Source organism: Corythoichthys intestinalis, chromosome 7, assembly GCF_030265065.1.
Source record: "Corythoichthys intestinalis isolate RoL2023-P3 chromosome 7, ASM3026506v1, whole genome shotgun sequence".
NCBI lineage: Eukaryota > Metazoa > Chordata > Actinopteri > Syngnathiformes > Syngnathidae > Corythoichthys > Corythoichthys intestinalis.
This window is the reverse complement of record NC_080401.1, coordinates 21,290,541-21,503,893: the sequence shown is the minus strand read 5'-3', so window position 1 is coordinate 21,503,893 and position 213,353 is coordinate 21,290,541. Positions and strand designations below refer to the sequence as shown.

General features: G+C 38.9%; 6 protein-coding genes across 21 annotated transcripts; 3 read left to right on the top strand and 3 right to left on the bottom strand.

Annotated features, from left to right (window-relative positions):
- Positions 1–11,670: 11,670 nt before the first annotated feature.
- si:zfos-943e10.1 (GRAM domain-containing protein 2B) lies at positions 11,671–29,494 on the top strand. 6 transcript variants are annotated; one of them, XM_057840826.1, is made up of 13 exons: positions 11,671–11,904; positions 21,599–21,772; positions 22,294–22,357; positions 23,629–23,701; positions 23,790–23,893; positions 24,031–24,129; positions 24,229–24,300; positions 24,541–24,609; positions 24,745–24,841; positions 26,335–26,430; positions 26,669–26,774; positions 27,015–27,122; positions 27,706–29,494. In XM_057840826.1, the coding sequence occupies exons 1-13, from the start codon at positions 11,813–11,815 to the stop codon at positions 27,722–27,724; spliced, it is 1,173 nt and encodes a 390-aa protein (XP_057696809.1). In that variant the 5' UTR covers positions 11,671–11,812; the 3' UTR covers positions 27,725–29,494. The 6 variants fall into 6 exon arrangements, with proteins under 6 accessions (XP_057696809.1, XP_057696808.1, XP_057696811.1 ...); XM_057840825.1 differs by having other exon boundaries at positions 21,596–21,772; XM_057840828.1 differs by lacking the exon at positions 11,671–11,904 and adding an exon at positions 18,586–18,931.
- Positions 29,495–29,831: 337 nt separating this feature from the next.
- On the bottom strand, positions 29,832–37,813 carry lim2.2 (lens intrinsic membrane protein 2.2). Of its 2 annotated transcripts, XM_057840837.1 has the most exons (5): positions 37,546–37,813; positions 36,599–36,806; positions 34,278–34,418; positions 30,461–30,595; positions 29,832–29,948 (listed from the first exon to the last, which is right to left on the bottom strand). In XM_057840837.1, the coding sequence occupies exons 2-5, from the start codon at positions 36,774–36,776 to the stop codon at positions 29,881–29,883; spliced, it is 522 nt and encodes a 173-aa protein (XP_057696820.1). In that variant the 5' UTR covers positions 36,777–36,806; positions 37,546–37,813; the 3' UTR covers positions 29,832–29,880. The 2 variants fall into 2 exon arrangements, with proteins under 2 accessions (XP_057696820.1, XP_057696819.1); XM_057840836.1 differs by having other exon boundaries at positions 29,848–30,595.
- A 4,875-nt stretch (positions 37,814–42,688) lies between these two features.
- LOC130918773 (WD repeat-containing protein 47-like) lies at positions 42,689–58,766 on the bottom strand. 5 transcript variants are annotated; one of them, XM_057840814.1, is made up of 16 exons: positions 58,639–58,766; positions 55,910–56,182; positions 55,764–55,847; positions 55,582–55,666; positions 53,399–53,707; positions 52,866–53,305; positions 52,663–52,756; positions 51,172–51,344; positions 47,568–47,762; positions 47,076–47,145; positions 46,832–47,013; positions 46,562–46,731; positions 46,326–46,496; positions 45,402–45,533; positions 44,426–44,644; positions 42,689–44,330 (listed from the first exon to the last, which is right to left on the bottom strand). In XM_057840814.1, exons 2-16 carry the CDS (start codon positions 56,065–56,067, stop codon positions 44,188–44,190), a joined length of 2,625 nt encoding a protein of 874 aa, XP_057696797.1. In that variant the 5' UTR covers positions 56,068–56,182; positions 58,639–58,766; the 3' UTR covers positions 42,689–44,187. The 5 variants fall into 5 exon arrangements, 4 of the variants coding, with proteins under 4 accessions (XP_057696797.1, XP_057696794.1, XP_057696796.1 ...); XM_057840811.1 differs by lacking the exon at positions 58,639–58,766 and having other exon boundaries at positions 55,910–56,344; XM_057840813.1 differs by lacking the exon at positions 58,639–58,766 and having other exon boundaries at positions 46,856–47,013; positions 55,910–56,344.
- Positions 58,767–65,295: 6,529 nt separating this feature from the next.
- camsap2a (calmodulin regulated spectrin-associated protein family, member 2a) lies at positions 65,296–124,021 on the bottom strand. 5 transcript variants are annotated; one of them, XM_057840805.1, is made up of 19 exons: positions 123,439–124,021; positions 118,830–119,089; positions 100,563–100,724; positions 99,273–99,359; positions 94,951–94,983; positions 93,918–94,059; positions 90,980–91,119; positions 80,321–80,423; positions 80,146–80,242; positions 79,997–80,028; positions 77,498–77,567; positions 75,336–77,382; positions 72,971–73,107; positions 71,638–71,864; positions 71,039–71,111; positions 70,281–70,346; positions 68,315–68,430; positions 67,792–67,910; positions 65,296–65,919 (listed from the first exon to the last, which is right to left on the bottom strand). In XM_057840805.1, the coding sequence occupies exons 1-19, from the start codon at positions 123,572–123,574 to the stop codon at positions 65,611–65,613; spliced, it is 4,356 nt and encodes a 1,451-aa protein (XP_057696788.1). In that variant the 5' UTR covers positions 123,575–124,021; the 3' UTR covers positions 65,296–65,610. The 5 variants fall into 5 exon arrangements, with proteins under 5 accessions (XP_057696788.1, XP_057696790.1, XP_057696789.1 ...); XM_057840807.1 differs by lacking the exon at positions 70,281–70,346; XM_057840806.1 differs by lacking the exon at positions 94,951–94,983.
- Positions 124,022–129,352: 5,331 nt separating this feature from the next.
- On the top strand, positions 129,353–137,593 carry ddx59 (DEAD (Asp-Glu-Ala-Asp) box polypeptide 59). 2 transcript variants are annotated; one of them, XM_057840819.1, is made up of 8 exons: positions 129,353–129,509; positions 129,815–130,637; positions 130,729–130,911; positions 131,013–131,102; positions 131,196–131,447; positions 135,936–136,088; positions 136,985–137,113; positions 137,189–137,593. In XM_057840819.1, exons 1-8 carry the CDS (start codon positions 129,409–129,411, stop codon positions 137,447–137,449), a joined length of 1,992 nt encoding a protein of 663 aa, XP_057696802.1. In that variant the 5' UTR covers positions 129,353–129,408; the 3' UTR covers positions 137,450–137,593. The 2 variants fall into 2 exon arrangements, with proteins under 2 accessions (XP_057696802.1, XP_057696803.1); XM_057840820.1 differs by having other exon boundaries at positions 137,274–137,419.
- Positions 137,594–140,394: 2,801 nt separating this feature from the next.
- Positions 140,395–211,573, top strand: kif14 (kinesin family member 14). Its single transcript, XM_057840804.1, has 29 exons — positions 140,395–141,562; positions 143,425–143,679; positions 143,784–143,871; positions 144,166–144,264; positions 145,621–145,673; positions 145,786–145,816; positions 147,645–147,752; positions 147,900–148,016; positions 148,221–148,339; positions 148,704–148,876; positions 149,591–149,738; positions 197,729–197,792; positions 197,866–198,050; positions 198,842–198,944; positions 199,107–199,264; positions 199,390–199,537; positions 199,760–199,906; positions 202,053–202,185; positions 202,485–202,578; positions 202,695–202,836; positions 203,435–203,538; positions 207,421–207,521; positions 207,786–208,016; positions 208,371–208,558; positions 209,030–209,182; positions 209,853–209,975; positions 210,113–210,187; positions 210,813–210,963; positions 211,106–211,573. The coding sequence occupies exons 1-29, from the start codon at positions 140,556–140,558 to the stop codon at positions 211,465–211,467; spliced, it is 4,860 nt and encodes a 1,619-aa protein (XP_057696787.1). The 5' UTR covers positions 140,395–140,555; the 3' UTR covers positions 211,468–211,573.
- Positions 211,574–213,353: the final 1,780 nt, after the last annotated feature.

Sequence of the window (213,353 nt, the reverse complement as noted above, 5' to 3'; positions counted from 1 at the left end):
AGATTGAACAGTTATGCGTTTTTTCCCCCTTTAATCGTGAAATCAATTTGCAATGAAACATGGAGGTTTTTGAGTATCCTTTGATTGTTACATAAGCAGTAGACTACCAGCATTCTTTTCTAAATCAGTTTCCATATTTAAATTGGAACTTGCTGTACAGTAAGGAAAAATAAACTGGCACGATATTCTATATAACCACTGTATGTCGTGCAATATTAGTCATTACGGCTCAATGAAGCAAACAGACAGAGGAAATATGTTATATAAGAACAACTGAGACACACATTTTGACAAATAAATTAGTGAGAAAATAAAAATTGCACAATTGCAGAGCACAGACCTGCACCAATGCATAATTTTAAGAAAATAATAAAAGTTGGTTGTGTTTATCAATATTTTTGTCGGTTTCCTTGACTCCATCCTGGTTCAATTCATTAGTGTTGTAACTCAACTCTCAAGACCAGTGTTGGTCCTGATATCGATTTTGGGACCACATTGTGAGGGTCTTGGTGTTGTCTCAATCTCAACTACCACGGTCTAGGACTCATGGCCTCTGGATTTTGTGTCGAGACTAACACTTCAACTAACGAAAATGATTGGTTAAAAAATAATAATAATAGAACTCCGTCTTGAAACTGGACAAACCTCCGGTGAGGTCATCCAAAGCGTTAGATGTCCTTCGTTTGCTCACAACTTTTCACTTGTCAGAACTTGTCCTTTGTTTTTGTCTTGGTCTCGGTGGGTTCTGGTCTAGGGCAAGTCTTGGAATCAGATAGTGTCGTCTTAACCATAACTCCACATGTCAGACTTCACAAACAGGCAGGTATAGTGCCCTCACTAACCTGCCTGCCATTAATGTTTCTGTCAGTACAAAGAAACATCCCTACAGCAAAGTTCAGGGGGATTCCAGAGGAATCATAGAATGATGAAAAAAGTAAAAATATGATTATGTAACACAATCCCAGTCAGTGTACAGATCACATTTTAAACTAACTACCAGCTGAGAATGTGTCTTTGCGGTGTGATTCCAACGTGGATCCAATCAGACCGCTTCAAACTGATTGCATGGTGAGTCATCATTCCATGAGAATGTCCCAGGCCAGTAAAATTGTTCAGTTGTAATGAAAATCGCAAAAAGTACCCATCCGCCAAGTTATTTGCGTTTGGAAGAGAATGGACAAACAAGACTGGTCATGTTTTTGTTGTGGCGGTATACAGAATGATCAAGTTAGTCAAAATGACAGCCCCTTGAAGGTGCCTAATTCCATTCTTTTCCCAAATAAAAAATAATTTTGGGTATTCGTTGTATATTCCATATTTAACAACTCTACCTTACTCTTTTCGCAACCATGGTTTTAAACTTTGGTTCTGTATTTAAGGGTAACGTAACACTTATATGCATGCTACTGACTAGCCACCAGTGACCATGAACATTCTACCATGAGGCATTTTAAAACGTTTCTTTTTTTTCTTTTTTTTTTCATTATTTACTTTGTACTTTTTTAAAATATGCTGATACTGCTGGTTTTGATTTTTCTTCTTCCACCATTATATTTTATTCTTGTTATTGTTCATTCCAGCACAACCACTGTAGACTCCCATTCGGTACAGAATGTGCAGTATACATCATGGGCTGTTTTTACCAGGCTAAGGTAATTTCGTGTGTCCCAAGGTCAGCATGTTTGCACATGTTTAACCCCTGATAGCAAGGATCACCTCTCATTACAAACCCTCCTTTTCCAACAGATAAAACAGTCATGGAAGCAACGTAAATGACACTTCTGGTCATGCAAAAACTTGCGTGATAATATGTGTATCTCTCCCACTTAGCAAGCCAACCATCTCTATGCAGCAAATCAGATAAGGAAGTTGTTTCCCCAGATATATAACTGGCCAAACAGGAAACAATATGTTATCCTTTTTCTACATGATTACATCATGAAAAATTAGCTTTAGATGCAAATAATGAATGATGTGTATAGTTTATGATTAAATAATTGTCTTGTCCAGGGAAACCAAGACAACGAAAGGTTTTGTACAGTGATGAGATTTCTTTATTACAATTTTACAAACTAGTTTGGAGGAACAATGTGACATCTAGGATAATGTTTGTAACACATTTCTCCCCCAAAAGGGGGGCAATACCTGCTTTTATACCATTCTTGTTCCTGAGAGGAGTCTAACACTAAAACGTGACCTTAAATGACTATTATCATAATGTGTTTGTTGCTATCGGTTGAACAAATATGGTATTGCTAAAGTCAGATGTGTGAAATGCGATCTTTAACGTGGTCATTCTCATCCGTCAGCTGCTTCTTGTTCATCTCTCTAATAGACAGGAAATTCACAAGCTTTCATGGTAACATTAGCAGAGGCGGTTAAACAGTTGAGAAATTTCTATCACACCATCAATCACACAGACCAGATTTTAAAGAACTGAACAGAGGTGTCAAAAAAACAAAAAAAAATGACTTGAGCAGCAGTCAGACCAAACCTGGGCCAAAGCTCTTGTACTTTGTGCCAATCACAAAAATGCAAACCACTGCAAAAGCTTGAATGTTGTCATTAAAACCATTTATCAGGCACTAATATATGCTTTAGAGTCTGGAGACCAGTGGTTCTCAACCTGGGTCGATCGAACCCCAGGGGTTCTGTGAGTAAGTCTAAGGGGTTCGGCGAAGGTAAAGAAATGCACAGCCCTATTTTCACATGCTGATTAAATCCAGGCAAAGTGGCTTTTGAGACCACGTTTTGGACTGGTTTGCTCCCAATTTACAGGCTTAATCCATGTCTTTTAACTGTTAGACCTCGATCTTGTGGGTTAAGGAACTGGTTTGCTCAGTGGAAGGTCCACTCTCACTTAGTATGAGGGAATATAACAGACCAGCGGGCAGCGTGGTCTCCAATTTTGACCTGTTTATTAAAAAAAGCTGTCAAAATGAGACGAATTTTGAAGGGGAATTTGCCAAATTATTAGCTTGCTAGCTTAGATATATCGATTTTGAATTTGACAAAAATAGCTGTATTATCTAATTCCGAAGGGTTCAGTGAATCCACATGTGAAACCTGTGTTGTTCGGTACCTTTAACAAGACTAAGAACCACTGCTGTAGACTCTAGATAACACTGCATTTTACCTAGATGGTACAGAAGGTGAATAAATAAATGTTATGTCATGTTAAATTTAAATCAACTCATGTAACTTTGTTAGAAATAATAATCATTCTAGTGTGACGTAGTCTAGCACTCATTTCTTAATACATAACTTTTGTTCACTGGTTCACTGTAATATTAAATATATATTGTATATATTTTACCGGTTTCCTCAGTCAAGCCTTAGGGGCCACTGTGACTTATTTGTTTCGCATTCTAAATTTAGACTTTCATCTGTAATAATTCTTTTTATAACTCACAATGTCAATATTTGTGGAGCATGATCTGTGGCTCATTTTGCGGTACTTGTTTTCTCCTACACCTTTGCCTACCAATTACTAACAGATACTATCTTCAACAGATGTTTGCAGGATAATTTTAATTTGATGTCTATATTTATGAGTAACCACATTATTTAGCATAGTTTAATATTTAGATTATTCATACAAAGTTGAAAATGTATGTACAGTTGATAACAAAAAAGGAAAACAAACCGAGACATTTCCACCTATTTTATTTATTTATTTATTAGTATTATTATTTATTTTTATTTATTTTTTATTTTTTTTTAAAGAATATAGGCTTACTATTTCATACAAACAAGGTGAGTGACAGTAAATTGTCTTTGCAAATTATAATGCCAGGGCAACACTACTGTTTGTCCATTTACTGTCATCAGCATGTTTAGCAAATATTGATTCACGTTTTCTTGTTGATCCTGGCCAGCAAAGTCTTTACAGAGTAAAAACACCAGTTATATTTCAGGTGTTGTAAAAATAAAATTAAAAAAAAAACTGTCAACACAAACGGGGTCATTTCACAAAGTTTCTGTCTTCAAAGGGGAACTCGACAAGGCTGTCCACTCTCACCTCTATTATTCGCTCTATTTATTGAACCATTAGTGATTGCAACAAGACAAAATGCTAATATCAAAGGGATCCGGAAACATCAGAACACAAAATTAACTTATACGCAGACGATATACTATTATATCTAGAAAAACCAGAATCCTCCCTTCATGAGATTTTTGAACTAATAAAGACATTTTCATAAATCAGATTATGCTATATATTGGTCAAAATCAATTATAGTGCCCTTATCAACAAACTCATTGAATCCTGCAGATCAAAATCTAAATTACAATATCCCAATAGGGAATATAAAGTATCTTGGAATCAACATTTCACCAAAACTTACAGAATTAACTAAACTAAATCATACCCCTCACCACACCCCTCTTAGCAAAAATATGTGAAGATTTGACACACTGGAATAATCTACCCATCTCACTTTTGGGCCGGATAGCGACAGTCAAAATGAAAATATTACCACAAATAAATTATTTGTTCTCAGTGATCCCCTTTAAACCCACTCAAAAATGGTTCCAAGATCTAGACTCAGCCGTCACAAAATTCTACTTTAAGAACAAGAAAAACAGAATTAGCCTTGCCAAATTGCAAAGAAATAAACCAGAGGGGGGTCTAGAGGCCCCCAATTTCCAACACTATTATATAGCAAATCAAATACAATATCTTATTAGGTGGTTACATCTTAACACTGAACAACAGTCATGGCTAGAATTAGAGCAAACAGACTGCAACCAAATACAATTGGCAAACCTCCCCTTTATTAGTTCTAGTAACAAGCACCATCGCTGTTTCGAAAACGCAATGATAGCATGTACCTTGAAAGCCTGGTAGAGAGGTATGGAAATTATACAATCACAACAAGCCCCGTGTAAATTTTCACAAATCTGGCACAACCCAGACTTTGGAGTTAATAAAATTCCTATTTATTTCAGCACATGGGATGATACGGGAATAAACCAGCTACAGCATTTGTTTAAAGATAATACATTCATGTAATATGAAAAAATACTACAAGATTTCCAGATCAAAGGGGCCAATTTCCTTCAATACAATAAAATCAGGGCAGCCATCAGAAGCAAATTCCCATCACTAACGGGTACGTTAGACCCATCACCTTTCGTAAATAAAATAATAAACAACCATCCTCAACAACAACAAAAATACTTTCAACTCTACTTGCCTACCAATCGAAAAATGGAATAACGAACTTTCGGTAACATTAGATAATAACTATTGGTCCAACATCTGTAAAACTACATTTATAATGACAAAGAAACCTTCAACTTATACAGTTCAAAATACTGCACAGATGGCATATTACTCAATCTAAAATGTACAAAATGGGGTGCTCGGTTGCGGAGGCGCCGTAGGTGGTCTGGGACGGGAATTGATCAGGGCCCTGGCGCTTCTCCCGCCCTGCGGCCGGTGGTTCCGGTGGACGGGGCCACGCCCGCGGGAGCCTGCCTCTTAACTCACGCACTTCTCACTTCGGCACTGTAAATATCTTCCACCCTGGCACTTACATACTCAGACATTTCTCTGGGGAGAGTTGGGACGGGGCTTTACGGTCCCGGCCCGGCTCCCCCCTGTTTTTAATGCATCACACACCAAGGTTGTGGGATGGTTGGGACCTGTTGGGGGGGTGCCTCACGGTTACCTCCTCACGACAGGCCCCTCCATTCCTGCACCTTTTTTAACGCATCACACACACCATACTCCACAGGACAGCTCCGGCAAAGGGCAGTGGGACGGGCGTGGGGTTGGTGGTGCGTCCCCTATTGCTATCCCTGTAGGCCGGTTGATGGGTGCGCGGGTGGCCCGAGGGACCACCCTAGATCCGGGGGGGTTATTTTGCTCCTTTGCTGGGCTGCGGGAGGAGGGATGGGCTGCGCTTCAGCCACCCCCACCCCCCTCCACAAGCCCTCCCTCCCCGAGCTGGCTGGGTGGGGCCCGTGTGGCGTCTCCGCTCGTCTGCATGGCTGTCACGCGCCTGGCGGGGCTCGCGTGCGGCTGGATGTGATAGGGCGTGCTCGGGTGGGGGGTCCCAGTGCCGGGATTGGCGATGGGGCGGCGTAGGGTTGGTCGCCAACAGGCTTACACTCACAAGGGATTCACACGATTACTGGGTTCTAGTTTACAGAGCTGATTTGTATACACTCTACCCCTTTCAATCATTTAGCTTATAGACTCCCCCACCCCCGTCCCCCTCTTTCCCTGGTCAACAGGCCCCCCACATGGTGTCAAAATACATCCAGCTGACGATAGCACCAACATATTAGTAATTGGTCTCGATGTTCAATGTATTTCTTGTTGTAGTTTGTGTTTTTCTTTCTTCTCTTGTGTTTGTTTTCTTCTGTTCCCCCATAACCCCTTCCTGTTCACTGCTTTGTCATAATAAACGAGGTATGTTGAATGATCACAATGGGAGTATGTCAGACTCTCAATGTGAAACATTAAAACTGTTCATACCATCCGGGCACTTAGACTTCCATTCTCCGTGTCAAACAACTGAACAGGTTAGGTTAAACAAAAAAAAAACCAGGACAAAAAAAAAAAAAAAAAAAAAAAAAAACGAAAGACAAAACTTTAATATGTACAGATGAATAGCCAGTTTTGAAGGGAAATTATCATGTGCACTCAAAGTGTAAATATTTATCATATGTTGGCATTTCACATTTGATTGAATCTCAAAATGTGGCACTCTCCATCTTTAATATTTGACAAATGCTTGTTAAATGGGCAAAATGTGTGTCAAAAGACAACGGCCAACTACAAAATATTCAATTTGAGAAATGTTTATTAGTCAGTATTATGTTCAAAAGAAGCACATCAAGGTTATGAAATTGCTTAGTCAGTCTCCTGATGTTTTGCCTTCTGAAAATACAGTACCGTATTTTTCGGACTACAAGTCGCACCTTAGTATAAGTCGCACCAGCCATAAAATGCCCAACGAAGACGAAAAAAAACATATATAAGTCGCATCGGAGTATAAGTGGTATTTTGGGGGGAAATTTACAAGATGAAATCCAACACATAGAACAGATATGTCATCTTGAAAGGCAATTTAATATAAAAATACAATAGAGAACAACATGCTGAATAAGTATACAGTATGATGTTACATGATGCATGAACAACGAAATGCGAATATACTGTCCTCACCAGGACACTACGGCTCAGTCCTGGCATTACAGTGAGCTAAACTCCCAAATGACGATGCTGGACGTCCGTATAATTTGCTGAATCAATTTTGTCCACGATACCAAACAGGTTCGCATCAACGTAAATAAATGATAATTAGGTGCAATTACAGCAATGACACAAACAGTTAGCACGCGTTCGCTAGCATTAGCACATCGTTCAAACAACCACACAAATGGCTCTAAGTGTCTGATCCCGGGTGGATAACACACAACAACAACAGAAAAGATGATACACACAGGCATTGCCTCTGTAGAGATATTTTACAAGCATAAACAATGAACGTAGGTTCGTAGCCGAGTTTCTCTCTCTCTCTCGCTCTCTCTCGCTCTCTCTTTCTCTCTCTCTCTCTCTCTCTCGCCCACTCACTCAGTGAAGCTGCGTAGCTGTCCGTCTTCTTCTGGCGTGTGAGCGCTCTTCTTCACGTAGACAAGTGCGAGTGCGCCCCCACTTAGGCATGAAACCGCCACAAACTAAAAGAATGCATTTCAATATAAAAAAGTCAATAATACAATTGAACACACATTGCCAAAGGCAGAACGCAAACGCGGCCATAGCAATTAAGAGTTATTCAGATAACTATAGCATAAAGAACATGCTAACAAGTTTACCAAACCAGTGTCACTCCAAAACACCAAAAATAACATGTGAAATGATATCATAATGTGTTAATAATTTCACACATAAGTCGCTCCTGAGTATAAGTCACACCCCCAGCCAAACTATGAAAAAAACTGCGACTTATAGTCCGAAAAATACGGTATAAGAAGAGAGCGCAACCTTGGAAGAATGTCTGAATGCTGTGCTTGCCAACAATAGTTTTGCTTCCAAGCATTAAGTAATCTTTTTCTAGTGGGTTAAAAACATAGTTATATAAGTGAAATGCAAATTAGTTTTTGGTTTCACGGAATTTTCTTTCTCTCTATCAATCTCTATCTAAATTTAATGCATTTTTAATTTTTGGGATCCGACTATAAGATGCATCTACCAAATTTTACAAGACAATTGTATCTGTTAATATTAAGCAGACCTGGACTAAAAAAAAGAAACAGGTGTCTATATTGTATTATGGGATATTTTACACAAAAGACATGCAAAAGACCTGTATTTTTTTTTAGATCCATTAATATACCACACAGTACTGCAAGCCATAGGGTTCACAGTGCTTGTCGCGGGGGGGGGGGGGGGGGGGGGCAGCTTATAGTTCTTAATCTTTCTGCTTCTGTATCATTATTGGGTATTGGACAGGTCTTGTTTTGTGTGGTCTTGTTTCAATGCCACCAACATTGTAGACAGAGTGCCACTACTTCTGCTGCATCATCAGCGTGGCTTACATAAATGTTCAGCTTCTGTGTCAATGGGCCACCAATGTACTCGTAGTTAGATGTCCTTGATAGTTTTGGTGTCAAAAGGTCTCAGATGTTCTAGTTTAAGGTCAGCTACTAATATGAAACCTTGCTCAAGGATTTACTGTATCAGTGAACACAGACAAATGTTTGCCAAAGTTCAAGCCCAAACAGATGAGATAATAAATTAACATTCCAGTTTCTGTGCTAAGATGTGTTTTAATTTAAATCATTTTTGTAACTCTATACAATTATTGTGACTATAATTTTTACTTTAGGATTGGGATATACGCGGTTGGGTTCAGCTTTGGTATGGCCCATTTATAAACATGACTCTGCGATATTACCACTTGCTTGCCGTAATTTCGGCTATCTCATAGTAGAGTGGAGGAATATTAAAAGCATCTGGGTAGTCTCTTAGTTGGTATTATGAAAAGATGGGTTTTATAAACTTCTCCTGCAATAGTCATTGACTAATCCTTTAATCATCCGGCAACCTCATTGCTATGTGAACGGTGCGCCTAGTGCAGATTGATGGCTCTTACGTTAGAAGAAGCTATGAGGCTAGTTAGCAGCTAAAATTTCACTTGATTATATGATACAATGTTACGTTGTAACATCAACATACCTACAGTATATGTTTAATATATTACTTCCTGTGTAACAAGCCTCAACATTGGCATTATAAAGACAATAAGAACACTCATCCTTTTCTGTTCTCCTTTTCCATCTTATGCATGTCTTAGGCATGCATGACAATATTAGAGTTAAGTAGTGATAAAAACTATCCATTAATGTCATTAGTGATATAACTACTGTAAATACTTTCTACAGGGAGTAATGAAGTAATGTAAGGCATCACTATTTCTCAGAGAAATATGTAATACAGTATATTCCTTTTTTGACTCATGATTGACCTTCACCATCACGCAAGTTTGGCCAAGTTTCAGCAATATCTGCAATATCAATAACCTGAATCAGGGGCTATCCAAAATCTCACAGTCTGGGACCACACTCGATGTCAATCTTGCCCATACTGAGAGGGGATTATCAGAGACTGGAAGTGCGAGTGGAGATAATGGAATGTCTTTACTTTAATGGGGGGGTTACTGTTCGTTTTTGCTGAACAAAGATCTCACATCTTCTGTCCCTCACTGTATAGTAGTATATAAAAGCCTTAAATACTCTCTCTCTCTCTCTCTCTCTCTCTCTCTCTCTCTCTCTCTCTCTCTCTCTCTCTCTCTCTCTCTCTCTCTCTCTCTCTCTCTCTCTCTCTCTCTCTACATATACTGTTAGTGTGTGTGCTCTTAAAAATTTTTTTTGAACAGGATGACATTTAATTTTTTTTTTTTTTTTTTTTAACCCTCAGACCCTAACTGGAGGTGAGAGCAGGAGCGACCATAATTAAAGACACTATGATTTTAACAAGATATTATTGCGTACTTACCATGTTTCAAGCTAAAAACTCAATGTAGCATTTATCACCGAGTGTCATGACACAGCTGTAAATGGTCACAGCCGGATTTTGGGGGGATTTTATGGGTGAAACATGCAGTGGCACTTCCAGAAATTTTTCATAGGGGTGGCCAGATGGGGCCACTTAAATTCTTGGGGTGGCACACCAAAACTAAAAGCCACAATTTCAGGTTTTCATTATATTATTGCATTTAAAAGGTCAGGGGGAAAATTATCAGAAAGACTTAAGGACACGGCTACTGATATACTTTGGTGTATTGTGTAATCTTGGATGTTATTAATGATTTTATGTGCATAGTCCATAACTGTCCAGTCAACATTTTGAGTTCCACAACAATTCTGTTTTATTGTGTTATGTATATATTAGGCATAAAGTGTACATTTAACAAAACAAAATAAATGCATTAATTTGGGATGAAATGCATAACTGATGCTACAACAATCTAACGATATACTGGCCAGTGGGGTGGCCAACAAATTTATAGGGGGGGGCGTGGCCAACCCTGGCCACCCCCTGGTGGCGCCACTGGAAACATGGTAATATAACAACGGTCGCGATGCAGAAATTGCAGACATCAAGGTGTGGTTGAGATTTTCTTTTTCATATATTTATCCTTTTAAACACTTTTTTTCAATGTTTGCTTGTTTGAATCTATTATTCATCATCCGAAATATCGTGGAAAATGGGACAGTAACAAAAAAAAAATACAATTAAGTGATAGTTATGAGGTAGATATCCGTTGCTTATTTTTCAGACAATATTTTTTTTCATTGTGACGTAATTTGTTTCAAAGTTTAAAATATGGGAGTGAATAATTTTTTAAAAACGTGTTCTATTTTGTTTTTTGTTTTTCAAACTAAATCATAGACATGAATTAATGATTCTAACCTTGTTATATTACCATGTTTCACCCATAGAATCCCGAAAAAATCCAGCTGAGGCCATTCACATCTGTGTCTTGACACCCGATAATACATCGTATATGGAGTTTTTGGGTCGAAACAGGGTAAGTACGCGATAATATCTCGTTAAAATCATGGCGTCTTTAATTCTGCTCTTGCGTGCTCTCACCTCCAGTTAGGATTTTGCTGTTTAAAAATTTTTTTTAAATGCCCCCCTGTTCAAAATGTTTCTTCCCCCCCAAAATTTTACATTTTAAGTTTTCCAATTATGTATCACACGTGCAAATAGGACAATTATTAAATTTGGACAAATTGGGGGTCTCAGAGCGGAACTTCAAGTCACCTAAGTGTTTTCCGCCATTTATGCACACATATTCATATACATTATATGTAGACTGTACATATATATACACACAATAAGTAAATAGTCTCCATGGCAAGGACGTCAATTTTCCAATACTTGAGCTCGATCCAATAATGTAAATTCACGCTGTATACACGTGAAACGCTAACGCCTTGAGATTAATGATTAATATCAAGTGGTCCTTGACTTTTAGTAATAATACAGCACGTTCCAGATGTCTATGAATAAGGACAACCCTTTGCCCCATATAGGGTAATAAAAGGCGCGTCTGAACAACTACCTCATTTTGATTGGATGGTACTTCTGACATGACTCCTTTAAAGGCAGCCTCTCTCGTTGTTCATTGGTCCGCAAGCTTGGTCCGATTTAAGCTCATTGGCATAATCAGTGGATGACACAAGGCAAGGGGGTTAGAGGCAGTTTCCAAACAAGCACGGTGGTGCTTGGTGTGGTGTGGCACTTCGTTCTGATACGAACTGACCAGGACTGGCAGAGGGAAGAATGCTTGAAAACAAGAGAGAGCGGTTGAAAACCTTCCTCCGCAAGATTGACGAGAAGGCCATTGTCAGAATCAAGCACTTCATGAAAGAGAGGTAAGCAGAATGAATGGGAGCTTGGAACCGACCTGCTTGTGAGCATCACTCATACATGGGATGCTAACCGTTAACGATTCATTGATAGCACCAAATATCCTCAATTTGTCATGGTAAAAGTCTTCCTACAGCAGGATACAGTGGGAATTGATGGTTTAATTGTCCTAAATCGGAAATGTACGTGACTTCTGAATACGGCTACAGTGCTAATGCTAACGGGTTAGCCACCCCTCGTCTGAAGATGCTTAGCCAAATCTTGTCCTATTTACAAAATTCTAAGGCAAACGTAAGTGAGATTTTTAATTAAGTTTACACAATTTTACACAAGTTTACTCCATTTATATGCATGGAGGCCTGTTTGAAGGAAATCTCTGGATGAGACTATAAATGAATGTGGACTGCTACAGTGTACGTTTTAAGTGCGTCTCCTGTTAATTTTGCCATCCATCATGCTGAGCAATCATGACTTCAGCCATCTCAATATGTGGATAAGATCGCCATATCTATACTGTTTGTCCCTGGCATCCAATACAAAAACCTACAAAGCCTAACCGTTTGTGGACCTCATTTGTTCACTCACACACTCATTTGTCATTTGAATTTAGTACACACGCAGAGAGGTACTAACCAATACCTTGATGAAAGTAAAGCAGCCTGTACAAAAGAGGTTATTGTTTTAGGCATGTATAATCAGAGGCATCTGTCATAAGTTATGTGTTGTTTTCCAGGAAATTGGTATATATAGATCTCACGAGTCCGGGCACAGGTGGTGCACAGTGTTATATGAAGGTTGAGAATCTCACTCTTGGCTCCTTATCTTTTCGAGCTTTGCCTTTCACGATTCTCATCACTGGATAATTGTTGCTGTCTCACAAGGGATTCTTGTGACATCACGTCTGCAGGAGATTTTGAAGCTCAGTCTTGTCCGGTTTTGGTTTCCTCTCAACGCTGCCATTTATATTCTCTAGTTTCCAGCTGAGTTTGAGCCTCCATGTGATCAATATATATATATATTTATATATTTGTTCCAAAAGAAACACAAACAAAGGCATGGATATTGATGTTTTCCTTTGTGAATATCTTCAACCCAATTCAATATGATTTCAAGTATCCACTTATTTCCCAGCTAAAGTATATTAAAGCCATTTGTGAATCGTGATAGATTGTTTAAGCTCTATCAACCCGTGTATCCCGGAGTTTATGATGGCAAATTTAAAGTTGAAAACGTTGACTCGTTGAAGAAAGAGATCCCAGATTGGAAAAACTAACAATATATTTACTGGATTGCAAAGATTTGCCAGATCCAAAGGTGATGTCTGGTTATGAAATACAATTAAAGAAATTAACAGAATGATGATACCTAAAAGTATAAGAAGGCAGTGCTGACCTTCACTTGTGGTATGTGTTACAGGCTGTGAAGAAGGTTGTATCGAATTAGTAGCAATGTTGACGTGGTGCCCACAAAGCAGCTGGTCATAGTTGGAGTCATGTGTTTCCTTTGTCATGAGAGTGCTAATAACCAGAACTTTGCAAGAATCCCTGCAGGTTTTCCTCAAATTTAGTCTCTAGCTCAACTTTCCACATCATCCTGGTTGACATATGACCTCGACAATGTTTCAAAAAAGCATTTTTATAAGTTTAGCATATGCTTCCACAACAGCCTAGTCAAAAAGCTGACCTCCCGATTTGTTTTTTCCAAGCATTTATTTATTTCACTGAATACTGTTTTCAGCATTCTCATGAAAACATTTCTCTCTACTGCAGTATTCAAAATCATCCACTTGGAGACCTTTTTTAAATGTTTGCATTTTTTTTGCCTCCAAAACCTAACAGAGTAGACGCTGTTATTCTTAATAATTTAATGGTTTTCAAACATCACTATAATCCCTTACCCTCCTTTAGCTCACATGTGCGTTTACTGGGAAAATCTGAAGAATGATCACCTCTGAATCACCAGTCCACATACAGGAAGTGGTGTCAGGCACTGTGTACACAGGGTCACATGACTTTCTCACAAATACACTTTCAGTAACAAATGCACACACACACGCACAGCTTTCTTCAGACACGGGCCTGGCAGGCTGCCACCAACTGCATTTTTATTTTACCCTAACAATTCTCTCACATCCCTGCCCTTGCTGTCTACTCTAATGGATCTGAACCACCTCAAAGTGCCCTTTTCTGATTCAATACAAAATTCAGACTTTTTACCCCCCCCCCCCCCCCCCCCCCCCCCTATTTACTGTACATATACATTTCAACAATAGAATGGAATAAAATACTTGCTTTCCCCGATGGTAGCAGAAATTCTTCTTTGACAGATTCACACATTCTCATCAAAACATGTTCCACAATAAAAATGGAAGAATACCGTAATTTCCCAAATATAAGGCGCACCCATGTATAATGCGCACCCCAAATTTACTTGTAAAGCCTGAAAAAAATATTGTACCCATTTATAACGCGCACCCTAATTTTAGCACCAATAAATAGAAGAATACAGGAAAACAGAGCTTGTGTACAGATACAGAAATGTCCTTTTACTGACTGGTGAAACACAGCACAAGCATAGCACATTGGTAGTTCAAAACATTACCATAAACTGACAATATTTAGGGTAATAATATGATTTGACAACTTCTCCAACTTACCAGAATCTAGGAGAAAACAAAACCGATGTAACTTTTCTTTTAAAGGCTGCTATATAACTTGCTCATTTCATCATGATGAATAAATGTTTCTTCCATGGATTGATACGGTAAAATGAAAGTGAGAACGTAAGTCGGAAAGCCGTGAGAGCTCATCGCTGTTGACACGACAGTAACAATAGGAACTATTGTTATTTGGGTTTGAGTTTCCCGAGGGACAGATATAGTTGACGGACAGAGGAAGTCTGTGTGCTTACGTTTGTTATGGTCCGAGTTGCAGAGCTGCAATGAACGTTGACTCAAATGAGTTCAAGAAACTAAATTCTGTGCTTTATGAAGAGTGAAAAAAGCAGAATTTAACACAGACGAAATCATTCGGCCGATTAGAGTATTACCGAAACAAAATGGTGACGTCACGTACCATAATGGTCGGCAACGGGTCGCCGCATACGTTTATTCAACACAACGTGGCCGTGTCAATAAAAAAAAAAATCTGTGTTATATACTGGACTGTCTCAGAAAATTAGAATACCCAATATTCTAATTTTCTGAGACAGTCCTGTACATTAATCCACCATTTAAAGCAGGGGTGTCCAAACTTTTTGCAAAGGGGACCAGATTTGGCGTGGTAAAAATGTGGGGGGCCGACCTTGGCTGACGTCCTTTACATAGAACAATATACAGGACTGTCTCAGAAAATTAGAATATTGTGTATTCTAATTTTCTGAGACAGTCCAGTATATATATATACATATATATATATATATATATATATTTCTGTCGTCACCATCCATGTGCCCGTTTATAATGCGCACCATGATTTTACAAGTTGATTTGGGGGGGGGGGGGGGGGGGGGGGTGCGTTATATTCGGGAAATTACGGTAAATATTTTTTTGAAAAATGCGACAAAAATACATTACTCGTGAAAAGTGCAATGTGTCATTTCCAGTTGTTCAGGAAGGTTACAGCAGATGAAATAAAAGATTGTTTATAGGCAGGGGTGCACATATTTTTTTTGCCCAGGTTCTCAGAGGAGGACCTGGAGATGTGACTTGGTCCTCATTGAGCTTGAGAGCCGACCCGCCTGATGCGATAAAATTATGACAAGCTTTACTTAGAGCCAATTACCTTTAATTAATTATCTTAACAATTAATGCTTGATTATCAAGTGGCACAACAAAATTGCCATTACTTTGAAGTGAAATGTAAATAAATAAACATAAAAGCACTAATTCAAAATAAAGGGCATTCATATGCGGCTCCCACATTAACTCCAAGCCTTTGTAAAAGTGGGATGTCCTCCTCATAAGAGCTCATTGAACGTCCATGTTTAGCTTTGTGAAATGCGAGCAAAAACACGTTTGTCAGTGCGTGGCGCTGTTCTTCAATAACTTTTTTCCGCCACTTGTCCATAGGGCGAGTGGGGTCCTGTCTGACATCGATAGTTTGCTTAATTGCCACATGCTCTTGTTTTTTTCATTCTTTTCAAAGTTTGGATGGCTAAAATTCTTTGACCCTAAATAAAATGCGCTGCTCTTATTAACGACATTGGGATTCTCACGGCAAATGTTGCACCACATTTCCGTGCGAGCATCATTTGCTTCTAGCCATGATACCTCCAGCAGCCACTTTTCAGCAAAAGTCTTTTTTTCCGGTAGCTTCGGTGACGTCTCTGTCGTCTGTCTGTCTGTCTTTTAACGGGGTTGGGGGAACACGGAAATAATTACTCATTGGGGCCTGCCTCTTTGACATTTTGAGAAGTGATTTTCTCGTGTCCGCCGCAAATACATTGGTCAGCCATCGGTACGCAAAAGCGTATGGAAGCCGTTGAGGGCCAGCGCGTTTGTCTACGTCCAGTACGCATGCGCGCATGCGGACCACTTATGTGCACCCCTGTTTATAGGTGTATTTGTAGGGATACAGTACATTGGGTTCACAATGACCCAAAACAACGTTGAATGTGCAGATGCCCAAGTTTGGTACTACCCAACTGCACAGGTGTCCTATAAACAATGGACAGTGAAAACCATTTTTTTTTTTTAATTAGTTAAAAGTAATCGTTAAAATGGCCTGGATGCCTGGAATTATTATTTATTTAGTTTTATGGTTCTCTATGCCTTCCTATTTTAATTTATAAATGGAAGCAAAGAAATGATATCTTAACTTTTATTCACTGTATCTAGCTAAAACCAAAAGTGGCTGCTTTACGCTCATTGCCCTACTTTTCTCTTGTGTAATTTGAGTGATGACAAATCTCAGAAGTTCTATGTAATTTCCCAACCTATTTCCCATCTAAACATTACATCACTTTTCCAATTTATTTCACAGGACAAATGCACAGCAGTTTAAAAAAACAACAAACGGTATGCAATAACATTTAACTAGCACACATGAAACTTGCCTAATGTTTAAAAACAATTCCTTAATTGTGTGGATTGGCTGCAAATGTCACATTTAACCTAGGAAATTTCTCTCATAAGTTTTTTTTCTCCAGAGGATGGCGCTATCACAAAATGGGATGGGCCTTTTTTAATGCATTTTGTGGAGGTGTTCTGAACAATGACTTTTTTTTTGAGTGATGACAAATCTCAGTTCTATGTAATTTCCCAACCTATTTCCCATCTAAACATTACATCACTTTTCCAATTTATTTCACAGGACAAATGCACAGCAGTTTAAAAAAACAACTAACGGTATGCAATAACATTTAACTAGCACACATGAAACTTGCCTAATGTTTAAAAACAAATTCCTTAATTGTGTGGATTGGCTGCAAATGTCACATTTAACCTAGGAAATTTCTCTCATAAGTTTTTTTTTTTTCTCCAGAGGATGGCGCTATCACAAAATGGGATGGGCCTTTTTTAATGCATTTTGTGGAGGTTTTCTGAACAAATGACTTTTTTTTTTTTTTTTTTTTTTTGTGCAATAGCTGAGCTCTCTGATCACATCAGCAAATTTAGGCTATAGTAATAATGTCATTATTTTCTGGCATGTATTTTCAAATCGTATTTAGCACATTTCTATTTAAATTTACTGTCATATTAATCTATTAACTCACAATGTTATTATGCACAATCAAAACAATTATCTGGGTTAACGCGCTCATATGTCATGTTTTTTTGTATTTTTTACATTATTTTTAATAACTTTGGATGCCATTTTACTAAGTTTGCATTAAAACAACAGTTGAATGTGCTCAGAATATCATTTTTCAAGCTATTTACTTGGTCCTCTGTCATCTGGGTTTCTGCAGAAGTTGAATTCTCATTAATATGAAGCTGACTGGAATCACTTTGAGTATTCAGTATTTAAACTTCTTGCTCTGATTTACCGTCGGTGGAATGAGTTTGTCAGTGGAAGCTCATGGGCGTTGGTAAAGCATGTGGTCACTTTAACACATCTCTGGAACTACAATCGTTCGCCAATGACAGCAAGCAACACTATAATTATACTAAAATAAGTATTCACTCTTTTGGCACGCTTCAGCAGGTTCCCGTGTGCGCAGAGAGGTGTCAAAAGTGACAAAGGGAGGAACCGTTCATGCAACAAAAATATTACTAAACCACAGCAAATGCACATGTATTTAATGAAATAATGTTTTATTTATATACTTTATGCTTAATGCAGTACATTTTCAAAACAGGAAATGGCAACAGTTTACTTTTCTCAGTGCTCAGCATTCCCAATATTAGTGGGCATGGAGGAAGAAAAAGAGTACGTGCACATACTTGCATAATACGGCACGGTGTGACGTCACACCGTGACCAAAAAACAAAAAATTACACAGATAAAACACTTTAACCAGAACAAACTCCAATTCCGACCAATTTTATGCAGGAAACCATTCAAAATCTTTAAAATGACATTAGAGCTTCTTAAAAGAAATTAATCTTAGCTCTATTGGCATGCCTGTTGCACTAGGTCCTTATGACTTAAACTCTTACCATTTAAATTGGGTGATTAAGAACTCATTTAAAAAGTAAATGATCCACCAATGGCTTCTTACCCCCTGCTGCTGCCACAGTTTGCACAACAACACAGGCTTCGACCACTAGAAAAAAAGTCCACTCATTGGCTAATTTAGAACTCGACCCCAACCATCCTTTTTTGTAGACTTTAATCAGTCCCGCAGATGGATGTTCTGTTTCCGTCTCTTTGCTTACGTTAGTTATTGGGTGTTTTCAAGTGTTGCTGTAAAATAGACCTTTACTCCCATTGCATTAGTCAATGTGTAAAAGGTCACTCCAGTGGAAGTTTAAAACACTACAGATAAAGAAGGACGTGGAGGGAAGGCTTTGTTTAGCATGGACACAAGGGAAGTCTCAAACCAACAAAAACCTGCCACTGAGAACTTTTGTGCTGAGGCTCTGGGAAGGTAAGACAGGAAAATTACCTAGTTACTATTTTCAGCTAATGCAAGATTGATTTGTGTTTATGTGAATTTTGATTTAGTGGTTGGTAAAACCAAGACTGCCAACTTGTCTTTAAACTTTTAAATCAGACTAGGGCTGTGGTTTTTAAATCTTCAAAAGGATCTCTCTTTTTATGTTTAGTAGTTGTCTATGGAGCACAGCAAATCAATTTTTCAGTGTAAAATGTGCTTATCCTCAAATAAAACCTAAGCACTCTCGTATATAAAAATAAATCACTCTCTGTCTGTAATTAAACATTGGTGAACTGCAAACTGACCTCAAGTATTTTTATTTTCCCAGAGATCAAATTAAATTCCATAAGACTAGTTATACTGTTTTTAGTGTTGTGGGACAGAGTGCTCAATCTTGGAATGGGTTAATGGTGTGAATTTTTACAGATCTGTTTCAACAAAACTAATGATAGATTTGAAAATGTTTTTGCTTGTTATATGCACAATTGTTGTTATACTGCTGTTGGGTTCCTGTTCCTCAGAGTAGTAAATGGAGGAACCTACCACACTTGGCACATATTAAGCGACAATCTCAAATGCAGCTTGTAAACTGCAAACCAAATGCTCTGTGCCAGACTTTGTAATTGATTCAATTCAGCGTCAGGATGGGATGTTAATGAAAGGGGATAGAGATGACTTGGGTGTTGAAAGAAACACTAACATTGTAGATCTTGTTGACAACCCTTCTTTGAATACACTGTAATCAATACGTTCCCTATTAGAGTTTTAGTTTAACCTCACGTCAAGGGGAAATGAAGCAGACAGAAAAAAAATACTTGGTTGCAGATCAGGTGGTTGCAAAAATACCACGTCACCTCTCGCTTCTGACTCTTGAAAACATTGGAGGATCTGTTAGCTGCTGAACATCTGTAGGCATGCCTACAAGACACAACTAGAATTATCCCACCACTCCCATCTTTTACTTGCTTGGTTAATCCAGTCAATCATAATGGCATGTTCTGCCTCCAACTGAATGTGCGGTGCATGTCTTTTCTTTAACTGCCTGAACTTTGCCCCAGTTATCTAAGGTGATGCACCACAGAGAATATTTAATTGGGAGACATCAGCTGGGTTCTCCTGCGTTTAAATGAAACACAATTAATTTTAATTATAATTATGTGCTCACACACACACACCTTTTCTAGGGTTGACCAAATGCCTGACAAACCTTTTGTTTGTAATCATGTTGTGATGTGGCTCTTAAGGCAATGTCGCGAGATCAAGCCTGAATGGCCAGTTTGTGCGGCTTTTTTTTTTTTTTTTTTTTTTTTTTTTTGCATCTGTTTTGCTTTTGCTTGTTCAGAGGAGTATATATCTGTCAAATTGTATTTGTCACTTAAGATTTTAAAGTGTTTCTGGGAGCACAGCACCGCCTCTGTGTGCATATGTAAAAGTGTGTTTGTGTTTGTACACTGCTATGTGTGCTCTGCTGCTTTCTTTACTGCCTTTTTGGCTTCAGGGGGAGTGGTTAGGTTTGACGTCACCCTCTTACGGAGTGTCACACCACCACGAGCACCCAGCAGTGGCTTCCTCTTTCAGCACATTCATACAAAAACATAGCACCGTGAAGACTGGGCTTTTTTCTTGAATGGCTTATCATTAAATTGACTACAAATCTAGTTTTTTTTTTTTTTTTTTTTTTTTTTTCCTGGAGTAATGGCATAGTCAGAAATTTTGTTTATAGATTTGGGTTTTTTTTCTTTGACAAAAGGAAATGCCGACTGTCAGTAGGTATATGAGTTTCCGATCATCTAAAAGGTTTAAATTCTCCAGGTAAGGTGGCTGTTTTCTCCTCCCTCCACTTCTATTGATTGTGTACCGTCTTATCTATTGTAATCAGAAGCCTGTTAAAGCTGTAGCGTTTACGTGTTAAGGCAGTTGTCACAGTTGCTTTTGTCAGGGCTATCCACAGTTCTTTAGTGTTATGCTTTAGCTGTGTTTGCTAAACTAAAGCAAATACAAGTCACTTTTATAAACACATGAAGTGTAAAATCAAGATTAGTGGCTCAGTGGCTCAATGAACATTGAAAAAAATAAATAAATAAAATGATAGCTTGAACCAGCTCTTGTTTGCCTGTCAAATCTGTCAACCAAATAAACATATTTTGTGTGAATTTTAATTCTTGACAACCGTGTTGGTTTTCTGGTAGCTACCATTAGGTGTTATGTAGATACAATTTCTGTAAAGGATACAGTTTGTATGGAATGCAAGGAAAGGTTGGAATTGCAAGTTTGTGAGGACTTCAGTTAGGTTTGTGATCCCATGACCTTAACTTTTGTTGGCACCTGTGGTATGTTCCATATTCCTTAGCCTTGAACAACTATCTCCTGTCATAAACCACGTTTATGTCGCCAGTTTCCACAGTGGAAATCTTGTAAAAATATTACCTTTCTCAATAACCCACTAACTTGATGGTGTAACAGAATGACGTCTTGTAAGCTGAAAGCGACAACAGTGGTTGTGAAATTAATGGTTGAGACAACTAGTGATTGCACTTACTAGATGAATTATTTGCAGTGAAAGAAAGTATTGTGTAGTTTTCATCTTGACCATTTAGAGGATTCTAATGTAGCAAAGGCTATTATTGACCTCTTTTTTTGTTCCTCCATGTCCAGCAGCTACCCAGTAGAAAGCAGTGGTGGAGGTGTGCCAGCCAAAGTCAAGAAGAGCAGGAGCACCTCAAGCAAAGATACAGTCAAAAAAGTGGAAGCGAGGAAAACGTTGAGTCTTGAGGCTGCTCAGCTGGAGATTCAAGAGCAGCACAAAACCCTCACCAGACAGTTGGCCATCAGGTATGATCTGACAGCTGCATCTAAAAGCACTTTGTGAAAAAATAGAATGCTTTTAATTATAAGCGCACTGTGACTAATTTGGCTTGATGTAGCGCCACAACAACTTTAACATGCATCACAAGACTTCAGAAGCTGTTGGGTCAAGTGGTGACACACATGACTTGCACTGTGAGCAGTGCTTTCTTCTCCCATGATTTTAACGTGTCTGATGCCTTCATGATATGAAGGGTGCACAACTCTGTTGCCCACACCATCATGTGATCACCATAGTATTTAAATGATGTCAGAGTGTTAATAGACCTCCCTTTATTAATGAAAATGGCCATGTCTTGACTGCTACAAGTAAATGTCTGAGTCATGTAAAGTAAAATTGGCTAAATTTATACATGTATATTCTCACTTACACCATCTTTATTTATGAGAGAATAATTTACGTACTCATTTGGATGTTTTAATTTGTTACAAATTGAGGAAAGTTACCGTGAACCGCACTTAAAACTAAACATGTACTTTACATGTAGATCGCAGACCTTTGACGTCGACTGTAGAAGCTTCGAAAGGACTCAGGGAAGCGGCAGCCAAAGTGTAAGTCTACCTTTACTTTCTGATGTGTTTACTTGCAATGTTAGGATGTGAGGCGGAGCTTTGCCTCTCTTGTCGGAAGGCATGTGCAAACACAACAGTCACACTTGGAATGCTGCACAAAAGCAGCAAGCTGAGACCTACACTCAACTTTTCTCTGTTTATTTAAGGTGATCAAGTGATCATGTATTTTATCCACATTATGTCCTGCTTAGGGCTGTCAAACGATTAAAATTTTTAATCGAGTTAATTACAGCTTTAAAATTCATTAATCGTAGTTAATCGCAATTTAAACCATCTATAAAATATGCCTTATTTTTCTGTAAATTATTGTTGGAATGGAAAGATAAAACGCAAGACGGATATATACATTCAACATACGGTACATAAGTACTGTATTTGTTTATTATAACAATTAATCAACAAGATGGCATTAACATTATTAACATTCTCTTAAAGCGATCCTTGGATAGAAAGACTTGTAGTTCTTAAAAGATAAATGTTAGTAAAAGTTATAGAAATTTTATATTAAAACCCCTCTTAATGTTTTCGTTTTATTAAAAATTGTAAAATTTTCAATCAAAAAATAAACTAGTAGCTCTCCATTGTTGATGTCTATCCATGGATCACTTTAACAGAATATTAATAATATTAATAATAATTAATTATAATAATAATGATTAATAATAATATTAACATAATTAATAATGTTAATGCCATCTTGTTGATTTATTGTTATAATAAACAAATACAGTAGTTATGTACCATATGTTGAATGTATAGATCCATCTTGTCTTATCTTTCCATTCCAACAATAATTTACAGAAAAATATGGCATATTTCATAGATGGTTTGAATTGCGATTAATTAATTTTTAAGCTGTAATTAACTCGATTAAAAATTCTAATCGTTTGACAGCCCTAATTTTAACGTGATTAATTTAAAAAATTAGTTACCGCCCGTTAACGCGATAATTTTGACAGCCCTAGTCCTGATATTTAGTAATGCTTTGTTTGTTTGTTTGTTTGTTTTGTGTGCTTTTCTTTGATTTTGATTTATATTGAGTAGCAAATACTGGTACGTTCGGTTTAATTTGACACGTTTTGAGTAGACGATCCGCTTGCACAAAACTTGAAGTTTACAGCTTGGGCTTATGTTTTTTTTATATTTAAATGTATGTAAATAAAAATGCGGGTTGGGGATGTGGAAGAATGTATGGTATCCCTTTTGCTGCAAAAAAAAAAAAAAAAAAAAAATGTTTTTTTGTCTTATAGAGTTTTATAAAGCACAATGTGACATTCCACAAATTGTTTCCAGACATTCCAGAAAGTGAAGACTTGATACATGGTAGGTGCACACAAACAAGTGTGAATGAGGATTTCTTGAGTGACTAATTCCTACATGAACGTTGATCAAATGTTGCTTCTTTTCACAGCATACATCTGTGCCCTACAAAAGGAAGTGCCCTACCATGGTCGACTCTACATTACCAATAGCCATGCCTGCTTCCACTCCTCTGTTCTACTCAAGGACACCAAGGTATGCAGACAGCCTGCAGTATCATCATAACTGGCTTTCCCAAATCGAGAGACACATTTTCCCTTAATTGTATCCCACTATGATTGTTTTTCCATAGTTTCAACAAAATCTAATATTTTGTCGGTAATATATTGCAGGTAGTGATCCCCGTCTCCTGCATTCACATTGTCAAAAAGCAGAACACTGCTTTGTTGGTACCAAACGCCTTGTCAATCCGAACCACAGAGGGAGAAAAGGTTAGTTCTCTTCTACAGGCCAACAGAACTTGTAATTGAGTTTATCAGCCTTACAAGTAAGCTAATGTTCTGTCTGTCCTGTTCTCTGTTAATGTTCAGTTCTTGTTTGTCTCGTTACGGAACCGAGAAGCATGTTATCAGTTGCTGCACTCTGTGTGTCCTCAGCTTGAGGTGAGTGTTCCGGGACTTTATCACAAGTAACCCAAAGTGTTGATAACAGAAATGCAAGGGATACAAGTAGTGTTGGTGTGCGAAAAATTCCTGTGATGTTTGCCAATTCTGAGAAGCTGTAAATTTGCAAAACCCCTAATTGTAACACTAGCTCTTTTTTTTTTTTTTTTTTTTTTTTTTTCTTTTTCCTCGTCATTCAAAAATATGTTAAGCACTCATGAATTTGTATTTTGTTCACAGGACCGCAGCACCAACAGTAGCCCAGTCATCTCATCAGCTGAGCATAGCTTTGATAAGAACAAACTTGTGGTAAGTAACTTTGTTATACGATTATTTTTTTATTTCAAATGCATCGCTTCATGTCTTGTCTTTTTCCATTATGGCCACAATCTGGTCTGTGTGGCTAAATTAACTCGTGGTTGTCTTTGTGTTCCATTGTGACAGAACTCCAGCCAGTCCAGTCTAGATGGCAGCTTTGAACAATTCGATGGTTCTGAGTCGCAGTCATTACAGGACAAACCTCTGTACATTACTCACAAAGGTGAGACAACAACAGTTGAAAGTACTCGATAAAAGTCATGTGATCACATGGCAAATGTGACAATTGAGATGTTTTGATGTCTGAAAAATAATTCCCATGAGATGGTGACCTTGACTAAAGGGAAAAATTAAACCCGTTTTTATTCATCCATTTATGTTCCACGATCTTAAAGGGAACCTCGGACTTAAAGACTTGTAGGCTCTTATAAGCCACAATTGTTCTCTTATTAAAATATATTACTAGAAACACATAAAATATTGCCATTTAAAAATCTAGAATATTTAGTACATGTTTTTACCTACGGAGGGCGCCATGTTTTTTGGACGCTGAGGGTGATGATGTATATTGTCACTGTCACTCAACGAATACTAGCGGTTTACTGCAATTCCTTCTACACGGCGAGACATCCAACACATGCGCTCATTGATTAAAAGCTGCTAGTACTTACTGTGTTATTATTGAGTCTTTTATTACCTTTTCATTGCCTAAAAATACTTTTTGCATGTGTTTCCCTGAAGCATTGTGTTTTCTTGTGGTAGCTTTTAAAGCAGATTGTTGATTTGTTGAACACATTAGTCACGTTGCATATTTAAACTACCCTTATTTGATATCTACGTTTCAGTATTTTCTTTAGGCATCTTTACTATGTCCTGTCTGTATGCATCTAAACAAAACAAGCTGAAAGCACACTGTAGTAATTTGGGTGTCAAATTCGCCTTTTGTAGCACGTTTCGCCGGTGTAGAAAATTGTGGCAGAACGTTTGTTTTGTTTTTTTTCCTACTCTCATCTCGTCCCATCCAGTCTTTCCTGTTCATTTTGCTTTTGCTGTTCGTTTTGTGAAATAGCCACAGTGCTGTCATGCTCATTAATGTTCCTCTCGGGTTCAAATTGAAAGGGTTGAACAGATGACATGGTTATGTCGCTAGAGTCATACTCTGGAAGCCCGGCAGCGTAACCATGTGATGTCACCACCCTGTGACGTCAACAACAATGGCGACCTACTAGTTAAACTAATTTTACAAATTGTATAAAAACGAAAACATTAAGAGGGGTTTCAATATCAAATTATTTTAACTTATAAGAACGTTCATCTTTTAAGATCTACAAGTCTTTCTATCCGTGGATCCCTTTAAAGAATAAATATTTTTTACACATACAAATGAAGTGTCATAGCATCAACATATCCACATATCAAATCATGAAAAATGAATTTCTCTATTCACGTTGAAATAAAAAAAAAAAAGACCTACAATAACGTTTAGTGCATTAAAATATTTCCAATCACTGAATACGTTGTTTTAGAATATATATGTTATAGCTTGACCTTGTCGATACCAGACATTAAATTTAAGAAGTTCTTTGCAGTGTAATGGTCAAAGATAATCATCTCTGTTGACAAAGAACTGAGAGTGGGAAAACAAGCAGTCAGTAACCTGATAAATTTGGGCATGCAAACATAATCATTGGAGTCTCTCCCTGTCTTTGTCTTTAGAAACTGCACTGCCTAATGGAAAAGGATCCACTTTCAAGAGCCTTCATGAGCAGCAAAGTGAGAGCTCATCTTCGGAGGAGGAGCTGTCAGTTTCAGGTATCAAAAACAATCCTGTGAAACTACAAAGCATTTGGAGACTATCGCGGTATTATTTACTGTACATTTTATTGAAATGCAAAAGAAAATGTGCATGATTTTTCTGGTGTCGTGGCTTTACGTGTTTTCTCTTTGATATCTCTTGAATAAATGATTTCCTGAAAGACAAATTTTGATTCGGGTTGCCAACATGACATTGACATTAATGCTGTCCTCGCATGTTTGCTCCCCCTTTCAGTTGCAGGTGGCTCGTGGATTTGGAATGTGACGGAGAAGGCCAAGTCTCTGCTGGTTCAGAGAGAGGCCAGCACACTCAACACGCTGCTCTTCATTTACTTGATTCTGTAAGTAGCTTTGTCTTGACTATTTAAATCAATTCTGCCCTTGTCAAATTCACTCTACACCATATTTATCATGCAAAAGATTTTCATTTGAGAAATTGTTACTTCAAGGTCTGTTACTTCATGATCTTAGGTCATAGCAAACAGTTCATCAAAAGTTGTTATACACACAACATTTCAAAAAACTATTATGCCCACATCGTCGTGTGTGACTGTTTGTTTCAACTTGCGTCTCCCCCTCAGGGTGGTGGTGCTGCTGCTTTCCTCGGGCTACATTGGGTTACGTATTGTGGCCCTGGAGGAACAGCTTACGTCACTCGGCGCACTGCCCGAGTTCACCCTACAAAGCGGGTAGGTCATTATTAAATTATTTTATAAAATAACACAGATGGGCAACAAAAAAAAGCAAATGTAATGCTTTCAAAATTTTGAATGCCCAGGTGAGCCAAAAGGCCATTGATAAATATCCTTTTTCAGCACCCTTCGTTACATGCTTGCGACCTAAAATTTTGACAAGTGACTAATGTGTATAAGGAAATTAAGTGGGTGGATAACTGCCTGGAAGCCATGTCAACTAGTACAACAAATTAATGCATTTAACCTTTTAACAAAAATCCGTTGGGTAGGTGTGTACACATTTCAATTAACATGATACCTGTTACTTTGTTGACTCGTACTTTTGAGCATGATTGAGCAAGGATACAAAAGCTCATTTTTTGGCCCCACTTGCAATATTGCAAATTTTAAAAACTTTGTTTTTGGGGGTGCCTGTCAAACACCCCCTCCCCCGTATGGCCCCCAGCAAATGCTTAACTAGGAATTGAAATTGTAAAACTTGAATAAAACTAGCACTCTAAACTTAAGTTTTGTTCGACATGCTTGCTCATTAACATTTCACTGTGCCTCACTCACGCCGTTTCCCCTTCATCACCAGATACCGCCAAGACACATAACAGTCAGTGACGAGTGGAGAGGTAGAAGACTGCCTTGGAGGATCACTTCCAGCCGAAGACATTTCACATGCTTGGACCGTGCGACCTAAACGTTGTCACGGCGAGAGAAAAGTGGCTAACCTGTGCAATTTCAGAGACAACTTTTTAATTTCAAGGGCTAAGCCTGCAGTAGTAAAAAAAAAAAAAAAGATGCCACCAATTGGTCGGAGAGCTGAGCCAAAACACATGTTCTATACATCCTGCCTGGCTGCAGCGAGTCTTGCTAGTATGTGGACCAAAGCCAAACCCAGAAGACACGTGAACGACTGTCCCACATCATCATCCTCTCCTTCAGCATGCTGTCATAATAGGGCTATGTTCCAATCAGCATTAACCTTATGCAGTGCTCACCAACGCGCCGCAGCTGCCAGCCAAAGATGTGCACGTCCCTCTGCATGACTTTCACCCTGACCCCTTCATCTTTGTGGCAGAATGAACATCTGTCTTCTTGGAAACTTGGGTACCTCTCATTTGAATGTCATCCCCTCATGACCAGTTGTGGGCTGAAATGATGAAAATGATTATTATGATGATCAGCCCACAAAGGCTTTCTTTGGCTATCTCAAGCTCTATTTCTTTAGATCTTCCTCATCTTTGAAGTGATTTAACAAGTTTAATGATCAATGAGCAGAGGATGTCCTGCTAATCAATGCTTACATATTTGACTGCAAAGTAGGACAACATGTTGTCAGGAGAGGAAGTGGTCACACTTTGTTTTTGGGCAAAGTAGCATTCCTACATTTGTAGTCAAGTTTCAGGGGGTTTTTTTTGTTTGTTTAAGTCAAACCAATGATATATTGTTCATCTTCATGTGTCCACTTTTAGGACACCTGACTGACTACATATTAAGGTCCATGTTTCAACAGAAGTAGCTCCACTGAATTTCAACTGCCACAAATTAGTATTATGCATGGCAAAAATTTTAGTTCTGGGTGCCGTTTTTAAACATCAAACTTGTAGGGTAAGAAACTATTGTAATAAGATTTAAAACAGGAAAAAAAAAGATATGAATGAAAAGAGCGAGTGCACTTTACCGAATGCGTTGTGCCTGTCACAATCCAAGACACCGTCTTTGGATTTTGTAGAAATGGCAAAAAAAAGTCATTTCGCTTGTTTGTCTGACGGTGCTAAGACTTTTCATTGTTTGTTTCTAATTAGTGTTTTCACTCAGGGGTGGTGGGTACAACCCACCAGGTGGATATTCCTTTGTCATTTCAAAGTCTAGTGCTCGGCATTGGGCTTCACGTTTTGGCTTGGGTGCTTGTCTGCAGTTCCTTTGAGAAAGAGCTAGGTGGATCACAATCTGACTTGCTTTAGTGCTTGACTTAATTATTTCTCTACAAAAGCATCTTCCACTTGCCTGACGATGCTTAGCCACACCATAGCTCACACTCTGTTGTGAGAGCACCCCATTGCCAACTCGGAGCAGTGTTTAAACTGCATCACAAGTTTTGCTGCATTAGACACGCAGTACTGTCGGTTTCCCACCAGGGGGTAGCACACGCACAGATATACTGCCCTCAAGCGGCCCGATGCAAAAATCCTAATGAGGGCAGTGTTTGTGTGGTTTTGCACTATACAAAGTGTAAATTTTGTAACAATTGTTAATGTCTTTAATTACACTATGGCCCTATAAATAAATATATATATATTTATTTGCATTCTATGTAATCCAAAGTAGTCTCTGTGAGATGACTTTGCTATTGTTGAAAATAAACGTTGTGAAAAATTCATTTGTTGGTTTCATTTGTTGCATTAAAAACCTTTTTATTTGTAATAAACCAACACTGTAAAAGATTGAACGGTGAGATCCTTCTGGACCAAAGTAGCAAGGCTTGCAAATGTAAAATAGAGATTTTTTTCTTTACAATATCCAATGGATGTATACTGGGAGGCTTGAGTTTGTGCATAAATTATTACCAATACAAATTATACATTTATCATGTTTTGAAATGGGGCTAAAACTGCATCAAGTGACTTAACACCCTTGCATACCATTGTGTAGTATGTAGGAGGAATTAAACAGAATTTGAATTGTGTACAACAGAAAAAGAACACAGGAGATGTTTATGATTTGTCTTTATTCTAACTTTTGACAAGCATCAGTATGCTGTGGTTCAACTGTCAGGGGCGTTTGAAGGGGTAGGTTCTGCAGTTCGCTGGTAAGCACAGAGCTGAAAGACACCTGAAGCGGATGACACACTGGGAGTTATCATTGCACATGTGGAAGTCAAAGTGAAATGACAACGTCATCAAAATGAGTGGAGGATGTTTTGATAGTCAACAATTGCCTGACATTTCTAGGAGATTGAGGACAAAATTGGGCTCTTGAAAAGACAGCCAAAAGCATTCTTTAACAGAATTGAACTCCTCCAAAGTCATTTACTGTACAACAGTTTTGATTCTTTCATCTTCTGTTCCGCTTAACCTCACAAGGGTTGCGGGGGTACTGAAGCGTAACCCAGCCTACTATGTGCAGTAGGCTGGATACACCCTGAATTGGTTGCCAGCCAATCCAGTTTTGATTCATTCCAACAATGTCTGGCAATAGAGATAAACATGGGCAGCAGTGTCTAAGGTATACAGTGAGCGTACAGTATGTACCGTGGTGTACCGTTGACAGAATTCACTGTGATGACTGACTTTCCTCGCCACACAGCTTGTAAATGTTTATGAATAGAGAACTATTAGAAATACCTGCTGCAAAAGCCAGGATGATGGCTACCCAGCCGATGATGTAGGACCATGAAAATCGCCAGTCCAAGAAGCGTTTCCCAAAGAAAGTGACTGTCACTCCGGTGTAGATGGAGAGAGCCAAGAGAGCAAGAAACCCTGAGAGAGAGAGGGACCAACCAGTTTTACCGTAGTGTTCTAAATAACAGCAGTCCTATGTGACTAACCAGATTAATACAGGTTTACCGTATATTTTGTTTTGCTACATGGTAAACAAGTTACCAGTAAGTACAGTAGATTCTCCAGAAACCAACAGCATCCACCATTCATGACATGAACACTGTTAAGGCTGTGCAATAGGGCAATTAATGAAATAGGTGTGTTAAAAATAGTCTGCCATTGACTATACAAATTCAAACCTATTTTGTACAAAGCAAGGGCACAGGTTTGGTCTCAACATTGGTAGGGTCGACAACATTACTTGCATTTGCACTTTTTGCTGAGGAAGGGACATTAAAAAGATTATACAGACTGAATGAATGGGGATCAAAGCTACATCTCTCACAAATATGAACCCAATTAATTGTGAGGCTAAATGATCAATCTGCAAATTTGCTGGCACAAGACCGTCAGTACTGGAGGGGCCTAGCTCACCGCACAGCTCTACGCAATGGGACGGGAAACCACCCCCAACGCAAGAGCCGTGATGATGATGTAAATGATCATCCATCCATCCATCCATCCATTATCTTCCGCTTAGTCCGGGGTCGGGTCGCGGGGGCAGCAGACTTCCCTCTCCCCAGCCACTTCAGCCAGCTCCTCCGGCGGGATTCCAAGGCGTTCCCAGGCCAGTAGAGCGACATAGTCTCTCCAGCGTGTCCTGGGTCGACCCCGGGGCCTCCTGCCGGTGGGACATGCCCGGAACACCTCTCCAGGGAGGCGCCCAGGAGGCATCCGAACCAAATGCCCGAGCCACCTCAACTGGCTCCTCTCAACGCGGAGGAGTAGCGGCTCGACACCAAGCCCCTCCCAGATGACCGAGCTTCTCACCCTATCTCTAAGGGAGAGCCCGGACACCCTGCGGAGGAAACTCATTTCGGCCGCTTGTATCCGGGATCTTGTTCTTTCGGTCACGACCCACAGCTCGTGACCATAGGTTAGGGTAGGAACGTAGATCGACCGGTAAATCGAGAGCTTCGCCTTTTGGCTCAGCTCCTTCTTCACCACAACGGACCGGTGCAGAGTCCGCATCACTGCAGACGCTGCACCGATCCGCCTGTCAATCTCCCGCTCCCTCCTACCCTCACTCGTGAACAAGACCCCAAGATACTTGAACTCCTCCACTTGGGGCAGGATCTCATCCCTGACCCGGAGAGGGCACTCCACCCTTTTCCGGCTGAGGACCATGGTCTCGGATTTGGAGGTGCATCCCAACCGCTTCACACTCGGCCGCGAATCGTCCCAGTGAGAGTTGGAGGTCACGGCTTGATGAAGCCAACAGCACCACATCATCTGCAAAAAGCAGAGATGCAAAGCTGAGGCCACCAAACCGGACACCCTCAACGCTTCGGCTGCGCCTAGAAATTCTGTCCATAAAAATTATGAACAGAATCGGTGACAAAGGGCAGCCTTGGCGGAGTCCAATCCTCACTGGGAACGAATTCGACTTACTGCCGGCAATGCGGACCAGACTCTGACACCGGTCGTACAGGGACCGAACAGCCCTTACCAAGGGGCTCGGTACCCCGTACTCCCGGAGCACCCTCCACAGGACTCCCCTAGGCACACGGTCGAACGCCTTCTCCAAATCCACAAAACACATGTGGACTGGTTGGGCGAACTCCCATGCACCCTCGAGGACCCTGAAGGGTGTAGAGCTGGTCCACTGTTCCACGGCCGGGACGAAAACCACACTGCTCCTCCTGAATCCGAAATTCGACTTCCCGACGGACCCTCCTCTCCAGCACCCCTGAATAGACTTTACCGGGGAGGCTGAGGAGTGTGATCCCTCTATAATTGGAACACACCCTCCGGTCCCCCTTTTTAAAAAGGGGGACCACCACCCCGGTCTGCCAATCCAGAGGCACTGTCCCCGATGTCCACGCAATGTTGTAGAGGCGTGTCAGGATGCAAAATAAATCTGTATTGACTCAAACTAACTTTCATTTGTATTGGTTCAGGTGATACACCGTTTAATTCAAGCCTTTGTTTTCAGAAACTACTATATAAAAAATATTTTTGAAAACTTCTAGAATAAATGTCTAGATGTTATTATCAAATTTAAATTGCAATATTTGAACATAATTGAAATTACATTAACATACACAATAAATACAAACTTGTTAATAATCTCGTAACTATCCAGGAATGCAAAAAATAAACTGTTGTCTTAAGACCACTCAGCTAAAATTGTTTTCATGGGAGAAAGTCATTTTTCAAGATGCTTTTTTTTGGGGGGGGGGGGGGGGGGGGTTTAACCTATACATGGAACTACATTTTAGCCTATACAGTATTGTCCTTTACCCAAGAGTAATACATTTCTTTAAATAGTTGTCTCTTTCACCTTCTCCCTTCTTCTTGTCCCATCTCTAAAGTGCCACAGTGGGTTGAAAAACTATGGAGAAAATCTTAAATCGCAATTAATTAAACTTTTTACCTCAATTATGATTAATGCATCTGAAAAAATTGAAATCTAAGATAAAATGTATGCATCGGCTGCAAATAAAAATATTTTTAAATAAATAATGTAGAAAAAAACAAATACATTTTGATTAATAAATAAATGCACTAATAGGTATTTAGATTCAAAAGTGTAAAGTCACAACATGCTCTGCCCTTCTTTCCTTCTAAACCAGGCCGTTTACAAGAAGAAAAGCAGCAGCGTGTTATTTTTTTTTTTTTTTTTTTTTTTTTTTTTGAGTGTCAACACTTTCCTGTGAAACGCAGACTGTCAAAGCAGCTTCTTGCTCACGTTTTTCTGGTTCTATAGTTTCCAGCAGAGTTCACTACATTTCTCACAGTTTAATTAACATTAACAGTAGAAAACACATACAGGAGGACACTTCTAAGTAGCTTCACACAATTTAATGTTATGCTAACTCTGATGCATGTCTGACTTTCAGTAGAAAAATTAGTGGTGTGTTTCCCACCTCCACAACATTGATGTCTTTTTACATTACTTACAGTGGCTGCTGTCTGGCCGGGAAAAAAACTTGTAGTATCCCTCCTCTCCGAAGGGGGCGGTATGTCATCGACATGTAATTGTGTCGGTGCTGTGTGAGTGTGTGTGTAGGGGCGGGGGTGTCAAGTCATCAGCCAATCAAAGGTGCATTCGAGGGGAAAAAAATGGACAGGTACATTCAGCTAGTGAAAAGGGGGTAAATATAAGTCTGAACATAATGAAAATAATTCACTTAATAATGGTAGGGTCAATCATATCCTTACAAAATATGGGAAGACAATCTAAATTACCTATTTAACTGAACTCATTATACAGTATAATGCAATTTAGGTTGCTTAAAAGTTGGTGGGGACAATTTGAGCATCCTGAAAAGTTGGTAGTGGTATGTCCTTACCGTCCCTATGCAAACCAATGCTCTTTGTTCAAAGTTTTTTTGTTTCCAAGATTTAGTAATCCTTTGAATCACTACAGTAACTGCTTCACATCTGTGTGGCATATAGTCAACCAGCTGTTGGCACCTTTCAGCTGGTATTCCACTCCAAAATTCCTTAACGACATTCCATAATAATCTGGTTTGTCACATTGGACTGCCATTATTTTGAACACTACCAGATGCTTCACATGGATGACATGTGCAGAACGGTTTGTTTTCCATGTCACCTGAGAGGACAAGGGCAATTCCCCCCATGCGGACCCTCTTGTTCTTGGTACCGTTGGTGAAGGCACTCAGGCCAAGGACCACGCCAGCAAAACAGCTGAGCACTGCCAACAACATGAAGGCCCGAGTGGCATCCCAAAAAGCTGAGGGGAACATGGGCATTCAGTTAGTGTTTCCTTATCCAACAAAGCAGAACTTCAAATTCACATGGTTTTCTTTTGATAGACTTGAGGACATACAGTACATTGATCGCCTTGGAACACAATGATACAGACACGGGTATAAATGGACATATTCCTCAATAAACTGCAGTGATATTAATAGTTTTTCTGAGAGGATCAAGAATATATGACTGTGAGTACTGTTATGTTAAAATAATGTTCCAAAAGCATCAAGCAGTATGTTTAAAAAGATAAATAAACGTTAAAAAATTCTGACTTGGATGCATGTGTTGAACATAACTTCCAAGTTTTATTTCATGCATTACAAGTACTCAGTGTGGCGCGGATAACATCAAGCTGATAGGAGAATTCCTCCCTTGTCATCGATATTTGCTTGGAGTTTGAGCACTTATAAAACATGAAATACAACTTGAAATGATGTTAACAAATGTGTCCAAATAGAATAGAATAGAATAGAATAGAATAGAATAGAATAGAATAGAATGCCTTTATTGTCATTACACAAAGTGTTATGAAATTCAAAGCTGCCCTATAGAGTGCACACATACTTACACACAGAATAGTATATACAGTCTCCAATGTGCAAAATTTTAAAAATATGTCTATATATAAATATTTATATATCTACATATGTATATATTTACATATCGCAAGATAAAACAATATAAAAAGGGTCAAAAAGTAAGGGTAAAGTGATATTTGATAGCAGCATCGGTAATAAATATTGGTTATTAACAGTGCAATAAAACAGATTTCAGTTTTACAGTACGAGTCCATTTGTAGATCGCGGCAGTAGTATAGGTAAAAGTGACGTGTGATACCTTTCAGTGATAAATATTGGTTATTAACAGTGAGAGAAAGAAAAAAAAGTTTACGATATTGTTACTCAGTGCAGACTGGAGTTGAGTATTGTGACAGCTTTAGGGAAGAAGCTGTCTCTAAGTCTATTAGTTCTAGCCGATATAGATCTGTATCGCCTGCCAGAGGGTAGCAGGTTGAACAGATGGAAGCCGGGGTGTGTGGTGTCCTTTATTATGCGTTTTGCTCTGTTCAGGCATCTGGAGGCATAGATGTCAGCCAGGGAAGGCAGGGATTTGCCGATGATCTTTTGGGCTGTGTTGGTCACCCTCTGCAGTCTTTTCCTATCTGCCACTGTGCAGCTTGAGTGCCACACTGACACAGCGTAGGTCAGCAGGCTCTCTATGGTGGAACGGTAGAAGGTCACCAGCAGGCTTGTGCTCAGTTGTCCCTTTTTGAGCACTCTTAGAAAGTGTAGCCGCTGTTGGGCCTTCTTGGCCAAGGCTTAAGTGTTTGTTGACCAGGATAAGTCCGCAGAGATATGGACCCCTAGAAATTTGAATGACTGCACTCGCTCAACGCATTCACCTTTGATGTATAGGGGGGCAGGAGTGGTGCTGTTTCTCCGGAAGTCCAGGATGAGTTCCTTTGTTTTGGAGATGTTTAGTGCCAAGTTGTTAGTTGCACACCACCTCTCCAGGTTCAGGACCTCATTCCTGTAGGCCACCTCATTTCCCCCTGTTATCATCCCCACCACTGTAGTGTCGTCAGCAAATTTGACGATGATGTTCTCCGGGTGGCAGGGGCTGCAGTCATATGTGTAGAGCGAGTACAAGAGTGGGCTCAGCACACAGCCTTGCGGTGAGCCAGTGCTGAGTGTGCGGGTAGATGAAAGGTGGCGGCCCAGTTTCACCTGTTGCAAGCATCCAATCCTTTGTAATGTTTTTCATTTATGACATGTTGTGATATGATTTTCGCAAATTCATTTTGAATCACTCTGTATGTTCTATCTGTGTGTTGTTGATTGTCAAATATACATTTTGACTCAGTGACACAGGTAGTATTTGCTAGCCCAAATATGGCATTTGCTTTGTTTAATTCAATTATATTTGTAATTCCTATGTACATTTGGTTTGACCATGAACTTCAAACCTTGAATCTCCTTTTCTGAGATTTGAATTGCATTCACTTGCATCTACAATGGCTGCTTGTGAGTAAAGTTAGCCAACATACAAAACTCTTATCACAAATTTTTGCTCGAAACTCAGCAGCTCACTTCTCAAAAACATATACTTTTTGTGATGGCTGTGTTGTCAACCCAAATCAAATCCCTGAGGCCTTACCTACAGTGATGGTGTGAGCGTGGCATTTGTGGTTGATGCAAAACCTCCAAAGGCCCTGATTGGCTGAGCTACCCGAGTACCGATACTGCATCCAGAAGTCGGTCGCTGTGGAGACAATTAGGAGCACTAGTGCAGCCACGCCGCACAGCGTGCCTCCTCCGGCCAGAGTGTACAGCATGCTCGAGAAGTTGGTAGAACTTCTCTCCTTCTGAAAACACGAACAGTGTGGGGACGAATTAGTGGAGGTCCCTTTTACGCTTGTTGTTTACGTGACTGTATGGAGAAAGAGTATTCATTATGTAGTGGTATAATGTTTTGTTTATGTGTATTTTTTTTGTTTCAATTAAGACATTTGTATATTTTAAACACCATTTACACTTGCTTACCACATTATTACCTACAACTGCCTAATCTGTCGAACGCCAACATTTCCTTTTAATATTTTGATTAGATCAGTCCTACCCAAAATTGACACCACTGTCTGTATGATTGATAGCACGCACAAAACTCAACAACTATGAATTCAGTGTAAACACAAATACCAATTGTAGCGATTCTAAAAACAAACCCCCATTGATTTGAGTTCACAATGTTCTCCAACGCTAATGAAATAGGTTGAGGTTAGCAAAACACTTGACCCACAAGCTGTCTGACAATGAGAGTGCATGATAGGCAGCTCCGAGCTATTGTTCACTAATTCCACTATGTGCGACTCATACTATTCTACCAATGTTGAACAAGTGAAGTGTCAGCAGTTGCTGTTTGAAACAAAGCAAACATATTTGGATTATTTAAAACGCTTATTTACACTTTTATGCAAGATTTTTAAAACAAAAATACATCAGTACATCCTACATCAAAATCCAACACATATTCCAAGCCGTGTTAACATGCCAAACAAAAATAATCACAACAGTAAAGCAGAGAAATTTCATTTGCTGTTTCACCTTAAGATTTGAGGCTCTTCACACGTTGTCTTTTAGAATTAAAAAAAAAAAAAAAAAAGTATCCAGAGAGTAGCGATATGCTATGAGAAAATTAACAAAAAAAACAAACAAAAAAAATTAAATCCAGGATTCTCTGATACTTCTTTCTTAGTTGGTTTGTCCCTCTAGGCTGACTCTCTTTACAGTGTGCGTATGCTTTTTAAACCCCCCAAAAGCATTGTCCCCATCACAAAGGAACGAATGATCGAGCGCAGCATGTGAGTGATGACAGTCTTTTTCTCTCCAATGACCTTCATCTCTCCAGCATCTCTACTGTGTTTTGTGCCTAATTTTCTTCATTATATCAGTCATCATCATCATCATAGTAAATTTGAAAACCAGCAATAGATGCTTATATTTGGGTGAACAGAACCAAGCCAGCTCTTTTCACCTTTTAGCCATTCAATCACATCAAATTAATTGGGCCCCTATGCTGGATGTTTTCCTCATAATCATACAATACATTAACGACACCATATGAAACCATAGGTGGAGTTTGGTGGTGGTGGTGGTGGTGGTGGTGGGGGGGGGGGTTAAATGTCATTGCATGTACAGTAACTGACTTTTTTTTTTTTTCACGTAAACTGACAGTTCTGCCCTTTGGTGAAATGTATCTTTTGATTATAATGCTGACATTAGTTTTGTGCTGTATGCTTTTATTTTGGCGCAGGAAGCGTAGAGCAGGTAGCACTTCCGCACGCGAGTAACAGCACATGAACACACAAAGAAGAACGTATTTGTGCACACGAAGAAGAGCGCACACTTACGCACGAGAAAAAGGGTTAATTCTGATTTAAGTGGAAATTCGGGTTATATCACCACCAGTGTTGGAACGGAACTCGTTTGTAATCCGGGTATCCGTACCTGTAATCTGTAATCCTCTATAAAAATTGTAAAGCAATAAAACAAATAGCAAAAATGAATGCAATGAACAAGAATCCTACAAACTATTTCATAATGGGTATATTATATTTTGAACAGATCATGTGACTAGCACCTTAGAGACGGTCCTTTGCTTTGCTTAACCAAAACTACACCTAAGGAAGCAAGAAGGTAAGTTTATTTTTTTTCTTTTAAACTTCAACAACTGAGCTTGAACTGAGGATTGAACATGAACAGTAGAACGGTCCATCACGTTATGGTTATTTTCCAAAGTTTTAAAATTTTCTCCTCCACAAGTCTATTTTTGTTCATCTTTAGAGATGAACATAATGAGCGGTCACTAGTGGACAATTTGAGGGCTTGGGCACAGACACTAAATAAAGGACTGTGAACTTCAAATTTTGTGTACTTGTTATTGTCTAGGAAAGGAACAAATATAACCTTGTGGAACAGCAATTTTCCAAAGTTCATTTTTTGGACCGGTCTAATGAACAGTGTCAAAATGTGTGTATACTGTATATATATGGCGGAAAACACTCGGGTGACTTGAAATTCCGCTCTGAGACCCCCAGTTTGGCCAAATTTTAAAATTGTCCGATATGCATGTATGATACATCATTGGAAAGCTTAAAATCTCTATTTTCTGGGGGAAGAAAATTTTTGAACTGGAGGGCATTTTTTTAAAAAAAGTTTTTTTAAACAGCAAATCCCTAACTGGAAGTGAGAGCACGCGAGAGCAGAATTAAAGACAACACGATTTTAACGAGATATTATCGCGTATTGACCTTGTTTCGATCCAAAAACTCCATGTAGCATTTATCACCGAGTGTCAAGAAACAGCAGTGAACGGCCGCAGCCAGGTTTTTTTTAAATTTTATGGGTGAAACATTGTGATATAACAAGGGTCGCGATGCAGAAATCGCAGACAACAAGGAGTGGTTGAGATTTTCTTTTTCATATAGTTACCCTTTTAAATGTTATTTTTCAATTTTTCTTTGTTTGGATGAATAATTTATCATCTAACATATCTGGGAAAATGCGAAAAAACAAAAAAAATACATTTAAGCGATAGTTTGGGGTAGAAATCCGTGACTTTTTTACAGACGCCAAATTTTTCATTGTGACGTAATTTGTTTAAAAGTTTAAAATATGCGAATGAATAATTTTTTAAAGTCGTTTTCTTTTTTTAAACTAAATATTAGACATCAATTAATGATTCTAAGCTAAAAATGACAGACATTTTGAATAATAAATATAATTGCTTACCTTCTTTTTATGGCTAGGTTGAAACAAAAGCGGTTTCGCGATGTATGCAAACGGGGGTTTTTAGGGTAAAACGGACAAATTAAAAATAGTTCGGGGGCTTAATGCGCCATGAATCTGCTATGGCAGCATGTTGAAATATTGTTCTATCGAACACAACAGTTGTTTTGGCTTAAAATACAGCAGTTTCTTTTAAAGAGGAGTGCAAGAGCAGAAACTGCTTTTTCAGTCTTGTCTGTGTTTTCCGCCATTATATTAGGGCTGTCAAAATTATCGCGTTAGTGGGCGGTAATTAATTTTTTTAAATAATCACGTTAAAATATCTGACGCAATTAACGCACATGCCCCGCTCAAACAGATTAAAATGACAGCAGTGTAATGTCCACTTGTTACTTGTTTTTGGTATTTAGCGCCCTCTGCTGGCGCTTGGGCCCAAATGATTTTATGAGTTTCAGCACAATGAGTGAGCATGGTGTAATTATTGACATCAACAAAGGCGAGCTACTAGTTTATTTTTTTGATTGAAAATTTTACAAATTTTAATAAAACGAAAACATTAAGAGGGGTTTTAATATAAAATTTCTCTAACTTGTACTAACATTTATCTTTTAAGAACAAGAACAAGTCTTTTTATCCATGGATTGCTTTAAGAGAATGTTAATAATGTTAATGCCATCTTGTTGATTTATTGTTATAATAAACAAATACAGTACTTATGTACCGTATGTTGTATATATCCGTCTTGTGTCTTATCTTTCCATTTCAACTATAATTTACAGAAAAATATGGCATATTTTATAGATGGTTTGAATTGCGATTAATTACGATTAATCAATTTTTAAGCTGTAATTAACTTGATACAAAATTCTAATCGTTTGACAGTCTAATACATATAAATACATATATATATATATACATGCACACACGATACAGTCATGTGAAAAAAATAGGACACCCCATTAACTATTCAGTTCTTTATTATGAAATATTCAAATATCAATGACTGATCTTGTTTGTTTGTTTTTTTATCTTTGGAAATGAAAGTGATTTAATTGCAGGTAGACTACAAAAAATAACAATGTTTTACTCATTAAACCAAATTTATCAACAAAAATGCATATTCTAACTGAGGAAAACGTTAGGACACCCTACCACCTAATAGCTAGTGTTACCCACTTTGGCTGAAATAACTTCAGTGAGACACTTTTTGTAGCCATCTACCAGTCTTTGACATCGGTCTGAGGAAAGTTTGCCCCACTCTTCAACGCGAATAGTTTCAACAGTGACTGACCATTGAAGTGAGTGAAAACACCATGGTGAGATCAAAGGAGCTGTCTGAGGCCTTCAGAAAGAACATTGTAGATGCTTATGAGTCTGGTAAGGGATTTCAAAAGGTCTCAAAAGAATACAACATTTTCCATTCCACTGTCCGGAAAATAGTCTATAAGTGGAGGACATTCAAAACAACTGTCAACATGCCCAGGTCTGGCCATCCAAGCAAGTTCACCCCGAGAGCAGATCACAAGATGGTAAAAGAAGTCTCCAAAAAACCCTAAAATGTCATCACAGGACCTACAGCAGTCTATTGCTACTCTTGATGTGAAAGTGCATGCCTCTACAATCACAAAGAGACTTCACAAGTTTAACCTTCATGGGAGGTGTGCAAGGAGGAAACATTTGCTCTCCAAGAAGAGCATGAAGGCCAGACTAAGGTTTGCCAGAGTGAATGTAGACAAAGACCAGGACTTCTGGAATAATGTTCTTTGCACAGTTGAATCTAAAACTGAATTATTCGGACACCAGAACAGAGGACATGTTTGGCGTAAACCCTATGTGCATTCCAGGACAAGAACCTCATACCAACTCTGAAGCATGGAAGTGGAAGTGTCATGGTTTGGGGATACTTTGCTGCAGCAATACCTGGCCAGTTCAGCATCATAGAATCCACCATGAATACTATTGTGTATCAGAGGGTGCTTGAAGAACACAGTAAATCCACCAAGGACTGGCTGAAAAGGAAGAAATTAGTCCTGTAATGGCCGAGTCAAAGCCCAGATCTTAATCCCTTTGAAATGCTGTGGGGTAACTTGGGGAAACGGGCTGTACATGCAAGAAATCCCTCAAACATCTCACAGCTGAAAATATTCTGCATTGAGGAGTGGGACAAACTTGCTTTAGACCGATGTCGAAGACAACTAGATGGCTATAAAAAGCTTCTCACTGAAGTTATTTCAGCCAAAGGGGATAACAGTAGCTATTAGGTGGTAGGGTGTCCTCACTTTTTCCTCAGTTAGAATATGCATTTTTGTTAATAAATTTGTTTTAATGAGTAAAACAATGTTAATTTTTGTTGTTTATCTACTATTAAATCACTTCATTTTCCAGAGATGAGGAAAAACAAAATCAGACATTGATCTGTGAAGATTTCATAATAAAGAACTGAATATTCAATGAGGTGCCCTAATTTTTTCACATGACTGTATATCTTGTAGGTTAATTTTATTGCTGACAAAGTGTTTCGGGGTCATCAACATGTTTTGCGCCCCCCTCCCACAAAAGTCAAATTCCGCCTATGTATGCAACATCCAATTTACATTTATTTAAAATGTTAAAGCTTAATTATGTCCCAAAAGGGTTTAATGAAGGCATTTCAATTAAAGGTTAAAATATAGGTTAATGCATCCATAAGACTGATTTTACACCCCAGGAGAAATTTATGCAATAATGAACTTTGATTAAGAAAGAAAAAACTACATGAATGATTGTGTGGTATGGGCTAACTTGAAAAGGTTTTTCTTCCTAATTGTTTACACAATCCAATCACCTATAAAATATTTCTATATTTTTGAAGTATTCTGATTAATATTATGTAATCCTCACATACAGTATTAACATTACAAAGTGTAGCCATGAAGAAACGTTGCATTAGAGCCCAAATAATTTTAAGCAGGGACATTAATTTATTTGAATCCATTGAACTGTAATGGCCCTTTACAGGTAAGTCAGATCAATAAAAGATCCCAATGTGACCCACAAATATAACATCACAATGATGAGACAAACATGGTGTACAACTGGGCTAATGAAACATTGTTCATCACATACAAACAATATACAGTGTAAAATAAATTGAGGTTGGTTGAATTGAAACTATGTGCAAGCCAAACAACAAGATTTAATACAATGGACAACCATGTCAGTCAACAAAACCTTTCTGCATAGTACTGGTAACTAGGTCTAACATCTATTGGCATATTGTCATTTGCATAACCTCTGCATTTAAAGTGCGCGAGTAAAAAGTGTAAATGTCAGCTGTGATAGGCCCCAGTTCAGCGTGACCATGAACAGGATAAGTAGAAGATTCATGAGTCAGTGGATGGTGTCACCAAATGCCTTTTTTTTTTAAAGATTATTCAGCATCTCACATCACAGTTAATGTAAATGCCAGAACTGAAGCTCAGTGATTCAACACTTATCACAGTATTTTTATTAAGTGAACATCACCTCATCTAACAACAAACATCACTTGTGCTAATCTTTCACTGTACGTCAAATGTCAGAAAGTTCATGCATCCCGTTGAACAGCAATAATCTATGTCAATAGAGCAATTAATTAATTGTATTTTTGTGCAACCAAACACATTTGACACATTTACAAGATAATGTGTTGAACAATTTTGTGCAATGAAATAATTTTACCAGACATAAAATTTGTATAGATAGTGACACTACAAAAGTGTACATATCAAGGTGGTTACAATGATGTAAAAAAAAAAAACCACAAAAAAAAACGCACAAATAAATGAATGAATACATATTTCAATTGCAAGAGCAAACCTAAATCTCTTAATAAGGTTTAAAAAGGCACATTATGCAATAAATTTCTCACTTTAGCATTCAAGAGCATTACTACAAACCCTTTGTATTTTTAGTTCATTTTGGACTTTTTTTTTCATCAGTAGTTACTGCATTGTCAGATATTTAACAATCCGCGTATTAAAAATACTAATAATAATAAATTCACCATGCCAACCTCAGATATTCTCTACATTTAAAGTGCTTGTTGCTAGCTAAAATATAATTGGTCAGATTATTTTAGTTACTTAGTAGGACACAAAGCTGTTATTTGTTGATATGACAACTTCATGTTCCTGGTTTTAGAATTTTGACACCCTCTCCTATCGTCACCTTCTTAAAAAAAATATGTTTAGAAATTTTTGATTGCGTGATATACAGTAACAAGTATTTAAAAAATAGGAAACAAATTTTGCCTGCTTGTCATACATCTGTGTGTACAGCATAGACACATATTCCAATTTTTGCTATGGCACAAAATCACATACAGCTTAATGCAATGGCACAAAAACATTAACGTATGTTAGTTTGTGATTCCGCTCTGGGATATACTTTATGTTCACGGTGTGCACGCTACACATTTTGGCTTTTGTACACCAAATCTCAGGGGCTGGGAGCCCACAGGACAACAGTCCGATCAGCGGAGGATGACAGGAAGGTTTGGTCTTTGGGATGCCATCTACACTGGATCACTTTGTCCCAGTGTTCCCCTGCCAACATCTGCGGGAGTGGTTTTGTGAGGTCACCTGGATTCAAAGAAATAGAACATCGACTGACATCACTTCATTGTATCAGTTAGCATAACATAGGTCAACTCAAAAACATAATTATTTTCTACTACCTTGCAGGTCACTGATGATGATTTTGTTGTCATAGGAACCAGTGAGAAGGTTATGGGCTCCAGGTGAGAAGCGTACTGAACGAATGTCACTGCTGTGGGGGCGGTATGTCTGGACTATGCGGCCTCCTCTGATGTCATATAACATACAGGTGCTGTCCTCCTGTCCAGTGGCAAGCAGTCGGCCACTGGGATCTACTGCCACCGAAACTACTGCACTTCCTGTTTAAAGTAAAAGCTCTATATTTTAATTTCATTGGAAAAATATCATCATCACAAATTTAACAGCTTACTCTTTGTATAATGAAACTTCCCAAATCAAATGCTCTTATGTAGTGGTGTCAAACGTACGGCCTGCAGGCTAGAGGGGGCCCACCAGGGTGTCCAGGTCTGCCTGTGAAGTTGTTTTGCATGACAGGCACATTGTAGCTAATTCAAACTGTACATGCAGAATAATATGCTTTCATTTTGACGTAAAACAGGATATTTGTGCGCTACTACACTTGGTTCACTTGTGTGTCCGCAGTCACATTCTTCATTCGGCCCCTCCCTGTTAAAATCGAATTGACGTCGAACACAGTCAACGGTGGCAAATTCATTAACAAAAAAGTGAACCAAAAATTATCCGAAACCAACAGGGAGTCAATCAACTGGAAGTAACCTGCAAATGCCCCCAAATCAATGGGAAGTGACCCTGAAGTACCCTAAAATTACAAGGAAATGACCCAAAATTAACTCTTTGGCTTCCACTGACATCGATAGATGTCCAATTGTCTTAAACGGGGCGGCTGGCTGTGAATACTCATATTTCAGTGCCAACGTTTTTGAAAAACAATTCCTTTTAAGTCACACAAGGACTTGCAGAGGACTTGCAGTGGTCGTATACCACATAAGCCCGTTCACCAGGATAACCAACAAATGTCAAACTGGTCTTGCTGAAACAATAAAATAAAATAAAAATTAAAAGTATGTGACACACCTGAGCCATGGAGGGTTGTACCCACAACACGCACACAACTTGGAACCCGCAGGTCCCAGAAGCGGACCATTTTGTCCTGGGATCCTGATGCAATCATCCACCCTCCCCATGTGTAAAGAGTCAGAATGTGGCCTGTTCAAAAGCAAAGGTGAATCCATAAATACGTAAATATATATATTTTTTTAAACGTACAATTCAATATTCTATACTGATCAGATCTTAGCTGTGCCCTTTCTGTGCAGGATTGGCAGGCTTTAAGAGCTCACTGTGCACACTGCCTTTCTCCGAGAGCACAGAAATTATGCATGCATTGTACACTTATTTAGAGATTATATGTCTGCACTTGTCAATGGACCATTTATATAGACACGGCCAAATAGATATAGAATTACTTCAGCAATGGGTACTTCTTTTTCACACTTGATCACAAATGGCAAGGTCATCAAACATCCACCCATGATAGATAGTATTTTGAGCGTGGTAAAATTCACATGAAAAGCTACATTTCCACCAAACAATTCAAATTCAGTTTGATGCAGTAGCCTACACATTGCTTTTACTTGTTTTTGCAAAAAGCTAATGTCTAATTTATACCATACCCATATCAGGTACCCATTTAGCAATTTCTGTAAAGTGTGCAACTATGAACACATTCAAAACACAGCTTTTTTGATTGGCGTCAGAGAGTTCCCACTTTTATGTGACGAATGTTGGACAATTAAAGAAGGTGTTTCGCGAGCGTGATACAGTAATACACAATACTGGATACCATCACGCTGTCTACAAACCTTGAAGTGAAAAGGAATACCGTTTAACATTAAATTCAGTTGCTTAGTGTAACTATTGCTTGTAGATCTTAACTATATGTTGAAGCAGTCTTCCTTAAATGTTCATGTCCGAGAAATATATTTCAAGGTTAGATACCTGTGTGTCCATTCAAAGCATGAAGGCCCTGTCCTCTATGACAGTCAGTGGTGTAGATGTTGCAGTCTCCAGCTCCTGCACTAACCAAGATGGACCCTCCACTCTCAGGACCCTCCATGAAGGCTAAGTCCCTGATGGTTCCGTCATGCATGCTGAACTCCAGATCAGGACCTGAATAACATCGTGAAGTAAAGATTTGCTACAGTTTGAATGTGTATCAGTTGATCAAATTTTACCTGTCGCATTGCAGCTGTCGGCACTGAAAGGGAGAACTTTGACATATTTGTCATTGGATCCAGTGGCTAAAAGCTGTCCGCAGTGGCTCCAGGCAACACAATAGATGCTACCTTTGTGGTGTTTATTCCTTCTGAAGCGGACCACTGGCTGCTTGACGGCATCTAATGTGCTAAACATGCAGATGTATTTGGAATTGTGCAAGCAAGCAATCCTAACTACGCTGAACACTGTCCATTTCTCCATACAACAAACTAATAATATGTGATTACTTAATGCGTATGACTGGTCCAGACCTGCTTGTTAGGGTGTCAGGGTAGGCACAGACTCTAAGAGTTTTAGAGTTGGAACCAACAGCATAAAGTGATCCTGAGGGATGGAAAGCCACAGATCGTACTGCCTGTGTGTCTTCAAGTTGGTTCACTCTGACAAACTGGGTTTTAGATATTCCTAGCTGCAAAGAAAACTTTAATTTTAATTTGTTTATTTGTACCAATTTGGTTTTGTTAATGGTACCTGCTGGGTTGTACAGCGTGTCATCCGGCTGCTGGAATCATCTTTCACTGGGCCTCCAACCATCTCAGTGCTATAATCACAATGCATGCAAAGTAAACAAAGGTGCAAAACCATACCTTTTTAGTGGCCATAACTCATTTTATAGACATTTGGGTTGGTGTTATCTCTAAATCAGGGATGTGTACACCATTCCTTAAGGGCTTCTGTGGGTGCAGGTTTTTGCTCCAACCGATCCAGCACATTCAGTCTAACGAATTAGGTTATTGCTGAAACAAATGGCACCTGGGTGCTATCAATTGGTGAAAAGGTGTCCTCTTGATCTGATGGAATAAATACCTGCACCCTCTACGGTCCTTTGGTGAATAGTTTTCCACCTATTTTCTAAGTGCTCAGAGTCAAATCTAGGTCAATGTACTACAATAAGACAACTAAATAAGAACCAAAATCACATGAAACTGATACTATACAGTATATTATGGAAGAAATTATTACCTTGTAGGAACTGGGGAATCTCTCACATGTTGCAGGCAATGACTGCTTGCACCACCAGGCTTTGCCCCTTGTACCATCCTTGGATCATTGATAGTGGGGTCATCTGCCACACCATTACAAAGCTGGCCCAGTTGTGTCACCTTATCTCCATGGTGGTCAATGCCGATGTTCATCTCCTCTAGTTTCTGAATGGATCTAGACAAAAAATAATAATAAATTAATTTTAAAAAAAAATAATAATCTCCTCTGTGGTGTTTTAAATTCACAGAACATTATGTTCTTCATTTTATAATATACTAGTACGTAGTAGTAATACTGCTAAATAATAATAGTTATTCCAAACAACAGAGCAGAGCCACTAGGGGGCAGCATGAATACACTATAGGCAATGGTCCTCTCACAAGTTTATGTACACACTGTAGGAGTGTTCAACCTTAAATACTTGGTACTGCTAATATACTGGTCTAATAACCATTTGGTAATTTGTACTGCAACAACAACAACAACAACAAAATATCTTTTTGACCTTTTAAGTGGGGATAGTACTGGCTTTTTTTGGTTTAAACTTTTGCTTAAAAAGTAACAAAAAATACTTATCCCACTACAGTGGTTTGAATTTATAAACATCAACTGTGATAGATAACGCAACGTGTTATTGTCATGTGAAAATACCACCGAAAAATTACACTTAGTTGAAGCCTTCCTAAAATAATATAGTCAATTTATCTATCTATTTGAGTACTGCTTGTATTAATGAAATTAAAGAGAAGTTATTAACGTCAGATGTGTCTTCCGTTGAATATAAAGGGATCACATTGCAACCTGAATTATACTTAGAATTCAAATTTAGGGTAATTTAGAGGGGTTTAAACATTTAGATTTTCACAGGTATTCTGAAGCTAATTCTAGCTTACTTTTGTTCAGACGCAGAATTCAGTATACTCTGAACTAGTCACCAGCCAATCACAGGGCACAAATAGACATGCTCAAATTCGAACCTGTACACACATTTCAGATTTTTGTGCACTAGACCAACTATGTACTTTTTGGGAATGTGGGAGGAAACTGGAGTGCCCAGGAAAAGCGTGCTCAGGTAGGGGGAGAATATGCAATCTCAACATCGGAATGCCTAAACCTGGATTTTTACCCACATCCTCAATAAGTGAGGATGTGGTTGCAATGTGACTGTGACGCAGTCGTGCTTACAAGTTAACCTATATTATACTAAACAGCACCAGCTGCTCTTAAGTTGCCTTTGAGGGTGTACTATCTGCAGTGTTGGGCACGTTACTTTAAAAAAGTAATTAGTTACATTACTCACTACTTCTTCCAAAAAGTAACTGAGTAACTGAATTACTCTATAGTAAAAGTAACTAGTTACCAGGGAAAGTAACTATTTCCGTTACTTTAAAATGAACTTGTTGTATGTCAAAGAATTTGAAATTTTCTGAGCAGTATTCGAGTCAGAGGAATAGAGAAGAACAGATAGGTAGTTAACTTGTTAGGTGCTTCAGCAGATTTGAATTGCTTACCACAGATGTCGACAAAAGCTTTGCCCCGGGACATAAATTACACATTACATGCAGGTTCTTTCCTTTAATTTCGACAAACTTGAAATAGTGTCTATATCTCCACCTCTTAAAGGACAATTTTTCTTCTGAATGCTCTGCCATCCCGACCCTGTGTATCTGTTTTGCGTGTGTGTGTTTGCCGCACGCGCTGTTCCGGGTTGCTTGTGAAATCACCGGCTCTGATTGGCTTACCAAGACACATGACTCTAACCCTCAGCCAATCACAATCACTTCCATCGCATCTCTTAAGGGGCTGCATTCAGATAGGCCCGTTTCCCGACAATTCACGTCACCTTCAAAGCGTCTGCCGTCCTCAAGATGGAAGCAGAATTATTGCTGGCTGACAGTGGGAGATGGGAACGAGGCTAGCATCAGGTGTAGCAAACACAGAAACGTTACCAAACTTTGGAAAGCATTGTCTAATTGAATGAGCAGGGACAAAGAGCTTGGAGTCAGAAGTACGTGCGCTATTCTCGAACCTGAACGCACCCCAAGTCTTGGATGACAAATAGACAGAGCAGAGTCTCGAATCGACATGGCTGGTTGTTTTTTCAATTTATTCAGAGTAAGTAACGCACCGCTTTTGACCGTCAGTAACGGTAATGGCGTTGTAACGGCGGAAAAAGTAATTAGTTAGATTACCCCGTTACTGAAAAAATATCGCCGTTACGTAACGGCGATATTTATAACGGCGTTACTCCCAACACTGACTATCTATGAAGGAAGGCTTGCACGCTTGTCCAAAGGTTGGCTTTTATAGATATTTTGATCAAAAATTAAAGCCATGAATCAGTGATTATCAACCACACAGAAATCGGCGATAACAAACTTTTTTCCTTTGTTTGGAACCCTGCAGTTTATAGTTCAGTGCGGCTTATTGATAGAATTTTACAGGCTCATGAGCTGATATATTTTGGTGTAAATATTTCAGAATAAAATGTGTACACGTGTGGCTTATAGTCCAGTGCGGTTTAAATAATTTGTATGATACAAAAGTAGTTCTAAAATACAGGTGGATGCATATTATAGTCGGGTCTAGGCTGTTTATAGCCTGAAAATTACTGTGTATGTGTGTGTTTGGATGTATTACCAGTCCAGGATGAAACATTGAAAATCCTAGAATATATCAAGAAAATAGCCAGAAAGATAAGATACCAAGTGAATGTCTCAGGCAGCACAGACCCCATGAGAGTGAAGATGGACGAGCAGAGAACCTGAAGGGATAAGCACCTACATGGACTGTACCACCAGCAAGTTGAAGAAGTGGCTGACACCAAGAAATCCTACCAGTGGCTGGAGTACGCTGGACTGACAGACAGCACAGAGGCACTAATCATGGCAGCACATGAAACAGGCCCTGGGTAGGAGGGCCATAGAGGCCAAGATCTACCGAAGCAGATCAGACAGGCTGTGCAAAGATGCTATGCAAACAGTCCAGGACATCGTAGAAGAGTGTAAGATGCTAGCTTGATCAGCATACATGGAGAGGCACAACCAAGCGCCTGGGATAGTACACAGGAACATCTGTAACCAGTATGGAATAGAAGTGCCCGGTTCCTAATTGGCCACACCACAGAGGTTGGCTCAGAATAAAACGGCCAAGGTTGTGTGGGACTTCAGCTTCTAGACTGGCAAACAGCTCCTGGTTGACAAACGGAACATCATGGTGGTGGACAAACAACAGAAGAGAGTGATGGTGACGGATGTGGTAATATCAGCTGATATGTAAAGTTGGACAAGTACCAAGTAGATGGAGGGATGTGGAAGGTGGAGGCTTGCATGGCTCCTGTTGAAGTGAGAGCACTCAGGACATTTACCCCCAAACTGGGAAATTTGAAGCCTCAGTCCAGAATAGTGCAGTCCCAGGAACAAAAAACTTACTGCACAGAACCCTCAAACACCCAGGCTTCCAGAAGAGGACCAGAGTTTGAGGATGGCACAGGAGCTACTCCACAAGGGTAAGGGGGATGTAATAAATGTACAGTATATTTCATATTATATCTAGTAGCACTGGTAGTATACCCATTCCTTACCTAGTGAGGAAGGTCTCAGTGAGGTTTTTTTGTGCTCCGTCAAGTGGTTTCACCCCACCCTCAAGCAGCATCTGCTGGTAAAGCTGCCTCTGCTGTTGCTTCTGCTCCAGATGCTGTTGTACACGCAGACGCTGCCTGTAGTACTCCTGCATATTTTCTGTCGAGTCGGTAGACTAAAACATACAAACCAGGAGCAAAATCAGTACAAGTACTAGCAGCTTTTAAAGTATTATTGTATGAATATGTTCTTTGTATCCCGGTTTCCTCCTACATTACGAAAATATGCAAATTAGGTCAAATGAAAACTATAAATTGTTCATAGGTTGAATGGTTGTTTGTCTATGAGTTCACATGATTGGCTCGCAACCAGTCCAGGGTGTCCCGCGCCCGTCCCCAGCACGTATTGGCTCACCTAGAACCCTAGTGAGCAAAAGCATTACAAAAAACAGATGCATAATAGAATGCATATACTGTATATACCAATTAATACTATTCACTCAATACACTTATACAACAATGCATACGCACATTCATTTATTGTTAATGATAGACACACGTTCTCCTAAGAGCTCTTACTGCCAAGTCTTCACCACCCAAGGCCTTATGGTACATTATCCATGCCATAAAAAAGTTTTCAGGGACCTCATCACTTTTAGTCTACTGTATTGTCCCTTCAACTCTGTCACAGCCACTTTTCATACACACACACACACTGCATCCAATATGAAAACACGTTACTCCATTAGCTGGAACTCAGGATTCATAAAGATGAGTAATGATGGAGCCACTGGGCCATCTTGGGTGCGACAGCAAATCAAACCAGATTATTTGACTCCTCTTCCCATGACCTCTACCACTTTCACGCTTTTGGTGGCAGCAGGTCACAAGAATCTCCTGGACAGTTGTGGCAGTGCAGTTATGAGGAATTTATGAGCAATCGCAATATGGAGATGAGTTGCTTCAGGGAGAATGTATTTTAAATCTCTTACTATCTCTATTACTCTTGGTAATGTTTTCGAGGGAAACACAATGTATCATACAACCTCTGTTGTTTGTTTTAATGGTCTTTATTCATTGAAGCAAGTCAACCAAGGCAGCCAAAGGTGAGAGCCGGATCGTTTCTCACATGCACATAACCCAAGTAGAAGGCAATTGTGTGGAGTTCTGACCAAGGCCTAATTCTTCCTAAGAAAATGAATAAAAATGTCCAAATTTGCCCCCAATTTTATGTTGTATTCCTTGACCTTATTTCTAAGTTTCATGAATATTATCAAGGCAGTATATTATGTGACCCTACAGATCTCTCCAAAGTCTATTCCTACATTTTAAGGACTCCTTCTTTGGCTCCAATACACATCCACAGATGATCCAATTGGCGTACTGTGAAACACTGTTTATCGTGAAGAATACAATGTAGACCCGTCCTCAATACGTGAAAATCTGTACTATAGGTAACCCCCTCCTAACACAAACGCAGACGATTGCTATTACCTCAACTGTTTCTGTGCCTGCTGTTCCACCATCTCTCCCAGGAGCCAGAGGCGTCCGTGTGACCTTGGGACCTTCCAAAACCCGTGGGTGCTTTCTTGAGACAAGAAAAAGCCATGGGCCAATTATTTTGGTTAAAATGAGAAAATACATGTTAATCAAATCAGTGAAGCCTTTTAAAGTCAATGAGCAGTTATGCTATTTACTTTTCAGGGGAATCATCCAGTTGATGGACATTATTCTCCACCAAGCTTCGACTTAAGGCTGATTTCATATTGACCTCAACGCCTCTTTTGTCCTGGGCTGCCAAGCCGTGCGACAGTCCGTCCAGAGCTGGGTTCAAGGATCTGGACATGTACGTGTCAGCTGAGTGAGGCCTTTGGTGGAAAGGTGAGGATGGGCAGGGGGAAAGGCGATTAATTAGAGGGGTGAGGAGGTCAGCGTGCCCAGTCTTGCTGGGCTTCACAAGGCGATCAACATGGATATTGAGGGTCTTCTGTTCAAAGGCACATGAAAATGCACCAGCAGAAAGGTTTTGCAGCCAGGACAGCAGTGACAGATCCAGTTCATCGCAACCATTCCCGTTGAGCAAGTCTACACCGAGCAATACCTCGCTCTCTGTTATCGCTTCTCCCGTTGCCTTGCTCTGTAAAGTAACAATATTGTTAAGACCAATTAAACAGATTAGCTTAGAAAGTTTACAACAAACTGCTAAGAGCCAGAAAAGGTGTCACCTGACCTGGCAGAATTCAACACAGCACTCATAAAGGATTCCTTTGATAAGTAGCTGGAAGAGGCGGTTCCCGCTCGCTCGGAAGCCTGCCTCACTTAGCTTTCTGTCTGCTGGAATGAACTCAGCGACCATTACACATGCCTCCTCAAAACAGTGCACGCGCGCCGTACTCGGGTTCCAGTCCTTGAACTCAGCATGGTGGGTAAGGCGGGGCAACGTAAGGAGAAGACATAGTTTGCTGTAGTCTTCCTTAGATGGGCAGAACTCCTCCAGGTGGTGCAGGCACTTGACAGCTTCTTGCATGGTAAGTTCTAGCTGGAAATGGCAGAAAATTCAGAACACTGAGTATGTGATTGTTAGTAATACAACATAATTTAGGCGTATTCAACCATAATTAAAGTATCGTAATTTTCGGACTATAAGCCACTACTTTTTTCCCCCTCATTTTGAATCCTGTGGCTTATTTGTTGATTTATTTGGGTTGATAGGTAACACTTTATTTGACAACAGCGTCACAAGACTGCCACAGGATCGTCATAATTATAACATGACATTATTATGGACATTAATGAATGCTTATGACATATGTCATTAAGTGTAATCCAGCAAATTTATGTCACTAACTCCATTTATCTCCAGCTCGGATGTTTTACATCCATTTAAATGGAAAAAAATGACATCAGTCATAAGCATTCATTCATGCTCGTGGCAGTGTAATGTCATAATCATTATGGCACCACTGTCAAATAAAGTGTTACCAAATTCCAACTAGCAATCAATGAAACAACTAGAACAGTAACTGAAGAAATAATTAGCACAGAACATTAATTGTATATAGTGTACATAGCGCTGCAATGCGTGCTAAGAGGCATGTTGGACGACAACAGTGTTGAAAGGAGAGGAGAGGTTGACTGTCTCCCCCAAGAGAACAGTGATGGCCAATGAAGCTTCTTGAAGCAATGAAGCTTTGCAGCCAATTGGTTCAAAGCTTTGCGGTGGTTTATTTGGTCTTATGACAGTCTTATGATGCCGCTGTCAAATAAAGTGTTATCGGTTAATATCTTTTGGTGTAAATATCCCATAATACAGTGGGGATAGCTGCGGCTTATAGTCCAGTGCGGCTTATTTATGAACAAATGCCGCTTTCGTGTCAAATTTGGTGGGTGGCGGCTTAAAGTCAGATGCGCTTTATAGTGCGAAAATTACGGTAAGTCCAATTGTAGAAAAATACATTTTAGTGGCCAAGGTATTTTATTTATATGTGCATGAAATCAATACATTTGTCAAATTAAATGAGTACAATTCTAAATCTTTTGACATTTTGTATTGTTAATGAATAGCCTGATATGAGCAGTAGTGCTCATAAATTCATCTTTTCCCCTCAGGGACTGCCACATCGAAACAGACGATTCGCATAATAGATTTGGCAGACAAGTTATGCCGAGCGCCCTACCTGACATAACCCACAAGCAGTACCACTCTGGTTGATCATAAATTTAAATAGCCTGTCAAAATTCTTCCAATTGTTTTTACAAATATGACTGGAAGTGGACAATGCTACTACTATTTTTTGATAAATACAAAGGATTAGTTCTTGAAAGTCCTTAGTAATAATTTTAATCCCATATAAAAATAGAAAAATAAGTATTTTAAATGAAAACTCATGCTTTAATTAACAAATTGTAGACATCTTAAAAATACTATATAGTAATTGAACTTATGAACACAACTATGTGATATGTATCAATAAAAGAGCAAGTCAATAAAAAGTGAAAATGTCTAATGCTAAAATACAGTGGTTTATGTCAGAAAAATAAAAGTTGGGAGTTAGTACTTGTTTGGTTAATATCTAACCACAACAGTAATAATTAACTTTACATATTTTAATACATCTAAACCATTGAAAGGTTTTAGAGGGCTCACTTTCTTCCCTCGTTGGTACTCCCACTTTTTTGTTCAGTAGTAGAAATGAGCTCTAACTAGTACTGCCAGGAATTTCGTTCATCTCTTTTTATATTTTGATTGGCTATTTGTTGAAAACCTTATGTTTTGATGGTGTTTGTCATTTGTACTTTCAATTAGTCCTCCTAGGGAATACCATAAAAAGTATTAGTGTGAATTTCAATGTCAATATCAAAAACACATTAAGTGCTGGGGTAGTAAAAAACAAGTTCAAAAAATAAATGTACATTTTGGTGATCTTCAGCTGCCGATATGGCATTATTTACACACAGAGCTTCAAGAAACTTCTGCTTCTGAATGATATAATGAAACCTGCAAAACAAAATAAGGTTTTGTTATTAGTTATGTGATGCTAATAAGTAATGCACTGCATATGTGGCTCCTGGGGTATGCTAGTTGCTTCTCATACCTTTTCTTGTCAAATTTGTCCAACCCTTCCAAAGGCTGGATGAATTGCATCACCTCCTCCCACTGACCATCCAGAATGAGTTGCCTGTTAATAAATGAATTTATGTCTAGTAACTGTATGATCTCGTCAGTGATGTTGTTTCACACCTGAGAAACAGCATGTCATCGGAGTAGAGACCGTTAATGATGCCACTCTCCTTCTCTAAGGCCAACATACTGATGTGCAGCTTCCTGGAGCTGAGGAAGTCGAGGACCAACTTGACGACTTCGGCCTCCTTGATGTTGATAGTCTCCTCTGCTGTCATGGTGACCCGCTTCAAGTGGCAGTTTACAGGCCCCTTCAGTATCGCATTTGGAGATGCATTCGGAAAGAAGTGATAAGTCCCTCTATTGTGATGACTTGTGCAGAAACTATTAAAACTGCACATAATTGAAAAGAAAAAAAAAAAAAAATCTTCAAATCAATTTAGTCAAACGAAATCACAAAAATTCACAATTAACATCATTTTAATTTCTAAACTTAATACGTTTATTATCGTGCTTGTGGGTTGCCATGGTATAATTGTTGGAGCTGTGACGATAAATCGATTCAACCTGGTATCCGTTCTTGAAGGCAGCAACCCTATATATATATATACCTATATATATATATATATATATATATATATATATATATATATATATATATATATATATATATATATATATATATATATATATATATATATATATATATTATATATATATATATATATTTATATATATAGGTATATATATATATACCAGTATATATGTATGTATGTATGTATATATAATTAAGTTTTTTTTCAGATCCCAGCCAACAGATGAAATGTGGCAATCTTTTTTTATTCTTCAATATCTTACTTTACTTGAGGTTTTGCTATTTCCTATAAATTATGTAAAAAAGAAACAATGCTTTTTTAATGTAACAGCGTTCTTTATGATTGATATCTAAATAAAATATATACAGTGGTACCTCTACTTACAAACGTCTCTACATACAGAATTTCCAGGTTAAGGCATGCCCTAACTGGAAAATATTGCCTCTTGTTACGAAGTTACAGGATACAAAAGGCAAAAGTACAGTATGGCTGGTACTCGCAGCTCCCACAGTTTATTAAACATAACATAGTTATAGCTGCTTTGCCATTGGGTATTGCCTAGCATTTCTGGCATCTAAATGGCTTAGACGGACCTCTACTGCATGTGTTTGTGTGTATCCCAGCGTCCTCTTCATCCGCCTCTCATGTTCCGACAGTTTTACATGAGTGTATTAACTTTTATTCTTTGCTCTATTCTTGATTTTTTTTTTTTTTTTTTTAATTATGCACAACTCTGATTCTATGTTTATTGACTGCCGAGGAGGCAATACTTCCTATATGATTTTGCATTTATACAACATTAAAGATTAGTAAACACGATCATGAACGTTTCCCACCAGCTACGAGAGTTAACTCCAGCTTGTTTAGTGTGTCTAGCGGTGGTAAAACACGTTGTGTTTTTTTCTCTATGGCAATTTACTGTGCTGAGACAGAGAGTGTGCGTATAATGTAAATATGATATGAGTCATATACAAATGCTTTATATGGAAAATAATTCAATTATTTTTGTTCTGATGGTAATAATGTTGAGCTGTGGCTGTGGTTTTGGGCTCACCTAAAGGACTGCATTTATTTTAATTTTATTTTGAATATTTCAGTTTTTTGTCTTTTTTTAAAATCTATTTTAACTTAACATTATATACTTATGTTCCAATTTGCTAATATGTTCTCAAAAAAAAAATCCTGTTCAATGGATAAATGTTTTTTTTTTTTTTTTTAAATCCAGATATCTTAAAGTAACACATTTTAGAGCTGTAACTGCAATACCGCGATACCGTGAAACCGTCATATTTTTGCTCAAGGTAATCATACCGTCAGAATCTTATACCAGCACATGCCTAGTCTCTGTTTACAGAATATTTAAGTTACGAAACTACTTCCAGAACCAATTATTTAGTCAGTAGAGGTACCTCTGTATATATATTAGTGCTTTGTCTCCACATTATATCAAATTATATTGCTCCCAAATTTATTCGTTATCTAAATGTTGTCTTAGTATCAAATTGCAATATGTACCTGACAAAGATTGCCAACCCTAGTCATTCTAATGCTGTATTTTAAAACTAAGAGAAGAAATGAAGGGGGGGATTCTCAATGGCTAAGGCTGAGCATTACTAATCTCACAGGCATCAAATTGTACATACATCTCCATATCGACACCGAATGTTGCCACCAGTCTAAAAGAGATCACTTTCACAGCCACAGCTTTATTAGTAAATCGATCAATTAATTATTAATCAACTCATGTGGTTAATTCCCAGTTACCACCACATGGAGTTGCTTTGGTTTATGGTCCTCCTCACCACCAATATACATAAAGATAACAAGTTGCATTGTAAAAACATTCATTCATAGTGACTAGTGTTGCAACTGAACTGACATGTCCAAACAGATGAGGCTCCTATGCTCTTTCAACCTGGCAATAACTGCAAGACAGTTCTGTTTGCTGCAACGTTATCTAAGATGCAACGTCTGCACTTCACAGTTGCGTTTAGCTACGTTGTGTGCTGACATTCCAATGGTGACTCAGTGCAACGTTACACGCGTTTAAAAAACTGCGGATTGATGATCTTCAAGCAGCATGCATTTTGTGCACTGCTGCACTGCCTTTAGTACAGTGCATTTGGAGAGGGCAGGCACCGCCCAGGACCTCAACACTCACTCAGACAGGCACGCACAGAACAACACAGACCCATGTAATTCAATTCTTCGCTCCAGAAATGATGGCTCGTCTAATCGGTACCATGTCCTGACCTGTCACAGTGCGCCAACAACGCGCGAAAGCCAACAGCATCCAAGGAGGTGTCGTCAAGAAACTCCGGCTTGCTGCAAGCAGAGCTCGTCTCCTTATTTGTGGCGCGCAGGTCGCGTTTCCATGCGAACGCACGTAGCCGCAAACGTCCAATCAGGTGCGCCACTGTGATAGTGTGGTCACACCTTCTTTGTACAAGCATGAGTTAAATAAATTCTCAACTGCAAGAACATGGACAAGACAGCATCTTTTTACATCTATCAAGGCATCTGTTTTGATTTATTACTGTTTGTCTGTCTGTCCGTCCGTCCGTCCGTCTGTCACTCTGTCTGCAATCAGTTTTTCGTCAGACAATGCAAGTATGCAAATAATGCAATAAATTTGCAGAATTGAATAAATCATTTGATACATGCTCAAATAACGTCATAAATAATTACATTTGAAATGCAAGATATGACAGTGTTATTATATTTTTGGAAATTGGGGAAAAACGCCCCACAGTTAACTAATTATTTGATCTTTTTATTAGTTTGATTTTGGCAAGTTTGGTCTTTCATAGTAAACTTATTTTGTTTAGCTTCGCGCTCCAAATGTACACATGTAAACATAATGGATTTATTGTATCAAAACATAAATATAGGAAGGGGCGCAATCACACAAACCAGAGGCTTTATATCAAGGGCGTAGGTTTTGTCTCAACATTGGTAGGGACGATATACTGTAACAAAGTGATGGGATTTTTGGGTCTTTTCGGTGATCCGGCTCATTTGGATCGGTTCAGTCAAAAGAGCCGACTCTTTTTGGCTCTCAAACGGCTCTTTTAACTTTAGCTTTTCTTTTAAATATTTATGACAAATTTAGCATATATTTTGATAAATGACTTGGTGAACTAAATATTGCACTCTACTGACTGCAAATAGCAACAATTATCAAGCAAAGAAAAGGGTTTTTTACTTATTTTATTGAACATTAATAAGGCTTCAAGCAATAAACAAGCAACAAAATTAAACTTCAACCAACAACAATAAAGCATGCTGCATCATAACAAAAAGAGCGAGAAGTAAATGCAACAGCAGCAGCAAACAAAACAAACATAAGCTACTCCTTGCTTTATTTTAACGAACATAAGCTACTCCTTGCTTTATTTTAAATTTGCATTCAAGAAAACTAAATACTTCAACTTGGACGGGTTGCTCCGGCTCCTTCTCTCAGTAATTATTTGTTCAGTCTTTTAGCTAAATCCAGATTTTTTTTTCTCATGGAACCTGCAGATAGATGTTTTGACTTGCATCCTTCATTAAAAAAAAAAAAAATCAAATTTCTAAATTAGAGTCTCAAATTAATGAAATTCTAAGTGTATCAAATGTGATACATTAAGCTATAAGGGGTTAAGTTTGCAGACACGACATTCCGCCCTATTGTCATGTGCCTTTAACCAATTAAAATGTCTCCAAATGTTACTGCGTTTTCTGCTCATCTTGAAAGCTTACAAATCGCGTTCGTGTGTTGTCCTTTCCTAGAGAGAGAGAGAGAGAGAGAGAGAGAGAGAGAGAGAGAAAGAGGTAAATGACCGAGCCGGCTCTCGAGGGAGGGTGCCGGCTCTCATCATTCACTTCAATGAGCCGGCTCTATGTACCGGCTCGTTCACGACCGACACATCACTACTGTAACAGCATAACCTGCATGTACAATTTTTAATGGGAACGGGACATTTATAATTCAGGGCTACATTTCTTAGATGCATTCAGCAGGACAGAGAATTGAGCTCACAACCTTTGAGTTGGGAATCGACTTCTCTACCACTCCCCAGTATGAACCTAATTAATTGATAGGCCAAATGATCAATGCAAAATAAATCTGTGTTGAGCTATACAAACTTTCATGTGTTCAAGTGATACACCATTCGATTTAAACCTTTGTTTTCAAAAACTACTAAAGAAACATTTTGAAAACTTATCTGAAAAATGTCTGGATTTTGTTGGCAAATTTAAATGGCAATATTTGAACACAAATTATATTAACATACAAAAGAAATACAAACTTGTTAATCATCAATTAACCATCTATAAGGGGGTAATCCTTAGTGCACTACATTTCTTACAGTTTAATTAACATTAACAGTAGAAAACATACATGAGGATATTTCCCTCAACGCAGCTTCCTCCTTGAGTTCGAGAAATTGGAAATGGTCGGACTTTCAGTAACAAAATTAGTGTTGTGTTCCCCACCTCCACAACATTGACATCTCCTGCTGGCGGAAAAAAAACCCTTCTAATATCCCTCATCTTCAAAGGGGGCAGAGGAGGCGGCATTTTGTATTTCTGTCAGGCTGTGAATGCATGTGTGGGAGGGGGGCAAGTCATCAGCCAATCAAACGTGCATTTGAGGGGGAAAAATGGACTGGCACATTCAGCAAGTGAAAAGGGGTCAATGTAAGTTTGAACATAATTAAAGTAATGTAAATCACTTAATAATGGTCGGGTCAATTCTATCCTTATCACATATGGGAAGACAATCTAAATGACCTATGTAGTTGAAGCCATTATATAATGCAAATATAAAATAAGGTTGATTTCTTCAAATAAGGTTGCTTAAAAGTTGGTGGGAAAATTTTCAGCATTCTGAAAAGTTGGTAGTGTTGTGTCCCTACCCTCCCTACGCAAACCTACGCCCTTGCTTTATATACAACACAGCACTACATGCTTGATCTACTTGGGCACTGCCCATTTAGGCTGCAATGCCAAAATTAACACAGTCCAAATGAACACATACAGTCATGTGAAAAAATTAGGACACTCTATTAAATATTCAGTTCTTTATTAAGAAATGTTTACATATCAATGTCTGATCTTTTTCTTTATCTCTGGAAAAGAAAGTGATTTAATTGCAGGTAAAAGCAAACATTGACATTGTTTTACTCATTAAACCAAATACATCAACAAAAATGCTTATTCAAACTGAGGAAAAGGTTAGGACACCCCACCGCCTAATAGCTAGTGTTACCTCCTTTGGCTGAAATAACTTCAGTGAAACGCTTTTTGTAGCCATCTACAGGTCTTTGACATCGGTCTGAAGAAAGTTTGCGCCACTCCTCAACGCAGAATACTTTTAGCTGTGAGATGTTTGAGGGGTTTCTTGCATATACAGCCCACAGCATCTCAGTGGGATTAGGATCTGGGCTTTGACTCGGCCATTCCAGGACTCTCCATTTCTTCCTTTCCAGCCAGCTCTTGGTGGATTTACTGGTATGTTTTGGGTCATTGTCATGTTGCATGGTCGATTTTCGCTTCAGCTTTATTTTTTTCACAGATGATCTCACATGTACCTCAAGCACCCTCTGATATACGAGAATTCATGGTGGATTCTATGATGGTGAGCTGGCCAGGTCCTGCTGCAGCAAAGCATCCCTAAACCATGACACTTCCATCTCCATGCTTCACAGTTGGTATGAGATTCTTTTCCTCGAATGCTGTATAGGGTTTACGCCAAACATGTCCTCTGTTCTGGTGTCCAAATAATTCAATTTTAGATTCATCTGTCCAAAGAACATTATCCCAGAAGTCCTGGTCTTTGTCTACATCAGGCATGGCCAACCCTGGTCCTCGAGAGCCGCAATCCAGCTTGTTTTCCATGTCTCCTTCCTTTAACACACCTGAATCAAATGATCAGCTCATCAGCAAGCTCTTCGGTTGCCTGATAACAATCCTGATAATTCTTTCTTTCTCGATTACGAACATTGGGGCTTGCCTATGGAATACATGTGATGCAGCGCTTACGAGTATAAAATCATTGAGTTACTTCAAAAAGATGTACAAAGAAACTATAATAAATCGCTACATGGACCAAAATGAGTCATAGCTGCACTGCACACACACATCCGCTACAAGTTGTTCCCACAGCAAAAAAGGCAAACAGGATGATTAAATGTCAAAGACAGAGACTAAGACATAACATTGCTTGCTCTGAAGATATGCCCTCCAGTAAAATTAGATTACTGATCTGCCATTGCAACGTGAGCGCTGTGTTTAACCTGCTGTGACATGGAGCTCCTTGACTGGACACTCAGCTCATTGGACAAGATATTTTCTACAATGAGACCTACACCAAACCAATGGCTATTTAACACAAACATGCTAGACTGTGCGTCCCGGGTTGTTGGGGGACGGGTATCGATAAGCATTTGCTTTTTTTTCCCGTCTTCCTTTGTCTGTCATCGTCTTTTCGGGCAAATTATTCCATAGTCTGTGTCAATTTTTCTCCTTTCTGGCCAAACTATCCCATACTCTGTAACTGTCAATGATTCTGATGATGATGACAATGACAATAAATTCATTCATTCATTCATTCATTCATTCATCCATGTCATGGTAATGTGCAAAAGTTAAATCGGAGCAACTAAGCCCTTCTGTTCTAATTCATCAAATGTGGACTCGCCCTATTTATATCTCCCATAATTTTTCTAGTCATCTGGCAAATTTTGTCACGAAATCCACTTATGTCCAGCTTGGATCTTTTACATCATTACACTGTCATGTCACAATTATGTCAGTGTTATGACAGTCACCACTGTCAAATAAAGTGTTACCGGTTAATATCTTTTGGTGTAAATATCCCATAATACAGTGCGGACATCTGCGGCTTATAGTCTGGTACATCTTATCTGTGAACAAATGCCGTTTTCGTGTCAAATTTGGTGGGTGGCGGCTTATAGCCAGGCAGGCCTTATAGTCCAGAAATTATGATATCTAGTATTTGTGCGTGTTTCCACGGGGCTGACTGCAAATGGTTGTTGTTGTCAGGCTTGGCTGGTGATGTTGATCGGTTGTTCACTTTCCTGGTGGCAAAATTGCTGACAAAAAACTTGTCACTCTTCTAGTGGAATGAGACAGTTTTGGGGGACAGATGTGACACAACAAAAAAATATATATATATGTTTCAAGTTGCTTTGCCAAAATAGGGCCTGACTGACAGCAAACAATGAATAATAGTCACGTGTGGAAATGCCAACAAACAACTTAATATGGGCCATGCTGAGTTTATTTATTGGAGGAAAAAACAAACATGTTCAGCAAGCTTTGACTGTATGACACCATATTGACAAAAAGAGTCATCAATAGCAAGTAGGTGTGATGTCACATGAACACACTGTACAATATGCTTCATTTAAATATTCAGTTCCCTTCCTGTGGCTAATAACCAAAAGAGAGACCTATGAGACTACTATTAAGACAAAAGTACATGCTCCTTGAGTTATAAATACCCCCCACCCCAAGTTGAAATAATGCATCACGTCAGTTTATTTGTTCACCCTAAACCCATGATAATAACACCAATTTAAATGGTGCATTTTTACCCGTATGCAGCAAATTATCCTATCTAACAACACCTTGTGATTTTCCTAGTTACAATGAAAAATTCTACTGAAAATATAAACATGTTGCACTTAAAACACAGTCCCTAAAATGTTCATTTGGTTGTCAACACATCGTCATTTACAACAGTTTGTCCCACCAAATACAGGAGTGAATATTTTAAAACCCTGGCTGGCTTTCAGTTTTTAGCTTTGCAAGTGTGAAGCTACAATTTATTACTCTAAAAAAAAAAGGGCAAAGGAAAAATGCTTCTTAGACATTATTACAGTGGATTACCGTCTGTAAAACTAATTCCAACATGTGCGATTATACAATCTTTCTGAAAAACAGCTTTAATGATAATCAACTCCTCAATTACAGTGTAAACTCTACATACAGCTATTTTCTATCGCTGAAGAAATTTGGTGGAAATGGAAGGTACAAGAGAGCTGACATAAAATCTGATCGCTAACAAGTTACTAAAGGCATTTTGGATTGAATGGATAGTTCAATATGAAGCGAGTTAAAGCTCTTGTGTCGGAAAATAGCTAATTAAAAATTGTGATTTGTAGAAAGACAATGGGTGTCTGTGTTTAGCGTATTCAAATCAAGCGTGGCGCTCTAATTAGTAATTCAAAACCTATTCATCTTGAAATTTTTGCATATAGTAAAAAAATGAAAAGTTAAATTCTTTGCCGAAAACGTCTCCCAAAGTACATGAAGATACATTTTCATTGATTTGAAACTGTGAACAGTCATGAATTACCAAATGAAATGCTGCCTCAGTACAAACAGATCCCATCTTGATGAATTCTACAGGATTTACTCAAAATGATCAATTACATCCTGAAACCAAAACTCTTACATCTTGATAGCTGAGAAGAATCTCATTAAGAGATATGGCGTACATATACATTCTTCCTAAGAAAATGGTTGTGTAAAAGCTGAAACCGTCTGACTTTGTTGAGTTGAACACACAAGTGCTGTGTGGCAAACGCTAGCTGTATGCAATCAATCTTTTTTGGCCCTTAGATTTATGTATCTTAACACGCAAACACATTTACTCACAAATATCAACAGAAAGGCGTCTTTCAAATATTGTACATAAAAAAGCAACTTCTTTGAATGTTGCTCTACAATCAGCTCACTGCACTCACACGCTAAAACCCCAGGCATGAAAGGCCGCACATAAACTTATTGCAAATGAAAATCAAATCAATCTGTACATGAATTGTAAACATTCAGTGCTTCAATATTCTGAGTAAAATATCCTGGCATTCATACGGTCTTGATGTCATTTTTTTAAAAAACTTTTGGCACAAAAGAAATAAAAACAGTACTCACATATTTTGGCACAAAGGAAATAAAATCAGTACTCACACATGCCTTCATATCCTACACGACTTGTGTTTAATAGTAGGTAAGAAATTTACATCATTATTTATCAGTGGCTTACATTCCAGTTGTTTGCCATTTTGTAACAGAGAATTGAGAACTGTAGAGATGAAAATCTGACAAAACAAAAATGGAAAACTTGTTTGACTAACTGGCAATGGACATATTTCAAACGCCATGAAAACAAACTATAAAAGTGCAAACTAAAATGGTCATTTTCAACTTCCATCAGGATTGGGGTGCAGGCACTACTTTTTTAGGGGTGGCTGGCTTCTTGGTTTGCCACAAATGGCTGTGGATGGTCACCGCATCCACGCTGGCTGACATGGTCTTAGCTGGTATCAGGCTGAACTGCTTCTTGTCAGAGTTGTACTTGTACAGGCCGTCAATCATCTTGCGTGTGATGTTCTTGGGGCCAATGCCTGTGAGCTTGTTGATCTCTTCACTCTCAGGGCAGTAAGTGTAGAGCGAGCGGAACTGACAGCCAGCATCTCGGAACAAAACCAGGAAGTTGTTGGCCTCTGATTTCTCCATTTCCTGGCACAATATAAACATATCTGTAATATATGCTAATTCTGTTGAAGCCAAGAATATGAATACGGTATCGAACATGACTTATTTGATCAAACATCCAGCACCTCCGCGACCCTCGTGAGGAAAAGCGGCATGGAAAATGAATGAATGAATGAATAAGGTAAAATACAATCATGTCGTATGTATTTATGTGTCAGTTAATTAGAACTCATTCTAAATGACAGACTAACGCCCACAAGCTGCCATCTGCATTAAGCGCATCCCTATTTTCCTATCAACTCATTTGCTACGATTGTCACCGACCGATGTCAAATCGTATTAATATTTTCTGTTACCCTCCCAAAAAAAAAAAAAAAGGAAAACATTTTGTGTTCTACACAGTGACTATAAACATATACATATTTGACAATAAAATAGTATACAGTGGTACCTCTACATATGAATTGAATTCGTTCCAGGACCTGGGTTGTAAGTCGAAATGAACATACGTTTCCCATAAAAACACCATTATATTTCGATTTATTTATTCCACAGCCCATAAACCTACGCTGAATCCTTCATAAATACGACTTGTACAAATACAAATAGCAATTACACATAGCAAAACAAATAAATTCTAAATACAAATCGTAATAACAATAATAATAATAATAATCTAACGTATCGGGTTCTAATGTCGCGGTTGTGTTTTGCATGCTGTTCCTGAATAGGCTGACGAGAGAGAGTTAGAGAGGTGCGGAAGAGTTTTTACGTTCACTTTTCATGTTCTGTTGATTTTGGCGTCGGCTACGGCAGACAGTAGCCGTGTTGTGTTGCACAAGTTCTGAAATGAATGATTAAAAACCTGACAAAGCTGGCAACTTCCTTGCCGACGTTACAATAATAATAATTTTCACCTTAATTTATAAAGACTGGCGAACAGAGGTTAGAGGAGGACCGTCGAGATCGTAGACATATTGATTGATTGATTAATTTATTTCGAGCAGTAATAACAAAAACAGCTAGAATAGGGAAAACAAATAACAGTAGTACCAGTAATGTTGATTATAACAAAAAAATAGCAACAAATACATCCATACGTAGCTTGAAAAGGAGTGGGAAGAAGCCGAGCTTTTTTTGGGTCCCACCCCCAATTCACTCCCCAAAAATTCATGTAAATACAGTCACTTCCCAACATCGTTATCATCATTGCACTATCACTACCACCATCACTACCACCGCCATCATCGTCGTCATTACCGCCGTCCCCATATATTGATTGTACATTCAAAATCACAATTTATGGAATAAAAGCTCTACTAGTGCCAGTGGTGATAATTGTTGAAATGTGTATTATTCATCATCCAATGTTATTTGTGGACCTGCTGCCATAGTGAAACAACCCCCAGGAAACAGGACCACTCATTGCTACGTGTCCTAGCTGTGCATTAAAAGACAAGACATATTTCATCAGTTCCATCTTAATTTCAAGTGTAAGCGTCACATTTGTCCTTTTTTCATTACCTGCACGAACCTTCTTGGGATCCATGTTGCTTTCTCTCACAAGAAAATCAGCCATGCTGTCGTTTTGTGGGAAAACAATGGAATTGCGACCCTGTTGTAAATTGTCGTTTTTTGAGCATGTTGCCGTATGTCTAGACAAATGACGGGTCAAATTTTACGTCGGCTGTTGAAAGGATCATGTGTCGAGGTACCACTGTACTGAGATCGTTGGCAATATTTGGCACACTGAGCTTTGAATTGTAATTAAGGCGTCTGACAACATTCTAGACAAAGTAAAAACACCAGTCTTGAACACCAGTCTTGCCTTATTCACGTGTCTGCAGATTAAACGACAGTAAACTAACCACAAACATGATCAATACAAGCGGTTACCTCCAGGATCTTGTTCTTCTGTGCTTCGTTGACTTTACCGGCAAGGCAGCAGTGAGCCAGTGCGTTCTGGATGATATACTTGTTTGATTTGGCACTTGGCTCCTTGTAGAGCTTTGGCCCTAGCCGAAAAGAGGACAGAAACAACATATTTGTATTTAGTATATTAGGTCATATGAAATATTTTTCTTTCCTGTTCTCACTATTTTGCTGTTGTCAAAAGTTTTTGTGCATTGCAACTCAACTAGCATATCAGTTAAATAGTATTAAGAGGTCCAGTCAATATAACTAACATTACGCTCTATCATACACTTGCATTTTCAAAGGAATTCTATGGAGCAGCATCTACTTCAAAAGTAGATAGTTGTAGTAGTTGTTGGTCTGATTTAACAATATTATGTAATATGTACGATATACCAGGAAAAAGGTCAAATACGACAAGTCTGTAACACCAAGCGACAGCCACAGTATTTGAACATCATAAATCCCAATAAAAAACGGTTGCTGAACTATGAACAATCCCAACCTGTGTACTCTGTGATTGAAGTAACAGAAGAGGTTGTGGATCCATTTTCCCAGTCTTTCTCTCCATTCTTACTGCTGGTGCGGCTCGGGGAAAGGAAGCCATCTGCTGAGTCTGGCCTAGAACACATAAAACACAGAATGATACTGTACATCACTTTCAAAATTGTTGGTGCTCCATGAATTCACTATTCAGTCTAAATTATTCATGCTCCAAGTAGATATAAAAGCCAAACTTTCAAAGAACTTGCACCCACTTAGTTAGTAAGTAAATAAATAAATTAGTAAATAAATAAATAACGATGCCCTCCGGTCGTTTTAAAGGGGCTATGCTCTACGTAACTACTTTACTTGTGACTGCCAACTCTCGCCTAAAATGTAACTGCAGCTTGTGCGTAGTGTGCATGCTTGTACGAGCACGAACATAAAGCAACCAGTGTTTGGTCCATAAGATAATCACTAGAAACGTGAAAATAGTTAGTAGCAAGTCTTAAGTGGGTTAGAAAAGTGTGGCCCGGTGAAACAATGCTGATGCCGCAGGGACGCGCACTGTCCGGGTGTTCACCAGAATGTTCGACCCGAAGTCTCTTTATTGAAGTTAAGGAAAAGGGCTTTTTGGGACTGTCCCAGTTAAATGTCAGGGCTCTATGTACTCATTAAACATTGGTACTGTACATGGAGTATTGTATTTTAAATGAACTATAAAATTCCAGGATCGTCCCTTTAAAGGTAATCACGAGTTGAGCAGCAAGGCTTTCAAATCACAATTTAGCGAGGAGAGTGATGTGAAGTTTTCTGGTACCAGTGTCTGAGGTCTATACAAACAGTCAACAAATTAGAATATTCTGCAACGCTAACCTCATTTACAGTATGTGTGTGTCTGTGTGAGTGCCTGGGTGTGCGAATCTGCATTGTCAACCGTTGTACTTTAACCGATGTTCTGCTAAAACGTTCTACCCTTGCGAAATGTCCTACCAGAGGTGAATTTGGCACCCAAAGTATTACCGTGCTACTTATAACTTGTTTTGTTTAGATGCATACATGAAGAACCTACTAACAATGCCTTAAGAAAATACTTAAACATCCTAATAGCAAATAAGGGTTGTATACATACTGAACACTTTGTGACTAATGCGGTCAACAGATCGCAAGAAAACACAATGCTTAAAAGCTATGACAGGAAAACACACCAAGTATTTTCATTCAATGTAAGGGTCGATTAACGAAAATGGTATGTACTCGCCGCTTTTACCCGATGTGCGCATGCAGTGCACATGTGTGCACACTGCACAAGCGCACTGGGAATTGGTAGGATGTCTCGCAAAGAAGGAAGGAATTCCAGAACACCGGCCTTTTGGCCTCACTTCACGTCAACAACTCTACTCCACGAGTTTGTAATTACAACATTCTCTTTGATCTAGATTCCTGTATTTTTTCTATTCATTTCATTTCGCCTTTGCTTCCAGATCGCCTGCCTGGAGAGCTCACAAGCTCGCTGACCAACCGCCCAACTGATTCTTTGGACACAGACTTCCATCAAATCTTACAATAAACATTTGTTACCACTGCCACGTTGCCTTCCTTCTATGCTCTTGGCTCCCCGCTCACCCAGAACTATACGTGTTTTTTTTTTACATATAAAATCAATTTATCAATTGGTTGCTTGTTTTAAGCATGTAAAATAATTTATGATCCAAACAATTGTTATGATTGTTCCAAAATCAGCAATGCATGTTGTAGGCATGACAAGAGATACGGGCGTATCGATAGCAAGCTTCTCACTCGATATGAAATTCGCCTGTAGTATTGAGATACATCGATTTAAAGTGACAACAATGAGAGTAATAAACGAACAAAAACAATTGCTGTGCTCAGTCATTGCCAAAACCATTGTGAGGGCAAGGTATAGTGCAGGACTGGGGCCAGAACAACATGAAGCACTTAGATCTCAATACCAAGCAGGAACTAACCTTCTCCTTCTCAGTTTAGGAGAGCTCAGAAAGTAGAAGAGACTGCCAGAGGCTAAACTAGCACTTCTTGCATTTGTGATTGAGCAGGAGAGAAGTAAAAGAAGGAACAGTGGCAAGAATACAAGAAAGATGTTAGAAATGTGTGGTTTGGTTAGTTAGGAAAACCATATGCAAAAACAATCAAAAATTCAAATAAAAAATAAATAAACCCTGCAAAATAATATTGTTTTTAGATTGTTTTAGATCTTACCCTGAAATGGGAACACTCAAGTGACATATTAAGTCATACCCCATTAGGGCACACCAACTCTTCAGTTTATGAGGCATTATTAAGTTTAGGTTGGTTTACAAAAAACCAAATGAGGAATCAACTTAAAATGAAACACAAAAGCATTGTGACAACTTTGTATGCGACAACTTGTGATGTCGCACAAAGCAAATGATTAAAATATCAGTAACTGTGCAACAATGCATGCATATTAACATGCTCCATTTAATACTACCAGTGAGTCAAATGACCAGCACTGTATTACAAAAACAATTAACACCATTAGATACCATGTATAAAAAAAAAAAAAATTTAAATAGTATTACTATATTTTTTAACGTAGAATTTCTAATACAGGTCTTCATTTAGACATTTGACATCGAGGTGTGATTGGGTTATTACAATACTCCGTAAAGATTTAATTAATTTAATTAAATCTAAATAAACCCGCATGTGCAATGTCACATAAGAAGTTAGGCAACAAGCTCACCTTTGTGCTCTCTTGTCGGAGTCTGCGCTATCTCCGTCTCCTAAATTGAGGGATGCCAGGGACAAACTGGAGACTGAAAAGAGAAATTGGCATGAACCTAAATGTGAGCTGTGGCACAGCACAACATATACTGTAAATACAGCGACAGCCATTTATGACGACAACAGAAGCCAGTCCACAGCATTTAAGTCTATCGCGAGATTGAAATAAACTCATTCATCACAAATACTGTAATAATGGCTGCTTAATAATAGTTGTTAGTAATTAAAACATTGCAGGTAGTAAATAATAAGATACTCCCACTCTCCAGTGAGGCATTGCTCATGTTGACATTTGTTATGTACACAGGGATTGGATATACCACTTGCACAACTAAAAAAAACAAACAAAAATCTTCTGGGATATAAATAACTGACCGAATGATGATGCGTATTTCCTTACAGAAGAAAACCTGAATAAAAACCATAAAATAAATTTGACTCAGGCACATTTGTAAAAAAGGTTCTTTTTGGCATATATTTAAATACAAAGATTATGTAGGTATGAGATATGAGCTTCACCTTTCTAGTTCTACCTGCTCCTGCCATCTCTATAGTTACCTGTGGCAGCTCGGACAGGAGTTTTTGGAGAGTCGATGCTGTCGCGACGGATGGACCTAGGCCGACCACGTCTTTGTTTTGTGCTGGTAGTAGCTGGTCGAGATTTAATGACCGTGTCCATATCCTCCATTAGTTTCAGCTGTTTCCTCCTAAGATACTCAAGCTTGATGAACTCCTTTCTGGCCTTATCTTCCTCCTTTCGGATACGCTCCTCCTCTGCTTTTAAACTGGAAAAATAATGCAATGCAAAAGATAATACTTCAGTCTGATAGATATATATTGTAATTTTTAAAGTATAGGGCATTCCTGACTATACGCTGAACCCACCAAATTTTATGACAAAACAATATTTGTTTGCGGCAATATAAACCGCATTGAAAATTGCAGCGATATTTTGAGGGAAAAAAATTATTAAATATTAAATACAATAGAAATTATTTTCTTTTATATTATATATACTGTATATATATATATATATATATATATATATTTTTTTTTTAAACACATTACAAAATATCTTGGTACTCTCAGGTAAATTACATTTCACTACAACAAATCAAGTGAGAAATCAAACCTTGAAATGGAAAAGCTAAAAGTTACTTCTCCTCTTGAAGTTTCTGTAACTACATCAACTATACTACAACTAACTACAGACATCTGTTAAAGATCTGTTTGTTTACACAACTACAAGAAGAATAACTTTGTTTACGATCGGTTTATTTACACAACTACAAGTAGAATAACTTTGTTTATCTTGCACCTTTTAAAAAAGTTACAAATTGTTTCACTTAAATAATATTCCAAAAATAATATACTGTACATATTTACAGTTAACAGGTAAAGTTGTTTTCATTATTACTATGTAAACCAATAATAACCAGGCTGAGTAGTGGTATTTCATTGGACACTCTCATATTAGCTTTAATAATGTATTCATACTGTAAATGCACTGTTTGAGAGTCTCCCAAGCTTTGTGAAACTCTCAAGATGGGTTTTTTGCTCAGCCTAAATTATATCTAGAAGCAGTTTGATGGAACTTTATTTCATGAACATGATTACACTATCCACATTCTTCCCAAAACAAGGTAGAGCCCTTCCTCCTTAAAATGAGCAAAAATACAGCTTTTTGTGTAAAAATGAAATCTCTTTGCGGCATGGAATCGTTTGCATAAAGCTTCGTTGCTTACTTCCTGAAATGCTGTTACGTCAATACTTCCAAATATGGTTACGCTAACACTCCTCGCCTCCTTCATCGGCTACTGTCGCAGCTTGTTTTTTCAAAGTAGGGTTGCACTAGTGTAAAAAGGCCTTTAAAGAGCTTAAAAGACCATACCGAGCCTCCTCTTTCTTTTGCTCCAACTCTGCCTCCTGTTGCAACTTTCTCTGCTGGTTTTCCTTCTCCCTCCTCATCCTCTTCTCCAGCAGTGCAGCCCTCTTCTGAGCCATGTTCTCCTCTGCCTTTCCATCCTCCTGAGATTAATAGTAGACAAAGTCAGGTCTTCCCACACTGAAGGAATGACCAGATGCTTTAAATATTCTGTCGCATAAATTACAGGGCTCATACACATTTTGAAAAGTTCTATCTCTCAATAAGGCTGAGATACATTTTCAAGTTTTCACACACTCTTCCAAATGTAGATTCCACTTGCTCACATCTTCATTAGTCATTAGTGGACCTGTGCAAAATTTGCAAAATGTTTTGGCAGAGATGAATAAAAAAAATAAAATAAAAATAAAAAAGGGAGGCTAGGTTATCAGGATCAAAGGACACTCAAGAATAAACATTGGCCCGGTTTACACTCACTGGCGCCCCCACAACATCCTATCCAGTTTGATTATCTATTGACTAATCCGAGCAAAATGACCGGAAGTACCCCATCCGCCATTGCTGAAATGTGGCGCCTGCAGCCTGCCTGTAACGTTAGCTGCCTGCAGGCAGCTAACGTTACTGTTTACATTGACTGTTTACATTGACTGACTCTGGGTTACTGAGGTGTGAAAACACCCCACTAATGGCAGCCAAAACTAGAGGGTGACGTCCACATACCTCTACTCGGATTAGTCAGTAGAGGAGGCAGGCAGAATAGGGTGTAAAGAGGCACATGCCAGAATGCATCATTGATAAATTACTGTATTTATTATTTCTGTGTGGCCCGGTAGCATATGCGCCATGGACCGGTACCGGTCCCCGGCCCGGTGGTTGGGGATCCCTGAGTTACAGGACATATAAATATGGACAATCATTTGCACTCCCATTCACAATGTAAGTGGGAAATGATACCATGCTACAGGCACCAGAGTCAAAGGCAAATGTATCACTACACCATCAGTTAGACCTGAATTTATACAAAACAAAATAATTTTTTTGTTTGTAGCCATTTTTATATGAGATGGCAGTTTTGATACTATTAAAGTGGTACCTCTACTTACGAACGTCTCTACAAACGTAATTTTCAGGTTCTGACATGTTTAAACGGGAACATATTGCCTCTTGTTAAGAAAGAAATTTCAGGTTTCGAAAGGCAAAAATACTGTAATACTGTATAAGATACGCATAAACTTCCTGCTTTTATATACAATACTGTATAAGATACGTATATACTTCCTGCTTTTAAATGTCGCGCCATAAGATTCTGCTGCCCTATTGGCCATAATATTTACAATCATGCCTTCGTAATGTGATTCTCCTCTCCTATTGGCCTATTGTTAACGACTTTCAATTTGGGTGCCGCAGTATAATGACGTGCACAGGCGCGTTGGGTTTGTTTTTGACATTGTTTTTGACGTCTGAGCCAAATGAGCACAAGGCTCCCCGTGTTTTTATCTCATGAGGTTTTTTAAGCACACAGACGGTAGCACATTAGTAGCACATTAGGGCATAGGTCTCCTCATGTTTTTGTGTCACGAAAACTGAAATAGGCGAAAGGCACCATCGATCTTGTGAAAGAAGACATTGCCTCACTCGAAAGGTAAGGCAATTTTAGGTAAGGGTATTTTTTTCTTTGCATTTTATTCTATTATCTACTTTATCACAGGTATTAATAGTTAGGTTAGGTATATGGAATGATTCAAATGTGTTTGGCTGTTGTTTTATTCTGGTTTTACCCCACTTATACAATTTAATGTGATATGTCAGTAGTGCTTGGAATGGATTAGGGCATTTGCGTGTATTAACGAAATTTTCGGGTTATGAGGCTACTTCAAGAACAAATGATTGTCATAAGTAGAGGTACCACTCACTGTATTGTAAAATAAAATGACATGTAATTTTGGTATTTTAACTGTTTTAAAAAATGAGTGGGTTGGTACATAAAAATAACCAATTAAAAAAAAAAAACCTGTGTGTCAAAAATTCTTTCATATCGGTTCATCATTTCATCTGAACATCCTTAACTATCACCCCACACGATCTACTGCATTTAGCTTCTTTACTAATGCACATCTCCACTGTAGCGCCTAAATTATTCACATCAGACCCAGTTCTGTGACCTACATCGCAGTTCACACTACAGCTGGTAAGCAGTCCTCATAAACTATAAAGATGATGTTCTCATGTTTCCTGAAACATTCATACTGTCATTCAAAAATAAAGCATGAAGTAACAACTGTACAATCACAGTTCAAGATTTCCGTGAATTTTGGTTAGACATACTGTAGGTCAAACTGTGACAAACACTCTTGAAAACAACTGAACTGACCTTGAAGAAGAAACCGCAATGCATTTTTTGTTCATCTTCCTGGCCTTCAACAGCTCTGAGTTCTATTTCCAAGCCGTCATCTAGTGTCAGGTCCTTCAGTGGCTTCACAACTGATAGTGGAACCTCAATTAGGTTGCCTTTCACTTCAAGCAGTGTGGGGATCTCTGTGGGGGTTACTGTGAAGGTCTCAACTACTGGGTGGGCCAAAACCTCAGCAAATGTCGACTGAGCAGGTTCGGGATGTACTCCTACATTTTCTACATCATTGATGTTTGTTTGGCTGGGAACCTCTGACTCCTCAATTTTAGTATTTGAGTCCATGAGTGTTTGCTCTTCATTGAGTAATCTAGGAGGAGATGCACAAATACCACTAAGCTCTTTCTCTGGGGAGAGGAGGGTGTCTGTCTGCTTCTCGACTGGCTCAGGGCTGGCGGATGTAGGCTTCTCACTCATGTAAACAAAGGAGCTGTCAGTAGGCAAACGGGGAGAAAAGCGTCGCAGCCTGGGGATACTATCCACAGACTGAGGAGCATTGAGGATGCGATTGTAAGGGGCCAACTTGAGCTCATTAGGGCGAGCAGTGCGAGGATTACGTGAGTGGAAAGAGGCAGATTTTCGCTTTATGCTGGTTGGAGAGCGGTGCACCGAGCGAGGGGAATCCACCGGGGAAGAAGGCCCTGAGGATCGAGTAACATTGCTGCCTCTACCGTATTTTTGCGGCGAGGGGTTTGCCTGAGAGGGACGTATGACCCATGCCTGCTGATGTTGCTGCTCCCTCATGGCCATGATGACTTCCTGCTGCTGAGCTAGCCTTTGCATCTCAGTCTGGAGAAAGGCTAAAGAATGATTGAGCTTCTCTATGGACCGTGTATACTCGGTGAGATCCGCTTCAGTTAGCTGGGTGTGACCTTGACCACACTCTTCACCTCTACCAGGGGACCTTTGCCAACAGGAGCTTGTGCTACTTTGTTCCGCCCCATCAGGTGTGTCTGCATTGCTTCGATCACCCCTAATGGTAGGACTTAGATCCTGGCCTTCACCCTTAAATTTCCCTCCTTCCTCTGTTCCACTCGCAGCTCCATCCCCTTTCCGCTTCACCACATTAAGGAAGGCAGAGTGGCCCACCTTTTGACGGTGACGTGTAAAAGCTGCCTCCACTTTTTTTTTCTGCGCTTCAATGGCTTTCCGTTTCTCCTCTAAACGCATCCTGAGCTCAACCATTTCAGTTGCCATGACCTGAGCAGGGTCATTGTGTGGGAGCTGGACAGGTGACACCTTACGAGGGATGTCAGGGCTATGTTCTGGAGTTGGAGCCCATGAAACAGATAATGGTAGACCAAAATCTGAACCCTCTGGCGTAGTTTTAAGGGAGTTGATACTCTCTCGCCCTGAATCTGGTGCTGACGGAGTGATCTTCTTCATTTTTTGCTCAGCAAAGTTGGTCATTCTTAGTGCTGAGGGTGATTTGCTGTGACTGCTTGGGCAAGGGCTGGGTGTATCCATATCAAGGTCCATGTTTACTGAGCAGTCTTTCAGTGATGAATCCTCATCCAGCATGTCCTCTGTATGAATGTGAATACCAGTGTCAAACTCTGTATTGTCTGATTGGCTCAACGGTTCTTTGGACTCTAACTCAGACAAGGGCTCCAAGCTACCAAGGCCAGTTCCAATTTCCGGACTGTGTAGGAAGAAACCATTGTTTATACCTTCCACGGGGGGCCTAGTTGGACTATGAATAATCTGGAGGGCTTCGTCTATGGAGGGAGTTATGGTAACTCTACTGGATCTGCTAGGATAGGTACGCCTCTCTGGTTCCATTCCAGCAAGACTGTCAGGGCAACCTTCCTCTTCGATCCCAAGGCTTTTGCCATTGACCGGTTGGAAGGAAAGGTTCCGCTTCATTCCGTGAGGAAGGTTGTGAACCTTAAAGCCTGAACCGTCATCAGTGCTGACCGACCTCACCATACCACGTGTGGCGGAATGAGTTGAAGAAGAAGCGTCTTCTTTTTCCAAGGAAATGTCAAAGGACAGTCCATAAGGCCCAGATCTAAGAAAATAAAAAGACAGATTGAGGAAATGCATTGAAAATTATGAAAGACAGAAACAAAATTCTCTTCAAATCTATTTTTAAGGTCAGAAGGATTAAGATATGAAATACTGACCTCTTTTCTTTAGGCCATGTACGAAGGTTGCTATCAACAAAGGACATCGAGGTTGATTTCTTGATCTCAGCTGGTTAACACAAACAACATACAATAATATGTACAAAATGTTTTATTCTGTTATTTATACTAAGCACCTCATAATTGTGAAATATCTGCAGTAGGGGTGGGAACCTCTGGGTACCTAATGATACGATAAGATTTGTGATTCAATGCTCATGATAAGGATGATCTCACGATATGGCGAAACAACAATTATCAACACATGGAAATCATTCCAGGATATTTTACAGAACAACAAATAAACAGAAAAACAAGCTCTTTTAATCCTTTTGCTGTGAATTGGAATTATTTTATCACGAGTAGTCGCCCAACCCATTTGAAGTGGGAGGGTTGCAGCCAATGAACATTCAATAATTTGCTGCCATCCTTCCCACTTCAAACGGATTTGATTCTTGTTAGTGGCAGCCAATGCCAGGCAATGAGTTAATTTTGGGGACATTTCATATCATTTCCTGTTGATTTTCGGTGACTTCCTTTTTCTTTTGGGGCATTGTCTTCTTTTGGGGCATTGTCTAGAGAATGTCCCCAAATGAATAGGAAGTGACTTAAAGTCAACAGGAAGTACCTGAAAATGCCCTACAAATTAACCGGAAGTGACATGTAAATGCCCACAAAAGACTGGCTGTGAATGCTCTGGTTTCAGTGACATTGATGGCGCAGGACGTCCAATCCAGGCAAAATCAATTGGATGTCTAGCGCTGTCAATGGCAGCCAGTGAGCTAACATAGGAACTATTCTCATCGAAGATTTTGGTAGCAACCTGTTTTTTCATTTTTTTTTTTTTTTAAACAATGATATGTTTTAAAATGCGGTATCAATTCTCAGCGGGAGCATATTGATATCCTTTTGAGCTATTCAATTCTTTTCGGGAGCATATTGATAACTTTTTGGGCTACAAAGTATCACAATATATCACTTTTCTGATATTCTGTCACACCCTAATCTGCAGTAGACACCTTTTCAGAGGGCCACAGTTGTGGTCAAAAGCATAAATACACTTGTAAAAAACATGATGTCATGGGTCTCAAGAGTTTGCAGTTTTTTCTACAACTCAGATATTTCTCTGGAGGAGTGAAGTAAAAAGATACATCTTAGTCACTGCGCCCAAGACCCAAACTTTGGGCGTATGATTTTAGGTTATACAGTTTAACTTGCATTTCAGGATTTCCAGACCCTACATCCTGCTTTTTAGCAGCCACTGAGAGCGCACCATTTTCGGCTTGGAGCCAAAATTGCCCAAAGTGGGGGCCTGTTAAGCTTATTGACTGGCACTATCCTACCGGGGCGTTCAGTGTGACTTTTTGGAACATTTACAGGCCTTTTTGGAACAATATAAATCTGGGCACCTCCGCCCACTACGTCTTACTTTCGCAGTTGCAAAGGGTGTAGCATTTTAGACTTGCCTCATTATATTACACCACTACTTACTGCTTTTGCAATGACATTCTTATGTTTTGCCTTGACACAACAACGTAGCTCCAACTTGGCTCCTTGCTGATGGAAAACCAAACCGATTCTTGTGAAGCAATTGATTCGAACCAAGAAAGCATGGCTCGAGCACTAGCACTGATTGGGCACACTTGTTATATTAGTGTTAAATGGGTCACCGTGTTCCGGGACTTATTTGGGCCTATTTGCCACCTCTGTTGTAATTGACTTGTACACTTGGCCAAAGTTGTGAAGTATTACATCCAATCGCAATTGTCATTGGCTGTGACCACTGGGCTGTGCCGTTGTATTAAGTAGTGTTACATACAGTCTATCTGTACAAAATATGTGTGTCGGCCTTAAGAGAATAGAACCGATTGGTGTATGATGCATGGGGAAAAGAGTAGTCAGTCTGGTGGCAGCGGTAAGTTATTTCATTATTTATTTTTACAAGTTAAATCCGTTGAGAAATAATTGCTGACTGTAAATGCCCTATAGTAAGTCACACATGTGGTCATGTGTGTAATGAATATACACTAGCCTGCATAATTGTGCGTTATTTTCTTTAACCTTGACCATGGATATTGAAATTGATCCTAAAATTATGGCTTGTAAGTGCCTCAGCATGGCAAGCGGGCATTTGCATGTTGAATTTTAGCCTAAACTGAATGTGTTCCAGGACTTGTGTCCGACTCATCATCCCTGGGCTGGCTGGACTGTACTTTGCATTCAGGCACTTTACGATTTACAAATTAAGCACTGCATGTAACTAAATATAACTAATGTATATTTTTACCAAGAAGATTTGGTCATTTTTTTCTGTTAACCATAACAAAGTCATAAAATAACCAAACCAAATCAAAATCACAGTTGTAGAATAACTGGAAACTCAAGACAGCCATTACATTATATTGTTCATAAGTGTATGTCAAGATTTGACCGCAAATGTAGATCGATCAATATAGTCATACTACACTTAACATAGATATGAGGAACAAAACTAAATACCTGTTTTTCTTGGCTGGGGTCGCAGGGGCAAACTAGAAACAAAGGGATGGACAGAAACATTATCATTAACAGTCAATATGGGCGAGTTATCTCATGCATTATTATTTCATAAAACATTTTCTAATGAAGTTTACAGAAGCATATTGCACCTTGGTCTTTCAGGACTGGGGGATCTTTCCATGAAGCTTCTCTTAGTTGCTTTAGAGATTGGGACAGCTGGGATATCTTTTAACAAGGATGAGAACTCTGGGTAGAAAAATATTATATCAAAAAAGTGTTTAACTCATTTGTGCAACCAATATTGCAGGTTTAGCTTTGACTTACCTGTGGTTTCAGTGTCCAAACGTTTAATTTTCGGTTTCACAAAAGAGGGCTTGGCCTCCTCAAACCACCAAAAAAGCTCTGCCATGAATGCCAAGTAGTTATTCTGAGGGGGGATTAAAATAATAAACATTAAATCAAAGTACACTTTGAAAAATTATGTTGCCCGCCCACCTAGAATACCACTCATTTGATTGTGATACTATGAAGTAGAATAATCACCTATTATGCAAAAATAATATCCTTTGACATACTCACAGGTTTTGCTGATATGTATAGTTTGTACACAATTTTGCCCGCTCACTAATAAACTTGGTGAGGTATTTTTTTGTGTACTAAGGTGATCAGGATAAAGTCTCTTTTCATGTCTTTCAGACATTCTGTCAGTTTTATTTTTTAAAAAGGCTTTTTTTTAAGCAAGTCAAGGAAAAAAAAACATCTTCCATGCCGTTGAACTGTTTTTAATAAACAAACACAGACCTGTAGTGTGCAATGCAGGAAGAGTTCAACTTACACTTGCGTTATTACATCTACAGTGAACGTGGCGTAGAGCAGAGATTACAGTATTAACCTAATTTAAAAAATAGAGGTCATCTATTTATTTCTGATCTCAATCACTTGCATAAATTGCTCGTGGACAGTGTATACAGTAGGCTGCAGGTGTGTCATTAATATTAAATACTGGACTGTCTCAGAAAATTAGAATACACAATATTCTAATTTTTTGAGACAGTCCTGTGTATATATACAGGACTGTCTCAGGAAATTAGAATACACAATATTCTAATTTCCTGACTGTCTCAGGAAATTAGAATATTGTGTATTCTAATTTCCTGACTGTCTCAGGAAATTAGAATATTGTGTATTCTAATTTCCTGAGACAGTCCTGTATATATACACAGGACTGTCTCAAAAATTGTGTATTCTAATTTCCTGAGACAGTCCAGTATTTCCAGTTGGTCACATGTCCTTTATGATTAGTGATTGGTCGATTATCGAGAGGACCGATTATCGGCACAGATATTTGGAAATTTTATTCATGTTCGGCCATTTTATGAATCCGATGGGCTGATATCAAGAAATCATTCTAAAACTGATATTTTGGCACACAGGCTGTCCTGCACCATTTTTCGAATTCGAAGGGCTGAAATCAAGAAATCATTCAAAAACTGTTATTTTGGCACAGAGGCTGTCTTGCACCATTTTTTACCAGTATTGTCCCACCCTCTCCATCTGATTGTTTAGGCAAGACACAGCACATACAGTATGTGGTAAGCCAATCTGAACCCAAGGCTGTGCTCTCAGGCTCACAAAGTTACATGGGGTGCAGGTTTTGTTGTTAAGAGAGGAATAAACACAAGACGCAGCTTTGCAAACTCATAGGAACCCACATAATGTCTGTGAATTATTTGAAAGAGGACTGCTAATGATATACAGTGAACCCTCGTTTTTCGCGGTTAATGGGGAAAATTGAAAACCGTTCAAGTAGAGGCGGACCTTAGTTACATAAAAAAAGGTTTTTTTGGGTGTGTTCAATTTATTCATTCAGATTTAACAGCATGTAAGACATGTTTTCTCCCTTTTCCCCAAAGTATAATTAAAAAAACAAAAAAAACCTTATATGTATTGTACATATACTGTATATTTCCTTTTATTCACATAAATATATATCTGCTCATTTCACATTGTCACACATGATCATTTATTGTCCCTTAGCACAGTTTTTTTTGTCTACTTTGTGGACAGCAGGGACAAGTACTGCTTTCCTTTCAAGGTTATTGATAGATATGGGCAGTGAGTTTTTGTTCTCTTTTTCTTTCCTGATGTGTTCCAGGTGTTTTCCTACTGTTTTTATAACAACAAATATGAACTGTATGAGCTCGAGGGTTTGGGGCAGATCTACTTGGGAGCACCTGCGTGGGTCTCTCGGGGAGGTTTGTCCTGTTCCGCCATTTTTTAATTGCGGTTTCCTTAATAAATGTATTTATCTTAGGTGATTGCTTTGTTTTTGTTCCTAAATTGAACAATTGAATTGAAAATAAAAGAACCTCAGAACCTCAGAAAAGAGAAAATCAACTTTTTTCTTCTTTAGTATATGTATATATTTTAATGGTTCTTAAGCACTGCAAATGTAATGATTATGATTTAAATGAGATACACAGTATGTAAAAGAAAATATTGATTTGTACATGTATACATGTATATATTTTAACATTTCAAAATGAAATACTGTATTTATTAATTCATTTTTTAATTGGACAAAATCCGCGATGGACTGAGGGTGCAAAGTTTAAAGCTCAAAGTAGCGAGGGATTACTGTATACAGTCAAACAATCCAAGATATTAAAAGCATGTGACAGACATTGAGACAGAGCTTGTAAAAAACTAAATTCACTTGTTTCATTTGGAGGAAATAACATTAATAACATTTTGCCCCTTGTTTATTATATTACTGTTAATGTGGAAGCAGGTAATATAGACACAAAGGGGAGTTAAACATATGTCACATGCTAAGCACCTCCCCAGATTAAGGTTTGGTCATTAGCCGAGTGGGCAGTCTTTTGCGGTGAACATGCTAAACCAAAACAGTGTGACACTAACAACCTTGAGGAAAGATATTCTCCCCATCCCCATCATCCGTCATTGCTCTGATGACAAAGACAATTCTGCACAGCTCAGCTCTCGAGATACCTGATTCACTTCATCAGCAACATTTTTTTCAACCATGCATTGCCACGTGCATCATTACACACCCACTGAACAGCAGTCCAACAGCATTACAGTCAAGCAAAGGCAATATCAGGGATAGGGCATCCCCTTCAAGAGTAACATTAGATTTCATAAAGTAGTAAAAAAAACACACAAAAAAACCCCCAAATTGTTAAATAAAGCTAACTGGCGCAGTGCAACTGGGATACGGACTAAACACCAATAGCAAAAAATCGGACAGAATTGATACCCCACCCAAAATGTTTACAATTGGTATGACTCATACAAACAAATTAATTCTAACTTCATAAATGTAATTCCTCTATGACATACCGGTACTATGATCTCAGCTGAGGTGTAACACTTCAAGATATTACTAATAGAGGTGCACAATAATATGACGTCATCCCAATAAATCCGATAAAATCATTAATAGGCCCGATAATATATAATATTTTTAACATAGTGTCGGTGGACTGAGATGTGTGCGTTTGTTTCCACTCGTGTTTTGCTAGTATGCAAAGTTTTGTTACTGTTGTAGAAGCCGTATTTTTCCCCTCACTAAGTGATAGACCTTACTATGGAAATTAGCAAATGTTTTTATGTTAACAGTGTTACGTTTACAAGTTCTTGGGAGGCCTTTTGGTTATTGATAGGCATGCTGTCCTATAATTGCCGGGTTAAGAAAGTTGGTTCATGGACCAAGACCACAAAAGTCTCCTCTACTGTTGCACCAAATATTTTACCACAAAAGTCTCCTCTACTGTTGCACCAAATATTTTATCTGCTGACAAAGAACAACACCTGTTGGGTTTATGTTTGTTTTAATTCAGTGATCATTGTTCAGGAGAATACATCATCGATGATATTGACTGATTGATTGTGATTTATTATTTGAAAAGAATAATATAGGCACTTTATTTGAAGTCAAAACTGTTCTTGTCTTTGTTTAGTTCATTATTATAATGTTCATGTCATCATGAAAATTCTGGTCTGGTCAAAGGCAAATCTATGCTGAATCCACCACTAGTATTTTTGACCTACAGGTGTTCAAAAACTCACGTGAATATACATTTTTAAAATTATATATATATATATATATATATATATATATATATATATATATATATATATATATATATATATATAATTATATAATATATAATATATATATATAATAATAATTATATATATATATATATATATATATATATATATAATATTATATAATATATATTAGGGCTGTCAAAATTATCGCGTTAACGGGCGGTAATTAATTCTTTTAATTAATCACGTTAAAATATTTGACGCATTTAACGCACATGCCCCGCTCCAACAGATTAAAATGGCAGCAGTGTCATGTCCATTTGTTACTTGTGTTTTTTTGTTGTTGTTTTGTTGCCCTCTGCTGGCACTTGGGTGCGACTGATTTTATTTTACGGCAGGGAGCCCATGTGACGTCTCGTTCGGCGTCATCAACAATGGCGAGCTACTAGTTTATTTTTTGTTTGAAAATTTTACACATTTTAGTAAAAGAAAACATTAAGAGAGGTTTTAATATAAAATTTCTATAACTTGTACTAACATTTATCTTTTAAGAACTACAAGTCTTTTTATCCATGGATCGCTTTAACAGAATGTTAATAATGTTAATGCCATCTTGTTGATTTATTGTTATAATAAACAAATACAGTACTTATGTACAGTATGTTGAATGTACAGTATATATCCGTCTTGTGTCTTATCTTTCCATTTCAACAATAATTTACAGAAAAATATGGCATATTTTATAGATGGTTTGAATTTTGATTAATTACGATTAATTTTTAAGCTGCGATTAACTCGACTAAAATTTTTAATCGTTTGACAGCCCTAATATATATATATATATATATATATATATATATATAATATCACCTTGAGGAGGATGAAGTTATCGATATCGGTATTGGTTTAAAAAAATGGATATCGTGCACCCCTAATTACTAACTTACTATTACATTATATTATATTACTTTGTTACTGATTTTGATATCCTGTAGTGACTTTCTTGAGCATTACTAAGACAGTGACATACGTGAGTTGCTCAGCATAAGTTGAAGATAAAAAGAAAGAAAGAAAGAAAGAAAGAAAGAAAGAAAGAAAGAAAGAAAGAAAGAAAGAAAGAAAGAAAGAAAGAAAGAAAGAAAGAAAGAAAGAAAGAAAGAAAGAAAGAAAGAAAGAAAGAAAGAAAGAAAGAAAGAAAGAAAAGAAAAACTTTCAAAACAGTAAGCGGATTTGTGAACAGTGAACCACGAACACCACATGATGGTTCACTGCACTGACAACATCTACTAAATATGCAGTTTGTTTCCAAGGATTTTCTGCATGTACTTTCTACCATTAGATCCCTCCTTTTACACTTTAGGTCACAGGGGTCTCCATACTGGTCCTCACGGGCCGTTGTGGGTATTGATTTTTGTTCCAACCGAAACAGCACAGATGTTTTAACCAATGAGGTTTCTGCTAAAACAAGCAGCACCCAACTGCAATCAACTGATTTCACATATAAGACACTAATTGGTGTTTGGTTGGAATAAAACCTGCACCCACTGCCCGACCTTTGCGACAAAGGTTTGGCTTGTTGCTTTAGATGACAAACTATGCCTACTACTTAGCTTACAATTAGAAAACAAGAAATCAACAAAAAGCTAGAAAGAATGAATGAGAAAGAAAGGGAAAACAACCAAGTGCACTATACCTTTGAGTCTACTTAGCATCCCTCTTGTTTCACAGTGAACAGGAAACACAGAAATGGAAGTAAAGAAAGATCTCTTGCATTCAGTCTGGATCAGAATGGTAGCAACAACCCTACGTGACTCTTCTCGTCCTATTTGTCTCTCTAACTACTACTGACAAAGCAGGTGTGAGTGCTATCGCTTAATTCCATCAGTCAGCATTGGCACACACAGACACATGCAGACACACAATACACTAACACACGAATATCTTCATTGACTGTCATTGCTGCCTTGTCTGCTCCCCGGTTTGCTTAGTTGCCAGATCTTGTTAGGAGGAGGCATACAGGTATGTGTGCGCATGCCATTCTTGGAATTGGCTAAGGATGGGTTGATTTGGGGGATGTCAGGGAGATAATCCTACCCAAAAAGGAGGGGTGAGATTATCCTAGAATGGGCTGTGACCATGGGTTGGCCAGTTGGACAAGACCAACACTTTATCTCCAATAATGTGATTTTAAGGAAAAACACATGGCAATAAAAATAAAATATGCAATCTTGTCTTACTAAAATCCCACCACGCCTGTAAAATGCCTGAAACCTTACCAACGTAAAAAGATATATACAACTTGCTTTTCAAATGTATTGTTGAGGTGTCGTTCTCGTCTCAATCTCAGTTTGTCAGTTTTTACGACCCAAAAGTCTTGGTCTTGTATTTAACCATAAAACAGTCATTGTTTAGAATAATTATCTAATAAGCCGTTGTAACGCTTAATAGTGCCCCTGTCAACTTGCGACAGTGAACTTTAGTTCCCACCCCATATCAAAGAAACTAAATGCTTAACATTACACCCCCAGATCAAAGAATCAATTATTTATTTCTTTATTCCGCCTTAATGGCAGCTACACTCCCACCAAATCAGTTGTGATTTCACTCTAACCTATGTAACACTGGACGAGACCAATTTCTAAACTGCCTTGTCAATTAGACTTGTCAATAATTAATAAAAACATTTTTATATACTAATAGTATTTTAAATCCTTATCAGTCCAGTTATAGACCTGCACACAGCACTGTGTAAGTACATTGTCATAACATTGTCAATGCTATAAGCTTGCCTGTAGGACAATTTTTTGGTATACCTTTTTAAAGCATTTGACGCAGGGGTACCGTGTTACTTTTAAGTTTTTAAAGCATTGGAATTGACATGAAATCTTGCAATTGGTTTAAGAATATTTTAACTAATAGATCTCAGTCAGTACTAGACTATGGCTAACAGTCATTTTTTAGGCATAGGCAAAGGGTTTCCACAAGGATACACATTAGGTCCTATTTTATTTTTCTTGTATATTAATGTTTTAAACAAAAGTATTTCTAATATTTCAAATAACCAGTACAGTGCTGATATGATTATTTACGCTGTCCCTCCAACTGCTGATCTCACATTTGAAAGGTTGCAGACCGACCTCTACACAGGAGAGCAAGAGTTATGGTAATCTCAAACTATTACTTAACCCAAACAAGACAAAATATGTTATTCACAAAAAAGCATTCACTTTCCTTCCTTCCTTACATGGTCATATCTTTACAATATATGGTACTCAAATTGAGAAAGTTTCAAATTATAAATACGTGGGTATCAAGTTAGATGGCAACATTTCTTTTAAATCTCACATTTCTGAACTGACCTGAAAGCTGAAAGGGAATTTTTTTTTTTTAATCATAACAGAAAATGTTCAACATTGGAAAATAGAACTTGTTCTGGCCATTCTTTATTAACTCCGCTTGATTATGGTGATATTGGTTACATGCTTTCCATTCCCTCTACATTGAAATCCCTTGATGCAATTTATCATTCTGTTCTTTGATTTATTACTGAAGATACATGGGTTGCGATTAGAAACAAAAACTAGGGATGTTGCCGATGGCATATTTTTGCACCCGAGTGCGATTCACCTGATTCTAAGAATCTGCCGATACCGAGTCCCAATTCGATGCTGATTTTTTTTCATATAAACAAAAGTTCCAAACATGTTACAGTGCTGTACTGTTTAAAGTACTTCCTCTTCTGCTTTTTCCAGGAGTGTTGTGGAGTATAAAACATATATATTTTTGGTTCTTTTGGCAATGCCACTGTATTTCTGGATATTTTGTTACTTTTTACTGCCCTTAAAGATGATGGATGGATGGATGGATGGATGGATGGATGGATGGATGGATGGATGGATGGATGGATGGATGGATGGATGGATGGATGGATGGATGGATGGATGGATGGATGGATGGATGGATGGATGGATGGATGGATGGATGGATGGATGGATGGATGGATGGATGGATTTTTTTTGTTTAATTAAAAACCCAATCCTTTTCACCCGATTCCGATCCTCTGAAAAATGACTCGATTGGCCCAATTTCCAATCTCGTGATCCAATCGGGGATATACCTAAAAAAAAACGATATCTTGAAAGCTATACAGGTTCATTTTGATTCGATTCAGTTTGGAAGCTGTATGGTTCAATATGATATAGGGAAACAAATTGGATGCAATTGGATACCACATAGAAAAAAGTGGTTAGATTTTTGGGGGGAATCTAGAAATGAAATGCTTAAAAAACAATAAGTAAAAAAAGACTTTCCTAAACTATTTCCTAACAAGTAAAAGGTAATACTGTAAACTTTCACCCAAGATGTACCCTTGTGCTTTGGCAGGAGAGGGGAAAATGGGCAACAAATGTGCAATACATTTGTTGGAATATTGCCTAGTTTTTTAAACCCAATATGAAAAAAAACATGTCAACCTGAGTGTGCAAAATTTCAAGGTAAACAAGTTTTAAACATGCCTATGGGGATGTATTTTCAAGATATCAATCACTATCTTTAAAAATTATTTTACCACGAGTGTGTAGTTTCGGTTGTAACTCAAGCATGCCGTAGCAACGCTCTCAGAAAAACGCTGGCCAGATTAAAAAAAAAAAAAAAAAAAAACAATAAATCCTGCATATTATGATGCAGTGCTTTGTAAGTCTTCTATTTTGAAATTGGCCAGTGAACATGATGTCAAAAAATGTGCAGATACACTGTATTTTGTTTACCTTTGTTAATCTTGTATGAAAGAAATAAAAACATTTATGAATTTTAATGTCAGAACTCATTACTTCTGGTTTCATCATCTTATATGTTATGAATAAAAAATATGAACGTGTCTGCTCAGAGCACTAAACATCTTAGAGTTCTTGACTATGAGAACATCAACCTGCGTTCCTGATTATAGAGAACATCAACTTGCTAGAGCAACTTTCCTATTCATCCAAAAGAGCTTTGTGTATTTTTTTTTTTAAGTGTTTAATTATGGTGGTTCATCAGGAGGACATCTTTTGAAGACATGGGCAACATCAAGATGCCTGAGTTGAGGAGGATCACAAAATAAAACTTACTTCCAGCTTTTTATGCCATGCCCTCATGTGCTCCTCAAGTTAGAAGTTATGGGATAGGAGGCTGGAATTGTGTATTAGTTTTAAGCGGGATTACTAAAAAGGGAAATATTTGTATTTTGGATTACTTTAATTGGATTATTTCTGACAAAAGTTAACCACAATTTTATTAAACGTGCAGACGTTAAACGTCATGTAGTTTATTGTTGCTTTGTATGAAAAAAATCATTAATGAATACTAATGTTACAAGTCATTGCTTATGGTGACATCATCTTATCTGTTATGTTCTGATTTAAATCATTACTTATGGCTACATGATCTGTGTTATCTTATTTCCAGCACTATTGTTTAGGAAAATACCACTCTTGTATACAAATCATTCATACTGTATGAGCACCTTATTTCAACTCTCTCTATCCATTGTGTGACGCACTGCTACTGCGGGTGTGACTGCAGGGGAAACTGGGTCAAGGTTGCCAAATTTAACAGGCATTTCTTTAGTTTGAGCTATACTGCTGTTCTCAAGACAGCCATGCCCTGCAGTTTTGTTTTGTTTTTCTTTTTATCATATGTAATCTGTGTCAGCAAGTTTCAATTGTCCAGTTTAGATGACTAAATTCAACATAATTAAATTTGTTCTCGGGCAGGGTGAGTGCTAGTTGATGGTGTTTGAGCTGTTCTGAATATAACAGTTCTTTTTGTTATTTGTGTGTTCGTGTTAAAATGTTGCAGAACATACAACTATCCAACTGTCCCTCATTTAATTGAAAGAAGCATATGGAAATCACGGTAGTAGCCTGGAGGTAGACAATCACACACATTCATGCTGTTAGACTGTTTTCTGATTGTGATGACACAAACACGTGTCATGTCACAGAAAATACAGTACTGAGGCAAAGTCAGGTTTCATTTTTTGAAGCAACATAATATGTAAAATACTTTGAATTAATGAGCTACAACGCCTATTCATGGCAAAATAAAGTAAAGGAACAGGTATATTCCATCTTAAAATGAAAAGCTTCAAATAAAAATTAAAAGTAAAAACTGAAATGAAAAATAATGAAGGACTAGCCAAGAAAGGCTCATGGTCACTTAAAATTTGGATAACCGGTAAAATGTTTTTCCAAGGTCTGATTCAGACACTCTCATTTTGCCCCTCTTGGCTAGAGAAAACCCCATCTGCTATTTTAATTTTATTTTGTCATTTAAAAAAACATGATTAGAGAAGCAAAAAAAAAAAAAAGAAAAAAGATTTTGATTTGTTGAACAGGATCTGCTTTTAGCAACTAGAGTACAGAAAAAAAGAAAAAGAAAAATTCTTGGGCCACCAGCAGATTTAATTACTTATTTTTTTTATGGTAGTCAGTTTGACACAATAAAACAGCACTTTAAGAAGATGAAGAAAATAAATGGGAAAAAAATACATAGAAACCAAATGTTTTTTAAACAAAGAAATATAAATCCTATACTTTCGTAGAGTTTGAGGGCCAGTTAAATTATATATTTTTTAAAAATACCCTATATGAACAAATACAGAGTAATACGAAACCTAAACCTGCAATACATGGCCGACTATTGGGTAAAGCATGTCTTAGGACACAGCTTTGCTACTTGGGAGAAAATATTGCCCACTTAATTTTAGTACCAATGTTGCAATGTAGCAGAAACAGCAAATAAGATTGTTTAACAAAAAAGAGTAATTAAGAAACAACGATAACAATGAAATTCTGTGAAGCTCTCCCAAAGTAATAAAATACATGTTTATACAAATGTCAATCAGCTGTTTTTATAAAGCAATACCTTAAGGGTGGAAGAGGCATAGAGCATATCTTCCAAACTGAAGTGACAGCAGCCTTCCAGGTTGTCTCTGCAGAAACCCTGAATGAGTTGCAAGTTGGAGAGACGATCCGCCAATGTCATGTTCGGCTTCAGACACACATCTGGAAGTACAGAGGGAAGAATCAGCCTGCTACAAGAGTCTATTCAGGGAGTTTGCGTATGAATTAATGTGACAAATGGAGTAGTGTGGTTTCCTGTGCTTGGGAAATTCTATTCAAGCGTTGGTGAATGATGACTGAATGATCACTTATCAACTGGAGTCACATGTTAACAACCGATTTGTAGAGAAAACAATGCTCACTGATTGATTTTTTTTCATCTTGTAGAGAAAATGTGATCCCATCACGACACATTAAAACACTTAACAGCATACTGTGGAATTTTGTAGCTTTCTGTTCTACTGTGTGCAACATGGAAGTTATATTTCATAAAAAATTCAGACAATTGCCAGAATTAATGATGAAACATGAATGATAATCATGCACAGTTTTGACAGTTTCATTGCGGAGTTTCTGTATAAATACTGGGAAAAGCATTACATTTTCTTATTATTTTATTGCGCTACATTCATTTTCAATCAAAAACGCAAAATAGAACGTACCACTTTTGTCCAAAATACACAATCTGCAACATTGTATTTTCTACAGCCGAAAACACAATTTTAAATACAACTTTTGAGCTCTCTCTTCTTTAATTATGCAGGTGTTATGACGAATACTGAAAAAAAACAACATCTACTCCAAAAACATTGAACTTCTCAAATTTTAGGGATTGGGGCTTGGCCTTAAAGTGCGTATGAAACCAAAAAGCATGTTTATTTCAAATTTCACACCCTGTTTTATGCTCCTGAATGAAATGGACCGCTTGGATGTGTGTGGAAGCGATCGATTTAATTTTTGAATCCCGCGCCATGAAAATGAGTGACTTCCGGCTTCAGTCTCGGGTTTAGGACGAATGCGAATGAGACGTCACCAGGGTCAGCATCTCACGATCCAGCATTGCTTTATAGATGGACTGCAGATTCAGCTGATTTTGCGGATTAATTGGTTTATATCTCGCATCACGCCAGCCAAACGACTGCAGAAAATTGTTGCTGCACCAGGGAAAGGCATGTGAGCCTTTTTTGGTTTCAAAAGGTTCCCGTTCACCGCGGATATTGGCCAAAACAAGCCCTACTGCTGTGGGGCCATTGGACTAACGAGGAAGTGAGTAAACATCGTATGTTGTATATGTCAAATACTGGGATCATTGCACACGTTTTAATACGGAGGTGGCTTGCATTTTGTGGCTGATTGTCCACTGAAAATCCCACTCGGCCGACGACCAGCGGCTTGTCGCACCGGTCCCCCCACCCCCGCCAGGAGAGCGCTATACTCGGCTTATTGCCCTCTTCGTGTGCCCCAGTGTTCTGTCAAATTTTCAACCCCCCGTCTTCGCCATGTAGTAAAGCATTACAGCATTCCAAAATATTTGACCCCATTTCATAGGCCAATAATTTTGTCAATTTTTGTTGGAATTACCTCAAATTTTCACAGCTTGTTTAGAAACATCTCAAGTTTTTGTGTGTAACGTTTGGTATTTTTATCTTTTCAGGTTAAGAAATGCCGTTCACTTCAAGAAAAAAGGCATTTTGCGTGTTACAGTATGCTCGGACACCGAAGACAGTGCAGCATGCCTTCTTGACAAATTTTGCAAAGAAGGCACCAACTACAAAACAAATTAGGACTTGGCACCACAAATTTCAAGAAATTTCAGCGAGTTTGGCACGAGCTCGAATACCGACTCGACATGTGCAGAGTCAAAGGTGGCGCTCCTATTGAACATTTAGGAAAATCTGTCATAGAACCAACAAATATTTGTACTTTTCTTTGTAAATTTAACCAATAAAACGTATGAGCTTCAACATAAAGTGTATTTAGTTTCATTAAGATCCATCGAGTAGTTTCCGAGATATGGGCATTTAGAATGAGGTCAACCATTTTGGAACACCCTGTATTTTACGCCATGTTCGTGTTGACCATGTGGCAGCTATGCCCTCCTCCGATGTCGTCCGGCGGTACTCTCCAGCTGCTTCCCTGGCGAGCTCTCCTGTCTGTTGCAACTTGCTCGCTGCCGGGCGGGTTGCCGATTGGCGAAGACAATCAACAACCCCGCCACAGTGTGACATGAACCAGGCTAGTTTTGTTTGATATTTTGTTTCGAAAAACGAAAATAAGACTTTGAGACGTCACTTGGTTCGGTTTAGCATGTCGGCTAGCTGTCACACCTCTTGGTTTGTTTACATTCTCCGAAGCCGGGGCAGGGAAATGAAAAAAGCCTGACTAAATACGATGGCATGAAATATTGTTCGGGAGGTACGACAGTGAAGGTGAAGTCGACAGTTTTGAACATTATGGAGTAATTTTGCCATGTCGTACTGAATGAATGAATTTTAATTATTTCATATTCAATTTAGCACAAGACTGTTATTTGTCATGACCATACCATTTATTTAGCAATGGGGGAAAAATCGATAAAAAGAATATCCTGTAAAATATTGGAGTAGAGAGACTGAAACACTGACATTTTGCGACTCTCTTCGTCTCATTTTCCTCGTTTTGAACAATGCCTCCTCAATGGGTTGAATTCTAAATCAGATGAAACCATGATCCTGCCGACGTCATCTTCCTGTTGGGGACACTAGAGCCCTATAATGGTAGGTGTGGCTAAACGGCGGATTAAAGACTAATTTCTTGTCATCTGCGCTTTGCCAAATTGTTGCATATAGTCGAATCGTCTCAAAATCTGATTCTAATTCACATAATAATGCTATTTAAGACTTTTTTAATCCTGTTGTAGGCACTTTAAGTACAGTATCTATGTATGAATGAGTATTGTTATGCCACAGATCAACTCTTACCATCAATAGGAAGCAGCTGGGGGCAATAGAAGTGCAGCAGAGCACCTAGTGCTGATCCATCTATGCTGTCCTTCAGCAGGTTGTCTACTGGGAGAATCCAGGGAATCGTCTGACTGCTGCTCTGCTCTTTCCGGTAGCGGGCCTGGAAAATGTTGACATTTGTCAAATTTACTATATTTTACAGTCAAATTTTTGCTTGGTAACCCTTTTGAACAAATATCTCACTTGATGAAAATTGAATTGGAGGGAGCAATTTGAAGGGACACATTACTGATATCATGGAAAGGAATTCAGCACAACCCCCCGCCCCCCAAAAATGCAAAATTCCAGTTATATTTGAAGAGGACAAAGCCAAAATATTCAAATACAGGTAGTCATTCTGCATTTTTAGTTATTTTATTGTATGTTCCCTAATGATTTTTGGTTAGTGTCTGAATTACTAACTTGAATAGTGCTAACCATTTTCTGTGGTTACAGTACGTACTCTGTTGACTCACCACAACAGAGTTTACTCTAAAGTGAAATGGATGATTACAAAAATAAGCTGTGTAAATAAACACGTTTAAATAAAATCTCAAAGTTTGAGCTCTCTTTTTAATCTTGGAAAGAAAAAGAAACACTTCTTACATAGCTTCACATAGAAAATAGTGAATGTTAGTGTCATCATCTGAATCTTTGTGGGAGGTTTACACAAGGGGTTGAACCAAGTTAGTGCAGCAAAGTGAAACATCTCTGATGAAACCAAGTAAAGTCAGATGTGAGAACAAGAAAAAAACAGGCATTTTCCACAAAAAACTCAAAAGAGTACAGTAAACGCACCACCACCCTTGCATGCAAGATTATATACACCTAACTTTATAATTGAGGGCACAACGTTGATTAAACTGAAGGTGTTCACAAGCAACAAAATAAGTGGCAGCAGAGCTCGTGCGCTTGCTTCCTTGTGGAGTACTGTGGCTAAAGGTCGATGTAGATGTAACGAGTCATTAATGGCACAATGAACGAAGGGATTAGCATTGATGGGTTGACTTACAGGCACAAGCTTCATGTACCACTTGGTTGGAGACTGCAGTAGCAAAAGACAAACAGCAACAACAAAGAAAACAGTGCCTGTTAGTGAAATTAGTGATTGGCACATAGAAGCACAGACAAAGGTTCCATCCAAATATTGCTGTCACTAAAATGTTAACTTAGCAAAGTGAATAAAATAATCAAATGTCTCTGTATTGGATTCTTATTATGTGATTAAATTTGTAGGTTTCTAAATGTTAATTTATGTCACCAGATGAGGTTAGATGGAGTCAGAGGAGAATAAAAATATCTTCAGGACAATGTCATTTGTTAAACAGGATTATCTGCTTGCTGCTGACTTCGCAGCTTTAACAATTTTGTAACAAATGTGCTGTGAAAAAAACATCTCTGATATGAGTGTGTGGGCCATGTGGAATGGAGTTTTAACAATTTCTGAACATAGTTCTGTATATTTTTCACCAAAAATACATACAGTACATGGACACATCTTAATCATGCATCATACAATCCTATGCCTATAAATGACTTTCCATGTAAAGAACGACTGCAAGTGGGAAAGTCAGTTACACTTTCAGAGGCCACAACATTGAGCACATAAATGCGGTGTTAGATCTTTTTGTCTTCTTCCAGGGAGTAATAAGACACTTCCAGTTCAATGTAATGACAACATAGTAATTTGACTTTAAAATGTTGTGCTTACAATAAAAAAATAATAATAATTAAAAAAAAAAATAATAATAATAATAATAATTGTACTGTACACTGTAAATAACTGGGAAGTTTGCAGTGGTGTAGAACTGCATTGCGTTATAATGAGAGTATTTATTTTTTAACATAACCTTATTTAGCAAATTGTAATTGTATCAGCAGTTGCACCATTCATTCATTTTTCAAACCGTTTATCCTCACGAGTGTCACGGTGTGCTGGAGCCAATCCCAGCTAACTATGGGCAGTAGGCGGGGTACACCCTGAATCGCTTGCCAACTGCAGGATGCAGATGGACAACCATTCACGCACACACACTCATACCTAGGGACAATTTAGTGTCCGATCAGCCTACCATGCATGTTTTTGGGTTGTGGGGGGTAACCGGATTACCCGGAGAAAACCCTTACAGGCAAAGGGAGAACATGCAAACTCCGCACAAGAGCGGGATTGAACCCTTGATCTCAGAACTGTGAAGCGGAAGTCCTAACCACTCTGCCACCATGCCTCCAGTTGCAGAATATAATAATATCAATTAAAAAACCAATGTATTTTAGCCTTGTGCTGTCATAATACAAATTAAACAATTACACCCATGCTTTTTTATTTTATTTTTTATTTTTAATCATTCTTCTTATTTTTCTTTTTTACCCTTACCATTTGCAATTCATGATGTAGCATCTCAATATACAAGAATGGGGAAAAAATTATTATTATGACAGAGTGGCACAGTGTTAAATTAAAAGCAAAGAAAATTTTGCAAGAAAAAGATGAGTCAAGCCATTATTTGTCGCAATGCATCAAACAGCTCAAAACTGATGACCTTGGAGCCATTGCTTTCTGTTGAGTAAAAATTGGACATGTGGTGGTAGGAGGAGGGGGTAGTAGTGATTCCGGGAGAGGTGGAGCGTGACAAAAGATGGAGGTTTTGGGATATGAATGCTTGTAAAGCTGCCCTAAATTATAGTCTTACTTAAAAAATGTGCAGTATCTTCCAGCATCAGTAACAGTAAATTATTTGACGAATCAAAATATTATTAAATAATATTAATGTAGAAAATGACCTAGTAGAGTCTGGTTGTCACATCTTCCATTCAACACATCTTAGAACAAACAGACTTTCGGAACCGAATACATAAACGCTGCCTTCCGTAGGTTTCGCCTATTGGCGGAGGTAATAATCATTCATTCATAGGGAAATGTAATATGTTAGTTTGGATTTTACAGCGTTTGGTTTTTCAAAATCTTTTCATTTTTTTAAAGTGTGCTTTTAATTAATCATCTTAATAAACATGGATCATTAGCAAGAATATGTCATCACATTATGTTACATTACTAATAAATTAGAACAGGTTTAAAATGTCAACGTAACACAACACCAGAAACAAGGACTTATTGCACTTAAGAAATCATTTACAGGTAGGCCATCATATTCAATGCAAATTTCAACTGAGTCCAGAAATGAACATCAGCACATTGACCAATAGCTAATCACTTGCTGAAGCACAGTGATGGCAGACAGGGTCCGTACACTCCAAATATGCAGAGTTGGTGTGCCCACTGCCTGCACGCTGAACTGCACACTGTTGTATTTTACTGACTTAAATTACCAGATAGCAAAAAAACTGGCTAGCCACAAAATGTGAATCAAAACTGTAGCTTTTTCAATGCGAACAGTTTTATTAACTATTAACCTATTGTATGAAAATAGTGAACACTCAAAAATTTTGAAATTGACGGCCTCTTATTTCAAAGTGATGTGTGTCTTTACAGTAAAAAATAATGTAGATTGTTTCTTAGCAATAATTTTGATTATCTGCTGGGAAAGGCTGCAGCACCTCCGCAACCCCTCGTGAGAAAAGGCAGCATGGAAAATGAATGAATGAATGAATGAATGAATGAATGAATGTTGATTATTTTCTTGCCGATGTTGTGCAACACTGCTCTCTTAGGGTTGAGTTCTAGCAAGTGTGACAACCAACCAGCTTTCCCCTACTTTGTTAGCCAGGGACTCCAGACTCACCGCTGTTCCAGCTAAAGAATCTGGGACCCAGCTACTTATTGGCCTCTCGAACCCGAACGTAATCATCCGTGTAATCAGATTTTTTCGTTGTTGATAACGAGCAGCGTCACTCTTGTGCGTCAGACGTCGTCTCCACAACAACAGAGATGGCGTACGGGAGAGGCGAGAAAATGTTCCGATCTGCGGTAAATTCAGTTTTAAATGACCAAAAACACATTGAGTCGCCAAAATCAACAGTCTGTCTCGCGCTAGCCAATATGAAATAAACTTCTCCGTTTTCCGCTCTCCTCGCATGTTTACGTCCTCGTACTAGACTTATTTGTTGCTTTACTAACGTCACGTTTAATTCAATATTGGGTTTTAAAAGTGTCCCGCTTCAAGTCGGATTGAGTAAAAAAAATCATTGCATGGACACAAAACCCATTATCGGTTCAGTTTGACAACTCTTCCAATGCAGGCTTTGTAGATGAGATAACAAACACAAATGCAGTGTCATCTTTCCTCTACCCAGTGGTGCTTGTGAGTATAAGCAGTACGGAAAATGAATGAATGAATCTTTCCTCTGTACGCAACTTTTATTGATAAATGTGTGTTTTATGTTGTAATATTTTAGAATTTAACTTTGTATTTTGAGCTTTGGAGTTCACATTTAAAAAAAAAAAAAAAGTCATGGTGAACTAAGAAAAGGTCAGACCGGGCATGATGTGCTGCCTCTTTACTCTGACCAGGCAGATTAGCATCAAACAGTGGAATCTGCAGGAGCAGGACTGGGTAGTGAGACACGCACTGACCACGTACATTCACACACATGCAAAAAACACACAAACCTTGAACTTGCATTTTCAAACTCTATGTGGAGGGGGTTGAGCAATGGATCATTGTCATGAGACAACTCAGTCCCACATAAAGTCTGAGACTCTAGAGCTTAATATAAGTGTACTGTAATTATTATTATTTTTTTTTTGCACTGGAATTCTCTGTTGATCTTTGGGGTATTTTGACCAAAGACTAACATTTTTTTATTAAAACACCTGTAAACGGAATTTGAGAAAAATCACACTCTTATTTCCGTTGTTACATTTTGGAAAGAAATCGTTGACTTGATGACATGCTTGCTTGTATTTGTATGATCTTCAATGTGGTAGTTTGCAAGATCCAAATAACTAAATTAGTGGATAAGTGAACAATTTATCTCAAACAAGATATATGCAGTCACACACACACACAAACAAACACAATGAGCATTGTGCCTTATGGCACTAGCTGTTGATACAACTGTTATATAACAGATTGGGACTGCACAGCAGACTGGACACAAAGCTACTATTGGCCTAATTAGACAAGAGATTGCTGATGTTCTGGATAAGGCACATATTTAGTGAGGGATTCTTGCAGAGATTTAAAATCTTTTTTTCTGGATTCCTTCGATGAAAGCAGGATTTTAGTGGCTTAAGTTTTGAGGAAGCTGCTTCCAGATAGCTGAGTAACGCAGATGTCAAGGACCTAAATTCATAAAGTGGATTTGTTTAGCTTGTCTTAAGTTGTCAGTCAAACAAAATCTGCATGTTTCTGCTGAGAAAGGAGTTCAACTCACCCGCGGACTTTCTGCAGTCTCTGCACTCTGTGTCACTTTCTTTTTCTTCTCCTCCTGAGCCACAATGTCTTTCAGATACTCGTTAATCTAAAATGAAGCACCAACAGGATTAACTTTTGCATTGCTAGCGATAGCACTAATAATAATTAGGTCAATTTTAACATACTGTAGTTTTCACTTCCACACTCATAATAGTTGCATTACTGTGTGAACAACATACACTTACTGGCCAGCTATAAGGTACAACAGCACAAATTAATATGCTCCAGTCAGACTGATCCAAATATTGCAAATATTTATAATGGAGAACGATTGCATAAGAGAAAATTATATATTCAGTTTTAAAAAATCTCTTAAATCTTTTATATTTTACTGGAAAACCAAAATTATCGTATTGGCCCGAATATAAGACTGTGTTTTTTGCATTGAAATAAGATTGAAAAAGAGGGGGTCGTTTCATATTCGTGGTCTACACATTATACCCATTCACGACGCCAGATGACGCAAGATATCATTGAAGCGATGTTCTGTTATGACAGATCTCAGCTTCTCTCCCCCATTCACGACGCTAGATGGCGTCAGATATCACTGAAGCGATGATCTGTCATGACAGATCTCAGCTACTAGTTTAACCAGTTTGCATTATTTTATTGCAATGTTTTTCCTTATTCAGATTTGTTTCAAGACTACAGTTACAGTTAGACTTCACTTTGATGGTTAATGCAGTTGTTGCAATTTTGTTGTTTTATCACAATAGATTGGTTTATTTACATTTCCAAAACCAGAAGCCATTCATTTACGAATGTGATTGCACTTTAGTTCACATATTTAAATGTTCAGATATGAAGATTTGAATGAGGCAAAATAACATGATTTTTCTCTGAAATATATTGTTATAATCATTTGTTTCAGATGTACTGTAATTATTTTCTGTATATTAATTTATTTGGGGTTCAAAAAGTCTTTTTTCAATCTTGAGTCTTTAAAAAGAGGGGTTCGTCTTATAATCAGGGCCGTCTTATGTTCAGGCCAATATGGTATCTCTAGAATTAAAATACTAATTGTACTTAGTTCACTCGCTTAAGAAGAGTTTCAGACCTTTGGAATCACAGCACACTCGAGGAAGAGCCATATGGCTGACCAGCAAGCCTTTACAGCCAAGTGTTTTATGTGGTTTACTGAGCAAAGTGTGCAATACGGTTGATTATTGAACCGTACTGAATTACAGTGGCTATTCCGTTGTGCACATACACAAGTGTACATACAACTGAAATGCTGACTGCCACCAACCTTGTTGATCCAGGTGGTAACTGCGCCCTCTGAGTCGGATGGCATTTCCTCTTCAGAGTAGCAGGATGAATATTGACGAATGCTGGCCATCACCTTCTCCACAATCAAAGTGTCCACTGAGTATGCCATCATCAGAGAGTCAATCATTGCCAGATGGGCACTCTGCAAAAAGAAGAATTAGAGGGTGGTTATTAAATTACACCATCACTTGTATCAAGGTGCTAGACTGGCATTCATGAGATAGGGAGGACAAGCAGATAATTTTCAAACACTGTACATCAATCAATTATAATTAGCAACCATATTGTTTTTTTTTTTAATTTTCATATTACCAGTAGTTGTGTGGTTAAGTGTGCTATGCAGTACTTATTACTAATGCTATCAATGTAAAGTGACCATATTTTGATTTCCAAAAAAGAGGACACTTGGCTCGGATTCGAGATACAGTACATACATTTTACTTGCAGTTCACTCAAAGATGCCTTATCACTTTAATATATCTAAAGTGTGCCTCCTCCGTCTGAATAGAAAAAAATCAGTTTTATAAAAAAAAAAATAAATAAATAAATAAAATAATAGCTATACAACCAAAGACACTAATTCAAATTCGCAGAGGGTAACTAACAGGCTTTGTTATTCCTAAAATAATAATGCAAAAAAACACTGACTTAAATAGTGATTTTAAAAAATGCCTCTTCTGTATTGGCGAGTACTTGAATCCTTGAACAAAATAATAGCTGTCTCTTCAATTCTTACTGTAAAAATAAATAATCTGAAACAATGTTTTAAATAATACCTCTTCTGTAGAAAATCCAGCTAAATCCAACAAAAAGCTAATTTCTCCTTCCAGTGAAATAATGCAAATTGAACCGTAGCCTCAAGACTATCATTACAATTGTTGTTGACAAACTGTTATTTCCACTCAATTAATATTCTCATACAATGTTCTAGATTGCACGCAACCAATAAACTGAAATAAACTGACAAACAATTCGACGAGCATGTTCCAAACGCAGCACTTCAAAACTCCATATCCCATAATCCCTAGCACGGCTTACCTTACTGACAGCTAGCACTGGCAGCCGAGGCAAAAATCAAACATTGCTATAAAAGTTTACAATCATTGGCAGCGTAATGATGCGACAATAAACAGGATTTTACAACAGTGTTTCCCACCAATGAACGAGACTGTGGCGGCTCGTTTGGGCCCGCCACAGTCTCGTTTGCCCCCCCCCGCCGGAAAAAAAAATAAAATAAAATAAAGATAATAATCAGATGCGTCAGTCAGCCGATTACACAGCTGTAGCCCACTCCACTCCACTACCCGCGCGAGCGAGAGCGCGCGCGTTCGTGCGTGCACACACACAGACACACGCGCCAACAGGTCGCGCTCATAGACGGGACTACTAGCCTGGTACACCAGACTCATAGCTGTGCTATGCAGGCATGAAAATCTCTCACCTTTCGGTGAAATTCGCCGTTTTGAAGTCAAAAAGGGCGACCTACGTGAATTGCGTAGATCCGAGGAGAAATTCTTTTTGGGAGGAGGGGGGGGAGTCGGGAGGTTTTATTTAATTATTATTATTATCATCATGTGATTAACTTAGTACGTAAACTGAGCACTTAAGAAATCGGTTCTTTAAAAAAGGAACACTTGGACAGTCAGCAAATCCTTCTAGATGCTTCGCTGACGAGAACCAATCATCGGCCCAAGCTGCGTTCCATTATTCCAAACGCGTGCACTCCTTACGTGAACATGGAGTGCTCGGAGAGCCTTTGGTTGCATTGCAAAGCTGCGAAAACAAAAAGCAGGCCTTATCCACACCAGGGCAGGCCAGTGCGCAGCATACACACTTGCCTGTATTTGCCAGCAGATTGAATTTGGTGAGTAATGGTTTCAATCGTTTTCACATTTTGCAATATAAAAAAGTTACTGCCATTCGTTGCAGCTTGCGTTGAACACTGCCAGAGCTAGCCAAATCTTTCATGAAAAAAAATAGCTCCCGTTAAATTAGCGTCAAGCTTGTGTATTTAGCGGTAATATAAACAAAGAAACACACTGTTGAGTCAAATTAAGAGGCATGCTCTCGGATGGAGGGGGGCGCCTCGTATCGCTCCCGTCGTCCACCTGAGACGCGTTATTTTCGGCTGGGACTTGAGCTGACGGCCGGTGTCGACACAACACCAGCCCGACGAGTGGTGGGAATGACTCTTGCTTCTTAAAGCTTTTCAGAAATACAGGGATCCCTCGTTTTTCGCGGTTAATGGGGACCAGAACCCGCCGCAATAAGTGAAAACCCCGAAGTAGCGACCCCCATTTTTTTGTGCGTGTTCACTGTATTTATTCAGATTTTACATTGGAAAAAAGATAACTATATATAAGATATGTTTTTTCATTTTTTTCACCAAAGTATCATTTATAAATGGTTTTCAAGCACTTCAAAATGTAAGAATTATGAAAAGTTTTAAACATGTTACTGCCCCACCGAATTATTTTTTAAACAAGAAGTAGTAGTAAGAAAATGCTTGGCTTTATTAAATACTTCATAGTGAGTCTACTCGAACCCTCTCAGGCTTTGTTAAACGGTGACTGACACATGTGCAAAGTTTTTCTTTTTATATATATATATATATTTTGTTTGAAGCAACTTATTTGATTGAAGTGAAGACACAAATGTCCTAGCCAAAATGTGGCCCAAACGCAAAACAACATTACTTCAATGGAAAAATTTGTTTCAATCAAGAAAAATAGTTTTCAAATGCTTTTTTTGTCTCAAATTTATTTTTGCAATCAAAAACAATTTTTTTAATTGAAGTGACTTTTTTGGGATTAAAAGTATATGCTGTATTTTAATTGAAGCAACTTTTTTTTTTGATAGAAGTAACTTTGTTTTTTGATTGAATAATAAAAACACAAATCTACCTCCATCGTTATTGAGAGAGAAAGAAATTAAGAAAGCTTTAAAACTAAAAGCCACCGGGGAGTCTGTTTTTTTTTTTTTTTTTTTTTTTTTTTTAATATTTATATTTCATTACATAGATATGCCTCGTAGGGAAAGGAGATTGAGGGATTAAAAAAAGGAGTTGGATGAGGCTGCTAAAGGCAGTGGATACTTCATCAGCTGGGTGAATAGCAGACCTGGTAAGAACAAGATTGCAAGGATAGTCGGGTATTAAATACAATTATAAACACAATTACAATGTTATTTTTCCATAAGATTTTATGTCATTGCTTTATTAATCATTAGGTGCTAGAGTTGTTAAGTATGGATAATAATGAAATAATAGTTTTGAGAAAACTGTGCTGTTGGTGGCTCAGTGACCATCTGATGTGGTTTGTTCTCAGATGAACAAGTTGAGGAAGGAAGTTTTGATGCAGAGGTTGAAGGAACAAAAGAGACAGACTGACTGAGTCACAGCCAGAAAGTGTTGATGACAGTTTTGATTTCTATTCACTGTTACCCCCTCCCAATTAAAGTATGTCACAGTCGCAGCCAATTATTATCTAAAGCTGGTTAAAATTGAAGTTATGTTGTTTTAAGGTGTATTAAATACTTATTCATGTGCCCCTTTTGATCTACGAGCACCCGCCCCTCCACCGGTCTCTGCACGAAACACAGTGTGGGCCGACAGAGCTCAATATTTTGTTGGGGTGTACAGTGTACTGGAACATATTTCCTCCACACCCTTCTCACCTTTTTAACCCCTGACCCATTTTCATGCCTGGCTATGAGAGTATGAGTCTGGCCACCATTCAGCAGAAAAAAATTTCCAGGGCGGAGCCAGCCACAGCAAATAGACAGAGGAGCGGACCAATCAGCGACGGGCTGACGCGACGTCGGTAAAGCGACAAAAAAACTAGCGAGAGACATTTCAACATATTCAACATGGCTAGCGCGAGACAGACTTGGTTTTAGCGACTCGATGTGTTTTTGGTCATGTAAAACCGAATTTACCGCGGATTGGAACATATTGCCGCTGAGTCTGGTGTACCAGGCTACGGGACTACTGTCTGCTGCATTCTGCTGCATTTGGCGCGATCCGGCAACACCGCATACAGCAATTTATATTACATTCAGTGGTCTCAAAATGCCCTAAAGAGATACACCAGGGTTGAAAATGTACACACACACCCTACCCTGAGGGTCGGAGACCCTCCCACCACAGTCTCCTAAAATCCTGTGGGAAACACTGGATTACACCAGTACAAAGCTCCAACAGAAGTCAGCAGTTGCCAAAGGTAAGTTTAGCAAGTGTACATATCGATAGCCTGTGAGCTCCTGTAGTCACGACTCACAAAGGTTTGTTTGTGAATGAGAATTAACAGTTGACACCATGATAGAGCCAGTCTGTGACTGTGCACGCATGCGCAAATTTGTATCCAAAATATATTTTCGACTTAATTGCGCTTTTAGGGACATGAGCATTTGATTGTATACGTATTGAACGCAAGTCTTAACAACTGGGCAGGCTCTTTGGAAAGACATCATAGGCCCGACAGCACCGTAGTATTCTGTGCAAATCGTCAGTCAAAAATTTTTTTCATGAATTTATAAAACCCCGCCGGACGCCACAGACAGAATGTAAAAAGTGGACATGTACACGCAAAAGAGGACGTTTGGTCCCCCTATATTACTGTAAACTACAATTAGTCAGGATCAATACATTTCAATTCTACATTTTGACCTTCCCCTAGCAGGCAATGAATTCCCCAGATTTTCCAAGAAATATGATGTCTGTCGCTTTTAAAGAAATTTGCACTATTGTTTCATAGAACCACTTTCTCTATGATGCTTACGAGTGCTATGCTAAATTTGGAGTCTGTGGCAACCTAGGAGTAAACCAATCCCTTTTAATAACAGGCTGCCAAGCTGTTTTTTCTTCGCCTTCATTGAGTCTGTCCAAGCACTGAGATAATTTCCTTGGAAAACATTAACCAAACAAAACAAACAAACAAACAAACAAACTAACTAACTAACTAACTAACTAACTAACAAATAAAACAAAACAAAAAAAAGTCATGGTATTAGTTACTACATTACTTCTGGATGTAGCCACAATAAATGAAGAGCTCTCGATAAGCCCAATTCAAACGTGACTGCTTTCTTTGGAGGGAATTGCCCTCTTTCATCTGATCTCATCTCCCCAATAAGCTTCAGATATTGATTTATACGCTGCCTCTCACTTACTGAATGAATGAGTCACCACAGCACACTTCAGACTGTGTACTAAGCTTTAAAGCAGAAATGTGAAGTAATTTCATCACATGCCAAATAGGGTAACAAATTGATTAAAGTAATTAAACATTGTCCAACAAATAAAGCATGAAAAAAATAATTTATCTGTTGTATATTTGACAAAATAATTGTGTTTCCGAAGTTCGAGCCTGAAAGGGGATGAACCCGGAGGTGATACGTAACACCGAGAACAGCGATGGCAGCACTCCATACATACGGCCGCCATAAAAGCCCTTCAAACAATGATTCAAACAGCGATATAAGCGATAGATCGAGCGCAAGGGAGGAGATCCAAGTTTTTGAAGAGTTGGAGGAAGAAGAGGAGGCTGGCATTTTATGTTGGACCTAACATGTATTAGCCAGACGCTAATCAGGATGCAAATAATGTGCCTAGTCTACCTGACATGGAAAGTAGACAAGACCCATTGAGATTACAAGATTCGTAAGATATAGGCTGTTATTATTTTCATGATTTGAAGATGCAGGCATTTGCACATAATTTTATGTTTTTGTCTATCTGATGACATTGTTTAAAAAAATAATAATCAGACTTCATGTTAATTTTGGCAGATCCGGCAGCTCTCGTGCATATAAAATAATAATATAAAAACGTTGGGGGGAAAGAAGGAGTCGTTGATGGCTTTCTCCACTTTATTGTGGCAACAATAAGAAAACAAAATAATAGCGGACTGCCTTCACATTCGACCGCAAAGTTTTGCTTCTCGCTCATCTCCGCCTCGCCTCGTACTACCAGCTACTACTACTTCCAGTCCCAGCGTCTCTTAAACAGATCATGCATAGTGTCTTGTTATGAGCTTTTTGTTGACAAAGGTATCAAACACACGGCGTGCTGACAACTTTGTTTCTTGGATACATATGGAGCTAACAGTACAAACACAGCTTGGGGCTCTCGGCAGGAAGTGGCGTCTAATGGTGTGAGGAAATGTAGTTTTTTCACACAAGCGAACAGATTACAAAGCACCACTTCAGTGTTGTCCCGAGACTACATTTCCCATGATTCACTGCGTGACTTGAGCCGCTCACTGATTCGCTGCGAGATTGACTCAGTGCCAACACACTAGTTGTCACCTTTCAGCGGCTCTCGTAAAACACAAACTAGAAGGCTATCAAGCGATCACCGTGAAAGAAACGCCGAACCGTACAAATGCAATGCAATGCTTGGAGCATGAAGGTGGAAATACATAATACAAATACAAATAAATGTGCACAAACTCACCGGCGGTGTGTGTCTCTTACGGCAACGTGGCCGTGAATTACCACGACACCGACCTGGTTATATGCACATCTACACACCTTTCCCGATTGACAGTGGATTAACCCTTTCGGACAAGATCGTAGATGACGCACAATTTAAACATGCTTAACCTAGCGAGCACAACAAAAACTATGATCGGGGATTGCAACGAGTTGGATTTCGGCTAACGTCGCTAGCTTCTACTGTACATTCCACAACAGTTGGCAGCTCTGCTTTGATAAAGTCATCAGTCATCTATCCAAAAATCACACTTACTTTTTGGCAAATCCTTGATCATAAGCAGACCGGTTTAAGGAAGCAGGCATCTTCAAAGTGTTTGTAGCAGAGAACACTACTCGATGATGGCGTGAGATTCATTCGCTTCGTGAGGACGAAAGATGTCCATTTACGTGCCCTGCTATCCTTTGGCCACTCAAACAACTTTTCGTTAGAGTGAGAACAAAACATCGCCACACACCGCCGTGGCATCTTACCGAGAAACAATGCAACAAACAATACTGTTCTATGGCGGACTTCCCTCGCACTTCTAGGTGTGACGTCATTTCCGAAGATTGCCGAAGAAAAGCATTTTCGTTGTCAAGGGCGTTGCTATGGGTTAAACAAAGAATCTGGAAGGGTTGCGTTAAAAAAAATAACGAAAATATGCTTATAATTGTTTAGCCATTGATATTATTCAAAAACATGGTTGGCCAACCTTAGTTCACATTTCCGCTTTAACAATGATTTTTGCCTTTGATCGTCGACCTACGGAGGTGTCTTAGGCAAGATCGATCGTTAACTTTAAGTAACAAACGCCAGCTGCACTGGTGACCAAGAAAAACAGTTTGGTCGCAGTGCTTAGCAGGAGGGAGGGTGAGAATAGAAAAACATAAATATATACAGTATTTTTAATTAAAAACCCAATCCTTTTTACCCGATTCTGATCATCTGAAAAATGGCGCGATCGGCCCGATTTTCGATTATGTGTTAGGATCGGGACATCTTTAATGAATACAATGTGGTCATAGTGAGTCAACCAAAGTCTTCCCAAACAGAGCTATTCAAGTCATCTGGTGAAAATTCTTCTCGATTTAATATCGCAATTATCGCTAACTCCCCAAAAAATTGCAGTGTCAGTTTTTTTCCATTATCGTTCAGCTCTGATAGCCACTGACTGACATACCTTTATTGAAAGCTTGGAAACTCACTCACTTCTTCGTTGCAACATGATGGAACGACACACAGCAATTAATAATATCTCTCCATGGCTTGAAAGGAATATCGTCTTTTCTTAATGCCTAAAGACTCATTCAAAATTTTCTCTTGCTGTCAAATTCCCGACAGTTTAAAACGGACGTCTATGAGCTGACACAAATCAATAGTCACCATATTCGTGCACCTGGCCAATACAATGTAAGGTGCGAGTTAGAAACCCTAGAATATAGTGACGTCAGCAAGTCCTTCATTTAGGCCGCCCAGAAAATAAGAAAGTTTATTGCTATTTTCAGCAATTCTGCACCAAATTGTTCTAGGTCTCATGACTTTTTCAGCACTTAATTTTAAACATATTACATGTTTTTGAAACAAATTACTAAAATACGTGGATTTACAGGAACTCTAATGTGTAAATTGTAGCTGCCATGCACGATTCAATCCCCTCTGCCAATCGACCAAAAATATCACACAGTACTATAGAATATCCAAGAATGTCATTGCAGTTTTTGAGATATTAATATTAGTTACTTAAAAGTGTTTCCTTTATCTACTTTATGCAAACAAGCTGTTAATGAGTTGGCAAGTGTTCGTGAGTTGCTGTGAAACAAAAATGGATGGCCAGGAAAAGATTAGCTGATTATGTGTGAATGTCAGATGAATGCTAGAGGGAAGAAAAATAGCCTTTGTATCCAGATGGGTATTTACTGCCCACAGAAAAGGCACTGCGATTTAAAGTAAGGCCTGTCCCATTGTGATGAGGATTGACATTTGGATTAGCTGATTGCACATGATTCTTTCAGATGAGCTTTATTTCATATTTCCACGAAAGCGTATAATTTGTATAACACACCCTGCTAAATGCCCAATGTTCATTTTGATTGGACTCATACACTTAAATCAGGAAAGTAAATTTTTACCTTGCCTATGTTTTCACTTGCGTAGTACTAGTACATTATGTTAGACACCTATTGATTTATTTTTCCAATATTACATATATACTTTTTTGGCTTTCGTTTCTGCGTTTCATATTTTTTTCACAATGATCTGCTAAAAGGTGACATATCCCTCATATTGAAGACCTTATACATAATTACAATACAGTGGTACCTCGACAAAATGAATGCATCGACATACGATCCTTTCGAGATCCAACATAAAATTTGACAAGTCATTTGTCTCGAAATGTGACAACATGAGCGAAATACGACAGCATCGCAATTTCATTGTTTTGCTGCAAGACGGCAGCGAGGTGGATTTTCTTGTGCAGGTCGTGAAAAAAGGTGACGCATACTAGATTGAAAAAAAATTATAGAAAAATATGAGGGTGGTGTGCGCGTCAGTGAACTGCCTCGACAATATGGCTGGAATATGTCTACGATCTCGAAGGTCCTCAAGCAGATAGAAACCATCCAATGGGACAACTATCCTTTCTAAATGTCATAGCGCTATTTCGGAGGAGATGGAATGCCTTTTGCTGATATGGATTAAGGATAATGAGACCTCCACCCCCCGTCTCCTCTGACCTCCGTTCATTAGTCTGTACAAGTTAAGGTGACAATAAAAACACTTTTAGTTACGATTTATTATTATGATGATTTGTATTCATAATTTATTTGTTTTGCTATGTGTAATTGCTATTTGTAATTGAACCTGCAGTATGTATTAACGATTTAACATAGGTTTTTGGGCTGTGGAACAATTTAATTGAATTATAATATATTCTTTTGGGAAAATACTGCTCGACATATGACCGTTTAAATTTACAAATCGGCTTAGAGCAAATTAAATTCCTAGAGGTACCACACACTGCATTTTTTTCGAACATTGACTGAAATCTATTTACAGTAACTATTATCAAAGTGGATTTAGAGTCAGACAGGATCCCTTAATTCTGTGGAAAACCTTAGGAGAATTGACATTTTAGTTTATAAGATGAACAGTGGTTCACTACGTCATGCTGCAGTATGCCCTTGAAACTCACTGACTCCTAAGCTACAAGCTTTGCTGATTATAGCATCATCTTCAGTCAAGTCTAAGGGTATCCTGTGGGAAAACAAACCAACTGAACCAAATAGTAATATACTGCTGCCCCCTGGACCTCCTATTGGCTGAAAGTTTTAAATATGGAGTAAAATGTAAAAATAAATCAATAAAAATTGGGGTATGTTCAGCATCTCGGCCATCGGCCATAAGGCACCAGAAAAATCTGTCCAGTATTAAATACAATCATGAAACCTCAACTGAGCATTGAAAAGCACTCAGATGACCTCATTTCCTATCGCGCCTGTATGTAGGTGACAATAATGACATTTATTCCGCAGTATTTAACAATGTTGCACTAACCCGCAGTTGATTTTTTTTTTTTATTAGGGATGTAACGATCCGATGACGTGATTGGAAATCGAGCCAATGGCGCCATTTTTCAGAGGATTGGAATCAGGTGAATCAGGTTTTCAAATAAGAAAATATATTTATGTTTTTCCGCTTTATGCTCGAACACCTTCTCACCCTCCATCCTGCTGCTTTCCTTAGACACCAGTGCAGCTGGTGTTTGGTACTTAAAGTTAACGATAATTGACAGGTTCAAAGCTTTGATCTGGCAAGCAAAGGCTCCACGATCAAAGGCACAAATGTGTTAATCATTATTTCGTCAATCTTCGTTGTCAGAGGCTGTTCTCGGCAGCGCGGGCGTCAAAGCTTGAGTGAATTTCAGTGGACTCACTTAATGAAGCATTAAATAAAGACAAGCATTTTTCTACATTATTCTTGTTCTAAACTAATTCACATTTTAAAGGTGGCGTGATGAGACAGTGGTTAGCACATCCACCTCACAGTTTTGGGATAGTGAGTTCAATCCCGGCTCCGGCCTTCCTCTTTGGAGTTTGCATGATCTTCCCGTGCCTGCGTGGGTTTTCTCCGGGTTTCTGCCACATCCCCCAAAAAACGTGCATGGTATGCTGATTTAACACTCCAAATTGTCCGTAGGTGTTAGTGTGAACGTGAATGCTTGTGTGTCTATACTAGTATGTGCCCTGCGACTGGCTGGCAACCTGATCAGGGTGTACCCTGCCTTCTGCCTGGAGATAGCTGTGATAGGTTCCAGCATCCCCGTGACGTTAGTGAGGATAAGCGGTTCAGAAGCTGAATTAAATATACGGTATGCAAGTTATGTAGAGTGATTAAAAGTATGTTGTTAAAGGTGATGCAATGAAAAATGTGTAAATGTATATGTAAAAAGAAAAAGGAAACCTGCTTATTAGGCTGATATTATGAAGCTAAAGTGGAAGATTTTTAAGATTTGGGAGGTTTCATTTTAGTTTGTAAAACATGTACGGGTTAAATGAAGAATTAAGATTCAAAGTAAGATGTAAGATTGCTTAATAACTGTCTTAACATTTTATTCGACTCTGTACAGTGACTAAGTAATCATAATCTTGACTTTAAATGAATGCAACTTTTCCGGTTAGTCGGCTAGCTGTATGTTTGATGAGTCAATTTGCCCAGAAAAGACAGGAGTGGAAAAAATTGTAAACATGTCAAAATCGTGTACCATGTTATTTAGTTGTTATGCAAGCAATACTGAAAAAGCCTGTTCTTATTGTGGCATTCAAGTTAATGTATTTTTAGCCATAGGATGAATTTCAACCAAAATGTTCGTCTTAATGCCAATGACTGCAGTTTTGTATAATCTTGGATCAGGGTTAATAAATTTACATCCAAATTATGATGATTACCTATCTGATTCAAAGTTCGCTTGGTAGATAATATGCTCATTTAAAAGCCTGCCAAACAATGAGATTTAGATAAACTGTGGTCTACAATCACTTATAGGAGTGAAGTTTTCTGAAATACAATTACTACGGTTCGCAAAACTAACTTTCAAATTATGTAGGAACTAAAGGCTGGGCTGGCAACCAGTTCAGGGTGTAACGCACCTTCTGGGCATCGTTAATTGGGATATGCTCCAGCAACGTTTGAGCCTTGTGAGGATAAGGAAGCTGAATGAATGCATGAAGGAATGAATGTATGATTACGCTTACAGGTAGGTTTTATTAAAGCTTCATCACATAGGGCAGAACTGCAAAAAAAAAAAAATCGAAAAACACCTTTGTATTCCATCAATAGATTTTTGCATTTTATCTTTTTCAGAGTCACATCAAAACCTAGAGTCTATCACAGCTTAAATGCCAGGGGAGACAGGCAGACAACATCCTGGACTGATCAATAGTCACTAAAAGTATGAATGTAAAGAGCGCAGAGTTGGTATTTTTTCGCAATGTTAGCCAATTATAGGAATGACTACAAGAGACAATAAATAGTATCGTCTTTACTCTCAAGTATTAAATGTGTACCGATGATACAGCAGAATGCAAGGAATAGAACAGAACATTTAATCATCACATTCATTTTTGTGCCTTGATTTGAACATGATTCTTGTTTGTTGACCACCACTACTAAGTGGTACCTGTACCTGCTCTTCCATTTGCTATACAGTTTTAAACTCATTACAATAGTAATTCTATCTAAATCAAATGAAATACCTTATAGTAACAGGGGGAAAAAAGGCAAAAGCCTTTGTAGATCTAACCAGGGGGGCTATTTCTTCTGGAAACAACGTTCACTGGTTCACATACTCAAAAAGCTTATTACTACACAAAGTCCGTTGACAGTTGTGAGCAGAGAAAAAGGTCGTCGTGTAATAAGCACACTGCCTACCCATCCATGCTATGTCGTCCCAGAGTGGCCGCTGGCACTGAGCACAACATGCTGGCTGTGACTTCACTGAGGCTGATGAGAACAGAGAGTACTTGGATCAGCTTCCCTTCTACACTGATGCTTCCACTCCTCTTTGTGCATGTGAACAATTGCAGAAAAAAAATCTGGGCAGCGGATTTTTGTTAAATGCAGAAAAAAAAATTCTCCTTTCCTTTCATTGCTGTGTTTGGGAGTGTTAGAGCACGTTAGAATTTCTGCTTGGCCCTTTATATATTGTGCTCACCGTTCCATCCCCCCCATCATTCACATCAAACATATGACGTGCAAGCATGAGCTCTTCCTACTCTCCCAAACACCCACACACACCAGCAAACAACACCCCGCACATTGGCGTGTTACCATGGAAACCGAGCGCCTTTCCAATAGTGTGATGGAAGCAGCAGAGATAGAGACAAGCAGAGAGAACCCTGTGCATCTTCTCCATCATGAAAGATACTGTAAGTGCAACAATTACCAGTAAATGACAACTACTCCACTATAAAATGAATGTAAATATAACAGCTCCATCAAAGGAAGATGAGAGCAGTGTTGGGACTGAACAGACAGGTGGATGGGGGAAGGCAAAACACAGTGGGAGTGTCCAGTAATAGGCTGTATTGGCACCATGGAAAAAGTGCTTAGAAAATGGATTTCGTTCCACTGAAATGGATCTACATGACCTCTGCATTGTAATTTACAGACGTTGCTAATTACTACCAAAAAAAAAAGTTCTACTCACGGTTTCCAGTCATTTTTTAGTAATTAGCGTTTTCGTGTCGGTCTTTTTTTCCCCCGTGGCGCAGTGATATTGATACGGCGGAGTCGTATCGTCAGTGTGTGAAGCCATTTTAGGTCACGTGCACCAATAGGAGACGAGGACTGTTGCTATGCACTTCGAAAACAAACAATATGGCGGCGACCGTGTCAAGCTACGACACGAGCGAAGATGAACCAAAGATAAGAAAACCGCATTCGGAATTTAGTCAAAAGGCATCGAAACGATGCTATATGCATCTCTCAACTGTCCAAGGGCGAAAAAGGGCAGGAATTTAGAAAAAACGTGCAGAGCCCGCGTGGTTGCGTCAGACAATGGCTTTCTCTCCAGGCTCCGTCGAAGGATCTTGCTGAAAATGCGTCGACTGGGATTTTTAACGACATTGACTACAGGTAAGCCACACACACGCCTTTTGTTGTGAATAACTATGGGAGTTGTGGGCTTCTGGTCAGATCACAATTGAAGTTAAGACTTGCAATGTGAGTTCTGGGCTGTAGCGGTCATTATTATGATGTTAGATTGTTAACTTTGAGCAAAAAGTTTAGATTGACAAATAACATAGTATTTAGTCTGTTTAACCGTAGTTCCAAAAACCTATTTGATAATTTTATTCAGGAAAAAATGGCAGAATGGACAAGCCTATATAATTTGGATTGGAAGATTATGTAAATATGATATGGATGAAACAGTTCTCACATGGTTTATGTGTGTGTGCGTGTTTTTCAGAACTGAAACACCCTTCACTGACAGCTGCAACTTCTTCTGTGAGACCGTCGTCCATTAAAAGATTAGAGTTGACCAGGAAGTGCTGCGAATGGACAAGCTTGTGGAAATATGGCTTTATTGGGACCATGGAAAAAGTGCTTAGAAAATGTATTTTTTTCAAAGACAATACCCTCCTAACTTAGTCACCAGCCAGAAATGTATCTTGATGTGAATACACAAAAATACAGATCTAGTGTTGCTGTTTTTGCTTGTTTTCGGTGTTATATTAATTCTGGCAACACAAAATCTTTATCAAATGTCATAAACACATCTACCAAACATTTGAAACAAGTATTGGTGCCTTAGTATACACATAGGTGAATTCAGAATGAGAAATGTAGCTAATTTCTTGAAGGAAACACTTCAACATTAATGATTTGCACCCAGCACAATGAAATATATATTGAATTAAGCTAAAGGCTTATGTGTCATATTAAAAATATCACAACCTACTATGCAATGAAATATATAAAATAAAAAATGCACGCCATGATCATAAATAGCTGAAAATCAACCCAATTGCTACCACACCCTCCTAAATGTGAATCATGGCAAAAATGGAATAAGACAAAAAAATTACCGGGTGATCAAAAATATAATGTGCCAAAATCATAACGTGATACTTAAAAAATGAAAGACATCACAAAAGAAGTGATGGACACGTGTTGAAGATAACTTCCAAGTTTTATTTCATGTTTCACAAGTGCTCAAATGTGAGCACACCCAGCAGCACGGACAAAATCAAGCCACGATGAGAATTCCTCTCAAACGTGTGCATGTCGCAGTTATTGTCTTGATTGCAACTGTTGTTCGATATTTCGCATCATCAGTACTTGCTGGACGTGTTGGTATGTTAAAGACAAAGTTCGTTATCCATCTTTATGGCACATAACGTATGTTATACACTAAGTGTATGTTCCACCACTTCCAGCAAATATTGATGACATGAAAGATTACATAACAGACGCAATCAACGCGGGAGGGAGGAATTCTCATGTCAACTTGATGTTGTCCATGCTGCTGGTGATGGCCATATTTGAGTACTATGAAAACATGAAATTAAACTTAGTTACTTCCTACATCTGTCCAAGGTAGTTTTTTTTTTAATGTTTTTCATTTTTGACATGGCATTTTGATTTTGGCACAGCCTTTTTTAATCACACTGTATATACACAAAAGTTTGGAATCATTGAAGTATGGTACTGTTGGTACACATTTATTTAAACATGGAAGTGTCTCATACTATAAAAATACACATTACACATACAAATATTGAAAAACGAAAAAAAAAAAAAAGAAATAAAAGAATAGTAAAACTATACATGACAACATTACTCCTCAAAATCGCTTTACTCAAAGTCATCATCCCATCCAAATGTCTTCTGTTTCTTTGGAAACATTCTCACATGCTTGGCACCGATATAAATTTAAGTTTAAGTTTTGCAGACATACAGGAACATCTTCCCATGTCACAATTGGTTGCCTTTCAACTACAGTTGACTACTTGAAAAACAGTATCAGGGGCAGGATTTTTAGTCATCCATGTCACTGCCAACTGCCCATCCTCAATGTCCCACCCATTCCCAATGGGTGAAGGGGCACACATTTTAACTGTCAGACAACGTTTCATAATTGCTGCTTGATAGTTTGCTGTCCTGCAATGTTGGTACAGAGCATCAGTTTTGGGGGGAATAGAATGTTCTGGCAAGGCTGACGAGGCTATACAGAAAGATCTGCATTTGGCATCATTTTTGGCACATGACTGGCCAAAAAGGTGGCACACGTATTTACACAACGTGTTAAATGTTTGTAGGTCAAGTTTAAAACTGCTGCCCAGCTTTGCAAACCCAGTCAGGTATTCTTTTTTATGACGTGCAAAAGAAAAGGTTTTTTTTGCCTTTGCCATGAAAGGCACAAGCAGAGTCACAACCTGTGAATGTATGGATGCCAATGAGTGCTGAACACACACTAGTGCCAGGAGCTGCAGAGACCTTAGAGACGTCAGTCCTCGTTCTGTTGCCTCCTCCTGTGAAAAAATGCAATTTACACTGTAAATCTATCTGCAGACTTACAGCAATCACTGCCACGTCAGTATCAGGGCTTTTATTGACTACAGCTTGATGTTCTTGAGCCAAAAGTTTTATTTAACCATTGTCACCCATAACTGGTATGCAATAAAAAGTTATACTGGATTCACTTTCGACACACTGTACACTATATACATTTTATAACAAAGTGGTATTGATATCTGGGCTAAAAAATGGTATCGTTACAACACTAGTTTAAATAAGAATTTTTTGAGCATAAGTTAATAACAATTAACCTTGTAGTAAAGGCGTGCGTGTGGCTTACCTGTAGTGAATGTCGTTAAAAATCCCAGTCGTCGCATTTTCAGCAAGATCCTTCGACGGAGCCTGGGGAGAAAGCCATTGTCTGACGCAACCACGCGGGCTCTGCACGTTTTTTCTAAATTCCTGCCCTTTTTCGCCCTTGGACAGTTGAGAGATGCATATAGCATCGTTTCGATGCCTTTTGACTAAATTCCGAATGCGGTTTTCTTATCTTTGGTTCATCTTCGCTCGTGTCGTAGCTTGACACGGTCGCCGCCATATTGTTTGTTTTTGAAGTGCATAGCAACAGTCCTCGTCTCCTATTGGTGCACGTGACCTAAAATGGCTTCACACACTGACGATACGACTCCGCCGTATCAATATCACTGCGCCACGGGGGAAAAAAAGACCGACACGAAAACGCTAATTACTAAAAAATGACTGGAAACCGTGAGTAGAACTTTTTTTTTTGGTAGTAATTAGCAACGTATGTAAATTACAATGCAGAGGTCATGTAGATCCATTTCAGTGGAACGAACCAACACAATTTTGGCTCAGCCAATACAGCCTATAAGAAATGGCCCAATGTACTGTATGAATAATTCAGAATGGAATCATAGTTCCAGAACAGTTTCAGAACTAGGCGCGGTATATAAAAAATGTCTGAGGACAGAGAAAAAAGTGGTACAAAGGGACAAGGTAAATTCATTTAATGTAAACCTCCATTTTAAAGTTTTGTTTGATCATTACAGTGTATCTACTGTGTTAGATAGCTATACAATCCCATATCCATTAGACAGCTCTAAAAAAAGTAGTGTTCGTGTCTAATCAAAGATCACAATACAATTCCATAAAGTACATTTAAATTAAACGATGGACAGTTAGGCACTAAAACTATTCAATGCTGTTGAAAATCGCTTCTTTTTAAAAGTGGTAGCGCAGCTAAAATGTTCTTGCTGAAGTTCAGCAGAACTTAAATAACTTTTTAATTAGCATGTAAGTGAAATTAAAAGCAGCAAGACTCTGCAAACAGACTGCAGGCATACTGAGCCCTAATTGTTTCTAGCACACACCAACTTGCAACGCATCGAGGCAGTAACGCCTCCTATTGAGACACAGACACAAACTAACAAGGATGCTCAATTCATGCTTAACTGGCAGACTTAACAGTTATCATTATGAAGTGTTGCATTATAAATAAAATAGATAAAATAAGATAAGACAAAATAAGAGCTGGAAAATCTCACCAATAAAATGCACCTAATATCAGGTATTAAAGCAAAACCAAGTGTTCTTTTTTTGTTTTTAAAATTCCTCAATACATTAGAAGCTGTTAAGATAACAAAATGCTGATCACATGAATTGATTGATGCAGTGAGAACAGCGATAAACCACTGTGTTTTGTAAGCCACGTGCTCAGGGTTCGAATTTCCTGCGTCAACGTGTTCTGCTAAGTCTAACATATCTTGTTATTAAATCCCAAGAAAGTTCATGCAGAACCTCAGCAATCGCTGCCACGCTGCCATGTTGGGAAAGAAGGAGCACTAGCTTGGCTAAAGAGCCATGTAGCTTGACTTGCTCAACCCAAAACCCCGCCTAGTTCACGCCCACCGAGTTTGACGAGCCAATAAATAAATGAAATTATTTCATGCTGTATAAGGGAAACAACAGTGCAAGAATGAAATAAATAAAAAGTGAAATAATTATTGAAATAAATAAATGAAAATGAAATAAAAGTTGAAATAAATAGGCATTGAAAATAACAAATAAATAATGAAATATAAGCATTTTAATGACACATTTAATAATTTAGTTAATTGTGTATTTATTTATTTAATTTTTTGCACTCCGGGTCCTCTCTAGAGAGGACACCAAACAAGTTAACAACAATATAGAAACCCTAGAAACTCTTTGAAATTATGAAAACACTCCTACCATTTGAAGAGGCCTCTTTTGAAGGTCCTTCTCCATGACAAGTCTATCATGGTCAGTGACAAAGAGACCTCGCTCAGTAAGAGACTGAATGACGGCATCGTGGCCCAATAGAGGCTCAGCAGGATTGGTCTTCAAGATGAGGCTGGCGGCCCGGCAGTAGAGGTCAGCAGACAGCAAGAGACTGGCTACAGGAGGCTTAAGATGCTCCTGCTCATACTGGTCTGTGTAGAAGGGCTCTTTCAAGTCTGCTGGAATGCTGTCTGTTTAAGAAATGGGAGGAAATTAAGTAATTATCTAAAACTACCGCATTCTGAAGCATTTAATTCCCCAAAGTGCAAATAATCACATCAGTGAGAAGATTCTCTCTCAATACTTTTTTACAGTGCTTATTTATGGTACTCTGCCATGCAATAGCTTGACACGAAGATACATGGATAAACCTAGAATGTTACTATGGCAACCGTGGCAAGAGCACCACTCTATCGATTCATCTAGTCTGTTTCTCCAGCTCCCAGGGAAAACCCTTTCAAATCAAAAGGATACCTTGTTTGTGTGTGTTTGCATCTACATTCATGGATGTGTATAGATTCCATTTCACTAACAAAAAAGAATACTTCAACTGTTTAGTTTGCAAATTAAAAATTAATATTCACAGGGAAATAGTTTCTGCTAACACACAATTAATTGATTGTTTTTTCTCTTATTGTGGATTAAAGCCAAGATAGATAAGATAAGAACACGATTAGGAATGTTTATCAAATGCAAGCTTGGCGCCAGAGAAATAGATGTAAAAAATTGATTTTTTAAAGAGCATGAAGCAATGAGTCAAACCAATTGCTCACACTTCCCAACTCAACAAATTTAAAGAGTCAGTCAGTCGATAAATCACCTCCTCATGACTGCTGTCAATGAGCTCATCTGAAAATGGACTCTTTGTCAACAGAAATACATCAGCAGCTTTCTTTGCTCAAAAGATTTCAATTTTTACATTTATGTTATAGAATATTGATTATAGCCAATAATAAATATTTCCTCCTGTATATTAAATTCTATGCAAATGAGTCAGAAGTCCAAATTTTGTTATTTACATCACCACTTATAGTTGGTGGTATGGCTAAGAGGGCCCTTCTCCTCACATTAGACCAAAAAAAAAAATGCCCCTGATAAGATTAGCATAGTAGCTTCTAATATGAGGAAACGCACATATAGTTGGTGGTATGGCTTAGAGGGGCCTTTTTGTCACATTAGACAAAAAAAAAAAAAAAAAAAAAAAATCGCCCCTGATAAGATTAGCATAGTAGCTTCTAATATGAGGAAATGCACGCATTCACACAAATCCTTCGGTTTCCTCTGATCATGAGCATGAATCATTCTTTTCAGCATTTCTTAGAAATTCAATTAATGGGTGAATCAAAATTTAATTTAGACTATACTCATCGAATCACATTTTTGTATATACAGTAAACACATATACATACTGTTCATTAGTTTAAAATAATATTACAATTATTTGACAGGGCCTCTTTAGCCAGATTTTAGTGTGCATTTCAAATACTGTACTACTTACAATAAAACAGCTGGCCAATTGAGCAGGCTCCTCTTGAATACATAGTGATCCTGCATAAATGCAATGAGGGAGATGCATTTGAAGGACTCGGAACAGAAAAGCGTGGGCTGAGTTAGAGCCTGCTCCCTCGCTCACCCTCTCTGGAGGACTGTATTTTTGGAATCAGCCCATTCAATTCAGTGAACTGAAGATCTGCAAGGGATTTAATATTTTCTGGGCTTTTTCAACACAGTGACAATGAATGTACAAGCATTTTGTGCCAAAAAAATAGGAATTCATAAATTATTGTAGAGCCGATGAAAATAATGTGAACAATACCAGGACAGTATAATTGCTGTACAGTATGGATTTTTTTTTGTGTGCTATCAGTTTTAAGATATATAGCATAGAAATGATGCAAATGCATACAATTGTTGAATATGGAGCCATCTATTCACTGTACTTCTTATCCTCACTAGAGTCACAGATGAATTGGAGCCTATCCCAGCAGACTGTGAGTAAACTGGACCAGCTGCCAGTAGTGCTGGGCGATAGAGACCAGAAGTCATATCCAAATATATTTAGTGAGGATGTCCCGATTGCCTATTTTTAGATCCAAGTCTGGGTCACCTGATTTTGAGGATCTGCCGATACTGAGCCCCGATCCGATACCGATTTTTTTTTTTTTAAAACAAAAGTTCCAAACATGTTACAGTACTATAATGTTTTCAGTACTTCCTCTTTTTCCGGGAGTGTTGCGGTGTATAAAACATATATATTTTAGTTTCTTGTATTTCTGGATTATTTTGTCACTTCTTAGCCCTTAAAAATATTTTTTTTTAAAAAGGCTTTGTATTTTCTTGTTTTTATAATTATAACAATTTATAATTTGTTTAATGCTGTGATAGAAACAAAGAAACATGCCTGCATTCCAAACAGTTGCGCAATACATGCAAGTATACAAATACCATGTAGACACCACACTTCACATGAGCTACAAGCTATAAAGAACACTACAGCGTCAATGTGACCGACAGGCTGTGAACTGTGCAAGTGAATGAGTCTGTGTTCCAATCTGCATCACCCGATGGATGCAATGAATTTTTATGACCACAAGGTGGCAGAAACGTACTGTAAACTGTCAACTGGCTCTTAACACTTGAGACTCTAGTCAGCACAATGTTTTTTAAAATTAAAAACCCAATCCTTTTCACCCGATTCCAATCCTCTGAAAAATGTTCTGATCGACCTGATTTCCGGTCACGTGATCGGATCAGGGATATCCCTAATATTTAGGCTTAATATCGATATCTATATACGATATCTTTCTCCATATTTTCTTTGAAAACACAGAGGAAATGTTCACTCTAAGTAAAAGCCAAATATGACATGTCACAAGTAATTTCATTGAAACAAGCTGTTTTAGTGAAGTGTCAAAAGGAAATATATGAACAATTTTTTTCACTTGCTTCATGAAAAAATGCGCAGTTATTCAAATTATAAATAAAACAATACTGTAGAATAACAGGACTACTTTATTTGAAAATTAAGCTCCATTTGATGCACATTTGAAGTTGAACTATAACAATATATAGTGGGCCTGCACAATATATCGCTTGAATATCGCCATGGCAATGTGCGAATGCGCAATAGTCCCATCCAGGACGTGCGACTGTTTTTTTGTTGTTTTTTTTTTTTTTTATGTATACTTTTGCTTTTCTTCATAAAAGCAGCAATTGTGCAGAGACATGGCTTTTATATAAACCAATCTTCATCATTCACAGAAATACCACCTTAACCTGGATTGAACAGTATTAAATGAATACTAGGGATGTCACGATCACATATTTTTGCACCTGAGTCAGAATCCGAGTCACCTGATTTCGAGAATCTGCCGGAATTTTTATTTTTATTTGCTTTGATGCTCACACTGCCGAGAACAGCCTCTCACTTACACAATGAATGAGTTGCTACAACACACTTCAGTGTGTGTACCAAGCTTAACGATGATTAAAACATTTGTGCCTTTGATCAGAGTTAGTGAGGCGTCTCTGGCCAGATCAAAGCTACAAATCTGTCAATCATCGTTAACTTTAAGTACCAAACGCAGTATACAATATATCGCAATATATCGCAAACCCCTCAGAAGTCACGATGTCAGTTTTTTCCTATATCGTTCAGCCCTAATATATACAATATAGTCTAATTCCATACCATATTAAAAAAATATATCGAAATTATTTTTTATATAACTATATATCGCCTAACTCTAGTTGCTAGCCAATCAAAACAAAATAAATATGGATAATTTATTGGCCTGACTGGTCGGTGTAAAAGGACAGCAGAAAAAAAAAGGATTTATATATTTATTTAGGAACTATTTACATATTTAAATTTGTCATCAAGTGAATTAATCACTTTTACAGTTGGTGAATATTCCGTAACCAATCATAACACTGAAGATGTCATCATTATTGTCTATTAGTATTCAATGCATGCATTGTTTATGATGAATACACATTACAGTATTTTCATTACACATCCTGAGTAAAAAGGACTCTTCATCTTGCACATCATTCGGCCATTATAAGGAAAAAACAAATGTTTTTGAGCATCAAGTCATGTGCATCACCATCTTTAATAAATCTAATGGTACCAGATGAGGTGTCCCACATACAGTAGTATGATGTCTGTTACTGTTCTAATTATGAAACGCGCAGTGTTTTCAAGGTTACTCCTTGACACCCAAAACATTGTTACCATCACGCAAGACTAACATATTGATCACTGTAAACCACTCTGGTAATAGCTTGTATCTTATCTAGTAATATGCGTTGCGTTTTCCATTTTAAAATTCGGAGTGATCCATAATCTCCATCTGAGGACGTAGAGGCTGCTTTGTCAAGACGGTTCACTTAAATTAAATAAATAATGTGCTTTGTATTTTGGTTCTTGATGTTCTTGTTTTCGTGACATGCATACCATAACGAGAGTCATATCGCAGATTAATAAAAGCGCTAAAGAATAATAAAAACAAATGACGAAGGTAACTGATTTACCTACCTCTCCCATATGCTTTGGACAGAAGCCATGAGAAGCTGCAACAAATTTTGGCTCGAGGGAAGTCGTAATGTTCAAAAGACTTGATAGCTGGAGCAACGAAGACCTTCTTCGCATTGACGTCCTGAACTTCACCCATAATTTCCACGCAGTCCTTTTCTTCAGTCCTTAACAGAAAAACAGCTCCAAAGCATCCCAAATGGAATTCGGTGGAAATCAATGAGCAGCTGTCAATTGTGGAAATGGAAGGGCGAGTTGGTAGGGGTTCCTATCACTCAAACCAGTCTCGTTTACACAATGAAGCGTGGTGTTTTTCACCCATTCATCAGATGAGACCGGCGCCTTTGCACAAAGCAGCAGGGTCGCTTTCCTTGAATTTCTCGAGGAAAAGTGTTCTTCATTATGGACGGAAATGTGACGGTTTCCATTCTGTGGAACATGGGATTATATGATTTCTTCTCTGAGCATCCATGTATTCAAGTGAGAAAAATCGGTATGATTTGCGTCTATACTTGTTTTTCATAGCGCTGGAGCCGTGGTGCGTTTTCCCTCTCTGCAGCAGGCAGCCACTTTCACCACGCTCCAACAGCCTCTGCACCCTTGTACGTACAACGCATGCGCGTACGATGCTTTCAGTAAAGTCAGAACAAATGGAATGGAATTCTTGCTTCAGAATCAGAATCATCCTTCCATATTGTCCAAGTACGTTAGAACACATGGTCTTCCACTTTTTGTTGTTGTTGTTGTTAATTTACATTAGGAATAATCTCATGGCGCATTCAATAAATTAAATAAACAAACAAATATACTGTATCTCTCTCTCTCTCTCTCTCTCTCTCTCTCTCTCTCTCTCTATATATATATATATATATATATACCGCTCACAAAAGTATGATCAGTTATTGATGTCCAAACACTTTACTCAAAGATGCTGATACACTGCAAAATTCACCTGATTATTTGAACATAGTGTCCATAAAAACTAGGGTTGAGAATCTCTGGCATGAAGCCGATTCGATATGAATCTAGATACACAGGTTACGATTCGATTAAAAAAAAACGATACATTTTTAAGGCCGAGCGATTCGATACGATTCGATACAGTGTAAGAACGATACGGTTCGATAGAGTAAAAACAATACAATAGTAAATATTTGTTGTATTTGTACAGTATTTTAAACATGTAAAAAGACCACATTTCTAATATAGCAAAATTAAACAAAAAAAATTCATACCAATGTTATGTTTTATTTTTTTATGAAAAAAGAAATAAGGCTTAATATATGACCGTCATTTTGTTGGATGGGATTGATAATAAAATAAAACTCCAGTGACAGACAACAATAAAGTGCGGTAATTCAATGACTGTATTTCCTGGTGTTTTTAACACAAGAGGTAAGTAATTTAAGTGCAAACTTTCAACGTAAACATCTTACAAACAAAAAAATTAATTATATGCAGCAGCTCTAGAAAAAAAAAAAAGAATTAAACTTGCTAGTGTTATCATAAATAAATAATAAATTATGCTTTACAACTGGTATAATTGGGGGGATAAAAACATGGCATTTTAGACAGACAGGTCAATAATCATTTCTTTAACCTAATACACAGCAAAGTCATTCACTTATGCCTGTGCTTCCTCATTTTTTATTCCTCATCACTGTCCATATCTTTTTTGAAGGGCAGATTTTTCTTGAGGAAGATCAACTAATCCACATGTTCATGTTTAAGTAGACTGCGTTTCGTGGAAACAATATGCCGCCCTTTCCACCATTGTAGTGGGTTATTTTTCAGGGTTAAAAACTCACGATCTCTGTACCGCTCCACACTTCACACAAGCTCTGTCCCATGCGAACAGATCTGGCTGCCTTCATCACTTCAAAGTCCAACTTTTGTTTTCCTGGGTGCGTTGAATATCAATCGCTGCACGTCGCTGGCGTCGGTGATCACACTGTCCATTGTTTTAGCATGTTGGTTCGTTGCCACTACTAGTTTCGTTTTGGGCTGTGAAGAAAATGCTACGGAGCGCGCGTTACAGTGGTTCCGTTAGCTCTCGCGTTGTTATGACACGCCCGTGACGATCGGGTAATGACGGCGACTAACGGTTCTGCCTAAATGCATGGGAAGTTGAGGCAACCACGACTGTGAGTAGTGCTTGTCCATATTATATCATACGTGCGGTCTTGATCCAAGTGCGCTGTGTGGTGAATGACAAGCGCAGCATGTGAAGTAAAATATTAAGCAATGCATTGAGCTAGGGATTAGAAGCCGATTCTTGTGCTCGCGATAGCCGAATTCTATCTCTACTATCGGTTCATTGAATATTTAATGGCTAATTACTGTCGAATGGTAACTTTACTATCAATACATCTGTATCTCTCACCTGTAAAACCGGATATCCAGTCATATTGGTTTATCGTTCTCAAGCTTAAAAAAAACCTTTTGTGTGAAAGACAGGTAACCACATACCAACGGCGTAAGTTTGGTCTCAATGTTAGTAGGGACAATCTAACAGCATAAAAGTGATTCGGGAAAAAAAATAATTAAAAAAAAAATCTCTTTTTATCCAAGGACCGATCACCATCTGAGGCATACTACACTACCCCAAGACTCAAACCAAAGTACTGTACTCTCAATTCTGATGTGTGATGTTTCATGTCAGTTCATGTTCATGTCAGTCTCCCCCTAAGGTGGACTTATTCTTGGATAGCACCCGTTTTTTGTTATTTTTTAAAAATTTTTTTGATAAAGGGACTTTCACTCTGAAGCCACTGCATTACATTACCGTAATGCACATAATGCAAACAATGATCCAAATGAGGGACGGCTAGCTTGACTTTGTTGTTCCTTGTGAAGGCTGGCTTGACCGCAGTAGTTTTGCAGGTTAGCAAGTTTACACAGTTTAATGTTATGCTATCTCTGATGCAGGTTGGACTTTCAGTAGCAAAATTAGTGGTGTTTCCCCCACCTCCACAACATTGACATTTTTTTTTTTTTTTTTTAACATTCCTTACAGTGGCTGCTGCTGGCTGAAAAAAACTTCTAATATCCCTCCTCTTCGAAGTGTGCGGAGGAGGCAGCATGTTGTCGACATTAATCTGTCGGGGCTGTGTGAGTGTGCGTGTGTCTGTGTTGTGGAAGGGGAGATCAAGTCATCAGGCAAAATGTGCGTTTGAGGGGCAAAATGGACTGGCACATTCAGGAAGTGAAAAGTGATAAATGTAAGTCTTAACATAAGGAAAATAATTCACTAATAATGGTAGGGTTTATTCTATCCTTACAACATATGAGAAGACAATCTAAATTACCTATATAACTGAACTCATTGTATAATGCAAATAAGCTTGCCTAAAAGTTTGTAGGGACATTTGAACCTCCTGAAAAGTTGGTCGTGTTATGTCCCTACCATCCCTATGCAAACCTACGCCCTTGCCGCATACAGGGAAATAGATATGAATTCCCACAGCACAACTGAATAATCTCTGATTGCATCACAGCATCCTCGTGTGCCAGATTGGAAAATTGATCAATATGAGCCTAATATTGTTTATGCACTTCTATAATGCTATCAAAAGTTGAAATGTGTGCAAAAAAAAAAAAAAAAATCATCCCTCGAAAACAAACAAACCCAGATATTAATAACCTTTTCAGCGGTGAGTTTAACTCAATGTTAAGTGTGATCCCTTAACATTTGATGGAAGACACACCTGACCTTTGAGACCCGGAAGTAACACTAAATTACGATATTGAATTAGTGTCGGATAATGTCACAATGTTTTTGTTTTGGTTTTGTTTTTTTTTTAAACTGTATTGCAATTATAGGAGGATCTTTGTTGACATGCATGTGCGTCATTTACAAAAAAGTTAGTGGCTGAACACCTGAAGACCAGAGGTTTTGAGAGAATCTTAAAATTTGTATTGGCGACAAAATTGAAGTAATTCAAAGCCCATCCTTGATAAGAAATCCATCATTTGCATTTTTTTTTTGCATAATCAAGTACCAGTACCAAAACACATCAAATCAGATAGAACCTTTCTGGATTTGCTGTGTTTTGGTACTGGTCTTGCTGGTGCAGAAACCAGTAAATCCTGGATATGAGATTTGGTAAGATGAAAAATGTTGGTCTAACTTACCTGTCTTGGCAACAAATCTGTTAGGGAGACATTTGTTACTATTTTAATAAAAAGCCCTGGACCCTGGAGGCCTACGATTATTTTGTGTCAGGAAAAGTTGGGTCAATTTCTTTTGTGAATCACAAAGCCATAATCGTGCGGAAAGTGGATTTTATATAGCGCAAATTTGATCATTTTTTTTAAACCTCAAAATAACATAGATGTATAGAATTTTTGCTCAAAGTACTTTAATTATTGTTAGAATTATAGCTGTAGTTAGTTATGCACGACTAACCCCTTGTGCCGTACACTTGAAAGCATTTGAGTTTTGGCTGCCACCTATATTCCTATTAGAAAACAGATTTATGGACATTTATGTCAACATATTAAATGTAACGTATCCTGTACAAAATAAAATGACAGTCTGACGATACACCGTGTCAGGGAGCGCACGGGCAGGCAGGTTGTGTGGACCCAAATGCAAGGAAACAACAACGCAAGGCAGGTGGCAGAGAACTGAAAAAATGGTTTTAATTATAACTAACAAAAGCACAAAGTACAAACAAAAGGACTGGGGATCAAAAGGCAAGGTTCTAAACAAAACTTACTTAAACGGAGGGACTGGTACACGAAGGCTTGACATTGACAATGACGCAACAAGGAGTGGACAGAAAATGGGAGCTTATATACACACAAGCAGACAAGGGGTAACGAGACAACAAGGAACAGGTGAGCACAGGAGGATAGTCTAGGAGAAGGCACATCAGGTGAAATCAATGGGCAATCACAGGGACAAGTCACACTAGGAGAAAACAAACACAAAACCTAACACACCGACAATAGGCCTGCTGTAAATTTATCTGCATTTTGATACACAAAAGGTGGTGGCCACACAACTTTATGGAATGCGGTTCAGTGTGGTTAGTCCACAACTACACCTATACTTTTAACAATAATTAAAGTACTTTGAGCAAAATTTCTATACATCTATGTTATTTTGAGGTTTAAAAAAAATAATCAAATTTGCGCTGTATAAAATTCACTTTTCGCACGATTATGGCTTTGTGATTCACAGAAGAAATTGGTACAAAGCACGTACAAAACAAACAAACTACAGGTAAGATCAATTTCTTCCCAAACGAAAATGTGATGCAACGCAAAAACCATAAACAATGATGTCACAAAAAATCCTTGACCGTGGCTATCCTTTGTGTTTCCGTCAATACAATGAAAATTCAGCAGCGTTGATGCTGACTGGGGATATAACCTTAGTTCTTCTGTAAAGTAACTACATTTTCATTTTTTAGTATCTTCACATGTACAATTTATATCTGTCTCTGCATCAAATTACCAACAACAGTTTAGCTGCCTACAGCAACTACTATTATTATGTACAGAAAAAAAAAACAGGTGATGGTATTGTCAGCCTACCTTTTGAATGCAATTCAGTGATAATGTCTGTATGAGTAATTGATTCAAATGAAGAATGAGCGCTAACTTGAACTCTGGTGGCCACACCTTCCCTAAAACAAACAAACAAACAAACAAACAAACAAACAAACAAACAAACAAACAAACAAACAAACAAACAAACAAACAAACAAGCAAGCAAACAAACAAACAAACAAACAAACAAACAAAATACCTTCTTAAAGTCCTAGATAAAATGTGTTTTTGTGTGTACTGCACAACATCAACATCATCAACATCAACAACAACAAGAAGAATAACAACAACCACCACCACGACAACCACGAAGGCGACGATGATGAAATAAATGATAAAAAGCATGGTTGGTCCTTTCTTGCGGGTACGGTTTATGACTACAATTCCCAGCATGCAAAAGTATACGTCATTATTATGCGTCTCGTGCTATTGTTTTGCAAGGTTGGAAGCGTGTCGATTAGCAGTTGTGGTAACTTTACCGTGTTAAGTGTTTGGATATGCCTTTTAACGTGCAGGTACGATGGTTTTTCAGATTTAAAAAACTTGGAATGATGCTTTAATGTGTTATTTATTGCTGCTGTGTGGTTTTAGAAATTGGCTATTCGAGCTGGAGCAATAGCACGCTGGATCCCCGATGTTATTATTATTATTCTATGTTAAGAGACTTTGAAATAACAAAGTTACCACTATACACTATACTGATGTAGTCTGTACTCAGACTCAGGAAGTGTACATATTACGTTTGACATTTAAATTAAGATAACATGTTTGGTCGTATGTTTTTCTAACATCAGCCTTGGTCGAATGCTTCCTCCCTCAGATTCAAAGCCCGTAAAATGTTTATGCCAAGAGCCCTAAAAGTGAAGAGAACTAAAGACGACGCAAATCTTATTTTGAAGAAGCGTAAATGTCACGTTGATCAGCATCAGAATCATGATGAAGGCCGTTCAACGACGCATCTTTCTCAAGGGACTACAGACTCGGAAGTTGAAGAAACGACTACTGTTAAAGCAGGCGAAGACACATATGCTGTAGATGAGATTCCATTACGAGAAGAGTGCCAGGAATGTGCTTCAAGTGGTACTGAAGAAGAGGAGGAACCAGTGAAATCCTTCAAAAAGAATCAGAGATGGGCAGAGCCAGGAGAGCCTGTCTGTTTGATGTGTGGTCGCTATGGAGAATATATCTGTGACACAACTGACAGTGATGTTTGCAGTCTGGAATGCAAAGCCCGCCACTTGGCCCAAATAGGTTTGAGGACTGGAGCTGAAGTGTTTTATCAGAAGGAAACAAATGCAGCTAAAGAAAATCCTCAAATACAATTTACAACAATAAACTATTCCTATAAGGAGGATTTGTTCATATCAGGGCTGACGGATGTGCAGGTGCAGCATATTAAACAAGAACTGGGCATTGAAACTCATGGTAGAGATGTAAGCAGGCCTATCATAGAATTTGAACACTGTGGCTTTCCTGCTACCCTTAATGCCAATTTGAAATTAGCCAGTTATGTGGTCCCCACACCAGTCCAGATGCAATTGCTGCCTGTTGGTCTCACTGGCAGAGATGTGATTGCAAGCGCTGACACAGGATCAGGGAAGACTTTAGCCTTTCTCTTACCAGTAGTCCTGATGGCAATGAAGGTACAGTGGATCATTTTTCCATTCTGTTTATATACTATGTTCTGGCATTAAATTACTCTTGGCAGTGATTCGAGTGCATTTTCCCTTTAAGGATCATACTCTGAGTGCGGGTAGCCCGGTGGCTCTTATCCTTACCCCCACCCGAGAACTGGCCATTCAAATCGAGAGACAGGCAAAAGAGGTAGTGATTGGCCTCTCTAACATGAGAACTGCCCTGCTGGTGGGCGGCATGCCTCTTCCACCTCAGCTCCACCGCCTCAAACGGAGTATTAAAGTATGAATTCTTTTATTATCCCACATGGAAAAGATTAACGAATTACAAAATACTCTTACATGGAAATGTCTCAATTGTGTTCTCGTATTAATCATTTTTAGATCGTCATTGCAACACCAGGACGACTGCTGGAGATTTTAAAGCAGAAAGCTGTGAAGCTGGAAAAAGTAAAGACTGTTGTGGTCGATGAGGTATTACCGACATTATTCTATCATAAAGCAAAACTGTAAAGGGCTCATATGACCTGTTGTATTTTGTATATTCTGTTGTGACATATTCTGCAGGTTGACACGATGCTAAAGATGGGCTTCCAGCAGCAGGTGCTAGAAGTTTTAGAAAATGTCCCTGAAGACCACCAGACGTTACTGGCATCTGCCACTATCCCGGCAGGGACAGAAGAGCTAGCATCTCGTTTACTGGTCGACCCAATCCGTATTTCTGTAGGAGCGAAGAACCAGCCCTGCGCCGACATAAGGCAGATCCTACTGTGGGTTGAGGAACCTTCAAAAAAGAAGAAGCTGTTTGAAATTCTGAATGTAGGTTACACCCACCCACCCACACACACACCCACAACCCCGCACACAGGATTGTGAATATCTACACTACTGTTTGTGGTCACCCATAGAAGTTTTGTTTTCTATGGAAAGTAAAAAGTCACACTTTTTTATCACATGTTTTTCTCCAAATTAATGGAAAATATATTCTTAACATTAACAAGGTTAAAAATAATGATTATTATTCGAAATGTTGCTTTCATCAAGAATCATCATTTTGAGGCAATTATAGTATCTCACAATTTTGGTATTCTAGCTGTTAATTTGTTGAGCTAACTTGGAGAGATTTCACCTGAAGTCCCTGTCATTAATTGGCTTGGCTTGATGGGCACTTCTTGCGTACCATATGATCAAACTGCTCCCACAACAGTTCAATGGGGTTGAGATCTGGTGACAGTGCTGGCCACTCTATTACAGTGTGCCAGATGCCTGCTCCCTAAATACAGTGCCCTTCATAATTATTGGATTTATAATAATTGTGTTTTTTAGCTTCTAATATATTTTTTTCTAAATAATATGGGACCTTAATGGAAAAAAAGAGAAAAATCCAACCTTCAATACAAGTGCATTTATTCATTGGGGAAAACATCCCACATAAAGAAATAATTATTTGACATCAAATAATGTGTGTCACAATTATTAGCACCCCTGGTGTTAATACTTTGTACAACCCCCTTTTGCCAACAAAACGGCACCTAATCTTCTCCATTAATGTTCCACAAGATGGGAAAAGACAGAAAGAGGGATCATCAGCTCTTTGCAGAATCTCTCTAAATCAGACATGTCCAAAGTCCGGCCAAGGGGCCAAATGCGGCCCGTGGTCAAATTTCATCCGGCCCCCGGCCTCTGTCATAAAATCAATAACGTCTGGCCAGCACACAGACTTAATAAATTGGTCAGCAGTACTGCAACCAGCATATGAAGTAGCTTACACACGAAATGCTGCTCCTCATTTACCCACTAAAAGGGAGCAGCACTTTAACCCTTTATTACCAAATGTATCACATTTGATACACCCAAAATTTCATGACTTTGAGACTAATTTAAAATTTTGACATTTCTTTTTGAAAAAAAAAATGATGGATGCAAGTCAGCACATGCATCTGCAGGTTCCATGAGAAAAAAAACATAATATAGCATGGGTTATAGATATTGGAGCGCTTAATACACATATTCATTTTGACTTTGACTTTTCTTTTTACAAATTTGAAAAATACGTTTTCAAATTTTGGGATTCTCTGATAATTGCTTCATGTTGCAAGTATTTAAGGGCTAAGCAACATTACTCCGTGTGACCCATTGCTTCCATTTTATAAAACAGCGACAATCAACAAAAAAAAAGAAAGTTGACTGTGACGGCCGACGCTTCAAGGATAGGTGGAAATTGGACTATTTCTTCAGTAAAATACGCAACAACTGTGTCTTGCCTCATTTGCAAAGAGACAGTCGCTGTTTTTAAAGATTTTAATGTGAGGCGATATTACCAAACAAGACACGCCGACATGTACGGCACGATTACAGGGAAGATACGCGGCGAGAAATCGAAGCAACTTGAAGCTAGTTTAATTTCATAGCAGTAGTATTTCACAAGAGCCCGAGAGTCGAAAGAGAATGCCACAAAGGCTAGTTGCGAGATTGTTGAAATTATTCATTAATAAAATAATAAAACAAATGTGACACACTAAATGACTTGCTAAATTTTGCTTAAATATATTGTTCTACGTAAAGGACGTCAGCCAAGGTCGGCCCCCCACATTTTTACTACGCCAAATGTGGCCCCCTTTGCAAAATGTTTAGAAACCCCTGCTCTAAATCATCCAGAGACCTGGGTCCTCTCCTCTGTACTCTCCTCTTCAGCTCACCCCACAGGTTTTCAATGGGGTTGAGGTCTGGGGACTGAGATGGCCACGGGAGGAGCTTGATTTTGTGTCTGGTGAACCATTTCTGTGTTAGGGTCATTGTCTTGCTGAAAGACCCAGTGACGACCCATCTTCAGCTTCCGGGCAGAGACAGATTTTGATATAAAATGTCCTGGTATTTCAAAGCATTCATGATGCCACGTACCTTAACAAGGTTCCCAGGGCCTTTGGAAGCGAAACAGCCCCACAGCATCACTGACCCACCCCCATACTTCACAGTGGGTATGAGGTGCTGTCTACACGGCAACAAGCTGTTTGGGAGGCATGCACGGAGAAAACCTTTCCACACTCACACAGTGGCGCCTCCAGAAATTTTTCATGGGGTGGCCAGATGGAGCCACTTAAAATCTTGGGGTGGCACACCAAAACTAACAGCCATAATTTCAGGTTTTCATTATATTATTGCAGTAAAAAGGTCAGGGGAAAACTATCAGAAAGACTTAAGTACACGGCTACTGATATACTTTGGTGTATTGTGTAATATTTCATGTTACTAATGATTTAATGTGCCTAGTCCATAACTGTCCAGTCAACATTTTGAGTTCCACAACAATTCTGTTTTACTGTGTTATGTGTATATTAGGCATAAGGTGTACATGTAACAAAACAAAATAATTACTGGGGAAAAGCAGGTGCTGGCAGATTTGTATTTGGGATGAAATGCATAACTGATGCTACAACAATCTACAATTTACTGGCAAGCGGGGCGGCCAGTGGGGTGGCCAACAAATTTATAGGGGTGGCCGTGGCCACCCCCTGGGGGCGCCACTGCATTCACAATCATAAACGCAAACGTCTGGAGTTCGCCAAGCGGTATTGGGGCTTCAACTGGGACCGTGTGCTTTGGTCAGATGAGACCAAGATTGACCTTTTTGGCAACAAACACTCTAAGTAGGTCTGGCGTGCCACGAAAGATGCGCATGCTGAAAAGCACATCATACCCACTGTGAAGTATGTGGGTGGGTCAGTGATGCTGTGGGTCTGTTTCGCTTCCATAGGCCCTGGGAAACTTGTTAGGGTGCATGGCATCATGAATGCTTTGAAATACCAGGACATTTTAAATCAAAATCTGTTGCCCTCTGCCCGAAAGCTGAAGATGGGTCGTCACTGGGTCTTTCAGCAAGACAATGACCCTAAACATATGGCCAAATCTACACAGAAATGGTCCACCAGACACAAAATCTAGCTCCTCCCATGGCCATCTCAGTCCCCAGACCTCAACCCCATTGAAAAACCTGTGGGGTGAGCTGAAAAGGAGAGTACAGAGGAGATGACCCAGGTCTCTGGATGATTTAGAGAGATTCTGCAAAGAGGAATGGCTCTTTCTGTCTTTTCCCATCGTGTGAAACATTATAGGAGAAGATTAGGTGCTGTTTTGTTGGCAAAAGAGGGTTGTACAAAGTATTAACACCAGGGGTGCTAATAATTGTGACACACATTATTTGATGTCAAATATTTATTTCTTTATGTGGGGATTTTTCCCCCACTGAATAAATGCACTTGTATTGAAGTTTGGATTTTTCTCTTTTTTCCCATTAAGGTCCCATATTGTTTAGGAAAAAAAAAATATTAGAAGCTAAAAAACACATAATAATTATAAATCCAATCATTTTGGAGGGAACTGTAGTGCTTGCATAATTTGATTGTGTGCTTTGGGTCATTGTATTGCTGTAGGATGAAACTTGCTCCAACAAGCACTGTCCAGAGGGTATGGCATAGTGTTGCAAAATGGAGAGATAGCCTTCCTTTAAGAGCACGCTGAACAGTGCCTGACACCATCTGTCAAGGATGGTAGAAGTAATGTGATAGATTTAGGCCTGCTATGGTGCTAAATGGAACATAATAAACCCATTTAATCCCTAGTTTACGTCAGACATTTAAACATCCAAATAAGGTGTCATTGGCAGCCCATTAGGCAATCAATAATAAAAACAATTTAAAAAAAAATACAATGATCCCTCGTTTTTCGCGGTGTAGCGCACCCCCCCAAATTCTTTTTATTTATTTAGATTTATAATTAGACATATATAAAAGACGTGCTTTTTCACATTTTTTTCTCTCAAAGTATAATTTAAAACTTATCTATACTAGTATATGTATATTAATAAATTTTTAAACACTTCAAATGTAATAATTAGGATGAGTTTTAAACACGTTACTGTCCCACTGAATTATTTTTAAACAAGAAAAAAATGTTGAAGCCCAATCAATTTAAAAAAAAGTTTAAAAAAAGAAAAATGTTTGTCTTTATTAAATGCTTCATTGAGTGAGTCCACTCAAGCTGCTTACTTACGCACAATAAGTTGCCACAGCAACTGTTTAACAAGCTCAACGATTTTGACGCATGCGGCGCTTTGAAGTTTCGGTTTACCAGCGCCTCTGCCAAGATCAAAGCTTAACTGTCTGTCAATCATCATTAACTTTAATAATCAACTCCTGTGCACTGCCTGACCATCAAAGAGCATGGAGAGGGAGAAAGGAAGAGTGAATACATTTTCTTTTACCTTTTCAACGCATTGTACTTATACAACTTAATTCTTTGGTTTTACAGGACAATAAGTTGTACCAGCCTCCAGTGGTCGTGTTTGTAGACTGTAAACTTGGTGCTGATCTGCTATGTGAAGCGGTCGCCAAGGTGACAGGCCTCAATACAGTGGCAATCCACTCAGACAAGAGCCAAATGGAACGTAACAGAATCCTCAAGGTGAGGCCAGTTTCACCCAGGTCACCCGTGGTTCAGCCGATAATTTACTGTGCCTCAATTGACACTGGATTCAGCTGTGTTATTCTTCAACACTTGTTTTTGTATCTTTTGAGAAAGGCCACACATTCAATCCTTCTGTTTTGTAGAGTTGCTTGGATTGCAACAATAAATCTTTCAATTCTAGTGACATTTATCAGACAAATAGTTGGTAAAAATTGAATGGTCTTGAATTTGGCTTAAAGGAAGGCAGTGAGTGCACTGTCGGCTTTACTTTTTTTTCCTGACATATTTGGCCATGGTCAGGAACACCTTCACATATAGTGCACTCACAATAACATTGACTAATCAGTTGATACGTGATAAGAACACATACACATAGCTATGAGCCCATACCAGTTTCCATGGTTCTCAACTAAAGAAAATGGTTTAGAGTGAGACTATATGTGTGGATGTTTGTGCTTAGTATTTTTTCTCTAGAATATTTTGAGCAGGGTCAGGAATAAATTCAAACAAATTTGTAAACTTGTTTCCCATCAGCATTCTTGATTGGCCAAGAAACGTGAGGCTTGATGTAGATTGGCAATTGGTTTGTCACTCAAGTCACTCAAACGCGGGAGTGGTAAAATAAAAAATAAAAAAAAAGAACAGCGATTAAGCTTCATGAGGTTAGATAATCGCAGCAGTAAAAACCTCAATGTCGACGCGATGTAGGTTAATCGTTCAGCGCTAACATTAGCCACCAAAACGGTGATGGAAAACTCCATAACCCCATCTGGGGAAAAAGAAAACAGGAAACCTTGATAAGGGCCCGCAGATGGGGAATAAATGTGACTTCAATTATTATTCTATAATGATTTAATGTGCAAATGTGGTAATTTGTTCTTTTGTATCTTCAGGGGCTTCTGGATGGTAACTTTGAGGTGGTAATCAGTACAGGTGTGCTTGGCAGGGGATTGGACTTGGCCAATGTCAAACTGGTGGTTAACTTTGATATGCCAAACACCATGGATGAATATGTGCATCAGGTTAGTGGTTTTGCATGATTATTATTTTAAATTTGTGGTCAGTAACACACAAATATACATTTCGTTCCTGTTTAGGTGGGTAGAGCTGGCCGTCTGGGTCACAGGGGAACTGCCATCACGTTTCTCAACAATAACAATAAACGTCTGTTCATGAGTGTAGTGAATAGGGTCAAACCAACAGGAACCATCCTACCCCCACAGCTCCTCAATTCACCTCACCTCCATGAGCAGCAAAGAAGAGAAAAACAACAACCAAAGTTGAGGCACGGTGAAACACTTGTGAACAAAAATAACCTAATCAATATTATTAAGAAACATGACAGGCACAAAAAATAATGCAAATCGCCTTAGCTGGCGAGCAGTTGTTCATTGTGATATTTGCATAGGTGCTGTATGTAAATTGATTTTGTATTAAGCTCTTGTATCAATCTAATTAAAGGTAAATATTCACCTGGAAGAAATAAACACAATTACCAGTAAGTTGGAGCAATAGTGACAAACTCTTTTTCATACATTGTAAAGCATAATTTGTAGTAGGGTGACCAAACATCCTCTTTTGCCCGGACAAGTCAACTTTTTACGTCCTCTCCGTAGTGTTCGGCGGGTTTTATAAATTCATGAAAATGTCCGGGACAGGACTCAGTTTGAAGAGAATCCCTCCGGCCGCTGGGGGGCAGCGCCTGCTTGCGTTGACGTGGTTCCTACTAGTAGGGGGAGAAGGAGTAGTTCTTCCTCTTGTTTTTTGTTGGAAGTTTATCCCATGTACAGTGGGTAGAAGTATTTGATACACAGTCAATGGGAAAACCCATTGGCAGTATCAAATACTTGGTCTCCCCACTGTATCATTGGACATTACCGTCATCCTCTGGGTTGATGGTTTGGCAAGAGATTAGGCAGTTACAGACTACAATAAGGAGTAGTTCTAAGAGACGTTTGTGCTGTTGTAAATTATAAAAAATTTTTAGTTGGCACATAGCCTACTGTGTGTGTGGACTACTGGACTACATTTCCATGGGTCTGCATTATATATTTTTTAATCATTTTTTGGGCGTTTCTATTGTTTATTTTTTTAAGAAGAATAAAGCCTGTTGAGTAACCTGTAACCTGTTGAGTAAAAAAAATATTTCCATATAGTATATATATGGCAATATACTAGTCCTCAATAAATTAGCATATTGTGATAAAGTTCATTATTTTCTGTAATGTGCTGATAAACATTAGACTTTCATATATTTTAGATTCATTACACACAACTGAAGTAGCCTTTTATTGTTTTAATATTGATGATTTTGGCAAAAAAGTCAAGAAAAACCAAAAATCCCTATCTCAAAAAATTAGCATATTATGAAAAGGTACTCTAAAGAAGCTACTAAACTATTCATCTGAATCAACAAATTAACTAAAAACCCCTTGCGAAAGATTCCTGAGGCTTTTAAAAACTCCCAGACTGGTTCATTACTCAAAACCGCAATCATGGGCAAGACTGCCGACCTGACTGCTGTCCAGAAAGCCATCATTGACACCCTCAAGCAAGAGGCTAAGACAAAGAGAGCAATTTCTGAGCAAATAGGCTGTTCCCAGATTGCTGTATCAAGGCACCTCAGTGGGAAGTCTGTGGGAAGGAAAAAGTGTGGCAGGAAACGCACAACCAGAGGTGACCGACCGCACCCTGAGAAAGATTGTGGAGAAGGGCCGATTCCAGACCCTGGGGGACCTGCAGAAACAGTGGACTGAGTCTGGAGTAGAAACATCCAGAGCAATCGTGCACAGGCGTGTGCTGGAAATGGGCTACAGGTGCCGCATTCCCCAGGTCAAGCCACCTTTAAACCTGAAACGGCGGCAGAAGCGCCTGACCTGGGCCACAGAGAAGCAGCACTGGACAGTTGCTCAGTGGTCCAAAGTACTTTTTTCAGATGAAAGTAAAATTTTGCATGTCATTTGGATATTAAGGTGCCAGAGTTTGGAGGAAGACTGGGGAGAAGGAAATGCCAAAATGCCTGAAGTCCAGTGTCAAGTACCCACAGTCAGTGATGGTCTGGGGTGCCATGTCAGCTGCTGGTGTTGGTCTGCTGTGTTTTATCAAGGGCAGGGTGAATGCGGCATTTTTCATTTTCATTCATATTTCATTCATTCATGCATTTTCCCGCACGACCTGGCACCTGCTCACAGTGCCAAAACCAATGGTAAATGGTTTACAAACCATGGCATTACTGTGCTTAGTTGGCCAGCCAACTCTCCTGACCTGAACCCCCTGGAGAATCTGGGATATTGTGAAGAGGAAGCTGAGAGACACCAGACCCAGCACTGTGGATGAGCTTAAGGCCGCTATCGAAGCATCCTGGGCATCCATAACACCTCAGCAGTGCCATAGGCTGATTGCCTTCATTCCACGCCGCATTGAAGCAGTCGTTTCTGCAAAAGGATTCCCGACCAAGTATTGAATGCATAGCTGATATAATTAATTGAAGGTTGACTTTTTTTGTATCAAAAACACTTTTTTTGTATTGGATGAAATATGCTAATTTTTTGAGATAGGGATTTTTGTTTTTTGACTTTTTTTTCTTCTTTTTTTTCTCCAAAATCATCAATATTAAAACAATAAAAGGCTTAAACTACCGGTACTTCAGTTGTGTGTAATGAATCTAAAATATATGTAAGTCTAATGTTTATCAGTACATTACAGAAAATAATGAACTTAATCACAATATGCTAGTTTTTTTTAGAAGGACTAGTATATATTTTATATAACCGAATTTTTCTATCCAGATGGAGGAGGCACACATTAAATATACTGAATTGATTTCGGCATCTTTGAACTTCAAGTAAAATTCAAGTATCTCGAGGCCGGGCCGAGTGTCCTCTTTTTTGGAAATCAAAATGTGGTCACCCTAATTTGTAGTAATCACAGGATGATTCACTTGCAAATTATCAATTTTCTTCGTAATCCTCATAGAGCTGCTTTGCAATCGTTTCTAGCAGCATAGTTGATAAAGAAGTTCAAACTCTAAAGTGAAGGTTTGTAACATTGCGTAGTTTTCTGGTATTCATGTCTGCACTTTTTATTTTAACCTTCACGTAACAATTTCTACAGAAAGAAAACATGCAAACCTTGTGTCCTAAAACCTTCTAAATTCAAAAGTACGGTGCTACCACCTAGTGTCGGCCTGAAGTGCATACATTGCACAAAGACAAAATGACGTAGCAGGCAGCAAACCAGCCAATCAACTGCAAATGACGTCTGGATGGATTTTGAAATTGAGGCGGGCGAAAGCGGAAGCAAGCAAAGAGGAACACGGTAAACAATACCGCGAACTGCCCGTGTTTTCTTAACAAATTTGTATTAAGTGTTCAAGTACATTCCGATGTGTTTTATGGTAGTTTGTGTTTCTACATTATTTTAGACCAGCCATATTATTTTTCATCATTTTTTGCCAGCGTTAAAATGTCTTTATTCAGCATACAGGCGAAAAAGCACACAGCTTACTACGACCGTCTAATGTCGACAACCAGGACCCCAACCAGAGTGTGTTTTCCCGAGGGAAAATCAGTCAAAACTCCGGCAAAGGCTGAGCCCGGGGACAGCGATAAAAGCAGCACCTTAAACCGGACTTATGTAATTTCTGCACTGTCAAAAAGCAGACAGACAGCCCACCGAGGCCGACTCACTCTTCAAAGGAGGTCACGGCAAAAGACCGGAGCTGACAGTTCGGATGACACGATGGTGGACCACAGCCAAAATAATGTCACAACAGCTGAAGAGAAGAGAATGACCCTTCAACGCAGGACTAAGACGCCTTCAATGGATAAAAGTGACCAGGTACCAAGTACGGTCAGCAGAGCGTGCACCAGAGAAACAACTAAAATACTCCAGGAATCCAACGGTAGAACTCCCACTTTATACCGCTCCGTTAGCGCGAGAGAGGCCGCAAATAAAGGACAAGAAGCCACAAATAACTTGGGCAATCAAGGGAAGCTGGCACAAAATAAAACCCCGTCTTCATCATCCCATTTGCCATCTTCTTCCACAAGTATGCCGTCCGATGAGACGTTCAAAACCCCTACTAAAAAGACACCATTTGTGAAAATTGCCGCTCGGAGAGACGTCTTCGAGAAACTGACCGTAAAAGAAACTCCCAAATTGGTCAAATCGGCAAGTTTAGATCGGTCCAAATCAAGAATGAGCAAGCAAGCAGAGTACAGCAGACCAGTTCCCGTTCCACGAACAAGTAAAGCTGGTATTTTAAAAGCCACAACACCTTCTCAGGTGAGGGCAGCTCCTGCGGTCTCTTGCCTGAAGCCAGAGAACACCAGAACGTCAGCGACCACATCCGCTCGAACGCCTAAACCGTCCTTACCTGGTCCCAGTGAAGCCTCCAAGACACAAGACTCTCTAAAGATGGAGAACAGTGCAGTGACTGTAGCAGTCCGAGTTCGTCCTTTTAATGCCAGGTATTACATGGTTTCTATCCACAAAAAATAAAACCCTATTACAAATTGGTTAAACTCTAATACATTCAGGCCATTCCCTTAGTTTTTCTCTCGTAATTGTGACATAAGTATAGTTGACCATGGAACATTTATCCAGATTTGCAATTAAACTTATTCATGTTCATAGGCCTTAGCCAATGAAGTAGAATTGCTCACAATCGTGCAAACTAGGGCTGCAACTAACGATTATTTTAATAATCGATTAATCGGACGATTAAATAAGTTATTAATCAGATAAATGTCACTTTTCAATTACCTTCACAATTTACCTAAGTTCTTTTAGATATGTTGTAAGTAACAATTAAGACAAAATGGGTGACTATTAGGGGTGTGACAAAATATCGAAAATGGTGATATATTGTGATACTTTGTATTCCAAAAGGTTATCGATATGCTCCTGCCAAGAATCAAGATATCGTTTTAAAACGGTGTCAATGTCTAAAAAAATAAAAATAAACCAGCAAGCAGATTACAACCAAAATCTTCCACCATAAAAGTGTCTCAGTTAACTCTAAGGCTGCACTGACGGTGCTCGACGCCCAATCCATTTAGACTGGGAACGTTCGTTCTTTCGAAATCAGAGCATTAAGTCATTCTGTCCGATTTTCAGGGCATTTACAGGTCACTTGTTGTTCATTTTAGGGCGTTTACAGGTCATTTCCTGTTGAGTTTGAGTCACTGCCTATTCATTTGGGTGATTCCCAGGTTGCTTCCTGTTCTGTAACTCAAAATAAACAGGAATTGACCCATAAAATACCCCAAAATCAACAGGGAGTAACTGAAAATTAACAGCCAAATGACCTTAAATGGCCCGAAATTACCTCATTGCCTGGCATTGGCTGCCACTACCGGCCATAGATGTTCAATCCGTTTGAAGTGTGAGGGATGGCATGTTCATTCGCTGCCACCCTCCCAGTTCAAATGGATTGGACGTCTACAAGTGATAAAATCAATCCAATTCACGGCAGAAGCTTGTTTTTTCTGTTTATTAGTTGTTTGTAGAATATCCTAGAATGATTTTCCGACCAATGTATCAATAATCGTTGTATCGCCATATCGTCAGATCATCGTTATCGTAAGCTTTGCATCGCAAATCTTATCATATCGTGAGGTACCAAGAGGTTCCCACTCCTAGTGACTATTTCCTTCAGAAATAATATTTTCTGACTTAACTGTAGTCTACAACTGTATCGATTATCAAATTCCTTGGCAACTAATTTATTAATCGATTTAATTGATTGGTCGTTGCAGCCTTATTAAGAAGCTAGTTTAGACAATAAGATGTCCGAAAATTGGCAGAAATGTGAATTGTTTTCCAAAGTAAAAGCAGATTTTTGTTCGTCCTACTTTGACTTAACAGAAATATAGATATCTGATAATATTTGCAACTGAGAAGTTACATGTATGTTTATAATTTCAAGAATTTAAACAAGATGAAGAAGGTCCTAAAAGATTAATTGAGTATCAAGATAGTTTTCGATTAATTCGCTAATCCATTTCTTGTCGATTAATTGTTGCATCTCTTCTGCAAACTTTTTAACAAACACTCACTTTGGTGAAGGGCGATAGTGACCCAAAAACATGTTTTTATCAATGAACTCAGTCTGCTATTGGGGACACACTATCCTCTCCTGTAAAGCCTCCCACAATGCATCTTCAGACTCTTCACCTTACCTTACAGTATTAGGAACCTGTATGGTTTTCTTCTAATTATTGAGTACATAAGATACAAAATCAGCAGCCCCTGGTTTTGTATGTTTTTAATATGACTGAACATGAAAATGTCCTTGCTGGAAAACCACCTCGTTTCTTTTTCATTCTAGGGAGAAGGCAGAAAAGGCTGCACAGGTGATATTTATGAGTGGCCAGGAGACCGTTGTGCAGTATCCAGACTCCAAACAGAGTTATTCCTTCACTTATGACTTTTCCCTGTACTCTGTGGATTCAAGTGAGCACTCATTTGCCAGCCAGCAGATGGTGTATGAGACTGTTGCGCAGCCTCTGCTACTTCGCGCTTTCGATGGATTTAACACCTGCCTGTTTGCTTATGGCCAAACTGGCTCTGGAAAATCATATACGTATGTGCTTTCCCAGACTTATTTCATTTCCACTGATATTTTCAGTTTCAGTTTGTTTGAAAGGTCTCCAGAACTGTGTTTTATTTTAAATGGTTATTTGGCAGAATGATGGGCTTTGGAGAGGAGGCTGGTGTCATCCCTCGCTTCTGCCAGGAACTTTTTGTAAGGTTGTCCTCCATGGAAACTGAACAGGTACTTTATGTGCTTGTATGTTTTTTTTTTTTGCTGTAAAGGAGTTGACACAATTCCACATTTAATCTATGTCTGTCCAAAAACAGGATTCACCAACCACTTTATCAGTGACACATAATCCACATTCCTCTTCGACATGTAAATTTTAATGTTTACAGACATCGAAAGGATTCTGCAAAAAATGAATATGATCCTATATACAGTCATAAAAACATGCCTGTAAAAATATGATGATCAATTTTACATTGCAACTGTGATGCATGATATACATCCATATAAATATTGGCTTTCCAGGTAAAATGTCATGTCGAGATGAGCTATTTGGAAGTCTACAATGAGAAGATCCACGACCTTCTGGTGACCAGAGATGACCCAAACCAGAGGCGAATGCCTGTAAGTGTTAACTAAGCAGTTTCAAAATTATACCTTATGACGGTAACTACTAAGGGTGTAACGGTACATGTATTTGTATTGAACCGTTTTGGTACGTGGTGCTCGGTTCGGAACGGAGGCGTACCGAATGAGTTTCTGACGTAATGTAACCCTTACTTTTCCAGGCTGTGAGTCGATCGGGTTACAGCTACTTTGTGTAAATTATATTTACTCCGTCTTTTTTACTATAATGTGGACCAACACGGTAGGACAGTATAACCCAGAAACGTCAACGGCGCGACAATGTGGCCGCCGCGAGAACGCAGTGAAACGCGGGCATTAAAGTTAATCAGCCAATGCACACCAGTCGCACTGTGGCCGCGTGTTAGACGCGTCCCAGAAGCGGCTCAACACGACGCAAGCGAAAAGAACGGCAGAGTTTATTATTTGATGCGAGATGCGACCCTCCTGCGTCAATACTACTACCGGTAGCTAGGATCGGGCTGACCGGAAGTCACTCGTGTAAAAATACGGTGGATCCGGTCGATTTTCAAACTAATATGCAATCGTAACCCTCTTTTTGAGTCCATCAGATCTCTTGAGTGGAAGATCAGGGCACAGTTGACTTGTCTTTGTTGATTTACTGCTGTCTTCTCTGCTATAATAATAACCAACACGGCCCCGTGTGCAATACAAAACCCTCCTACCACAACAAAACAAGTAGGAACTAATATTCACAGAGGAACTAAAGTTATACAACATAAAATATACAATATAAATGAATACTACATCACATTTGTATAATATAAACACATAATGAAATAAATAATAGCCCATTTAAATAAAATAAATTGAAATGAGCTAAAACACCTGTAATTAAATAATAAGAATAATACACAGATCCTGCTTACACAATTGTGTATTTGTAAAATACATGTTAAAATCTTTGTCATTGGGATTGCTTTTCTCTTTAGCACAGGTCTTCTTTTTTCTTCTTTCTTTCAGAAAGAAAGCTGACCAATACGCGGGGTCTGAAAGGCAAATTGTTGTTGGCTTATCTTTAAATACCCGCAACTTTTTGAGCAGAATTCTAGCTTTGTATAGGCTAATGTTCCTATTGTTGAAAGCACAAAAGTGTAACGATAAACAACTAGCACATTTATATTTTGCATTTTGTTTTTTTTACTGTACCGAAAATGAACCGAACCGTGACTTCAAAACCGAGGTACGTACTGAACCGAGATTTTTGTGTACCATTACACCCCTAGTAACTACTCTACTTCAACTTGAGTTCAAAGCACTATATGGTTGTGGTAGGTGTTTTTTTTTTTTTTTTTTTTTTTTAATCCTTAGGTTAAGTTAAATTTGTTATTTCAGTTGCGGGTGAGGGAGCATCCAATTCATGGACCCTATGTTGAGGACCTATCTGTGTAAGTACACAAATTTTTGGTCTTTTTTATTTATTTATTTATTTATTTATTTATTTTGAATCTCTTTTTGACCTATGCTGAGAGCACAATTACTTGCCTTTTTTCTTCACAGGAACGTTGTGGGATCTTTCAACGACATTCAGGTAAGTTTAGCCTGTTTGCCTGAGTATATGTAAGTGTATGTTTCCAATACTGGGGAGATTTTAAAAACAATTATTATTATATTTTTTTTAATACTGTTCTTCTCAGAGCAAAAATATTTTCCCCCTAGGAAGTATGTCAATACCACATATTCTGTACATAAGATAACTTTAAATTAGAAATTAAAAAAGAATTAGAAATTAAAAAAGAAAAAAAAATCCCAGACTTATTTCTATTGTTAGGACAACAAAAGTGTGATATGGAAAATTGGTCACACTATGATATGGAAAATTTGTCACACTAAGTGATTAATATTTTTTCGAACTTCTCATAGCAAAAATATTTTCCCCCAGGAAGTATGTCAAAACCACATTCTGTACATAAGATAACTTTAAATTAGAAATTAAAAAAGAATTAGCAATTAAAAAAGGAAAGAAAAAAAATCCCAGACTTATTTCTATTAAGTGTCACAACAAAAGTGTGATATGGAAAATTGGTCACACTATGATATGGAAAATTTCAATTTGTCACACTAAATGATTAATATTTTTTCAAACAATTAAACTTAACAGAGCCACATGTAAATATTTATGTTGATGGGGACAACGGGGAAAATAATCACCATTTTCATGAGAAAAACAGTGTAAGTGCATCCTGAGTTTGGCATCGCGAAATTTCTGTAACGTCTTTTTTGCTTTGTGTCAAATGTCTTGACAGCCGTTATCGTAGCATCAATTTCCATAAATATATATCCGACATTTTCTGATTATAAGCAGCACCCACCAAATTTCACAACAAAACTATATTTGTTATATATAAGCCGTACGTGTCCATATTGTATTAGACCCAAAGATATACAGCTCATCACCCTGTAAAAATCCATATTTAGCATCACTGGATTAAACCGTAGGGTTCAAAGTGGGGGGAAAATCTAGCGTTTTATAGTCCGAAAATTATGATATTTGTGTGTATTTTGAAATTAAATAAGTTTTCAATCCAATTTGGAATTTGGCATCACAAATCACTCTTAGAATCTTCATGTGAAAAATGGATGAACTTCATTTGCTACGTGTCCACTTATGGAAGCTACGCAATGCCCGTTACAAGCAGTGGTTAACCGTGAATACTTACACTTGGCTTTCAGTTCAGCCAAGATTCAATCAGTCTGCATCACAGCTCCTGTCTGACCGTCGGCAATCAAGAAAACAATCATTTGCAAGTTAATGTACATAAGAAATAGCTTTCTGTGCCAAAGTGCTTTGTTGTGGACACCAAGTGACATCTATTACATAGACAAGACCAGAGCAAAGTTGTAATGCAGTTTTCGTAATCCCATCATCAATGTGCTATCTCATCTTTTTGTAACCACACGAATGGTCATCTTAGAAAAGTGCCTGCCATGAATTTACAATGTATTTGAAAATTTACTCCATTTGTCGCATTCTTGTGCACAAGTATTAGAAACATTAGTACAACTACACTAAAGATGATCTGTCAAAAAGCATGTAAATGCTTTATTGTCAGTAGAAAATTTGGTAAAAATAAAACAGCATTCAAATGAAAGTATACTGATACAATACTTAGATGTCAACATATCCTTCTACGGGCTGAATATGTGAGGGTTTTCGTGAAGTCAAAGTGTCAAAATTTAAATAACATTTCAACTGGGTTAGTTATCATAGGAAAATTGTAAACTAGGCTTTGCAAATGAAACATTATTCTTGACAACATTGATGTGGGCAGCAGAATTGGTTGGGAACTTTAGTCATATTTTTGGGGGTTGGAATGGTTTTATTTATTAGCAATGACGCAAAAACTGTCATTTTTTAGGGATGGCTTGAACTGGGAAACAAGCAAAGAGCAACAGCTGCTACTGGGATGAATGATAAAAGCTCCAGGTCTCATTCAGTCTTCACCCTTGTTATGACTCAGACTAAGGTGCAGTACTGCATTTCCTTGTAACTCGATTGCATGTAATGTACACAGTACTAGTAAAAAAAATTAAAATAATTAAAAAACGAATAATTTTTGTTTGATGAAGTGTATTTCATAAATGTGCGCATGGATGCATGTGCTGTTTCACAGACAGAGTTGGTGGAGGGAGAAGAGCATGACCACAACATCACCAGTAAGATCAACCTGGTAGACTTGGCAGGCAGCGAGCGTTCTAACTCTGCACAGACAAGCGGGGATAGACTCCGGGTACTGACATAGAGTACATTCACTCTTCTAATGTCAATCAAGTATCATGATTTGTTTGTTATGTAAATTACAAAAATAAAATATATAGTATGTCTATATTTTCAAATAATCTGTGATGCCTCGTGTACTTTTCTTTGCTTATCTACAGTATGTAAAATTGCTTTGTGTGATTTTATTGAGGGTAATTTTCTGTATCCTTTTTAGGAGGGTGCTAGCATAAATAAATCTCTGCTGACACTTGGAAAAGTCATCTCTGCACTGGCTGATCAAGCATTGACTAAAAAGAAGATATTCATACCCTATAGAGAGTCTGTCCTCACATGGTGAGAGAACTTTATTTTCAATTCTATTCTAAAGTTAATGTCAGATAGACATAATTTGAATACCAGTAAATGAATACTCCAAATGATTAATCAATCGGACACGACTAGACCTATCTTTGAACCTCAATCCAGTTGAGCACTTCTTTTGGACAAACTAGAACATAGATTGTGACACAGATGTTGTATGAGTTTTCTCATACAACACCAATGACCCTCCATATTTAGTTACATGTTTATTTCGTGTTGCTATTAAGACCATTCTAATGTTTTTGGAATTTTGAACATACCGTATGTACATTTTGTTTGGGGGGGGTGTAGTTCAGTTGGATGATCGTGACTTCAATCGTCTTCACCTCCTGATTAGGCTTTTAAAGGAGAGTCTTGGTGGCAACTCAAAGACAGCCATGATTGCCACTCTGAGCCCAGCTGCAAGCAATGTGGATGAAAGCTTAAGCACACTGCGCTATGCCCAACAGGCCCGGACAATCATAAATGTGGCCAAGGTCAATGAGGACACGAATGCAAAGCTCATCCGAGGTGAGATGCATTTCAGAATCTAACTGAAAACGGGCACAGTGATTTGAAAGAATGGATTATATTCTACATTGAGTTATGTGTAGATTTCCAGTTGTATGAATTGCTTTGACGTGGGTACTGATACAGTACCTTGTTGCATAGGGAAGACAACTTTTATCTTATCTCATGTTGGGGTAAGTTTAGGATTCAGGCTTACTCTGAGCTTCCATTCTGCACTCCTTTTGTCTATCCCTGCCTCTGTATTTTTTTCTCATTCAGTTTCGTTATATGAGAATCTTTACTTTTCTATTTATGTCTTGTTCTTGATCTCCCCTCACTCCCCCATGCCCTCCTGTCTGCCCATCTATCCATCACCAGCTTATGCCCTACCCACTTCAATTAAGGGCCGGGCCCTGACCTTGCCTCCGGGCCATATTTATGCACTGTCAGCTGCACATGGCGGATAACTGTCATGCAAGTATTATTTTTCATTAGATCATCAGACTCCCGTTTGACATTTTTAGCACGAAGTAGAGCTAATGCTGTGGATTTCGCTTGCGTCCCCTGACACAGTATGAAAATCAAAGTGGATTTGACTCTGAGGTTACAATTTGGGTCAATGTTAGGTCCATAATGTTCTTTTGATGAAATAAACTTTGGAGTCACCTGTAGAGCAACTCTGTGATTTCATATAAACATAAATACATTAATGTAATACTTGGGTGTGCTGCACAGAGTTGAAGGCAGAGGTAGAGAAGCTGCGTGCGGCCCAAGCGAGCACCCGTGGTATCGAACCAGAGCGGGTCAAGCTTTTCCAGCAGGAGATCACAGCACTGAAGAGCAAACTCTGCCAGCAAGAGAGAGCAATGGTGGAGGCCAACAGGTTAGGATTTCTGCAATAACAATGACTACTAATTTTAAACACCTGTTGCAAAAAAAAAAAAAAAAAATCATTTTATTTTTACAAACCTGCAGATATGTATTAGAGATGTCCCAATCCGATATTTGGATCGGATCAGACGCCAATATGGGCAAAAAAATGCGCATCGGTATCGGATCGGAACACGGGACAAATTCCGATCCAGACTTCCGATCCAGTTTTTTTTTTTTTTTTTGAATTCCGGTCCGGGTTTTCCAGCACACCGATTTACATAATCCATTCCAGTTTTTGCTTCGGTTTCCCTAAAATCCGGTCCGCATTTTACGACACACCTTCAACACACCACATTTACATTACCATTACCCAATTTACCGAGAGACTTTATCGGTAAAAATGTCAGCTGTGTGGGATCATTTCACCTTAAAGGACGACAAAGACGAAGAGGCAGAGAGCAACATATGCCACAATAAAGTCAAGCGTAGTGGTAAAGTTGTAAGAAGTTTTAATGCAAACAACCTATTCAAGCATTTAGCGAAATACCACCACAAACAATATGAGGAGTATGTTAAGAAAACCGAAGACAAAAAGAAAGGTCCTACGCAACTAACACTGGCAGAAACTTTTGCTATGCGTGACAAACTGGCACTCGACAGTCCCAAAGCCCAGGGAATAACAAGAGTCATTGCCGAAGAATTCATTCTGGATGACGAGCCATTATCTCACGTGAGTAAAGACGCACCATCCAACACACGATTCGGCCGCTGAAGATTCGAGAACGATTCACAAAAATCCAAATTCCGATTATTGAAACATGTCAAGTAAAGCGGAACTAATACACAGCGCGGTCTTCGGGACGCAATGCGAAACTGACAGCATTGCGTCCCGAAAGTAAACATAACTTGTCTTAGACCCGGGTAATGCCAATGCTCAACTCATGGCTTTAGCTCAACTCATGCCGCTGGATAAAAAACACAAGAATACCTGGCTTCTGCTGACAGCCGCAACAAACTACGTCAACGTCGTTTTACTGGAGATAATAGATATCATATGTATATAGAACCAGATGCTACACGACAGACTCGACTGCGTTAGCAACATTGAAGTATTGAAAACCAGATGCGTTAGTAAACAGCCGCCATCTTAAAGCAGATGACTCCCCTAGTAGGCTGTTGTGAACCTTCCAAGTGAACCTAATTAACTTTTTATCTAAAATACTCTTAAATCGGCAAAATCTTGACTTGAATCTATCTTCAAAACAGTTTTAAAACGTTCACATGTCGAAAGTAGACAGAAGGGAAATTATGGAATAACGGGAGCAATTTTAACAACTTTAAATGTTGATTCGCAAAATTAAATGAATTGAATGTAGTTTAAAGCTGCTGATACAGAATGGGGGCTTGAGTATTTTATTTACTGTTTTAAAATGTTAACTTGATACTGAAATAGTCGTTTATTTAAACCTGAGAGGCTTTTTATACAAATTTTGTAACTAATGCACGAAACATTAAAAGCATCTAATAGCTTGGGGGATTTGTGGGATTTTCCACTGAGGTTGTTGGTGTGTTTTGCTTTTTTAAGACAGTTTACAATATTATTTGCACGTTTTACTGACTGACTATGCCATTTCTGTTTGTTACCTTGGTCTTTCCAAAGGAAAGAACAAGGTAATGATATTCTACAACTTTATTACCTTGGTCTTTCCAAGGGAAAGAACAAGGTATTGTTATTGTGCAACTTTATTATTATAATTATTATTATTACCTTGGTCTTTCTGAAAGAAAGAACAAGGTATTGTTATTGTGCAACTTTATTATTTTTTATTACCTTGGTCTTTCCAAGGGAAAGAACAAGGTATTGTTGTTGTGCAACTTTATTGTACTTCTTTATTTCTTTATTATTACCTTGGTCTTTCTGAAAGAAAGAACAAGGTTATGTTATTCTACAACTTTATTATTATTATTATGCAATGGTTTCTCCGCGTTTTTTCGGCGCGCCGCGCAGCCCGAACCGTACCACCGATCGGCACCGTTCAAGTATCGACACGACCGGAATTTTCGCGCGACGATGGGAATTTTTCAAACGACCCCGAAAAATTTTTCGTTCGCCCGTAAACGGCGATTTTCCGATTTTTTACAACTTTTTCAAAACGCTACTTGTCCTACAATTTTTGACCAAATCACATAATTTGGACATCAAAAATTCCGGGACGGTGGGGGGCATAAAGATTGTATACAGAATTTGGAAAAAATTTACGGTTCTCCGGATATTTGCCAAAAACTATCCCATTCATTTCCAATGGGAAAAGTTCCCATTCACTTTCAATAGTATTTCCAATGGACTTTACATTGCATTGATGCCATTGACGGCCATGCATGTCGAATCTATTGATGCCAATGTACTTGGATTCATTTGACTATATGGATGTCGATGCCATTGACGGCCATGGACGTCCAAAATTTTTCCCATTCATTTTCAATGGGGAAAAAACTAAATTTCCCCAAATCAACAGAAAATGACCAGATATTAATAGGACGTATACCCCAAACGTCCCCAACTCCATTGACGCTTATGGGGGGTGCTGCCATTGACGTCCATGGACGTCCAAAATTTTTCCCATTCATTTTCAATGGGGAAAAAACTAAATTTCCCCAAATCATCAGAAAATGACCAGTTATCAATAGTACGTCTCCCCCAAACGTTCCGAACTCCATTGACGCTTATAGGGGGTGCTGCCATTGACGTCCATGGACGTCCAAAAATTTTCCCATTCATTTTCAATGGGGAAAAAACTAAATTTCCCCAAATCAACAGAAAATGACCAGATATTAATAGGACGTATACCCCAAACGTCCCCAACTCCATTGACGCTTATGGGGGGTGCTGCCATTGACGTCCATGGACGTCCAAAAATTTTCCCATTCATTTTCAATGGGAATTTTTTTTTTTTTCCCCAAATCAACAGAAAATGACTAGATATCATTAGGACGTGTCCCCCAAATGTCCCCGATTGCATTGCCGCTTATGGAGGGTGATGCCATTGACGTTCATGGACGTCCAAACTTCCCATTAAATCCCAATGGCATTTCTTCATGTTTGTTCATTCTATTGATGCCAATGTACTTGGATTCCATTGACGCTTATGTAAGTTGATACCATTGACGTCCATGGACGTCCAAAATTTTTCCCATTCATTTTCAATGGGAATTTTTTTTTTTCCCCCAAATCAACAAAAAATGACCAGATATCAATAGGACGTGTCCCCCAAATGTCCCCGATTGGATTGGCGCTTATGGAGGGTGATGCCATTGACGTCCATGGACGTCCAAACTTCCCATTCATTTCCAATGGCATTTCTTCATGTTTGTTCATTCTATTGATGCCAATGTACTTGGATTCCATTGACGCTTATGTAAGTTGATACCATTGACGTCCATGGACGTCCAAAATTTTTCCCATTCATTTTCAATGGGAATTTTTTTTTTTTCCCCAAATCAACAAAAAATGACCAGATATCAATAGGACGTGTCCCCCAAACTTCTCCAATTCCATTGACGCTTATGAAGGGTGCCGCCATTGACGGCCATGGACGTCCAATTCTCCCAATCTTTTCTAATGGCTTTTACTTTGTTTAGTGCCATTGACTGGCATTATGGTCCATTCTATTGATAGACCTGAGTGGGGCTAAGATTTGTATCTCCACAGAGGAAAGACCAAGGTGTAATTTCTCCCGAAATTGCAGTTTCTAGTTATTACCTTGGTCTTTCCAAGGGAAAGAACAAGGTTATGTTGTTGTACAACTTTATTGTACTTTTTACCTGGTCTTTCCTTTGGAAAGATCAGGTAGTGAGATTCTACGGCCTCCCCCCCTATATGTTATTCTGTTTTTTTTTTTTGAATGGGAATCCTTCGTCCCGCCGCGCAGCCTAAACCGTAGCACCGATCGGCACCGTTCAAGTATCGGCACGACCGGAATTCTCACGCGACGATGGGAATTTTTCAAACGGCCCCGAAAATTTTTCGGTTCGTCGGTAAACGGCAATTTTCCGGAAAAAACAAGCAATTTTCAAAATGTATCTAGTCCTACAATTTTTTACCAAATTACATAATTTAGGTATCAAAAATTCCGGGACGGTGAGGGGCATAAAAGTTGTATACAGAATTTGGAAAAAATTTACGGTTCCCCAGAAATTTGACAAAAACTTGCCCATTCATTTTTAATGAGAAAAAAAAAGTTTCAAAATGTATCTAGTCCTACAATTTTTCACCAAATCACACAATTTGGGCATCAAAAATTCCAGGACAGGGAGGGGAATAAAGGTTATTAATACAATTTGGAAAAAATATACGGTTCCCCGGAAATTTGCCAAAAACCTGCCCATTCATTTTTAATGGGAAAAAAAGACAACTTTCAAACTGTTACAAGTCCGTCAATTTTTGACGAAAACACACAAGATGGGCGTCAAAAATTCCGGGATGGCGAGGGGCATAAAAATGACAGCGGTAAATTTTTTGATAAAATGTACGGTTTCCCGGCAATTTGCCAAAAACTGGCCCATTCATTTTTAATGGGAAACAAAGAAAAGTTTCAAAATGTATGTAGTCCTTCAATTTTTGACCAAATCACATAATTTGGGCATCAAAAATTCCGTGACGGTGAGGGGCATAAAAGTTGTATACAGAATTTTGATAAAAATTACGGTCCCCCGGAAATTTGCCCAAAACTGTCCCATTCATTTTTTCTAATGAGAACATTTCCCATTCACTTACAATGGGATTTCCAATTGAATTTTTTTACATTGCATTGATGCCATTGACAGCCACGCATGTCGAATCTATTGATGCCAATGTACTTGGATTCAATTGACTTTATGGATGTTGATGCCATTGACGGCCATGGACGTCCAAAATGTTTCCCATTCATTTTCAATGGGGAAAAAACTAAATTTCCCCAAATCAACAGATAATGACCAGATATCAATAGGACCTGTCCCCCAAACATCCCTGACTCCATTGACGCTTCTAGGGGGTGCTGCCATTGATGTCCATGGACGTCCAAAATTTTTCCCATTCATTTTCAATGGGAAATTTTTTTTTTCCCCAAATCAACAGAAAATGACTAGATATCATTAGGACGTGTCCCCCAAATGTCCCCAACTGCATTGCTGCTTATGGAGGGTGATGCCATTGACGTTCATGGACGTCCAAACTTCCCATTCATTTCCAATGGCATTTCTTCATGTTTGTTCATTTTATTGATGCCAATGTACTTGGATTCCATTGACGCTTATGTAAGTTGATACCATTGACGTCCATGGACGTTCAAAACTTTTCCCATTCATTTTCAATGGGAATCCCCCCCCCCCCCCCAATCAACAAAAAATGACTAGATATCAAAAGGACGTGTACCCCAAATGTCCCCGATTGCATTGCCGCTTATGGAGGGTGAAGCCATTGACGTTCATGGACGTCCAAACTTCCCATTCATTACCAATGGCATTTCTTCATGTTTGTTCATTCTATTGACGCCAATGTACTTGGATTCCATTGACGCTTATGTAAGTTGATACCATTGACATCCATGGACGTCCAAAATTTTTCCCATTCATTTTCAATGGGAATTTTTTTTTTCTCCCCAAAATCAACAGAAAATGACTAGATATCAAAAGGACGTGTACCCCAAATGTCCCCGATTGCATTGCCGCTTATGGAGGGTGATGCCATTGACGTTCATGGACGTCCAAACTTCCCATTCATTTCCAATGGCATTTCTTGATGTTTGTTCATTCTATTGATGCCAATGTACTTGGATTCCATTGACGCTTATGTAAGTTGATACCATTGACATCCATGGACGTCCCAAAATTTTCCCATTCATTTTCAATGGGAATTTTTTTTTTTCCCCAAAATCAACAGAAAATGACTAGATATCAGTAGGACGTGTCTCCCAAATGTCCCCGATTGCATTGCCGCTTATGGAGGGTGATGCCATTGACGTCCATGGACTTCCAAACTTCCCATTCATTTCCAATGGCATTTCTTCATGTTTGTTCATTCTAGCGATGCCAATGTACTTGGATTCCATTGACGCTTATGTAAGTTGATACCATTGACGTCCATGGACGTCCAAAAATTTTCCCATTCATTTTCAATGGGAATTTTTTTTTCTCTAAATCAACAGGAAATGACCAGATATCAATAGGAAGTGTACCCCAAATGTCCCCGATTGCATTGACGCTTATGGAGGGTGCTGCCATTGACGGCCATGGTCGTCCAAATTTCCCATTAATTTCTAATGGCATTTAATTTGTTTAATGCCATTGATAGGCATGTTTGTCCATTCTAGTGATAGCCTTGGCCGGAGCTACGATCTGTATAGCCACACAGGAAAGACCAGGTGTAATTTCTCCCGAAATTGCAGTTTCTAGTTACCTTGGTCTTTCCAAGGGAAAGAACAAGGTTATGTTGTTGTACAACTTTATTGTACTTTTTATTATTATTACCTTGGTCTTTCTGAAAGAAAGAACAAGGTATTGTTATTGTGCAACTTTATTGTACTTATTATTTATTCATCTTATTCTCCGCGTTTTTTTGAGCCAACGCACAGCCCAAACCGTAGCACCGATCGGCACAGTTCAAGTATCGGCACGACCGGAATTTTCGCGTGACGATGGGAATTTTTCAAACCGCCACGAAAAATTTTCCGTTCGCCCGTAAACGGCAATTTTCCGAAAAATAAAAAAAGTTTCAAAATGTATCTAGTCCTACAATTTTTGACCAAATCACATAATTTGGGCATCAAAAATTCCGGGACGGTGAGGGGCATAAAAGTTGTATACAGAATTTGGCAAAAATTTACGGTTCCCCGGAAATTTGCCAAAAACTTTCCTATTCATTTTGAATGGAAAAAAAACGCGCGCTTCACAGCCCGAACCGTTAGACCGATCGGCACCGTTCAAGTATCGGCACGACCGGAATTTTCGCGTGACACAGGAAACTTTACAAATGGCCCCGAAAATTTTTCCATTCGTCCGTAAACGGCAATTTTCCGTGAAAAAAAAAAAAGTTTCAAAATGTATCTAGTCCTACAATTTTTGACCAAATCACATAATTTGGGCATCAAAAATTCCGGGACGGTGAGGGGCATAAAAGTTGTATACAGAATTTGGAAAAAAATTACGCTTCCTCGGAAATTTGCCAAAAACTATCCCATTCATTTCGAATGGGAAAAGTCCCATTCACTTCCAATGGGATTTCCAATGGAATTTACATTGCATTGATGCCATTGACGGCCATGCATGTCAAATCTACTGATGCCAATGTACTTGGATTCAATTGATTATATGGATGTCGATGCCATTGACTGCCATGGACGTCCAAAATTTTTCCCATTCATTTTCAATGGGGAAAAAACAAAATTACCCCAAATCAACAGAAAATGACTAGATATCAATAGGACGTGTCCCCCAAATGTCCCCAATTGCATTGCTGCTTATGGAGGGTGATGCCATTGACATCCAGGGACGTCCAAACTTCCCATTAAATCCCAATGGCATTTCTTCATGTTTGTTCATTCTATTGATGCCAATGTACTTGGATTCCATTGACGCTTATGTAAGTTGATACCATTGACGTCCATGGACGTCCAAAATTTTTCCCATTCATTTTCAATGGGAATTTTTTTTTTTTCCCCAAATCAACAGAAAATGACTAGATATCAATAGGACGTTTCCCCCAAATGTGCCCGATTGCATTGCTGCTTATGGAGGGTGATGCCATTGACGTCCAGGGACGTCCAAACTTCCCATTCATTTCCAATGGCATTTCTTCATGTTTGTTCATTCTATTGATGCCAATGTACTTGGATTCCATTGACGCTTATGTAAGTTGATACCATTGACGTCCATGGACGTCCAAAATTTTTCCCATTCATTTTCAATGGGAATTTTTTTTTTTTCCCCAAATCAACAGAAAATGACTAGATATCAATAGGACGTTTCCCCCAAATGTCCCCGATTGCATTGCCGCTTATGGAGGGTGATGCCATTGACGTCCATGGACGTCCAAACTTCCCATTAATTTCCAATGGCATTTCTTCATTGTTTGTTCATTCTATTGATGCCAATGTACTTGGATTCCATTGACGCTTATGTAAGTTGATACCATTGACGTCCATGGACGTCCAAAATTTTTCCCATTCATTTTCAATGGGAATTTTTTTATTTTCCACAAATCAACAGAAAATGACTAGATATCAATAGGACGTGTCCCCCAAATGTCTCCGATTGCATTAACAATTATGAAGGGTGCCGCCATTGACGTCCATGGACGTCCAATTCTCCAGTTCATTTCTAATGGCTTTTTGTTTTGTGCCAATGACTGGTATTATGATCCATTCTATTGATAGACCTGAGTGGGGCTAAGATCTGTATCTCCACAGAGGAAAGACCAAGGTGTGTAATTTCTCCCGAAATTGCAGTTTCTAGTTATTATTATTATTATTATTCAATAATTGTCGACGTTTTTTTCGGCGCGCCGCACAGCCCGAACCGTACCTCCGATCGGTACCGTTCAAGTATCGGCACGACCGGAATTTTCGCGCGACGATGGGAATTTTTCAAACGGCCCCGAAAAATTTTCCGTTCGCCCGTAAACGGCAATTTTCCGAAAAAAAAAAAAAGTTTCAAAATGTATCTAGTCCTACAATTTTTGACCAAATCACATAATTTGGGCATAAAAAATTCCGGGACGGTGAGGGGCATAAAAGTTGTATACAGAATTTGGAAAAAAATTACGCTTCCTCGGAAATTTGCCAAAAACTATCCCATTCATTTCGAATGGGAAAAGTCCCATTCACTTCCAATGGGATTTCCAATGGAATTTACATTGCATTGATGCCATTGACGGCCATGCATGTCAAATCTACTGATGCCAATGTACTTGGATTCAATTGATTATATGGATGTCGATGCCATTGACTGCCATGGACGTCCAAAATTTTTCCCATTCATTTTCAATGGGGAAAAAACAAAATTACCCCAAATCAACAGAAAATGACCAGATATCAATAGGACGTGTCCCCCAAACTTCCCCAATTCCATTGACGCTTATGTAAGTTGATACCATTGACGTCCATGGACGTCCAAAATTTTTCCCATTCATTTTCAATGGGAAATTTTTTTTTTTCCCCAAATCAACAGAAAATGACTAGATATCATTAGGACGTGTCCCCCAAATGTCCCCGATTGCATTGCCGCTTATGGGGGGTGCTGCCATGGACGTCCATGGACGTCCAAAATTTTACCCATTCATTTTCAATGGGAAATTTTTTTTTTTCCCCAAATCAACAGAAAATGACTAGATATCATTAGGACCTGTCCCCCAAATGTCCCCGATTGCATTGCTGCTTATGGAGGGTGATGCCATTGAAGTCCAGGGACGTCCAAACTTCCCATTCATTTCCAATGGCATTTCTTCATGTTTGTTCATTCTTTTGATGCCAATGTACTTGGATTCCATTGACGCTTATGTAAGTTGATACCATTGACGTCCATGGACGTCCAAAATTTTTCCCATTCATTTTCAATGGGAATTTTTTTTTTTTTCCCCCAATCAACAGAAAATGACTAGATATCAATAGGACGTTTCCCCCAAATGTGCCCGATTGCATTGCTGCTTATGGAGGGTGATGCCATTGACGTCCACGGACGTCCAAACTTCCCATTAATTTCCAATGGCATTTCTTCATGTTTGTTCATTCTATTGATGCCAATGTACTTGGATTCCATTGACGCTTATGTAAGTTGATACCATTGACGTCCATGGACGTCCAAAATTTTTCCCATTCATTTTCAATGGGAAATTTTTTTTTTCCCCAAATCAACAGAAAATGACTAGATATCATTAGGACGTCTCCCCCAAATGTCCCCGATTGCATTGCCGCTTATGGGGGGTGATGCCATTGACGTCCACGGACGTCCAAACTTCCCATTCATTTCCAAAGGCATTTCTTCATGTTTGTTCATTCTATTGATGCCAATGTACTTGGATTCCATTGACGCTTATGTAAGTTGATACCATTGACGTCCATGGACGTCCAAAATTTTTCCCATTCATTTTCAATGGGATTTTTTTTTTTCTCCCAAATCAACAGAAAATGACTAGATATCATTAGGACGTGTCCCCCAAATGTCCCCGATTGCATTGCCGCTTATGGAGGGTGATGCCATTGACATTCATGGACGTCCAATTCTCCCATTCATTTCTAACGGCTTTTACTTTGTTTTTTGCCAATGACTGGCATTATGATCCATTCTATTGATAGACCTGAGTGGGGCTAAGATCTGTATCTCCACAGAGGAAAGACCAAGGTGTGTAATTTCTCCCGAAATTGCAGTTTCTAGTTATTTTTATTCTTCTTCTTATTATTATAGTCGTTTTTTTCGGCGCGCCGCGCAGCCCAAACCGTAGCACCGATCGGCACCGTTGAAGTATTGGCACGACCGGATTTTTCGCGTGACGATGGGAATTTTTCAAACCGCCACGAAAAATTTTCCGTTCGCCCGTAAACGGCAATTTTCCGAAAAATAAAAAAAGTTTCAAAATGTATCTAGTCCTACAATTTTTGACCAAATCACATAATTTGGGCATCAAAAATTCCGGGACGGTGAGGGGCATAAAAGTTGTATACAGAATTTGGCAAAAATTTACGGTTCCCCGGAAATTTGCCAAAAACTTTCCTATTCATTTTGAATGAAAAAAAAACGCACGCTGCACAGCCCGAACCGTTTGACCGATCGGCACCGTTCAAATATCGGCACGACCGGAATTTTCGCGCAACGATGGGAATTTTTCAAACGGACCCGAAAAATTTTCCCTTCGCCCGTAAACGGCAATTTTCCGTAAAAAAAAAAAAGTTTCAAAATGTATCTAGTCCTACAATTTTTGACCAAATCACATAATTTGGGTATCAAAAATTCCGGGACGGTGAGGGGCATAAAAGTTGTATACAGAATTTGGCAAAACTTTACGGTTCCCCGGAAATTGGCCAAAAACTCTCCCATTCATTTCTAATGGGAAAAGTTCCCATTCACTTACAATGGGATTTCAATGGAATTTACATTGCATTGATGCCATTGACGGCCATGCATGTCAAATCTATTGATGCCAATGTACTTGGATTCTATTGACTATATGGATGTCGATGCCATTGACTGCCATGGACGTCCAAAATTTTTCCCATTCATTTTCAATGGGGAAAAAAAAAAATTTCCCCAAATCAACAGAAAATGACCAGATATCAATAGGACGTGTCCCCCAAACTTCCCCAATTCCATTGACGCTTATGAAGGGTGCCGCCATTGACTTCCATGGACGTCCAAAATTTTTCCCAATCATTTTCAATGGGGAAAAAACTAAATTTCTCCAAATCAACAGAAAATGACCAGATATCAATAGGACGTATACCCCAAACGTCTCCAACTCCATTGACGCTTATGGGGGGTGCTGCCATTGACGTCCATGGACGTCCAAAATTTTTCCCATTCATTTTCAATGGGAAATTTTTTTTTTTCCCCAAATCAACAGAAAATGACTAGATATCAATAGGACGTGGCCCCCAAATGTCCCCGATTGCATTGCTGCTTATGGAGGGTGATGCCATTGACGTCCAGGGACGTCCAAACTTCCCATTCATTTCCAATGGCATTTCTTCATGTTTGTTCATTCTATTGATGCCAATGTACTTGGATTCCATTGACGCTTATGTAAGTTGATACCATTGACGTCCATAGACGTCCAAAATTTTTCCCATTCATTTTCAATGGGAAATTTTTTTTTTTCCCCAAATCAACAGAAAATGACTAGATATTATTAGGACGTGTCCCCCAAATGTCCCCGATTGCATTGCCGCTTATGGAGGGTGATGCCATTGACGTTCATGGACGTCCAAACTTCCCATTAAATCCCAATGGCATTTCTTCATGTTTGTTCATTCTATTGATGCCAATGTACTTGGATTCCATTGACGCTTATGTAAGTTGATACCATTGACGTCCATGGACGTCCAAAATTTTTCCCATTCATTTTCAATGGGAATTTTTTTTTTTTCCCCAAATCAACAGAAAATGACTAGATATCAATAGGACGTGTCCCCCAAATGTCCCCGATTGCATTGCCTCTTATGGAGGGTGATGCCATTGACAGCCACGGTCGTCCAAACTTCCCATTCATTTCCAATGGCATTTCTTCATGTTTGTTCATTCTATTGATGCCAATGTACTTGGATTCCATTGACGCTTATGTAAATTGATACCATTGACGTCCATGGACGTCCAAAATTTTTCCCATTCATTTTCAATGGGAATTTTTTTTTTTTCCCCAAATCAACAGAAAATGACTAGATATCATTAGGACTTGTCCCCCAAATGTCCCCGATTGCATTGCCGCTTATGGGGGGTGATGCCATTGACGTCCATGGACGTCCAAACTTCCCAATCATTTCCAAAGCCATTTCTTCATGTTTGTTCATTCTATTGATGCCAATGTACTTGGATTCCATTGACGCTTATGTAAGTTGATACCATTGACGTCCATGGACGTCCACAATTTTTCCCATTCATTTTCAATGGGATTTTTTTTTTTTCCCAAATCAACAGAAAATGACTAGATATCATTAGGACGTGTCCCCCAAATGTCCCCGATTGCATTGCCGCTTATGGAGGGTGATGCCATTGACGTTCATGGACGTCCAAACTTCCCATTAAATCCCAATGGCATTTCTTCATGTTTGTTCATTCTATTGATGCCAATGTACTTGGATTCCATTGACGCTTATGTAAGTTGATACCATTGACGTCCATGGACGTCCAAAATTTTTCCCATTCATTTTCAATGGGAATTTTTTTTTTTTCCCCAAATCAACAGAAAATGACTAGATATCAATAGGACGTGTCCCCCAAATGTCCCCGATTGCATTGCCTCTTATGGAGGGTGATGCCATTGACAGCCACGGTCGTCCAAACTTCCCATTCATTTCCAATGGCATTTCTTCATGTTTGTTCATTCTATTGATGCCAATGTACTTGGATTCCATTGACGCTTATGTAAATTGATACCATTGACGTCCATGGACGTCCAAAATTTTTCCCATTCATTTTCAATGGGAATTTTTTTTTTTTCCCCAAATCAACAGAAAATGACTAGATATCATTAGGACTTGTCCCCCAAATGTCCCCGATTGCATTGCCGCTTATGGGGGGTGATGCCATTGACGTCCATGGACGTCCAAACTTCCCAATCATTTCCAAAGCCATTTCTTCATGTTTGTTCATTCTATTGATGCCAATGTACTTGGATTCCATTGACGCTTATGTAAGTTGATACCATTGACGTCCATGGACGTCCACAATTTTTCCCATTCATTTTCAATGGGATTTTTTTTTTTTCCCAAATCAACAGAAAATGACTAGATATCATTAGGACGTGTCCCCCAAATGTCCCCGATTGCATTGCCGCTTATGGAGGGTGATGCCATTGACGTTCATGGACGTCCAAACTTCCCATTAATTTCCAATGGCATTTCTTCATGTTTGTTCATTTTATTGATGCCAATGTACTTGGATTCCATTGACGCTTATGTAAGTTGATACCATTGACGTCCATGGACGTCCAAAATTTTTCCCATTCATTTTCAATGGGAATTTTTTTTTTTTTTCCCAAATCAACAGAAAATGACTAGATATCATTAGGACGTGTCCCCCAAACTTCCCCGATTCCATTAACAATTATGAAAGGTGCCGCCATTGACGTCCATCGACGTCCAATTCTCCCATTCATTTCTAACGGCTTTTACTTTGTTTTTTGCCAATGACTGGCATTATGATCCATTCTATTGATAGACCTGAGTGGGGCTAAGATCTGTATCTCCACAGAGGAAAGACCAAGGTGTGTAATTTCTCCCGAAATTGCAGTTTCTAGTTACCTTGGTCTTTCCAAGGGAAAGAACAAGGTTATGTTGTTGTACAACTTTATTGTACTTCTTTATTATTATTCTTTATTACCTTGGTCTTTCTGAAAGAAAGAACAAGGTATTGTTATTGTGCAACTTTATTGTACTTATTATTTATTCATCTTATTCTCCGCGTTTTTTTGAGCCAACGCACAGCCCAAACCGTAGCACCGATCGGCACAGTTCAAGTATCGGCACGACCGGAATTTTCGCGTGACGATGGGAATTTTTCAAACCGCCACGAAAAATTTTCCGTTCGCCCGTAAACGGCAATTTTCCGAAAAACAAAAAAAGTTTCAAAATGTATCTAGTCCTACAATTTTTGACCAAATCACATAATTTGGGCATCAAAAATTCCGGGACGGTGAGGGGCATAAAAGTTGTATACAGAATTTGGCAAAAATTTACGGTTCCCCGGAAATTTGCCAAAAACTTTCCTATTCATTTTGAATGGAAAAAAAACGCGCGCTTCACAGCCCGAACCGTTAGACCGATCGGCACCGTTCAAGTATCGGCACGACCGGAATTTTCGCGTGACACAGGAAACTTTACAAATGGCCCCGAAAATTTTTCCGTTCGTCCGTAAACGGCAATTTTCCGTGAAAAAAAAAAAAGTTTCAAAATGTATCTAGTCCTACAATTTTTGACCAAATCACATAATTTGGGCATCAAAAATTCCGGGACGGTGAGGGGCATAAAAGTTGTATACAGAATTTGGAAAAAAATTACGCTTCCTCGGAAATTTGCCAAAAACTATCCCATTCATTTCGAATGGGAAAAGTCCCATTCACTTCCAATGGGATTTCCAATGGAATTTACATTGCATTGATGCCATTGACGGCCATGCATGTCGAATCTACTGATGCCAATGTACTTGGATTCAATTGACTATATGAATGTCGATGCCATTGACGGCCATGGACGTCCAAAATTTTTCCCATTCATTTTCAATGGGGAAAAAACAAAATTTCCCCAAATCAACAGAAAATGACCAGATATCAATAGGACGTGTCCCCCAAACTTCCCCAATTCCATTGACGCTTATGAAGGGTGCCGCCATTGACTTCCATGGACGTCCAAAATTTTTCCCATTCATTTTCAATGGGGAAAAAACTACATTTCTCCAAATCAACAGAAAATGACCAGATATCAATAGGACGTATATCCCAAACGTCCCCAATTCCATTGACGCTTATGGGGGGTGCTGCCATTGACGTCCATGGACGTCCAAAATTTTACCCATTCATTTTCAATGGGAAATTTTTTTTTTTCCCCAAATCAACAGAAAATGACTAGATATCAATAGGACCTGTCCCCCAAATGTCCCCGATTGCATTGCTGCTTATGGAGGGTGATGCCATTGACGTCCAGGGACGTCCAAACTTCCCATTCATTTCCAATGGCATTTCTTCATGTTTGTTCATTCTATTGATGCCAATGTACTTGGATTCCATTGACGCTTATGTAAGTTGATACCATTGACGTCCATGGACGTCCAAAATTTTTCCCATTCATTTTCAATGGGAAATTTTTTTTTTTCCCCAAATCAACAGAAAATGACTAGATATCATTAGGACGTGTCCCCCAAATGTCCCCGATTGCATTGCCGCTTATGGGGGGTGATGCCATTGACGTCCATGGACGTCCAAACTTCCCATTCATTTCCAAAGGCATTTCTTCATGTTTGTTCATTCTATTGATGCCAATGTACTTGGATTCCATTGACGCTTATGTAAGTTGATACCATTGACGTCCATGGACGTCCAAAATTTTTCCCATTCATTTTCAATGGGATTTTTTTTTTTTTCCCAAATCAACAGAAAATGACTAGATATCATTAGGACGTGTCCCCCAAATGTCCCCGATTGCATTGCCGCTTATGGAGGGTGATGCCATTGACGTTCATGGACGTCCAAACTTCCCATTCATTTCCAATGGCATTTCTTCATGTTTGTTCATTTTATTGATGCCAATGTACTTGGATTCCATTGACGCTTATGTAAGTTGATACCATTGACGTCCATGGACGTCCAAAATTTTTCCCATTCATTTTCAATGGGAAATTTTTTTTTTTTTCCCAAATCAACAGAAAATGACTAGATATCAATAGAACGTGTCCCCCAAACTTCCCCGATTCCATTAACAATTATGGAGGGTGCTGCCATTGACGGACATGGACGTCCAATTCTCCCAATCTTTTCTCATGGCTTTTACTTTGTTTAGTGCCATTGACTGGCATTATGGTCCATTCTATTGATAGACCTGAGTGGGGCTAAGATCTGTATCTCCACAGAGGAAAGACCAAGGTGTGTAATTTCTCCCGAAATTGCAGTTTCTAGTTATTATTATTATTTATTCATCTTATTCTCCGCGTTTTTTTGAGCCAACGCACAGCCTAAACCGTAGCCCCGATCGGCACCGTTCAAGTATCGGCATGACCGGAATTTTCGCGTGACGATGGGAATTTTTCAAAACGCCACGAAAAATTTTCCGTTCGCCCGTAAACGGCAATTTTCCGAAAAAAAAAAAAAGTTTAAAAATGTATCTAGTCCTACAATTTTTGACCAAATCACATAATTTGGGTATCAAAAATTCCGGGACGGTGAGGGGCATAAAAGTTGTATACAGAATTTGGAAAAAACTTACGGTTCCCCAGAAATTTGCCAAAAACTCTCCCATTCATTTCTAATGGGAAAAGTTCCCATTCACTTTCAATGGAATTTACATTGCATTGATGCCATTGACGTCCATGGACGTCCAAACTTCCCATTAATTTCCAATGGCATTTCTTCATGTTTGTTCATTCTATTGATGCCAATGTACTTGGATTCCATTGACGCTTATGTAAGTTGATACCATTGACGTCCATGGACGTCCAAAATTTTTCCCATTCATTTTCAATGGGAATTTTTTTTTTTTCCCCAAATCAACAGAAAATGACTAGATATCAATAGGACATGTCCCCCAAATGTCCCCGATTGCATTGCCGCTTATAAAGGGTGATGCCATTGACGTCCATGGACGTCCAAACTTCCCATTAATTTCCAATGGCATTTCTTAATGTTTGTTCATTCTATTGATGCCAGTGTACTTGGATTCCATTGACGCTTATGTAAGTTGATACCATTGACGTCCATGGACGTCCAAAATTTTTCCCATTCATTTTCAATGGGAATTTTTTTTTTTTCCACAAATCAACAGAAAATGACTAGATATCAATAGGACGTGTCCCCCAAATGTCTCCGATTGCATTAACAATTATGAAGGGTGCCGCCATTGACGTCCATGGACGTCCAATTCTCCAGTTCATTTCTAATGGCTTTTTGTTTTGTGCCAATGACTGGCATTATCATCCATTCTATTGATAGACCTGAGTGGGGCTAAGATCTGTATCTCCACAGAGGAAAGACCAAGGTGTGTAATTTCTCCCGAAATTGCAGTTTCTAGTTATTATTATTATTCAATAATTGTTGACGTTTTTTTCGGCGCGCCGCGCAGCCCGAACCGTAGCACCGATCGGCACCGTTCAAGTATCGACACGACCGGAATTTTCGTGCGACGATGGGAATTTTTCAAACGACCCCGAAAATTTTTCCGTTCGGCCGTAAACGCCGATTTTCCAATTTTTAAAAAAAATTTCAAAACGCTACTTGTCCTACAATTTTTGAGCAAATCACATAATTTGGACATCAAAAATTCCGGGACGGTGGGGGGCATAAAGATTGTATACAGAATTTGGAAAAAATTTACGGTTCTCCGGATATTTGCCAAAAACTATCCCATTCATTTCTAATGGGAAAATTTCCCATTCACTTTCAATAGTATTTCCAATGGACTTTACATTGCATTGATGCCATTGACGGCCATGCATGTCGAATCTATTGATGCCAATGTACTTGGATTCATTTGACTATATGGATGTCGATGCCATTGACGGCCATGGACGTCCAAAATTTTTCCCATTCATTTTCAATGGGGAAAAAACTCAATTTCCCCAAATCAACAGAAAATGACTAGATATTAATAGGACGTATACCCCAAACGTTCCCAACTCCATTGACGCTTATGGGGGGTGCTGCCATTGACGTCCATGGACGTCCAAAATTTTTCCCATTCATTTTCAATGGGGAAAAAACTAAATTTCCCCAAATCATCAGAAAATGACCAGTTATCAATAGTAGGTCTCCCCCAAACGTTCCGAACTCCATTGACGCTTATAGGGGGTGCTGCCATTGACGTCCATGGACGTCCAAAAATTTTCCCATTCATTTTCAATGGGGAAAAAACTAAATTTCCCCAAATCAACAGAAAATGACCAGATATTAATAGGACGTATACCCCAAACGTCCCCAACTCCATTGACGCTTATGGGGGGTGCTGCCATTGACGTCCATGGACGTCCAAAAATTTTCCCATTCATTTTCAATGGGAATTTTTTTTTTTCCCCCAAATCAACAGAAAATGACTAGATATCATTAGGACGTGTCCCCCAAATGTCCCCGATTGCATTGCCGCTTATGGAGGGTGATGCCATTGACGTTCATGGACGTCCAAACTTCCCATTAAATCCCAATGGCATTTCTTCATGTTTGTTCATTCTATTGATGCCAATGTACTTGGATTCCATTGACGCTTATGTAAGTTGATACCATTGACGTCCATGGACGTCCAAAATTTTTCCCATTCATTTTCAATGGGAATTTTTTTTTTTTCCCCAAATCAACAGAAAATGACTAGACATCATTAGGACGTGTCCCCCAAATGTCCCCGATTGCATTGCTGCTTATGGAGGGTGATGCCATTGACGTTCATGGACGTCCAAACTTCCCATTCATTTCCAATGGCATTTCTTCATGTTTGTTCATTCTATTGATGCCAATGTACTTGGATTCCTTTGACGCTTATGTAAGTTGATACCATTGACGTCCATGGACGTCCAAAATTTTTCCCATTCATTTTCAATGGGAATTTTTTTTTTTTCCCCAAATCAACAAAAAATGACCAGATATCAATAGGACGTGTCCCCCAAATGTCCCCGATTGGATTGGCGCTTATGGAGGGTGATGCCATTGACGTCCATGGACGTCCAAACTTCCCATTCATTTCCAATGGCATTTCTTCATGTTTGTTCATTCTATTGATGCCAATGTACTTGGATTCCATTGACGCTTATGTAAGTTGATACCATTGACGTCCATGGACGTCCAAAATTTTTCCCATTCATTTTCAATGGGAATTTTTTTTTTTTCCCCAAATCAACAAAAAATGACCAGATATCAATAGGACGTGTCCCCCAAACTTCTCCAATTCCATTGACGCTTATGAAGGGTGCCGCCATTGACGGCCATGGACGTCCAATTCTCCCAATCTTTTCTAATGGCTTTTACTTTGTTTAGTGCCATTGACTGGCATTATGGTCCATTCTATTGATAGACCTGAGTGGGGCTAAGATTTGTATCTCCACAGAGGAAAGACCAAGGTGTAATTTCTCCCGAAATTGCAGTTTCTAGTTATATCTTCATCTTATTCTCCGCGTTTTTTCGGCGCGCCGCGCAGCCCGAACCGTACCACCGATCGGCACCGTTGAAGTATCGGCACGACCGGATTTTTCGCGCGACGCAGGGACTTTTTCAAAATCCCCCGAAAAATTTTCCGTTCGCCCGTAAACGGCAATTTTCCGAAAAAAAAAAAAAGTTAAAAAATGTATCTAGTCCTACAATTTTTGACCAAATCACATAATTTGGGTATCAAAAATTCCGGAACGATGAGGGGCATAAAAGTTGTATACAGAATTTGGCAAAAATTTACGGTTCCCCGGAAATTTGCCAAAAACTTTCCTATTCATTTTGAATGAAAAAAAAACGCACGCTGCACAGCCCGAACCGTTTGACCGATCGGCACCGTTCAAATATCGGCACGACCGGAATTTTCGCGCAACGATGGGAATTTTTCAAACGGACCCGAAAAATTTTCCCTTCGCCCGTAAACGGCAATTTTCCGGAAAAAAAAAAAATGTTTCAAAATGTATCTAGTCCTACAATTTTTGACCAAATCACACAATTTGGGCATCAAAAATTCCGGGACGGTGAGGGGCATAAAAGTTGTATACAGAATTTGGAAAAAAATTACGGTTCCTCGGAAATTTGCCAAAAACTATCCCATTCATTTCGAATGGGAAAAGTCCCATTCACTTCCAATGGGATTTCCAATGGAATTTACATTGCATTGATGCCATTGACGGCCATGCATGTCGAATCTACTGATGCCAATGTACTTGGATTCAATTGACTATATGGATGTCGATGCCATTGACTGCCATGGACGTCCAAAATTTTTCCCATTCATTTTCAATGGGGAAAAAACTAAATTACCCCAAATCAACAGAAAATGACCAGATATCAATAGGACGTGTCCCCCAAACTTCCCCAATTCCATTGACGCTTATGAAGGATGCCGCCATTGACTTACATGGACGTCCAAAAATTTTCCCATTCATTTTCAATGGGGAAAAAACTAAATTTCTCCAAATCAACAGAAAATGACCAGATATCAATAGGACGTATATCCCAAACGTCCCCAATTCCATTGACGCTTATGGGGGGTGCTGCCATTGACGTCCATGGACGTCCAAAATTTTACCCATTCATTTTCAATGGGAATTTTTTTTTTTTTCCCCAAATCAACAGAAAATGACTAGATATCAATAGGACCTGTCCCCCAAATGTCCCCGATTGCATTGCTGCTTATGGAGGGTGATGCCATTGACGTCCAGGGACGTCCAAACTTCCCATTCATTTCCAATGGCATTTCTTCATGTTTGTTCATTCTATTGATGCCAATGTACTTGGATTCCATTGACGCTTATGTAAGTTGATACCATTGACGTCCATGGACGTCCAAAATTTTTCCCATTCATTTTCAATGGGAATTTTTTTTTTCTTCCCCAAATCAACAGAAAATGACTAGATATCATTAGGACGTGTCCCCCAAATGTCCCCGATTGCATTGCCGCTTATGGGGGGTGATGCCATTGACGTTCATGGACGTCCAAACTTCCCATTCATTTCCAAAGGCATTTCTTCATGTTTGTTCATTTTATTGATGCCAATGTACTTGGATTCCATTGACGCTTATGTAAGTTGATACCATTGACGTCCATGGACGTCCAAAATTTTTCCCATTCATTTTCAATGGGATTTTTTTTTTTTTTCCCAAATCAACAGAAAATGACTAGATATCATTAGGACGTGTCCCCCAAATGTCCCCGATTGCATTGCCGCTTATGGAGGGTGATGCCATTGACGTTCATGGACGTCCAAACTTCCCATTCATTTCCAATGGCATTTCTTCATGTTTGTTCATTTTATTGATGCCAATGTACTTGGATTCCATTGACGCTTATGTAAGTTGATACCATTGACGTCCATGGACGTCCAAAATTTTTCCCATTCATTTTCAATGGGAATTTTTTTTTTTTCCCCAAATCAACAGAAAATGACTAGATATCAATAGGACGTTTCCCCCAAATGTGCCCGATTGCATTGCTGCTTATGGAGGGTGATGCCATTGACGTCCACGGACGTCCAAACTTCCCATTCATTTCCAATGGCATTTCTTCATGTTTGTTCATTCTATTGATGCCAATGTACTTGGATTCCATTGACGCTTATGTAAGTTGATACCATTGACGTCCATGGACGTCCAAAATTTTTCCCATTCATTTTCAATGGGAATTTTTTTTTTTTTCCCCAAATCAACAGAAAATGACTAGATATCATTAGGACGTGTCCCCCAAATGTCCCCGATTGCATTGCCGCTTATGGGGGGTGATGCCATTGACGTCCATGGACGTCCAAACTTCCCATTCATTTCCAAAGGCATTTCTTCATGTTTGTTCATTCTATTGATGCCAATGTACTTGGATTCCATTCACGCTTATGTAAGTTGATACCATTGACGTCCATGGACGTCCAAAATTTTTCCCATTCATTTTCAATGGGATTTTTTTTTTTTCCCCAAATCAACAGAAAACGACTAGATATCATTAGGACGTGTCCCCCAAATGTCCCCGATTGCATTGCCGCTTATGGAGGGTGATGCCATTGACGTTCATGGACGTCCAAACTTCCCATTCATTTCCAATGGCATTTCTTCATGTTTGTTCATTTTATTGATGCCAATGTACTTGGATTCCATTGACGCTTATGTAAGTTGATACCATTGACGTCCATGGACGTCCAAAATTTTTCCCATTCATTTTCAATGGGAATTTTTTTTTTTTCCCAAATCAACAGAAAATGACTAGATATCAATAGGACGTGTCCCCCAAACTTCCCCGATTCCATTAACAATTATGGAGGGTGCTGCCATTGACGGACATGGACGTCCAATTCTCCCAATCTTTTCTAATGGCTTTAACTATGTTTAGTGCCAATGACTGGCATTATGATCCATTCTATTGATAGACCTGAGTGGGGCTAAGATCTGTATCTCCACAGAGGAAAGACCAAGGTGTGTAATTTCTCCCGAAATTGCAGTTTCTAGTTATTATTATTATTCAATAATTGTTGACGTTTTTTTCGGCGCGCCGCGCAGCCCGAACCGTACCTCCGATCGGTACCGTTCAAATATCGGCACGACCGGAATTTTCGCGCGACGATGGGAATTTTTCAAACGGCCCCGAAAAATTTTCCGTTCGCCCGTAAACGGCAATTTTCCGGAAAAAAAAAAAACTTTAAAAATGTATCTAGTCCTACAATTTTTGACCAAATCACGTAATTTGGGTATCAAAAATTCCGGGATGGTGAGGGGCATAAAAGTTGTATACAGAATTTGGCAAAAATTTACGGTTCCCCGGAAATTTGCCAAAAACTTTCCTATTCATTTTGAATGGAAAAAAAACGCGCGCTTCACAGCCCGAACCGTTAGACCGATCGGCACCGTTCAAGTATCGGCACGACCGGAATTTTCGCGTGACACAGGAAACTTTACAAATGGCCCCGAAAATTTTTCCGTTCGTCCGTAAACGGCAATTTTCCGTGACAAAAAAAAAAGTTTCAAAATGTATCTAGTCCTACAATTTTTGACCAAATCACATAATTTGGGCATCAAAAATTCCGGGACGGTGAGGGGCATAAAAGTTGTATACAGAATTTGGAAAAAATTTACGGTTCCCCGGATATTTGCCAAAAACTATCCCATTCATTTCTAATGGGAAAAGTTCCCATTCACTTTCAATAGGATTTCCAATGGACTTTACATTGCATTGCCATTGACGGCCATGCATGTCGAATCTATTGATGCCAATGTTCTTGGATTCAATTGACTATATGGATGTCGATGCCATTGACTGCCATGGACGTCCAAAATTTTTCCCATTCATTTTCAATGGGGAAAAAACTACATTTCCCCAAATCAACAGAAAATGACCAGATATCAATAGGACGTGTCCCCCAAACGTCCCCAACTCCATAGACGCTTATAGGGGGTGCTGCCATTGACGTCCATGGACGTCCAAAATTTTTCCCATTCATTTTCAATGGGGAAAAAACTACATTTCCCCAAATCAACAGAAAATGACCAGATATCAATAGGACGTATACCCCAAACGTCCCCAACTCCATTGACGCTTATGGGGGGTGCTGCCATTGACGTCCATGGACGTCCAAAATTTTTCCCATTCATTTTCAAAGGGATTTTTTTTTTTTTCCCCAAATCAACAGAAAATGACTAGATATCAAGAGGACGTGTCCCCCAAATGTCCCCGATTGCATTGCTGCTTATGGAGGGTGATGCCATTGACGTCCACGGACGTCGAAACTTCCCATTCATTTCCGATGGCATTTCTTCATGTTTGTTCATTCTATTGATGCCAATGTACTTGGATTCCATTGACGCTCATGTAAGTTGATACCATTGACGTCCATGGACGTCCAAAATTTTTCCCATTCATTTTCAATGGGAAAATTTTTTTTTTCCCTAAATCAACAGAAAATGACTAGATATCATTAGGACGTGTCCCCCAAATGTCCCCGATCGCATTGCCGCTTATGGAGGGTGATGCCATTGACGTCCATGGACGTCCAAACTTACCATTCATTTCCAATGTCATTTCTTCATGTTTGTTCATTCTATTGATTCCAATGTACTTGGATTCCATTGACGCTTATGTAAGTTGATACCATTGACGTCCATGGACGTCCAAAATTTTTCCCATTCATTTTCAATGGGAATTTCTTCTTTTTTCCCCAAATCAACAATAAATGACCAGATATCAATAGGACGTGTCCCCCAAACTTCCCCAATTCCTTTGACGCTTGTGAAGAGTGATGCCATTGACGTCCATGGACGTCCAAATTTCCCATTCATTTCTAATGGCATTTAATTATGTTTTTTCATTTTATTGATGCCAATGTACTTGGATTCCATTGACGCCTATGTAAGTTGATACCATTGACGTCCATGGACGTCCAAAATTTTTCCCATTCATTTTCAATGGGAATTTATGGGACGTCGGCGTCATCCGCACGTTGGACTTCGTCGACTGGACGTCGGCGTCATCCGCATGTTGGACGTCGGCGACGTTTGCTAGTTGGACGTCGTCACCGTCCGCTCATTGGACGTCGGCGCCGTCCGCTCGTTGGAAGTCGGCGCCGTCTTTATGTTGGATGTCGGCAGCGTCAGCACTTTGGACGTCGGAAGCGACAGCAATTAGGACGTCGGTGACGTCCGCTCGTTGGACGTCGCCAAACTTTGGACGTCGGCGTCGTCCACTCTTTTGACATCGTCACCATCCGCTCGTTGGACGTAAGACGGCGCATTCTGCACTTTTGACGTTTGCTTGTTGAACGTCGTCATTGTCCCACGTTGGACGTCGGCACCGTCCGCTTGATGGACGTCGGCAGCGTAAGCACTTTGGACGTCGGTGACGTCCGCTCGTTGGACGTCGGCGCCGTCAGCAGTTTGGAAGTCGGTGATGTCGGCTCGTTGGACGGCGCATTCTGCACTTTGGACGCCGGTGACGTCCGCTCGTTAGACGGCGCATTCTGCACTTTTGACGTTTGCTTGTTGAACGTCGTCACTGTTCCACGTGAGATGTCGGCACCGTGCGCTCGATGGACGTCGGCGTCATCTGCTCTTTTGAGGTCTTGGACGTCGGTGACGTCCGCTCGTTGGACATCGTATTCTGCACTTTTGACTTTTGCTTGTTGAACGTTGTCACTGTCCCACATGGGATGTCGGCGTTATCTGCTCTTTTGACGTCGATGACGTCGGCCTCTCACGCTAACTTTTGACGTCGGCGCCGTTTGCTCGTTGGACGTCGTCACCATCCGTTTGTTGATCGTCGGGGACGTCGGCGTCATCTGCTCTTTTGACGTCTTGGACGTCGGCTCGTTGGACATCGCATTCTGCACTTTTGACGTTTGCTTGTTGAATGTTGTCACTGTCCCACGTGGGATGTCGGCATCATCTGCTCTTTTGACGTCGGTGACGTCAGCCTCTCGCGCTAACTTTTGACGTCGGCGCCGTTTGCTCGTTGGACGTCGTCACCATCCGTTCGTTGATCGTCGGCGCTGTCCTCTCGATGGACGTTGGCGTCATCCGCTCTTTTTACGTCGGCGACGTCCAATCCACTCTGAGGTATACGCATAAAGTAGGAAACTGACCGGGGATCGAACCACCATCCTCTCGTACCAAGGTCAGCGATATTAACACTGAGCTATCCATCTGCTAAATGCAGTGTTGTGTGATATGTATATAAAGTTATCATGTATGTGATACAGGCATTGACAAAAGCTAACTTGGTATTGACAGAGGTTCGATCCTGCGACCTCCCGCATCAAAGTCATTTTCAATTGGAATTTTTTTTTTTCCAAAAATCAAAAGAAAATGACTAGATATCAATAGGACGTGTCCCCCAAACTTCCCCAATTCCATTTACACTTATGGAGGGTGATGCCATTGACGTCCATGGACGTCCAAAATTCCCATTTATTTTTAATTATGTTTTTTCATTCTATTGATGCCAATGTACTTGGATTCCATTGTAAGTTGATACCATTGACGTCAATGGACGTCCAAAATTTTTCCCATTCATTTTCAATGGGAATTTTTTTCCCCCCCAAATCAACAAAAAAACGACCTGATATCAATAGGACGTGTCCCCCAAACTAGTCCAATTCCATTGACGCTTATGAAGGGCGCCGCCATTGATGGCCATGGACGTCCAAATTTCCCATTCATTTCTAATGCCATTTAATTATGTTTTTTCATTCTATTGATGCAAATGTACTTGGATTCTATTGACGCTTATGTAAGTTGATACCATTGACGTCCATGGACGTCCAAAATTTTTCCCATTCATTTTCAATGGGAATTTTTTTTTTTTCCCCAAATCAACAGAAAATGACTAGATATCAATAGGACGTGTCCCCCAAATGTCCCCGATTGCATTGCTGCTTATGGAGGGTGATGCCATTGATGTTCATGGACGTCCAAACTTCCCATTCATTTCCAATGGCATTTCTTCATGTTTGTTCATTCTATTGATGCCAATGTACTTGGATTCCATTGACGCTTATGTAAGTTGATACCATTGACGTCCATGGACGTCCAAAATTTTTCCCATTCATTTTCAATGGGAATTTTTTTTTTTTCCCCAAATCAACAGAAAATGACTAGATATCATTAGGACGTGTCCCCCAAATGTCCCTGATTGGATTGCCGCTTATGGAGGGTGATGCCATTGACGGCCATGGACGTCCAATTCTCCCAATCTTTTCTAATGGCTTTTACTTTGTTTAGTGCCATTGACTGGCATTATGGTCCATTCTATTGATAGACCTGAGTGGGGCTAAGATCTGTATCTCCACAGAGGAAAGACCAAGGTGTGTAATTTCTCCCGAAATTGCAGTTTCTAGTTATTATTATTACCTTGGTCTTTCCAAGGGAAAGAACAAGGTTATGTTGTTGTACAACTTTATTGTACTTTTTTATTATTATTATTACCTTGGTCTTTCCAAGGGAAAGAACAAGGTTATGTTGTTGTACAACTTTATTGTACTTCTTTATTATTATTCTTTATTACCTTGGTCTTTCTGAAAGAAAGAACAAGGTATTGTTATTGTGCAACTTTATTGTACTTATTACCTTGGTCTTTCTGAAGGAAAGAACAAGGTTATGTTGTTGTGCAACTTTATTATTATTATTATTCAATAATTCTCCGCGTTTTTTTGAGCCAACGCACAGCCCAAACCGTAGCACCGATCGGCACCGTTGAAGTATCGGCACGACCGGATTTTTCGCGTGACGATGGGAATTTTTCAAACCGCCAGGAAAAATTTTCCGTTCGCCCGTAAACGGCAATTTTCCGAAAAATAAAAAAAGTTTCAAAATGTATCTAGTCCTACAATTTTTGACCAAATCACATAATTTGGGCATCAAAAATTCCGGGACGGTGAGGGGCATAAAAGTTGTATACAGAATTTGGCAAAAATTTACGGTTCCCCGGAAATTTGCCAAAAAATTTCCTATTATTTTGAATGGAAAAAAAACGCGCGCTTCACAGCCCGAACCGTTAGACCGATCGGCACCGTTCAAGTATCGGCACGACCGGAATTTTCGCGTGACACAGGAAACTTTACAAATGGCCCCGAAAATTTTTCCGTTCGTCCGTAAACGGCAATTTTCCGTGAAAAAAAAAAAAGTTTCAAAATGTATCTAGTCCTACAATTTTTGACCAAATCAAATAATTTGGGCATCAAAAATTCCGGGACGGTGAGGGGCATAAAAGTTGTATACAGAATTTGGAAAAAAATTACGCTTCCTCGGAAATTTGCCAAAAACTATCCCATTCATTTCGAATGGGAAAAGTCCCATTCACTTCCAATGGGATTTCCAATGGAATTTACATTGCATTAATGCCATTGACGGCCATGCATGTCGAATCTACTGATGCCAATGTACTTGGATTCAATTGACTATATAGATGTCGATGCCATTGACTGCCATGGACGTCCAAAATTTTTCCCATTCATTTTCAATGGGGAAAAAACAAAATTACCCCAAATCAACAGAAAATGACCAGATATCAATAGGACGTGTCCCCCAAACTTCCCCAGTTCCATTGACGCTTATGAGGGGTGCCGCCATTGACTTACATGGACGTCCAAAATTTTTCCCATTCATTTTCAATGGGGAAAAAACTAAATTTCTCCAAATCAACAGAAAATGACCAGATATCAATAGGACGTATATCCCAAACATCCCCAATTCCATTGACGCTTATGGGGGGTGCTGCCATTGACGTCCATGGACGTCCAAAATTTTACCCATTCATTTTCAATGGGAATTTTTTTTTTTCTTCCCCAAATCAACAGAAAATGACTAGACATCAATAGGACCTGTCCCCCAAATGTCCCCGATTGCATTGCTGCTTATGGAGGGTGATGCCATTGACGTCCAGGGACGTCCAAACTTCCCATTCATTTCCAATGGCATTTCTTCACGTTTGTTCATTCTTTTGATGCCAATGTACTTGGATTCCATTGACGCTTATATAAGTTGATACCATTGACGTCCATGGACGTCCAAAATTTTTCCCATTCATTTTCAATGGGAATTTTTTTTTTTTCCCCAAATCAACAGAAAATGACTAGATATCAATAGGACGTTTCCCCCAAATGTGCCCGATTGCATTGCTGCTTATGGAGGGTGATGCCATTGAGGTCCACGGACGTCCAAACTTCCCATTAATTTCCAATGGCATTTCTTCATGTTTGTTCATTCTATTGATGCCAATGTACTTGGATTCCATTGACCCTTATGTAAGTTGATACCATTGACGTCCATGGACGTCCAAAATTTTTCCCATTCATTTTCAATGGGAAATTTTTTTTTTTCCCCAAATCAACAGAAAATGACTAGATATCATTAGGACTTGTCCCCCAAATGTCCCCGATTGCATTGCCGCTTATGGAGGGTGATGCCATTGACGTTCATGGACGTCCAAACTTCCCATTAAATCCCAATGGCATTTCTTCATGTTTGTTCATTCTATTGATGCCAATGTACTTGGATTCCATTGACGCTTATGTAAGTTGATACCATTGACGTCCATGGATGTCCAAAATTTTTCCCATTCATTTTCAATGGGGGAAAAACTCAATTTCTCCAAATCAACAGAAAATGACCAGATATCAATAGGACGTATACCCCAAACGTCCCCGATTGCATTGCTGCTTATGGAGGGTGATGCCATTGACGTCCAGGGACGTCCAAACTTCCCATTCATTTCCAATGGCATTTCTTCATGTTTGTTCATTCTATTGATGCCAATGTACTTGGATTCCATTGACGCTTATGTAAGTTGATACCATTGACGTCCATGGACGTCCAAAATTTTTCCCATTCATTTTCAATGGGATTTTTTTTTTTTCCCCAAATCAACAGAAAATGACTAGATATCATTAGGACGTGTCCCCCAAATGTCCCCGATTGCATTGCCTCTTATGGAGGGTGATGCCATTGACGGCCACGGACGTCCAAACTTCCCTTTTATTTCCAATGGCATTTCTTCATGTTTGTTCATTCTATTGATGCAAATGTACTTGGATTCCATTGACGCTTATGTAAGTTGATACCACTGACGTCCATGGACGTCCAAAATTTTTCCCATTCATTTTCAATGGGAATTTTTTTTTTTTCCCCAAATCAACAGAAAATGACTAGATATCATTAGGACGTGTCCCCCAAATGTTCCCGATTGGATTGCTGCTTATGGAGGGTGATGCCATTGACGTCCACGGACGTCCAAACTTTCCATTCATTTCCAATGGCGTTTCTTCATGTTTGTTCATTCTATTGATGCCAATGTACTTGGATTCCATTGACGTTTATGTAAGTTGATACCATTGACGTCCATGGACGTCCAAAATTTTCCCATTCATTTTCAATGGGAATTTTTTTTTTTCCCCAAATCAACAGAAAATGACTAGATATCATTAGGACGTGTCCCCCAAATGTCCCCGATTGCATTGCCGCTTATGGAGGGTGATGCCATTGACGTTCATGGACGTCCAAACTTCCCATTAAATCCCAATGGCATTTCTTCATGTTTGTTCATTCTATTGATGCCAATGTACTTGGATTCCATTGACGCTTATGTAAGTTGATACCATTGACGTCCATAGACGTCCAAAATTTTTCCCATTCATTTTCAATGGGAATTTTTTTTTTTTCCCCAAATCAACAGAAAATTACTAGATATCATTTGGACGTGTCCCCCAAATGTCCCCGATTGCATTGCTGCTTATGGAGGGTGATGCCATTGACGTTCATGGACGTCCAAACTTCCCATTAAATCCCAATGGCATTTCTTCATGTTTGTTCATTCTATTGATGCCAATGTACTTGGATTCCATTGACGCTTATGTAAGTTGATACCATTGACGTCCATGGACGTCCAAAAATTTTCCCATTCATTTTCAATGGGAATTTTTTTTTTTCCCCCAAATCAACAGAAAATGACTAGATATCAATAGGACGTGTCCCCCAAATGTCCCCGATTGCATTGCCTCTTATGGAGGGTGATGCCATTGACGGCCACGGACGTCCAAACTTCCCATTCATTTCCAATGGCATTTCTTCATGTTTGTTCACTCTATTGATGCCAATGTACTTGGATTCCATTGACGCTTATGTAAATTGATACCATTGACGTCCATGGACGTCCAAAATTTTTCCCATTCATTTTCAATGGGAATTTTTTTTTTTTCAGCAAATCAACAGAAAATGACTAGATATCATTAGGACGTGTCCCCCAAATGTCCCTGATTGGATTGCCGCTTATGGAGGGTGATGCCATTGACGGCCATGGACGTCCAATTCTCCCAATCTTTTCTAATGGCTTTTACTTTGTTTAGTGCCATTGACTGGCATTATGGTCCATTCTATTGATAGACCTGAGTGGGGCTAAGATCTGTATCTCCACAGAGGAAAGACCAAGGTGTGTAATTTCTCCCGAAATTGCAGTTTCTAGTTATTTATTCATCTTATTCTCCGCGTTTTTTTGAGCCAACGCACAGCCCAAACCGTAGCACCGATCGGCACAGTTCAAGTATCGGCACGACCGGAATTTTCGCGTGACGATGGGAATTTTTCAAACCGCCACGAAAAATTTTCCGTTCGCCCGTAAACGGCAATTTTCCGAAAAACAAAAAAAGTTTCAAAATGTATCTAGTCCTACAATTTTTGACCAAATCACATAATTTGGGCATCAAAAATTCCGGGACGGTGAGGGGCATAAAAGTTGTATACAGAATTTGGCAAAAATTTACGGTTCCCCGGAAATTTGCCAAAAACTTTCCTATTCATTTTGAATGGAAAAAAAACGCGCGCTTCACAGCCCGAACCGTTAGACCGATCGGCACCGTTCAAGTATCGGCACGACCGGAATTTTCGCGTGACACAGGAAACTTTACAAATGGCCCCGAAAATTTTTCCGTTCGTCCGTAAACGGCAATTTTCCGTGAAAAAAAAAAAAGTTTCAAAATGTATCTAGTCCTACAATTTTTGACCAAATCACATAATTTGGGCATCAAAAATTCCGGGACGGTGAGGGGCATAAAAGTTGTATACAGAATTTGGAAAAAAATTACGCTTCCTCGGAAATTTGCCAAAAACTATCCCATTCATTTCGAATGGGAAAAGTCCCATTCACTTCCAATGGGATTTCCAATGGAATTTACATTGCATTGATGCCATTGACGGCCATGCATGTCGAATCTACTGATGCCAATGTACTTGGATTCAATTGACTATATGAATGTCGATGCCATTGACGGCCATGGACGTCCAAAATTTTTCCCATTCATTTTCAATGGGGAAAAAACAAAATTTCCCCAAATCAACAGAAAATGACCAGATATCAATAGGACGTGTCCCCCAAACTTCCCCAATTCCATTGACGCTTATGAAGGGTGCCGCCATTGACTTCCATGGACGTCCAAAATTTTTCCCATTCATTTTCAATGGGGAAAAAACTACATTTCTCCAAATCAACAGAAAATGACCAGATATCAATAGGACGTATATCCCAAACGTCCCCAATTCCATTGACGCTTATGGGGGGTGCTGCCATTGACGTCCATGGACGTCCAAAATTTTACCCATTCATTTTCAATGGGAAATTTTTTTTTTTCCCCAAATCAACAGAAAATGACTAGATATCAATAGGACCTGTCCCCCAAATGTCCCCGATTGCATTGCTGCTTATGGAGGGTGATGCCATTGACGTCCAGGGACGTCCAAACTTCCCATTCATTTCCAATGGCATTTCTTCATGTTTGTTCATTCTATTGATGCCAATGTACTTGGATTCCATTGACGCTTATGTAAGTTGATACCATTGACGTCCATGGACGTCCAAAATTTTTCCCATTCATTTTCAATGGGAAATTTTTTTTTTTCCCCAAATCAACAGAAAATGACTAGATATCATTAGGACGTGTCCCCCAAATGTCCCCGATTGCATTGCCGCTTATGGGGGGTGATGCCATTGACGTCCATGGACGTCCAAACTTCCCATTCATTTCCAAAGGCATTTCTTCATGTTTGTTCATTCTATTGATGCCAATGTACTTGGATTCCATTGACGCTTATGTAAGTTGATACCATTGACGTCCATGGACGTCCAAAATTTTTCCCATTCATTTTCAATGGGATTTTTTTTTTTTTCCCAAATCAACAGAAAATGACTAGATATCATTAGGACGTGTCCCCCAAATGTCCCCGATTGCATTGCCGCTTATGGAGGGTGATGCCATTGACGTTCATGGACGTCCAAACTTCCCATTCATTTCCAATGGCATTTCTTCATGTTTGTTCATTTTATTGATGCCAATGTACTTGGATTCCATTGACGCTTATGTAAGTTGATACCATTGACGTCCATGGACGTCCAAAATTTTTCCCATTCATTTTCAATGGGAAATTTTTTTTTTTTTCCCAAATCAACAGAAAATGACTAGATATCAATAGAACGTGTCCCCCAAACTTCCCCGATTCCATTAACAATTATGGAGGGTGCTGCCATTGACGGACATGGACGTCCAATTCTCCCAATCTTTTCTCATGGCTTTTACTTTGTTTAGTGCCATTGACTGGCATTATGGTCCATTCTATTGATAGACCTGAGTGGGGCTAAGATCTGTATCTCCACAGAGGAAAGACCAAGGTGTGTAATTTCTCCCGAAATTGCAGTTTCTAGTTATTATTATTATTCAATAATTGTTGACGTTTTTTTCGGCGCGCCGCGCAGCCCGAACCGTAGCACCGATCGGCACCGTTCAAGTATCGACACGACCGGAATTTTCGTGCGACGATGGGAATTTTTCAAACGACCCCGAAAATTTTTCCGTTAGGCCGTAAACGCCGATTTTCCAATTTTTAAAAAAAATTTCAAAACGCTACTTGTCCTACAATTTTTGAGCAAATCACATAATTTGGACATCAAAAATTCCGGGACGGTGGGGGGCATAAAGATTGTATACAGAATTTGGAAAAAATGTACGCTTCCCCGGATATTTACCAAAAACTATCCCATTCATTTCTAATGGGAAAATTTCCCATTCATTTCAATGGGATTTCCAATGGAATTTACATTGCATTGATGCCATTGACGGCCATGCATGTCGAATCTATTGATGCCAATGTACTTGGCTTCAATTGACTATATGGATGTCGATGCCACTGACGGCCATGGACGTCCAAAATTTTTCCCATTCATTTTCAATGGGGAAAAAACTAAATTTCCCCAAATCAACAGAAAATGACCAGATATCAATAGGACGTGTCCCCCAAACGTCCCCAACTCCATTGACGCTTATAGGGGGTGCTGCCATTGACGTCCATGGACGTCCAAAATTTTCCCCATTCATTTTCAATGGGGAAAAAACTAAATTTCCCCAAATCAACAGAAAATGACCAGATATTAATAGGACGTATACCCCAAACGTCCCCAACTCCATTGACGCTTATGGGGGGTGCTGCCATTGACGTCCATGGACGTCCAAAATTTTTCCCATTCATTTTCAATGGGAATTTTTTTTTTTTCCCCAAATCAACAGAAAATGACGAGATATCAATAGGACGTGTCCCTCAAATGTCCCCGATTGCATTGCCGCTTATGGAGGGGGATGCCATTGATGTCCACGGACGTCCAAACTTCCCATTAATTTCCAATGGCATTTCCATGGACGTCCAATTCTCCCAATCATTTCTAATGGCTTTTACTTTGTTTAGTGCCATTGATTTGCATTATGGTCCATTCTATTGATAGACCTGAGTGGGGCTAAGATCTGTATCTCCACAGAGGAAAGACCAAGGTGTAATTTCTCCCGAAATTGCAGTTTCTAGTTTTTTATTATTATTATTCAATAATTCTCCGCGTTTTTTTGAGCCAACGCACAGCCCGAACCGTACCACCGATCGGCACCGTTCAAGTATCGGCACGACCGGAATTTTCGCGCGACGATGGGAATTTTTCAAACGGCCCCGAAAAATTTTCCGTTCGCCCGTAAACGGCAATTTTCCGGAAAAAAAAAAAAGTTTCAAAATGTATCTAGTCCTACAATTTTTGACCAAATCACATAATTTGGGCATCAAAAATTCCGGGACGGTGAGGGGCATAAAAGTTGTATACAGAATTTGGCAAAAATTTACGGTTCCCCGGAAATTTGCCAAAAACTTTCCTATTCATTTTGAATGGAAAAAAAACGCGCGCTTCACGGCCCGAACCGTTAGACCGATCGGCACCGTTCAAGTATCGGCACGACCGGAATTTTAGCGTGACACAGGAAACTTTACAAATGGCCCCGAAAATTTTTCCGTTCGTCCGTAAACGGCAATTTTCCGTGAAAAAAAAAAAAGTTTCAAAATGTATCTAGTCCTACAATTTTTGACCAAATCACATAATTTGGGCATCAAAAATTCCGGGACGGTGAGGGGCATAAAAGTTGTATACAGAATTTGGAAAAAAATTACGCTTCCTCGGAAATTTGCCAAAAACTATCCCATTCATTTCGAATGGGAAAAGTCCCATTCACTTCCAATGGGATTTCCAATGGAATTTACATTGCATTGATGCCATTGACGGCCATGCATGTCAAATCTACTGATGCCAATGTACTTGGATTCAATTGATTATATGGATGTCGATGCCATTGACTGCCATGGACGTCCAAAATTTTTCCCATTCATTTTCAATGGGGAAAAAACAAAATTACCCCAAATCAACAGAAAATGACCAGATATCAATAGGACGTGTCCCCCAAACTTCCCCAATTCCATTGACGCTTATGAAGGGTGCCGCCATTGACTTACATGGACGTCCAAAAATTTTCCCATTCATTTTCAATGGGGAAAAAACTACATTTCTCCAAATCAACAGAAAATGACCAGATATCAATAGGACGCATACCCCAAACGTCCCCAACTCCATTGACGCTTATGGGGGGTGCTGCCATTGACGTCCATGGACGTCCAAAATTTTACCCATTCATTTTCAATGGGAATTTTTTTTTTTTCCCCAAATCAACAGAAAATGACTAGATATCAATAGGACGTGTCCCCCAAATGTCCCCAATTGCATTGCTGCTTATGGAGGGTGATGCCATTGACGTCCAGGGACGTCCAAACTTCCCATTCATTTCCAATGGCATTTCTTCATGTTTGTTCATTCTATTGATGCCAATGTACTTGGATTCCATTGACGCTTATGTAAGTTGATACCATTGACGTCCATGGACGTCCAAAATTTTTCCCATTCATTTTCAATGGGAAATTTTTTTTTTTCCCCAAATCAACAGAAAATGACTAGATATCATTAGGACGTGTCCCCCAAATGTCCCCGATTGCATTGCCGCTTATGGGGGGTGATGCCATTGACGTCCATGGACGTCCAAACTTCCCATTCATTTCCAAAGGCATTTCTTCATGTTTGTTCATTCTATTGATGCCAATGTACTTGGATTCCATTGACGCTTATGTAAGTTGATACCATTGACGTCCATGGACGTCCAAAATTTTTCCCATTCATTTTCAATGGGATTTTTTTTTTTTCCCAAATCAACAGAAAATGACTAGATATCATTAGGACGTGTCCCCCAAATGTCCCCGATTGCATTGCCGCTTATGGAGGGTGATGCCATTGACGTTCATGGACGTCCAAACTTCCCATTCATTTCCAATGGCATTTCTTCATGTTTGTTCATTTTATTGATGCCAATGTACTTGGATTCCATTGACGCTTATGTAAGTTGATACCATTGACGTCCATGGACGTCCAAAATTTTTCCCATTCATTTTCAATGGGAATTTTTTTTTTTTCCCAAATCAACAGAAAATGACTAGATATCAATAGGACGTGTCCCCCAAACTTCCCCGATTCCATTAACAATTATGGAGGGTGCTGCCATTGACGGACATGGACGTCCAATTCTCCCAATCTTTTCTAATGGCTTTAACTTTGTTTAGTGCCAATGACTGGCATTATGGTCCATTCTATTGATAGACCTGAGTGGGGCTAAGATTTGTATCTCCACAGAGGAAAGACCAAGGTGTGTAATTTCTCCCGAAATTGCAGTTTCTAGTTATTATTATTATTATTCAATAATTGTCGACGTTTTTTTCGGCGCGCCGTGCAGCCCGAACCGTACCTCCGATCGGTACCGTTCAAGTATCGGCACGACCGGAATTTTCGCGCGACGATGGGAATTTTTCAAACGGACCCGAAAAATTTTCCGTTTGCCCGTAAACGGCAATTTTCCGGAAAAAAAAAAAAGTTTCAAAATGTATCTAGTCCTACAATTTTTGACCAAATCGCATAATTTGGGCATCAAAAATTCCGGGACATTGAGGGGCATAAAAGTTGTATACAGAATTTGGCAAAAATTTACGGTTCCCCGGAAATTTGCCAAAAACTATCCCATTCATTTCGAATGGGAAAAGTCCCATTCACTTTCAATAGTATTCCAATGGACTTTACATTGCATTGATGCCATTGACGGCCATGCATGTCGAATCTATTGATGCCAATGTACTTGGATTCATTTGACTATATGGATGTCGATGCCATTGACGGCCATGGACGTCCAAAATTTTTCCCATTCATTTTCAATGGGGAAAAAACTAAATTTCCCCAAATCAACAGAAAATGACCAGATATTAATAGGACGTATACCCCAAACGTCCCCAACTCCATTGACGCTTATGGGGGGTGCTGCCATTGACGTCCATGGACGTCCAAAATTTTTCCCATTCATTTTCAATGGGGAAAAAACTAAATTTCCCCAAATCATCAGAAAATGACCAGTTATCAATAGTACGTCTCCCCCAAACGTTCCGAACTCCATTGACGCTTATAGGGGGTGCTGCCATTGACGTCCATGGACGTCCAAAAATTTTCCCATTCATTTTCAATGGGGAAAAAACTAAATTTCCCCAAATCAACAGAAAATGACCAGATATTAATAGGACGTATACCCCAAACGTCCCCAACTCCATTGACGCTTATGGGGGGTGCTGCCATTGACGTCCATGGACGTCCAAAAATTTTCCCATTCATTTTCAATGGGAATTTTTTTTTTTTCCCCAAATCAACAGAAAATGACTAGATATCATTAGGACGTGTCCCCCAAATGTCCCCGATTGCATTGCCGCTTATGGAGGGTGATGCCATTGACGTTCATGGACGTCCAAACTTCCCATTAAATCCCAATGGCATTTCTTCATGTTTGTTCATTCTATTGATGCCAATGTACTTGGATTCCATTGACGCTTATGTAAGTTGATACCATTGACGTCCATGGACGTCCAAAATTTTTCCCATTCATTTTCAATGGGAAATTTTTTTTTTTCCCCAAATCAACAGAAAATGACTAGACATCATTAGGACGTGTCCCCCAAATGTCCCCGATTGCATTGCTGCTTATGGAGGGTGATGCCATTGACGTTCATGGACGTCCAAACTTCCCATTCATTTCCAATGGCATTTCTTCATGTTTGTTCATTCTATTGATGCCAATGTACTTGGATTCCATTGACGCTTATGTAAGTTGATACCATTGACGTCCATGGACGTCCAAAATTTTTCCCATTCATTTTCAATGGGAATTTTTTTTTTTTCCCCATATCAACAAAAAATGACCAGATATCAATAGGACGTGTCCCCCAAATGTCCCCGATTGGATTGGCGCTTATGGAGGGTGATGCCATTGACGTCCATGGACGTCCAAACTTCCCATTCATTTCCAATGGCATTTCTTCATATTTGTTCATTCTATTGATGCCAATGTACTTGGATTCCATTGACGCTTATGTAAGTTGATACCATTGACGTCCATGGACGTCCAAAATTTTTCCCATTCATTTTCAATGGGAATTTTTTTTTTTTCCCCAAATCAACAAAAAATGACCAGATATCAATAGGACGTGTCCCCCAAACTTCTCCAATTCCATTGACGCTTATGAAGGGTGCCGCCATTGACGGCCATGGACGTCCAATTCTCCCAATCTTTTCTAATGGCTTTTACTTTGTTTAGTGCCATTGACTGGCATTATGGTCCATTCTATTGATAGACCTGAGTGGGGCTAAGATTTGTATCTCCACAGAGGAAAGACCAAGGTGTAATTTCTCCCGAAATTGCAGTTTCTAGTTATTTATTATATCTTCATCTTATTCTCCGCGTTTTTTCGGCGCGCCGCGCAGCCCGAACCATACCACCGATCGGCACCGTTGAAGTATCGGCACGACCGGATTTTTCGCGCGACGCAGGGACTTTTTCAAAATCCCCCGAAAAATTTTCCGTTCGCCCGTAAACGGCAATTTTCCGAAAAAAAAAAAAAGTTAAAAAATGTATCTAGTCCTACAATTTTTGACCAAATCACATAATTTGGGTATCAAAAATTCCGGGACGATGAGGGGCATAAAAGTTGTATACAGAATTTGGCAAAAATTTACGGTTCCCCGGAAATTTGCCAAAAACTTTCCTATTCATTTTGAATGAAAAAAAAACGCACGCTGCACAGCCCGAACCGTTTGACCGATCGGCACCGTTCAAATATCGGCACGACCGGAATTTTCGCGCAACGATGCGAATTTTTCAAACGGACCCGAAAAATTTTCCCTTCGCCCGTAAACGGCAATTTTCCGGAAAAAAAAAAAAGTTTCAAAATGTATCTAGTCCTACAATTTTTGACCAAATCACACAATTTGGGCATCAAAAATTCCGGGACGGTGAGGGGCATAAAAGTTGTATACAGAATTTGGAAAAAAATTACGCTTCCTCGGAAATTTGCCAAAAACTATCCCATTCATTTCGAATGGGAAAAGTCCCATTCACTTCCAATGGGATTTCCAATGGAATTTACATTGCATTGATGCCATTGACGGCCATGCATGTCGAATCTACTGATGCCAATGTACTTGGATTCAATTGACTATATGGATGTCGATGCCATTGACGGCCATGGACGTCCAAAATTTTTCCCATTCATTTTCAATGGGGAAAAAACTAAATTTCCCCAAATCAACAGAAAATGACCAGATATCAATAGGACGTGTCCCCCAAACTTCCCCAATTCCATTGACGCTTATGAAGGGTGCCGCCATTGACTTCCATGGACGTCCAAAATTTTTCCCATTCATTTTCAATGGGGAAAAAACTAAATTTCTCCAAATCAACAGAAAATGACCAGATATCAATAGGACGTATACCCCAAACGTCCCCAACTCCATTGACGCTTATGAAGGGTGCTGCCATTGACGTCCATGGACGTCCAAAATTTTTCCCATTCATTTTCAATGGGAAATTTTTTTTTTCCCCAAATCAACAGAAAATGACTAGATATCAATAGGACATGTCCCCCAAATGTCCCCGATTGCATTGCCGCTTATGGAGGGTGATGCCATTGACGTCCATCGACGTCCAAACTTCCTATTAATTTCCAATGGCATTTCTTCATGTTTGTTCATTCTATTGATGCCAATGTACTTGGATTCCATTGACGCTTATGTAAGCTGATACCATTGACGTCCATGGACGTCCAAAATTTTCCCCATTCATTTTCAATGGGAATTTTTTTTTTTTCCCCAAATCAACAGAAAATGACCAGATATCAATAGGACGTGTCCCCCAAACTTCCCCAATTCCATTGACGCTTATGAAGGGTGCCGCCATTGACTTCCATGGACGTCCAAAATTTTTCCCATTCATTTTCAATGGGGAAAAAACTAAATTTCTCCAAATCAACAGAAAATGACCGGATATCAATAGGACGTATATCCCAAACGTCCCCAATTCCATTGACGCTTATGGGGGGTGCTGCCATTGACGTCCATGGACGTCCAAAATTTTACCCATTCATTTTCAATGGGAAATTTTTTTTTTTCCCCAAATCAACAGAAAATGACTAGATATCAATAGGACCTGTCCCCCAAATGTCCCCGATTGCATTGCTGCTTATGGAGGGTGATGCCATTGACGTCCAGGGACGTCCAAACTTCCCATTCATTTCCAATGGCATTTCTTCATGTTTGTTCATTCTTTTGATGCCAATGTACTTGGATTCCATTGACGCTTATGTAAGTTGATACCATTGACGTCCATGGACGTCCAAAATTTTTCCCATTCATTTTCAATGGGAATTTTTTTTTTCTTCCCCAATTCAACAGAAAATGACTAGATATCATTAGGACGTGTCCCCCAAATGTCCCCGATTGCATTGCCGCTTATGGAGGGTGATGCCATTGACGTCCATGGACGTCCAAACTTCCCATTCATTTCCAATGGCATTTCTTCATGTTTGTTCATTCTATTGATGCCAATGTACTTGGATTCCATTGACGCTTATGTAAGTTGATACCATTGACGTCCATGGACGTCCAAAATTTTTCCCATTCATTTTCAATGGGAATTTTTTTTTTTTCCCCAAATCAACAGAAAATGACTAGATATCATTAGGACGTGTCCCCCAAATGTCCCCGATTGCATTGCCGCTTATGGGGGGTGATGCCATTGACGTCCATGGACGTCCAAACTTCCCATTCATTTCCAAAGGCATTTCTTCATGTTTGTTCATTCTATTGATGCCAATGTACTTGGATTCCATTGACGCTTATGTAAGTTGATACCATTGACGTCCATGGACGTCCAAAATTTTTCCCATTCATTTTCAATGGGAATTTTTTTTTTTTCCCCAAATCAACAGAAAATGACTAGATATCATTAGGACGTGTCCCCCAAATGTCCCCGATTGCATTGCCGCTTATGGGGGGTGATGCCATTGACGTCCATGGACGTCCAAACTTCCCATTCATTTCCAAAGGCATTTCTTCATGTTTGTTCATTCTATTGATGCCAATGTACTTGGATTCCATTGACGCTTATGTAAGTTGATACCATTGACGTCCATGGACGTCCAAAATTTTTCTCATTCATTTTCAATGGGAATTTTTTTTTTTTTCCCAAATCAACAGAAAATGACTAGATATCAATAGGACGTTTCCCCCAAACTTCCCCGATTCCATTAACAATTATGGAGGGTGCTGCCATTGACGGACATGGACGTCCAATTCTCCCAATCTTTTCTAATGGCTTTAACTTTGTTTAGTGCCATTGACTGGCATTATGGTCCATTCTATTGATAGACCTGAGTGGGGCTAAGATTTGTATCTCCACAGAGGAAAGACCAAGGTGTGTAATTTCTCCCGAAATTGCAGTTTCTAGTTATTATTATTATTATTCAATAAATCTCCGCGTTTTTTTGAGCCAACGCACAGCCCAAACCGTAGCACCGATCGGCACCGTTGAAGTATCGGCACGACCGGATTTTTCGCGTGACGATGGGAATTTTTCAAACCGCCACGAAAAATTTTCCGTTCGCCCGTAAACGGCAATTTTCCGAAAAATAAAAAAAGTTTCAAAATGTATCTAGTCCTACAATTTTTGACCAAATCACATAATTTGGGCATCAAAAATTCCGGGACGGTGAGGGGCATAAAAGTTACATACAGAATTTGGCAAAAATTTACGGTTCCCCGGAAATTTGCCAAAAACTTTCCTATTCATTTTGAATGGAAAAAAAACGCGCACTTCACAGCCCGAACCGTTAGACCGATCGTTACCGTTCAAGTATCAGCACGACCGGAATTTTCGCGTGACACAGGAAACTTTACAAATGGCCCCGAAAATTTTTCCGTTCGTCCGTAAACGGCAATTTTCCGTGAAAAAAAAAAAGTTTCAAAATGTATCTAGTCCTACAATTTTTGACCAAATCACATAATTTGGGCATCAAAAATTCCGGGACGGTGAGGGGCATAAAAGTTGTATACAGAATTTGGAAAAAAATTACGCTTCCTCGGAAATTTGCCAAAAACTATCCCATTCATTTCGAATGGGAAAAGTTCCCATTCACTTCCAATGGGATTTCCAATGGAATTTACATTGCATTGATGCCATTGACGGCCATGCATGTCGAATCTACTGATGCCAATGTACTTGGATTCAATTGACTATATGGATGTCGATGCCATTGACGGCCATGGACGTCCAAAATTTTTCCCATTCATATTCAATGGGGAAAAAACAAGATTTCCCCAAATCAACAGAAAATGACCAGATATCAATAGGACGTGTCCCCCAAACTTCCCCAATTCCCATGACGCTTATGAAGGGTGCCGCCATTGACTTCCATGGACGTCCAAAATTTTTCCCATTCATTTTCAATGGGGAAAAAACTAAATTTCTCCAAATCAACAGAAAATGACCAGATATCAATAGGACGTATACCCCAAACGTCCCCAACTCCATTGACGCTTATGGGGGGTGCTGCCATTGACGTCCACGGACGTCCAAACTTCCCATTCATTTCCAATGGCATTTCTTCATGTTTGTTCATTCTATTGATGCCAATGTACTTGGTATCCATTGACGCTTATGTAAGTTGATACCATTGACGTCCATGGACGTCCAAAATTTTTCCCATTCATTTTCAATGGGAATTTTTTTTTTCCCCCCAAATCAACAAAAATGACCAGATATCAATCGGACGTGTCCCCCAAACTTCTCCAAATCCATTGACGCTTATGAAGGGTGCCGCCATTGACGGCCATGGACGTCCAATTCTCCCAATCTTTTCTAATGGCTTTTACTTTGTTTAGTGCCATTGACTGGCATTATGGTCCATTCTATTGATAGACCTGAGTGGGGCTAAGATTTGTATCTCCACAGAGGAAAGACCAAGGTGTGTAATTTCTCCCGAAATTGCAGTTTCTAGTTGTACTTATTATTATTCATCTTATTCTCCGCGTTTTTTTGAGCCAACGCACAGCCCAAACCGTAGCACCGATCGGCACCGTTGAAGTATCGGCACGACCGGAATTCTCGCGTGACGATGGGAATTTTTCAAACCGCCACGAAAAATTTTCCGTTCGCCCGTAAACGGCAATTTTCCGAAAAATAAAAAAAGTTTCAAAATGTATCTAGTCCTACAATTTTTGACCAAATCACATAATTTGGGCATCAAAAATTCCGGGACGGTGAGGGGCATAAAAGTTGTATACAGAATTTGGCAAAAATTTACGGTTCCCCGGAAATTTGCCAAAAACTTTCCTATTCATTTTGAATGGAAAAAAAACGCGCGCTTCACAGCCCGAACCGTTAGACCGATCGGCACCGTTCAAGTATCGGCACGACCGGAATTTTCGCGTGACACAGGAAACTTTACAAATGGCCCCGAAAATTTTTCCGTTCGTCCGTAAACGGCAATTTTCCGTGAAAAAAAAAAAAACTTTCAAAATGTATCTAGTCCTACAATTTTTGACCAAATCACATAATTTGGGCATCAAAAATTCCGGGACGGTGAGGGGCATAAAAGTTGTATACAGAATTTGGAAAAAAATTACGCTTCCTTGGAAATTTGCCAAAAACTATCCCATTCATTTCGAATGGGAAAAGTTCCCATTCACTTCCAATGGGATTTCCAATGGAATTTACATTGCATTGATGCCATTGACGGCCATGCATGTCGAATCTACTGATGCCAATGTACTTGGATTCAATTGACTATATGGATGTCGATGCCATTGACGGCCATGGACGTCCAAAATTTTTCCCATTCATTTTCAATGGGGAAAAAACAAAATTTCCCCAAATCAACAGAAAATGACCAGATATCAATAGGACGTGTCCCCCAAACTTCCCCAATTCCATTGACGCTTATGAAGGGTGCCACCATTGACTTCCATGGACGTCCAAAAATTTTCCCATTCATTTTCAATGGGGAAAAAACTAAATTTCTCCAAATCAACAGAAAATGACCAGATATCAATAGGACGTATATCCCAAACGTCCCCAACTCCATTGACGCTTATGGAGGGTGCTGCCATTGACGTCCATGGACGTCCAAAATTTTTCCCATTCATTTTCAATGGGAAATTTTTTTTTTTCCCCATATCAACAGAAAATGACTAGATATCAATAGGACGTGTCCCCCAAATGTCCCCGATTGCATTGCTGCTTATGGAGGGTGATGCCATTGACGTCCAGGGACGTCCAAACTTCCCATTCATTCCCAATGGCATTTCTTCATGTTTGTTCATTCTTTTGATGCCAATGTACTTGGATTCCATTGACGCTTAAGTAAGTTGATACCATTGACGTCCATGGACGTCCAAAATTTTTCCCATTCATTTTCAATGGGAAATTTTTTTTTCCCCCAAATCAACAGAAAATGACTAGATATCATTAGGACGTGTCCCCCAAATGTCCCCGATTGCATTGCCGCTTACGGGGGGTGATGCCATTGACGTCCATGGACGTCCAAACTTCCCAATCATTTCCAAAGGCATTTCTTCATGTTTGTTCATTCTATTGATGCCAATGTACTTGGATTCCATTGACGCTTATGTAAGTTGATACCATTGACGTCCATGGACGTCCAAAATTTTTCCCATTCATTTTCAATGGGAAATTTTTTTTTTTCCCCATATCAACAGAAAATGACTAGATATCAATAGGACGTGTCCCCCAAATGTCCCCGATTGCATTGCTGCTTATGGAGGGTGATGCCATTGACGTCCAGGGACGTCCAAACTTCCCATTCATTTCCAATGGCATTTCTTCATGTTTGTTCATTCTTTTGATGCCAATGTACTTGGATTCCATTGACGCTTAAGTAAGTTGATACCATTGACGTCCATGGACGTCCAAAATTTTTCCCATTCATTTTCAATGGGAAATTTTTTTTTCCCCCAAATCAACAGAAAATGACTAGATATCATTAGGACGTGTCCCCCAAATGTCCCCGATTGCATTGCCGCTTACGGGGGGTGATGCCATTGACGTCCATGGACGTCCAAACTTCCCAATCATTTCCAAAGGCATTTCTTCATGTTTGTTCATTCTATTGATGCCAATGTACTTGGATTCCATTGACGCTTATGTAAGTTGATACCATTGACGTCCATGGACGTCCAAAATTTTTCCCATTCATTTTCAATGGGATTTTTTTTTTTTCCCAAATCAACAGAAAATGACTAGATATCATTAGGACGTGTCCCCCAAATGTCCCCGATTGCATTGCCGCTTATGGAGGGTGATGCCATTGACGTTCATGGACGTCCAAACTTCCCATTCATTTCCTATGGCATTTCTTCATGTTTCTTAATTTTATTGATGCCAATGTACTTGGATTCCATTGACGCTTATGTAAGTTGATACCATTGACGTCCATGGACGTCCAAAATTTTTCCCATTCATTTTCAATGGGAAAATTTTTTTTTTTCCCAAATCAAGAGAAAATGACTAGATATCATTAGGACGTGTCCCCCAAACTTCCCCGATTCCATTAACAATTATGAAAGGTGCCGCCATTGACGTCCATGGACGTCCAATTCTCCCATTCATTTCTAACGGCTTTTACTTTGTTTTTTGCCAATGACTGGCATTATGATCCATTCTATTGATAGACCTGAGTGGGGCTAAGATCTGTATCTCCACAGAGGAAAGACCAAGGTGTGTAATTTCTCCCGAAATTGCAGTTTCTAGTTATTATTATTATTTATTCATCTTATTCTCCGCGTTTTTTTGAGCCAACGCACAGCCTAAACCGTAGCCCCGATCGGCACCGTTCAAGTATCGGCATGACCGGAATTTTCGCGTGACGATGGGAATTTTTCAAAACGCCACGAAAAATTTTCCGTTCGCCCGTAAACGGCAATTTTCCGAAAAAAAAAAAAAGTTTAAAAATGTATCTAGTCCTACAATTTTTGACCAAATCACATAATTTGGGTATCAAAAATTCCGGGACGGTGAGGGGCATAAAAGTTGTATACAGAATTTGGAAAAAACTTACGGTTCCCCGGAAATTTGCCAAAATCTCTCCCATTCATTTCTAATGGGAAAAGTTCCCATTCACTTACAATGGGATTTCAATGGAATTTACATTGCATTGATGCCATTGACGGCCATGCATGTCGAATCTACTGATGCCAATGTACTTGGATCCTATTGACTATATGGATGTCGATGCCATTGACGGCCATGGACGTCCAAAAATTTTCCCATTCATTTTCAATGGGGAAAAAACAAATTTTCACCAAATCAACAGAAAATGACCAGGTATCAATAGGACATATCCCCCAAACGTCCCCAACTCCATTGACGCTTATGGGGGGTGCTGCCATTGACGTCTATGGACGTCCAAATTTTTTCCCATTCATTTTCAATGGGAATTTTTTTTTTTCTCCCAAAATCAAAAGAAAATGACTACATATCAATAGGCCGTGTCCCCTCAACTTCCCCAAATCCATTTACGCTTATGGAGGGTCATGCCATTGACATCCATGGATGTCCAAATTTCCCATTCATTTCTAATGGCATTTAATTATGTTTTTTCATTTTATTGATGCAAATGTACTTGGTTTCCATTGACGCCTATGTAAGTTGATACCATTGACGTCCATGGACGTCCAAAAATTTTCCCATTCATTTTCAATGGGAATTTTTTTTTTTCCTCCAAATCAACAGATAATGACTAGATATCAATAGGACGTGTCCCCCAAACTTCCCCAATTACATTGACGCTTATGGAGGGTGCTGCCATTGACGGACATGGACGTCCAATTCTCCCAATCTTTTCTAATGGCTTTTACTTTGTTTAGTGCCATTGACTGGCATTATGGTCCATTCTATTGATAGACCTGAGTGGGGCTAAGATTTGTATCTCCACAGAGGAAAGACCAAGGTGTAATTTCTCCCGAAATTGCAGTTTCTAGTTATTTGTAATGTTTTGTGTTTGTCACTGAATAAACAGGTCAGTTTCTTGTTACCAACCGTTGTGTGTTATTCAAACTCACCTAATTCAGCTGGCTAGTTGTATCAAGGGTACTAAAACCTTTTTCAACATGAGTCTGACAACTAAGAAAGGAGGCTAAATAACTTTAAACTCTAACACATGCTCAGATAGGTCGGTATCGGTATCGGATCAGAAGTGGAAAACAATATCGGTATCTGATCGAAAGTGCAAAAACCTGGATCGGGACATCCCTAATATGTATTGCTTGTTGATTTTTCGGAAAATATGTTGCATGCAGTGAACAGTTAACAGCTAATACTAGGGATGGATTTTTATCGTTAACAAATTGATAGGTCCACCATTTTCCCCAGTTTGATTAGCTTCGCCCTAACTGACTCCACCACCCCTGTTTTATTTTTTTGTTTTATATGATCAAAACTAATGTTTTTGGATACACAAGAAACACTTAAATGGGTTACTGGTTTTTCTTTCTTTCTTTCTTTCTTTCTTTCTTTCTTTCTTTCTTTCTTTCTTTCTTTCTTTCTTTCTTTCTTTCTTTCTTTCTTTCTTTCTTTCTTTCTTTCTTTCTTTCTTTCTTTCTTTCTTTCTTTCTTTCTTTCTTTCTTTCAAATAGGGAATGGCGGGAAAAGCTTGAGCAGGCTGAAATACGGAAACGCGAAGAAACAAAGGAGTTGCAGGTAGGTTGCCTGCAGACATTCGCTGACACTATCAATGAAATGCCATGTCGTCTTTTGGTTTGCTTGTCTGCAGAAATCCGGTGTAACTTTTAAAGTGGATAACCGTCTCCCCAATCTGGTTAACCTGAATGAGGACCCTCAGCTGTCTGAAATGCTTCTTTACATGATCAAAGAGGGTCAGACCACAGTTGGCAAACTTAAATCTGATAGCACCCACGACATCCAGCTGACCGGGGCCCTCATTGCTGACCAGCACTGGTAAGAATAAATTCAAATCTCATGAGCTACAACATTTGGTACCAGGCCCGAGTATCGACAGCAAATATTTGATGGCTGTTTAAAATGCATTTGGAATTTATTTTTTCCAAACCCTAAAGTTTTTGAAGCCATGATTGCTGGCATGTTTCCCATCGACGTTGGGGAAACCCATATGTGGTGTAATTGGTTGGATATATTGCGTTCGTCATTCCTTACAAAGCTACGCTGTTCAAAGTTTAACTGTATGGTTAAGTTTTAATAAAAAGGTGAAACTCAACAGCTCATTTGCCAATTCCAATTGGCACCAAGAAATTATTAACATTGCCAAACTTGAAAAAAAAACAAAGCAATTTATAGACAGCGGTATCACCATGTTGGTGGAGGGCATGGCCCAAAAAGTCATACATTTTGAGATTTTTTTTAAGCAGACATTACAATTGACCAATTATGGTACAAAAAAAAAATCACCCCACCTTACAACTGATATGAAGCGGTGGTGTTGCCATATAGTCGAAACTAATAGATTGCTCTGTCTGGCTCAGCCTCCAATAGGGATCTCCAGTGCTGCAGGGTTTTAAAACACATCCTGAACTTAATTTCCCTACTATGTAGGTTCCCCTTTGGTTATCTCCCCCAAAAGGAAAAATATTTGTTTATTTATTCATTTCCCCGCATATCACGTAGAAACTGTACATATAAAAAAAAAAAACGAAAAAAAAATGTAATTTGGGGGAAAAAATCTCCCCAATGGTTCACCTAAACTAATCCATGCGGAATCTCTCTTGTTACAGTATTATAACCAACACCCATGGTACTGTAAGCGTCACGCCAATAGATAATGCCAAAACCTTTGTGAATGGGAACTTAATATCAGACGCCACTGTTCTACACCATGTAAGTATTCAGAAGCTCTCATTATATTTTAAATTTAGTTCCATTTTGTAGAAAGTCATATAGAAAATTAATCTGAATTAAGTTGAGAAAGAAAGAATTAGGTTTACCAACTCCTTCTATTTTATGACTACTGAGCAACTATTTCTTTATTACTGTTTTCAGGGGGACAGGATTATTCTTGGTGGAGACCATTACTTGCGTTTCAACCATCCAGCAGAGGTGCAAAGTGGAAAGCGGGTATCATGTTGGACAGGTGCTCGTGAAGGCCATAAAGACTTTGAATTTGCCAAAAATGAGTTGCTTGCAGCTCAGAGAGCTAAGTAAGTTAAAAGAGCATAATACAACTTTTTACAGTTTATTAATATGCGTGTATGACTGTATTTTTTATTTTTTTTTTATTTTAATTTTATTTGTGTATGTTACGTGTTTTGTTTTTGTACACCAGGCTCGAGGCAGAAATAGAAGAGGCCCAAGTGAAAGCAAAAAAAGAGATGATGCAGGGAATCCAGATGGCCAAAGAAGTTGCCCAAAAAGAGCTGTCTGACCAGAAGGCACTTTATGAAGACAAGATCCGGGTGATGGAACAAGTGCTGGTACAGGAACTTTTTGACTGGGGCCAAAAGAAGGAAAAGTCATTTACACTCTCCACATTTAATTTTTGTCATAATTTTCCTGATCGTGACCCTCAGAGATGTTCTTCTAATGTGATACTGGTTGTTTTTTTTGTTGTTGTTGTTGTTTGACAAAGTTGGACGAATAAGTTTGTGCCGCCTGTTCCACTTGGCTTGACTTACACAAAAATGTCATTCATTCAGAATGAGGAAAATGAGCGTAAGCGTCTCCAGGAGCTCGACCAGCGAAGGGTAGCCAGCCAGATGGAAGAATTAAAGGTGGCCAATATGGAGTTGGAGCAGGAGGTGGACTCTCAGAAAAAACGCCTCCGTCTCCACATGGAGGCCCAGGTCAGGGTTTAGAAAAACACTTTCACTTGAATGTGGAAAGTTGGCTTATATTTTGTAGTACAGATTTGCACCACAAAATGTGGAAAAATACGCCTACACACCCAAATGTATGCAGTTTTTAAATGAGTCATGAGGAGCTACTGTTCAAAGGTAAAACTTGAAAGAAGGTTATTCGGACCAAAAGTGTGTGCTTAAATATTTTTTGTGGCCCTTTTTTAATGTGGCAAAACTACAAGTGCAAATGTCACATCACAGAGTTAAAATATTTATTACTACTATTTATTTAAAGGAAGAGACAACACCTACAATGGTATGAAAAAGTATTTGAACCTTTTGGAATTTCTCACATTTCTGCATAAGATCATATGTGATTTGATCTTTGTCAAACTCACACAGATGGGAAAATGGTGTCTGCTTTAACTAAACCCACCCAAACGTTTTAGCTTTTCATAGTTTAATGAGGATAGCATACAACCAATGACAGAAGGGGGTAAAATAAGTGAACCCTCTGTCTAAGGAGACTTAAAGAGCAATTGAAACCATTTTTTACCAAACAAGTCAGTTGTGTGCCTAATCACTGATAAGTGGTTTTAAAGCTGCACTGCACACTATAAAACACATCTGGTAAGAATTGTCTTGATGAGAAGCACTGTTTGATATGCATCATGGCTCTGTCAGGAGAGTTGTCTGAAGACCTGCGATCAAGGATTGTTGATTTGTATAAAGCTGGGAAAGGATACAAAACCATCTACTAGTATAAAAGTCTGGATGTTCATCAGTCGACAGTCAGAGAAGTTGTCTACAAATGGAGTTTGGCACTGTTGCTTCCCACCCAAGGAGTGGCCGTCCACCAAAGATGACGCCAAGAGTTCAGCGCAGAATACTCAGAGAGGTTAAAAAGAACCCTGGAGCGTCTTCTAAAGACTTACAGAAATCTCTGGCACAGTCCAATATCTCTGTGCACACATCAAATTTACAGGAGAAAACTATGGCCAAGAATGGTGTTCATGGAAAAACCCCATGAAGGAAGCCACTACTGTCTAAAAAAATCATTGTTGCTCATTTAATGTTCGCAAAAAGGCATTTTGACACTCTACAGAAGTTTTGGCAAAATATTTTGTGGACTGATGAAACCAAAGTTGAATTCTTTGGGAGTAACACACAACGTCATGTGTGGAGGAAAAATGGAATAGCTCACCAACATCAACACCTCATCCCCATCGTGAAGCATGGTGGAGGGAGCATCATGATTTGGGGCTGTTTTGCTACCTCAGGGCCTGGACAACTTGCAATCATTAATGGAAGAATGAATTCAAAAGTTCATCAGGATGTTTTGCAGGAAAACCCGAGGCTGTCTGTCAGTCAGTGGAAGTTGAAAGGAGGATGGATGCTGCAACAAAACAATGATCCCAACCACAGAAGTAAATCAACTTCAGAATGGTTTCAGAAGAACAAAATACACTTTCTGCAGTGGCCAAGTCAAAGTCCAGACTTGAACCCCATTGAGGGGCGGCAAAAAAAAATTAAATGTGATGGTTAACTTAATTATTTTCCCCCTTCTGTCAGTGTTTGCATACTATCATTAAAAGATGAAAACCTATAAATATTTGGGCTGTTTTAATTAAAGCAGATGTTCTTTCATCTGTGTGATTTTAACAAAGTATACATCACATTTGATGGTGATTGTATGCAGAAATATTAAAAATTCCAAAAGGTTCATATACTTTTTCATACCAATGTAAGCATAAATGACCATGTGAAAGATTGTTGCTCATAGTATTTAGGTATGCAAAATTGCAAATGCAGTACTGGAGAAAGTAATGTTTAAACACAAAAAATTACACCGCTTACAAGCACAACCTTTTTGTCGCATCAGTTATAGCCACACTTTTTACACTGATAGACTCGAGCACAGGTGCATGTGAGTATTATGTATTATTGACATCACAAGGAAGGTGGGGGTTCTGGGATTCTTGCATTGATAAAATATCTGCTCCATATTTGGTGGCCACTTCCTGGAAATTCTTGCTTTTATGCTCCACTATTATGCAACAGAATTTTTTTTTTTTTTTTTCCAATTCATTAAACAGGGATGTTTCTTTCTGCTGTGATGCACGTGATCAAGTTTTTGTCTGTCCTCTTTAAGGTGATTAAGGAACACCATGTGTCTCAAGCGAAGATTGTTGAGGCATTGGAAGTTGAGAAGGACAAGCTAAGCAAAGAGCTTGAAGATATGCAGAAGAAACGTGCTATGAGGTTGAATAACACTACAAGAAATGGTGAGTCGTTTTTGTGGATATTGAGTAACTGCGCATCTTCTTGGGCAAACTCAATTTTAGAGGGAATGGAGAGAGTTATTCTTATGTTCCAGAACCTCCTGTCAAGAATCTGATACTGACTACTAATTAAAATTAAGGCATGCTTTTCATCTTTTTAGTTTTCATTGACAAAGATAACTATGATATTAAAACACTGCTTTACAAGTTTATTACATAATCCAGTTAAACACTCTCAGTATTATTTTTTTTCAAATCAGGAAATAACTACTTAAAGTATATGTCTCATGTCTGCATTGCAGTCTCTCCACACTGGGATGCTATGAAACTCTCCCTGATGGTTGAAGAGGCCAATAAAATTAGTGCTAACTTGAAGAAAAACACCGTATTCAGCAGGTAGGATCAAATAACACTGTGCAACCCCCCCCCCCCCCCCCCCCCCACACACACACACACACACACACACAATACAAGTAATTATTTAAGTCAGTGATGTAACTCTTCGCTTGTAGACATGAGAGCTCTGTCGATGGGTACCCAGGCCAAGGGGATGTGTTGCAAGTCCGGGTCCAAAACACAAAGCTTGGAATCTCGACTTTCTGGAGCCTGGAGAAGTTTCAAAACAACATGGCTGCAATGAGAGAAATGGAACAGGTTATTTAATTGTAATATGATAACGTATCGATTTAAATTTTGACAATCTTTTAAAACATACCAATCTGAATGCAGCGCCAAGACTTGTATGGGGCGGGGGGTTGCTTGCAAATTTAAGTTTTTTTTACCTTTTAATCATGCTATATGGTAATTTTCTGGTTAAAAACATAGTCAGTGGTTTTCTGAACCATTCACCTATGTTTGAGAAATCGAAGAGTCTCTCCTGTCTGCCGGCGGGTGCTGCTGAAACGCTCTCCATGACCACATTGCATCCATATAATACCGTTTAATCCAGGCAAAGGGGTTCATCTGTGAATGATAAAGAATGCTGTATATAAAAGTCGATCCAGGGGGCCATGGCTCTGTACCCTTGCTGCTGTTATGATGCAAAACAAAAGTTGATGTGTTAAAATAATGAATAAATGAGTTATAATAATCGCACGTCCTGCGATGGGACTATTGCGCATTCGCATATTGCGATGTTCAAACGATATACTGTGCAGGCCTACATAGCAGTATATTGATATCATAGGCTCGTTCTAGCAAAATTCTTTCCAGTTTGTGTTGGCAGTATTGTTTATTTCCAAATTTTTTATAGGAAGATCTTGCTTCTAAAGATGATGTGTTCTATGCCCCTGATGACGAGTGGGAGCAAGATATAACGACGTCTTCTGGTTCATCTTCCACTTTTTCACGTCGAAGGTAATTATTCAACTCTTTTCCATTTCATATGGTCTGCTTATTACAGTTTATTACAGCATAAAATATAAGACCTTTTGTTTCAACTCATCAATTTACATTACTGCATATGAGCAAGGGCATTGAAATGTGAATGACAACTTTTTTTCTGTCCTAGTATGGCTATTATATTGATTATGGAAACTAAGGCTAGGTTCAGACCACAGGTCTTCATGCACAATTCCGATTTTTCGGCGTTTTTTTTTTTGGCGTGCCCATTCAGACTGCATCAAAACAAAGCTACTGGCTATACATTCTTTAGTGACCATTTTTCCAAAATAAAACGCAAATAATCCCCGTTTAGTCTTATATTCAAAGTTTATAAGTATGAATAGAACACATTAATGCACTGACGCACACACATATGGTCAGTTTGCACAGACTCTCGGCCATGTAAGCAGTATTGAAATTTTGCTCATTTGGCGCACAGAAAGAAAACCGAACATACTCAGGCTTATCCTTTTTTTTTTTTTTTTTTTTTTTTTTTTTAAAATGACTGGTCAAGCCCGCCTCCCGCAATTTGATTTGCAAGTTCAGAGCAAATAGAAAATCTATCAGATACATATTCCAAACAAAAAGCTTGCCTAATTTTTAATACTGGGTGAAGGCATCACTATCTTAGAGGATATTTCAAACCACTACAATAATCCCAGAATCCGAGTAGCCTGGTACACCAGACTCACCGCTGGTCCAGCTATTGAGTCTGACCAACATTCAGCGGATACAATTTCCAAGGCGGAACAAGCCACAGCAAACAGACAGCAGAGTGGTCCAATCAGCGATGGGTGGACATGATGTTAGTAAAGCGACAAGGGCAGGACGAGGGACTTGCGCGCGGAAGTAAACATACGAGGAGAGGGGAGTTTATTCAACATGGCTAGCGCGAGACAGACTGTTGTTAAAACTGATTTTACCGTGGATTGGAACAAATTCTCGGCTCTCGTGTTCGCCATCTGTGTTGTTGTGGAGACGACTTCTGACGCGGAAGAGTGACGTTGCTCGTTAAGAACACGTCACGCAAATAAACAAATCTGATTGGACGGTTGATTTTGTCCGTGCTTGAGAGGCCGTTAATGGGCTGGGTCCCAGACTATTCTCAAAGTGTTTGAAAAATACAGGGAGAACAGTCTGGCCTTGCCAGGCAAGAATCCCAGTGTATGCAAAACAGCTGCGGTCCACTGCTCCAGGTGGATCAAAAATACACGCATTAGCACGTCTAATTGATGCTGTCTACTGCATCAAGCGGATGAGCTGTGCTGACGATGTTAACGTTATTTGTTGCGAGAAGCAAAAAGTTACAACACATCCATTGTTTAATCTGAAAAGACAAACCTCCAGAATACTTCAATCACACTCTATTTAATTTTAGGGGCATGTAAAGTTGTGTATCATCAGAATAATAATAAATGCTATATTTTGAATACCAAGTTCTGATACGGAACATATAAAGCTAGTGACTGTGGCTGAGCTCTGGCAACCATTTCTGGCTAGTGGAAATCATGGCTAGGATTATGCTTTCAGCGGTGTGTGATACTGTACTTATTTGAAACTGTGTTTCCAAATATAATGTACCTGTACTATAATTTTGTTATGAAAAGATTTTTGGAGGGAGTTTGTAACAATAGAAAATTGCCACAACAGTCCAGCGCGACTGGTCAGAGTTATATCATATGTATGTAATTACCTAGAAAATAAAAGCTTGAATTGGGTGTGACTGAGTGGAGGGAGGCGGGACCTTGAGGTTGGATGTTTGAACTCAGTCTTTGTGACGTAGAATGTACGAAGCCGCTCGTTTTAATGTCTGTTTTTGGAAAAAGGGCCAAACAACAAATTTGGCAGACCATTTTTTGGGCTTGTAAAGGGTCCTCTTTGTCGACAATGCCTAATACTTTGGCCCAAAAAACAATCCAATAAAACCAAGAGAGATGAAAGAAACATCTTTTACTCATAGTAATTGAAACCTTAAAACATGCCATTTAAGAAACAGTTGTGGATTTTTTTAAATTTAAAAATGGCGTCCTTTAAATGGCATTCTCCTGCATGATTGCACTCTTGAAATCTGCTGTTGTCCATTGTTGAAAATACAGCGTATTGTCAGACATGAGCAAGTGGCAGCACTGCGAGACTGTGACCTTGAGCATGTAAATAATCTGTCATTGTAATAACCATGGTGAATTCAGGTAAAGTTGCACCGATACCGATACCAGTATCGGCAGGGGGCGCCGATCCAGGCCGAAATGGTGTTATCGGTATCGACGAGTACCACGTTTTAGGGCACCGATACCATGTACTGGCATCATTTGAACGCAAATATACTGTCCACGTGAGCTAACTTCCCAAATCATTACATCTGTATGTCTTTGTCTCGAAATTACCACACGAAATTTACACCTTAGTATTCAGTATTACGATGTACACTACAACGCATATCCGCGATGTTAGGCTGCTCATTTAACATGGGATTCACAAACGATTAGCATGCGTAAGCTAACGCTTACTGTTATCACGCCGATGGGATCAGAAAGGTTAAGAGTGACCGTGGGAGACTCAGCAAACTCATGGTTTCATGATGAACAATGAGTGGCAATTTAAGAGCGCCGTACTTAAAACTCGTCCTGTTTATGAAAGTCGATTGTAATATGCTGGTGTTGTGCAGTAATGAGCAGAAGTAACTTCTGTGGCCAGAAAACACTCAAGCGGCGCAGCGCGCACACTAGATATCATCAAATAGCAATCTAGATGTCCTATGTTAGATCCCATGCCAACTCTCGCGCGCACACACTAGATATTATCAAATAGCAACCTAGATGTACTACATAAGATCCCATGCCATTAGCTGCGTGAGCCCAGAGCGACGCGTAGTCCATAGACTACATTGATTAAATAGAAACCGCCATGCCTGAATGGAAGTTAAGCAGGCCAAATCAACCCATACCAGTGACTATAGATAATGCTGCAAATACTGTTAATTCAGTACATGTTACAGATGGACTCGGACCACAAATAGGATGTTTAAATATAGCTGCTAAGAGAGCTGCAGCAATCAACAGTGTGACCCACTTTACAAACAGTAAAAATTGTTCTCAGCACTTATATACAAAATTTTTCTTCAGATCGGTAAGAAGTAAGCACATAAATATTATGCACTAAAATGCTTGTTTATATGATGGCACTGTTATTTTTGCTTGTTAGCAAAAAAAAAAAAAAAATTAATAAAAATAAATAAATAATAATAATAACAGTTGTATTTTCTGTTTCAGAGCATTAAATGTATTGAATTGTATCGAAAATTGTACCAACATATATCTGTATATATATCTGTATATATATATGTATATATGAATTTTTTTTTTTTTTTTTTTTTTTTGCAAACAGAGTGGTATCGGAATGGTATCGGTATCGGCCGATACTGCACAGCCAGGTATCTGTATCGGTATCGGGCCCAAAAAATGGTATTGGTGCAACACTAAATTCAGGATGAAATTCACTGCATCCTAACTCAGATGAGAAATCAATAACGGATCTCAACAGCAAATTTCAAGAATACATTTGTGCAGGAGGACGCCATTTAAATAACGTCATTAAAAAAAAAAAATGCCATCATTGTTTCTAAAATTGGATGTTTTAAGGTTTCAATTACTATAAATAAGAAAATTATTTCTTTCATTACTCTTTTTTCATTTCCCATTTTAAAACAAAATATTGGGGTCTTTCCTTCCCACTCTTTAAACCTACATTATGGTTTAGTACTATTTTTTTGTTTTTATTTTATTTTTTTTTTGCGAATGGCTTTTGTTTTGTCCATTATCAGAATACAGATGTCTATGCGCCTTCTGTTTTTTTTAGGAGCAGGAGTTTATTAAAGGGCAAAAGACTCTCAGGGCGTCTCTATGAGATTCGTGTCCATCCCATTCAGAGCCTCCTAAAGGGCTCGACGCTCTCTGATGGTAAGTCTGATAACTCAACATGACTTCTTTTTTAATCTGTTTTTACATTTTAATTGCCTGAGGCACACCAGTAAGGTGCCGGAGAATGAATCAACAGAATGTACATTCCCAAATTCAAGTGCTTCCCAGATTACCTGCAATCCAAGGGTGTTGCCATTTAAAATAAACTTGTTCTCCTGTGGGTGTATGTGGAGATTTTTTAATATGACATGGTGTAGTTAAAAAACCCTCTGAAGTCATCTTTTCACTCCCTTAATGTCTTAGGGTTAATGGGTGTCGCCACACCGCCCACCACAACTTCCAGCACAACAGACTCTGCAATGCCTGGTGTCTGCAAGAGGCTGATAGGCCAATCAGTGGCCCGTTTACGTGGCTTTGGAGGCAATGAAGAAAGCTTGGCTGATCGGTTGGCCTCAGATTTACATAGTGTATATGAAGCTATCCAGACCATATCAGATCTGTATGACAGTTTAGACGATGACAGCCAAGAGAATGGTAAGAGTAAACCATGTTTTAACTGAATGCACATTTATTCACCATTCTTTGATACATTTTAACAGCAAATAATTTCACATAGCAATTTCTATGCACAGTGAATGATGTGTGATAAAATTAATCACATCCTATTATTACAACTCTCATTTTAATCAAGAATGAAGAATGGTATTTACTGAAAAAAACTTGAATGCTTTGTGTGTACTAATAATGAGGTAAATATTACAACACCAATTCATCAACTGCACCAAAAAGGTGCATGCCAATTGTCTGACATTTGTGATTAAGAATATATAAACTTATGCCATTCACCCCCAACCCACACTCTTCCCCCCCACACCTTCTCTCTTTCAGTGTTTGAGTGTAACTTGTTGGCTCAGACTCAGCTTATCAAGGCCACTGCAGCTATAGAGAGTGCAGTGTTTGTCATCACACACTGGTTGGCCAGCGTGAAAGCCTCCTCTGGCACACCCTACACTCTTACTGAAGAACTCAAGAGCCAAGTCAAAAAGATGGGAGGATTCCTGCAGCTGCTCATTCAAGTGACCATATTACTTCACTCCTCAATCTAGTACTTTTCATAGCAATTATATAGTACATCAATTAAGGGCAATTGAGTGTGAAAAATCTTTGCCGGTAAATAACTTTGATTTTTGTGTAGTGTGGTTAATAAAAATTCAAAGCATTGATTGACAGGTCTTGGCTCTGAGCTGTTTGAGCTATGTCTATGGAAATGACTAAGCAGAGGGAATTGTCAACCTTGAGTCTCAAACAGAACATGAATATATGGAAAATTAATCTAAATTCCTTATAAGCCTCAGTACCTAAACACAAATTTCTTCCATGTCCAAATTTTCGTATGGGTTTTAATTTATTTACAGACCCTCACAGAATATCAGACCCACTTGTTTTGTTAGCTTATTTGCATTGATTCACTGCTTAATAAATTCAAATTCCACCTGTTATTTTGAGTTTACTCAATGTTTGCTGAAAATAAAAATCTCCTTGTTTAGGGTTGTGAATCTGAGATCACGTCAATGGTGGCAGAAGCACAAAAGAAGAGTGGGCAGTGCCTGGGTGCAGCGTTGCTTGCACTTTGCCATCTGTCGGCATTGTCAGGCATGCCGTTAAGTGTTATGGAGCTGGGTATACAGGCCACAGGCAAGGTAACACTACCATTAATACCACAGTAGCATCTGTCTCTTTCTGTCTTTGGGATTTGCTGTAATTAAGCCTAGAAACAACAGTACCTACGAATAAAATATTAGCTTTATGGAGCTTAAAGGTGTAAAATAAATTGAAATGAAGCTTAAAGGTGAAAAATAAATTGAAATGTGTGAGCTTATTAAATTATAATGCTGTGTTATATAGCAAGTTCAAATTGCAATGTATACCAACTACTAGTACATTTGTATTTTACCCAGGTACTGGAGTAGGCTTGTAATTTAACCCCCCACCACACACACACACTCACACATATTTTTTGTTAATCACTTATATTTGAATTATACATTTGTTTTATTTTGTAGGTAGTGGAAAGTGCAATTTATGAGCCATAGCATACAGTATAAACACTCTAAAAGAAAAAAACAAGAGTTCTTTGTCTAGATTCAGTTTGTAAAGAGATTAGAAAATAAGATTCCCATTTCAATGTTTATTACCTAAAGAGATGTGCATACAAATCCATGCATGAAGTAGATCCCCAGTGCTGATCCGAGTTTGGATTATTATTGTGCGTTGGCTTGTGGGGGACCTGTGCTTTTCTGACTACCATTATAGTTTAATATTCTCATAATGATATCCTGTATATGTACTTAACATAAAATATTTTTTCAGGTATCGTTTGTTGCAGATCTGTTAAAAGGCACGGATAAAGGTGTCCACTCCATCCTTGCAGAAAGCCTTATCACGACCAGAGAAATATTGAGAGAAGCTCAGCTGGCTCATCCGAGTGACCCCGTAAGATGAACATTTTTGGTTTGGTTCAACTAGAAGTTTATTTAGATTTTTTTTTTAAACAAAGAAAGGTACCAGTAATCTAAATCTACTAACCACTGCAGTCCAGGCAAACATCTGTCATTTATATCTATTTACAGGAGCTGCAGTGTTTGAAGACCAAGATGCTTGATCTGGCCTTTTCAATGCAGAAGTACATTCACTGTTGCATCACGGTGAGTTGGAGCTTAACTACAGTTACTGTTAAAATGTATTTCTGCAAGCTTGATTACAAAATTACTTTTTTTTTGCGTCTAAATGCTAATGTGTTATATATATAGTACTGTACTTTGCGATGTCATTGGAGGATTTTGTAAAATGTGGGCATTCATAGCCAGTAATTATCTTATTATTTATATTTATAACAATCCAGTGACACATATAGGCCCATGGCCATTTTTTAAAACGTGTGAATTCTGGTTATTGCAGGAATTGAAGGCCACACATTAAAATCTTGCATTAATTCCAAACAATATTGAATCTTTATCTGCTAAACATCGCTAATCTCTCATGGTAGATAATGTGCAGCAGCACAGTGGTTGGTAATCACTAGTTTACGGTAACATTACCCCAAACACACACCCACACACAATTTTAGCTTTCATAAAATCCACAAATCGATCATAGAATACATGAGTTAAAAAAATCACCCTTTTATGAAGGGTAAAGAGTAGAAACACCTGATTTTTTTGTAGGTTGTATAACATTGTACCGTCAAATCAAATATAACCACCTTTAATCCGTATACCAGGAATTTTGAATCTATATAAAAATGCATATTTTGTGGGTTTGTTTAAGCAGGAGCTTGAAAATGACCAGGAGATTGTGGAGGAAAGAGATGAGGAGGCTTTAGCTTCCAGATTGCAGACTTTAAGAACTACAGCAGCCACATTGTTCAAGTTGAACCAAGCCATCAGGCAGTTGCAGTGCTCTTTGTCTAAAGCCATGAAAGGTGAGCTTACTGATGCATGCAACTTGCCATGTGTGCATATGGAACACCCTCAAACTTTTGAAACATGGAAGTTTTATCAAATGTCACAATGTTGTTTGGTGGAGATATTTGCGAATTTTACCTCCTTGCTACCATTTCCCAGGTAAAAACGGACATTCTAAGTTCAGCACCTGTAGAGAGCTCATCTCTTCTTCGGCCAAAACTGTTGATGAGGTTATCAGTGGTCTTTCGAAGGGAGCAGTTGGACTTTCTCTATATCCTCCTCCTGGCCAGACTCAGATGGCTGAACAAGATAAGCTGCACTGTGCCTTGTGGTCTCTGACTTTGCCCTGGGATCAGCAAGAAGCTTTTGAGAGGAGGGGCACAGCCACATCACTAGAAAGCAAAGATGAACCAAGAGAAAGGGGCATGTCTCAATGTGCTGATAGAAGTCGGGGCAATAATACATTTATATATTCCTTACCTGCGGGTGTTACGTCCAATGGTTGCCCACGCTGGGTGTAATAGCAATGCGAGAAAGAAAATCAAGCTTGTTGTCATATAATACTGTTTCAGTTGTATTTTAATAGCATAGCATAATAAACTTGGCACAAGATGCTAGTGTCACTGTTTGATGTTCTCAATAGTCACAGTCAACACAAAATGTTTTTGCACTCACAAATTAAAAAAAAAAAAGGTGGATGGATTTTTAAAAATTATCTTATAAGAACATGTATCTACAAGGCAGTAAACTACAAAGATCTACTGAAATGAGAGTTGTTTTGAGGTTGTCATGATGTCACTCTTCAAAGAAGAATTTGTAAATGACCACCAAAAAAATACCGTTTCTCATGATTGGCTTCACCTGTGTATGTAGGTTAGTGTTTAATGAGTTTACCAAACAATATGTGGTCGATTAACTAGTGCTGGCAGCATAGTGGGTGAGTGGAGAGCATATGCCTCATGTTTCTGAGATCAAGGGTTGAATCCACGCTGCGTGGGGTATGCATATTCTCTCCTTGCCTGTTTGGGCTTTTGCCAGGTACTGCGGTTTCCTCCCAAATCCTGAAAACATGCATGGTAAACTGAACACTCCAAATTGTCCCTATATGTACCCCACCTAATGCCCGTAATTAGCTGGGATAGGATCCAGCACCCCTGTGACCCTCGTGAGGATAAGTGGTAAAGAAGATGTAAGAATAAATAACACTAAAGAGGTTCAAATCAAGAAACACATGTGCCCAATTTTATACAGCTGGCTTGTTATATATAATTGCACACAACTCATAAGATTTTTTTTTTCCACTGATCAATCAATGTGTTTGGCTGATAAATTATATTCAATTGAATTTGCTGATCCATACATACAACTGGCGATTTATAAAGGATAATTGCACACAACTCATAAGATTTTTTTTCCCACTGATCAATCAATGTGTTTGGCTGATAAATTATATTCAATTGAATTTGCTGATCCATACATACAACTGGCGATTTATAAAGGACAATCTTAAATTCTCAGGGGTGGCCAAACCTTTAAATACAACTGTATATGAGGAGCTCTTGTTGAGTCATAATTTGGGATTCGTGTTGTTGCAAATTGACCTATTACAATGAGAATGTTACATCCTTCCTGTTTTAATACTAAAATTCACATTATATTGTTGTCTTTTTTTGTTGTTGTCTCTCACCGGAGTACACTGGCCCACCTCTAATTTGAATGGCCCTTGAATTGCCTGTTTCCATTTTAGCACAAAGCATGGCAATAGGTGAATCCATTTTCTCTGACGTGAGAGAAAATGAGGTAATGTTGTTTCTATGGTAGGCCTGAACGATATATCGTTTGAACATCATCATGCGCAATGCTCTCATCGCAAAGATGTGCGATTTTGAAAGGGTTTTTTTGTTTTATTGAACATGCAAACTCCGCCACAGCCTCTCACACTCCTGCTAAGCAGTGCGACTAAACGTTTTTTCTTGGTCACAAGTGTTACAAGTTGTTACACACTAGCGGTAGCCCAGTCTGAAGTGTGCTGGGGCAACTCATTGATTGTGTAAGTGAGAGGCTGTTCTTGGCAACGTGAGCGTCAAAGCGTGAGTGAATCTGAGTGGACTCGCTCAATGAAGCATTTAATAAAGACAAGCACTTTATTTGGCGTGATTTCTGTTTAAAAATAATTCCTATCATGGCGTCGTGCGTGGGTTTACTCTGGGTTCCCGCCTAATCCCAAAAATTGATCGAATTGTTGATTGAACACTCCAAATTGTCCGGAGGTTTTTTCTCCGGGTTTCTGCCACATCCCAAAAATTGATTGAATTGTTGACTGACCACTCCAAATTGTCCAGAGGAGTGAGTGTGTGCATGAGTATTTGTGTGTCTATATCAGTGCTTCTCAATTATTTTCTGTCAC

Bases quoted from the DNA above. Each gene is read 5' to 3' on its own strand.
- LOC130918773 (XM_057840811.1), bottom strand. From the start codon at position 56,190: ATGTGCAGTTTTAATAGTTTCTGCACAAGTCATCACAATAGAGGGACT. The intron at 45,534-46,325 runs GTATCTAACCTT...GCTTTTGAACAG, and splicing joins TGCTTTGAATGGACACACAG to GCCACATTCTGACTCTTTAC. The intron at 44,331-44,425 runs GTAGTAGAAAAT...CTTTGAATCCAG, and splicing joins CATCATCAGTGACCTGCAAG to GTGACCTCACAAAACCACTC.
- si:zfos-943e10.1 (XM_057840825.1), top strand. From the start codon at position 11,813: ATGCTTGAAAACAAGAGAGAGCGGTTGAAAACCTTCCTCCGCAAGATT. The intron at 24,842-26,334 runs GTGAGACAACAA...CTTTGTCTTTAG, and splicing joins TCTGTACATTACTCACAAAG to AAACTGCACTGCCTAATGGA. The intron at 26,775-27,014 runs GTAAGTAGCTTT...TCTCCCCCTCAG, and splicing joins CTCTTCATTTACTTGATTCT to GGTGGTGGTGCTGCTGCTTT.
- lim2.2 (XM_057840836.1), bottom strand. From the start codon at position 36,776: ATGCTGTACACTCTGGCCGGAGGAGGCACGCTGTGCGGCGTGGCTGCA. The intron at 34,419-36,598 runs GTAAGGCCTCAG...TGTTCCCCTCAG, and splicing joins CGCTCACACCATCACTGTAG to CTTTTTGGGATGCCACTCGG. The intron at 30,596-34,277 runs GTGACATGGAAA...TCTCTCTCTCAG, and splicing joins AATTGCCCTTGTCCTCTCAG to GGTTTCTTGCTCTCTTGGCT.
- kif14 (XM_057840804.1), top strand. From the start codon at position 140,556: ATGTCTTTATTCAGCATACAGGCGAAAAAGCACACAGCTTACTACGAC. The intron at 199,907-202,052 runs GTCAGGGTTTAG...GTCCTCTTTAAG, and splicing joins GTCTCCACATGGAGGCCCAG to GTGATTAAGGAACACCATGT. The intron at 203,539-207,420 runs GTAATTATTCAA...TGTTTTTTTTAG, and splicing joins TCCACTTTTTCACGTCGAAG to GAGCAGGAGTTTATTAAAGG.
- ddx59 (XM_057840819.1), top strand. From the start codon at position 129,409: ATGCGTCTCGTGCTATTGTTTTGCAAGGTTGGAAGCGTGTCGATTAGC. The intron at 130,638-130,728 runs GTACAGTGGATC...TTTCCCTTTAAG, and splicing joins TAGTCCTGATGGCAATGAAG to GATCATACTCTGAGTGCGGG. The intron at 136,089-136,984 runs GTGAGGCCAGTT...TTGTATCTTCAG, and splicing joins AACGTAACAGAATCCTCAAG to GGGCTTCTGGATGGTAACTT.
- camsap2a (XM_057840805.1), bottom strand. From the start codon at position 123,574: ATGGGTGAAGTTCAGGACGTCAATGCGAAGAAGGTCTTCGTTGCTCCA. The intron at 99,360-100,562 runs GTTGGTGGCAGT...GCTTCATTTTAG, and splicing joins TTACCACCTGGATCAACAAG to ATTAACGAGTATCTGAAAGA. The intron at 80,243-80,320 runs GTAAGTCAAAGC...TTTTCTACCCAG, and splicing joins TTTGGACACTGAAACCACAG to AGTTCTCATCCTTGTTAAAA.